The sequence below is a fragment of the Eretmochelys imbricata genome, chromosome 12, assembly GCF_965152235.1.
Source record: "Eretmochelys imbricata isolate rEreImb1 chromosome 12, rEreImb1.hap1, whole genome shotgun sequence".
Classification (NCBI taxonomy): Eukaryota; Metazoa; Chordata; order Testudines; family Cheloniidae; genus Eretmochelys; species Eretmochelys imbricata.
This window is the reverse complement of record NC_135583.1, coordinates 33,086,445-33,360,612: the sequence shown is the minus strand read 5'-3', so window position 1 is coordinate 33,360,612 and position 274,168 is coordinate 33,086,445. Positions and strand designations below refer to the sequence as shown.

Genomic DNA, 274,168 nt, shown 5'->3' with positions numbered 1-274,168 from the left:
GGGCTAGAAATGTCATTATGTTTGACTAAAAACCGAGATTCGCCCATCTCTTAGGGGACTCCAGATGCTGGGGCGTTAGGGGTAAGACTAAAGGTATGTCTACACTATGAAATTAGGTCGAATTTATAGAAGTTGGTTTTGTGGAAAGCGTTTTTATACAGTCGATTGTGTGTGTCCCCACACAAATGCTCTAAGTGCATGTAGTCGGCGGAGTGTGTCCACAGTACCGAGGCAACCGTCAACTTCCGGAGCGTTGCACTGTGGGTAGCTATCCCACAGTTCCCAAAGTCTCCGCCGCTCATTTGAATTCTGGGTAGAAATCCCAATGCTTGATGGGGCAAAAACATTGTCGCGGGTGGTTCTGGGTACATATCGTCAGCCCCCCCCCCCCCCCCCGGGCCCTCCCTCCCTCTGTGAAAGCAATGACAGACAATCGTTTCTTGCCTTTTTTCCTGGGCTACCAGTGCAGACGCCATACCAGGGCAAGCATGGAGCCCGCTCAGCTCACCGTCACCGTATGTCCCTGGGTGCTGGCAGATGTGGTACTGCATTGCTACACAGCAGCAGCTCATTGCCTTTTGGTAGCAGACAGTGCAGTATGACTGGTAGCCATCATCGCCGTACTCCAGGGTGCTCTTTTAGCCAACCTCAGTGAGTTTGGTCACAGGCACCTGGGTAGACATGGGAGTGACTCAGCCAGGTCATTTCCTTTTAAGTTTCATCTCATGGTGATTCAGTCCTGCCAGCAGTCATACTTCACCATCTTCTGAGGAGGAGCCAGGAGACGACTATGGCTAGCAGTCGTACTGCACCGTCTGCTGCCAGCAAGATGTATAAAGATAGATGAAGTGGATCAAAACAAGAAATAGACCAGATTTGTTTTGTATTCATTTTCTCCCCCTTCCCTCCCTCCATGAAATCAATGGCCTGCTAAACCCAGGGTTCTGAGTTCTATCTTTGAGGGGGCCATTCTGTTTCTCCTTGATCCAAAGCCACCTCCTTTGTTGATTTTAATTCCCTGTAAGCCAACCCTGTAAGCCATGTTGTCAGTCGCCTCTTCCTCCGTCAGAGCAATGGCAGACAATCGTTTTGTGCCTTTTCTCAGCACAGATGACATAGCACTGGGAACATGGAGCTCGCTCAGATCACCATGGCAATTATGAGCACTATAAACACCGCACACATTATCCAGCAGGATATACAGAACCATAACCTGCAAGAAAAGCGAAACCAAGCGAGGAGGAGGCAACTGCAGCGCGGTGACGAGAGTGATGAGGACATGGACACAGACTTCTCACAAAGTACGGGCCCCTGCAATGTGCACATCATGGTGTCAATTGGGCAGGTTCATGGCGTGGAATGCCGATTCTGGGCCCAGGAAACAAGTACAGACTGGTGGGACCGCATAGTGTTGCAGGTCTGGGATGATTCCCAGTGGCTGCGAAACTTTCACATGTGTAGGGGCACTTTCATGGAACTTTGTGACTTGCTTTTCCCTGCCCTGAAGAGCAAGAATACCAAGATGAGAGCAGCCCTCGCAGTTGAGAAGCGAGTGGTGATAGCCCTGTGGAAGCTTGCAACGCCAGACAGCTACCGGTCAGTCGGGAATCAATTTGGAGCGAGCAAATCTACTGTGGGGGCTGCTGTGATGCAAGTAGCCAACGCAATCACTGAGCTGCTGATATCAAGGGTAGTGACTCTGGGAAATGTGCAGGTCATAGGGAATCCCATTGCAGCAAAGCCATCCACTAACTGTGATGGGGCAACAGACGGAACCCATATCCCTATATTGACACCGAAGGAGTACATAAACCAAAAGGGGTACTTTTCAGTGGTGCTGCAAGCACTGGTGGATCACAAGGGACATTTCACCAACATCAACATGGGATGGCCAGGAAAGGTACATGACGCTCGCATCTTCAGGAACTCTGGTCTGTTTCAGCAGCTGCTTTCTGTTGAAACAGGGGACTTACTTTCCAGACCAGAAAATGTTGGGGATGTTGAAATGCCTATAGTTATCCTTGGGGACCCAGCCTACCCCTTAATGCCATGGCTCATGAAGCCATACACAGGCAGCCTGGACAGTAGTCAGGAGCTGTTCAACTATAAGCTGAGCAAGTGCCGAATGCTGGTAGAATGTGCATTTGGGCATTTAAAAGTGCACTGGCGCAGTTTACTGCATTCACCACCCCGCATTCACCACCTCAACGAACCCAATATTCCCATTGTTATTACTGCTTGCTGTGCGCTCCACAATATCTGTGGGAGTAAGGGGAAGATGTTTATGGCGGAGTGGGAGGTTGAGGCAAATCGCCTGGCCACTGATTACGCGCAGCCAGACACCAGGGCGGTTAGAAGAGTACAGGAGGGCCTGGTGCACATCAGAGAAGCTTTGAAAACCAGATTCAGGAATGGCCAGGCTATGGTGTGAAAGTTCTGTTTGTTTCTCCTTGATGGAAACGCCCCCCCCCCCCACCCCAGGTTCACTCTACTTTCCTGTAAGCTAAGCACCCTCCCCTCCCCTCCCCCTTCGATCTCTTGCAGAGGCAATAAACTCATTGTTGCTTCGCATTCATGCATTCTTTATTTATTCTTCACACAAATATAACTGCCAAGGTAGCCCGGGAGGGGCGGTGGAGGAGGGAAGGACAAGGCCACACAGCACTTTAAAACTTATTGAATGCCAGTCTTCTGTTGCTTGGGCAGTCCTCTGGGGTGAAGTGGCTGGGTGGCCGGAGGCCCCCCACCCAACATTCTTGGGCATCTGGGTGAGGAGGCTATGGAACTTGGGGAGGAGGGCGGTTGATTACACAGGGGCTGTAGCGGTGGTCTATGCTCCTGCTGCCTTTCCTGCAGCTCAACCTGGAGCCTACGAGTTTGATCCTCCAGCAGCCTGAGCATTGACTCCTGCCTTCTTTCAGCAAGCTGACACCACCTACCATCTTCAGCCCACCACCTCTCCTCATGGTCATATTGTGTTTTCCTGAACTCTCAGACTGTCTGCCTCCTCGTATTTTGCTGTGCTCTGTCACTGTGGGAGGACAGCATGAGGTCAGAGAACATTTCATCACGAGTGCGTTTTTTTTGCCTTCTAATCTTCGCTAGCCTATTGGAAGGAGAAACATATGCAGCTGGTAGAGGGGAAAAAAAAGGAGAGTAGCAGTTAAAAAGATGCATTTTATAGAACAATGGGTACACTCTTTCACAGTAAACCTTGCTGTTAACATTACATAGCACATGTGCTTTCATTGCAAGGTTGCATTTTGCCTCTTATTGAGGGTATGCCGGTTTGGTGTGAGAGATCACTCATGCAGAGCCGGGCAACAGAATTCGGCTTGCAGGCAGTCATGGTAAGCCACAGTCTTTTGGCTTCTTTAACCTTCATAACATGTGGGAATGGTTTCAAACAGCAGCGCCCTCATTTCCCATACGAAGTAGCCGTTGGGTTGGCCATTTAAAAGGAGGGGCTGCGGTTTCCACGTTCACGTGCAGCAGAAACCCAACTAACCCCCACCCCACCCACCCACCCACCCATCCACACACACAGACACACACACACACACACACACATAGAGTTCTCTGGGATGATGGCTTCACCCCTCTCACCACCGCGTGGCTAACAGCGGGGAAGATTTCTGTTCAGCCCCAGACCAACAGCCCAGCAGGAATGGGCACCTCTGAATGTCCGCTTACTAAAACCACCCTATTTCAACCAGGTGACCATGAATGATATCACTCACCTGAGGGTAACACAGAGAGATAAAGAACGATGTTGTTTGAATGCCAGCAAACACTAGAACCATACACTGCAATGCTTTGTTCTGCAATGATTCCCGGCTAAGTGCTACTGGCCTGGTGTGGTAAAGTGTCCTACCATGGAGGACGGAATAAGGCTGCCCTCCCCAGAAACCTTTTGCAAAGGTTTTGGGAGTACATCCAGGAGAGCTTTATGGAGATGTCCTTGGAGGATTTCCGCTCCATCCCCAGACACGTTAACAGACTTTTCCAGTAGCTGTACTGGCCGTAAATGCCAGGGCAAAATAATCATTAAACATGCTTTCTTTTAAACCATGTACAATATTTACAAACGTACACTCACCAGAGGTCCCTTCTCTGCCTAGCAGGTCTGGGAGGCAGACTTGGGTGGGTTCGGGGGGTACTAGGTCCAGGTACAGGGTGATAAACAGACCCTGGCTGTTGGGGAAACCGGTTTCTCCGATTCCTTGCTGTGAGCTATCTACAACCTCCTCCTAATCATCATCTTCCTCACCCCCAAAACCCGCTTCCATATTGCCTCCCACTCCTTGGATGGAGTCAAAGCATAGGGTTGGGGTAGTGGTGGCTGCACCCCCTAGAATGACATGCAGCTCGTCATAGAAGCGGCATGTCTGGGGCTCTGAACCGAAGCAGCCGTTCACCTCTCTGGTTTTTTGGTGGGCTTGCCTGAGCTCCTTAATTTTCACGTGGCACTGCTGCGGGTCCCTATTATAACCTCTGTCCTTCATGCCATTGGAGAGTTTTTCAAATATTTTGGCATTTCGTCTTTTCGAACGGAGTTCTGCCAGCACGGATTCATCTCCCCATACAGTGATCAGATCCCGTACTTCCCGTTTGGTCCATGCTGGAGCTTTTCGGCGATTCTGGGACTGCGTGTTCTCCTGTGCTGATGGGCTCTGCATGGTGACCTGTGCAGGTGAGCTGGCCACACTGGCCAAACAGGAAATGAGATTCAAAAGTTTGCAGGCCTTTTCCTGTATACCCGGCCAGTGCATCTGAGTTGAGAGCGCTGTCCAGAGCAGTCACAACTGAGCACTCTGGGATAGCTCCCAGAGGCCAATACTGTTGAATTGTGTCCACAGTACCCCAAATTCGACCTGGCAAGGCCGATTTCAGCGCTAATCCCCCCGTCGGGGGTGGAGTAAAGAAATCGATTTTAAGAGCCCTTTAAGTCAAAAAAAGGGCTTCGTCATGTGGACGGGTGCAGGGTTAAATCGAAATAACGTTGCTGAATTCGACCTAAACTCATAGTGTAGACCAGGCCTAAATCTGGTGAGAAGGGGTTGCTTCAATACTGATGCGGGAGCCCACAGTTCACTTGGACCTCTTCCATTAGCACATAGGGAAATACTCATCCCTTGGTCTGCGGCTGGGTGAGGGCAGCTGTTCGGCACATTCTGGTCCATTTCTTGGAGTCAGCGGTAGCTACTGCTTGAGGACACAGGAAACTGTGGCAAGGGACTCTGCCTGATCTACTTTAACAGCTCTTTGATCTCTGGGTTGAAAGGGATGGTCGAAAGACTCCAACTTCCACATTTGTCCCAGGCACCACAATGGTCCTCAGCACCTATCCTAGATGGATGGAAAAAAGCATAAAAATGTATTGCCTGTATAGACAAAATTGCTGCAGATAATGGAATCCTACAGATAGGGCATTATGTCATATGGGATCAGGCATGCTAGCAGAGCCCAAGACATGCTATTCTGGCCAAGCATGGATACGGACATAGAATTTAAGGTACCAAAACTACAACAAACAGGAAGGAATAGGAACCACATAAGATTTGAGATCACCCATGGTCCAAGTTTGACCTAGATCTACTGACTTAAACTGGAGTAATTACTATTTACTAGTGACAGGTTTCAGAGTAACAGCCATGTTAGTCTGTATTCGCAAAAAGAAAAGGAGGACTTGTGGCACCTTAGAGACTAACCAATTTATTTGAGCATAAGCTTTCATGAGCTACAGCTCACTTCATCGTATGCTGTAGCTCACGAAAGCTCATGCTCAAATAAATTGGTTAGTCTCTAAGGTGCCACAAGTACTCTTTTCTATTTACTAGTGGATTACTCATTCTTTCTTAAATAGTTATGTTGCACAATAAAATGAGTAACGATGTAATAGTACATTGTAAATTGCAGTTTGCTCTCCATAAGATTCCAGGTAAGCTAATGAAAGTCATAATTCACAAGTGGCTCATTTTGTAATTATATATCACACGATATCAGTTCCTTTCAATGCACAGATTAATGGGTTAGCATAGGGGTGGACAACCTGATCTTGAGAAGGAGCCAGAATTTACCAATGTATGTTGCCAAAGAGCCACAGTAATGTGTCAGCAGCCCCCCCATCCACACACACACCCCGCTCCCAGTGCCTCCCCGCCACCGGCAGCCCCGCTGATCAGCACCTTCCCCACACCTCCCAATCTGCTGTTTTGTGGCATGCAGGAGGCTCTGGGGGAGAGCGGGAGGAGCGAGGGCACTGCAGGCTCAGGGGAGGGGGCAGGAGGGCTGGAGTGGGGGCAGGGCCTGTGGCAGAGCCAGGGTTGAACAGTGAGCACCCCACAGCACATTGGAAAGTTGGCACCTGTAGCTCCAGCCCCGGCATCGGTGCCTGTACAAGGAGCTGCATCTTAACTTCTGAAGAGCCGCATGTGGCTCCGGAGCCACAGGTTGGCCACCCCTAAGTTAGCAGAAAAGCAGGGTGGATAAAAATCAGTGAATTTTAAAAAAAATTTTTTTTACTTAAATTGAATTTTTTTATTTGATTTTGTTAGTTAAATTATAACAACTTTCTTTTTTTAAAATAAATCTGTTTAAAATGAAATCTGAATTTAATGCAAAATATATTAGGCCTAAACTTATTATAATTCAGTTATAAATGTGAAATGTTTTGATGAGAAGTTTATGTATCCAAAACATTTAAAGTTTGTTTGTTTAATAAAAATACATTTTATATGTTGTTTTGTGTGTTTGTTTAAATTCCAGTTACCATCCTAATATGGCACACAAATCATAAGTAAAAAGTTAATTATCTAATCTAGTAAATAAGCAATACAACATTCACCATTTTGTAACGTACTAAAAATGTACAGTTAATAAGAATCTGAAAATATTAATCTATATAATTGCTTAAATAAATGTAGTTATAGTGTACCCTCTTACATAGCAAAATCTACAGTGTAGGCTTTATTTAGTTGTAAAATCAAAATATTTTATTGGTCATATCAACCAATGAGAATGCACATTTCTTTAGAAAATACCAAGTACAAATGCAAAAGTTAACTAAAATTGATTATTTAAACTGAGGCTTTCCACTTGGTGATTTAAATCAGCAATTGAAATCATGATTTAAATCAATCCACCCTGAAAAGTCTGTACAAATTGCAAATAACGATTTTTTTTAAAGGCATGAAGGATTCATGGGATCAGTCTCATAAGACTGGGGCCAAGAAATAGAATCAGTCACTTACTGGTACTAGTTTGTCATACATTCATTGCCCGTCTACCCATAGATATTATACAAATAAACTACTGGGTATGTAAACTAAGAAAAGTAGAGAAAACTCTTTCCGGACATGCCAGCTAATATCCTTATCCCTTTGAAATGTGTCATGGAACTTCTAATGACCACAAGTACTCAGGGCCAGAATTGGACATTACATTCAAAAGATATCACCTCCAAAGTCCAGAGCCTGTGTGTCCTATGGCTGCAGCATTTGCTGAAGCATCTACCCGTTGCCATTCCCTTGAAGTAGAATTGTGCTTCAGGGTCTACATCAATGTTCCCTCTAATTTCTGACAGGCCATGTGCGCAAAAAATTTCTTCTGTGCAAATTTTTGACAGGCTGTGTGTGCAAAAATTTCTTCTGTGCAAATTTTTGGGCGCGCAATGTTTCCCCATGTGAACGGGGTTTAGGATCTGTGTGCACGTGCGCACAGCTTAGAGGGAACAGTGGTCTACATTTTCACTTTAAAATATTTCTAGCCCTCATGGTTACAAAAGAAACCCTCCAAAACCCTTGAAAAATGTGAGCTGAGCATAAACTTATACATTGTTGCATATCACAGTCTATGGCTAGCCTGAAACAATAGCTCTGAGAGGTGTGGGCCATGGGTGTTAACTGAAACTAAAGATGACTATTGAACTTTCAGCATTGTTAACTATTTTACTGATGATGATTTTAGCAGAAGCATTCTGCTAACTGCTTCCCACATCTTTTCAGCTGCCAAAACCTACAACTTTCCCCTTGATAACATCTGTGATGTAGTTATGAATTGTCCATACAAAACTTTGCAGGATATAGAAAACTGAAAATGTGGGGAGTATACAAAACAGAGACTGTGCCAAGTGTATTATTTATTTTCAGTTCTTAATCATTAAACCTCTCCATTTTTTATTTTAAAAGAAGCTGCCATTACATTTTTAGTCAGTTGCTCAACAGCGCAATGGACTCCAGAGACCTTGCTGTAGAAGTTAGGTACAGCTTACTGCAAGGCTTTGCCTAATACTGTGCTAATGCAGTGGTTCGCTATTGACTCAGAAGGAAGACTAACACCTATTGAATCACCAACACATTGCAGATTATCTTGTGATAGCACCTCCACTATTGCACGTATACTTTGTCTTAAAGGAGACATACATAGTCACAGAATCTATTAAATATATGGAAGAGGATCAAATCATAGCTGCATAGCACTAAATTCCCAAGCTTTGTTGGATGTAATTAGGATCTTAGCCATACCATTGCCTCGGTTTGGTGGGTGTATTTTGCCCTTTACATTTGTGGAGATATTTGTGGGTAAAGAAAGAGGCCCAGATCCACAGAGGGACTTTGAGGGTTAATCTATGCTGCGAAAACAAACAAAAAAGCCTCAGCAGTGAGTCTCGGAGCCTGGGTCTACAGACTGGGACTCATGCTACGGCACTAAAAATATCTGTAGCTCAAGTTCTGAGATCCATAGTGCAAGCCCCATGAGCCTGATTCTGTAGACCTGGGCTTTGAGATTTGCTGCTGTGGCTTTATTTTTGCAGTGTAGATGAATCCTTCCTAGGAGAGCACTGGAACAACACTGTGTTCCACAGATCCCAAGTTAAGTGCCTCAAATCTATTTGAATTGAGGGAATGGAATTCACAAAAGCCAGCATAGTAGGCAGGGAGCCACCTCAGCTAGCCAATGGAAGATGCCAATGAGAGTGGTGTGTTCTAAGTCTTGCCCCTCTCATGGAGATAGGCCTCTCTCTCTCCTTGCAATCCACAGCCAGGAACATTCCCCCTCCCATCCCTGTTTACAGGAGTCAGGTGGCTTAGGCACCTAAATTGCCTCTTGTGAGAATGATTTAGGAGGAGTCGGGCAGTTTAGGCTTGGAATTTCTTTAAATAAAGTGTACAAAAACTATCTGCAATTTGCATTTCAAGCAAGGGGAAAGCACTTGTAGGGAAAGGCTGTAGTGCAGATCCAATGGGATGAATAACCATCTCAAAAAGGTTCTTAGGAGTAAGCAGAGAGCTATAGGGTATGGGGAAAGGTTTTGATCAGCAAAGAAAGCTACATCTTGGAGGCTGGAAAATGTGGGAATGAATGAGAATGGCTACAAATCAAGCTGAATTAGCTCTTGCCAAGGAAATTAAATAAATAATAAGTTATATAAATAAAAAGAGAATAAGGAAGGATTAGGTTAGGCTGCTATACAGTGTGGATGGGAGGGAGAGTAAAAATAATGTAGGTATTGACCAAAAACTAAATGAATACTGAGCCTCAGTTTTCAATAAGGATGATAATATGAAACATGACCATGAAGGCAGGACAGCTGATGGAAATGAGTGCATAGATATGGAAATTACCACATCTGATATGGGGGAAAATGTAAAGATCTTAATGCACTCAAATCAGGGGGACCAGATAATTTCCATCCAGAAAATTGGAAGAACAGGCACATGAGATTGCTCGTCCTGTAGCAAGAATTTTTAATAAATCTATCTATTCAGAAGTAGTACCATATGACTGGAGAATAGCTAACATTGTACCTATATTTAAGAAAGGGGAAAAAATGATCCAGGCAATTATAAATCTCTTAGTCTGACCTCTGTACTAAGCAAAGTTTTAGAACAAATTGTAATGGAAAGAATAATTAAATTCATGGAGGTAAATGGAAAAGGAGATTAATGCAACGTGGGATTACCAAAGGTAATGCCAGACTAACCTGATTTGCCTGTTTTATTCTTGTACCTCTTAATTGAAAATGACATCCTTTTTGGATGTTTCTAGTATTGTTGGTACCAGGATAAGAGAGAGACAAGGTGATTGATATAATATATTTTATTGGACCAACTTCTATTGATGAAAGATACAAGCTTTTGAGTTATACAGAGATCTCCTTCAGGTCTGAGAAAGGTACTCCAAGTGTCACAGCTAAATACAAGGTGTACCAGATAGTTTCAGGGGTTCTCAGGACAAATTATTTGGTGGCCTCAAAATGTAGCCACCAACTCTTGCTGGTGACTGCTCTCACACTTTTTCCTAAAATATTTAATTAGCTTTAGGAAAAACAAATAAATATGCACATATACATGTCCAAATCATTGTAATTTATTTATTGCTAACTAATAAGTGTGTTGTGAAAAGTGATATTAACAAACATACAAGCATCACTTTTCACAGCAGACTTACTCAGCCCTGGCAAGCCTGAGACAAATTAAGCCCTTTATGGGTGGGGTTGGGGGAGGAAGTGGGGGCCAGGGGTGATGGGGGTGGATAGGTAGGTGGCTGGCCAGGGGAGATACCAGAGAGCTGGAGCCTGAAGCCCCACACCTGGGGGACAGGGCCTGGGGATGGAGCCCGAAGCCATGCGGCCAGAGCCTGGGGCGGGAGCCTGAAACCATGGAGTCAGAGCCTGCCTCCCCACCACTCTAAGGCTGAAACCCAAAGCCTGAGCCCCACAGTCCTTCGGAAGGTGGGGAACTCACTGGCTGCCTGCTTCTCCAGCATTGTGCCCCAGGTGTCTCCAGAAGGGGGCGGGGCCCAACCGCTGCTAGGGACCCCAGCAACCAACACCAAGGCGGTGCATCCAGGAGCAAGAGGGAGGGGGAGGGGCGGCTGCTTCCTCCCCGCCCCAGTCACAGCCCAGGAGGTTGTGGCTGCAAGAAAAGCCCCTGGCAGCTGCATTTGAGAAACATTGGTTTAGCATAAGTAGTTAACATATATTCCAAGAGACCATTCAAGGTGAAGTTGCCTGTTCAAGTTAACATCTCTGCAGTCATAGAACATCCTTTTTAGATGTAAATTTTGCTGTCCCACACAAACCTCATGTATAGTATCATAATGTACATGGCTCCATGCTTTTTACAGGGCCTAATAACTTAGCCTGCATATCTAAATGCTCTGGTAGATTATATCTGGTCTTCAAGCATATTGTACAGCTGCAGACATGTCCACATTCTCATACTTTGGATAATTACAGCGCCATCTCACTACATCTTTTGCACAGGTCTGAATCCAGATTCCCTTGAAAGTGGTTTTCTTTTAAAGTGCTCTAGTAGTTACTTGACTCAGTTCTTACGGATTTACATTTTAATCCTCAGAAATCTTTGTAGCCTAATCATAATATATCAAAGTAAAAACTGATTTAAAGTATACTATTCAAGTGCAGTAATGGAGAAGTTAATATGGGAGAGAATGGGTGTTGTGCTTTTTAATGACTGGCTGGGACATTTGTTTGAATCTCCAAATGCTAAACTGCTCTTTTTATACCTACCATCTTCTTGCCCTCTTATAATTTGCAAACCTTTATGAAATTGGCTTTTTTTTTGTTCACATGAATGTTTGGGGAATGGCTGTCCTTTGTATGGATGCCCCATCCTGAAAGAAATCTTTTCTGAACCCCCCTCTTCTGGCCTTCAAACAACAGCCCCAACCTCTCCAAGCTGATCATCAGAAGCAAGCTCCCTAGAGACCAGGATACACCAACTCAAAGCGACACCAGACCCTGCCAGAACAACAGATGCAAAAAGCTGCAGACATATCTCCACTGCTACAGTGATCATCATCCCCCACAGCATACCAATCAAGATCCATGGAACCTATACCTGCCTATCACAACGTGTGGTATACCTCATGAAGTGCATTGACTAAAGCAGAAAAGCACTGACTAAAGCTTGTAAAGGACAATGTAATTTTTTCTTTAAGTCAATAAAGCAAAAACCTTTTGTAGGAACAAAAGTGGTGGCAGATTGCCAGCTCTGATAAACCCGGCACCTGACAGTGCTTTCAAGTGAAGTGCATTGCAGCTCAGTAGAACAGAGCCTAGATCCGCTGTTCAGTAACCACTCAATTCTTTCATTCTTACCCATTGGCAAGAGCAGTGTGATAAGCAAATATAGGAGTAGAAATTGCTCCATTACCATCTTTAGCCTCTTGCTCTCACTCATTATACCTGTGAGCCACCAGAGGTGTGTGCTGGGAAGGAGAATTTAATGCGAGAGGAATGTGGAGACAAATGAAAGTGAGCAAGGTAATACACATAGGGCCAGACTGTGGCATTTAGCCATTGGTCTGTTCTGCGGGCAGTGTGGAGCTAATCTGCCATGGTGGGATCTCAGAAAGGATTGTGCATCACTAGCAGAGGGGTATTCGTGGCTATCCAACACTGGTGATGCACTTGACCTGCTCTATGCTTTTGGATGGTGTAGTATGCTCTCCCCTATGGCTGGCTATCTTCAGGGGTCACAATGCATTCATAGTCCTGTTCCGTCCTCTCCAAAGGCAATTTGCACCCTTGGGGACACACAGAGTTTGTAGTCTGTGTGCATCTTGGAGCACTGTGATTGTGATGGTCTCTGGCCCTTCTACAGGGCGCACAGTCATGGGAGGGAAAATACCTTGCATTCCCCTGCCACATTCATTCATGCAAAGGTCAGACCTACACCAATTTTTTTCTCTGTGTTATAACCGCAATCAAAAAAAATCCAAACCTTTGAAGTTCACCTTGAGTTTCCCTTTATTAAAACAACTGGGCGGATTGTAAGATCTTTTCAAGAATAGTGAAGTATTCCTATGACAATCACTGTATTTACCTCATGGTACACAAAGGCACCCTCAGTCCAGGCCTTATCTTTTGAACATCCTGTTGTCAAAAATGACAGAAGAAGAACAGTGCATGAGGCAGGCAGTCCAAACTCATCTTATCTGACAGAACCCTCAGCCGCCCATCATGAGCACTTAACCCCAGTCTTGGAATGGGTTACTGCTGAACTGAGTCACAAAGAAAGCTACACTTAGTTTTCTTTTAATCCTGTGCAAAATAATAAGTGACATACTGAGGAGATACGGTAGACATTTAGGTAGACAGACAGCCTCTTATACTCTCCATTTCCAGTGGGGTAGAAACAGACGTTAAAGCCCCTTATGCACATAGGATCTCAAATCAAGATATGAATCGACCAGCGCATTTGCGTTGAGGGGAATATAAATAAAACATTCGAACACTTTCACTTTTGGCAACTCTTCACATGCTTAAAACTCCTTTATCAAAAATGGAATTTGTAATAGCTGATGTTCAGAGGGGAAAAGAGGAAGTGATAAGAAAAAGAATGCACCAGCAATCCTGAAGCATGAACTTCCAGCCAGCAATAATCCCTCTCATAGCATCATGAGGGATTGGACCATGGTTCTTTCATTTACAGTGAATGCCAACCCCACACATTCAAAAATCATGAGTCAGGCTCCAAAAACCCACGAGACTGGCTTAAAAATCATGAGAGTTAAAAAAATAGATTTGGGGTTCTTTGTCTTTACCTCCTGGTTTCTTTGCTTCCTGTTTCCAAGCTTTTCTCTGTAATCTGGAGGGCTAGAAACATACTTTTTTGAACATTCAGATTCTCATGTATTCTGTTGATTCCAGCAGTTGGGGCTTTAAGAAAAACACCAAATATCACAAGATTCAGGATAAATTTGTGAGAGCTGGCAATGCTCATTGTTATCCCAATATATGTAAAGTACGCATCACTGTACTATCTGGACACATCTTATATGGCTTGTAAGGTGTCTCTGACATTTTCATACAAGGGTAGAAAAAGCACCACATTCCGCTACAACTGTAACTGCAATGTAGAGCTGGGTAAAATTTGTCGTCAATAAGAAATTTCAACTAAAGTGTATGCCTTTCCATAGAATCATAGAATATCAAGGTTGGAAAGGACCCCAGGAGGTCATCTAGTCCAACCCCCTGCCCAAAGCAGGACCAAGCCACAATTTTTGCCCCAGATCCCTCAATGGCCCCCTCAAGGATTGAATTCACAACCCTGGGTTTAGCAGGCAAATGCTCAAACCACTGAGCTATTTCATCAAACACGAACATTGTAGTGGAATGCTTTCATTTTCAGTAGAATTTTCCACCTTTTATTCCCCCTCCAAATCAACAACCAGACATTTATGCTGAAAAAGGTTTTTTAAAAAAATGCAAAACAAAAAATTTGGGTGTTGGAGGGGTTTTTTTTTGTTGTTGTTGTTTTGGGGTTTGGGGGTTTTTTTTAAAGAAAACACAAGAATGAGAAAATGAAAAAATGGAATTTAAAAAAAATGTTCTGTGGAAAATAAATGGTATTTTCTTCCAGTTCTGCTATAAAGATAAAGAAGGCCTGATCCTCTGAGGTGTTGATCACCCTTAGCTCCCACTGATTGCACTCAGCACCTTTCAGAGTCAGGCTCTATGCCCAGCTAATATTTCTTAGTGCCTGAGAGCTGCTGAGTGTCCTCAACACCCATTGGCTTCAGTGAGTATTGCAGGTATTCAGCACCACTCAAGATCTGGTCTCTCCAGAGAAAGCCCTAAGCAAAGCAAGGTGCCTTGCAACTCTTACTCAGTGTTGCTAAGTTTATGCTTAGATGTATTTCCAGCAGGGAAATAAGAATCAGTTCAAACCTTTTTCTGAATCTCAAACTAACCCCAAATCCTTATGGAGGTTTGAAAATTTTACAGACAAGAAATTGCTATTAAATTTTCAGGCACTTCTTGATTCTGGGCAGGAGCAGCAGGACCAATACCACATGAAAAACCATTGGCGAGATATTCCCAGCCTGACCCAGACCACAAAGAATCAGACCTCCCAGCACAGGATCCTTTTATGAGATCTCCAGCACCATCTCTTGATTGCATGCTTGTGGATCAGCTTTGTATGCACAGCTGAACATTTGGGGTGCTTATCTCAAACCAAACTGAACTACAGACTTCTCAGTTTCACTCATCTCCAGTAACAATTAGGCTCCCTTGCCCATGTGGGAGGTTTTATTGCTCACTATTCCCATTTTAACCCCGCCAGTCACCTGCCCTGGTAAGAGAAGCCAGAAAGGGTGCTCTGACTGTAGAGGCATTCTGTGATTTGACAATACGACTAGATTATGTCCAAAGGGAAAGTATCCTCTTTAACATCTTGATTGCTGATACAGCCAAGGAACACAGGGTGAATTAAAATTTAATGGTCCCAGATCAATCCAGGTGTAATTCCATTCCCATCCTGTAGTCGTCCAACCACACTATCTCACCCTTAAACAGATTCTTCTGCCCATACCCCCACGCATAATCACGGTGAGGGCATCTCAGTAACTTCATCCCATGGCCTCCTGATTGCCAGCCAGTCTGCAGAGAGCTGAGGCAGATGGACCCACAGTGTGAGCATCTATTCCAACTGTGGGGGTGACTCTTGGAGGCCAGCGTTCACTGGTCCCAAATTCAGAGGCCACTTCTGACCTCAGGGACTGGATCCTGGTGCTCCAAAAATCTTACCTTGATCTGCCACTGGGAACAAAATCCCCAAACCACATGTTCAAAGTGGAGGAAAATCTTGGATTCAGTTCTCTCTGCCATCCCTCTTTCTTGCTTCTCCCCCCAAGGATATGTTCTCTCTTTTAATTATTAAAATAAAAGTCTAGAATATGGAAGAAACTGAATGTTCGCAGTGTGGGGTATGGGCTTTGCCATTGGATGTGCTGGGAGACTTTGAGGATAGCCATTTCACATTGCAGAAAGTAGGTGAAGGGGCTGCTGCTATCCAATGAAGATCTCATCTCATGAGTTAAAAAGACCCTCAAAGACAGGTGGAGCAGCAGAAGAGGTGCTGTAAACAAAGGAGCCAGATCCAGAAGCATTTTATCAATTCAGGCGTGCACCTGACCGAGAAACTTGCAGTGGGAAGTCTACTGATCTAAGGCTATTTAAAAGCTGACCTTCACTCCACCTCTTCCAGGTTTTGAGAGATGGTATATAAGGTATGTACATGCCTTTTATGTCACCATATATATTAAACTACATTAATTGCACACTTTTCCAGAGAAACCACTTTGGCTAAATTATTTTCCCATCATTATCCGGGTACGAGTGTAAGGCCTTTGTTCAGCAAAGCACTTAAGTCAGTGGTGGGCAACCTGCGGCCCACACACGATCTGTCAGGGTAATTCGCTGGCAGGCCATGAGACAGTTTACATTGACCATCCCCAGGCACGGCCGCCCGCAACTCCCAGTGGCCATGGTTCAGCGTTCCTGGCCAATGGGAGCTGCGGGAAGCAGCAGCCAGCATGTCCCTGCTGCCCGTGCTGCTTCCCACAGCTTCCATTGGCTGGGAATGGTGAACCACAGCCACTGGGAGCTGCAGGCGGCCGTGCCTGGGGACAGTCAATGTAAACTGTCTCATGGCCCGCCAGCGGATTACCCTGATGGGCCGCAGGTTGCCCACCACTGACTTAAACACATGCTTAACTTCAATGGGCATTGACTTGAATGCTTAAAGTTTAACATGTTCTTAAGTGCATTGCTGAATTGGGGCCTTTGAGAACGAAATCAGACTACATGGACAAACCACTGACATTCTGTAAGCCAAGTGTAAGAACAGTACATTATTTTGAATATTTGATTCCTATAAGCATGACGTACCATACAACTTCATAAAGCACATAATCTTCTATACAATAGAAATCCAGTCACAAAATAACTATGAAGTCAAGACATACCAGCACAGCTAGCCAGCAGTAAGAGGGTGGGCAAGGGAGACTAGAGCGGTTTCAGCTGAGGTGTAAACCAGTTGAAGAGTACAGCCAATGAGGCAGCAGAATACAGGAAGGAACTGGCGAGAGAAGGAGATTAAATAGGCCAGATTCTGTGAAGTGACAGAGGATGCAAGTGCTAGAGGAGTGGGAGAAACAGAGACAGGAGCAGTGAGAGGTGAGGTACACAGCAACAAGGCCTTAGAGGGTTTTAAATAAAAGCAGGACCATTTTGACCAGGATCCTGAAATAAATGGAAACATAGGAACTGTAGTAGATTACAGCCAGATAATCTATTTTGTAACTGACAGCAGTTGGTACCAGATGCTTCAGAGGAAGGTGCAAGAAACCCTGTAATGGACTTGCCTGCCCAGGGAGAGTTTTCCTCCTAACCCTCATTAGTTAGAGATTAATCTATGTCCTGAAGCATAAGGGTTTGTATTCTTTATAAATGTTTTATCCAGTCTAATGTAGCTGTAGATGTTCTCATTCAAATAAATGTGTAATCCTACTGAGCTCTTGGCTTCATTGATATCTTGTGGCAATGAGTTCCACAGTCTGTGTTAAAATAACCTTTTACAAGTAATAAATGCATAGTCTTTCGACATTATTGGATGTCCTTGTACTATAAGAAAATAGGGGCACCTAATTTAACTTCTCTAAACCTTTCATTATTTTATATACCTTTTGTTCTCTACCTTTGTCCTCATTTCCTCTTGCATAAATAGCTCCATGGGGTGTTGTCTGAGGGGGGACATTGATCTGAGCACACTTTTTTGTACCTGTGGGAAGACAGGAAGCAACGTTCTGCATGTGCCATGGTCTAGGCATGGGGGGCAGGGAGGAATTTATGGAGACCCCGGAGCAGGCAGGCAGTTGTCATTCAGCTGGGAGGCACAGATGAGGATTTCAGCACAGATGGAGGCAATGGCTAGCACTGCTGGATTAACAACTAGCAGATTTACAGACATAGAAGACATGGAAGGAGGAGGATGGTTGAAGGGGAAGCATGCTGCCAAAGGTATGGATGGAAGAGGTGAATGGGAAGGCCGAGTTACGGAGAGAGAGCCCGGGGTGGAATTGTCTGTGGAAAGTATTTCTGCCTATGCAGTTAACAAGGGTGATAGCGGTTTTGGTTCTGAAAGTGCTCTATCCCCATGGCATCCAGATTACAAGAAGAAAGCCTGTCACTGACTAGCATATAGACCCAGCATAAGAAAAAATCCTCATGACCTCTCCTCCTCCCGGTCCAGTAACAAATACATACGGAAAGAAGAAGAAAAATGTTTCCAGCCTCCTCCAAAGGAGGCCCCGGGTAGGCTATGTATGTTAGGGAGGAGACTGTTTCGAAGTAGCGGGCACCCATTAAAGAAGGCCGTAGTTGGAGGGGGAAGGGAGGTGTCTGCCCGTTGCGTGCTGCAACAGCAGATTGAGGGCCTGGTTTTGATCTTCGTTTAAGTTCTCTACTTCACATTGTTAAACACAGCCTCACTGTCCCCAGGAGACAAAGTCAGTGGGAAACCAGGTGTTGCCAGATCACCCTGATCGTTATTCTTGCTTTTTTCACAGAGAGGAAATAGTGTGTACGCACCAGCAGGTGGTTTACACTGGGTCAGCCAGGAAATCTGTGGCTGGTTATTTTTTTAATAGAGATATATTTTTATTTCAGGTTCCAGGAAAGATCTGTCTTTTCTCTAATATAAAAAATGTACATGGCTAAAATTTTTGAGATAAAAGCTACAGGGTGGGCTTGCTGTGAAGGGAGATCACATTTGAGGTTGAAGAACATGTCTGTAAATGGAACATTGAAGCTATGAAACTATGAATTTTGTGTCTATTATTAGTTGTGTTACAGTAGCAACTAGAACCCCCCACACTAAGATCAGGGCTCCATTGTCCATGTAGGAGGAGACACAACAGACAAAATAGGTGCTACAGTAACACAAATATATAATAAATAATCATAATAATGTGGTGGGTGCAAGGAAATATTATTAGCTCCATTCTACAGATGGGGAACTGAGACACCGAGAGATTCAACGATTTACCCATGTTCACACACACTGTAGCAGGGCCAGAAATTAAACCAAATGCTTCTGAGTTCCACTCCAGTGCCTTAATCATAAGACCATGCTTCCTTTGTGCAGATCAGTGATGAGTGCAGAACAAGAGTGGATTATTGTGGCTTCATTTCTGTTTTAAAATGTTTGAAAAGGCTGTTGAGGGGAAAGTGGGCAGAAATGGGGGGACAGGAGAAGGCTGTATTTTTTTTTGGCTTTACAAGGGAAGTATCTTTCAGAGGCTTGTGAGTTGGTCACGATTCATGCCCGTGGAGAAAGTAATTCACATAATCAAAAAGCCCTGAGCAATCATCAGTGGATCTGGCATTAACTGGCAACCTCTTTGGCCATCTCAGCAAGATGACCAAGAAGTAAAAGGGCATTGGAGGCTGAATTGTCCCCTCAATCAGCTGAGGTAGTCCCTCCAGGTCGGGGTTGAGGAATACAGGTAAGGCCGTGCAGGAAAGCCTGCACTATTGGTGCTTGATGATATCATTTTTGGGCACAAGGAACTCCACAGTGGGTCCTTTGCAGGTAGCCAGGGGATTTTCATATCCCAAGATATCAGTCCAGTCCCTTTCACAGATGCTATATTCATTACAGCTGAATATTCCTTCAAACTAAAAAATACGTTTCAATTTGACCACGTGTGCAAACCTTTCATGTGCATTTTCCACGAACATCAGATTAATTGGTGATCTTCACTAGCCTGAGTAGTCCTGTAAAGCTACACCCAGAACACTCAGCTTATCACCAACTGAGATATTTGACTGGCACATTTCATTGGAATCTCTGAAATTTGAATTGCACACTACATTGGTTCGTTACTTCTATCTTCTAATCAGGGAGCAGAAGCAATGCTACTATGTGACTAAAGTAGTTAACCAAACCAGTGTGAGTTCTGAAGTTTGAATATCAAATATTCACATGGGACTGTTAATGAACGATTCATAGCGTGTGGGAGAGGGATGACATTTCGCTAAGAAATTTATGAATGACTTTGACTAACAAATTCAGTTTGAGATTCTATAATCTGATTGCAAAGAAAAAGAAGTGAAACTGGATAAATAAATTATTTGCTACCAATAATTCACTCAGATCAAATATTTGTGCTAACAGGTTAAGAGTGGAACAGCTCCGGAAATTATTCCTACTCCTCTCCCCTCCATAAAACATTTAAACAAAAATGAAAAAAACATTAATTTTGATCAAAAATTATCAAAAATGTCCAAGTTTCCACCAGTATCCTCAGATTTTTTAAAAATTTTTTTTAAAACAGAAACAGGATTTTTTTTCACCGAAGTTGATCATTTCTTCAAAAAGCATTTACCACCAGCAAAATTTCTAACTAGCTGAGGTTAAAAGGGATAAAACAAAGTTGTATTTGATCTTTGTTGTGGGTGGGTCTGTCACCCTGTTTTTAGCTCACCCGCCTTGGAGGATACGTGTGGGTAATGAACCCATCTATAAGCAGGTTTCAGTTGGACATTCCTAAAGTGAAGGAGGAAAAAGAATCATTCTGGGCAGGTTTCAGTTGGGAATAGACAAGAGAGGAAGGGCTCATATCTTCTGGCATGCACTGATGGGGTTTATCACAGAGAAGGAGGCCGCTACGTCTCTGCTGTTGATTTTACAGGAAACACTTTGTTAACAAATTGCAACTACACTTTTAGTAGCTGATCTGAACTGTTAAAAAATAAAATCCCAAACAGAAGCCTCTGTTTCTGCAGGCATTGCTGACATGGACTCTTGAAGACTTAAAAACAAACTGTGGTTTCATACCACCAGTTTGCATTTTGAACACGAGCTGATGTGCAGCTGAGGTATGACCACTGCTGAGCCATTAAAGTTTGTAGGGGGATGGAAGCGGCTCATTGCTTTTACAGTAATTGCTGCTTCTTAGTTGAGCTGGGTGGTTAATAAGTTTAGGCTGAATTCTTCCTAAATGTCCTTCTGAAGTCACTGGGAGCTCTGGATGCTCAGGACCCCTGGAAATCAGTGGACAACTTTTTGTTCTAATTTGGCCTTAGCTTTTTGTTCACTGAGAATGAACCCTCTGGACCCTCCTCTTTGAGGGGCATTCCACTACCCAGGAGCAACCACAGAGGGCTAACATAGCATCTGGTTATATTATCTTGCTGCCTTGATGACTACAGAGCCAATATGGGGACAGCATGTGTTTTTCCCCGTTCCAGGTCTCCCGATTACTTCCCCAGCCTAGCACTTTTCCCACACTGGATCCCCAGAACCCCAGAGTCTCCTCTGAGGAGAGAGGACTGACAGAGAGATGGTAAAGCCACCTTTCTATGTGGGAGGTAGAGATCCGGATGTGAATCTTGGGGAGCAGTTGGGCCAAGAAAGATTATGGGCCATTTTGAATGACTTCATATGAAGTTTACAACTACGTGGTATTGGGTGGGTGGATAAATAACATTTTACATACGATGAGGCAGTGTGGCCTAGTAGATAGAGCATTGGACCTGGGACTCAGGAGACCTGGGTTCTGTTCCCAGCTAGCCTGCTAGGTGCCCTTGGGCAAGTCACTTCACCACTCCATGCCTCAGTTTCCCCATCTGCACAATGGGGATAATGATACTTCGCTCCTTTGAGTTTTCACTCAAAAGCACTACATAAATGCTCAGTATTCATTATTATATAGTTCTCCCCACTGTATTTTCCACTGAATGCATCCGATGAAGTGAGCTGTAGCTCACGAAAGCTTATGCTCAAATAAATCGGTTAGTCTCTAAGGTGCCACAAGTCCTCCTTTTCTTTTTATATAGAGCAATGAAGTCCAGACTTAAAAAATTACTTAGAAAACAAATGTGTGTGAGCCCAGCATTCTTAAAACAATTTGCAACTCTGGTGACAATATGCCACTCCATCCCTATGAATATTTCTCATATCTCATTCAGTGAAACAAGAAATCATGTCACAGCAAGAGCAAACAATGACAATCTGGTTGCAGTAACTTTTACATTTTACTTACTGGTATCCTAAATGCAACAGACTATGGAATAAAAGCAAGTCCATATTATAGAACTGGATGTTTGAAATGAACATGATGAATTGAGCTTAAAAATAATCTCGATACTGTCATGCACCTAAATATAAAAGAATGGAACAGACTAGGAAAAAATACTTGGTAAGCACCACTGCTAAGAATGTAACACAAAAGGAGAGAGCCAAAGTAACATTCCTATTCATATATACAGTAGTCCCTGTTGTTGCATATATATACATATGCACCTAATGTTGCCTTACCACAAGCATTATGCTTCATATACTGTCAACCCTCAGAGCTACAAGAGAGCTTGCTTTAGCTTTGACTCCATTCCTGCTGGCTTAACTTTTCAATTATGATTCCTGATACCATCTTTTATTATCCGTAACACTTGGGAGAAGCAGCCCCCTTCTGCTTTGTGCTGAAGTGGTGTTTACCTTGTTATACTGATATGAGATCATATTAAATGAGAAAGGAGGTTTTTGAGTCAAAGGCAAGGAACACGGGCAGAGAAATCACTGGAAAATGTGAGTGCACAGAGCTATCCACTTTATTGGCTATGCCAGTAGGACTAAAACACGCGCAGTAAATTTCATACTGGTGGCATCTTGACAGCTCTGGAGGCCAAAGTCCTTTGTTTATTCACAAGGAGAAGCACTGGCAGGCAATGCAGGCTCCCTCACACCACCCTGTCAATATGCCTATACCCGAACATGGATGGGCTAACTCAATGGGGGAGGGGCTAATTAAGGGCCGAGTCCAAAATCCACTGAAGTCTATTGGAGGTCACGTACATTCAATGATCTTCGGATCAGACCTCAAATTTACACGCCCATTCGTTCCTCGGTTGCCCTGCAGCCCTGCCTGTTATTCAGTGTTTACGCGTATGGGAGTTAGAACGTTCGCCCACTAGGAGCTGGAGTGAGGCCAGCAACCCACTTTGCACAGGCTACAGAACAGCCTTGATTTAAACTCACCTTGATTAAACCAATGATCTGATGGTGAAAGGCCTCTTCTCTCATTATCCTGATCCACCCAGTCCCCTGCTAGAGGAATTCTGAGTATCAAAATAACTCATATGCTTTATAGTTTGCAAACACTTTACCCCTTGTATTTCGCCTTACTTAGACAACACATGAGCACAAGCCCTGCCCTTTCTTCTATTGCTCACTCTGTTGCTCTCCCTTTTAACTATAAATTGTTAAGGACTCCGTGAGCTGAAATACAAGAGCGTCATGCTGTTGGCATCTGTGACGTATGCTACTTATTTCAGCAAGTAATGAAGGAGGCATATCACTTTCATTCTAAGGTGGGGGGAGAAGAGGGATGGAAATTACTCAGTTTCTCTGATTAATATCAGTGAGGATTTCAGGCCAAGGAGAAAGGAACAATGAACGTTCCATCAGCAATTTCCATAATCGGCATTGTATGCTCCTTGATTCATCTATACAGCCGGGGGAGGAGGGGGCGCACTGAAAGAGGGTTAAGAATTCAGATCATGAGAATAATCTCTTCTCTCCTGTGCCGCTGATCTATATCTCTGCTGCGGTTAATCATCTCCTTTTATCTACCTCTTCTTCTGCGATACCAGGATACCACATTCCGCCTGCATCCTGCTTTCTACCCACAGTTCCTTTTTCAGGAGCATTGCCACATCTGAAGAATCATAGCAGCTACCGGCTGGGTTGCTTGGGCCCTTTGTTGCTGTTATTCACCAATTCAGCTTTTAAATCACCTCTCTTCCAAAAGGGAAATAACGGCACAAAAATGGGACTGGAGCAGTGAAAAAAAAAATCTACTGTGCCATAAGATATATGCATCCAAACTGCCTAGGATATATGAAATAATATGTACTCCAGCCTGACAACCACAATACCCTAATGCAAAACAAAAGGTCTCCCTTTCTTTCTCTGCCTTGGTTAACCATCCATATACGATAGAGATAATATTTCATAACCTAACATAATGTATTCTTTCAGAAGGATTCCAAAGTGCTTTTCAAAGTGCATCTATTCTTTACAGAGGTCAGATTTCACTATGTGACCCTCTTTGGGGTGAAAAGCAGCATTTTTCAGCAAGGCTATCCAGAGTGGAAAGTAAAGAAAGCCTTCTCCAAGGAAGTGGGGATTTTTGGCCAGCAAGAACCTATGCAATTGCCCAGCAATTATGTTAATGTAAAATCTGAACAATTAACGTACAGACCAAGCCATCCTCCTGTTGGGAAACTTCACATGCTCTTGCCTGTCACACCCAAGCATTTTACGACGGCTTTCTGTTCAGCTCTTTAAAAAATGAGATTCATGGAAACTTTGGACACATTGGGTGTCCTGCAGCAGATGAAGGCCCAATCCTGAAGGGTGCAAAGCACTCTTACCAGCATGAAAGTCAGTGGCAATTGAATGCACTCATCATCCTGGCACCTTTTGTGTGAAATATACGATGTTTTATTCAATATGCCACATCTGAACAATGCAGTGGCTGTCATTTCGAATGACTGCCAGTGGGTGGCCATTCTGGCTCTATTTTGGTTTGCCCGCTGTATTGTAATCTTACTGGCCGGCAGCACAGCTAATACTCAGAACATAAACATGTAAAGCGATGCAGAAGACTAAAATGGAGAGAGGAACTGGCTTTTCTTTGTGCTATTTCTAGAGGCAGAAATATCAGTGAGGGTGAGGTCTAGTAGACTGATCTTGGGGCTGCAAGCACTTGAGTCCTAATTCCAGCACAGCCGCTGATTTGTTGTGTCACTTTGATCAAGTCATTGTGGGCATGCTTACACGGCAGGCAACCACAGGAGAGACTGCAGCTTGGGCCAGCTTACCCCCGATAGATTTGATCTAGCTGCCATGGCTAAAAAGAGCCGTGATGTCATGAGGGCACCAATCCCAGCATGGGTTAGAATGCAAATATGTACCCAGAGTTTCAGGGGGCTTATACAGCTCATGCCACAGTCCATCCCCACCGCATTGTCACTGCTATTTATAGCCATCTAGCAAGATTAAAGCTGGCGTGGGTATGCCAACCTGAGCTGCAATCAGACCTTCGAATGCAATGTTTTCATACTCTTAGAACCTGATTCAGTCCCCTTGGCAGTCAGTGACAAAACTCTCCTTGATGTCAAAGGATTGAGCCCAACGCTGCAAGGTGCTAAGTGCCTTCCAAGAAGTAATGAGTGCACTCAACACCCACTAACATCCACGAGTGCTGGGGATGCTAAGCACTCTCTAGAGACACTTAGAGCACTGACCTCTTAAGCTCGCTGCCTCAGTTTCCCTATCTATAAAATAAGAACGATGATAATATACAATTACCCATCTCTCAGGGGTATTGGGGGTTAATTATTCCATGCTTCTAAAAGAATATGAGATGCCATCATACAAGTACTATGTATTACTAGAAGAGGAAAACTGAAAACTTTCCAAGTGCGTAATTCTTTGTGTTCAATGCCCATCTGGAGAACACAAGACTTACCTGATATTTGTAATCAGACACACAGGGAACCATAGACTGTCCCCTGGTGTAAGAACAAAGTGGCTTGGCTCACATAAGAGGCCTGATTCTCTGATGCTTTGCACCCTGTGAAATCATACGCATCTGTGCACAGTGAGTGTAAAATGCATGTAAAATGCTACCACCAGTGTAAGATTGCCCAGGTGCAGTGGCAATGCAAAGTACAAGGTAATAGTTTATATATTGCAAAAATTTAATTTAACTAGCATTGAAGACTCTGATATGGCCCTCCAGAGCCTTACCATTTGTTTCATCCATTCAGGTTAATAAACATTTACTTAACAGACTTGCTTCAGATATCTTTCTAGGTGGTTTCCAATAAAACTGGATTAAAGATCAACTTAGTTATCTATTAGCCAAACTGTTATATACTATCAGCTTGACTATGATCTCAGACCTGCACTGCACTATATCTTTTAGAATCGTGTGGGCTCACATTTGTATGGACATGATATGGTAGGTTTAGTTCTTTGCATGTTAAATTTTATTGGCCGTTATACAACAGGCTTTCTCTGTAGTCTTCATAACCCCTACAAAAGGTACACACAAATATGCAACAGAATGCAAATTTTGTCAAGGGGGTTTAGCAACAGGGAAGTAAACAGCAAAGAAATCATGCAAAATCCTGTATTAAAATAAAGCTAACACAGCAAAAGCAAGGGACTAAAAAGTTATAGCTAGCAAGGGATCTAGGGGGGGTCTTGTGAGATACAGTACCATATTGGCTGCAGGGATCCCGAGAATGGGTTAATGGTGGGTGATTGTCTTAGCTCTGACTCGTCTGATCACGTTGTTTCCACATAGTATTTGGCAATGTCTACAATGAGGTATTTTTGGCAGAAGAATGTTCACCAGCAGAGCAATGGTGGTGGGTAACCCTAGAGCAAACAAAACTTCCGTCACACTTTGCACCGTGTCTTTTACACCTGCTCTGAGCAAGGTCAGATGCACTGTTGTTAAAGCAGTCTCCTGGAACCCTGTCTACACTCAGGCTTCCACCGTTACTACCCCTGACAGACTGGCAATAGCATTAGAATCACTGGAAACATTTTTGTCAAAAAAAATCCCCCAACGATCACCTAGCACAGACACTGCCTACAGGCCCAAATTCTGCTACTGGATGTGTGTATATGGACCCAATTAATTTGAGGAGTAAAAAATAAGGATGCCCTTGTGTCTAAGGCTGACTTCTGCATGACCTTAGGCACATCTCCTAACCTCTCTCAGTTTGCAACCAGAAAAGCAGACTTAATGATGTTTACCTATCTTACAAGGTTGTTGGGAGGCCGAATTGACTAGCATTTGTAAAGTGCTTTGAGGTCCTTGGATGGAAGGCACTATCGATGGGCAAAGTGTTGTTATAATGGCAGCTGGGTGCTCAGCCAAGGGCAGAATCCAGTCCGTTGTCTCTTTATGAGCAGATTTTTGTTGTTGTTTTGGAGTGGGGAGAGTTGTTTGTTTTGTATTTTTGTAAACTTAAACAGCAGGGCTGAGCGGATTTACAAACAGAGTTAATATTGTAATTTCTTATTATTAACATATTTATTAAACCCAGTTTCAGAACACACACACTTTGAGAGAATCAGTTGTTTGGTGTTATTAATATACAAAGTTCACTTCAGTGCATAACACTCGAGCTTGTAGAACCAGCTGCAACCCTGCCTTAAAATACAAGCATGAAAGCCATCTTATTCAATACATCCGTTTGAATTTGATGAACGGCCTGTTTTTTTCGTTAGTAGCTAATGCCACATGAGGGCAGCAGAGATTGTGAAATGAAGAGACTGCGTGTATCTATAAGCTGTGATGCTAGATTCCAAAGGAGAAGAGGAATATCAATGGAAGAAGAAGTTTCCGCATAACATCATGCTGACAGGATCAGCCTCATCTTGCAGGGGAAATCTCTACTGTTCCAAGACAGATGATACCAACAAAGAGCAGGGCCTAACCTAGATCCTTCCCGCTTTCCTATAACCATAGAGTCCAAACCCTTGATTGAGGCTTCCCTAGGTTTCAAAGGGGGATGGAGCTGAGGAGTTTATGATGTTTCTGCACATCTGTCCTTCCTATGCGTGGTGCTTGTCCAGCTTTAGTCCTTATGGGATGACCTGGCCCTGCGTAATGTAGCATTAAAAAGTACAAGATTGGGGCTTCAACCATTAATGTACGGGATAAATGTACGCATTGTACCCTGGTCAGATACACCATATATCTAGGCTGCATCCAAAAACTATGTTAAAAAACCATTATTAAGGTTGCACCAATGTTAGGAAATGGCAGAATTAAGATTGCCTGTGTAACAAATCTGGCTACTTGTGCATGTGCAGAATGATACAGTCCTTACTTACATGGCCCCGTACTATTTTATTCCATAGGATTCCTGCCCTCATTCAGTGCACAGGATGGACCCTGCTCAGGTGAACAATAAGGGTTGTGTAGTGAAGTAGACTGTTGTCTGTAGGACCCGGGCCTTATGTTTTGCTGCAGCTGGATGGTGTGGAGTGAATAAAGCTATATCATTCCCTGGCTCTCCTCCCCCCGCGGGGCCCCCCCCCCCTTGCCCTCTCCCTCTGTTGCTAACAACCTCTGGCTCCTGAAACCCTCTCCTTCGCATTCTGCTTCCTCTATTTCTCTCCCCTCTGCATTCAAATCAGGTTGTTTCTCCTTCTCCACATTGCCTGCCTGGGCACAGGGTGCCACTGAGAGTACAGGACAGACAGTGTTCCTGCTCTCAGTTCTGCTGTCCAGCACCACAGCAGATCCCAGCTTCTGGGAAGACCAATTTCAGGGAAAGTCCTGCTCTGCCTCTGAAGCTCTGGACTGGAGCATGCTCCGCCACTGTGTGTGGATGGTACATGCAAAGGCTGGTCAGCACGCAGGGGTTGGAGCATGCTCAGTACAGACAGAATGTTCAGAGAAATTAGGTGCCAAATAGCCTCTAGACTCTCCGCTGAACTGTGATTTTCCAAGGGCTTATCACTTGGTGAAATTTGGGTGGATTGTCACATGAACAGCAAAAAGCACCTCCCTGATACCAGGGAAACCCCTTCCGAAAGTTTAAGTCCCTGCTCCGAAGCATGGAAGCGCTAGAGCTTCGCAATGAAATGGCGTTTTTTAAAATCAAGGGCAAAAACAATTTTTTTTTTTCCTAGCCTTGCTCTGAGAAATGGCTGAACTGTTTGACTGGACATTCCTCCCAAAAATTCAGTCAGAGGCAGACAACTGGTATGGAAAATTTCTTCCCAAACAGTTAAAGTTTGGCAGAGTTGTAAGCAACCAGTGCTTAAAGTCTGTGGTTGAAATGGGGTGGGATGGCGGTCAGAAGGGGTCACAGACATGCCAAAAAAATAACTAAAAATTGAGCCGGATTACTGAGGGGCACACTTTAAGCACAGTCTTAACAAAGCTTCTGCTCCCAGATTCTGGTGGACTCCCCCCACATATACTTTTTACAGACCACTTTAAACACTGTAAGTAACTGAAAACAGGGTGTTATAACTGGACGTGTCAGGCAACCGCAACTATAGTTGGAGTTACTGGCTCCGCTTACAAGGGGAAAGATCAGCATATCATTCGTTACAAGCAAAGGTAGAATAACTCAAAGCACCTATAAGTTGACGTGAAGATTCCCATGCTCTTAGGACAACACTAACTGCAGAGCTGCAGCCGCGCTTTGACTCGGATATCATACTCCAGTCTCCCCATGCAGAGAGAGCAAGAAGAATATTAAAATCAAGACCCCTTTCGATGGGCCAGAATCAGTGACAACAGTGCAGAAAGCAACAGAATGTTGTTCTGTCAGTCTTGGGTTACAGGTTCTGTGTTTTCTAAATTCATGCTAATTACCACCAGATGGGTTTCAGAGTAGCAGCCATGTTAGTCTGTATCCGCAAAAAGAAAAGGAGGACTTGTGGCACCTTAGAGACTCCATTTTTGTTGTTAGTCTCTAAGGTGCCACAAGAACTCCTTCTCTTTTTACCACCAGATGGTGCATTGTACCATGGAACAGCAGGGCATTCAAGTCCAAAAGCCATGAAAACAACAAAAAGGGGTATGGAGTCTTTGAGTCTCAGCATGTTTGAAACCCTCAGCCTCACAACAAAGGCTTGTGAATGCTGAGAACCATCGAGGAGCAAACAGAAAGCACGGATGGGGGTTTAGTATTATGATAAAATCATTATTGGTTGTGTGGTGTAAGAGATACTTCTGAAAGGTAACAGGGAGTAATGTTGCCTCAAGGTGTGGATAGACAATGAGTGCTGAGCCAATGAGATTGTGTGTGTGTGTTTCTGTGTGTGTGTTTCATAGGTTGAGTGTGTTGCTACTCATTATGCTGTTGGGGGTACAGCTCATTCTAAGGGTTGGAGGATACTCTATCTTGATTGCATAAACTTGAATTAATTTCTCCTAATAGGCACAGTCGAACAGTTAGACACAGGAGCCATATTTCGAATTTGCTTCTGGACCTTGTAACACTATAACTCCCAAATATCCATAAATCCTGAGCTTTGACTACAAGGGTACATCATGCCTCCCCTCTCCTCTAAAGGCAAGGATCCACAGCTGAATTACATCTCCCATGATACACAGTGGTCATTTGACTCCCACAATGCACCACATTGGTTCAGTGGGAGGAATATTGCTGTGCATCACAGAAGATATAGTTCATTCAGGGAATGCAGTTTATAGGGTAGACTGGGGAGTGAGGCATCATGGCCGGTATGGTAAACACCGATTAATATCAAGTTGACCCAAAATGAAATGGGTTTTTTCGGTTCAACAAACTGAATTACCATTTGAACCAATCCCCAATAAAACAAAACAAAATTCATTTATTTTGGCCAACGGAAAAAATGAAAAATTGTAAGAAAATCAAAACTTTCCTGTGGAAAATTTTGATTTTGCAGAAAAAGCATTTTTTGTCAAAAATATTTTGATGGAAAATTCCTGATCAGTGTTACTGAGTAATTCACAAGGTACAATATTGACATCCCTACAGACCATGTAATTATGATGCCATAGTGACTGAAGTCTATAAAGGCTGCAACCCCTCATTCTAATACACAAGGATGAATGTTGGACAGCTTACTGTTAGGAACGGGTGTAACTTGTCCATAACAAAAATCTCACAGTACTCTTTTTTTAAACTGGATTACAATTAAATCTCCCCCTATATAGCTTCATTTTGGTTACCTTGCTGATGTGAAAATTTCCTGTTTGTGAACTCATTTGCCTAAAGGTTCCCAGGGACTCACTCTTTGGCATCTTTGACAGGTTCTCTGCTCTTTATTTTCTGCTCAGTTTTATTAACATGTCAGCTGAGTCACTTATACATCTGTTCAATGAAAACCACGTGGTTATTTAATATTTGAGGAAAGAGAGCTGACTATCCGAGAGCTGACGGGAAATACTCACTATTGCTCTAAAGACAAAAAGCAAACATGTAAGTCAAAATCTGGAGAGGTAGTTTTCAGATGGAAGATGCAAAAAGTAAATATCTTGAATTATATACAACTATTCAGTTTCTAGCACTGTGTGACCTGATGTTGCAGTCCTTACTTGAGCATAACTCCTGTTGAAATAAGATCTTATCTATAAATTAGAACGTGTTACAGAAATGCATATTAAGTAAAAGATTTGTAAAAAGATGTATCAATACAATCTCAAGTAAAGGCAAGATTATGAAAAAAGACAACAACTCAAAGGGCGTTTTATCTGAGTAAAGACCACACCAGGTGAACATGCACCCAAAATAGTGATCTAAGCTAAGTTAAATTTGCCTGGACTAGATTTCTGTGCAGCTAATTCTATGTGACTATTTAACTGCCATTCTAAAATGATGTCAATCATCAAACTCTGACAAATGCTGATACTTGTAAACGCAGCTTGTCCTAAAGACAGAAAATGACATTAATGGAGCTTTTCCTTACGATTCTCTTTGATTTTGTTTGTGAAACAGCTTTATGATGTAAGTAGAATTTTTCTTATATTCATGGTATTAAGACATTTTGAAGACATCAGTTGCATGGTAAATATAGATTCTCATAGCTCAGCATAAGAACACACAGTTAGTTAGACAGCTGCAACAGTATTTGGCTGGTTTAGGTAATACAGCAAAGACTTAATAAAATATAGCTGATTGGGTGGCTCAGAGGACTGGTAATGGATGTGGGATCTTTTACCTCTAATGTACCAGTTCAAACCTCACCAGACTCCAGCGAGAAACTACTGAATTGGAATTCATTTGCAAATTGGATACAATTAACTTAGGCTTGAATAGAGACTGGGAGTGGCTTAGTCATTATGCAAGGTAGCCTATTTCCCCTTGTTTTTTCCTACCCCCCCCTCCCCCAGACGTTCTTGTTAAACCCTGGATTTGTGCTGGAAATGGCCCACCTTGATTATCATACACAATGTAAGGAGAGTGGTCACTTTGGATAAGCTATTACCAGCAGGAGAGTGAGTTTGTGTGTGGGGGGGGGGGGGTGAGAAAACCTGGATTTGTGCTGGAAATGGCCCAACTTGATTATCATACACATTGTAAGAAGAGTGATCACTTTAGATAAGCTATTACCAGCAGGAGAGTGGGGTGGGAGGAGGTATTTTTTCATGCTTTGTGTGTATATAATAAGATTTTCTAAACTTTCCACAATATGCATCTGATGAAGTGAGCTGTAGCTCTCGAAAGCTTATGCTCAAATAAATTGGTTAGTCTCTAAGGTGCCACAAGTACTCCTTTTCTTCAGGCTAGTAGTGACAGAGGAACTGTGCCTTCTAGAGGCAGTTTTGTAGGCTGTGTAAATCCATTCCAGCTCATAGCAAGCAGGAGTTCGTATCACAAAACCACTAGAGTTCGCATGTTGGTTGTAAACCTCAGCAGACATGCCAAGGATTGAAAGGGCATGGAGACTGCACTAAGCCTCCAGATCAAAGACAAGGCACATTCCTGAGCAGTGTGGGAATGCCCGTGTTCTGCTGTACCTGTATTCTGCTGGGGATAAATCTCCAGTTCTCTCAGTCTAGCACTGAATGCATTTTAAGAAGCTATTGGGACAAGCTCACTCTGTTTATGCCAGGGGGTGGCTACTTTAGTTTCCCCTGGGGGCATTACTGTGCCACTGGTGAAGGCTGCAGATGAGCCACTCGGATGAGCACATCTTCTGATCACTCCTTCCTTGGCAACTCTTTGGCAGTGGGGACTGGGGATGGCCTTTGTCACTGCAACTTTTCCTTTGGGGGGACAGACCACTACACTGTGGTCAAGACCGGATTAACCCATAGGCTAATAAGGCTATAGCCTTAGGACCTCCTATTTTTAGGCCCTACTGGTCATGCAGGGGGCATGGCCAGGGCCAGGTGATGGGGAGAGAGCTTGCTCACACAGCCCTGCTGGCGCACTCCTGCCAGCAGAAAAGGCAAAGCAGCCCCCTGGCTTGGCAGGAGCTGAGCCAGCTGCTTCCACTCCCTCCTGTCTGCATCTCCCCGCATGCAGGAACACACTGCCAGGTATCCAGTTAACATTGGTGACCGGGCACTAAAAATCCGGTTACCATGGGAACCCATGCCAGCTGTGGGTGTAGTTTGAGCAGGCATTGTCATCCCCCCTAGCACCCCCTACACCCAATTTCTCTGGAGCTCTGCTTAGCCGTCAGGGAGGGAAGAAGCTCCCTCTATCCCTCTCCTCAGCTGAGGCTGGGTGGCAGGGTTCTAGTTCCCATCACCATCATCTTCTCTGTGTGCTGGGTCCTGTTTCTGGACAACTGGTGAGTGCCTGGGGCAGGGGAGGGCGGGGTGGGAAGCAGGGAAAGAGGTGGCAGCGGGAAGAGGCAGTACCAGAGCGGTAGGGTGGGAAGCTTGCACAGGACCGGCACACACTCTATCCAACTCCAGCCTCTCCCATGTATAAGGAACAACTTCCCACACATTTGCAGGAAAAACAAAACAAAACATCCCGTTCTGGGTACCAGGACTTTAACTTTTACAGTTCCTTCCGTCGAGCGGCTTCAGATTTATGATGCACTGTGTTCAATACTGTATTGGACTGTATTAAAAATCAAAGAAATCAATTTTTTTTCTTTGATGTATTTTTCTGTACTGGGCTACACAGGCAACCAAATTCTTTCCTTATGCTCAGCCTACTTCCACAAGCCAACACATCTTTGTACTTTTAAGGAGTTGCAATAGTGTTGCCGGCACAGAGTGCCCGAGGCAAGCAACAGCTGGGTTCGTTGCCCGGTGTGCGTCGCGCCAATGACCACAACGAGGTGGAGAAGCCGACAGTTTTATTTGAAGCTTCAAATAGGGCGCAGGGAGACTGAACTGTCTCAAATCCTGCAGCACCGCATGCAGATTCCAGTATACATTTTATACCTTTGCCTACTTCACTACACAAGCTTAAGCAACCAATTACCTGTTGCCCTGTACAATACCGTAGCCACTCAGCTAAAGCAGCCAGTTGCGTTTTTCCTCAGTAGCATTGCCCGAGCCGTGCCTTATTTGGGTCTATTTGTTACTGGTTTTTGCTAAACATTTCTGCCTTATCTATACGTTTCCCAGGCTGAAGCTGGCCTTGGCTGGCGAGCCGTGCGCAAACCTGTCTGTTTGTGTGCTAGCTTCCTCAGAGTTTTGCAGGGTCACAGAAAGTTCAAGGAGCAGAGAGGCTTCAGTTTGTCTGGGCCTAGACCAAGAGGGCTTCATCAACACTCGTGGCCTTCCACCCTCCCGAGTTACCTAGAGTAGTGCCCAGTGTCACCAACAATAGCACTGGAGGAAGCTCAATATACAATGGTGTAAGTTTCTCCCTCCCTTCTCCCTCAAGGATTTTAAATCCACTTCTTAGCAGAAAGACTTCTTGATGGAAAGACTGGCTGAATAGGCTAAAGGCAGGTGCTGTCCATTTGCTGGTTCTCCAGCAGTTCAATCCATCATAAAAGTACCTCACTTTTGATTTCTTTTGCGTTTCATTCCAAAACCTTAAAGCTAAATAAACCTGAAGTTAGTCCTCATTTTTCTGCCCCAACTCAAACTAACTTCTTTCCCAAGCGGGAAATGTTGGGTAAGCATGGAACGTGTGTGATTCGAGAAGGGAAGGAGAACATAGTCCAAGTCCTGCTGACAGTTACACCTGTGTAGCCTTATGGACTTCAGGGAGAATGGATTTTTACACAAGAATAGATTTTGGTCCCTTCTGCTTTTTCACACCAGGTATAAGCAGAATCTCATTCACTTTCCTCCCCTAAACTCTGAGCATTTTAAGCGGAAAAAAATAAGCAAGGTCTGCTTGATTTACACATTCAAATGAAACAGGAAGCTCTCCCTTCATTCTACACCAGCCTTAAACACCAGATCTGATGTAACAAGGATGTCGCTACAGCAGTCTTGGCTGGATGGTTCTTTTGAAAGATCCTTAATGGTTCTTTTAAGATGCTGATTTTCAATGAAGTCTTTTTGTTCATGGGGGCAGAGAACACAACAGGGAATGCTCTTTTTTGTCAACTCCTAGTCATTCAAAAGCTGAAAGGCTTTCGATTAAGTTTGTTTAATGTTTGTACAGTGATTTTGAAGAGCTAACTTAGTACAGAAGAGCTAAATGTTACGACTGGGCAACCATCTAAAGATCTGTGTCACTTCTAGCTGTTACCCTTTTCTTACAGAAAGCTTAAAACAAACAAATGCAAACCAGAGTGGGCTGGTGCACACAGAACTCATGCTTAAAACACCTCATGTCAGAACTGCTGATCACACATTCTAGAATAGAAAATACTTAGTCCTGCCCTGAGTCCAGGGGACCGGACTAGATAAACTCTCAAGGTCCCTTCCTGTCCTATGATTCTATTCTATTATTCTAATTGTGGAAGAGCTTGGTGACAGAATGGCCTGATGTGGTGAATCACTGGAGATGAACTACACAAATGGGGTATCATCCTACAAATAATATTTGGGTTCAATGTGAAAACAGTAATTCATTGTCCCCAGCCAGTTCAACACTAGGAGTCAGCTTTCAGAGCAAAACAGCCTAAAATACAATGCCACCCAATGTAATTTTCCCACTACTACTTCCTCTCATCAAGGATCTACAACCTATCCTGAAGGACGACCCATCACTGTCACAGATCCTGGGAGACAGGCCAGTCCTTGCTTACAGACAGCCCCCCAGCCTGAATCAAATACTCACCAGCAACCACACACCACACAACAGAACCACTAACCCAGGAATCTATCCTTGCAACAAAGCCCGTTGCCAACTGTGTCCACATATCTATTCAGGGGACACCATCATAGGGCCTAATCACATCAGCCACACTATCAGAGGCTCGTTCACCTGCACATCTACCAATGTGATATATGCCATCATGTGCCAGCAATGCCCCTCTGCCATGTACATTGGTGAAACCGGACAGTCTCTACGCAAAAGAATAAATGGACACAAATCAGACGTCAAGAATTATAACGTTCAAAAACCAGTCTAAGAACACTTCAATCTCTTTGGTCACTCGATTACAGACCTAAAAGTGGCAATTTTTCAAGAAAAAAACTTCAAAAACAGACTCCAATGAGAGACTGCTGAATTGGAATTAATTTGCAAACTGGATACAATTAACTTAGGCTTGAATAAAGACTGGGAGTGGATGGGTCATTACACAAAGTAAAACTATTTCCCCATGTTTATTTCCCCCCCCCAACCCCCGCTGTTCCTCAGACATTCTTGTCAACTGCTGGAAATGGCCCACCACTACAAAAGGTCCCCCCCGGCCCCCGCTGGTAATAGCTCACCTTACCTGATCACTCTCGTTACAGTGTGTATGGTAACGCCCATTGTTTCATGTTCTCTGTGTATATAAATCTCCGCACTGTATTTTCCACTGAATGCATCCGATGAAGTGAGCTGTAGCTCACAAAAGCTTATGCTCAAATTTGTTAGTCTCTAAGGTGCCACAAGTCCTCCTTTTCCTCTATTTCAGTGCATTTTACACCTGAGTGGTTTTCTTTTACATAATAAAAGCTGGCTGCCTCCCAGAGTGCAGTCAGAGTGAGATAGGGTGTGTGGTATAGAGTCCATAGCTTGGGGGGAAACCCTGCAGGGCTTGGCTTTGCACTGTGCCATGTGGAGAGCTGAGGGTAGAAGCAGAAGGTTGAAGGAGGCGAGCAGGATGGGGAATGTTGCAGTGTTCACCCTCATACAGAGGAGCACTCCACTACCTCGGAGGAAGGAGGCTCAGGAGAAGGACAGTGGAGCATCCCCCGTGCTACCACTTACTCAGAAGTATCTGCCTGGAGAATTGAGTGTCGCGAGAGTAGAATAAACTTGTTAATTTTACATAAATAAATAAATATGCAAACATGTATGTAGAGAAATGTTGGATGACATCATACTTTTTTTTTGCAATATGTAATTCATACTTAGGCCCTTCCCTCCCATTAGCCTTAGGTCCCTCATAACCTTAATCCGGCCCTGACTTTGGTGTATCCCACTAAAAGGAAACATGATGCAGAAGGGACTCTGGGCCCATTTCCTGGACAACGATATCCTTTTGTGGCTCACCCAGGGAAGGATGATAAAAATGGGCCACAGGAGTGCAAAGTTTCTCTTTTCATTTCCCCATTCAACCTTTCCCTAACCATGCTGATAGAGTGCTCACATTTCCCTGTAAACAGTGAGGTCCCAGTCCTGAGTCTAGATGGAAGCCAATAGGACGTGCCATTTGCTCTCCATTAAAAGAGAGAGGGACATGAAATGGAAACAGGGAATTATATACACTGGAAATGAAAAGGGACATTTCGCTTTCTAGGGCAGATCAATTTAACAAGCAAATGCACTACCCTAAGACCAGTGGTTTTCAAACTTTGTTTCTGGGGACCCAGTTGAAGAAAATTGTTGATGCCCATGACCCAACGGAGCTGGGGATGAGGAGTTTGGGGTATGGGAGGGGCTCAGGGCTGGGAAAGAGGGTTGGAGTGCAGGGGTGAGGGCTGGGGATGAGGGGTTTGAGGTGCAGGAGGGGGCTCTGGGTTTGGGGGGGGCCTCAGGGCTGGGGCAGGGGATTGGGGCGCAGGCTTACCTCGGGCCGCTCCCAGTGAGCAGTGCACCTAGGGTGCTAAGGCAGGCTTCCTGCCTGTCCTGGCACTGCGGACCATACTGCGCCCCAGAAGTGGCCAGCAGGAGGTCCAGCTCCTAGGCAGAGGCACGCAAGCAGCTCCATGCAGCTCTCGCCTGTAGGCACCGCCGCCCCAGCTCACATTGGCTCATTCCCGGACAAGGGGTGTGTGGAACCGGTGCTAGGGGTACGGGCAGTGCGTGGAGCCCCATGGCCCTCCTGCCTAGGAGCCAAACCAGCTGCTGGCCGTTTCTGGAGCGCAGTGCTGTGTCAGAACAGGTAGGGACTAGCCCGCCTAAGCCGAGCAGCACTTCTGATGGGACTTTTAATGGCCCAGTCGGTGCTGCTGACCAGAGCGACCCAGTGCCTTACATTCCGCAACCCAGTACTGGGTTGTGACCCGCAGGTTGAAAACCACTGCCCTAGTCTATCAGGGAAAGGGAAATGCAGCTGCCATGCTCTGAAAACGCACCATTTGGGAAGGGGAAATTCTAATAGTTTTCTGGGGGAAAAGATTATTTTTTCTTCCTCCACAAGAGCTCTGAACAGAGGTGATGCAGAAACTCATTTCCAGCATCGGTAATACCTGCTGTCTTTGTGTGACCTACTTATTCCATGCTCCCTGCACTCACAGGTTAGGCAACAGTTAATTCAGGGCCTGTAACTGAAAAGTGTCAGACAGCGACTGCAGCGATAATTATCACGTCTGATGAACCAAATGGAAGAAATTACTGCCCCATGATAGAGATCTCTGGGCAATACCACATTTCAGATGCATTTTTAAATAGATATCGAACGGAAAAGCAGCCATTTTCAGATCTAAGTATAATCTTTCAAATCACTTTATCAGCTGAAGCAGAAGTGTTTTCTAATATTATGCCACAGCAAACTGCTGAATGTATTGTTTTAATGTTATCTCGTAAGCCCCCCGCCATCCACCACCTGAAAGCAGCTGCAATGTCATGCTGTGACGTGACCCCAAATAACAATATGCACGTGCAAGAGAGAATGCAAATGTGCTGCTTTGTGTACATTGAGGAAGCATGGACTTCCCCTAGACATTAATGTGTGTAACACAACATGTATGCGGCAAAATACCACTTCGTATTATTTTAGGTCTCCATTGTTCATGTTATTAGCAGTGCCTTTCAGTAACTCTTTTGCCACTCATTGAAAGGTGACCTTATTTCCCTTTTTACTGACTGATCGAAATGCTGAATTACAATTCTGTGCAAGAAAAGAAATGGAAATCACCACTTGGCGATTTGAACTTTCATAGCATTTCCATATATTAATGGTCATGGGGGCTGGGATAGGGGAGTAGAAATGAATTAACAAGGTGATCAGAAATTTAGATTTTTAATTAACTTCTGTTAATTGCTGCACCCGATAACTGCAAGCAACCACATTGTTTAAGGGTTGGTGTTTATTGTCACACTTGCTGATGCCAGGGTTCTTTTTCCACCTGGAACTAAAAAAAAAACAAAATAAAAAAACCCCGGCATTGTTTCTTGATGGGATCTCACTTCCCAGCTGCACAAGACACGTCACCCAATTAACAAATTAGTCAGGGTCAAAATCATCCCCAAATTACCAACAAGAAATAGAAACACAGGGGGAGACACTTTCAGCCATAGAGTCCTTTGAGGCTTATTTCCCCTGTTCTCCTGGGGTCTGATTTTGAACATTTTATTTATGTGCAATAATGCCTCACTCCACAAAACGTTCCAGGGATTCACTGAGTTTCATTGCTACACTGCAGAAATCTTAATGTGTGCTTTGGCAACATTCCTGTCTAGCGCGAATTAAGGTGTCATGCAGCACTCCCACACACTGCCACATGTGGAAGTTGATGCACGCTGGTGCAGTCAGAGTAAATCAACGGAGCACACGGTAGCATCCTAAGGAACACAGTTTGCACCTGTTAGGTGAACCGTCAATGAAACATACAGCTTCCCTTTGATCAGGAAGCTCCGCAGCTGATCTCCAGTCAGTGAACAGAGCTGACCTATCACAATCACAGCACGGTAACATCATCAAGTATTTAATAGGCAGTTACTGATCACAATTTAAGAACTTATGTCGGAGCTCTCTATGGCTATTTATAGTATTTTAAAGCATGGCTGCACACATGCTTAGAGAAAACCACCGATATCATCCAATGACGTCAATGCTATTTCTCCAAAGGGTGCACTGACTTCATAATTGCTTCTGGATCCAGCCTATGATCTAGGAAAGCTGTCAGAGGTTTGGGTCCTAACCACCTGACAGAGAGAAAGAGAGACAAGATCCCTCTCTACCTTCCTGAGCGAACTGTGCTATTCTTGTGGACAATCCCTTGATATGAATGCATGCGGGCTGAAGGCCAGATCTACAGTGACTGAGGATCTGGCCCATGCTCTTCTCAGCAGAGCCAAGGCCTTTAGAGTTCTCTTTTCTCACTGCTCCAAGACAGCCCAAGTCTATTCACCATTAGGGAATGATGCAGGCCTGTCTCTTTCCTCAGGCTTTTGCCTGAGTGCTGTGGCTCATCTATGTATATATGATAATGTAGGGAGTGTCTAGTGATCCATGCACTGATGTTAAGTGCTGTGTGTGTGTGTCCAGGGACAACGGTAACAAGGAACCCTTTTAATATGTTTACTAACCAACATAGGCGCCGACTCTGTGGGTGCTCCAGGGCTGGAGCACCCAGGGAAAAAAATTGGCGGGTGCTTAGCACCCACCAGCAGCCAAGCTCTCCCCATCCCCGCCAGCACCTCCCGCCAGCAGCCCTGCCAATCAACTCCTCCCCCTCCCTCCCAGCGCCTCCCACCCGCCACCATCAGCTGTTCCGCAGCATTCAGGGGGCGCTGGGGGGGAAGGGGAGGAGCAGGGACAGGCACGCTTGTGGGAGGGGCAGAACTGGGCGGGAAGAGGCGGGGTGGGGGTGGGAAGAGATGGGGCTGGGTGGGGATTTGAGGGAAGGGATAGCCTGGGGGCAGAGCCTGGGGCTGAACTGGGGTTGTGCACGCCCAGGGAAAGTTGGAAGCTGGTGCCTGTGCCAACCAATAAGCAAATACAGCAATGTCCTTGGAGACTGCTACGGGACACCTTTGCAGTAAGAGCACTGCTGTGGCTCTAGCTCCTGCTTCCCCATGCAGTAGTAACAAATTAACAGCAGGGTGATGGTTTCAGCCTGCCCTGTTTTTTCTATGTCTGGGACCTGAGAGAAGAAAAACGGGTGATCTCCTGTTCTTCACTTAGGCCCCACACTCTTAGGTTGGGACTTTCAAGTAAACCCAAGCAAATTAAATGCCTAAATCCCACTGAAATTCCTTCTCCTTTGAGAATCCTGTCTTAAGCCTCGTTAATTTGAGCAGGGGAAATTCCAATTCAGCCCAATGTCAAGGGCCTACACAAGGTCCTCTGTACCCTTAACACAAAGCTTTGGTGATGCACCAGACATTTCATATATTCTACGGTACTACACTGGACTGGACTAGGTTGAATTTCACCCTGACAGTAGGAATTTATACACATACTCTGTGTACACACTTTCCAAATGGGAAAGAACACCACACTTCTTACGCACTGATCTGACTCGTAAACATTTAGGATGGAGGATTTCTTTAGGGCTATCCATCCAGCTGCTCTCTCTTGGGTATTTCTAAGGCCCCGATCCTCACCTTCACACAATATCTAAATGCCATCTCCAAGAGTTACATCAAACACATCCTCCAGGCACATTTTTTTTTTAAGCAATCAAATACCTTGTCTGATTCCCTTTTCTAGAAAGATTTTTACTTGGGGTCCACTACTAGCTTTTAGTCTTCCAGCTGGGGAGAGTAGAACTAATCACATCAAGACTTGGAGGAGCCCAATGGGGAGCAATTCCTCCAAATCACATGACTTAGCTCTTTTTGTCCAGTTCCAGACATTGCTCAAGTACACAGCTGATTGCTGCATATGGAGAAACAGTTGATGAAAGAGGATGTGGGCTAAGTCTTAGGCAGATTTAAAAAAAAACAAACCTAGAAAAACACACAGGACTTTGCCAACTTTGTCAGGATAGCGAAACAGCAGTGAGGAGATGAGTACTAGTACAGAAGACAATCAAAGGCAACTCTACAAACAACTCTACTGAAGCAAATAGGGACAAATTCACCCCGGTATAACACCACTGAAGGCAACTTGTCAACCAAGTCATCTACCTGCCCAGTTATTTTTCTTGGCTCGTCCTCTGACTTGTGCTTACCAGTGTGCAGAAACATTGGGCCTGATTCTCAGTTACACTAAGGTTGGTCAGGCAGAGTCAAGGGGCCTTAAAGGAGATGGAAAAGGCTCCCTGCCAATACTTGGTGTGTGAGGGGCCTCCCTGGCCCATGTAAAGTCATTGTAAAGACTCTACAGCCCCAGCAAAGGGCCTCACCAGACTGCTCTGCACTATGACTATTCTCTGCTGTCCGGGGCCCGGAGGGGGCTAGAGAGAGCAAAAGCATATGTTAGAGCAGCAAACAACACGTACGCGTTGGCTTGCACAAGCAGACAGTGCATGCAGAAGTCAAGTGCACCCAGAGGGGGGTGCACACTTAAAACTTCTGGCTCTGCCTGCTCCTTTTCGAGGGCTTGATCCAGCTCCTACAGAAGTCAGTGAGACTCTTCCCAGTAAGTCTGGAGGAGCTTGATCCAGCCCTTATTCCTCAGGGCAGTGGATGATTGCGTTCAGTGAGAGCTAACAACTCACTGTAACTCAAGTAACTTACTCCAGGATCATTCACAAACAGATGCCCATGGCTTATGAGGACACTATTCTCTCATACATATTAGGGGGCTTTTGTGTATGTGTGTGTGGGGGGGGGGGTTCCACACTCAGAGGCTGAAATGAAACCTGATCCCAATAGAAACACGGATTACAGAAGAAGCCAGAGCATTGTAACACATGCACAGAAGTAGATGAGGCAATCCAGATACTTCATGATGACAAAGTTGAAGAGAAGAACAGGACATGCACTCAAATAAAGTGTTCTTATGAAACAAAACATTGCACCAATACAAGAAATGGTGTAACATGAGCTCAGCTGTGCCATTCTGGGTATGGGTCCCTCTTAGAATTTGCAATAAAGTTCGTCCCTTGGGCTTGGATTTTCAATGGAGTTGTGTGCCTCAATTCCTTTGGAACCTAGGAAAATGGCAGCTTTCATATTCATGCACAAGAGTAAGAAGCCACCTGGCGCCATCACGAGTTGCATCGTATAATCAGTGAAACCACCAGCACCAAAATTATAGCAGGGCTCACTTGCCCAGATAATTAAGATCATGAGATCTTTCATTATGGGAAGTCAGGCTAAATGAAAGTCCTGAGAGCGGTTTCTCAATCTGGAAGCAACAACGACTCCTGACTCTGCTGGTGACTCAATTTTTCATACATTCTGATCACAAGATGAAGAGACAGTCACCTTATCTTACCACTTCCCACTTGCGAACGTCTTGCATGGTAGGTCACCTGGCTTACAATGTCACACATCATCTAGAGTTAGAGTAATACATAGGTCACATTTTATAAAAGGAGACTAACAGACCAGCAGCAGCAGTAACTGCCGAGGAGAAGGCCAGGCTGGGAACCCAAGGTTCTGGGAGAGAGATCCCAAGCTAAGGAACATTTTGTTCCCTTTCCGATGCTTTGTTAATTGTTATCATGTGCCTGATTATAGTAAAATTGACTCTGAGAAAAGGGCCATGACTGGCTGATGTTGTGGGGCTTTTTGCTGAGGTGCTTCACCAAAATACAGACATAAAGGCATCCATCTTCTGGATTTGCAAGCACAATGAGCTAATTAGATGTCTAAATGCTATCATTTGTGCTCACAATTAATTTAACCTGAAATTGTACACCTACAATTGGTGATGGATGCAAAATTAGTTGAGATCCTATTCCAAATCTGTCCAAAATTTTCAACTGTGTAGCGCTAAAGACATTAAGCCCATAAACATTCTTCTGCAGGAGTGATCAGTCTTACCTGATTCGGACTGAGCTAACTAGACGCCTTACCTTAAGGATGAACTCACTAAAGCAAACTGCAGAGTTAACCTGACAACGGAGACAATCCCAGATTGTAACAAATGTCCCCATGCTTTGACTAACCTGTTACTAATCCATTGCTCCCTCCCCGTCCTGAAATCCTCCCAGCACTTCCTGGCTTATTATAGACCTCCTAATGTGCATCACTGTGGTACTGCAGATGCCCCGGGACGCAATGAGGCATGTGGCATGTGTGCAGATCAGAGAGGAGCATTTTGCCCTCGTTAGGAAATTGCTGACACAGTCAGCGGTGACACACACTGCCAAAGGCAATGCTTCATTTTCTCTTCTAACACCTTTCGTTGGAAAGAGAACTCGTCACTGCTGAGATCAGTGCGCAGTTACCTTATTTACTCCCCTGGGATAGTGTGACTCAGAGGTGAGAAGTGCAGTAGGCTGAAGGGATCCCATGTTCCTACGAAGGGTCAGTATGAGTCACTCAGAAGGGAGCTTCTGTCATGGTCTCTTACGGATGCCTGCTTTCTCTCACATTATATGCTGTGGAATATCCATGGACAAAAACAGCTACAGTGACGCACCGCCGTGGAGTGACATCAGTGCTCCCTCCTGAAGTCTCACAAACCCGGAGACCTCCCCTTGATCAATAATCACGTTGGCAACGTAATATTTAGGCCTCATACAGTGGGCAGGAGTTCTTCTTGCACAGTTTCCCTGCTGCTGTTCTCGTGGAAATGGATGAATACAGTCAGAGCTGTAGAAGCAGATCTATCTATAGACAAAGGCAGTGTTCTGATTTCTGCTAAATGTATTGTGACAAAGCTCTGTCCTTGCCTCCATGGGTCCCGTGTTTCCTGGCGGATTTCGCTAGCCTCAGAGGCTCACTGTGACCCTCCACATAACCGTTCTCTCTCTAGAGATAAGGGTCACAGTCCACTGAGCCATTTTCATCATAAGCCAGTGAGGGAGGTGAGGAGAAGTTATCCTTCCTTGCACAGTCTCTGTTGTCTTCCAGTCACAGTGATTAATCAGGGGGCAAAGGGAGGGGGGGAGCCCGGGCCCACCCTCTACTCCGGGCTCCAGCCCAGAGACCTTAATAGTATCAGCTATGGTAGCTGACCTTTTAGAAACATGACATGTACAATTCCCTGGGCTACTTCCCCCACAGCAGCCCTCAATTCCTCAAGCTCCACTTCACCCTTACCTCAGGGCCTCCTTCCTTGTGCCTGATATGGTGTGTACTACTCAGCTCCTCCCACAGCTCCTGACATGCACACTCACCTGACTAACTGGGAGGCTTTTAACTAGTTTCAGCCAGACCCTGATTGGCTTCAGGTGTCCCAATCAACCTAGCATTCTCCCTGCCTTCTGGAAAGTTCTTAATTGGCCCCAGGTGTCTTAATTGAACTGGAGCAGCTGCCATTTCACTTATCCTGGTACCAGGGATTTGTTTAGCCTGGAGCTAATATATCTATCTCCCACTACTTTTCTAAAGCCTTGCCCCGTCACAGTATATATAAGATTAATGCTACAATAATGAGGCATCTTCCATAACAAAAAATAACAGACGATCCGAAGCAAACTCAGAACATGATTTCCATTGTACGTTGATCTTTGGGTTCATTCTGGTTTTGCCCTGGCCATCTGTGGTTTGCACTTTCAAAACTGCAATAAAGAAGACAGTGTGAGCGTGGAATGTTCCATTCCAAACTCCCAGAGCAATAGAACAAGCCCAGAACTGTTTTTCTGTTTGTTTGTGATGGTGTTGACCTCCCCACCCCCACGCCTTTCTCCCATTAGCAAATATCACTTATTGGCTTGATGCAGGAATTACTGGGAGAAATTCTATTGTTTGTGTTATACAGGAGGTCAGATTGGATCATCATAATTGTTCTTTCTGGACTTAAAAAAAATCTAGGAATGAACCATTTCTACACTTTCCTTCGGTCTATCCCTGTCACCCGCATTTTCCTTAGTACACCTGTTTTAATTGGGGTCACCATTTTCCCTCCTCATTTTCTCCAAAACTATCATATCATATTGGCCCATCTCAGGCTGCAAAGAGAAAGACATTGGCAGGGAGATGGCCTAGATGAGTCTCTCATTGACTTCAACCACAAGCAGCCCTGATTCAGTTCATCATGACAAAAATTCACCTCGAGACCAGAAATCTTGGTATTTACCTCTAATGGGAGTAAATATCTGCTTCTCATCGATACCTCTAGAATCGTTTCCTATTATACTGCCAGGAAAAGACCAGTGCTGGCACAAGGGCTTCTTATTCATGCTATTGTTCAAATGTTAACTTGTCAGTAAATGGAAAGAATTTACATCAGTGTGTCCATTCATAGTTTCCATTTGAACAGTCTATATAGTAACAGTAGTGGCCCGAGTCAGCCATTTCCTTGCAGTGAATGCATTACGGTCTACACTTTCAAAAATGACAACTGATTTTGCCCAACTTGAGATACTTTAGAGATTCTTGACTGTGAGAAGTTGGGTCCTCAACACTTTCTAAAAACTGGGCCTCTTCAAGGTGTCAAGCCCGGCACTCAGAACTGGACCTTCAGTTTCTCCAGCAAGTTAACAACTGCCAGGAAATGTCCTCTGTTTCACTCACTGCATAATTAAACTGGGAAGCAATATAATTTTATCCAGAAACTGCAATGTGGCTACTTAGATTCATATATTCACACACGCACACACACAAATACACACTGGAAAACTGGCAAATAGTTTTCACTGGCACAGAGCTCAGGTGGAATAGCCATGTGTCTGTACTTATACATGTGTCTCTGGGCCTAGAGACATCATTTGCCACTGAATAAACTGGTCTGTTTCCAGCTTTGAAAAATAGCCCAAGGTGACCTTCCATCTTCTCCATTCATCCACCTGAAACCATAGCAGTGAATCCACTGATCATATCCCTCCTTTTTTTGGAATCCAGCATGATGAGTTTGGAAGCACTTACATATTTCCTGGCTTCCCCCTCGGCTTCTTTCTCCTTTTTCACAATTGGTCCATCTCATTCAAATTCTCCTTGGTGACATGACTGAAGAGGTTGATTAATTGCAGAACCCTAGTCCTCAATCAGGCAGTAACTCACATTCCCAGCAGATGTTTCTTTTTAAGATGGACGGGTTCTTTTCTCTCCAGCAACAGCTTGGTCAAGAGCCAAAATCGTGCCTTTTAAAATAAAAGCTGTAGATCTGCCCAATTGTGTAGAGAGGCAGAGTTTTTTCCTATCCAGATGTGAGCAGCGCTGTCCGTGTCACATTTTAAGGGATACAATGTATTCGCCGTTGTAAAATCACTGAAACTTCAAAGGTGCTCGTCAAAATCCATTAAGAAATAAGACTGTTCACTGAGCGATCTGAGCCCGATTCAAAGCCCACTGAAGTCAACAGATGCCTTTTCTATTAATTTCTATGAGCTTTGGATCAGGCAGCCTCTTAGAAGGGAGTGGATCCCTGAATCATGAACATGCCAGCAGCTTTGGTAATACAACCCAAGATTTCACCAACTTCTTTTCAATAACCTGAGGTTTGTTTTCCGCAGACCTGGACACAGAGCTGTGCATGTGTCAGTGAAGGATTTATTTGTTGTATGTTGTTTTGACCCTTATCCAGGAGAATCTATCATTCTGAGTTAATTCAAATCCAAAGTCTGCGCCAACCAAACCAAAGAAGAGTTGGACAAAACTCACATGAGCTGAAAACACCCTGGATCAAATACTTTACTCACTCAAGTAGCCCCATGGAAGTCAATGGGCCTATTAAGGAACGTAACGACCCGTGTTGACTGAAGTCAATGGGAGACAAGTTCTACAGGATTTGGGCCACATGTTTTGCACAGATGTAATGGAGACATGAACATGTTAATTTCCTAATTAATCACTATTCACAGTCATCCTGAGCTGAAGAGCATTCGGTAGGTTTAGTCCACAGTAAGCCGGGGGGGGGGAGGCCTGTCGCGCACTAAGCGGCCGTGGGAACCTTGCTAAAGTGCAATAAAAGTTCCGTCGTCTCTGTAAAACAGGAGGCTGTCAAAGTGCATGATGGAACTTTTAGTGTGTGGTGGCAGGGTCCACCCAGCCAGTAGATTCACCACTGCAGCTCGCTGCGCACAAACTGATCATGTAGACAAGCCCACAGTCAGTCAGTCATTGACTAGAGCTGGTTGTAAAATTTGAAAATGTTGATTAAGAAAGGTACGATCTTCTCATTAAATTTTTCACCAAAAAAGATCCAGTTTTTCAGCTAGCTCTGTTATTGACTATTCCCCTTCTCCTAGTGAAGGGAAGTATCCAGCAGATATTGATGCTATCAGTGGAACTCTCCCTGTTTAGATATGCAGGTAAAGTTAGTTCTCCATGTTCCAGAAATGCCAGCCACACTGTGTCGGAGGAAAGTGGCAAAGATCTTGAAAAACAGACAAGACATGAGAGATCATTGCCACATGGAAGAAACAATTATGTACGGAGCTCTACAGAATTCAGATCATTCTCTCGTTCTCAGTCTCATTGTTTCTGGCAGGAAGGAGTCATTTCGGGGAAAGGACACATTAACTCAATTCATTGAGTTTCCTCTGAATTCCTCTTCTCTTGTGGGTGCTGGTGGAGGTTGCTCCTGCCATCGAAGAAGCTGGGAGTTTCACCTCTCTGTCCCACACAGCCCCGAAGATCTAGGTGGGAATGGCAGGAAAGAAGGGACAACTGATTGGAGTCACCTTCTACTGATGGCACCTGGAAACAGCTCATGTGCTTCCAGAGGCTGCCCCATAGCGTGGCTGGGACTGGAATTCCCCTTAATTAAGGCAGAAACATCTTGACTCAACACATTTCCAGGCTGAGTTAACTAATATTGTTGGTGGTAGAAAGAGCCTAACTGGTTTCTCTACCTCTCCCGATCCCGCCTGCCAGCCCTCCCCATCCATCTCAAAGAAGCTGGAACTCCATGAAGTCTACACAGAAGGGTTTCTGCAGGGTGGGCATGAGAAGAGAAGACTATGGAGAATGGGTGAGGCCTGTCCCCTTTCTGGGAGTACGTTTCTCTTCATACATGGATAAGGCTTTAGAGAAGATGTATGCAATGAGATAGTACAGCTGGAGTTCCCTTTCCATGGTCTCCATTCTATTGTCCTAAGAGGCATTTATCCTCAGAGATAAAAGGGGACCTGAACTGTAACATACATGGCCAGATTCCATGAACCCCCTGGACTTAATTTGACCCAGTTTTGCTCAAGACTTTCAAGCAGCTTTGCTCAGTAACCAGCTAAACTCCACCCCTTCGTCTGAGTTTTCTTATGAGTTTGCAGGTTTACAGGAACACTAAGCAAAACTCCAGAGATGTGAATCACAAGAAGTGAAATAAACACTAATGAGGATGGTGGTAACCACGCTGCCCAGTTTCAGACCGCTGGAGAGATGGCGCAAGCATGTTAATGCACCCATTGATTGTCACCTTCAGGGTAAGGTGTAGGAAATGTCCGGACAATAACTCATGGGAGATCAAAGAATCCAGTAGCTCCGTTAAGTCACTTCCATTTACTGTGCAACCACGCCAGTTGTCCCCAGCTCCCGCAGGCACTGAGAACACACATTACCTCCCAGGAAGCATCAGCCCCTGCAGGATGGAATTAGAAGAAAAGGCCTTCTGAGCTGCTGCCAGAGGCCATGTCAGTAACAAAGCCGTGATGTGTGCTCAAGTGTGGTACTTGCATTGTCACTTACAGTGGTTTCCTTGGTAGCCAGTAAGCGAACAGCACTCAGGATACCTAAGTGAAGATTTGGTCACCATGGCAACACTGATGTCATGGGCTTTGTGGCCGAGCACACAGAGGTAACTTCAAGTGTGACTTTTTTCTCTTTTTTGTGTGTGTGTTCAAAAAGAGAGAGAATTTGGAAGCGGCAGCCTAATGAAGCTTCAATGTCGCCCTTGTTCATCAGCCAGCGTATCACGACACACACAGTTTGGGGCTTTTGGGCACTGGCTCAGCTGATGTGGAAACACTTCACTGAGAAGAGAAATACAGACAGTACTCCCTGAGGTCAGGGGTGGGGGATAGGAGGGGGCGAGGGAAAGGGAGCTGCGTACTGGGCTAACTCTCCATCCCGGCCCCCTGGGGCCAACCCAGCAGCCGTTGCTTGTTCCTCTGCTGGCAAAGAGTGCTATATGTGCTGGACTGAAATTCTGTAGCTTCCTATTCAAGCAGCTTCGCCCCTGAAGATCTGCTTAACAAATCAAACTTTGCTCACTATACCTCCTCCACAGTAACCACACACATACGCTCTCTCTAGAGATCACTGCATGTGCACAGGCCAGGCCAGGCTGTTCCTTCTTGGCTAGCAATCGTTAGTTTCCAAGCAGTTTCCCAGACAAACAGCCCAGTCCTGCAAGGAGCCGAGCGCCTTCCGCAAAGTCTCTGATGTTCTCTTCCCCCACCCCCGACCATGCAACATTATGAAGGGAGAGGTGCCAGTCCCTACTGTACCATGAGCTCATGCTCAAATAAACTGGTTAGTCTCTAAGGTGCCACAAGTACTCCTTTTCTTTTTGCGAATACAGACTAACACGGCTGTTACTCTGAAACCTGTACCAATAAGCAGACAAACAAACCAAGCTGATGTCAGACAAATTGTGCGCATGGGCATATTGTCACAACTAGGGCAGGGAAGGAATCGACCAGCAAGATACCAGCACTGAACCATGCCCATCATTCCGTGGACAGCAGATTATAGGTGTAACGGGGGGTCAAAAGCGGATTCAGTACCTCTAACATTGGATACCATAGACTTATTATTGACATCCTCCTTTTTATCTTGTAAACTAACTTATACTATGATACCTTGCTATACTAGGAGTATAAATTACTTCCTGCTGCCTACTTCCTGATAAATTGTCGGAGACTGTTTTTCTGAACAATTATTTGACTCTTCCTGGATGAGGCAGGTCTGATATTAAAGAGGTGAACAGGGGAAGCGTGTCTCACATCCGACTTCACTGCAAAGAGCTGTGTTTTTCATGTGAGTGGTTGCAGATTTAGCCACAGAGAAATGCAAAGCACGTATTGTCAAGTGTTATTTTAAGGTGGAACTGTCAATGCTTGATTACTCTACAAGGAGCTTAACATTAATCTAGGGATACCTCTTAAAGTAGAAAACGTGAAAAACTGGAGAATCTATACAACTGATATAATACCCTAATCTGAATATTTTCATAACTATGAATGATTTTATTTGCATAAATGACACAGGCTGAATATTTGCAACTCAGAAGCTCTGCACTGCATCATCCCTGCCTCAAAGCACCTTGATAAGCCAATACAGCTAATATTTTGAGGGAGAGGGCAACATACTTAATGATATCCTTGTGGACTGAGCAGGACACCACATCTGGAAAGAGGCAGAGAAACCTGAACAGAGTAGAACTGACTGAACCAGGGCCAGAATCCCCCAAGGGCAGCTGTAATTTGAAAGGTTGACCTGCACAATGCCAAGAGAAGCGGAAACCCAGGCAGGGAATATAACAATAATCCTTTGGACTACTAGTGTACCTTCCATAGGAGGATCCGTGCAGAGAGCTGCATTGCTTTAAGGCAGCTCACGTGAGCCATTGTTAAATGTAGGCAAGGGCAAGGTGGTTAGTTGTTAAACACCTGTCAGGTATTTAATTCTGCTTCATCATGGGGGCGAATGGGCATCTCTTGAGATCTGTTCCAGCCCTACATTTTCTCTGTTGCCTAAGGTAGCTGGTGATCAGTATAAAAATCTCTCACTGTGCAATGCTTGCCTCCCTGTCACTGCATCGGACCCTGTTGCCTTTCGGCAAGCTGAGTATCTGTTCAGAATGTACTTTTCAAGTATGGGAAAACCTCATCTCAGCAGCCAACCTGGTCCACCCCATTACAGAGGGGTTGATTTTCCTCTACTTCCTAAGAATTGAACGAGGGCCGCTCTACCACCATCGTGTCAAGGTGCTGACACTGCTTCTATTAGGAGGGGGCTGTATGAATAAGTATAATCCTCGTGGCTCCCACCCTTAGTTCTGCTGGGTACAGCTGCAGGGTGGGAAGTCTTTGTACCGCTCTGAGCCTGGGTCTGACTATTCCTGGCTGGCTATGGTCCAATTTAAGGGCTATTTACCAGTCAGGAATTGCTGCAGTTACACCCCCATCTATCTCCAGGAACACACCTGGCAGGCCACCTAGGCTGGGCACAGCAGGGGAATGATGTTAGAGCTGGCCACACTAGACTCCATCTGCTGGGAACCCCCCAACATGGAAGGGGAAATCCAGTTGCCTTGCAGCCCCCTTGCACCATTAGAGCAGTGGAGAAGGGCCAGAGTGGGGCTCAGGATTAAACCCAGCGTCTCAGGGATTGGCACTGTCAAACTTAATCAGTCAGAGCGGGCCGGTGCGAGAGCATTCAGTGTCTGCTTTGTGATTGCCTTTGGGACATCCTGGCCCACAGTACGTTTTCCTTTACTTGAGCTAATCCAGCTGCCATGTTTTTAATGGCAGGTTATTATTTTTTAAGAATCAATCCATCCTCAGATGAGACCTGGCCTATTTTTAGCTGGCTTCAAAGGGAAGCGGCCGCTTATCGTTCGATTAGCCGAAAGACCCTCGGCCTGGCTGCCCTGCCCTGCCCTGCGGATTGAAAAAGCCGCAGCGAGGTTATTTTATTGCTGCTGTGCTCTCCAGAAGGGTGATGCAAGGAACTGTGTGTTCAGCTAGAAGTGTCTCATTTTCTAGGAAAAGAAATGAATGGTTTTTTTATGCCAAGGGCACGCTGAAAACGATTTGTCAGCCAACGCTCTGCTGCTCCACCGCTGGGCCTGTGTGAAAACCGGGACTTGTAAACATTGCCTTTTCACTACCCAAACATTGGATCAGAGAGGATGTAAGCTGCAGTGGTTAGCCTGGGGGCCGGGCCTCTGGGATTCTATTACAGACACTGCCATGACTTCTCCTGGGTGAAATGCACCCCTAGGCAGAGGGCCTGTACGAGGTCCATAAGCTCTTGGAGGCCAGGACTTCTTTGTTTCCTGTGTTTATATAGCGCCTAGGTCCATGACTGGGGTCCATAGGTGCTACACAATACAAACAACATTTAATAATATAATAATAATAATAGGCATCATTTCTGTGCCATTTCAAAGGCTTAATGAGGACTTAAGATACATAGACCTTTTGCCTGCCCTCACTACAGGGCTGAATTTCACGCCAGGTGACCTTAGGCAAGTCCCTTAACCTGCCGGAACCGCCCTTTACTATTATTGTTAGCCCTCGGCAAGGGCCAGAAATCTGGCTCTACTGCACCAGATTCGAAATAACACACGTCAGCCATTTTACTGGGAGGCTGAGGCCCAGCCAACCCACATATTTTGGCCTCCGCCCACTTTGCAGCAGCTGCTTGTTTAATGAATTGGCCACCTAGTTAATGTGCGGGAGCAGTATAAAGGCGGAACCTTCGCTTTGAATTTCTTGACTTTCGAGGCCTGTTCCACATGGTAGAACTATGTTGGTTGGGGCATGAGTTTTTTTAACCAATGAACTGATACAACCCCCAGTGTGGACACAGTTGTACTGGTATGAAGGTACCTTACATCAGCTTATTCCCCTCCCATACGGGAATATGGCCGGATATACACTCAAAAGTTACATCGCCCCAGCTATGTAGCTCCGGGGTGTGAAAAATCCACATCCCTGAGTGATGTAGTGAAGCCGACTTGACCCATGGTGTAGACAGTGCCAGGTGGATGGAAGAATAATTCCATCTACCTAGCTGTCGCCTCCTGGGGCGGTGGATTAACTTTGCCCTCTCTCGTCCCTCGAGCAATATCTACACTGAAGCACAATAGCGGCGCAGCTGCCTCTTGTGACTAAAACGATGATCACGTGAAACTTGCATCTTTTGTTTTATTATGCTCCCTTTGGAATTCGAAAGACTCTTGATAAATGCACCATCCCTTCAGGTTCACAACGTAGTATTTTACTGACCAAAGAACAGTAATACCTCACCTCCTATACGGTACTTTTCATCAGTAGAACTCAAAGCCCTTGACAAAGAACATCAGTAGCATCACTAATCTCATTAGCGTCATTAATAAAATGTGTCCAGCGTGTACCCAACGCGTTATGTCCCCATTTTAAATACACCCCAAAACCAAGTTACAGCACATCCCAAACATGCTGAAACCACTTTACCTGAAGGGAAACTGGCAATAAGTTTTAGGCCCCATGTTTATTTTTTTGTTGAAAAAAGGGATTTACGCAACCTCACAGAAGCATCATCACGTATTACTGATTATATTGAAAATGGCAATGGGAGTGTTGCAAAGAGAGGAGAATCTAGCCTGGGATTTAACTTTCTTCACTGCTGTGTGAATCCTAGTCTTCAACTTCCCCCTGCCTGTTTAACACTGTGCTAATGTATGCCAACCCGAAAGTGAAATTGACGAGAATCTGCACACTATTGCAACAGAAAGTGAAACAGACTAGTTTAGTTTCACTGTTGAAACTGAGTGAAAGGTGCAAAATAAACAGCAACATAAACAATGGACAGTAAATGAAAGTTTAACAATTCTTTGTTTTAATCCATGAAAGTGTTATTAGTAACATGGATATAGATATCTTTTTATATTATGAATTTTATACTGGTAATGTTCCTTGAAGACTAAATGAGCACTATAAGATTTGTGTGTGTGTGTGTGTGTATTTGGAAGTTGGAGCCTATTACAATATCAGTTTCAAGCTAGTATTTTAAAAACATATGTAGGATTTCTAAAAATAAGCACTATGTACCATCCTGATAGGAAACATGCCTGTATAGCCAATACTATTGACATAAAGTATATTCCGAGACATGTTATTAATCAAAATGGTTCCTCTCAAATATTTACCCAAGATATTCCCTAGTCAATAGAAAAGAGTGGATGGAAAAAATGAAGGTTATAGATGGCATTAAAGCAAATATTTTTATGCATGTACTATATTTAGTTGACAAAAAATCATTAAAAACTCATGATTCAGAGTAACACAGTTGAATGATGGGTTCCAACAAGGACATCTGGTTGGCTTTACAAAGGCTAAGAGTGGTCAAAGTTGTTTTTCACATAAAAATAATGGCAATACTGTGGTTTAACTGTTTATAAAGGTAAAGAAAGTAAGGATAGTCAGGAGTGAAGAAAGTGTCGTTTCTCTGAGCTGTGGTGTTGGGAAACATTTAGTAAATCATATCTCTCTATATATAGGGTGTGTCTGTGTCACATACACCCCCAATAAAAATAATAAAGACTGGTTAACTGATCACTTTCAAGAAGCCTGGCCATGAGAACTGGACATGTGAATTGGAAAGGCAGTAACTAAATACCCTGCAAAGCACAAGAGTTGATCTCTTGTTCGGATACAGTCTCTCAAGACAGAATAAAAACCCACTTACCTTCACTGATGGTCCTTAGTCCAAAACCCAAATTAAATCTTTGGAAAATTAGGGTTCACTTTTGTTCATCCTTGTTTTTCAGTCAGCCTTGGCCAGACCAAAAGTACAGAACAGCCTGCAAATGCAAGGCCTTATTTCCAAACCCAAGAAATCCATGTAATCTGGATGAGCATCCAACCAAACGGAACATCAGAGCTGTCTGAGCTGTACCTATTACTAGTGCCAAATTCAGCATGAAAGATTTCCATGCTACAAAGAAGCAGAGGACTTAGATCTGTGCATTGCAGCCGGATGAGGCATTCAGAAGACGCCTTGCCCGGACCTTTTTATGCCTGAATCTGTGGCACAGAATGCTGCTGGGGAGTGGAGAACACATCTAATATATTCAATTTAGCTGTGGTTCAAACAAACCATCTATGGTCAATGTAAAAACAGAGGAAACAGAGCCAAAGGTTGGACCATGCTGCTGCCCTTCAAGGCTCTTTGTGCTAATCTTCAGGAGAGGGCTCCTGCCTCAGGGGCCATCACCAGACAGCTGAGAACACTGAGTCCTTGATGCTCTCATTTAAAAAGTTTTAAGGTGCTGCCTGGATAGGTGGCTGCTAGAATGACCCGGCTAATGTGCTGCTCAACAACCTGGGACAGAGACCCCGTCATCAGCCCTCACCTGGCACAAGCAGAGAGCAAAGCTGACGATTCTGCACCCCTAAAAAATTAAGGGTAAATCCTTTCCTGATTCCTGAAAGGGGTTATAGGAAGGAGGTGGTGGGTATTTTATTTCTTCTGCACCCCCACACTCAGGGCCTCAAATCCCAGCCAAGAACTCAGACAGGCCTCCCATTTCATGTCAGTACCATTCCCTACTTGCTCAGAAGAATTACTCTAGCGTATCTCAAGGCATTCTCTTCCCCCGGGGGTTGAATGTGATGCTGCCACAGAATTCCCAACTCTGGGGCACATGGGGAGTGGCAGCCCAGGGCCAAAGACAGCATGATGCACCGCTCTAGGCAATGCCCATTGGTGATAAATATCACCTCGGGCTCCATTCTCCCGTCAGTTGCATAATTCAGTAATTCATAATTGCAGTAGCAGCTTGAGGTCACCAGCCAAGGATCAAGGCCCCATGGTGCTCGGGACTGTACATGCAAAGGCACCTCCCGCCCTGCCGAGAGCTTACACAACTGCTACGTTTCTAAAGGACCTTTCACCCAGAAGCAAACCCCAGGCACTTGGTGAACGGGAATGTAGCAAATGTGGCAGAGACACTGAAAACACCTTTCGCTCTCTGCTGTGTGTTACTGAGGCCTGTGGAGATGACAACAGATGACTCCTGCTCCCTCCTCCGTACAGCATGAGCTCCCGAGGGATTGGCCAGGAGATGGCATGCCCCACTCTGAACAGCTGACCAAAGGCATAGCAGGTCCCTGGCTACAGAACAAATTTTCCATTGGAGTGCGAGCACTGGAACCAGCCCTCATGTGGGATGCTGCAGGGATCTCTTCTGTTGAAGGTGTATGAGAGTCTGCCAGGAGGGTTATGGGGGAGCTCCGGGTTAAAGTGGTTTCAGTGTGCTGGTGACACCCAGCTGTATAGCTCCATCTCGTCCAGCCCACAGGCAGGCATGGCACTCAGGGTCCAAAGGAGATTGGGGTAAGTCTTACAAACAACTCCGGGTGCATAGCACATAACCCCCAGTGCAATACAAGCAGGACCATCACTCAAAGAAGAACAACTGTTCTCCTCAGCTGCTGTTGTGGTCCTGACCCAAAATTGGCACTCTGCCCAGTAGGGGTCCAGGACAGGTAGTTCTTGGAGCCTGTTAGCAAGGGGAGTGAAGCTGGATCGAAATCACTCTCTGTCTTGCAGCTCAAAGCTGAGGTCTGGCTCTTCGCTGGCTCCTCACGTGCTCTGCCTGAGCTGGCTCATTGGTGCTGAATTTTCAGGCCTTTGAGCACAAATTTGGCTGGATGAGCCAGGCGTGAGTGCTGGTCTTCCAGCTTCTCCTGGAGATGGGAAATATGCTGTGGAAATGACTGCGGTTGTCGGGGTTGTATGGGAGTTTGACTCCAACTCCCACCATTCCCTGGGCTCCCAAAATACCACCCATCAGTTCCTGCACTCCAGCGTGTCAAGTAGCTGTACTGGGAACTGTGGAACAGGTACCCAGATGGCAGTGCAACCGTAGCCCTTCTGTTGAGTGGCCTTGGGGTAAGTGCACCTGCAGCAGGATGCCGACTGAGGATGCACTGCACTGGTGCTATCCCACCAGTTCCAGTGCAACACTCTGATTCTGTAGCTTGGACAAAGCTCTGGACTCCAACCCTGCACGCTTCCATAGTTCCCTCTGATGGGAAACGTGACTGCTTTCAGACAGCTCACACCCCTCAGCACACAACAGGGGAGGGAAGAAAGGGATCATTGTGAAGGGTTATAGACTCAGATATTAAGGTCAGAAGGGACCATTATGATCGTCTAGTCTGATCTCCTGCACAACGCAGGCCACAGAATCTCACCCACCCACTCCTGCAATAAACCTCTCACCTATGTCGGAGCTATTGAAGTCCTCAAATCGTGGTTTAAAGACTTCAAGGTGCAGAGAATCCTCCAGCAAGTGACCCGTGCCCCATGCTAAAGAGGAAGGCGAAAAACCCCCAGGGCCTCTTCCAATCTGCCCTGGAGAAAAATTCCTTCCCGACCCCAAATATGGCAATCAGCTGAACCCTGAGCATGTGGGCAAGATTCACTAGCCAGATACCCAGGAAAGAATTCTCTGTAGTAACTCAGATCCCACCCCATCTAACATCCCCTCACAGGCCATTGGGCCTATTTACCTGAATTATTAAAGATCAATTAATTGCCAAAATCATGTTATCCCATCATACCATCTCCTCCATAAACTTATCGGACCCCCCCACACACACATCCGTGATGCCACCTGATGTGCTGGGGTCCCACTGGTTCTGCCCGTTCCACCAGCCTGGGTTTCCTCACCCTGTCCTAGCTGTGCCAGGCTCTCAAGCCTTCTATAGCGCGCACACGCATACAGGTAAGGCCACACCCAGCTGCAGACACAGACTGAAGTCAGGTCTGTGTGAGAGGATTCACCCAGCACTTGTGCACGTCCCTTTTGGGGAGTAAACCCAAAATAATACTGTCTTGTGTTGTATAGAAAGATCTGCACAGTGCGAGCTCATAACAATAGCCCTCTCCCTCACAGCAGAGAGAGATAGGCTCAGCTTGTTGCCCCCCCCCCCGATATGAATTGCACAAATTGGGTTATGTTATAAACAAGAAATAAGTTTAACAACTATAAAAGGTCAATTTTAAGTGAGTATAAGGGATAGCAAACAGAACAAAGCAGATTACTGAGCAAATAAAACAAAACACGCAAACTAGGCTTAATACACTCACGAAACAGGTTACAAAATGTAATTTCTTACCCTCAATGTTGTTTTAGGCAAGTTGCAGAGATTCTGTAGCTTAGAGTTCCAGTTATTTCTCTTTACTGACTAGACTTCTCACCTTCTCTGTCTTAGTCTGGACTCAGCCCTTGACTTTCCCGCCACTCAGTTCCTTTGTCTCTTCAGGTACTTTCAGCTGTCTTTCTTCCTGGGCAGGAAGGCAATGGAGAGGAGTCCTGTTTGCCTTACTCCCCGTCCCCAGGCTTAAATTAAATTTACATAAGGTGGGAAGCCTTTGTTTCCAGTGGAAAAGTACCAGCAGCGTCCAAGTTGGTACTCTGTACCAGGTGACATTCCCACCTGCCCTTGCACTGTTACAGCAATCATGAAACCAGGTTTATTTGCAATGTTCACAGGAAGGAACTTCTGGAAGATGGGAGATCCGCATCTTCAAAAATTCATTGTTTTTACTAATGGCCCATCAAGGCTGACTGTTTACAGTCTGGGGGGCATCTCCAAGTATAATCACAGTTGTAATCATTACATAGTCAATATTCCTAACTCCAGCTACAGAAAAGATATGTGTACAAATTGGATAATCACATTCAGTAAATTATAACCTTTCCAATGATATCTTACAGGAGCCATCTTGCATAAAATATATCTTAGTTACACCTAATTCATATCATAAGCATATTTCTATAAAGAACATGGAACATCACGTCACAACCATATCCAACTGAAACTGCGGAGGGGATTTTAAGGAGGCAGAATGAAGTGCTAACACCCGCCGGAAATCTCATCAGTAAGAGCTGGGTGCCATGTCAGCTCTGATTAGTCCATTTGCACAACCCTCCCACTATTTGCCAGATCTGACAATAAATAACCTGGTCTGATCACTGGAAAGTTCTAAGACAGTTTCTTTGCTGTTGCCATTGGTTGGATGCCAAAGGCAATTTGCACAGACATGACTACTGAAAAGTTAGCGAGACCACAGATATCCTGTTTAATTACACATTTGTCATCATTCTAGCTTCTTTTGGTTGTTGTTTTACTTGCCAGCCTAGGGGAAAGATGAATAATCATGAATGAGCAATTACTGATCTGAAAGTGCTTTATGAAAAAAAAAAAAGGGCGGGGGGGAGAATCATTTATCCCCATATTCAGAGGGGAAAACTGAGGTACATAAAGGAGAAGTGACTTGCTCAAAATCACACACACACACACAGCTGGAATATAAAACCCAGGTCTCAGGATTCTCAGCCTTTTGTTCTGTCTACTCATGAATATTACCACCCTGGTAAAGGTTGATCCCCCAGGTACCCTATATGGCAGTACACCGCCATGACTATCCCGAGTCCTTAGGCTCCAGCATGTGATGGCCACATTTCCATCTTCTCAATGTGCCAGCAAGGCAGTTCAGGTTGCTGAAATCTGGGTGTATGTGCTGCCTTCCTAAATCAGCAAAAAGCTAGAGCTGTTAATAAGCAAATGGTTTTCTCACAGTACATAAAGTGCACGGTTTGAAACCCAAGTCACTCTCGCCCGGGTGCTTTGTGAGACAAGCGGCCATGCCCAGCAGCGCTTAGCATCCTTTAGAAAAGCAAACGCTTTATTCAGAAGCTTGTGTAAGATTCTGCTTTGCACATTAGCGCCATGTTGAAGGGGCAGCCTGGGTAAGGCCACCAGCTTGGGGCTCTCCTCTAGCCTAACAAGGAAAGAAGTGTGGGGACCAGTTAGTGAAATCCTATGAAAATAACGAGGCCCAGAACCTGCCAACCACCCGCATTCCAACTTTCAGAGGGAAATTGCAGCTGTTCTTCTCCCTTAGGAAACTAATTCCCATGGACTCTGGGGACAGGCTACTTCTACTGGGACTGGGGAGCAGCTGCTATGGGTCACTGCTAGGAAGGAAGAATTGTCCTAGGCAGCCAGAAGGCAAGTCAGGTTAGGCTCTTGTCTGCAGTGAGGCTGCAGTGACACTGCCTAGCCCCTGCTGGATCCCTCTCCCCACTCCAAGCTGAGCGGCCAGGTCCACCTTCTCCCTCAGGAAGGAAGGGAGTCTACATCAGCAGGATGGTTCTGGGGACTTGGGGTAAAGGAGCCCAGAGAGACTCAGTGAAGCCAGGCCAGCCCGTGAGTAAGTAGGGGACACACTGTCTGGGATGGGGGCTCTCCCAGGAGATGGAGAGGCAAAGGCAGGGGCGTCCGTGTGAGAGAGAAGGTACTCGGAGAATTACACTCACCCACCAATTATTTCAGCGCTAGAACGGCGGCTCAGAAGGAAATGTGGGGTCTAATTCTGGCACAGTCCATGGGGATAGTGACAGGAGATGCCTGCCCCAAGGCCGCCCAGGAAGGCTTTGTCAGAGCATGGATCAGACCACCAGGGTTCCTGGCTCCCATCCAGTGCTCAGGTGACTAGGTTCTGGCAGCTAGACTGGGCCACTCTCTTTCACTGAGAGACCATAAGAGCCAGTAGATCTCCAGAGAGGACTATAAAATGCATCGCACAGCAGCCTGGCTTTGCTCGCCCCACGGGGGTTTGCTCTTTCAGCTGCCTTAAGACAAAAGGGCTTTGGGAAACTTTTCCGAACTGCTGCTTCACAGAGTCGCCCAGCAGGGTCCCCCCGTGAACCCCCACCCCAGCTGTGGCTACAGCTCTAGCTCAAGGGCTCGCCAGCGCATCACATCTGGCCCGATAGACACCATCTCCCCACTGGAAATACACGGACCAGCCTTCCCTCCAAGCTGCAAACACGCAGCCCCTTCCCCATCCACAGTTGGATGAACCCAGAATCCTTTCCCCTCTGCAAACCCCTCCCCCACGCCCACGCAAGGCCTTTTCATGGTGCTTGGGGATGGAGGGGTTGGCCACTCTTGGGTCACGGAGTGGAGCCCATGGAGCCCAGGGCAAAGCTCCCATTTATTCAGTGGGAAGAGGAGAAGGTCCGATTTCTCCATTTCAGTACATGTGCTTCCCCAGTTGGGAGGGACGATTCTGCAAACACTCTTCTTCAGTTGCGTACGGGCTGTGCTATAGAAAAAGATAGGTTTGCACACCCGGCTCTTAAGGCCTTTCTGAGCAGTGACTCTGAAGGAACTTGGAAGCACTGGCCGAGGTGAGAGTGAGGATGCGGGGAAGCCGGTTTCACTAGAGGCAAGGAGGGTTTGATAACTGTCTAGATGTGGCACTGCCTTTGTGAGGCCATGGTTGGATGCTTTGCTGGCATCCTGCCCGCACGCCATGTGGTGGGTTATCTGGGACAATGGGCAAATCTCCGCAGGATCAGCAGTCCATTTGAATGCTTTCCTGAAGCTTATCTCCCTTTATCAGCAGCTCTCTGGATCTGGAAATGCCGCAGCGTTTCCAGGGCTCTCTGCTTTGAGTGCCCCACAGGAGCCATTTGCCAGGTAAGTGAGTGTGAAGCAAAGCTGGGATAGGGACTGGCTGATTGGCTTAGGGAACTCTCATGTGGCTACAGAGCCTTTCACCCATAAGTCACCAATTCAAAGCCAACCAAAGCTGGTAATAGCTGAAAGTTGTTTCCATCCAAAAGCTGTCTGGTGCCCTATGTGAATTGAATTTGGCACTCTCAGTGTGGTGCCCACATGTCAAAAATCCATCCATACAGCTGCTCCTGTGATAGCAGCCCACAGTATTGTGTGTATTAGGAATGCTTCAGCAGACAGTCAGTTCTACTGGAGGTGCCCAGGACTGAAAAGGCGTGGAGACTTAACTATCCTCTCAGCTCTACAGGGGGTCCCCGCTGGGTTAAGACTGGAGGTGGTGAGGAAATCTTGTACTACTACTTCCCGGGCTGCACCCAGCCTCCAGAGCGGTCAGACTTTCATAAGGACTAATCCATACAAAGACCAGTAATAATACAAAGCAACATAAGTGCAGCCTCTAATTCTTATAATAATGCGTAGCTCTTACATAGAGAGACAAGGAGGGTGAGGTAATATCTTTTATTGGCCCAAGTAATAATATCCTGGGACCAACACAACTACATCACCACTGCATAGCTCTTATCTAGCACTTTTCATCAGTAGATCTCAAAGCGCTTTAGCAAAGAGGTCAGTATCAGTATCCCCATTTTACAGAGGAGGAAACTGAGGCACACGGGTGGTGAAGTGACTTGCCCAAGGTCATCTAGCAAACCAGTGGCAGAGCTGGGAATAGAAGCCCAGTCTCCTGAGTTCCAGCACAGTGCTCTAACCTCACATTGTGACTTACTGGTTATGTTCTATCTACTTAGGTTCTTCTATTGATGCCAATCACCTTTATTATGGTTGTTCGCATTGCAGAAGTGCTGAGAAGCCCAAAGTGAGAGCGAGGCTCCATTGTGTTAGGCGCTGCACATACACAGAATAAGAAACTGCCCCGCCTCAAAAAGCTTACAATTTATATATAGACAAAGCAGGTGTTTTCTTACCAGAGTGGGAGCTGAGGCAAAGAAATTTGTGGCAGAGCAGGGCACTGAACTCAGATCTGCTAAGACCCATTCTTCATCTCCTGGAAGTATCAGAGATATTCCCCTGCCACCAGCCAGTGCGAGAGCTTTAATCAAAAAAAGCACAAAGCACGCAGCTAAAAGATATTCACTTACAGTTTATTTTTGCCTGAAATTATTTCACATCTCTTTGTACACAGCTACAGAACAGTAGTAAACCATTGGTAAAAGCAACAGTGCTAAGGAAAAATGTTGGCATAATTTTTCTTTTCTTTTATTCTTTTCTTCCCGTGCTGTGTTCTTATACAGGTTTGGGATTTGAGGGAGGAAAAAAAAATATCTGGCAGACTAAGTGAGTTAAGACTTAAACCAATTGTTCTCTCTCTTTTTTTTTTTTTTTTTTTTTTTTGGTAAGTTATTTGGGCAGGGGTAATCTATCTAGCAACAAAGTAAAAAATAACCCATAAAATAAAAAGCCCCCCAAACAAACCACCCCCGCAACAAAAGCCTGGCTTCCATTGAAGATTATATATATATATATATTTATATATATTTATATATAAAAAAATTACATTGGCTGTATGTTAAATCTTGAGGTGCTCAAGAATAAAAGAACAGTGCTAAACTGAAAGAAAAAATAAAAAAAAAACCAAGCCGCTCTGTACAACAAAGGCTCATTATGAAAAAAAGCCAACAGCATATTTATAAAATAAACCACAATTTTTGTTTATAATTTTTTAAGCAATTCGGGGGGGGGGGGGGAGGGGCGGAGAGATTTGGAAAGTAGTGGTCACATGTACAGACAGGGCAGAGCCATTAGATCAGCGACAATGTTATTTCTCACTCTCCCAAGAGGAACATGCAAAACAATGTGTGCATGATGAAAGGAAAGAAGAAAAAAGGTGGGGGGCGGGACACGAAGAAAGTAAAAGCTAATGCACAAAAATTGCAGGAGAAGTTTTGTTTGAAATATTGGACGTAAACAGAATATGACAGAAGTGACTTGTGAAATTTACCAAGTTTTGTAAATATATCATTGGTAAAATGGCTGACAGGGTTTCCTTGCCCCCACCCAAAGCCCTAACCCTGATATGGCTTGAAAAGGCTCAGAGAAAGATTTCAGTCTTTCAGGAATGAAATTTATGTCTTTTATTAATCCCTGCGCCTCTCCCTTCACCCCCTCTTTTTATATATATATTCTCCTTCTGACTGCATGATGTTAGAGGCATTTTAAAATCAAAAATGCAGTGGGGTGAGTGTTCTGACACAGAGTGAGATTATAGTACGGTATGCATTACTAACAGGCAATTCCTCAAGGAGGGCTTTAAAAAAACAAAACAAAAAAATCAAGATAGCAAACTAGTTAATACAGTACTATATGCAAAAAAAAAAAAAAAAAAAAAGTAAAAGAATTAACAATTCATAAATAAAAGACAGGTCCCAGACCTGTTATTTGTGAACCATTTTCTTAAATAGGTGCATTATGTAAATCTTATGTACAACAAAATTACTTTGCATAACAATTGCAAGGACCCAGGGAGAGGTGCAAATCATGTGGGTTGGTTTTTTTTTTTTTTTTCTTCTCTTGATGTTTTGTAGGCTGCCTTCCTGGAACAAAAACGGTGAAGAAGGAGGAGGAGTTCCTAATGGATGAACTCCAGCTGAGGGAACCCAATTAAAACCATAAGAAATTGATGTATTCTGTTTTTTTCCTCCACACAGCATAAAACACAAAGGCAAATAAAATCCACAAAGGATGGGTTTTTCCCCTCCTCTTTAGAATCCTCTTGCTGCTACAAAGTCTTTTTTTTTTCCCCCAATTTAAATTATGTTGATTTTGAAATTACAAAGCTGAAAGAATTAGGCAGGGTCTGGGCATGCTCAGTTCACCCTCCCCCCCACACACAGCAACTCCTCTATCTCACAACCACAACTGCTAGAAGTGTAGTCCCAGAACTCACTGCTCTACAGGTCTTAGCCAAAAGTTGTTTTATTTTCTGGTTTTGTTTTAAAATCTTTTTCTTCTTGTCAGAAGCTAAAGAGAGAGAGTTCACCAGGCTTCGGTGTAGCGCACATCCACTTCCTTCAGGTTGGGCAATTTAGCCTGTTTTGAAAGGGGGAAGAAAAAAAATCAGAATTAATGATAAGATTGCAGGTTCTCACAAGTCTGTATTGTCAGAACAATATGAGGATAGGTGCAATGAGAGAAACCAAACAGCCACCCCAGAAAGGCCCTGATCCTGTGAACCCTTAAGCACGAGCTTAATTTATGCACGTGAGGAGCCTTATTGCCTGTAAAGTTAAGCACATGTGTAACTGCGTAACGGATTGAGGCCTTAATTAAGAAACAACGAGAAACCCAGTTCAAAGACATATGAGACCTGGTTCTGGTCTCAGTTACACCAATATGAATCAGGAGCAACTCTACTGAAGCCAATGGGATTATACTGATGCAAGATAAGGACCAGACCCTGGTCTTTAGTCTGGCTATAACCGATTAACACAACTTGCTGTATGTAAAACCTTAAAATGACATTTGTAAAAGCAATCAGCTGACACTACTGTAGTCGCATAATAAAATACACAGCATCACACACTTCTCCCTCTGTCTCTCGTATCCTAATTTCCGTCCCCTTCAATTTATTATAAAGATCCCAAAAATTGTTAATGATGTTTACTCTAATTCTGATCTCACTTAAACTGTAATTCCATCAACTTCCTTGGGGCTACTCCCAATTTCTACGGATGCAGGTGAGATCAGACTCAGGCTCTTTGTGTTGCTATTTGTCAGTTGCATTTCCATGGTCTCTTACTGCAATTGTAAAATTCTCTAAAAACAAACACTTAATTAGACTAGAGCCTTAGGGGGTTGTTGAAGTTTCTAGAGGTGATTATTACCTCTGTGTTAAGATTTATGTGCACATATATTTTGATAAGAGCTAATCAGAACACTACAGACACTGCCAGCAAATAATTTTTCAGTTAGGCAATGACTTCAGTTGTGGGTGTTTATTTATTGTCTGGTTCAGCCTGCCTAGTACGTATGGGGGCGTCTGTGTACATGCAAGTATGTTCGCTGACGGAGGGGGGTTGACAGGAAATGTCATCATTGCTCTAAAGGTTTGGGGGCTGAATCCTCACAAAGAGGCGTGGGGTGGAGAGGAAAGGTTTTTTATCAAAAATAGACTCACTTTGAAATCGGATTCCCAACAGATACAAAACCAAGTGCCTAAGGGAAAGCTGGTCTCTCTCTTTGAAAAGTCACACACACTGTATTTTTTCCCCTACTACTTTTAGAAGTGCCCCCTCAGATTAATGGAAGTAAAAGGGATCAGAGGGGAAAATGATTGGTGTGTCTGTTATTTCAGCTTGCTTAATTTTGTGCAACTGGCAACACTTTATGCAGGTTTTGTTGTTTGCCCCATATCATCACTTTCTTGTGTTGCTTGTGAGGGTCTTGCCATGCAGTGTCAGGGCAGAGCAGAACCAAAACAGGAAAATGTGACTGTAAAGCCACAGAAACTGTCAGGAGAGCTCAGGAGCTGGGGTGGGACCAGAAATTCTTTTAACTCATTTATTTTAATAGACCACATTTCAGGAGGGTGTTGTTTCTTTTGGGGCCCAATAGTCAGTGACCATGACCGTGTGTACACGTGACAAGTAAATGACAATTTGCTCAAGCAAGTACCTGATGCAAGTGCAAATGTGTTAACTGCATGTACAAATCAAGTGTTCAGTGGCATGTAAATTTTTACATGCACAATTATGATGCACATGCACATTAAGGTTTGGAAAAGCTAGCCCTGAAAAATCCATAGGATAATGGCCCTGTGATCATGTCTATAAGTGATCTCTGTCTCCAAAGCAAGAACTAGGATGTACATTTGCAATGAATCCTCAAAGCTGTTTAAATGCAGCTGGTTCCAAGATTTGTCTCAAATTCAAAGCTCAGCCTAGGTTTGTGACCTTTTTGAGTGAACCTGGGACAATCTAAAATTTTGACACAAAAGTCGGTGGAACGAGGTGTTTCATTTTGAGTGTATGGGTTTACAAATCTCCAGGGACGTGACTCACTCAAAACTGAAACGAAGAAAAAGTCCGTGTGAAGTCATGAGAACCAGAACCATCACGCTTCACACAGCCTTTGTCTGAATCCACCCATGGCTGCTTCCCTATCCCCGCTCCACTCCAGTGCATTATGTCACACTGTCTATGAAGTCCCTGGGAGAATGCAGACAACAAACTCTGAACATGGCAAATCTTGGTGTTTGGGGCAGTGCACAGGTGGTCTCTGTTTAAAGAGGAGTTCTGCCCTGATAAACATCTGAGTAAAAATGGCACCTTTTTGCCCAAACAGTCTAATTTTCTGTATGTATTCCGACTCAGATCTCCTAATTAAATTGCTACTCCTTTTAATCCTGGTAGCACCAGAGGGCACACGCAGCTCTGGGAGAGGAAACTAGAATCTATTCTAGCTTGTGCATCAGTAATAGACCCAATTAAAAATTCTGCAGTAGGAACATTGCATTTCTGATGGCACATAAACCAGAAAGAATCCAGCTGGAGTTTCATATCCCAGCTTTTTACTTGTACATTCAACAGACTAGATGTGGGTGTCCCTGAGAGACAAACACAAAACCTCCCAACACTACTTCCGCCATCACTTTTCCCCAAAAAACCCATGCTTTAGGCCACACAGTGTGCTTTTCCTGACTTAAACCTTCCTGGGTTTGTTATGCTCTGTTTAGATGCTCCACACAGACATCTGACTTTAGGCAATGCCCACCTCTTCTCCTGGAGTTTCCAGATCATCCGTTTCTCCATGACTGCTGCACTACAGAACATCTCTTTTTTCAAAGAGGTAAAATACAAGGTCTCCCCAAAGGCTGCCCCAACCAATTACCAACGATGAGGACAAAAATATATAAAGATCCCTATCCCAACACCAGAAGACGACTCAGGACACCACTTCCATGATACACTGGCCTAGGCTATACAATGTCTTAGTATTTTCAGGCTGACCCTGTCAGTATTCACAGACTACTGGTTGACTTTTACTAATGGATCTCAAAAACTGAAATACCTTGAGATCTTCATAGGTGTCTGCTGAAAGTTTGGTGCTGTTCATATTTAAGCTACACAGGCTTTTCATGGCTAAAAAAGAAAACACACAGAGATATTTATGGGCTGGCCTACCTCTTACCACTTAATAATTCCATTTTATCTATAGGGCAATGCATAGACAGAGTGGTTTATACAGGCACAGTTATGAAAATTAAAATATATAACTTCAAAACTGGGCAATGGCATATTGGTCCCAGTTCAGGAAGGGCCTTTAATGCATGTGTTTAAGTCTCATTGACTTCAAAGGCATTTAAGCACTGCCCCAAATTGCAGCTTTTATTCTCAAGAGCACTGGTTGCCTATGCGTTATTTTGAATAACATCAGTCTGCACTGTGGGCGTGTTTATACTGTGCAGGAGAATATGCTGATCTAGAAACAGAGATGGTCATCAATCCATGCCATCTAATTTCATTTTGGGCTACAGTGTATTGTTGACCAGACTTTTCTGCTTAGGAATTCACCACGCCATCAGGTATTGACACATCTGGTACCTCTTGTGATGTCAGACAGCTGCTGATTTACGTCAGAGCAATACATGCAGTGTGTATGACCTTTATAAACCTTGGCATCTACGATTCCCCAGCCCTCTCATGCAGCTCTCAGCACGTGTGGGATCCTGAATGGCTAGTTCAGAGGTTCCTCCTTTTCTTATTTACCTCTAATGTTAACAAACTAAAGCTGGGGTCTCCCCTCCCAAAAACCACAGTCACAAAACATAGCGCGGGGAATATAAAATTGGTCACTTCCTGAGAGGCTGAGCTGCCCAACTGATTTATAATGCAGCGCCACATGTCACCTTGGCTTTGCCTTTCTCTCTCTGACTCTCCATAAGATCACACTCCCATCAACGGAGGTATACCCACAATGGAGAGTATTAAGGAAGCGGTGCAGGTCTAAGACCAGTGGACCTGAGCATAAGGTAGAGGTGAATTACTATTGGGGGGAGAGTCCCATGAGGGACACCAAATCCAGCACCTATGCCTGCAGGCTGGGGAGTTCCAGATCCCAGTTGTTACTACTTGTGCCAATGGAACGCCAAACCTGGACACCCACTGCCCTCTCTAATCATTGCACAGCACAGAAATCCTTGTCTTTGAACCCACACGAATTCCCCCTCGAGTGTATTTGGGTCACTTACAGCTCAGTGCCAGCAGCCCAGCATCTGTGACGGGAGTCTCACACAAGTTGAGCACTTGCAGCATGGTGAGGTGTTCAGAGAGAAGCCGCAAACCTGCATCTCCAAACTGCAGGGCACAAGCAAACTCCATTAAAAACAAGTAAAATATTGTTCTGCAAGTAACCTGGCTGGGTATGTGGAATATTCAGGGCTTGGTCTGCATAGGAGACTTCAAACACTTCCCCTCCATCCCACAAGATTTATTACAATCTCAGATGATGAACGAGAAGGGTGAAGGAAGTATTATCCACATTTCACAGGTGGGGAACAGAGAAATTAAGCCACCTGCTCAATGCCATAAACAAGTTTCTGGTAGAGCCACAATTTGAAAACAGATCTCCTGAGTTACAATCTACAAGGCCATTCCTTCACTGGATTGAATCCTTTGAAAATGTGCCCCTTATATTAGAGACTTCCCACGCTGTCTATATGACAGTGGTCCCCAACCTTTCTTGTGGGAATAGCATATTGCTATTCCCAGAAGACTGTGGCGGGCGCCTAACACCCCACCGCCGAAAAGCGGCAGCGGCAAGAAGTGCTGCCGCTGAGAAACGGCGATGCTTCTTGGCGGCCTTTCGGCGGCGGCGTGTCCTGCAGGCGCACAGAAATGCCCCAGCAGCTGCCATGGCACCCGCGGGCACCGCATTGGGGACCCCTGCTATATGAAATAGGCGTATGGCAGTCTCAGCCCAGTTCCTAACTGTATTACACCACAATTAGCATTAACTGGCTACTTTGGTGCCAGGAACAACGTAGTATAGGTAGGGCAATGGTCTTGTCGGCTCTGATCTCTGCTGTTTCTAAATTCTATGTTGATGGGCACACCAAGGTTGCACAAGATATTCAAAATCAAAGACAACATGGCTCCAAACTTGGGACCGCACGTTTCAACTTTAAAAAAAAAACAACCACCCCCCACAGGATTATTTCACCCCAAAATTTGTGGGTTTTTTTTTTTTGTGCAAGAGATCAGACTCCATGTCCAACAAAAATGAACTCATTTTGAGCAAGAGGCATCTCCAGAATTCACATATCAAAAGTCTGAACATTCTGGCGAGATATTTTGTCCAATTTTGCACAAAAAAGGGACATTTGTTGTTTGCAAATCTCCGTAGAACAAAGTGGCAAAAATGTTCATGTGAAATATTGAAGAAAAAGATTCACAAATTTTGCACCGCTACATTGGGAATCAATGCACTATTTCTGGTGAGCTCTACCATGGGGTGCTAATAGTGCAGGGACAAACTCTACTCAATATTGGACCAGGGAGACCAAAACCAGCATGGAATGTAAAGAAAAATAAAACCTTACTGTTAAATGTAGGGTAATTTATTTAATGAATTTGTCCTCATTCTGCTAACCAAAATCACCATCAGCTAATTGCAGTTTCCTCACATTTATTCATTATTTGATTTCTTTTCCTCCTCTGTTCTTGTTTTTTAAATGCTTGATTCATCACGATTCATGGATGATTCACTACAAGTAGTTTTAACATTATCTACCGACTGTTGCTGAGCTGTGATTGGTCAGATAAATGGCATGGAATTGTTTCTCTTTCCTAATTGAATGAAAGCACTAGCATTTCCGAAGCAAACACATTGATATCTATGATCTAAAATTTTGTTTCAACGAAGTCAGACTGGAGCATTCGAGCGTTGATAAGCAACAATCACTAAAGTGGTGTGATGTGACCAAAGGAAATTAATGTCAATGTCTGAAAATATTTGCAGAGGTTTTCACTGCAGTCCTTACCCCCTGAGATGACAATATGCCTTCTAAAATAAGGAAAACATGATTGACTAAATCATAAACCAGCTATAAAAACAGCAGAAAGGCAAACGCATTCTAAGGAGGCCTCTTCACACATCAGAACTCACGTTCTTCTCACAATGACATTAATTCTGAAATTGCAGGTTGTCAGCACTGCTTCCATCTCGGTGCTTCTGTCTGCAAAACACGTACCTGAGTTGACCACAGGTTCAGCTGCTTGAGCGAAGGCAGTTTGATGAGGTGCTCAGCACAGGCACTTGTTACATTGGTGAAGGCCAGGCTGAGGTTTTCCAAATTTCCAAAGGATCCCGAGCTTAATAACCGGGCCAGGTCTGCATCCTGAAAGCAAATATCAGTGTGATAAACAGGAGAATACTCAGTCTGCAATCATCTGCAGTAACCTGACTGATATGCTGGCCAGCAAGAGCTGCACAATTGTGCCGCATGTTTATAGCGATAAACAAGAACCACTCTGCATGGCTGCTTGTTTGGCAAAGAGCTGAACACTTGTGGCAGCATTGCCTCATAAACCCTTGGAAAATGAAACCAGCTGAGTCGAACATTACAACAAAATCTTCTTTGCAAGTGTATTATTATGGAAGCTGTGGGATTCATTGTCAGAGCAAATGCAGATTACCCCCGAGACCTGTTATTTACTCAGATCCGAAGTCTATTCCATTTCAAGTTCTAGGTCCCAATTCTGCTCAACTCAATTAACTGACTTCACTGGCATTAATCAAGGTGTACATCATTGCAGCCAACTGTGATTGTCTGTTTCAAACTTTCAAATGTAGAGTCCAGAATCAGACTTTCTGAAGTTTGCTTACGTTTTCTGTAAAATCCTGCCCTCAAATCCACACACCAGATTCTCCTGTAAATTCCAAATCTAGCGCGGATATGTATCTGACAATCTGAGCCGCACTTGTAGTGGCATTAAAAACTGCTGCACAGACCTGAAAGCGCAAGTTCCCCCTTACTTGGGGAATCCCCAGTGGAACGACTGCCCTTTAGACTGATAAAACTACTGGGGCCAATCTCTCCCCGTGCACCCTGTGACACTGGTACAGCAGCATGTCTGAAAAAGGAAAGACAATAGCTATTTTTGCTATTAGCAAGACTAACTTACTGTGGATTTGGACGGCAGGGTTAAACGTGTGGGACCACCTTTCCTTTGCTGTAACAGAGAACATACTTTGGTTACACAGGCCACTGTCCGCATTTCAGATCTCAACCAGAGTACAGCAAGTTTTTAGCCCTGCCCCAGTTCCTAGGTTTCTTGCCAGTCCTTCCACCGGCTTGCCTTGTTCTTCCAGGTGGACTGAATTTATTCTCGAAGCACGCAGCAGCAATGGAACAAAGACCAGTTGTTGGTGCTGAAGCCAGTTCCACGCGCAAGCAGTTGATGCTTTTCGGTGCAATCAGGCAATGCTCTGCCTGGGTTCCACAAGGCAATATGAGGTTAGTCTCATTGCTGAAATAACCCTGTGAAGCAGGGTTAAGAGGTAGGAACAGGGTGGGATTTTGCTGCAGGTCAGAGCATTCATTCTATTTTAGTATATCATTGTTAATCCAGGCAGGTTTTTTCTTTGGGGGGCAGAGGGGGAGAGAGCGCGCGAGCGAGCGTGTGTAAAAAAAGAGAGATAGGATATTAGGAAGGACCAAGAGGAATCACTGCAAAATGGACAAAATTCATTTCGAATTTGTAAATCTTGTGTTTAAAACCAGGAAATTCAACACAAGGAACTTGTTAACCAGCTTTAATGCTGCTTGAACTCGTCAGACCATTTGATTGGGTCCATCACCTGGGAACTGAACAAGTCACTAAAGCTGCATCCCAAAGATGATGACATGAAGGTCGAAGCACTTCAAAATACCAGGCTGTGCTGCAACCCAAATGCTACCAAAGGTAGCAGGATGTGACAATCAGACGTACAGTAAGATGTCACCATTGTTCTTTACGCTGACTGGAGACAGGCTATTGAATCTCATACAGGAGCATAACATGTGATCAAACTCACAGAGAAACATCACACTAGAGATACATGCAGAGTGAAATCCTCTGATTACAGTTCCCACTCTGCTGTTCACAGGGAACGTCACATCCTGATTGTCTTTCCTTTGCACCTCCATTTCTGGAGAGTCCAGGCTGCTATGTATTGTGGCAATATCATATGCAGGGTGACATACCAGTTCTTTTAATTCCCTCTGCCTGTCACACAGCTGTTCATACATTCTCTTTCCCACATCCGTGCTTTCCAGGGTAGAGATGATCTGGAGCTGCGTGTCATTGTTGTCGATGATGTTATATTCCAGCATCAAACACAGAATCTAGCAGTAGAACAAAAAAAGAAGATCACTCAGTGGGAGCTCTGCAGTTCATTTCTTCTGAATCTCTTGATTGTGGTGCGTATCCTGGGCTAGACAAGAACTACAGGGTGAAATTCTACAGTCTGCATTATTATGCAGGAGGTCAGCCTACGTGATGTTAATGGTCCCTTCGGGCCTTAAAATCTACAAATCCTAATTTACTGATGGTAAAGAATGGCTTTTGGTCTCTGAACACTTGACCTATCCATCCTACCCTCTACGTCTGTCCTCTTCAGTCAATCAATATCACATGGCAATTAAAAAACATAGCGTTTCTCTCCTGATCATTTTTGACTGGTTTTCTCTTTTTACCAAGATCTATTTAAAGATGTAAAATTCAAGCATCAGAAGAACTCAGGCAACATAGTATTCAACTTCATTCAGCAACTCCCCCACTATTAAAGGGATTAATGATAAATGGTAACAATACCTAAGGGCTCTTCTCCAGCATTTTTCACCAATAGCTCTCAAAGTGCTTTTACGAAGAGGTCAGTATCATTATGTCCCATATTAGAGATGGGGAAACTGAGGCATAGAGCAGTGACGTGACTTGCCCAAGGGCACCTAGTAGGGCACTGGCAGAGCTGGAAAGAGACCCCCCAGATCTGCTGAGTCCCAGTCAGCACTCTATCTACTGAGCACCACTGCCTCCTCTTTATACAGATACAATTAAAATTACCTAAAGTAAATGAAGCTAGTGAAGAACTAAAACTCCTTCTCCCTATTTAATCATTTCCTATTTCCCTCTGAACCAAAACATAAAGCCACATTTCCAAAGGAGCCTCCTCTAAAAGGCAGTCACAAAAATGACATGGCACACCTGTTAGTGTAAGACCAATATGCCACTCCATGCACTAAAAGTGCACGTTGGTGCAAACAAATGACAATTTCCAAGGCATGCTGGAATGCTACCTGGATGCTAATTTTGCAGGTGCAGTTTAAAATACTCTTTCAGAAAAAGTGTGACCCCATAAAATATATGATTAGCTACAAGAAATACAGGTTTCTTAACACTTGATGGAGATTACAGATGGAATTTGTATGTATAAAAGTTATGCCAGGCATCTGAATGACTTTAAAAGCTTCCATCCTGTCCTGCATTACTTATCTCCCCCTTCCATACACTGTTGAACTAGACATCAGCCTCTTCAAGGATTGGCTGTGCTGGTTCCCTAACCCTCACAACTCCTCTCTGTCTTTGTCTGTCCTATTCTACACAGCCATTGAAATTTCTGTCATTTCTTGATTCAAAAGCACATAACATCCTGGTACCTCTGACTGACTACAGTGAACTGCTGGGAAGAAAACATCCTTCCAAAAGCATCAGCAGCCACCGTTCATGTATCTCATACTCATAATAGTGGCAAAACAATATTTCACGGCAACCACATAATCAAAAGAAACAGAACATCCCCTCAATAGCGTTTCATTTGACTATACAATCGCTTTAAAGTTGGCCTAATGCTTCTATAATCCCAGTAGATCTTATTCTGGAAGAGGCAGCAAAGGATTCCGATGCTATTTATTGCCCACAAAACATATTTGAGTGGTTATTCTAGGAATTACCTCCACCATGGTCTGGTTGCCCCTCAGAGCCAGTAGCATGCAGGGACCAAGTTTGTTTTCAGCCAGCGAAAGCAGGAACTTTTTTGTCTTATAACAAGACCCCATTAAAATATGAACCTGTGTAGGAGAGAAGAGAGGGAGAGATTAGAGAAGTAATGTGGATGCCCATAAAACAGTCAAAGAGCCACATCCCATCTACCGCAAAGGAAATTGGATCAGTCAGTACCATGACAAAGAGCTTGCAATATTTCAATAACTTCACTGTGAAGAAGGCCACCTTTGCATTCTTCTTGAACGATCCCTTGATCGCTCTTTGATTTCAATGGGACTAATTCACGGAGAAAGGTGCTACCCAGCATGAGTCATGGGAGCAGATTCTGGCCCTTAGTGAATACAGGTTTAATGAAGGAGCTGAACTGACAGTACAGGAAAAGTCCTCCAATTATCCAAGGACAGGTGGGCAGTGGCAGTCCAGCCTTCCTCACAGAGCCTTGATCTGGAGGGACAGGAGAGTAGCCCAAATGCAGCTTTCATGCTCATTTGTAACTCAGTTTGTCTTCTGGGAAGGCCAATAAGGAAGCTGGGTGAAGTGCTGGGGTGGTATTGGCAATCAACCAATTTCACAGAGGCCACTGGATCGCTGCTGATGGCATGTGGTTCGTACTGCTGACCTAGTTGGATGAGAGCCTCTGAGCGAGGCGGGTAAGTCTTTGTGACAAGGGGCACCACCACCCGTTCCCTGGAACAAGAGGTTAGCCTATCAGAGTGGCTGCTTGGAAAACTGGGGGTGTGCTTGTACGAAAGGAATACCTTGGGAAGGCAGGGTTCCCCCCAAGAAGTCACAGGAGTGAGCTGAGACAGAAGCTGGGAAACTTCCATTTCCTTTCCCATTCACGAGACATTGTCTTGCTTTCTCTTCACCCATTTTTTTTCCCCTTGAAGAAAAGACTTCACTGAGCCACTCTTCGTTCTTTTCTGCTGAGTCATTCCGCCCGCTCACAGACTCCATATTCTACGGCCAATCCCGGAGCCGTGACATCACAACATACGTGGAAATTGTATTCCTGGCATAAAACTAAGTCACCTGTGAAATTCAGTCAAGAAACTGGACTCTTCTCATAGAAGAGAATGGCAAAGACCTTATTCTAATTCCAAGGCGTCTTGGAATGGAGGAGTGGGGGAGTTCTTGCTCACCATGGCACTGCAAATAGAATGCTATTTAGAAATCATGCATGAGCTTCTTTGCAAAACAGCGTGTGGCCTTTTACAACTTCTCCTGAGCCAGGCTGACACTGGGCAAAGCATGCAGTGAGAGCTGCATCTCTCTGGAACTAACAGCATGGCTATTCTACAACAGATAGAGCATTTCTACACAATGGCTACCTAACACCATATTGCATAAGACTGAAGGAAAATTTGGATGTGTGTACGCGCGCAAAGAATACTATGGAGCAGATGGCGGACAAATGGGGTTTGAGGTATGATTTCTGTACAGACTCCATATAGGGTATGGCCACAGAATCTTATGGCCTTAGATGTTTTAGAGGAGATCCATGTTATAAGCTTTGCCCCAGGCCTCATGAAATTCCTCATTGCTACCATGGTATTGGACTCTGCTAGAGAAGAGCTGAAACCTCATGGAAAACACTGAAAATTATTCTACAGCTGAGAACATTCTGCACACAGAGTAGATCATATACTACTGTATCTTTTTTCATCCCTCATTTTATTATCACCAGGGACTTTAACAAAGATAAATTAACAAAGGATCATTGTTTCTTAAGCGTTGATTCGCTGCCGCTGTCTGTAAGCAAGGTGCTCTCCGAGCCAAAAGGTTCTCATTTTCAGGCAAATGTCCTTATTAATATTTTTTTTTAAGAGCAGAAAAAAATACTGAAACGCTAAGGTTAAAGTCAGAACAAGATTTTTTTCAAGCTTTACAGTGAGTCATTCATCGCTCTTTAAATATTTATCAATATCCTTTTAAAAGTGCCCAGGCTATGCCATATTGCTATGGGCTAGCGGCATCATGCTTTCTCATGCTACCTTGGGCTTGTCAATGCCATGCAGTCACATAGCTCCCTCAAGAGCAATGATTCAGTTTTAACAAAGACAGGGATTAGGACTTGCAAGGACAGAACACAGAAGAGAAAAAGCTAAGTTGTGACCAGGATCCGGTTCACAATTAGCAGATCAGCTTGAGTTTCAGTGACTACAGATAGGCACATAGGTACTTACATCACCCAAGAGGATCATTTTCAAAAATGCCTATGGGACTTAAGCTCCTAAATTAGTGACAGATCACGGTCAGATCTGAGTGCCTCACAAACTGTAACACAGGTCTCCTCACAACAGGAAGCGAGGAAGGAATGTCTCCCCTTTTACCTTACACATTGGACACAGAGGGATGTAAACTGCTCACATGGGGAGTCTATGGCAGAGCCAGGAAATGAACTCGGGTCTCGTGTGTCCATTGCCAGGATTCCTAACAGAAACCGGCAGAGTAACATTGCTGTTCTCCAATTGCATTCCCCAGAAGAAAACGGAATATGAAAACGTGTCGATAGAGAAGAGACACTAGACAGAAATCTTAACATGTGTGTGTAAATATTAGTTCACATGTTTCAGTTTTGTTGAAAATCCACAGTAACCTACAATCCTCAGACTGAAAGCTTTGGGAGTGGATGTCAAGAACAAAATCCCTTCAGGTGACCATATTTTACTGACAAACAGATCATTAATGGTGATCACCACCCCAAGGGGGTTTTGGGGGCGGGATGGGTGTGATACCAATAAAATAAATGGGTTAAATTTTCAAAAATGAGAATGCAAATTCAGTTATTTGCATGTGCAAGAAAATCTGTCTGACTTTTACTGTGGAAGTGCCTGTCTGTGCCATACAAATGCTCAGTCTGCATGTGCAAAAGTGTGGATGACACTCCTGCATTGTGTGAGACAGCATCCACTTCTGAAAATGTAGCTCCTAACTACCTTTGAAAAACACACGCTTCTATTTGTTTTAAGGCCGTGTAGAGGGATCTTATTTAATGATCTATAAACACTACGTGTATGGCTTTCTTATTAACATACAAGCCAAATTGCCATTGTAAGTGAGAACAATGGATTAAAACTGGTTTTATGAAGATTTGGATTTACTGGTTAGACACTGATAGTTCACAGTGTCATAATTTTGCAAGACAGGGACAAAGCAAATAAAGCTACTTATCACCAGCTACATATTGGCTAAAGACTACAAAGAAATTACTAAACTCACGTTATTGCAGACACGTACCATACTGGCAAATAGTTCTCCATCGTCATCACAGGCCACTCCCCCAGGACTGTATAGCTGGAACCAGCCATCTTTGCCAGCCCGCACACTCAGCAAACACGAGTGGACCTGAGAGACAAAGCAAAGACACTTGGAAGGTTAGGGTTACCTCCAATATTCTCAGCACATCCAGCATATTACCCAGCATCCCCAGAGCAGCCACTCCACAAAGCAGGGGGATTCCTCTTTTGGTGTTAATATTATTATTTACAGAGCTGCAAGCCACTCATTGTTTTTGCATCACTCAACAGAATCAACACTTGAACAAGGAGTGGAACTCTATCAATGCTGGCCAAACAGCCCTTTTCATTTCCTTCACACAAAGCCCAAAATGGCATTAATCTAGAGCAGCTCCACTAGAAAACAAAAGGCTTAAATTCCTCAGCTCCCTCACCACTCCATGTGTGTCTTAGTTTCTGGGGTGGCAGACTGTGGCTTCCTCATTCTACTTACAAAAGTCTGTTATTCTTTCTGCTGCTATGAAACTTCACCAGGTGCAAGGGGGAAAGCCCAGGAAAGAGACTACAGCAGAGACAGAGAAGGCAGAAACTGGGCAGAAGAATTGGCCCAAACAACTGGCAGTTACTCATCCAAATTTGGCTCTGCACATGCCACTGCCATTGTAGTTTCTCTTATATCTAGCTCTATGGTCTTTAAGAAGAGTCCTCCCACTTCTTGGACTCTGATGCATTAGAGCAAGCAGTCCCTCTTGTGATTTTCTCTTTTCAATGGGCATAGCTTTATTTCAGGTTTTTGGTGAGGGGGAGATGAAGCGAATTATCTTGCATTTGGGTATAATAATAATCTTGGGCCAAATTCATCAGTGGTGTAATTCTACAGAAGTCAATGGAGTTACACTAGAGTGGTAGGTTTGATCAGAGAGTCGAAAAAAAATCTGAATGCCAAAAATTCTCAGCACGGACAACAATGCAAGTTCCAACTTGCTCCTTGCCTGCAGTTCTGTGGTAGTTTTTTTCCCTGCATGCTGATATAGAAGATTAATGGAGATGAGAGGCCCTGTCTGAATCAGCTTCAGCTGACTACGTTAAACCAGTTACATATGTGGCTGTGAAGCCGTCAGCCATCAAGACACAAGAGCTATGCACTGATTCCAGGAATACCCTCCTTTGTTCATGAGAACAAAGTCACTGGCACACAACAAAACTGAAACGCAGCTAAACAAAAACTTGTTGTTTTGTAAATCACAGGATCCAGAGCTTGCTGCTTCCCTGTTCTCAACAGACGAGGAAGAGCCTGAGGGAGCATACAGCAAATAGGAAAATAATTCTTGCTGGTTGCATTTTACTGCAAAGCAGTGACATCATCAACTAATTTCTGCCACAGAAGATGGAGGTCATGTTTATATACAAGGCAAGAAGCCATCTATCATACTGCAGCCTATATCCTGAATGCATTTTGGCTCTCTAGGTGATCCAAGGGCAGCAGACCGAGAACTACACAGTGCTTTGGCACCTGTACTGCTTCATGCAGGAACGTTTTGACAAGTGCACTCACGATCCCTTTGATTACTATGCTGCTTAAACTGGAAAAAGAGACTCACTTCTTGTCTTGGGTCTTCCGCAAATCTTTGAATCACATATTTCAACTCCCTAAAAAAAAAAAAAAGAAAAAAGGATGAAAGCCAACAGTTGATTGGTTGCAGAATTCACACAGGAGTCACATTTCTTGTGGGTTACACTTTAAATTTATATATTTGCAGTTTAGAGAGAAATAAATGGAACAGCATTCCCAAGAAGTAGGTGGTCTAAAAGTGATAGTGCCTATTTAAAATAGGCTTGGAAAGCTTTTGATGATGCACAGTGACATACTATCAGTATCAAATGTCTTTAGTCCATGGACTTTTGCAGCCGCAGTAAATTACAAAGTAAACCACATAACTTTATTACTAACAGAACATACGCTCAGACCATCACAGACAAAAATATTGGAGACAAGACACCAATCGACCCATCCTTGCTAGTGCTGACTTGGTTTTGGTATCACAGAAAGGCATTTTAAAGAAACAAACACTTACTTTGTGAATTTCTCATGTGCGAGAGCCCTGCAATTAAAAACAGAAAGGTCTGAGAATTTGATTGATTGATTTTTGCAATTCTTACACAACACATTCCATAAACACGCAAAGCAGCTGCAGCCCACATTGCATAAAAGGGACTATACTGCGGACACAGACCAAGGTAGAAAACCCCCTTCATTTAACAATTATGAAAAGCTAATAGCACAGGGACAAATCCAGTCATTTTTACTCAGTCTTTATTTAGACAAAATTTCCATCAACTTCAACGGGAGGTTCACGTCAGCGGAAAGAGAGTAAAGGACTTCACAGTTTGGCCACTGAACTTAGAGTTGTAAACAGAATTTTGGCTCCCTTAAAGGCCCAGGTGTGTTCTTTAATTGCACTGCAAGGCCCGGTCACAACTAATTAGTGTCGCACATCAGTAAGGCAACTGTTGGTCATTTTGTAAAGTGCCTTGCATCATGGTACTGAGTTATACTCCCCCTGGGGAACTTCAGGAAGACTGACTCAGGCAAATGATGCCACTGTTTCCTATTTCCCAAGCCATGCCATAGCTCAGGTAGCCTGGTCCAGAGGAGTTGGACCTTGTTGCTTCAAGGCATTGGGCCACTGGGGGATGTGATAAGCTAGCAAAATTGTACAATTATAGGCTGTAATGTTCACCCTTGGAGATCTACATTTTATAAACACTAGTGCTCATTAATAGGTTTCCAAGGGAGCTTGGCTGCTCCTTAAGTGGCAGGGCAGCTTCTTCTTTCTACCAAAACACCGTAATACAAACAATTTAAGTCTTGATCACGTGGATGAAACGTCCTTGGATAGTCAGTCATGCGTTTCCTCCTCCCCACTACAACTTCACCCTCCCCACCTTAGTGTATCAAATTACTCATTCTTCTCCAGAATGGTCTTGGAAAAAAGGGGAGAGGGACACAGGGCCAGGAAAACTTTATGCCTCTTTTTCTGTGGCCACATGGCATACGTTCCACTGGACTTTTCCAAAGTACAAGTTCTCCGGTGCAACAAGGTTTAACAGACTGTAAAGATTGCACCATCAAACAACCACACCAACAGGGATCTCAGTAAACAATCTGGTGCTGTGAACTTACTCCTTGGGAAACGGGATAGGTTGAAGCAAGCTGGCCAGAGCTGGTCTCCAGTCATCATAGTCTGACCTAGGAGAGGAACATTGTTATTAGCACCAAGATGTTTTAATACAGACTGTCAGCAGTTGGTTCAATGAGTCAGAAGTCATTTACTGTAAGCAGCAGCAATTTCTCTGCTTTATTGACGCACTCTAATGATCTAGGGTGACATTTTCCCGTTTCATTTTCAGCATGTTCTCCGGCATGGCACAATAAATCACATATTTACAATGAAATGCTGAGACCTGACCTCCAGAGACCTCCTCCATGTCACCTTAAAGATGTGAGTTGTTTACGAGACCTTCTAACATTTAATTGCTAGGTAATATTTTCATCTAACTTTGAACTGCAGTTACCAAGCCATTATTATTTACAACTCCACTCTGAACTTTAATCAGACCCTTTTTTTTTTTTTTTTTTATGGTGGAGGAATGAGCCAGATTACAAAGCTGCCATCACATTTGCCCTACAAGTACCAAGTGCAATTTTACGGCCTGCTTCATAAAACAATTACATATCGTTAACTTGAGATTTCTGTGAACTTCACTTGGTGCGCACTCACAACTCATTAGACCCTTTTTTCTTCCGCCTCTCAGAGGTGGCCACTCCATTATACAACAAAGTGGCACGGAATCAATGGAATAAAAGGGCAAACCAAACTCTCTGCTCCAGAATGGAAAGTATGCCCAAAGAAAAAGAAATTAAAACCTTCGGCACATGGGAAAGGTGCCATTCAAACCAGACAAGGACCAAGGGCTAATTTAGATCAGGGGTCTGCAACCTTTTAGAAGTGGAGTACCAAGTCTTCATTTATTCACTTTAATTTAAGGTTTCGCATGCCAGTAATGCATTTTAACGTTTTTAGAAGGTCTCTCTCTATAAGTCAATATATTATATAACTAAACTATTGTTGTATGTAAAGTAAACAAGGTTTTCAAAACGTTTAAGAAGCTTCGTTTAAAATTAAATTAAAATGCTGATCTTACGCCGCCGGCCTGCTCAGCCTGCTGCCAGCCTGGGGTTCCATTCACCTAGGCCGGCAGCAGGCTGAGCGGGGCCTGCTGCCGGGACCCCGGCTGGCAAGGGGCCGGCAACCAGAACCCCAGACTGGCAGCGGGCAGAGCGGGGCTGGCGTCCAGGACCCCAGACCAGCAGTGGGCTGAGCGGCTCCGTCTGCCAGCTGGGGTTCCGTCCGCCAGCTCCTGTCAGCCAGGGTCCTGGCTGCTGGCCCTGCTCAGCCCGCTGCCGGTCTGGGATCCCTGCCCTGCCCACATAGAATGGGTACCTACCTTCTCCCTGGTTCTAGCCCATTCTCTTCCTCTCTCTCTGCACTGAGCTGAGGGCGGGAGTGCACTGAGCACAGGGCTGGGGGTGAAGGAGCAGGCTGGGGGTTGGGGTGTAGGGTCTGGCCAGGAGCTAGAATGAGGGAGGGGGCTCAGGGTTGTGGCAGGAGGTTTGGGTGTGGAGTACTTACCTGGGCAGCTCCCATTTGGTGTGAGGGGTGCAGGGGGAATGTGGGTGTGTGTGTGTGCAGGAGTTCCAGTTTGGTTCTCAGGGTTGGGGTGGGAATATGGGGGGGTGTGCAAGAGTCAGGGCACGGGGGGGGCTGGGGGCGTGTGAGGAGGTTGCAGGAGTCAGGGCAGAGGGCTGGGGACATGTGTGGGGGTGCTGGAGTCAGGGCTGGGGTCGTGCGTGGATGCAGGGGTCAGGGCAGAGGGCTGGGTGTGTGTGAGGGGGGTGCAGGGGTCAGGGCAGAAGGCTGGGGTGTGTGTGCCCGGCCTGGGTTTGGCAGCGGGCTGAGCAGGGCCAGTGGCTAGGACCCGGCAGGCAGCAGCGTGCCATTAAAAATCGGCTCATGTGCAGTCTTTGGCACGTGTGCCATAGGTTGCCGACCCGATTTAGATCATGAAAGGGAAAAGACAGCATTGTCATTTTCCAGAGACATTATTTTTTGCACAGATACATTTTGTTTTGAAAATACTTCAGCAGTGTTGTCTGGGGAGAGGGTAGGCGAGGATAGCAAAAGAGGGTGGAGGACAAGAGATCTATTTAAGTTGAGCCCACACACAAAAAGGGAAAGAATTCACAAATGGAAATATCTCCCCTCTGTAAAACATTAGCAGGATGTATCTGCTACTTGATTCATTTTATTTTCATCTTCAATGTCTGTAGACATAGTTGACCATATCTGAGGTGCCTTCCAAAGGAGGATGTTCATGTGAACTGGGCTAGAGGGAATGATCGGCTTCAAGTGTAAGTGTACTTTACTGGAAAGCCAATTCCCTCAATCCGCCCACAAGGTGGGAACCGCTCGAATGGATGGGTCAATAGGGAAAAGCAGGGAAGGTACATTTTGTATGAATAATACTCCGCGCCCTTTCATCAAAGGATCTCAAACATTAATTAATTAATTAACTAGGCCCCACAACACGCTGTGCAAAGAGTATTACTACAACCATTCTATAACCATTTACAGATGAGTCAGATGAAGCAAAGAGAATGTAAGTGATTTGACAAGTCTGTGGCAGAACTGGGAATAGAACCCAAGAGTCCTGATGCCCAGTTCTCTGTCCTAAATACTAACACTCCCACTTATTAATAGTAAGAAGTCCAGGAGCTCATGGCCGAAACATAGGCTGCTTCCAAGCTAAGCTCTTAATATGAGACAAACACTGTGGAAGATCTAAAAAAGATAGCGTAGGAAAGATTTTAGCTCTTCCTAGCACTGTTACCTTTCAGATTTGGTTTAAAAGCTAGGAGACTAGGGACTCCAGCTTCATTTCAAACTTGGCACAAGATTATGACGTCTCTTCAGAGATGAACAAAGCGTAATGTTCTCGGATGTGCATCATGTACTGATAGCACTAACATCGCACTCAGTTAAGAGACAACAAACAGAAGAACCCACTCAATAGTTATAAAAAGAGCAGAAGCGGTTCTGTCCCAGAGAAAAGAAAATATAGACAAGTGCTGTGTCCAAACGCCCTAGCAGCCTTCCCTAGTGGAGCCAAGTCAACCCAACACATATAAAACAGATTTTCCATAATCTTTCAGATACGCAGTTTAACAGACAGTAAAATCCAGTCCACTAAACATCAATGATGCAAAGAAGATCTGCATGCATGAATATCAGATTATTAAACAACAATGTAAGGAGCTGATGAAATCCCAACTCAAGACAATCAAAATGATCAAATTAAGGGAGGAAAATAAACAGACAAGAATATGACGACTCCAGCTCACCGAAAACCTGGGGTCCCTTTCTGCTACAGCTTCCAGTTCTTTAGAGCAACAAACACCACACAACCCCTTGGGATTCTGAAGGCATAGAAAGCTCACAGATGAGTGATCCAAGAGCACTGTGAGCTAGGATAGTCCCATATCCTAGTGGTCTCTCTTCCACCCTACCATGTAGGAGACCTGGGTTTGATTCCCACTTTCGGCACATTTCCATCAGATGACGTGTGTAACTCAGTGAGGGAACATGACAAGGAAAGGCACACATTTTTGGTTCCTGTACTCCAGAGAGCAGCCTGCTTTTTCATGATCATATAATCAGGTAGCAAATCTACATTGTGAGCAGCTCCTCCTAGCAGGCAAAGGGTCTCAAATACTGTGGCCAACATAGAGTTTCGGGACATGATTTAGAGATCCCCCCCATCAAGAAACAGTAAAATAAATTGGTGTAAGGTGTCAGCATGAGAAAGGAGGTCAGTTAAGCACATAATGTGGCATTGTCCAGGCAGATAACCCCTAACTCAGTTTTCTCCAGGACTCTAAACAAACAACAGTCGAGAATCCTGGCTATGTCCTCTAATAAATTCAACTTATTACCCTCTTGTTATCTTTAGTACTTGAGGCACAAAGCAAATCTCATGTCAAGCTATGGTGCTCTGCAACAGAAAGCCTCAGGTCTATGCCAGTGATTCTAAAAGGCATCAGGCCTGATCTTGCCCTCTGTCACACTAGTGTAAATCAGGAGCAACTCCACTGAAGTCAGAGAAGTTACACTCGTGTACAACCGGTGTGAGACCAGAATCAAGCCCACTGCAGCTACAGTACTCTTTGAGCTTTCATTAACAGAGTTTCTTCCTTAAGACACACAGCACTTTTGTGGACTGTGAGCACAGCTCTCAGCACTGCCAGTTTTACAGACACTAGGCAAGAGTAGCACCGAGCCAGCTCCATTATGTGCTTCAGAGGAGCAGGTCCTAAAGAAGGAATTCTTTAAAGCAGCAGCTTTGGTTCTCCATCATCTCCATGTAGGAGTTAATGTCTTAAAATGTAATAGCACCTGGGGATGGGCCTGCCTGGAAGCATGACTGGTGGTAATGCAAGAAAAACGCTGCACTGACACAGACCCTTTCATTAGAGAATCTCCAGGCCCTTTAAGCAAAGAAATATTAATTAAACCTCACAACAGGCCTGTGAGATATTATCCTTGTTCTAAAAATGAGTAAACTTAGGCACAAATAGGTTAAGCAAAACACATCCGGGCAGTAGCAGTCAGGATTTAATCTTGGGAGTCCTGTGTGCTCTAACCACTAGACCTCTGTATAAGACAGACAACGCCAAACACCTACCTCCTGGGCACAGCCATTTATTCACAGTTGCAATTCATATTCCATCTGCAGCTACATTTTGAAAATTACTGTCACTGGGTCTACGACGTGCTCCCAAATAGCTTTGAGATTAAATACAGTAAAACCTCAGAGTTACGAACTGACCGGTCAACTGCACAGCTCATTTGGAACCAGAAATACACAGTTAGGCAGCAGCAGAGGTTCTACTGTACGTATATTGTTGATGTTTAGGTGCAGTGCAACCAACTAGAAAAGTGATCCTTTAAACCAGGAGACAGACCATTGCCAAAAGACCATTGCCAAAAGCATTCAAGGCTTCTTCAATACACATTTGAGTTAAGCACCTAAAGATCTTTCCCAACATAAGCTTAAAAGCTTAAACCTACTTTGAGGTTTAATATGTGAAGTCACTGTGACATCTCAGGTTAAGTTTTACACTGTGGAAATCCTTTCTTGTGCAATCTGGAGAGTTGTGATTAGGAATAATATGCACTAATCAATTTTTTTTGGCTGATCTTCAAAAGAAATTGGGAGGAGGAAAAAAGCAGCTTATTAAAGGGGAAGTGAGAGTGAGACATTGCAGACAGAGTCATGCAGAAATCTGAGACTCTCTATATTAAAGCAGGGATGTTATCTACTTCAAGCAGCACATGTCATTTGTGGAGGAAGGTCTATGAGGAACATTAGTAATAAACCAGATTCCATTTTAAACACCAGGAAAAAAGAAAACTACCTTAAGTGAACTATTTAGAGTTTGGACACAGAAGTGTAATCCGAACATGGAATACAGAAGTGTAATCTGAACATGGAATCTTGTCATGCATCTAGTCTCCTTTTCTGGTCACTCTTGAGAATTAGTTGTATCAGCCAATTCATGACCACGGAAACATGAAATAAACGCTGCAGAAAAATAACAAGATGAAAACTAAAACTTATTAGAAGCCTCCAGGAGTGGTCTCATTCTCCTCACACCAACTCCTTCTTCAAATACATTCTCACTCTCTACAGATCCCGTCAGGTTATTGCACTCACAAGGTTGATTTTTTCATTTTTTGGTCCCTGAAAAGCTCTGAAGCCCTGTTGGACAAGTCAGGGCTGTTTAAAACAGGAAAAAGGAAGGGAGTTGGGAGTATCTCTGGTTGAATGTTAACAAGAGGCCACAGCAGGGGAGGCACAGTGCACAAAGATACAGAAGGCATAATGAAAAGTGCATATGACAAAATTTCCCATGTAGCTGTTCAGTGGTTGCTGAACTGAAAGCTCCAACTCACTAATCACAAGCCTTTAATCCCATGGAGGGCCTTTGCGAGAAAGCAGCCCCAGTGCAGCCATTATTCAGGATTTCAGTTTAAAATCCCAAATCAGGCAAAAATTAATGTCAGGATTGTGTGTTACTGAGCGTGAAGCTATCTGCAGAGTCCATGGAAAGCTAGGGACAGACTGGGTATCAAGGTGCTAAACGTGTGAAGGCTGTCAGAGTGACCACTTGCCATTGCAAACAATGTAACTTACCCAGAAAACTGTCTCTCTCTCAGTCCAGAATGGTAGCCACCAATAATAATTAAATAATCTCTGCCTAAACTGCATTTGACTTAGGGCCATCACAATCATCTGCCTGCAGACATAATACATTTTCCTTTCCAGGTATCACCTTTCACCAAAATGAAAATCTGCCCACATGTCATATGCAGCGCAAACAATCCAAAACATATTAGCAGCCCAGGGCAACCCTGATAAACATGACATCAGAGAATCTGCTTGGAATATTCAGGGCATGGTGCTGACCTATTGGGGAATGCAGAGGAGGCTGGGGAAGCTGCAGTGCATGTGTGCAGTAAGAGAACCTGGAGTTTGGGGCAGTGTGGATCCACACATGGACTGGAACTTCAGGGCGGAAATCATTTTCACTGGGCACTCGCTTGGGCCAGTAAGAAATGCTGCTGCCATTGTCTGAAAAAGGAGCTGGAAGTCTCTTATGCTCAGCATTGTTGTTTTAAAGGCAAATGTAGTGCTGCTGGATTGACAGCTTTGGAGAGCGAAGTCCTCTAATGTTCCCAGCAGATACAAAGCTCAAATAGCAGCAATGTAAGTTTCTCCAGGCATCTCTGCCGCTGGACTTAACTCTGTCCTGTACTTACCTACAGGCATAGCCCACATCGAGAGATATTTGGGGCCTCTTTTAGGTTCCGAAAGCACCTAGCACATTGTGGACAGCAACGGAAACAAATAATAACAAAGAGGAAAGATGGCCACAGGAAAATTCACAAGCACCGTCCGTGGCTGCTGCCTCTCCTAGTGGATTCTGCTCTTGCAACTGGGTTAGCCGCTATTTTAACTTACATATTAGCCTGACTGACAACAGTAGATGTCTCCAGATATGAATTGGGGAACACATTTTTCTTTTTTCCTTTGTAACATAATTGCTTATATACCCTAAAAGGTAAGAGAACTCCCACATAATCTGAAGACTAAGCAATCCTGGAGACCCTTGCATACATGTGCCACCTGCAAGTGGTGCCCCAGTGAGTGAGGCTGCAGGCAGCCTTTCCTCTGCTGTGGATGTACAGATCTCAACATGTGAACTTAAATCAGTCAGCTGAAGTTGAGAGGCAGCCAAATTTGTCAGCAGATGTTTCCCTCCTTACAGGTTTGCAACTGGGAGAAGACCTTGCTGACATTATGCTGGAAATTTGCTCCATGTGGAAGAAACATTTTACTGTACAGGAAACTCTTCAGTGTATGGGAATCATCATCACTTAAACCAGGCACTGGACAGTGGCAGGCAGCTCTCGGATGCTCTAACTGAATATTCTCAACCGCAAATTTTCAATCAATTTACCATAGATTCAAAGTAAAAAATTAAGACTATTTGTCTTTCAAAAAAGGGGGAGGCGGGTTGGCTGGTATTGATGATATCATCAACGTCCAGGATCTGTGGGAGTCTATTTGACACTGAGTTTGAACCATCACGAAGAGGACAAAAAGCATATTTGTATTCCAGGTTAGAATACAGCTTCTTTAAAATCTGTCCAGACTATTCCTCATCTTCCAATACAAGTCAAACAATTAGTATAGGTTTTTCTTTTGTATGATGATGATGGAAATCATCAACCATTCCTGGTTCTATCACAGTCATCTCAATGTGGATGACAAAACTGAACTTGGTTAGAGATGAATTTTGTCAAACAGGTGCTCAAGCTTCTGTGTTGCAGAAGTATGAGTTATTCTAGAGGTTACTGAATAGCATTAAATTTTAATAGCTCAAAGGTTCTTTGATTCAAAACTGCCAAGTGTTCAGGAGAAAGAAGAACAGGAAATGTCCTCTACTGAAGATATTGTTAAGGATTCTTATTTGTGAGACTTTGAATAATTAAAATTAGCCTAAATAGATTACTCCCTGACGCCCTAAATTAATTATATAGTCATTAAATAAATAATGACTGTTATTGCAGGTAGAACTTCCTAGTTCAGGACGGGTTTGGGAAAACACCCAGAATGACTGAGGGACATTAACTCGCAACTTTGTTAGTGGTCTCAGTAGAGAGGAGGGGCTGAATGGGAATAGAAGGGCATTGGAACTAGGTTAAAAGCAGTGCCTTTTGTGTCAGGACCAGGACATACTGGCAAGGCAGTCAGAGGAAACTTGCACTGATTTTCCTGTACCCATTGGTGATGTGCTGTACTCATTTTGTGGACTTGGGTCTCCAGGGTGGCCAATTACACACACACACACAAACACCCCCCCCCCAGCCATAATGGCTCCCCATCCCCACTGTTTCAGTTGAGGAGCTTGTTGAAAATACTTGTGGATCATGTCACAAACTGTATATTAATGTACAGTATGTAATGAAATCATAGTTCTCCGTACAAGACTTGAGATTGATGCAGATGCTTCATATGGGTAACCTGAGAGTTGGAGGTAAACCACAAGGAAGAACATGCCCGTTAGTGAATGTGTTTATAAAATCTGTGTCAGCTGCATGATGAAACGAAAACAATAAAACAATCAATGCTTAATGAGAAAAATGAGTAGCGCCCAAGATAGCGTTGGGACTGGGAGTTCATGGTGTTTGTGGAAAGTATCAAGAGTCAAGGGGACTGGGATGAATATGAGGTATGTCTCATGCATTACCTACGCACACACAGACTCTCAAGGTACCATGTAAACCAAAGCCAAATGCTGTGTTGATCGAACACTAACTTTTCTAAGGGGCAGGAAAGAGGAGTCTAGTCAAAGAGGAACCTACTCAAAACTTTGTATTAAAGCAGCTTGCTGCTAAAAAGGAGAATGACAGCTCCATCTTGGATTTAACTTGCCTTGCCAATAAATTGTATAGCCCATATTTTCAGGCTCTGTCTGCATAGAATCAAAGTGTGCGATGTCTGCATGTATACATGCAAATGTGGTTACGGCATACACAAAACATACTCGTGCATTTTTATAATTCTGAAAATGTGGCCCTCTGCTGGCTCTTGTTTTTAGGAAGTCCTCAGTCATCACATTTTGATTTATTTAATTCCAGGGAGTACATATTGAAATCTTGCCCACTTATTTAATGAAACTCTGGCCTCGCTGACGTCAGTGAAAAAACTCCCATTGACTTTGGCAGAGTCAGGATTTCATCCACAATGCCTTGTAACCCAAACATCTCAAATCTCAGTTATTTACCCCTCACAACACCTTGTATTATTAAAACATTAAAAATGGGGAAACTTTAGTGGTTTTCCCAGCACCACTTTCATTTATTTATGAGCACGAATTCGATCTAGTTGGTATTACTGAAACCTGGTGGGCTGATCTGCATGATTTACACGTTAAAAATCAAATGGTTATAACCTATTTAGGAAGGACCGAGTGGGCAAAAGGGGAGGCAGAGTGGCACTCTATGTCAGCAATGGGATTATCTGTTTCCCAGACACAGAAGAAAATGATCCTGAATGTTACACATCAATGTGCTAACAGATAAAGCACAAGATGCGATATTAGTTAATGTCTGCTACAGACCATCAAATCATACTGGGGAACAGGATGACCACCTCTTTACACACCTATTTATAATGTGCAGGGGGGAAAAAGCTGTGTAATCATGAGGGATTTCAATTTGAGTGACATATGCTGGAGGTCTCATGCTGCCAGCAATAAAACATCCTTGACATTTCTAAACATTATAGATGACAATTTCCTAACTCAAAAAGTGTTGCAGCTAACAGGGTAATTCTATATTAGACTATTTCTTGACAGATAAAGAGAAACTGATCACAGAAATAGACATTGATAATAGCTTAGGTACAAGTGATCACGACTTGATCACATTTATAATGTGTAAACAGAATAAAATCCAGACCAGTAATAAATAAATAAATTATATACATTTGGTGCTTTAAAAGGGCCAATTTCACAAAGCTGAAAATAGTTATGAGCAAGATCAGCTGGGAGGAAGAGTTTAATCAGAAAAATGTGAATGATAATTGGGAATTGTTTAGGAACACTTTGTGGGTTTTTTGGATGTCTAGCAATCGAACAAGGAGGCTGTACTGATTTAAAAAAGAAAAAAGACCTTGTCAGAGAGGAAATGAAAGCAGCTATAAAAATAAAAAAATGACAGTAAGGAAGAGTTTTTAAAGTATATTTGGAGCAAAAAAAATTCCTAACAATGGTATTGCTCCATTATTAGATGGAAATGGTAGAATTATCAATAATAATGCAGAAAAGGCAGCATTGTTCAATAAATATTTCTGTTCTGTATTTGTGAAAACACAGATGATATAGTCAAGTCATTTATGCTAACATTCTTCCCATTCCACTAGCATCTCAGGAGGATGCTAAACAGCAGCCAGTAAAGTTAGACATTTTAAAATCATCAGGTACAGATAACTTGCATCAAAGAGGTTTAAATGACCTGGCTGAGGAGCTTGCTGGATCATTACTGTTGAATTTCAATCCAGGAGCTTGCTGGATCATTACTGTTGAACACTGGGAAAGTTCCAGAAGACTGACAGAAAGCTAATATCATACCAATATTTAAAAAGGGTAAACAGGATAACTTGGGTTATTATAGGCCTGTCAATCTGACATTGATCCCAGGGCAAAATAATGGATCAGCTGATATGAGATTAAATCAACAACAAATTAAAGGATGGTAATATAATGAATGGTTTCAGAGTAGCAGCCGTGTTAGTCTGTATTCGCAAAAAGAAAAGGAGTACTTGTGGCACCTTAGAGACTAACCAATTTATTTAAGCATAAGCTTTTGTGAGCTACAGCATCCCATGAAGTGAAGTGAGCTGTAGCTCATGAAAGCTTATGCTCAAATAAATTGGTTAGTCTCTAAGGTGCCACAAGTACTCCTTTTCTTTTTGCGAATATAATGAATGCCATTTAACATGGGTTTATGAAAAATAAATTATCAGATGAACTCTGGTACTTTTTTTTTTTTTTTTGAAGAGTTTATAGGTTTGGTTCATAAAGGTAATACTGTTGATGTAATATACTTACACTTGACTCAGTAGCCACAACATTTTGATTAAAAAACTAAAACGATATAAAATTAACATGGCACACACATTAAATGGATTAAAAGATGGCTCACTGATAAGTCCAAAAATGTAATTGTAAATGGGGAATCATCACTGATCGGGTATGTTTCTAGTGGGGCCCCATAGGGATCGGTTCTTGGCCCTATGCCATTTAATGGCCTGGAAGAAAACATAAAATCATCACTGATAAAGTTTGCAGATGACATAAAAACTGGGGGATTGGTACATAATGATGAGGACAGGTCACTGATACATAGCAATCTGGATCACTTGGTAAGGTGGACACAAGCAAACAATATGCCTTTTAATATGGCTAAATGTAAATCTGGGAACTAAGTATGTAGGCCATACGTACAGGATGGGGGACTCTATCGTGGGAAGCAGTGACTCTGAAAAAGATTTGGGGGTTGTGGTGGATAATCAGCTGAACATGAGCTCCCAGTGCAACACTCTGGCCAAAAGGGCTAATGTGGTCCTTGGATGAATAAACAAGGGAATCTCGAGTAGGAGTAGAGAGGTTATTTTACCTCTGTATTTGGCACTGGTGCAACAGCTGCTGGAACAGTGTCCAATTCTGGTGTCCACAATTCAAGAAGGATGTTGATAAGTTGGAGAGGGGTCAGAAAAGAGTCACAAGAATGATTAAAGGATTAGAAAACATGCCTTACAGTGATAAAGTAAATAGACTGAGCTCCTTTGAGTCTAACAGAGAGAAGGTAATGGGTGACCTGATTATTTTCTATAAGTGTCTACAGGGGGAACAAATATTTGATAATCGGCTCTTCAACGAAGTGAGAGCTAGACAAATTCAGACTGGAAATAAGGTGCAAATTTTAAACAGTGAAGGTAATTAACCACTGGAATAATTTACCATGGGTCATGGTGAATTCTCTATCACTCCAATTTTAAAATCAAGATTGGATGTTTTTCTAAAAGATCTGCTCTAGGAATTATTTTTGGGAAGTTCGCTGGCTTGTTATACAAGAGGTTTAGACTAGTGATCACAACGGTCCCTTCTGGCCTTGGAATCCATGAATTACACTGTAACTCAGAAGTAGAATTGAGTGTAAAACCCAGGAATCCTGACATTCAATCCCTTTGGGTCACACAGCCTCACTGTTTGAATACATGTTCCACTCTAATTTTTTTACTTCTACCATGCATCTCGTGTTATCCATTGATTTTACTTATTCATCCAGTTGATAATCTAAATTTCCACCCCAAAAAATTAGTGCTGAAAATCCTTTTAGTATCAATCCCTCTTGAAAGTATACTTGCTCCAGTGAAACCTATCCAAAAGACTAGCCTGATTAGGCAACGTCATGTCTCAGAGACCTTGTCAAAATATCCCTAAGTGTATGGAATTCAATTCTAATTCATCTTTATCACAAGCATTCTGTAATGGTTTCTTTAGCAGTCATTTATTTATCTGGGTTTCATTGTACCATGTGGACTGCCTAATCAACAGAGTAGCTTGTGAGGGAGGGAAGTCTGAACCACCTACAAAACCCAGGCATAACGAGTTGCAATACGTTAAGGGCTCAATCCTGTGAAGAGCTGAGTTCCTACTGAGGGACACTTGAGCTCACTCAACTCCCATTGAGGACAATGGGTGCTGTGGTGCTTATCACAACACAGGGTCTTGGCCTAAAACAGGAGTTTGTCTCTTAAAGCTAGTTCCACCCCCTGGAATCTGTGTTCAATAATCCCGATGTGGTCCAGAAGGGTGAAATGGGAATGTTTTGTGGGTAATAAATGACCAATAGCTGCCAGCAACAATATCCTGTCTCAATGTACAAATAAGCTTTCCATTTTCATCCTCCGAATACTATTTTTAGAATTTATTGGCAGCACCAGATGCCTCTTTCAGGCACTGGACTTCAGTGCTCACATTAGATTTACAACCCTGTCTTATCTTGCCAGCTGCACACAGATGTTGGAGGAGACAGACCTCTGGGAAAAGCCCCCTAACTGCTAAGACGACAACGTACAAAAGGCTGTAAAAAGTCACTCACAGCATTTTGAGTATTTCCACGTAGCAGCCAAGAATCCTGTCTGCCTGGGCACTCAGCTCGATGCTCATGGTGCTACAGGTGGGGCTGACCATCAGGCAGTCAATCAAGTTGGGCTCACTATCGTTGCCGACATTGGCCGTCATCTTCTGGTTAGCTGTGTTGTTACGCTCCACTTCCACGTGGATCTCGTTTGATGTGACAATGACTGATTTGAGGCGAGATTCGCTCAAGGTGGCCTCTTGAGAGACTAGGTCAGGACTCGTGTGGAGAAGCCGGAGGGGTAAGTTAGACTTTCGGTCACATTGCTGCTGGCAGCCGTTGCGAATTTCCTTCAGGCTTGGAGAATTGTCTCGACTGCATTTTAAAGAGAAACTTATAACGTTAGTAGCCAAGCATAACAGACATAACATGGGGAAGACAGTGGGGCTGAGAAGCCAAGTTCTGTTGCAACTGCCCACTGTATTTTACCCCAGCCCATTTGATTACGATTCTCCTTTTTATTCGTATTACAAACCTCGATGAAAACTATTGAAGCCCCAGAAGGACCATTCCACAGGCCCTTATACTGTGAGAATTTGTACTTTCCATCAGTCTGACTGCTGTGCCAGCTCAACATAAAGGCGCGGGGAATGCTGCACTCTCACCCAAGTTACATGAAGCTGACGTTAAATTCATGCACAAGTGCGCAACTAAATATAGTACATGTCCAGACTCTGGTCTGCAGTCCTCTAGTTAGAAAATTTTGCTGGCTACTAGACAGCCAGCACACATGGGGAAAATCAGATAGGCATAAACGAGTAGGAAACAAAAACAGAAAGAGCCCTTGATATTGACTGAAAAAACGTAAAAGTACGTCAGTAGCCTGACACCAGGCCCATTTTAACATCGATCTTGTGGTAACACTGGAATCTGACCAGTTAAACGTCTCATAACAACAGACTGCGGTTGAAAACCAACCCAGGTACGGAGCTAAATTTACACTACGATTTACATGCGGCCTCCTCTCAGATATCTAAACCTCTTTAGAGATCATTGGTCTCCTGGCTATTAGTATAGCTCACTGTGTGGGGGAAGACATTCACTGTGCATCGGAGTTAAGGAATTTCAACTAGCTCGTCGTTTCAGGTCATGAGCTGTCCCAGTGTCATGAATACACAGCCCCAGACTGGAAGGGGCCTTTGTGCAGATGCCTGGCAAGCCTCTTTACCTTGTGCATCTCTACAGGACCTAGTCACAACTGCAGGCCTCCCCTACAAGGGGATAGACAGAAGGTGCAAAGGAAGATGAGCACTAGAAGGTGTTGAGCTTCACCATCCTGAAAGATGCTGAGGCCTGCACACCCCCTTTCTACACTGGGGACTTGTGAGGAACCTCATCTCTGCATTATCTATCTCACAGTGTGTGGATTACATCAAGGGGGCCTAGCCAGGGGAATCAAGGGTACTCAGCTCTCACAGGACATGCTCAGTTTCTCACAGGATATTTGGGAACAAATACAACAGGGTAAGGGCTCAACACACCTGATTCCGTTTACACACACACACACACACACACACACACACCCCACCAGTGTTTGTAAATGAGCAGAACATAGTTTGGAAAAGTCAAACTGACCTGTTGATAAATTCCTCATAACAAGAATAAATGGCTGCTAAGCAGACAGCTACAAGATTCGGCAGGACCCTGGGATGGGGGCATTGTCCAGTGGGACCGTGCATGCTGAAAAATAAAAAAGAAACAATGGGGGTGGGAGGAAGTAACCTAAAGGCGACATTACTGTAATGAAGGTGTCTCTAGGTGATAACATTTTTAGGCAAAGAGGGGTCCCAGAACAGGGGACAGAGATTCGGGGAAGTTCAGTAAGATTGATTTAACCCCAGAAATTCCCACTGAATATGACTGCATTGAGAACTGGATCAAGCTGCTCCTGAGTTTATTTACTGTAGTACTGTCGTAGCCCCGTTGAAGAAAAACTACCATGAAGGTTCACAAATAGCTGTACACTAGATAAGAGTTCTCACTTAAGGGCCTGATCCAAAGCCCACTGAAATCAGGAGGAGTCTTCCCATAGACTTCAATTGGCATAGGATCAGGCCCTCAGTGGGAAAATTTGTGCTGATGAACCTCTAGTTTTTCCTGGTGCTTGCTAGCACCGACAGCGTTTCAGCAAACATTGGCCACTCCATGGTTATCCACAAGGAAAATTATACTTTTTCCTGTCTTTCATCTCAGCCACAAAGAGGAATATGTTTACAGGGTTGGAGAATACTCCATAGAATTAACTGTTACTAACCTATGAACGAACTTCTTCACCACCTCCATGCCGGCATTCAGTTCATTCAGAGCCAGAATATACTCCTGAGTAAACAGCCTCAACCGAGGGCACTTCCCAAAATCCTGTCCAAAAAGGAGACACTCAGTGAAGCCGCTGAAACATGCCTGCAATGTATGTTAAAACTGTGTGTTTTCAACAGAGATCAGCCCAGGGACATTTGAATTCATTTAATCACTATGCTGACATCTTCAAGAGAACGGCAGATACCACTGTTCATTGACCATACATACAGATAAATAATAAAAATGATGCCATATTTTCAAATTCTGCCACCCAAAATACATCTTTGAAATATGTGTGTACATGCAGAAGATGACCTTCCATGTAAAAACGTAGTACTTATACATGAGTTCCAATTTGCACATGCACACTCAAGTGCAATTTTTTCGAGCCACAGTATATCTTTTAGGAAGACAACCAGTCTTGAGATAAATACTGAGTGCTGGAGAATATCCTAGGTAAATTGTTCCAGTGGTTAATTACTCCATTTGCAATAGTTGAGCATGCAAATAGTCAGTTGAGCGTGTAATTGTCAGGACTTTTCAAGCAAATAATCACATTCAGTCTTAAAAATTCGAGCCCTCTTTTTTATAAGCTGGTCCAAAGGGGAAAGCTTTGAAAGGTATGGTCTGATGCAATTTGGAGGGGGAAAGTGTGGTCAAAGACAGATGCTGACTTGGAAACCTTTGCAAACCACCCCCAGCTTCACCGTGTATCACAGTATGTCTGGAATTCCATTCTCTGGCTCCAGTCACATTAGTAAAAACATGACAGCTCATCTCCCAGTGATGGCACCACAACCCCTTGATAAAATTAGTTGTCTTATGTACATAAAATGTAAATTATTCAACGTACTCTCTAGCATTGCTATAAACCCCCCAAAACCAGAGCGCTCAACTAGGAGCTATTCACAGATTTCTCTGTTCACTACGTTAGGCCAGCTTAATGGATTCGTTTAGCCTAATGTCCACGTCAACTGGGGAAAAAAAGCAAAGCAAACCCAAAACTGCTTACACGCAAACACAGTCTGATCTAGCAAAGAGCTGAGCATCTCTTGGAAGTCAGTCGGTGTTGAAGTTGCCCAGCACTCAATATGTAACAGGATTGGGCCCACTGCCTTGCAATCACAGGCAGACGAAAATGCTGTGGCCAACACCACAACCAGCAGCTCTTTTATAGTTCTTTTCACCCATAGATTTCAAAATGCTTTACAAAAGAAGAGGAGTATCATTTTACAGGGGGAAACTGAGGCACAGATCTTGAAGCAACTTGTCAAAGAGCACAGAGCACATTAACGGCAAAGCCACTAAGAGAGTCTAGGTTTCCCGACTCCCAGACCAGTATTCACCGGATTTCTAAGTGGCTTGCTAATGCCATGAAATTAACACTGGGCTCTTTGCTTCTGTTCCCCAAGACAACGTTTTTATATACACACATACGCAGTCTAAAGAGACTAGTCAGAGTATAATTCCCCAGAGAGCAGTAAAGTGCCCAAATCCACTCCCATTAATATTTCACACTGTAAATTCTTCAATTACACCCAGTGGTAAAAAGGCATGTTGAGTTCCAATCTGCAAATGCTAAGTATGGTAAACAGGAGCAATTCTCTTAAGCTAACCAAATACAAGCAGCGCACTGTGCATTTAGATTTTATTTGAGACCCCACAAGAGCACTGGATTTTATTTATTTATTTTTGGTGGTGGTAGTAGTATTTTTAATGGTCTGGAATCCAAGAACAACACGTACAGAATATTTTATTGAAGGTTACGGCATATTCAAAAATGACACGTCTGGAGAGAGCGGGCGCAGGACCAAGAACACAGCCTTTCGGCCCTGTCGGGTTGGTTGGTTTGTTAGTTCTGAAAACTCGAGGAGTTAAAGAAGTTGTATAAATAAGAAAGAAGAAATGTTTACTTGGGATGTATGTTGTGACCCAGAAAGGCTGTGGATGTCATCTATAATTATAACAATGAAAACAAACCCTTTGTGCAGTTATAAAAGCATGAAACCCGTTCCAGGGATCCTAGCAAACTGCAGCTTTGGGCAATCAAATCTGCTTATGCAAAGTAGAAAGTGTACTAGCAGCGCTCATACCCTTCAAAGAGCTCATAAAAGCACTTTCTTGTTCTGGAACGAGACAGGCAGTCCTCAGTGTTGCTGGGAGGTGATAACCAGCTACTGGGCTCCATCTGAGATGGCTGCACTTCCCGGTATTAATGGACATGCCTTGTAATAATTACATACAAATAAAAATGAGAGGTCAACATTTTCAGGCTTGGGGGTAGGATTTTCAAAAGCACCTAAGTGAGTTTAGTGTCTATCTAGCTTAGATGCTTTTGAAAATCTCAGCCTGAGTGCCCAAAGTAAGCACCTTAGATGTAGTGCATGGCTACCCTGCGCAAGGGTACACGCATATAGTGACCAGGCATCATGGTGATGGGTGCATTATAGACAAGAAATATAGCCAGTTCATATGTAAGGGGTCACAGTGACTGCTCTCCTAACCAACCAAATACATACATACATCGACATTTACCATGTTGTGTTTGAGGATTCTCTGTACCACTGGTGTGAACACTTCTATGACAACCATGGACCGAGGGCGTTCTCTGCAGTGCTGCAATGAGAAACCATAAATACATATGGAGCTTGGAGGAGCCCTAGCCTTTACCAAATCACTGTATAAAACCTGAAACTACAACATTCATCAATAATATATTTAGGTCTGTTCTATACTACAGACCTATACCGGTATATTGTAACTATGTTGCTCAGAGGTGTTAAAAATCCACACACCCCGAGCAATATGGTTATACCGACCTAACCCCCACCATGTAGACAGCACAACGTTGGCAGGAGAACTTCTCCCACGGACATACCGATCGCCTCTCGGGGAGGTGGATTAATTAAATTAACAGGAGAGCTGTCGCCCGTCAGTTTACACCGTCTTCATTAAAGCACTACTGCAAAATAATGCAGCATTTTAAGTGTAGACTTGCCCTTAGTCACCAGGAGCCAATTTGGGATTTTAGATGCACATGTCCTTGAGGGCAGGCACTGGCCCTACAGGTGGTTAATAACAATGTGTGAATGACTTTGATAAGTTTCTGAATCTGCCAATCTGACAGTCTTTCCTTACAAGTGAATTATCCGGTAATCAAGGGGACCTGATGGAAAGCATATATCCAACTGTCAGCAATTAGACTTTAAACTGAAATATCAATCAGTTTAGAGAGGAAAATTAAAATTATAGCAGCTTTTTCAAATTCAAAGACCTTGGGATCTCAAGTCCAGAATCCTAGTAACACACACACAACCTTTCAGGAAGAGGACAGTGTAGTGTATGCCCCACATTATGATCCATCAGAACGCGCTGGTTCCAGTGGCACTTACGCTAGCGACGGGACATACGAGACATCACTGTGTGTCAGAGTTTGAGGATCACATTCCCGACATGTAATACTGTTTTACAGTCTGGCCCACTAAGAACAGAGATCTTCCTGGCCATCAACCAAACATAGAAACCAACTGGGGGGATCAGTTCAAGAGGTTAAGAAAAACAACAAAAAAGAAAACATCAATGAGGCTTCAGACAATGAATCTGTTCTTAGTACCTTGCAGAAGAATTCACAGAGGTCAGGCGGAGGGTGATTGTTTTCCAGCAAAGGTGCAATTGCCTTGAAAATAAAAAGTTAGCATACTTCAATTTGACTTCATCACACAGGCCAGCCCTAATAAAAGAATGTGAGTGAATATATTTTAAAATTCTTTAAAACAGAGACCTGGATAAGAAGGTGACTGTAAATTTAGTCTAATGCAATGTTGTTGTAGCAGCATTGGTCCCAGGATATTAGAGAGAGACAAGGTGGGTGAGGTAATATCTTTTACAATAAAACACAACATGGTAAGTATCGACATTATAGATAGCATTACGATAAAAGATACTACCTTTTCCACCTTGTCTCTAAGTTTAATTGGACCCTCTCAGGATTAAGTTACATATTTAGGATTTTAGGGGGTTTTGTTCTGTTTTCTGGAACAAAATCTACCACCAGTAGAAGTGTGGTTTGTTTTTTCCCAAGTGTTAATAAGGAAACTAGGGTTTGTTTTATTTTTAAATTATGGGCCTAAATTCATCCTTGTTATAAGCCCATAGGGCAAATTTTGCTTTCAGTTACGCCAGCGTAAATTCAAAAGTAACACCATTGAAGACAATAGGTTACTCCAGATTTTACACCAGCGTGAATGAGAGCAGAATTAGACTCACTGATTTCAGAGGTATTTCATTAGGGATGAATCTGACTCATGATTACAGTGCCACTTTATGTAAAGGGTTCTAAAATATACTTAAACTCACACACGTTATGTCTTTCACGTTATAATTCATATAGTTCATGCTCGGACGTTACCACCCAGTACAAAACAGGCCCCGCTTGCGGGGAATGACTGATTTCCTTTCATTTTACCAAGATCACCACAATGACACTACTGTTTTTGTGGAACTACGCTCTATAAAAAACATGAGTCTAACTTTCCAAAAGTTCAGGTCAGCCTTTCTTTCTCCATCACTAAGCAACTTGATGTGGTTATGTACTGTAAATATATTACAAGTCATACCTGCCACTGTGAGTGTAATGAAATTATGTTGCTGCTGTCTCCTTTGTAAATTAGAAAGCAGTACTAGAACAATGCATTCTCTGTACATGATGATGCCTTTAGGCTTTTTCAATCTTGGGATAAGGGATTCCCAGTACCAGTTTAAAAAGTAAAAAACTCTTCAACAGAGCAACTAGGGCATTTGTGTATTAAACTTCTGAACAACAGGCATTCTACCTGGATGGCATTTGGGGGTTTTGCTAATGCAGCCTGTTTGGTTTTCTTTTTTTTTTTTTTTTTTTTTAAATCTTCCCACAGGAGATCAGTTCAAATTAGCCCATCAAAATCACCATGAATCACAACACCCACTCAGCCATAGGAGAAGATTAACATGAATTTCTGGAATGAAAACCAAGCACATCTGCAAAGAGCTGCCTAGATTTTACATAACAGTGGAGCAGCTAAAGCTGGCTATTGTGCAATTCCCCTCCCTACAGCTGTTTATTTCTTCACTGGTCATGGCCCTATAGCAATATATTCTTACTACAGTACTATAAAAATGGTGCACTCTTGCTGTAATATTCAGCTGGACTATAATATCCTTGCTACATATTCGACAGTTAACTACATTAAGGACTCTACCTGAATTTATCTTTATAATAATTTGCTATAGCATCCATCCTCCTCCATCCCTCTGATAAATTGTATTACAAAGTCACGGTGAGGGTTTTATGCCTGCCTGTTGACAGAGAGGTTATCAGATCATAGCAGTTGAAGATGGAATTGCTGTTTGGTGGCTTGCATCAAATAAGCTTTGTCATCTCAGTCCAGACCCTAGTGTACAGATGTCCACTTCACAAAGAGACAACCAGAATCGGCAGTCTCAGAGAGGCTGAGATCTGACTGGGCCATGGAGATTCTCCAGTCAGTGATCTCTCTGGAACAAGGACAGTGTGGGGGAAGCCTGCATTCCTCTGCTCAACCTATGCCTGTCCTGTGGATAAAGAGAGAGCTTTGCTCTGCAGGGCTGCCCATCTGTTACCTTTCACCAGAACTAAATTCACATACATTCCACACAGACCCCCACTCCACCCCAAAAGAGATGGATCTAAACCAGGCAGAGAAATGGTTTGTTACTCTCCGACAATTTGGAATGAGAATCAGGCTGTTAGCTAAATCTAGGGCAAGGCACATGGCTTTATCTATACAGGTAAATCACTGAGGCCACAAATATTTACAACAACAACCACCACCACCTACTACTACTAAGCAAATAAATAACAAGAATAATGCAAGGCTGCTGCTATATTTGCAAGGGGCTTTAAAAACCCAGAAACTGTATTTCTGTTAATAACTGAGGCACAATCTTCAGAATTGGATAAAAGCCAGAATAGTTGGGGTTTTTTATTTGTTTTTTTTAAACACAAAGTTTTTTTTCCCCTCCCCCAAATAACAATCATCACTGACTGGCAACAGGAAGTCTGAATTAACCTTAGCACTGAAGTAAAACGAAATCCATAGTGGACTTCAGAGCAAAGAGACTGCCACTTGAGAAGCTTATCATAATGACTGATACCAGCTAAAGTGGAGTCCTGAGCAGGAGATGAGTGCAATTCACACCTAGTGGCAGCTACATTTTATGTCATGTTGTTTTGCAGGAAGATTCATGGATGGACATAATATGATCAGGTGGTGGTGAAGTACTAGATTAGATTACTAAGAAAATCTCCTAGAAATCGCCAGCAACTGAAATTAAATTACAATGAATGGGAAGCAATTTTTACCTCTGATAAACTGTTAACATTTTATATTTGGTTGCATGGGGAGGAAGGCTACCTTTTGCTTCACTTATTTATATATCCAAATAAATGCACTGTAGGTAAATCAGAGAAAACTGAAGAAAGCATTTTCAGATCCACTTGTGTACATGGGTAAAAGCATACACACACATTCCCACATTTGCAAGGGCAAACACATGATCACACACCTTCCACAGTCTAGCCTGAGTGTGCACAAAAGTACAACAGCACACTAGCCCCTGAGAAAACCTTGGCACCCACAGGTTGCGAGGGGCCAAATTTGGCAGGTGCAGATGTTAACATTTGCACTGTGCAACCATGCAGTGAGACAATTCATTCTAAAAATTTCTACAGAGTTTTATACACATTAATCAGGGATCTTTTATTGTTATTTATACCAAACAGGAAAAAGGGGACAATAGAATTATGAAAAAGTGAATGGGTTAAACGGGTGTGACCCTGCACGCATTGAAGTCAATGGTAAAGCTGCCACTCATGTCAATGGGGCAGGAGCAAGCACTATAGAAGCCAAAACCAGGGCGAAATGAAACGATCAGAAACACAGAGTGACCCCCAAAACTTGACATAAGGATACTCACCACAATAATGCTCTCATGGTCTTGAGTGGTTAAGTTGGTGTTCTGAAAAGGTTGAACAGAAGAAATCAATGAGCTAACCTTATTTTGAAACTGACACGATCAATGCACACACCTCAGCCAATGCAAATGAACAAGGACCAGGGTCCAATTCTGCAATCACTGACGAACAGGAATAAAATCAGGCTCTATTAAAACCATTCCTTTAATGCTATCATCTATGCTAAAACTATTCCTTTAATGCTAATACATCATCTACTATCAAGGACCATGCTCTCTTCCATTTCTCAAAAAGGGGTGCTCAGCACCTACAGGATCATGACCCCTGGATTTACAGCCAGGAAGTTTCTGCTAAATGTTGATGCTCCCTGAGATACCAATTAATGGGAAGACTGAACTAATGGGAGGTATTTCTTAAAAAATGCTTTCTAAATTTCATGCTTTCAATTCCACAGACCGAGTTAATAAAAGGTTTTCCTTGCCGCTCTCTGCCATGGCTGGAGGACTAACTGTAGCAGTTTGCCTGTAATTCCTGCCTACTAACATGGAGCCAAATATACCCCCAGCATATACCATATAGCAGCTCTTAAGTCAACTGAGCTGCATCAATTTACTCCAATACACTATTTCCCTATGTTCTCTGTGTTCCACAAGGCGCTATGAGGTTACAATAGCGCCGCAATCTTAGTGCACCAAAGGAAAAGCAGCTCTTTTTCTCCTCATCACAGATGAGCACAAAAATGCAGCCTGCCCTTCACACCCTTTACCCAACAGATACAAAATTTTGATATGCATCACATTTCATTTTTGTAGTGGAACTGAAACAACCAGAGAACAGGTGCTAAGAGTAAGAAGGAAACCCATTTCAAAGTGAGCAACAGATTAAATACAGCACCAAATGCTAGCAAATAAAAATGGTGACAAATGATATCAAACCTGCCCAGAAGTGGACCACCTATTTGACACAGATACGGGGGAGGCTAAAACCTCTGATATCTCCATTTGAAATTGCAATAAGAAAAGAGCTGCTTATTAGACGTATCAGTGTTCACATCCCACTGATCCATTGTGAGAATGATATAGTCTATTACATACATATAGAGCCCAGCTAGGAACCCAATGAAGTCAATGGGAGTTTTGCCATTAACTTCAATGGGCTATGGATCAGACCCATAATGAATGAGTTATCGACTATGAACACCTAGGTAGTGGGCCACTGAAATCAAAAGGAATTACAGTGCATATTCGAGGGCAGACTTTTGAACCCAAGTTACAAGTTTGGGATGGGGACAGGTTGTTAAATGTTTGGTTTCTTCCAAAGAGAAAGCAACAAGATGGGAACATCCTCATGATCTTACCTCCGAGAGCAGCTTTGAGACAATTTCCAGCGGTGCTTGATGGATGGAATCATCCTGTAGTGGAGAGTTTAGCGCCATGTCCACCAGTGTCCTAATCTCCTTCAAAACAACCTCCCAACGGCTTGGGTTACTAAGCACTTTCTTGTACTTGTAAATCTTTTTCTGCAAGAAAATATAAACAACCATATAGATACCATTGTGAGACTGTCATGATAAGGAAACTGCAAAAAAAAGAGAGGCTTCCCTAAATCTATTTTAAAACTTCTTACGTTTTCATCTTTTTCTTTGATGTGGGTTTTTCTTTTTTTGTTGTTGTTTTTGTTTTTTAAAGAAAAATGCAGTGCTCAAGCTCTTTCAAGGGGGAAAAACAACCTCCATGTGTATAAATTTGTGGGTTCATAATTCCATGGAAGAAATAGGTTATGGCAGCCACATTTTTGCTTTGGTTTCAGATAGGGTTGCCAATTTTCTAATCACATAAAACCGAACACCCCTGCCCCAACCCTTCTCCAAGGCCCAGTGCCCGCTTGCTCCATCCCCGCTCCCTCTGTTGCTTGCTCTTGACCACCCTCACTCACTTTCATTAGGCTGGGGCAGGGGATTGAGGTACAGGGGGGAGATATGGGCTCTGGGCTGGGGGGGTGCGGGCTCTGGGCTGGGACCTGGGATGAGGGGTTTGGGGTGCAGGAGAGGGCTCTGGGTTGGGGCTATGGAGGGCGGCTCCGGATGGGGGCTCTGGGGTGGGGCCAGGGATGAGGGGTTTGAGGTGCAGGAGTGAGCTCAGGGCTGGGGCAAAGGGGTGGGGTCTGGGGTCCTGGCGGTGCTTACCAAGGCTCCCAGGAAGCGACTGCCATGTCCCTGCAGCTCCTAGGTGTATGGGCGGCCAGGGAGGCTCTGCGTGCTGCCCTCACACCCTCAGGTGCCGCCCCCGCAGCTCCCAGCCAATGGGAGCTGTTGAGCTGGCACTGGGGGCGGAAGCAGTGCACAGAGGCCCCCTGGCTGCCCATGCGCCTGAGGGCCGCAAGGACCTGGTGGCCGCTTCTGGGAGCTGTACAGAGCTAGGGCAGGCAGGAAGCCTGTCTTAGCCCCGGGCCCCCACTGCGCCGCCGACTAGACTTCTAATGGCCTGGTCAGCGTTGCCAACCAGAGCCGCCAGGGTCCCCTTCCAACCGGGCATTCTTGTTGAAAACCAGACGCCTGGCAACCCTAGTTTCAGAAGATGAACTATCTCTCACTGAAGTATGCCTCAAATCGTCCATATCTTGCAAATGCCCCACTCCTTGAAGCCCAGTGGAAGATAACAGCAATTGTACCCTTTTCAGAGCCAAACGTCCTTTTAAATAAAATGTAAATAATTGCATTTAATTGCTAGGAATAGTAAAAAAAAACCCTGCTATTGCTCTACATATGATTTTTTTTCCTCCACAGTCAAATGATGAACTATGATTCTAGAAAAATCTCAGCATTCTTCACTCAGAACTAGAGTTGGTCAGAAAAACTTTGCTGGAACCATTTTCCATTGGAGACTATACTCCAGTTGAAGTCTAAACTCTTTGCAAAAACGCGTGAATTTCTTTTTGGAGGGGGAAAAAAAGGGAGAAAAAGTTCCAGCAATGTCTAAACATCCCGTTTCAGTATTTTTAGAACAAACAGAATCATTTTTTCCTTTTGAAATGACTTTCCATTTTAAATATTTTTTATGACAGAATACAAAAAAGTAAAAATTGAAAGAAAGCATTTCAATATTGTCAAAATGAACCTTTTTCATCAACTCAAATCGAGAATTTTTCTGAAACTTTCTTTTGCAGAGAATTTCAAAATTTTGGAGGTTTCATTCCTGATGAAAACAAAATGTCATCAATCTTGAAATCCTTCATAACATGGCATTTCCATTCTCTGGCCCGGTCTAGTTAATACCTTAATCAATGGATTGTCCCTGTGGACTTTTATATTGTTCCTGGTAATCTCCACACACTTCCAAATCTACTAGTTTTACACACACACACCACAGCTAGATCAGCAGAGGATCAACTCTTGCCTTCTGAATAGCTATGCTCCCATGAATGATTATAGCATAGACTGTGTTGTGTTCATATATGGTATTCTTTGGGGAAAACCCCATGCTCCAAAATCCCAAGATTTTGATAAAATTCTAAAAGCCTAACAAAATGATGAGGAGAGTAAAAATATCACCCCATGTCATCATGATGGATACCTCAGAAACCAAAACCGATTAGCCCAGACAGACAATCCTCTATCTCTATTCCAATTCACAGGCCCAGAAAGAACACAGCCTGAGCTGACAACTGGAACCTAACTGCCACCCCCAGGAGTTTTTGCTATAAATCATTTTCCTTTTTCACTTATGTCTGTTTACAAATCTGATCCTGTGACTGATGTGTTCAATGAAGTCCAGATACATTTTCCCTCTGGTTGGAGTAAACCACATGGACAGACAGTTCCTCAGTTTGTACACAAAACATAGAGTTATGCACACACACACTTTCACAAATGGACACGTACATTTAGCAGGTGCAACAGAGACCCTTTGAAAAATCACTCCCTTAATGCAGACTATGAATTTAACTCTGGTATGTAGGCTAGATATCAGCAACATAAATGTGATATCTAGACAACTCTCCAGCATTCTCGTTCAGAACTGCTTTGCTATGTGTTAATCAGCATTTTGCCCCTTCATTAATACAGTGCAGTCCTTCCAGAATCATCTGTAGCTATTTGCTTATTAATCACTTCTTTCCCGCTGTGGCATCAGCTTTCATGTTCAATACAAGAGCGCAATCTACCCCAATTGTAGCAGAATGCAAGGGGGAAGAATAAAGAAGGGATAATACATCTCACATACCAAGTTTTGACTCTTCACAATGATGAGTCACGGCATTAGTGCTCTATACGCAGGCTGATGAAGTATTCCAGTGAAGTGAGCTGTAGCTCACGAAAGCTTATGCTCAAATAAATTTGTTAGTCTCCAAGGTGCCACAAGTACTCCTGTTCTTATTCCGAATCAGTGATTTAAATGCACTTTTCATTTTAATTAAATTTATACAAATGAACAAGCACAACAGCAGCCACTCTGGCTTGCAAAGCATTTTGAAGATATTGGAAAGTAAAAGAAACAGGAGAAAAAAACCCCACTCTGGATACTAAACGTATTTCAGATTTTAGAGCGGAGTAAATACCTTTAGGTTTGAAAGCTCTTTGGAGCAGCCCTTTAGGGCTTCTAAATTACAGAGCACATTGTCATCATTTAATTATTATCATTACAGTCTTTTTTAGGAAACATAACATGATGCTCCCATAGAGATTTTAATTTCACTTATTTATTTAATGGTTCTCTATAGTTTCTTTTTTGTTAGACTGGCTACAGCAGTGAATAAAATCTAATCTTTCTAGGCTGATCAATCAGCCTGATAACCCTAAACTACTAATTTCTGGCTAATTATGCACAGTGAGAAAAGCATCCTAAACAAAGCAAGCTTAGCAAAGAGTTTTCAACACTGACATTTTACACTTCTGTCCTAGGAAATAAGCAAATTAAATTCAAAGCAGAAACCAGAGGATGACAGAACAACAGAAAGCAACCAGCTGGGCCATCCCAAGCACCCACTCCTCCCCCAGCATTCGGCTCTTCTTCCCTTCATCACCCCCACTCAGACTGCTTACAGCAATGTGGCTTCAAAGGTGGGTGTTGCAGTCTGAAGGGGAGTGTACTGTTCGGCAGGATGACCTTACCATGCAAACCCTTCTGCAGCCGTCAAATTCTCCCGTGCAGATAGAAATAAATCAGAAATGGTTTCCATTCAGATGTGAAGCCGTATATAGGAGAAGAAAGAGGGAAATGAACATCCTGCCACGCAAGAGAGACCTACAACAATTGCTGCTGATGCCAGCCGGACAGTGATCAAAAGGAAGCTTCGAGGTTAGGCTACCTTTGCACACACGCTGTGGCAGCTGCAAGCAAAGAATCCAAAAGGGCTCTGTATCAGCTCCAGCTTTCCAGGACAAAGGGGTTTAATGTGCTCACATGACGCACTGCTGTCTTTAAACCATGTTAAAGGACTTCTGAATGATGGTGGGAAATAAAAAAAACACAGCATCCATGAGAGGCTTGAACTCTGCTACCCTGAACCTTTGTCCATGGTTACCCGGCTGCTTTTGTCAACATAATGCTATTTACTGTGGAGCAGCTCACTGAAAGCTTCAATTAAAGTCTGAAACCCATCAGCTGGTTACCAGAGCAATTTGGTTTGCATCAGCGAGCACTCGGCCAAAGCTAAGCCATCTGTCCTCTTACCTGCACCAGACTGGTGAGCAAGCGATAACTAACACTTGGGGGTGGGGAGGGGGAGGCTGTGGCCGAGGACCAAGAGTAGAGACAGGTCCATTTAAGGATGCAAAATGTGCATGTGTTTGGATGCAAAATGTGCCTCAAGTTAACAACCCCCCCTTGCAATTCAGATAATGTTAGTGTCACATTTAGGTAGTTTGTCCTCCCCGCCACGTGGCACGCCCCTTTAAGAGTTTGGGGGTGCCCTGATACATAAAAGCCTCAGGAGATATGGGGGGAGAAGAAAGGGGATCCCAAGAAGAAATAGCACTTAGAAGGAATCCTGTTACTGGGTCTTTAAGAGCCTGGAACCTCACAGAGAGGGCAGGGCAAGGCTGCCCTGTCCCCCAGACAGTAAGGAATGAGCTGGGAGAAGGGGCCAGCGTCAATGCTGTCCCCCCCTCATAGCAGGGCAGATGCCTGCTGACACTGTGGGGAGCAAGAAGGCCGCTGCGGGGTCCTGAGACTGCAGGAAGCAGACACCAGCAGAAGACTGCCATACCCACTACGTCTGGGAATTAAGTAGTGCCAGCTGGGGGAGATACCGTGCCACCCAGCTCCAGGAGGAGAGCTGGTGCTCCTGCCATAAGGAGAAAGTGTGATGTACATTGCTACCCTGAACCAGGAGAACTGGGAACAACCTAGATGACAGGCTTCAGAGAAACCCTGGGAGCCAGAAGCACCTTTTGTTTACTTGGGACTTTTTGTTATGGCCCTTTTTGGTAAGAGGTAATAAATAAGCCCTATGAAGGGTATTATTCAATCACATGTCAAAAGAGCCTGAAATGGAATTAAGGAGTACTTGTGGCACCTTAGAGATTAACAAATAAATTTGTTAATCTCTAAGGTGCCACAAGTACTCCTTTTCTTTTGGCGGATACAGACTAACACAGCTGCTACTCTGAAACCTAAAATGGAGTTATTGACTTCCTGAGAAGGGAAACTGAGGGAGGGAGTACATGCAGCTCCATAGTAACTCAGCAGAAGGTACTACAGGGCAGGCACGCCCTACGACTGCCCAATCCCGCAAAGCTTCATTGGCATGAGCAACTCTTCAAAGATAATGCAGCTGATCGTGTCAGTGAGGCTTTGCCGAATGGGCCTGAGCTTTGCAGAACGTTTATGGATCCTCATCCTGAGCAAGGACCAATCCCCAGGTAGGCCAAAGCAGATGCCTTGTGGAAATAGCTGCACTGTGTTGCCAGTCATGCAGGCAGATTCAGGTCTACTCTGTCTAGGCTTTTCTACTGACCTTGTCACCATAGGATTTAGGCATAAAAAAAGAAAAATACATTCAGTAGAGATGTCCTCAAAAGAGATCACATCTCAGACGACGACACACACAAACACGCCACAGCAGACTGCCCTGTGACCTTGCTGGCTGTCGCCCAACCAGAACCACAAAGCTTTCTAATGCTATTCCAGAATTTTTCTGCAATGACTTTTTTTAATAAAGCTGTTACACTTAAAGTGGAAGTGGAGGGAAGCACAAGGAAGAAATAATGCTTTGCATTTATAGGGCACCTTTCTTCCAAGGATCTCAAATAAGTTCCATTAATGAAGCCTCATAGCCTCCCTCCCCTCCAAAAGCCCAGTAAACCTTTTTCCCATTTTACTGTCGGAGAAACTGATCCTCTCATAGGTTGTGTGACACACAGTGAATCTGTGGAAGAAGACACAGGACTAGAACCCATGACTTCTGATTCAGACTCTTCTTTTACCACCAGTAGAGCACACTTCCTCACACACAGAGAGCTGGGGAAAAAAGGTTCAGAATGGAAGAACGCAGGACAGAGAAGATTTAAAAAAAATCCTATACATAATGAAGTTACATGCCCTGAGAGCCTAATCCTGCAGCCCTTGCTCACTGGAATACTCCCAGCCTCTGGTTGACAATAATGGGACCATTCACGTAAGTAAGCGCTGTAAGATCCGACTCTAAATGCACATAAATGAAAGGAATAATCTCTTCCTGGGGTTCTGATGTCACTACATCCCCCAAGGAGACATTACCCTTGATATGATGATTATGAGAAGATGTTGGTCTCCACTGTGCCCAAAATCCCATTCTGCTTGCTCACAGCTGTCGCAGTCCAGCAAACATTCTCAGTTCTTGACAGCCAATTTCCCTCAGGGACCTGAGGCATTTTTGTTTTCTTAATAAAGAATTTAAAAACAAAAACAAACAAAAAAACCCAACCCAACCCACAACCTGGAGTGTCTTGTTAAATTCTAGCACTCGGACTCCAGCCATTACAGGATTTCAGCTGGGATCATCTTTCCCCTCTCTCTGCTCGACTGCAGATGAGCTAATTGCTCATTTCTGCAGACGCACTAACAGTACTGCATGGCTTCCCCAAGGCTGCGTGCGCCAGAAATTACTGATTTATTGCTCAGCTGAGAAAGGCAGTTCCAGCAAATGGGAAAATGGCAAGCTCCTTCCCAGCTCACTGCAGGCCAGCGCTAAGCCAGGCAACGTTTACAGCTCTATTCTGACAACAAGATGGAACAGTTATAAACTGAGGCTGCGTTTCCAAGGTGCAAATGACTCAGGTTTGTGGAATGCACAACACAGAAACTGTCACACTGAATTAACCAATGGACCAACTTCTTAACAACTCCGTGTAAAGTGCTGCACAGATAAGTCATTTTATTTGTTTTACTAAACCCAAGAATGTATTCTTGAATGCCATCTATTGGCCCTTAATCTATTAACTAAATATATAAGCGTGTGTTTGTGTGTACACACACACACACGTACGTAAGTACACGTACAGGCATAAAGCATCAAGTCCAGTATCCTGTCTCTGACAGTGGGTGACACCAGCTGCTTCAAAGGAAAGTGCAAGAAATTCTGTCATACGTAGTTAAGGCATAACCCGACCCTACGGAGACTTTCTTCCTGACCTCCAAGAGTTAGAGGTTGGCTTAAGCCATGGAGAGTGTTTTCTGGCAAACCTTTTTTTGCAAACAAAGCTCATATCAACAGCAGTTGCTGGCTCTAGTCCTGGGCCCTAATCCTGCAAAGGAATCTGCCTGCCTGGAGCCCATTCCAGTCAATGGAACAGTGCATGGGTACGTATCCTTTTGCAAAATCAAGGCCTTATATACTGACATGACTGAAGCCGTAACCTTTTCGTAACTGTCTGGATGCCCTACCTATGATGCCCATGTGACTTAGGGCTCTCTGGGGCAGCTCTGTTTGCATCAGCAACATCATTTAACACTTTGCTCCAAAACTTGAGTTTTCTTCATTTAAATTTTGCCCGATCCTAGCTGTGGAAGAATGCCAATTCCCACCCACCGAGTAGGAATGCATGCTCGGGGCAGGCTGGACAATGGTGACTAAATTCCCACAAATAACCAAATACCAAAGAAATGCGTCGGGGGAGAGAGGGGAACTTTTGGAGCTAGGGATTCCCTGAACCTCCCAAACTATTTCTTGAGGTTTGAAAAGCCAGTTTGGGTTTGTATAAAACGTTGTGTTCTTTTTCTCTCATGGTGAGTCCATTTTTTCAAAATCTTGATTTTAAACTTGATTAAAAAAGCGAGTCCTGATTATTTACATTACCAAGTTTGGGGCCCTGTTGTGTCAGACACTGTACACACACACACACACACTGAAAGACGGTCCCTGCCCTGAACAGTTTATGTCTTCAACAGACAAAGGGAGGGGTGAAAAAACCAAGGCAGAGGGGTGGAGTGACTTGGCCACGGTGTCACAGTGAGTCAGTAGCAGAGCTGGGAACAGAACACAGGGCTCTTCCCTCCTAGGTCTGTGCTCTAGACACTGGACCACGTTGCCACTTTAGTCCTCTGCTCTGTATTAAGTACAAGAGAAGCCTCACACATCTGAGCTAGGATGGCAAAAGTGGGTGGGATATATATAGCATCTGCTGTATTTTCCCTTCAGAATCTCTCCCCTTATTCTTCCCCCATTTCTACCTAGTCTATCTGAATTTGTTTTCCACTATGCCCCCCTCTCTCCCTGTCTTTTCACTGGGCTGTTTCTTTCTTCCCCTCCCCCATTCTCTACTAAGCACATATTTATTACAAAAGCCCCCAAACTTCCAAAGCAGAACACTCCACCGAACACAATTCTCCCCCTGGGGAATGGATACACCACGACACACACAACATGTGTTAGTCACATTGCTTAATACTCTATGCTTGAGTACTACAGTGATGAGTGCGGCATAAGCACCTATACCAAATCGAACAGAACAAGAACCTGAGGACATTTGAACCTGTGCTGAACTTCCAGAGCCATGAAGTTTACGCAGGTTCAGCATGAGGGGAATGAGTTCAGCCTTGGCTAATAAACAAGCTGGACTATGAAACACACACTCCCCATTGACGTCAGGGCTCATCATTCCTTGAGATACTGTGCTGGAAAAATGAAAGAGCGAAGATGGTTTCCACTGCTGCTTAGGCCGATATAGACAAGAAAAGGAGGCAGGAAAGGAGTGCTCACAAGGCAGCCCGACTGCCCGTCACCATGCATTGTGCTGGCAGGTAGCACTCTCACCAATCCATGTGCCCCTGGATGGCAGCTGAGTCCAAGTGCATCACAGCAGGGTTATGCTGAGGGAAGCTTAGTAATGACCTCACTACTTACAGAGTGATCACCCTCCTCCTTCACCCAGCAGTGGCTTCAGCTACTCATCCAATGGTGTGTCCTGTCCTCTCAGATGAAGCAAGGCTGCTCTGGGAACGAAGAAGCAGTGACCAAAAACCATCCATGGGAAACACACATAGAAAGTGACTAGATCACCTGTACAACAGCAAAACATCTGGGGGGCCAGTTCCTCTCTAGTGCCATTTGTGTAGGCTGTGACCACTTGAACCACTGTCTCCCACCTGTGCACCATAAGAATATATGCAGAACGCTAACCTAATATTTCTGCTTTCTCCTGCGAGCAGTCCCTGATTGCTTCCCTGTTTCCCCCCTTGGGATCTCATCTGTCCTCTCATAAAGCCAGAGAATCATATCACCACTCATGTGCGCTCTGTGCAAACAATGGTATTTTACAAACAAACAGCATCCTTCTACCCATGGATCCGAAAGTGCTTTATAAGTTACAACCACAAAGGCCACCACCAGGCTGCAGCCACCTCTGCTGAAAAGATGGCAACCAACCTGTACGCAAGAGAATGGGAAGCAAGGAGAATGTAATACAAAGAGACAGAGGCCAAGAAAGATTCCCATAGGGACTTTAAAGATCCATAAAGGACAAGCAGGATTTTGTTTTTTTATGGACTGTACTATGGTTTCATGTGAAAAGCCCTTACATTTGAAACTATTTGGGACACAATATTATAGACCTTGGAAAGCTGAAGTAAACTGCTACCTTGCTGGGATTTGAACGCATATATTCTACCACTGGCCTCTAACCCTAGCAAACATTCCCTATTTTAACCTGAACTGATTTGATTCCACTCTGTCCAATACTAAAGTGTATTTTTAGCATGCTGCATTCAAAAACTCCAGTGTGGGGGGTCTGTATTGTACCTTCTCACCTCCATGTGTAGGAAAGCCCTCTGGCCAGTAAATCCCATGTAGCCTCATATGCGGCCCCCCTATCATGATGGAACAGAAACATAACTGGCAGATCCTGAGCCAGACCTCCCCGATCTGTGCATTCGAGATGCTATTCAGTAACCATCTAACACAGAAGGCCAATTGTGGCTCCAGCTGCACTTTGCATGGACTAATGCGGTTACTATCGTAATCAGACCTGTCCACAGGGGAGATGTTTTTTTGGCAGGGCTGACCTTGATGCATTCCCCGAAACCCTCCATCCCCGCTTCCATTTCCTTTTGGCAAATGCTCCCATTCTTCAGGCCTCAGTTCCAGCACGAGCTTTACACTTCAGGTTGGCAAAACATCAGCTTTCATCCTGCTCACAGCAACTGCTGTCCCATATTTTTCATATTACAGTGCCAAGCAAGGTTTTGTTTTTTAACGTTGCTCTGTCTACGCGGAATTTCAGTGCTACTGTGAAATATGTTTCTAGCAGAAACACAGAACCCCAGGGCTGCAATAACCATTCGCACTGGAACAGCTGGACCCTTGGGTTGCAAATTCCATGTAGTCTTTCCCATAAGAAAGTGACATTGACCATGTTTTCCCATATTTTTAAAATGAAAGACAGAGAGGGCCAGATTCACCAGTCCTATGGCAGCAGCCAAGGGTCAGACACACCTTGCAACATGAGTAGTTGGGTGGGGTTACTGCTGCTGTAACCCTCCCTTGGGGTTTTCAGGAGACGAGGGCAGCTTCAAGCTTATGGCCAGATCTCTGTGGAAAACCACCCCACAGAGGTTTCTGGATGCACAGAATCAGACCATCTCCCAGCCGTCCTGCCAAGCCCGCACCATCTGCTTTAAGGGCTGCACTGGCCTCCCAGAGTACATCTACACTCGCAGTGGTGTGCAGAGTGCAGACCCTGCATGCCCGACTAGCAAGGGTATAAATAACAGTGTCGATGGGGAGGCATGGTGCAGGTGAGCAGAGCGCCCTACGAGCCTGAACCCTAGCGTATGTACCCTGCACGGCTCTCTACACACCCACCACTACCCAGCTCTTTTTAGCAGTGTACCATCCCGCTGCCTCAGCCTTTCCCTGCTGCCTGCTTGAACCTTTCACTCCCACGTGTAGTTACACCTCGCAGCGAGTGTGGACGCGGCCTGCCTTGCACTGAGGTGTGTACAGCTACATACACCCCACATGCCGTTGCAAGTGTAGACAAAGTCTTACTCATCCCAGTAGAGGGGAGGTTTCAACCACTTTCTGGCCCTGAAATCTCCTCCTGGGGCAGATCCCATTTCTGCCTACTGCAGGGTACTTTAACCTTCCTGTGAAGAAGCATCTGGTGCTGCGCTAGGGTCCTCACAGGATACTGGACTAAATGGGTAATTGGTCTGATCCAGTCTGACACATCCTGTGTTTCCCTGATGGACTTCCCACCATTAGAGATGCTCTGTTATTGCCGCGCAGTGCCCATGTTCTAAGCTCTGGGCCAGTCACAGATGGACAGTTATGTACCATAGCTAAAAAAGAGCTCAGACTATCAGCTAGGTATGTAAATTATATGTAAATTATAAATTACACCCAGATCAAGAGGTTCAACAGCATAAAGGCAATGCCTGGGAATGACAGTCTTCAAATAATACAACACAAGAGGCAGCGAGTTATGATGGAGTTACAGCACATGTCAGGAGGTGAACGCAGCAACTGTAACCAGAGAGGAGCAGTAACTCCAGCTGCCAGTACAGTCATACTGCTCCCCAGAATGGGAACTCACAACGCGAACAGCCCAACCCATAGAGAGACTGGGCACTACTGCCTGGGATACAGAACATAGCTGACACCAAGTCAAAGAGTGTCACTGGTATCCAACTTTCTAATGCCGCTTCATCATATCACACAGACGCTGGCGCTTGTGGAGTCTGGTTGGCGATGTACACCGGCTACCAGCCTGATGTGGGAATGAGGGACTTACACTCTAGAAAAAAGGCACAACATGGCCTGATCATTACTGCACTTTGACCAGTTTTTCCAAGTAGGAGACTGCATCCAGGCCACTGGGGAGCAAAGCCAGATAGCATCCCTGCTGCAGAGAAACCCATTGGCTCTGGCTTGCACACTTCAGATTCCACGCTGTGAGGTGGAATCCATTTGTCGCCTGGGAAACAGGATGCTGTGCCAACAGCAAGACTGCAAAATAGATGCCAATCATTCCAGGAGGCTAACGATTCAGATGGGAAATAAGACCCCCTCACCACCTGAGAAAGCTCCCTAAATTAGCACTAAGCGCTCTCTAATACTGCATATTTCGCTAACCGATAACAAGAGCCTCCTAAGGAGAATCAATGTCAGCGCTATTTCCTAGTCTAAAGGAGCATTGGGCAGATCAGGTGGCAGCCAGCAGCATGCAAAGCAGTTACATTTCCCAGATATACAAGCCAGATTTAAGGGACACACTTGTCACCCCCCTTTTTTTCCCTTTTACTCTCCATAGTGTGCAGCAGCCCCTCACCCAAACTCTCTCCTGGCCCCCACTCTGTCTCACCTCCTGCAGAAGCTTGGAAATAGAAATGCATATACTTACCTATTTTGTTTCCCCTTCCTCGGCAAATGTAATTTTTCTTTTTTTTTTTTTTTTTTTTTGCTGTTTCTAGCTCTGCACCACCATAAATGGCTTTGAAATTGACTTCTCTCTCTCCCATGTGCACCTGCATCATCAGTGTCGTCAGCAGGAGAGATGTGCACGGCTCAAGGAACGTGTTGGTGTCAAAAAGCTGCCTGCTGATGCAGAGGCCTTAGGGAGGAGAGCTCAGATACTGTACACTGATGTGATACTCACAAGCATCTTAAAGGGACTTCGGAAAAGCAGCCATTTCCTTATGACAGAGCGCTGTATTGCGGTTTCCTTTCTCACAAAGAGAAGTATTGGATTTCAGAGCTGTGTTCACATCTGACGTGAGTCCATCACTTAACTCCGTTCTTTACCCCTCAGCTCACCGCACAAGATCAGCATAAAACCTGAGATTTCACTAAAACTACTGCAATCTTTTTCTCCCTTATATAAATGCTGCTTGACATGGCAAGACAAACCAACACTTCAAAGGCCTAATTTGGCATTCATTTTGCACCTAAAACTCCTGTTGTGGCCCTAGGAATTTTGGGGTGGACAAAGAATGCATCCTCAGGGCCAACGTCAATCTTACTTTTAAAGCTACCACGGTTTAAGTAAATCACCCTCGGCAATTCCTTTGTTCTTGATGCATCTTACCTTCGCAAGGGTCACTTAAGTGTAATCTAGTATTCTCATTTCAAACAGAACTGTACAAAGCAGCAGAGAATATGCTGCAGTGAATAATCATGACATGCTGGCCACTTGGGGTTGAATAAATGATTTAAACAGCTTTTGCTGTCAGTATTCTCTTTCTTATTTTAGTTTTTAAAAATGCCACTCTTCAAAAATGAAGGACATTTAAATGACAACCAAGCGGAGTGTCTGGAAATTATTACAGGAGAGATAACAGATAATGAATATGGCAACGTGCAGCACATTTCATTCCATTTGGTTTGGTGGATGTTAAAGGTAATTGCTGCAATCCTTTAAGCGGCTATGCTGCACGCTGATTTTATACTGGACACAGCAATTTTATCGTGGTGAATTCAAGACACATTATGATGAGAAAAATATGAAAAGAAGGAGGAGGAAAATTTAAATTATTCCTGTCCTTCTAGACCTGTGTGGCTACCTGGGCTAGGAAGGATCTGTTCCTGCAGCCAGCGAAATCAACGGCAAGACTCCCACTAATATCAGTGGTGCAGTATTGGGCTCTAAGGCTGCTGCTCCTACAAGGTACCAAGCACCTTTCAACTCCCATGAACTTTAGTAGGAGAGAGTGCTCAGCACCTTGCAGGATCAGGCCCTCTCTAAGGGAAGTCTGACAGCCAGAATTTCTGAGACAAATTTACATGACTGATTTTATCAGGAGACAGTACTATGACATAGGCTACAACAAATGTACCAAGATCATGATGCCCATGAATGCTACCAGACATGGGCATCACACAACACTGTAAACACTCAGACATTTTCAATCCAGGCAAGTGGGTTGGACAGAGTTATTTATTCTAAGATATTTGAGCTTCATAGATCATAGAAATCATAGAATATCAGGGTTGGAAGGTGACTACAGGAGGTCATCTAGTCCAACCCCCTGCTCAGAGCAGGACCAGTCCCCAATTTTTGTCCCAGATCCCTAAATGGCCCCTCAAGGATTGAACTCACAACCCTGGGTTCAGCAGGCCAATGCTCAAACCCCTGAGCTATCCTTCCCCCCATGTGACATGAGACAATAAAACGCCAAGTAAAAAAGTCCTGTGGTGCAGGGTTTTCGAAGGCCTAGATTGTTCCTGGAGATGGCTATACAAGAAGGGCTGTACACTGAACTGCTCTACCAGACTGTTCTGGGGAAAATGTATTCTCTCCCCAAAATTGCCATTGATGACACGTTGCTTAATGCTGTAGAAAAATGATGCTATCTAATAAGGCCACAATTAAAGATGAAATCACACAGCATATTTCTGAAGCCAGTTCTGCCTGTGGTCACCGTTCTCGCTGTCTGTGGAATGTCAGAGGCATTCAACTTCACACCAAGATTAGTGTCTATTGTGCAATCACATTAAGCTCTCTTCTCTATGGCTGCGAAACATGGACACTCTACAGCAGGCACTTGAAGCAACTAGAGCATTTTCACATGCGCTGACTGTTTCTCCTCTGCAATATCAAGTTTTCAGACAAGATCCCAACCATCAAAGTTCTAGACCAGTGCTATATGACTAGCATTGAATCCCTAACAACACAGGAGCAACTTTGCTGGGCTGGTATGGATCGATGATACGCGAACATCTATACTGCAACTGCAGCCTGAGCCCCACAAGCCCTTGTCAGCTGACCAGGGCCAGCTGTGGGTGTATAATTACAGTGTAGACATATCCTTATTGGCCTGTCAGTCTCAAGAATCATTCAGACAGCAATGAGGGAAGGAATCTTTCCCTGCTACAGAGCTGGAAAGGCAGCTGTTCTAGACACTAGCAAGAGAGATTTCACCTGCTCCCATAGGTAAGGGGGGGATTTCAATCAGAGCAGATAAGGACACTTTCTAACCCTCCGTAGAAAAGAGAAAGGGGTTTAGGGAAACTCTTTATCTGATGAAGTGGGCTGTAGCTCACGAAAGCTCATGCTCAAATAAATTGGTTAGTCTCTAAGGTGCCACAAGTACTCCTTTTCTTTTATCCTGGGAAACATCTTAATTCTGTTCAGTACAATTCTTGAAAAAGCCTCAGCAGGAAGATGAGTTTGACTGAGGAGCAGCGAGCTTTGTGAGAAAGTACAGCCCAAGATCAAATCACGGGTTCTCATATCCAGTGGCTCATGTAAGAAGGACAAGTGACAGCTACACCTCATAGAATCTCCCTGAAGGAGATCTCCAATCCTTTCCCAAAAGAGACCTCCTCGATGCTAGGGAATCTAGCTCTCCTGAGCCACGGTCTAGTTTAGGAACCCAAGGGGAGGTTGCATTTTACTACAGTTATAAAAGAGGCACTGAAAGAGTACTTTGCAAACCTGTCAAGACATAGGGTCACTGTGACCTGGAAAACAGAACTGCTTGGAATTAGTCATCAACCTACAGGAGCACTGTGCCACAGCAATTCTCCAACAGGAGTCTGAGTGAAGCAGCAGCGCACCCCAGCTGTCCATCACTCCTGTCATAAATATAAAGAGAAGGGTAAACACCTTTAAAATACCTCCTGGCCAGAGGAAAAACCTTTTCACCTGTAAAGGGTTAAGAAGCTAGGATAACCTCGCTGGCACCTGACCAAAATGACCAATGAGGAGACAAGATACTTTCAAAGCTGGATGGGGGGAGAAACAAAGGCTCTCTCTGTCTGTGTGATGCTTTTGCCGGGAACAGAAAAGGAATGGAGTCTTAGAATTTAGTAAGTAATCTAGCTAGATATGTGTTAGAGTCTGTTTTGTTTAAATGGCTGATAAAATAAGCTGTGCTGAATGGAATGTATATTCCTGTTTTTGTGTCTTTTTGTAACTTAAGGTTTTGCCTAAAGGGATTCTCTATGTTTTGAATCTGATTACCCGGTAAGGTATTTACCATCCTGATTTTACAGAGGTGATTCTTTTTACTTTTTCTTCTCTTAAAATTCTTCTTTTAAGAACCTGATTGTTTTTTCATTGTTCTTAAGATCCAAGGGTTTGGGTCTGTGTTCACCTATGCAAATTGGTGAGGATTTTTATCAAGCCTTCCCCAGGAAAGGGGGTGTAGGGTTTGGGAGGATTTTGGGGGGAAAGACGTTTCCAAGTGGGCTCTTTCCCTGTTATATATATTTGTTAGACGCTTGGTGGTAGCAGCAAAAAGTCCAAGGGCAAAGAGTAAAATAGTTTGTACCTTGGAGAAGTTTTAACCTAACCTGGTAAAAATAAGCTTAGGGGGTTTTCATGCAGGTCCCCACATCTGTACCTTAGAGTTCAGAGTGGGGAAGGAACCTTGACAGCTCCGTTATTCCAAAAGAGCAATGGAGAACATACAGTTGCCAGGCTACAAACAGAGGATCAAGGCAGAGCCCTAAGAGCATAGTAAAAAGCCTCTGTGTTTATTTGTTGGGGGGTGGGTGTTCAGCTGCACTTTGTTTAGTCATTGTATACACCACTGCAGACTTGCCTTGAATTGGCTTAAATTAGGACATAGATATAAGGTAATAATTACCTGTGCTTTGTCTCCACTAGGATTTCACAGCAAAATCACTAACGCATGTGAGCTACCTTGCTGTAAAAACACATCTTTTGAAGACATAGCCTCAGTGAGACTTCTGCTCTGGTGGGGACAGGGTCACCCACAGAGTGATCTCACCCCATGCATTGACTGTGGAAGCGATTTTGCTCCAAGTGCATAAATCACTCCCTTTGTGCCAGTTCTTAAAAAGCTGAGAGGCCTCATGGAAAACACTACAGGAGTCTGCTTGTAGAAACAATTCTGCTAACCCGCCAGCTGTTTTTTTTTTTTTTCCTTGGTTTCTTAAAGAGCTCATCCTCACCTTGCAGTTATTCTCAATCTGAGAGCAACATTCTCTGCTTCTGACACCCTGGTCACCCCAAGCAAATGACCACAAACGCAGGAAACAGAAGGCCAAGGCCAAGAGTCTCCAAGGGACTGGCAATATTGGATGGCTGGATTTTGGGTTAGGTGGGGCATAATATGTAGCAGGAACAGAGAAACTCTAAAAAAAAATCTCCTGTGCTCATGAAAATGCCCTGAGCAACAGGAAATTGAGGGTGGGGTTCTAAACATACCAAAAACAAACAAACAAACAAAAACACATGCTAGGCAAGTAGAAAGTTTTCTAAAGAATTTCCCCCCCCCACCAGGAGGTGGCCCTTTAATTCATAGACGGAGTGGTAACATCAATCACAGTGGAAGGAGAACAGGGGAATGCTACCACAGAGACTCACACAAGCAGAGAAGGCAGCAAAGAGATGGCATTTCCATTCAAAACAAAACATAAAAATGAATGTTAAATCCCAGCAGCAAGAGGGTTTGGAGCTGGAGACGCAGCGTTGCCTCATCCTGAGAGAAAGGCACCAGTAGTCCAAGGTTTCTGAGATTTAGTCTCCGTTTTGCTGGGAACAAAGCCACGTACATGGAAAAGCTCTTACTGGCATAAAATGCAGCAGCCTGTTTGTTTAGCAGCACTCGTCTACACAAACAAATCACCCTCATGCCTCACTCTGTATTGGTTGCTTACTAAATTCAGAGTCCACTTTAAGATCCTGGATATTCAAAGCCCTACGTGGGATTGGCTCCAGGTAACTAAGAAGTCACCTCTCCCTCCGTGGTCTCCCATAATAGATACCTGTATATTTCACTGGTAGGGGCAGGAAACAAAATTTCCGAAGGGCTGAACCCAGAGTGTGGAACTCACTCCCGTAAGACATAAGAATGGCCATGGGGCCTCCACACTTCCAGAACTAAAGGCAAAACTAACTTACTCAATTTAGCTTTCCCTCAATTAATTATTCACGCACTCACAGAGACACAGTCGAGGACTTCTCCTCTTTCCTCCTCTACCTTCAGTAACTGAAAACTTGCTGAAGAAAAGAAGTGTCAAGTTCTCGGTTTTATCAGATGCCTAAGATATTCCTACAAGAAAGGCAAGGAAATGGTCATGACATGTTTGTTCGGTCTTCATACTGAAATGTGATGTCTGTTGCAGCGCAGACTGGAAGCAATGGTGGAAACCCACCCAAGAGAATGGCTGAAATCCAGGAAGGATTCCAAGGAACAAGCAGCTCTTTGAATATGATTTTGATATGAAGTGCGTCACATGGTTCTTTAATGCATTATCACATGATGCTTCCTCTCTCAGATCATCTGCCAGGAGATTAACCGATGTCCCCATGCCAGTTTCAGTGATGGAGCTTTTTAGCCATCACCTCTGGTAAGTTTTCTGATCTCGTGGTTTCGAGACACTTTTTACCCAGATTTAAGCCTGTGAAACCCTTTGATGCTATCATTTAAATTCTATATAAACCTCACTCCTGCAACAGTGCTATTTTTAACCATTACCATAGTGACAATGCCGTAAGGTGTTTCACATGAGGCTACACCACACTTTTCAGAACAGTGTCTCTCATCTTAACCTTCGCTGTTTGCAATATAAAAATACTGAACTTCCATTGCTAGGGCCAGATTCCAACACCTTTACTCTTTTGGGCATAAAATTCAGTGGGGCCACTGGTGGAGTAAAGTGCTATTCAACATGAACAGGGGTATCAGAATCTGATCCCTAGCAATTCACACTGAGTAGTACCTTATACCACGAGTGGTTCCATTGAAATGTGGAATAAAGTACTATTCATTGCAAGTAAAGATGTAGCAACTGGACCCAAAGGGTCAAGAGAAATACTCAGCGGGCCATTGTGAGCTGATATTTGACCCAAAATACAGTAAGAGGGGCTTCCATGGATTTTAACACTGACTGTCATGAGACCAAAGGTGGGCTTGAAGTTAAGGCACTGGACAGGGAATTTAGGAGACCCGGATTCAGTTCCTATCTCTGACACAGACTTCCTGTGGAACTTAGGGCAAGTCACTTAGCTTCTCTGTTCCCCAACTTTAAAACAGGGACACTAGTACTTCCTTTCAGTTTTGTCTATTTAGACATTAAGCTCTTCAGGGAAAGAAAGGTATGTACAGTGCCTAGTACAATGGAGTCCTGAGCTCAGCGGAGACTGAGCTCCAGGTACTATCACCATACAAATAACATATAATGATAGTAAGGCTTCCCAATGGAGAACTACTTTAGACATTTGTATCTGGGTTCTCCAGACTTGCAGAAATGTTTAGAGCTACTTTACTGATGAGAGTGCTGGCATCAAGGTACCATACCAAAGTATCATCCAGCCGGGCAACCAACCTATTGTCAGCCAGATGCAGATATTACCCTACCAACCGGCCTTTGGTGATCACCACCATTCTGAAACAGCGGACTTCCCGCTTCTTTGCAGGTTCCCTCTGGATCGGTTTAGTCACCACGCCAAACAACTTGCAACACAAAATGCAAGTCGACAGCTGAGTCGGAGCTACAGACTCCGTAGCTGCTCTCAGATGCTCAAGTTAATTCTGTATAAAAGGGTGGTTTGCCCCTTTTTGGCCTAGAGGCCTGGGGCCAACCAACCCTAGTTACAAAGCAGGGCTTAGATGATTCCCCTATAACACCAGCAGGAGGCTGCGGGGTGGAAGCGAGAAAGAGAGACGTTCAGGGAGAATCAACCGGAGGAAGCTGGGGTAGAGATTGCAGAAGTGCAGCAAGCAAGAGCTCCTGCAGGAGACTTTTGGCTAGGGGGAAGTGTTTGAGTCTGGAAGCCAGAAGGCTAAAGAAAGCTACGGACCAGGGAAGGCAGGCTCCCCAGGCATAAGACAGAAAAGACTCCAGCCAGGTAGGGCCTGGGAGGAGCCTGCCAAAGCAAGAAAGGACCCAGGCAGGTAAGCCAGGAGTAGGAACAGAAATTTTTTGTTTGTGCAAACTTTTGCCAGACTTTTAAATGGAGTTTGGAATTTTATTTTGAGTTTATTTTGTGTTAATAAAGCCAGACCCCAAGGAGGGGTATTTCTGCCACAAATAACCTACGGGTGAAGTTTATTGAAGAGTCCAAGAGGGGAAACTGAGGCAGGAGGCCACCTGCAGGGTCACCTTGTGACCCCCAGGCGGCACCTGGGAGGAGGCCACTAATTGATATCCTGCCTTTGCCCTTGCTTCTATTGTGAATTCACTTGAACGGCCAAATACGTTCCAAGGTAAACAGCATAATGTTAGTGGGTGTTTTTCCTCTGAAAAGTTAAGCAACCAAAACATTAAAAGCAACTATATTCCAGCAAACAGAAATGTTTTAGCACAAAGTATATGGGTCATGATTTAAGCTCTGCTATTGTTCTGTGGAAATGAATTGCTTCCTATTCCTGGCAAAGGGAAGGCCTTTCAAATCAAGATAATGTTTTATTCTACTAAAAAAGAACTTTAAAAAAAAAAAAAAAGCAGCAGAGGGGCAAAAATAAATCCTTCTATACAGCAAATGTCCACTGAGGTTAAATTACTCAAAGTTTCCCAGAATGAGAGGCTTGCTCGCAAGCACCGGAAAGTTTATGAAGCTCATCCTTAAGATCAGCTCCTACAGAGCGAAGTTGTCTCCATATCGCTGGAAGATGTATGAGCGAAACAAGCCATGCTACCTACAGTGTTTCTTTGCTCTTTAAATCTTCAGGGCTAGATTGTACCTTTACCATCTGCCCTGTGAATGGGGTAGGATATGGCTAAGCCGCACCAAGAGCGGACCAGAGGCATAGCGAGCAGCTGATTAATTCTACCTTTGCAGAAAGTAATCTGCTGGCCCACACCACCAGCCTCAGCTCTCTGGGCACACACATTGGGTGGGGTGGGAGAATTCACCTAGTCTTTGCCCTTCCTGCTCTCTCCTTGCCCATCAATGCAGGAGGGGAAGTCACAGTACATGGAACCTTCATGCTGTAATCCATGATGCCCCCATATTTTACCGCAGGGCTGCATGAGCAGCAAGATAATCTTGCCTTCAAGGCTAATTTTGCATCAGTCATACACTGAAATATTGGTAAAAGGAAGATAAGGCACAGTTAAGTGGCAAAAGCAGAAGTGTCTTGGCTTAGCACAGCCTTTGCACACAATGCTATTTGTCCCCTAAATGGACACAAACAACAGACAGAATATTCTGCATGGTCATGAGCTGGGAGAGGGTTAATAACTCCTTAACATTTGGATCTTGCTGCTGAGAACTTGGATGTGTTCAAAGTATGAGCTTGATCCTGCAAGGTGCTAAACACCATGGCCTCAATCCAGCAAAACACTAGAATTCAATGGGATCATTCAAACAGTAAAGTTACTAAACACGAGTAATATTGGTAGAATCTGGCCCTTTAGCTGTAGAGCACTGAGGTATCACCACACGAAATCTGATACTGACCTGCGAATCATGGTCATCACATAACACAGCCAAGCAGACTCAAAATATTGCAAAGATGCATTGATTTCATTTGTTCCTCCCACTAATTTATTTAACATCCTCAGAAGATTGTCAGTGTGTACAATTTATTAATGGGAGAGAAAACATTAATAGTTTACATTTACATAGCACTTTCCAGCCCAGGATCTAAAAGGATTAAATATGACTCACACTACAGCTGTAAGGTAGGTATTATTATATCCACATAAGTAAACCAAAGCATAAAATTTAAAAGTGATTTATCCCTAAATTTTCCTTTCTCTGTTTTATTCCCTTACTCCTAATTACCCATTTGTACTGCCCTGTACAATTCCTCTATAAGTAGCTGGTAAAAGAGAACTGTAACTGTACAAAACACAGGAGTAATCTAAATTTTCCTGGGTAACTGTTTTTCACAATCCATGCTATCCAAAAATGCCTACCCCAAAGCAATTCTATGGGAAGGACTTCCATTTATTTTCACATGCACTTGTTGTGGGCAGAATGGAATCCTGATAAGTGACCAAGAAAGAAGTCAACCTGTCAGACTGCACTGGAATGTTTCCAAAGAAAAGTCCTTTGCTGCTCTCTCAGGTCCAAAAAAACATACAGGAAAGTTATTGTTTCACACCGTGGAGTTTATACACATAACAACCCCATTCATTCTCAAGTAAACGTCTTCGTGGTCAATTTGGACCTGTAACAGAACTCATCCACAGTCCTTTAAAAGGTCACATTTTGGTGGTTGGGAATGATCTGTTTTTGACATATTATGGTGTCATTTGTGAGCCAATTTGTTTAATAATCCCAGCATTAATCAACCTAATTTCTAATGAGCAGGAAAAATTACCCAAGATTCTTGAATTAACACCACCCAAGATTGCAGGTAATTCCAAATCATTTAAAAGTATGAAACAGATTGATAAGCAGACTGATGCTACTTACAATGAATAGCAACTTTAAAAGGTACCCTTGGCCCAGTTTCACCTGAGTAAATAAAATCAAGTACCAGGGTGTCCTAGCATATCGCAAGATTAGGCTGTCTGCCTTTTTGTAAATTTCTATATATCTACTGGATTCTGTGGCACAGAAACAAGTGGGCTCTTGTTACTGTATCACCTGAAAATGGGTTTCATATATACTGCATGGAGGCTACCATAGGCTGACAGCGCTAGGTTATCACAAGCTGCTCAGTTTGTGGCCTTGTTAGGATTTAGGGATTCTGAAGGGAAAAGACCCTCCTCTTTAGACAGAGGACATGGCTGCAATAAGGTGTGGAAGAAAGACAAAAACAAAAAAAGAAGTAATCACCTAAATCTCAACGGGAAGGGACTTTTCTTCATTTGAATAAACTGAGCCTAACCACTAGGGATGAAGAAATGATGCACCTGAACTCTTGGGTCAAGACGATGTCAAGTCACTTCATTTTTTGCTGTGGTTCTTCTTGGCATTTGCACATCCACAGCACCATGCATGCATGACTCACAGGGCGTACAAGCAGAGGGAAAGCATGCTTCATAGTTACAATTATTAACGTTGCAAGGAAAATAGTGAATGCAAAACCTACCTTCCACTGCAAAGAATGAAACCACTGATCCCTCAGATAACTGTTTGCAGCCTGCAATTAAAAACAAAAACACATAAATTGAACCATTAGATTCTGTTAAAGCTCTGGAACATTGAGTCAAACACAAGCAAATCACCCGCATGTTCTTTAAAACCCTCAAAGCAGCGCACAACTGTGTGCGTCTGAAACCACTGACCTTGGCTCTCTGATCTAGAATTACCAGCTTCAACCCATGCCCTTCATGAAAGTGGAAGAGAGTTTTAAAAATCTACCAAAGACTTGGGTTTGCATTATCATCCATTTATTTTAACAGGCAGCAGTGACAAAGACGTTATTACATCTTCTTAAAATTTAAAATATTAAATATTTAACTTAAAAAAACCAAACCCTTAAAAGCATTAACTTCAGCCGATCCAAAACCCTTTGAGGTCAATGGAAAGATTCCCATTAACTTCAATGTGCTTTTGATCAAGCCTCTGACAACTATAGGCCACTAGTCCTCTATATCAGATCACCACCCTGGATTAAAATGCGGACAATATTTTGCAGATACCTCCATTTATGCATCATCCTCCCTTGTTTCCCATTCCCCAGCTGTGATCTAGCTACTTGAGTATCGTCTTGGCAACAATGACAATAGAATGCAATGAAAATATTAAAGAAAACACACACAGTTTACAGCATCTGCACGAATGCTGCAATGGTCATTCTCAACGTAACATGTGCACCAGTTTTTGTCCATATTAAGCAGAACTGCTAAAAATTCCTTCTGTTCAGCTAGGGTCGTAGCCAATAAGGAAATAGTTCAATGCTCCCAAAGGTCACAGGCTTGATACCAAAAATTATAAAAGCAGCAGCGCTGACGTAAATTCATTAAGTGCACAGAAAAGTGTACATGCCTTTCCAGGGCTCTCTGTACATTAGAAGTATGTTGTGTGGGTTTGCTTTTCCAGCTCTATCTCATCTCCTTTCAGCTGCTAGGGCTTTTTCCTTGCAATTATGGATGTTTTAAATGAGTAGTGAAAATAATAGCATGATCAATGCAAGTCCTGTGCAAGGAAACAACAAGGCTCTTCACTGGATAAAAATGCATCTCCTTTCAGAGGGGGCTTGTGTCCTGCAATGGCAAAGATCCTACAAACTATTTCCTGTGCACCTGAACAAACGTTAAAGCATCTTTTAATTATTTCTCCCTTTCCCCACCTTTTCGGATAAGTGTTAAAACCTAGAACGCACAATTAAATTTATTCCAAGCTAAAGGTAACTAATGGTATCCAGAGCTGCAAAAGTTAAAGTTAGTCTGGGTACGAAATATGCCTCTAACTTCAGGGTCTGATCCTGATCTCATGCTGGTGAAAATCAGAAGTGTCTCAATAACACGAGTGGAGTAACACTGTTATAACAGCAGCATATTATCAGAATCACGTAATACACAGTGGATCACCAAGCAAAGGGGGTTACAAAGAGACTAGGCATATTATCTACTGGCCCCATTGATCTAGTTGGAAAACGGAATGCCCATTCTGCCAGAAATTCTGACACTTCAAAATCTGCTTATTTCAAATCAGAATGAAAAACTAAAATTTTGATATCTCTCATGGAATGGAAATACTAAAAAATACCATCTAAACACTTAATTTTGGTAGTATTGAATCATTTCATTTAGGTAACGTCAAAACATTATATTATATATAACACCTATTACAATTAATATTTTAATATAATAAAACTTTTAAATTAAATGAATCCAAATGATAAAAAAACTAGACAACACATTCTGACAATATCAAATGAAAAAAGAAAGTCAAATCTGTTTCAATTTTTCCCCATTCAATATTTTGTCAAAATACGTATGTTCCTACACAACATTTAGATTTTGATGAAACTGCATTTTCTGACCAAAAACTTATGTGGAAAATTTTTCAACCAGCTCTAGCTGACTGGACATATTGATGGCCATGTACTTCTGAGGACTGAAGTTCAAAACTGCCCAAAACTTTCATATATCTTGTAACAAAAGCCAGCTGCAGTGCCAGAAAGGCTGTCCACCTGAAGAAGGAAGACGCAATCCTGGTCTTGAATTCCACCCAGCTGTTCTGGCCCTGAATGTAGGAAGACATGCTATATGAAGACATCAACAGAGAGCCACAAGTGTTCAGCGAAACAAAAACCTATAGTATAGAACTATCTGGCACAGGTATACCCATCAGGTACCACTCTGGACTAGGAAACACACTGGGAGATAAGAAAAGAGAAGTAATAGAATTTCAAGAACAAAAACAAAAGTGACCTAGAATAAAGCATAAAAATACGTCGAAAAATTGAAATGATCATTGTTCCCTTCTAGGCCCTTGATTAAAATAGTAACATTTGGTACTTCTGCAGTACCTTCTGTCCAATCACTTTACAAATATTAATTAACCAAACCTCATACCCCAGAACTAGCAGCAGAGCTAAGAGTAGAAGCTAGGCGTCCTGGCTCCCAGCCCCTTGCACTAACCACTAGACTAGTATTTCCTCTCCAAGAAGCCAAACTTTTGTGTTCTAAAAGTAATACTTTGCTAAATGGACCATGCCCATGCTGAAACCAAGGACTGATCCCCCATGCTTCCTTGATCCTAACTGATCAATTAAGCTCAATATTCCAGCCAGCAAGCAAGTTCTTATTTTGTGTAGGTTTGAGAATGTGTGTGTAGCATACAAAGGCTAGAGTGCATGCTATATGTCCATAGAATCTGACTTTTCCTAAAGGAAAATCAAATACTAGCTGAGCCTGTAAAAGTTTTATTAAATTGCCAGCAAACTTTCTAGATAGCTATTGTTTTTACATTGATAACAACAACATACACTGGTTTCTAATATTACTAATTATTAATAGGGAACTGTAGGACTCTTTCTCCTTAAAAGGGCAATGTCAACCTGTTTTAGGTCCTAGATTTGACCTATGATGTGATTTGAACCAATTACCCTCTGAGCCAAAGGTAGGTGCTTGACCATTTGCATTAAAAGCAAATCACCATTAGCTGTTAACTGCCCTTCATTTTCCAGACACTGGCGAGCACAAGACCATCATAAACACCTAGACAATCAATATAAGCAAGTGGGTTTTATGACCAACATTGCTCCTCCTGGAGCCTAGATAGAACAGTGGCTAGGCACTTTATAAAAACCTGGATAAGAGATTGTTCAGACAGAATACACACAACAAGAAATAAAGACAAGGCTGAGAAAATTCCTGACCCACAAAAACCGGAGGAAAAACCCAGTGATATGGATTGCTAAATGTGAAAGCGCAAAACTAACAGAGGAAGAATTTATATTCAAATTTGAGAGGGAAACACAACAGAATTTTTTAAGAAAGTAGATCCAGCCTAAATGTGCCGAAATTGCAAGCTTAGATTCCAAACTTTGTGCAGCATTTAAATATGATGTTTTTGTTTAACCTATTATATACAGCTAGGCCATCAGCAAAATCTGCATCTGAAACTGGAGTTTAAACAACTCCAGAATTTGGGACTTTCTGGATTTGGGTTGAGACCACTTCTAAGAAAAACAACTACAAAGAAGATGATTGTAAACACAAAAGCAGAAAACAAACCTTTAGAAAATCCCGGCAGGTCTACCACTGATCAAGAACGAATGGTATCAGGACCTTATCAAGTCAATGGTTGTATCCCAGAAGCTCACTCTTCAAAGTGCTACGCCTGGCCAGATCAAATTTATTAAACTTAACCACTGTTATCTTGCTGGGGTTGTTCTGACGCTAACACTCTCTTTCCCATACTCGGCAAGACCAAACAGGCTAGAAAGCTTAATCCTCCCTGTACATGCTTCCTCCTGCATATTTCCAGAGAACTGCTAAACCACAGCTATGTCCAGGAAATGTTGGAACTTTGGCAGAGCTATGAAATTGCTCACTGTTACAAAACATCATCTTCCTTTAGGCTGATATTGAAGAAAGGGTAACTGGGCCTATTTGATACTTACCAGGATAAATAAAAGTTCTACAAGACACAGAGTTAACAGCAATATCTTTTATGACTCAGGTGTTTATCTAGTTATTTGCCTGTGCAAATACCTTCTGTGTGTGAACAGTCGCAGTAAGTGTTTGTGCATGTGGTCTCTGTAGCTGAGAAAAATCAGTCCCCAAAAGTGTATTTCCATCACCTGAAAGCTTTGAGGCTATGGTTCCACTGAATATCTAAGTCAGGTTTGCTCTGGTCCAGAATGACATCAGCATGTATCTTCAACCATTAAGTTATTGATTTTTAATTGCTTTTGCTTAGAGAAATGCATGCAACATGCACAATGTCCTTGCCTCCTCTGTGCTTTTGTTTGCCATCCGTAAAATGGGTATAGCAATAGTTTTCTACCTCACAGGGATATCATGAGGCTTAATTAATGTTATTGAAGCATTCTGAAAATCCTTGAAGTTTATGATTAGTTTATTATTAATTATTATTATTATTAGGTCCCTCCTCTCACTTAATGGACCTCATTTTGATCTCTACACTCAGCTAAAGCAAGAATAGTTGAAGGCCGACACCTATGTAGGAGATTCCTTACGCATTTTTGGGCCAAATCGCCAGTGAGTAAAAATCGGCACAGTTCCATTTCAAGAGCTTGTCATCCATGACTTCAGTGAGATAACTCACATGAGTAAAATCACGCACATGCTTACATGTTTGCCAGACTGGGATTTAGCTCAAAACAAAATCCTTGATTTAGTGAATCAGCTCATAGGCCAATTTACACGAGCTGAGGATATGATCCATAACTTCCATTGAGCTTTAGGATACAATAAAGAGGAGAGATTGAGCCATCACAGAGTTTAAAACTTTATTTTAAAAAGTCATGTTTTAATTAGCTATTTTGGCTGCACTGGGGAATTTTTTCTTACTATCTTCGTCTTATCTGTACAGCCAGTGCCATTCTGCACCAGTTATTCAAAAAGGGACATTACCAACTTTGAAGAACCACACTTCTGTCCGGCAATGTTTTAGCTACCATTTTCACATTTAGCCTTTAAGATTAACATGAACTAAAGATAAAAGAAACAGAATAATTCCCTCATTTTTAGTTTGGTTAGTTTGTGCGTTTAGCAGAACTTTGCATATAGTTGGTTGCACTATTTCCCCTTCATAGTCAGTCAGTTAGGCCCCAATGCAGCAATGAGCTCTGTGCATCAGTCCCATGTGACCACGCAGAATCCCCTTAGTTTCTGTGAGGTTTCGTGCAGGGGGGCTGGTTGTTGGGAGCTTATTGCATCCAGGACTGAAGCCTCAAAAGGACAGAGAAACAATTTAGAAAATAGGAAAATGTGAATGTAAGACCCTAAAAACATAGCCGCAACCTGTGTAGGATCTGAAACTCTTTGTAACTATTTTATTTTATTATGACGATTATGATGAACAGGTAGAACACTGAAATCAATGGAGCTATGACAACTGACATCAGCTGAGAATCTTCCTCTCTATATGTAAGTCAACATCTATCAATGCCATTTTGCCAACAGCTCTATTGCATTAACTTATCTTCTCACACTGAAGTGTCACACTCTGCTGACCTCTGCATTATTCACAAGGGTACAAGAAATGGCTTGTCCAGATAACAAAATGTTATAACAATTCTCCTTATTATAGTGCCCTTTCTGTACGCCATCCTTAAAGAACTCCCTAGCCAGCAGCAGTCCTGAAAAAAAAATCAGCTGGCAATACAAAGTGGGGTTTCATGATCTGGGGTCTGTTGTAATTCTTCCCAGGCTCTGAGTTTATTCTGTATTTCTCTCTCTCTGTATGTTTTCCTGCATTCTGTCTGTACTCTCCTCCAACTGGTAAGACTATAACTATACTGCAGACTTCTCTGCACCAATGGTCACACTAAAAGCCAATTTTAATACAATGGAGGGATGAAATCCAGGTTCTTCATGCAAAACTCAAGTCAAAAGACCTTTCACCAGGGAACAAAATCCTCCCTTCCAGTTTTTCAGGTGCTGCAGTCAGCCAAAACACAGATCAAGTGGTCTCTGCTGCGATAGGGCACAGATTCCACCGCTGCCCCCATCTCTACTGTGTCCCACCCCGCACTGCTTGGCGCCCTAACACACGGGAGGATTTTGCTGGTAAAAAATTCAGAGTCAGAGTGCAGGGAAGTAGCACAACCAGACTCCAGTCACTACTACAATCTGCATACAATCCCTGCCTCCTCCCCCCATGCACAGGAAGTGTGAGCAGTGTACTGACATCATTTGCAGATCCAGGTGCCAGACTCTTTCATTCCCATTGCCCAACTAACAACCCCACATACACAAGGAGTAAACTGCTCTGGAACCTCTTCTCCCTAGTCTCCCTGCCTAGTAGAGCCACAGTGGTTCTGCTGAATTCTGGGTCTTCCATGATCCCAACCATATCACCCTAAGGATACTGAATGGATTTGCTACTAAACAAAACCCAGACTTTGAAAGGGAGGATTATATCTGGACTAATCGGCTTGCTAAACTAAAAACAAGTACCAGGAAAAGCATATGGATTAAGGAAACAACAGGCAAAGGCATTCCCAATCCAGCGGAAATATTTGCCTTGGGGACTCCCTGACAAAACACTGAGCGCAAGTAGGAGCTGAGTATGTGCAGTGAGCGTTGTCTTTATCAGGGCTTCCTGTTCCTGTTTGTTTTTCCTTCTGACAACACCTGATTGCCAAGAATAGAATAAAACAACACTGCGCATTAGGGATGGGAGAACTCTCTTTATCACAGTTGGATCCTACTTGAAAAAGCCACAGACCAGGACTGAAGGTTTCTGAGATTCCAGCTCATTTGGCTCTGGCAAAATCTGAGAGTGGACTACAGCCTGCATTTGAGGTTAAATGGTCTGTACAACATCACCCTGTCTCACTTCCCCATCTCTCCCACCCTCCAAGATCTTAAACTGAGCCACCACCAAATTCCACTACCCTTCCCAATGAAACAGAATTGTAACCTGCGATGGAAAGGAAAGGGAATTAGATCCTCCCAAGAAATGCAAACAAGTCCTGGGAGTTTGGGGTGAGCCAGCATGGTTAGTAAGTTGTGGCAACTTTAGTAAATTAAAGTCATTTGGGTTATTTTATTATGAACAGGTGCTTGTGACCATCAGTGTGCATTGTGCTCTGCAGACAAAAGGCAGAAAGACATAATTCTGCCCTAACACAAAGGGGCCTTGCTACGACTGATGCTGGGGGGGAGCTGCTCCCACTTCCTCCACGGCTGAATTTGGTTCATGCTCCCTGCCCCCAAAGAGCTTGCAATCCGTGCACCAGGTCCTGCAAAACCTGCCAGCTGTCCCAGTAGAACAAGTTTGTCAGAGTTCAGTGCTTTTTATTAGAATTGGGAATTGACACATCTGGCCAAAAAAACCCAAACAAAACATCCGCCTCATTATCATACCAGACCGTCTGGGAAAATGACTTTTAGTGACACCCACAAAGAATGGTGAGGACTGAAACAAACACTATACTTCAAAAGCAAGACCGAGTACAGACAACTGGGCACATATAGCAAACACTGAGCCTGAAAGGCCAACGTATCTAAAAGCTTTGGCACTTTGATCATACTCCATGTTTGCTCTTGAAGCAACATCCCTTCCTCCAAAGTGAGGGGGGGGTCATTCCCTGAACCAGGAATAGCTTCCTACCAGGAGAGCTGTCGCATTACCTCAGCTGTTAGCTTGTCAGGCCCCACATGTTGAACTGGATTGGGATAGGTCAATATTTCAAAGGGATACTGTCATAGGGAAAAAGCAGGTTATGTAAGGACCGTGCTGGGCTCTCGCTTCTGACTCACTACTGTGCAGCACCCTGCCACTAGGTTAAGAAGAGACAGCAAAGGCAAATAGGCACATGGACTCAAACCTCTAACACAGCATGCAGTGCTTCCCTGGGTGGACTGTACCTAACTCAGACAAATGCCTGAGGGACATCCCAGTACCACACCTTAGACTGGGGTGGGCAAACATTTTAGCCTGAGGGCCACATCGGGATTCCAAAACTGTATGAAGGACTGGGTAGGGAAGGTTGTGCCTCCCCAAACAGCCTGGCCCCTGCTCCCTATCCGCCCCCTCCCACTTCCTGCCCCCTGGCTGCCCCCCTCAGAACCCCCGACCCATCCAACCCCCCCTGCTTCTTGTCCCCTGATCGCCCCTCTCGGGACCCCCCCCGCCCCTAACCACCCCCCCAAACCCCACCCCCTATCTAACCCCCCCTGCTCCCTGTCCCCTGAATGCCCTGACCCCATCCACACCCCCGCCCCCTGACAGGCCCCCTGGGACTCCCACGCCTATCCAACCCCCCCATTCCCTGTCCTCTGACTGCCCCCTGAAGAACCCCTGCCCTTATCCACCCCCATACCCCCGGCTTTAACCACCCCTTTACCATGCCGCTCAGAGCAGTAGGACTGGCAGCCGTGCTGCCCGGACGGAGCCAGCCACACTGCCGCGCAGTCTAGTGGCTCTCACAGCTGCACTGTTCAGCAGGAACTCACAGCCCCGCCACCCAGAGCACTGGCGGCATGGGGAGCTGAGGCTGTCGGGGAGGGGGCACAGCACGGGAGGGGCCGTGGGCTAGCTTCCCCGGTCACAAGCTCAAGGCCAGATGTGGCCCGCAGGCCGTAGTTTGCCCACCTCTACCTTAGACGCTCATGTCTTGTTACTAAAGCCAGTCAGAAACCAAAATTTCTGTTCCACATTTGGAAGTTCGTTTTCATTCTGAATCGGAAAAGCCAAAAATTCAAAATTTCCTGAAAAATGAAATGAAAAAAATTCAATTCAGAACTATCGAACTGTTTTGGTTTGATAACTTCATATCATAGAATCAAAGAAATGTAGGGCTGGAAGGTATCTCCCGAGGTCATCTACTCCAGCCCTCTCTGCGCCCGGTGGTGAGGCAGAACCAAGTAAACCTAGACCATCCCGAACAGGTGACTGTCCAACCTGTTCTTAAAAACCTCCAATGACAGAGATTCCACATCCGGAAGCCTATTCCAGAGCTTAAATGTCCTTATAGTTAGAAAGTTTCTCCTAATATCTAATCTAAATCTCCCTTGCTGCAGATTAAGCCCATTACTTCTTGTCCTGCCTTCAGTGGACATGGAGAAGAATTGATCAACATTCTCTAGAATAGCCCTTAAACACATTTGAAGATTGCTGTCCTCCAGATGCTTATAAAATTGATTAATATAAAATCATTACATTTCAATGTCAAAATATTATAATGTAAAGTATTAAATATATTATAATGCCTGTAAATATAAAATTAAATTTACTTTTAACCATCTACAACACTGAAATCATTCATTTAGACATTTTCCTGTTGAAAATGTTGTCAAAATCAATACATTTGCCCTGAAATATTTTCATTTTGATCAATTCCCAATGGAAAAATCTGTTACACCAATTTTTTTTTTTTTTTTACCGGCTCTAGTTGTTAAGTACATCACACCTCTCAGTATTTACAGCCCAATACCACACCCCAAAACGTCTTAACTTAAACCCTGGAGTTACTCCAACTTCTAACTGAGACAGAGCAGGATCCAGCCCAGAGTTCCTCTTTCCAGATCTGTACTGATAGTCCTTTGACAGTGGGAAATAGCTAGCGGCATCCAAGTCAGAATCATACACCTGCAACAAAGCCTGAGTCTTAATCCATGTGTCCTGGGGACACTATGATCTGTTTTACAGGGAAAGAGACAGGACAAACGTAAACTTTAAATTGTTTGTTGCTCCTGCCATCGATTTCCTCCTTAGATATGACATTGTTATTTAAAATGTAGGTTTTGCATCTTGATTCTCTAAATATTTATTATTTTATTTTAAATATTATTGTGCATTTGTGAGCATCCTATAGAACTTTCTGTATGGGAAATCCATTAATACACTGCATTCTGGCCTGGTCACATTGGATCAATCAGGATCAGCACCTATCGAAAGCTTGTATTTAGTTATATTCAGTTTCCCATAGTTACACTGGAGTCAGATCCAGTCCCCGCTAACGTAGTCCAATATAAACACTATGGAAGCCCAGATTCATTCAATTCCTTCATCATTTCCTGTGAGGTTATATGATGATACCAGTTTTTCAGAGGAATTACTGTGCATGCAAAGCACCCACTTTTAGATGTTCATTTCTCACAATTATATTAATTTGTTTTTTAAAATAACAAACAGCAGGCTGCTCCATATAAAAATGTGCCATGCCTGCCAAACTCCCTGTACACTGCACAGGGCGCTTTGGGTTCAAACTTGTTATCATTTGTAATAGTAAACAGGTCAGTAAAGGAGGCTATAAAGAGAATGCTATGGAATAAAGATTCAGAAATTAAATTTAACAGAAAAATGAAGTACAAATTATAGGACAGACATGGATGCTAACACCAGTAAGTGAAGTTGAAGAATAAAATAATATTATGGCATCATATGAAAATACTGAAGTTGTCCAACTCCACAGCTGAGCAGGGTTTCTCTCCAATAGATTCTATTACTTAATTGGATGAGGAAGATTCTGTGGTTAGGCTGCTAGCCTGGCCTTGGGAGATAAGGGCTCAGCTCTCTGCTCTGCCAGACTTCCAGTCACTTAGGGAATGTCTCCACAGCAATGCAAGGTATGCCCGCAGCTTGGGTAGACATACACATGCTAGCTTTATCTGCACTAACATGGCGAAAAATAGCAGTGTACATGTGTGGTGCAAACTTCTGCAACATGGAGGTTCTGGGGAGGCTAGTGCACCCCCATTGTCATGTTTACAATGCTATTTTTAGCAGTGCTAGCAAGGGTCTACCCAAGCTGCCATCCCATCTTGGATGGCAGGGTAGCCACATCCACAGTATCTTCACACCTCAGTTCCCCATCTGTACAGTGGGAATAACAGAACTTCCCTGCCTCAAATGGGGGTTGTGAGGATAGGTATCATAAAAAGGCAGAGTAAAAACTAGGCCAGGTTGTGACTGACCTTTGCCTGGAAGCACCATGGCTCTCAGTGTTTCACCCTGTGCAAACTCTGCACATGCAGTTATGTGTGTGTATTTCTAAAAGCCTGGGCCATTAAGTAGTTATTTCAGGTTTGTGCTTTCCACTGTCACCTATACATGCATCAATTCAGTATTAACAGTAAAACTACGTAACATTAAAAATAAGATTTCTACTTCTCATTATTTAATGGATTATAAGGTAGAACCTAGACATAAAAACACCAAAAATGAATAACAATATTGTCACCTCAGTAGTGGCTCCTTTCTACTCTAAAAAAATGTATCTCTAAACAAGTCTCCGTTATTCTCTGCCCCCTAACCACTTGCATTACATCCTTGAACAATGAAGCAACAGAAGAGCTATTAGACAAAAGAGAAATTCCATTTCTTACAATTTTGTAAGTACTTTATACCTAGAAATACTGCAACAAATTTTGGAAAAGTGAGTTCCAGAGCTCAGTAAATACATTTGTATTTATAATTCCAGGTTCTTCAATTTGAGTGGAGCACAGAAGCGCATCTTAAAAGTGTTTCCACCTTTTTTGCTCGAATTTGCCTCTGCTGTCTGTCCTGCATTAGCCGATCATTGGCGTTTAGAGTTGGGGTAGAATGCAGAGGGCTCATGTCTTACATAATAGTACATTAACTGTGCTGGAATGGATTCTTCAGGTTCCAGATTCCATGTGTTCCTGACCCTCAACCTACACTGGAAAGTTCACCACACATGGGCTGCATTGTTCATACAGCTGGCAGGCAGGGAACAGGCAGGCAGGGAACATTCTCTGTCCTAGGTAGTTTCCCACACTCTTCCCCAGGTCCCAGTCTTACCTTCTTATTTTCTTAGCAGTTGCTATGAGGCTGTTTGGGCGGCGGATCAGATGGGGCCAACTGTGTGTTGGGGGGGGGGGGGGTTCCCGCCTGAAAGATTCAGATAGTTGAATTCTAACCTCCAAGTGTTAGTCTACTTAGAACCAAATTTCAGGGATCATTTTTGGAATCTCTCTCACCCCTCACACGGAACCCTTCTGCCCACAGTCCTAATGCATAAGTAAAGGCAAAGACTACGGTCCAGAACCTCAGCTGGTGTAAACTAAAATGGAGTCATGACAGTTTACTCCAGCAGAGGATGTGGCCCAAGATGTTCCCATGGATGACTCTTACTGAGAACAGAAAGTATATTTGCTGTGTTAAAAATCATCACCATCAAGATATTTTTATGGCATTTCAACACCATCCAAAACCCCAGGCACTGGAACAAAGTGAAGGGCTAACGTCAGGGCCTGAGCAATAAGATGTATCCTTAGCCACTGGTAAACCACTCTGCATATGAAAGGACCAGTCTGAAGTAACTGCAGAAGACAGCCAGAGTAATAGGAGTGTGATCTAGCGTGTCCAGAACAGACTCAGAGTCACTCTGTTGTTCCATGTTCCTGCAGAAGCCTGGAATATGGAGAACACAGTTCATTTCAGTGCCTAGTTTCAGATTGTTAATGGGCATCAACTGGGTGCAACTTCAAGTCAATGCTACCTCAACCCTGAGGAAAGCCGAATGAAGATCACAAGAAGTCATAAACACACACCTTGTGAAAGACTCAACGGAGAAGATCCCTGGCTTCAATCTTCCACGAAGCTTATGGGCAATCTTAAACTGCACCTGCACAAAACATGTCAGATGCGGGTACCTGATGCACTAATGGAAAATTAAAAACTGTCTAGTGTGCAACTGTTGTCACCCAGAACAGATTGTGGAACATATCACAACTCAATGTCCTAATCACAAATACGATGGAGGTATTATAGTGATACACTCCGCTACTCCAAGCACAATTATCTGTCTTAGCCACCTAAATGTAAAATTATAATTGTTCTGCTACATCTACATCAGCCATAGGAAGATGATGATGATCAACTGGATTATTTTCTCTTAAAAACCACAACTGTTTATCCCTCAAAGAAGGAAGGAGCCTAATGCTTCCTATGAAGATTGCACTGCAGTCTACTATTGACCAGCTTCCCCGATAATGCTTCAATATTTAATCTGACCAATTAAAAATACTGGAATGTCAGATACAGCTATCTATCATCTTTCGTGGTTCTGATGGACAGCTGATCAGCAGCAGGGCCACAAGTACACAATCAGAAGAGGTATCAAGTTCTGCCAGTGCAGCACTGTTCATATCTTCATGTATATTACTGAACTGCTTCCGGAGCCGCTGTGGTATAGTAAAGAGAGAAATGCAACTTCCATTAGAGTCACCCTTCTGCAGTTACTCACATTTTCACCAGAACAATTTCCTTTGGAGCTGAAATTTTTTATGAGTTATCTCCATTTCAAAGATACTCAATTTTTTTTACCTCCACAGTTTCTGCTGAAATCACTCAGCCGTTTCTGAATTCTATCCGTGAAACACGCGTTCTCGTCCACATATTCCAGTCAGAAGAAACAATGCACACGTAAGAGTCAACAGCTAAACAGATATTATTGAAACTTGATCTATTCTGCAGTCACCACTGAGATCTGAAGAAAACAGGGTCAGCAGTTTTGAAATTATGATTGCTGAAAGATTTTTTTTTTTTTTTTTTTTAAGTACATATACAGTTGGATTTTCAGTTAGCTTTCTTTTCTTGATCAACAGCAGTTTCAAAACTCAGGAATGTGGCGGAGCACTCTGCTCTCAGCTAAACTTGCAATGACCTTAGAAATCCTACAAAACCTTACAAACACAGGAGGAAGTGTGGGATAATGTAAAAATAAAGGAAATAAAGGTGGTGCCTCTTGTTTAGAAACAGGGCTTAAGGAGGACTGAATACAGGAAACTATCTACTATATAACACCACAGCACAGCTGTAAAACAGCTGGTGATGGTAATTAGAATGTTACACAACAATCAGACATAGGGAAACGTGCCCAAGGACACTATCCTCATATGAATAGCACTTATCATTAGACGTTTCATCCAGAGATCTCAAAGCGCTTAAAAAAAAAAGTGAGCATCCCTAGTCCCAATTTCAAGGTGCGAGAACTAAAACACAGAGATTAATGGCTTGTTTTTCAGACGTGCTGAACACCCACTGACACAGCTGTTCAGGACGTGTCCCACCCAGAGTTACACGGCACGTCAGTCGCCAAACTCTGAAAAGAAACTAGGTCCCCGACTCCAAAGTCAGGGCCATATCTACTGAACCATGCCGTTTCCCTGAAGCTCTTGGAGATCTCATCTGAAATGCATGTCTATCAAATGTCTATTAGTGTCTGTCCTCCACAATCTCTTTTTTCTGCTCCATCATGTGGTGTGTGGGAGTGACCAACTTGCTTCTTCAAACTGAGAATGCTATGAGCAAGTTCTAAGAGTAAGTAAGACACGCAGTTGAGGTGTCTTTGAGGGCTGGCTGTTTTTAAATAAATCCTAGCATTTTAAAGAACTACATAAACATTTCTGCCCCACATCACCCCCGGTCACCTACCCACAGGGTGGTAATGGAATTATCCATTTCCAAACAGATACTTGAAAGTTCAGACAACTGAGCCGTCTGATTAGTTGAACCTTCTAAGGTGCTTTTTTCTCTAAAATCTAATGGCATTCAATCTCACCTGAAGTCTTTACATTAAGAGTGGATGTTTTTATAAAAGATATTATTTAAATTTCACTGGAAGTTCTGTGCTCTTGGCCAGGAATTACAGAGTGAAATTCTATAGTCTGTGTTATTCAGGTTGTCAGACTAGATTATATTGGACCCTTTGGGCCTCAAAAATCTATGAATTCTCCCACAAAGCGCTGTCCTGTTTAGAAAATCTGCTGCAAGTTTAAGTCATCTTGGCCCAACAATTCCCATTCTTCACTATCACTTTAAAAAAAACAAACATAGCAGGCACAGCAACCCAAACAATCTTGAATGGCTTTGAATGTGTCACCTCACACAAATCTGTTGGTAAGTAACCAACTTGACCACAGTGAATTATCTGCCCAGTGTCAGCCTGGCTAATCAGGGCTAACATCTCAGACTTGGCAAACAAGGATCAAGTGATTAATAGAGAGTTGTTCTTTCATGTTTACTGTACCTGCAGTAAGACTGTACCCCCAGGGATTGTGAGCTGTAAACAGTACTTAGGGGCATTCTCCCAGGAGAGTAGCTGAACGTCTTCAATAGCACTGTAGGAAACTGAGTTTTCCATATACCCAGTTGGCTGCAAGAAAAGAAACAGAGAAAGAAAGAAAGAATAAGCATTTACTTACTCATAAAAAGTTTCACAACATGGATTCAAATGCTTTACGCCCCAGAAACTGATCCCATCGTATTTGGTGCTGGGAATAGCTGTATAGCATCTGGTTGCCTTTGATGTTCTGAGCCCATAAGGAGTGGGTGATGGGCAGCCGGGGAGTACACACCATTAGCCATTCCCCTCTGGAACATCAGGCCCAAATCCTGGGGAGGTCACACGTGAAATTGTGCGTGACCTCACATTCGCTCCACCTGACCCTGTCACGCAAACACTGAACAAACTTGGTGGAACTGGAAGTTTAATGAGGAGAGAACCTGAACCGACCCCTTGCTAAAAGAAAAGGAGTACTTGTGGCACCTTAGAGACTAACCAATTTATTTGAGCATAAGCTTTCGTGAGCTACAGCTCACTTTATGCATCCGATGAAGTGAGCTGTAGCTCACGAAAGCTTATGCTCAGATAAATTGGTTAGTCTCTAAGGTGCCACAAGTACTCCTTTTCTTTTTGCGAATACAGACTAGCACGGCTGTTACTCCGACCCCTTGCTGTGTCTGGAGTCAGGAATAAAGTGCAGAGAAAGCATGTGGTCAGAAGCTTGTGAGAAGTTCTTGTACAGGTCATTCTACAGAGTTATCAGTCCATCCCTCGCATGTATGGGAGTGTTAAAGTCACAAAGGAGTAGACAAAACCAGGAAACAACTGAGGTTATTAATCAAGCCTGGGGAGGAGGCTACAGTTGTTGATCACGCCTGTCTACACTGCAGCAGAAGCAGGCTTCCTAGAGGCGCGCTAACTTTGCTCAAACCAGTGCCTTCAACATAGCAGTGTGGCGGCACAGGCTAGCTGCCAGAACATGTACCCAGGAGGTGGGTGGGACTGTACTTGGGCCACTAACCCAAGCCGCTGCCCATGCTGCCACAGTCATGTTGTTATTTTTAGCATACTAGCTTAAGGAGAGCTGAGCTATGTTAGTTTAACTGCGCTGGGAAGCATCTTCCCAGCTGCTGTGTAGACAAATCCTGTACAAAATGTGTTGATTTGGATTGGTTAAATGAATTTGTGAGCTCAATACTGAGCAGGATTTGAGTTGAGATATGCATGGGTGTGTCTGTAGGAGGAAGATACTTGGATTGTATTGACAAAATAGGAGTGTAATATAGTTAAGCTGGGAAAGATTAGATTTGTATTAATGGACCACCGGTAAACAAATTCCACTGTACACTCTCACAAACCGATGAAAAAATATTTCGATCGATGATCATCGAAATTTACACATAAGCAACATTTCTTTCTTTGCCTGAGAACTTAACAGAGTTTGTTTTAAGGATATTTACATTTAATATTTTGACAATTTGTGTTTTATTTGAATCTCAACATCTATGTAATTAATTATTTTTGACACCACCCTCCCCCAACCATTGTCCTCCATAATTTCCAACAATGGTGAAAATTTAAATCCATAAAAATAGGGAAAAAATGCTTTAAAATAAACATCGATATTATCTGCCAAAATTATGAAGAAAAGTTCTTCCAAACCTAAATGTATTGTGTTGGTTTTTGTTCTGCCTTCTGCTTACAAAGCTGACCAAGTTCATTATCAGATCTAGAATACTGACTCTATCAATGAGTCTTTGGGCTCCAAAGGTGTCTTCTACGCACCTGGCAGAGAGCGGTGGATACTCACTCAACCAACAGCTTCAAGATTTAGGGCTTGTCAACACTGGCACTTTACAGTGCTGCCACTTTCTCGCTCAGGGGTGTGAAAAAACACCCCGCTGAGCGCAGCAAGTTTCAGCGCGGTAAAGCGCCAGGGTAGACCGTGCTCCCAGCGCTGGGAGCCATGCCCCTCGTGGAGGTGAGTGTTTTAGAGCGCCGGGAGCGCTCTCTCCCAGCGCTCTGCCGCGACTACGCAAGCCACGTTAAAGCACGGCTGCGGCAGCCCTTTAACACTGCCAGTGTAGACTAGCCCTGATAATCAAAGGCAGCCCCCCCAACTGCTTACAGCTGCTACATTTAGAGGTCAGTTTCCTGAAGAGGTTGCCACTGCCTGATTACAAGTGAGAGTCACAATTAAAACAAACAAAAAAACAACATGCTGCAGTGAAATGTGTGATATGAATCAACAGTGAGGAAACTAAAAGTTAAATACGAAGCTTCTTTTTTAACCTCCCTCACCAATCTGAGGTATTAGAGCAGACAGTACAAATACTACTAGGATATATTCTAAATAGCTGACATTTTATTATTTTCACATATATAAACAAACACATTTAATCCTATACACACACACAAAGTAGGTACACACATACATTCAGAGATATAGATGTGTACGTACACACACACACACACACAATTATTTGAGTTAATCCAGTGCTACACAGCAATCCTGAGACACTCCACTGGCTGCACTCAGGGCTCATATAGATGGAGAAATTGTCCAGCGTAGCTAGTAGAGTAACTTTTCTGCTATGACTATGACCGGCCCTTAGACTGAGCCCTGCTTGCAATAAACAATAGGTGTTTATTATTCTTAATTATGTATTATTTTCTCAGTATTTCTGGTTTACGTCTAATTTACATGTTCTGAATATATTACTCCGCCCTAGTTTAAATTATGTTAATCAACAGTCTTGCAATAGGCTATAAAGAAAATGAAAAAAAAGAAAAAAAATCCTGTCAAAACTACGACTACCTCTGGGGCAAACAGGAGCAGCTCTAACAATCACAACAGAGGATCTTGTGGGTGAGTGTGAAATAAGCAAATTCCTTTTGGAATGTAGCTACTTTTTAGCTGCACTACTTCCTTCCATAAGGTAAGTGGGCGTTGTGTATGAAAAATCATACTCACTTTCACTCTTTAAAAGTATACAGAAGCCCCTTATAAAACGTCTGCCAAAATGCAGTAAATGCCCCTATAATACAAGATTACTACGACAAAACCATCAGCTGTCTTTTTAGCAAGAAAAAAAAAAAATAGGAGTGCAGCTTAAAAAAAAAACCCTCTTAAAAAAATGTTCTGAATAATGCCTGTTGTGGAAGTGTAAATTTTATACAACTCTAGTGATGAAACATGTTCACTGTCTCTTTAACAAAAGTTTGTTGTGCAGGAAGTATGATAAACTTCTGTTTATTCATTTACCCACAATATTGTTCCATGCTAGTGACTGGCGTCCCAGTGGTTTTTGCTGAAACTGTACGTCAGACGTTGCCTACTGGAGAGTAATTATCTTGTTCTCACAGGAAAGCAAAAGCCCAAGACCCTTTAGAGATCAAGACTATGACACTCAGGGAAAATATGAAAAACAGCATGAGCAGGGTCTATTAGGCTCAGGAGACAAAAGTTTTCAACAACACGCTTTCAAAGAATGGCGGGGCAGGGGGAATCCAGCACCAGCAGCAGTAAATATCAAATGAATAGTGCAGGAGCAATGCAAATTGTTCTCTAGGGCACCCACCCTGTGTGGTGCTGAGTGCCCTGAGCTCCCATTCCCTTCAAACGGGAGTTCAGAGTGCCCAGAACCCCACAGACACTAATCTTGAGACAAAGATTTTTCCCAAAGCTTTTCCCGTAACTGCCTTTTTAAACTGTCACAAAGAGAACTGACCCAGTTCAATCACAGCTCTGTAATCTTTCAACAACTAAATCTCATCCCAAAGACTGAACATCAGCTGATATTCATTAACCAACACATTTAGAAAGAGTAAGATAATGTACAACCCAGCCTTCTTATTAAAGGATCAAAACAAAACCATTAGTCATTAATAGATATTTCTATTTTGTTTTATTCTCCCATAGCCAGAGTATTTTTTACCTTAAGGGCTAATTTATATACCATTTAAATATCACTTCTGCCTCCCCCTGCTCCTTTTCCCCTCTCCCCCCACAAATGTACTTCAACTCGGTTTCAAATCTTCCATCACAGAGAATGGACTGGATTTTGTCACAGTTTCAAGGGTAACTGCACTTGTATCTCCCCTCCCCGCTTGTGGCCACTCAGGTCTCAGGCCTCTATCTATCTCTCAATAGGGACCCAGGTCTCACTCCCTTCTGACCAGGGTTTTAAGGCTACACAGCTCCCTGCCTTACACTGTGATATCCCCAGCAAGCCAGTCAGCCTAGCACCCAGCACCTGCGCTTTGCTTTCTCTCCCAGGACAGGTTTCAGAGTAACAGCCATGTTAGTCTGTATTCGCAAAAAGAAAAGGAGTACTTGTGGCACCTTAGAGACTAACCAATTTATTTGAGCATAAGCTTTCGTGAGCTACAGCTCACTTCATCAGATGCATACTGTGGAAAGTATAGAAGATCTTTTTATACACACAAAGCAACATATAAAAAGACCTTCTATACTTTCCACAGTATGCATCCGATGAAGTGAGCTGTAGCTCAAGAAAGCTTATGCTCAAATAAATTGGTTAGTCTCTAAGGTGCCACAAGTACTCCTTTTCTTCTCCCAGGACAATGACAGGATGTTTACCAGTGACTGCACAGCTGTTCCAAAGCAAAGTACATTTATTCTGAGAGCAAAAGCATCACCAAGAAAACATACACAAAACAATAAAAGGAATTAAATGCTCACTAAATCAGGAAACGCCTATCTCCAACATGGAGAGTCTGGTAGGCCAAAGTCTTTCCCTTCTGCAAAGGTTGGCACCGCCCTACGACACCAAGTCCTGTGTATGCTGTATCGAAAGGAAGGCTCTGGGTTTGTTTAAACTCAGTCTTTTATACCAAAAGCCCTGGTTTGTCCCCCAGCCTCCAGAAAACAGGTAAAAAACGTCCCTTCCTCTCTACCTAGCTTCAAAGGCTGGAAATCTTCATAGCCAGCATTGGGATTGTGCATTAATCACCCCCGAGTGATTCCAGATTTCACAGGAACCACCACCCACCCACCCGAGTGAGCCAGCAACACACAAATACACATCACCTGTACTGATACAAATGGCTATGAATATTCTTCAGCTTGTACTGTCTGGCCCATCTCATCATAAAGGCTTTGAGAGGTTTTCATGCTTTAAACATAAAATACAATATGGTCCCCAAAAGACACCGCAAGTGGTTGCAATATCTGTCACGGTTGTGCTTCCACGGCACAACCTTGATAAGGAAATTTACATAAATATAAATGAGAATTTTGAAATGCCTTCCATTTTAATGACGTAAAGCCATCTTTGCAGCATGGGAAATCTCTCTTAGATTTGACATATTTCAAGCCCCAGACACCCAATATATCCTCCAAAATACCACATCTGAAAATTTTAACTCTGTTTTGCAATTGTAACTGCAGCCGTACTGCACAAAGACCCTTGAGACGGTGTTTTTAGATCCTGTTACATACCCATGGCCACATTTCACACTAGGGGCTGTGGAGAGGCGCATGACACCAGCAGGAGCTCTGGGAGGGTACCGTGCCTGAGTCCCACACAGCACTTCCCAGAGCTCTAGGGAGCTCCATCACGACACTACACCGTCCTTTTCAGGAGCAAAGCCTTCATTTTGTCCCAGGCAGTGCCAGCCTGGCTGGTCAGTGCAGGGGGCCTTTACCACTTTGGAGTAGCCAGCACCACACTGGGAAGCCCAAGAACTATACTGTGCCTATCCCTTACACTTGGGAGCAAAGGCTTCTTTGAATGCACCTTCATGGGACTGAGCAAAATTTAACCTTCTATCAAGAAAAACAATTTAAAATCTAATTTATTTTTTATTATTTATGCAAATGTTTTCATTTTTACATTTCACTCGGCTTCGACAAGGAAACTAGGTTAGTCAGTTTCATGTTTATGTACAGCTGACAAGCTCTTTGCTGTTGTTTTTGGTCTGCAACATGGCAGGGAATTTTTAAAGGTGGATAGAGGGCTGGCTAGATTGTCGGGCTCAATGGGTAGTGATCAACAGCTCGATGTCTAGTTGGCAGCCGGTATCAAGCGGAGTGCCCCAGGGGTCGGTCCTGGGGCCAGTTTTGTTCAGCATCTTTATTAATGATCTAGACGATGGGATAGATTGCACCCTCAGCAAGTTTGCGGATGACACTAAGCTTGGGGGAGAGGTAGATACACTGGAGGGTAGGGAGAGTCCAGAGTGACCCGAACAAATTGGAGGATTGGGCCAAAACAAATCTGATGAGGTTCAACAAGGACAAGTGCAGAGGACCTGGGGATTACAGTGGATGAGAAGCTGGATGTGAGTCAGCAGTGTGCCCTTGTTGCCAAGAAGGCTAACGGCATATTGGGCTGCATTAGTAGGAGCATTGCCAGCAGATCGAAGGAAGAGATTATTCCCCTGTATTCAGCACTGGTGAGGCCACATCTCAAGTACTGCATCCAGTTTTGGGCCCCACACTACAGAAAGGATGTGGACAAATTGGAGAGTCCAGCGGAGGGCAATGAAAATGATCAGGGGGCTGCAGCACTTGACTTACGAGGAGAGGCTGAGGGAACCGGGCTTGTTTAGTCTGCAGAAGAAAAGAGTGAAGGGGCATTTGATAGCAACCTTCAACTACCTGAAGGGGGGTTCCAAAGAGGATGGAGCTGGGCTGATCTCAGTGCTGGCAGATGACAGAACAAGGAGCAATGGTCTCAAGTTGAAGTGGGGGAGGTCTAGGTTGGATATTAGGAAACACTATTTCACTAGGAGGGTGGTAAAACACTGGAATGGGTTACCTAGGGAGGTGGTGGAATCTCCATCCTTAGAGGTTTTTAAGGCCCGGCTTGACAAAGCCCTGGCTGGGATGATTTAGTTGGTATTGGTCCTGCTTTGAGCAAGGGGTTGGACTAGGTGACCGCCTGAGGTCTCTTCCAACCCTGATATTCTATGATTCTATGAAAAGGCTTTTTATTTAAATTAAAGTTAAATCATGGAAACATTTCCATTTACATTAGCTTTTGTGAAACCCATTCTCCCCACAAGACATACATACCTTTCTCTTCAGTGTAAGAGGAACCGAGAATTTTTGTCCTTTAAAGAAAAAAATGTTGCATTTCATTCAGTTTCATAAAGATTGATAAACCATAAAGCTTTGAAGCCAAGTGACTTTTCTGATCCAGGACAACCAGATACCAGAAGACACAAAGGATTAAATGCTCATAAAATTGAAGAAACTTTCAGACCCAAATTTAAAGTCAGCCTTCCTTCAGCTTTTCTGGGAAGCAGCAGCAGCCTATACAATAAAACAAAAATCTGCACACTTGTTTCCATAGGAAATTGACTAAAAAGGAAAGAATAAACATGATGTCCACTGTTAAAATGAGACTTGTATGCATTTACACACAATAACGTACTAAATCTTCAAGAGCACCACTTCGGCAAGAGACCGTCTAGAACAGATGCACCATACAAATAGAGGGAATCATTCACATGAGATGTGACAGACAGATGTACATATGTACTAGGGGAGTATGATAGGTAACCCTAAACTATCCTATGACTTTCCCAGGGAGATACCCTTGGTGGAAAAACATGGTATTCTAACACACTCTCCATCACTATCAGATGTCTAGGTCTCATTTGGCTGTTCTTGTTAGCAAGGCATTTAAATGCATGCAGTTCAGGATGATGAATATGCCCTATTATGTATAGCTGTCCGTATCTGTATTAGTGCCCAATCTGGTAAAGTGCACACCACCTCCTGGGAAATGCTGATTGCCCTCACCTCCAACTGGAGTGGAGGTGAGGGTGCTCAATTACACCTTACAGGGTCATGGACTAAGGAATTGCTGACAATGGCAGCCAGCATGAAGAATCTCTGACAATACATGAATACATCTATGGCTCAAGAAAAGAAACAGCATATTAGAAACTGCCCCTTGTCCCTACAAAATCCAGAGGAATTAACATCTGATCTGGCCAAATATAAGCGACAGGAAGACATTTATCAAGTGCACCTATTGACAATGTGAGGTCATGATATCCAGCTCAATACAATTTGGCTAATTCTTGATATGGAAGAAATGTATGGTTATTCATTTGTCATAAACAGGTGGAAGTCAATGTTAATCTCATGAAGATTAATATGATAAGAGACAAAGTCTAGTAGCAGGACTATACACACACCTCCACGGTAACATTAGCGTGCAATGACATGGAAAATGAGAGTTTTAGGTTTTCCTCTGAAGCCCAACCACATTTGGATCAAGGGCAGCAGTTCTCAAACTTCATAGCATCATGACCCCTCCCGTTCTGACAACAAAAATTACTACTTGACCCCAGGAGGGGGGGGAACGAAGACTGAGCCTGCCTGAGCCCTGCTGCCCTTGGTAGAAAGGGGGGGCCAAAGCTGAAGCCCAAGAGCTCCTGCCCTGGGCAGGGGCATATAACCTTAGCCCTGGGCGGTGGGGCTTCAGCTTCAGACTTGCTGGGGCCAGGGCCAACATGAGCCTCAGCAACCCCATTTAAATGGGGGTCGCAACCCACTTTGGGGTCCTGAACCACAGTTTGAGAACCCCTGATCTAGTGCCAGGATTCTTCATTAGGTGAATCATGGGATCTGCTGCAGTACAGCAAGTCCTTTCCTAGTTGGATTGTTAAGCAAAAAGTCTTATCACACAGCTCCACAGCAAGGGAAACCAAGGAGAGCTCTTTGGTTCTGGATGAGATGCACCGGAGTCAGGGAAACGTGAGCTGAGGAGCACATGAAAGGGTCTGTGTTTCAAAGATGGGGCTATTCTTGTAGAGGGATGGCACCGTGTCACTAATTGAGGTAAAGCTAAATGCCATCAACAGAAGCTGCATTTTCCTGTATGCCTCTGGGTTTGCTTTGGTCATTAACTTTTTTTTTTATGCCTAGGAGAAAGAGTAACACTATCAATTTGATCACAGTGGGCTAGATCTTCAATGCAGCTATACAGTTTACACTAGCTGAGGAGCTGGCTCCATGTATCGTACATTATGCACACACATGCTGTAACCTAGGAAATGCTAATGAACAACAACAGGGAATTCTACCACATTTATCTATACATAGGGAAACACACATGTCCCATGTTCAATGCAGTATAGGTTGATTCCAACAAAAATTAGTTATTATTTGTGTTACTGTAGCAACAAGGAGCCCTAGTCATGGACCAGGATCCCAGTGTGCTAGGTGCTGTACAAAAACACAGAACATAAAGATGGTGTCTTCCCCAAGGAGCTAGTTTACAATCTGATTTACTATGTGATTTAATTAAGCAAAGGCCCAGATCCTTAGTTGGTGTCAATCCGCAGAGCTCCAAAAGACTGTAGTGGAACTACATTGATTTATACAAGCCGAAAATCAGGGCCAGAAATTCATCTGAAGTTTAGCTCGGCAGCAGATCAGGTGCAACTCCACTTTTTCTCCAAATATTTAAGGATACATTTTAATGTGACAGCCTGCAATCCCAGGTAACACTGTCATTTAACAAACCAAAAACGTGGATGATAGTAGACTGCGCACAAAGTACTTTCATAATTTGCAATGCGTTTGATGTACCAATCCCATGCAGCCACACGCGATGGAGAGAACAAAACTGTCTGTCACACAATTGACAAGAAAAGCTAGTCTCCGCCTCAACATGAAATAATCTCTCCAATGTCTGAGTCATCAGAGCAACAACACGGGGGCGAGGGGGAGAGAGAAGAGAAGAAAGAGGATGGGAGAAAAAAAATCTTGAGAAAAAATAAATGCAAATTGCTTCACATGTTGAATGAATATAAATGCTTCTATTAATCATATTTCATAAGCAGCTAACAGCAGCACGAGCTGACACTCAGACTTACACCATCACCTTGCATCTATGTGAAAGCAATGATCTGGATATGAACAATTCTCTCTTAGAAATTCACCCTCAAAAGGGGGAAAAAATAAAGTCATTTTACAGGAAATGTGCTGTGGGAGAGGAGTCAAGTTGGCAGAAAAAAAAATCTGTTAATGGGTTGCTTAAAAAACAATGTTATAAAATCCATGTATGCACTTTCTTAATAGGGGAGGGGAGTTATTTCTTTCATTGTCAAACCCAGTTGAGGAACCAGTGAGAGCACGCTGTTTTTATTTTATCCATAGAATTATTTGACTTTCAGACAGTAAGATGAGAGGTGTATCTTAATGGCTTTGGATGATGCACAGCCACCAACAAGAATACTCTGCCTGAGCAGCTCATAAGAAGTCAATTTCCTGCTTTGGGAGGAGGGTTAATGTGACAAAGTGACATCAGGGGGATCTTTAATGTATTGAACGATTATGGACTGATGGGCTGGCATTTGAAAAGCACACTCTGCACGTATGCTGGAAAGTTGTCCCTCTATGTATCGTGCTACTGCCAACAAGTGTTGAAAACAGCCACTCTGCTGATGTGGGAGGAGCCATCCATGTGCAACACGTGGTGTAGGAAGGAGAGCTGACCCCTCATAGAATTAGGGACTTGATCACATTTTGCAACTAAGTCTGTTGAACTCTATTGATTCAGTGCACACTACAGGATGACCATCAGCGGAGAGAAGTGGGAAGGGGAGGGAGCCACACTTGGCACAAGCTGTTATACGTGGCAAGGTTTTCTAACACAGGCCAAGCCCAGGTGGAAAGCTTTGTTCTCCAAGCACCTGATCCTTCAACTCTCATGGATGTCAATGCGAGTGAACGTCATTCAGCAGCTCGCAGAAAGCTGTGAGCCATATGACAGACATATAGGGACTGCTCAGCCACAAGGAGTTTCTTCCTACAGAGAGTGGATAGTCATAGAATCATAGAATCATAGAATATCAGGGTTGGAAGGGACCCCTGAAGGTCATCCAACCCCCTGCTCGAAGCAGGACCAATTCCCAGTTAAATCATCCCAGCCAGGGCTTTGTCAAGCCTGACCTTAAAAACTTCCAAGGAAGGAGATTCCACCACCTCCCTAGGCAACGCATTCCAGTGTTTCACCACCCTCTTAGTGAAAAAGTTTTTCCTAATATCCAATCTAAACCTCCCCCACTGCAACTTGAGACCATTACTCCTCGTTCTGTCATCTGCTACCATTGAGAACAGTCTAGAGCCATCCTCTTTGGAACCCCCTTTCAGGTAGTTGAAAGCAGCTATCAAATCCCCCCTCATTCTTCTCTTGCAATAAAAGTCAAGCCTTTAATGTCAAATACTTCGTAATTATAGAGCATCTTCCACCAAAGGATCCCAAAACACTTTACAAACTCCAACCAGTAATCTCACAACAGGGAGATACCAGAGATAGAACACAGAACAGCCATACTGGGACAGATCAATGGTCCATCTAGCCCACTAACTGGGCTGGTGCCAGGTACTTCAGAGGGAATGAACAGAACAAAGCAATTATTGAGTGATCCATCCCGTCGTTCAGTCCCAGTATCTGGCTTAGGGACACATGCATGGGGTTGCATTATTTTTTGAACCTAGTTATACTTTTGGCCTTCACAACATCCCCTGGCAATAAGTTCCACATACTGACTGTGCATTGTGCAAAGAAGTACTTCCTTTCATTTATTTTAAACCTGCTGCCTATTAATTTCATTTGGTGACCCACGGTTTAAAAATTCCAAACCATTAGTCTCACAACACCCATGTGAATGACTATCCCCCATGTACCAATGAAGAAAATGAGCAACAGAAAGATTACTCCGCATCAATTGCGGGGGCTCAGTACTTCTGAGGATCATGCCCTAAATGGCCTGCCCACGGTCACACAAAGTTTGCCGTATCCTAGACATGTGATTTAACTACAAGTCCATCCTTCTTACCACTTAAATTATCTTACTGTTTTCTTAACACGGGGAACCATTTATCCTAATTCGTGTAGCTTAGCTATTAATACCCATATTGCTATACATTTTGTGATTACTATTTTCCCCCTCCCATCCTTTGTCGTGTCTAATAGGATGGTAAATTCTTCAAGGAAAGGACTGTTTCGTACTATGGGTATGTAGAGCAACTAGCACAATGGGGCCCCTATCTCAGTTGAGGCCTCCAGGTGCTATTACAAAACAACTAATTAAAAAAACAAGAAGAAGTTGGCCAACAAATAACAGAAAGCCTGAGAGACAACTGAGTAGAGGCTGATGTGCATTTAACAACAACATCAACACAAACCGTATATAAAGTATAGAAAACAAATCTATATATTTTGATTGTCCCCCTCTCCCTTCCTATGTTGCCTGTCTTCTTGGATTGAAAGCTACTTTGGACAGAGAAATTGCAAGCATATTGTGTGCCCTTTCAGAACAGCAATAATAAATAACAGTAACAGCAACAACAAGCACTCGTTGCAGAAGCCGCTGGGCACATGCACACATTTATAAAATAATTAAATTGTATATATGCACATTTTAAAAAAAACACACCACTCTGCCCTCAATAGGCAGCATCAATAGACAAGCACCCAAACCTCTAGCTAAATTTCCATAGCAACAACGATGTGACAGAAAACACTCCATCCGCAAACCACTGAGTCAAGGCTGCCCTCCGTTTTCAATTATCTTCAAGCCAACACTTAGTGAACAGACTGGCCTTGCACTGTGCCATGAAATGCATCAAACTCAAGTACTGGCAGACTAGCGAGGCAAGCAAGCACTACACTCGAGGACGTTCCATTGTGCACCGACCCCGAGGTATCGTCTAAAGCTAAACTAAAATGCACGGCAACAAAGTATTGGCTGAAAGATGTGGTACTCGCAAAAACAATCATCATCCCAGGCTCTTCTAAACTGGTTTTAGGGCCAGGGACTAGATGTTTAGCTCAGCACCATATGAACTGAGGACGTCTACTATGATTTCTCCCCAGTATGGATAGGAAACCCCAACAACCACTGCAGCAGCACTGGTTCAACTAACCTGTAATATACTGACTCTTTTATGGCTCAGCCAAAACAAAAGATAAGGGAATTACTACTACTGCCAGCTAAGGAAAATCTCCAACAATTGCACTGTCACAGCACACGTCCATTACAGGTCTGCCAACACCATACCAATGGAGTGCTTTATGTTAGGAAATTACTCCAAAGCTCCTAATTTCAGCCAAAACCAGACCGTAATGGATAGATGCTTTAAAGTCCAAGAACACATAAGTACAACTTCCGTTGTTAGGCAAGCCATGCAGTCTCAAAACTTTTTTTGGGCAAAAACAATGTTGCTGTGTGAAAGACATGTGAGTCATCACAAAAGCCAGCAAGATAACCCACCGTTACATGCACTTAACAGAAGCCCTGCAGTGGCTTCTTTGCTAAGGGTATCTCCTAGAGCTCACATCTGGGACCTGCTAACAGAAGAACATCACCTAGTCTCAAATATGAAGCTGGCACACAGGACAAAAATCTCTTAAGCACCAGAGACCAGGCCATATAAACATATACAGATTACTTTGCTATGAAATAAAAAGACCAGCACACATCTCTATTTAATTTTTTTTTAACAGCTCTAACAATTGAGAAACCATTGTTTTAGTCAAAGGCAGTAACACATTGTCGTTGCATAGTATCTTTTCTTTCAAGGACACCAGGAAAGCCAGAAATAGGCACCTTTGCCAAAGAAAAATCTCCAGACAGTGGCAACAATTCCTAGAAAGGTGCTGGGACTATCATCCCTTGTTTGGCATAGATCAGCTATGCGTCTTTCACACAGGATCCCCATCTATCTATGCCAGGAGAGAACTTTGGCATTTCCAAGGGGATTTCTCCTTGCAAGTCAAGTACCAAGTGCAAGCGTAGATGGCATGGTATGGGAGAAGATGCAGCCAGCACTCAGCCCACAAACTCAGCTCTAATACATTCTGCATATATAGTCAAGCATGAAAAGGTACACTGGTACCAAATACTGAAGCTGTGCAGATGTTGAATCATCCAGGATCCCACATCCTGTGAAGTTATTGATTTGTCTCTCAGACTTTAGCAATCTCTGGCAGCCCTCACTGTTTTCTTTACAGCACATCACAGCTTGTTTCTTATGTTGTTTGTTTTCAAGACCTGGGATTTAATCACTGCCAAGCGAGGACAGCTAAACATAGTACAAATGTGCTGCACTTTAAATGTCTCATTCTTTGCTTAAACAAATACCCCAAAGGCTGACCACACAGTCTCTAGTTCCCAGGATTCAATGTTTCATCTCAATCCAGATAGAGCACTGCATACTGGAAGCTGTAGTCTCTGTGAGCCAAACCTCTGTATTAAAGAAGAGGAGTAATACAATCTATTCCCTTTCATGTAAATTAGGTGCAAGCCATGAGCTTCCAACAAGTTGTCAGTGTAACCTTCTACTGGATGAATTATAAACTCCCCAGTCCTGGCTTGAGAGATATTACATAAGGGGAAGGACACAGTGTTTTGTTTCAAGTGTCTCATCTTTTATTATACAATATTGGTATTCCTCATGAGGATTTTAATTAATGCATGCTCCTATGGCTATGTCAATGATTTACTTTCACCACTTCCACAGCATTACAGAGAACACATCACCACTCCAAAGGAAAGCACTCTACTTATTCTTTTTTTTTTTTAACAGGAAATCTTTGGTAAAATTGCAATTACTCAACCCCTCCTCACACTCTCCAGGCTCCACCTATAACCTCCTTCAGTGCTGATCCTCCTCCTCGTTTAATGATGACTGACTTGTTTGGATTGTAAGGAGTGTTGCTGTTTAAATATAGGGTAAATGAAATGTGTGATACCTGCACCATGGAGGGTGGGGTGAGGAATAGCAATTGCAGTGTGAAAGTGAATCAAGTATGAGAGATGTGTCAGTTTACTGGTACAGACACAATGGAGATGACACAGAGTATCAATTAGATTCCAAGCTGGCTTTGTTAAATCTTCTTTACTGCACACAAGAATTTTCACAGGTTTCTAAACATGCTTCTTTATCTTCATTTTTTGAAAAATGAAATTCAACTAAAACAATAATGGTTTGTGCTGTAGGGATGGCGAACTACAAGTTGATGCAAAAGATGCCCATTTGGTAAACTTGTTAGTTTTAATGTAATATTTATAAGCATGAGGTTTTTTCCAAGGTAAAGATCTCATAAAATTAAAATAAAAAGACACCTGCTTGGGAAAGGTGTTATATCACCATCATAACCAATATTGGTTTAGAGAAACTACAACCAGAAACACCACACTCTCAGTAATGACCAGACATTCATACGTCAGTGGTTCTTTTGAGTCAGAAGAATAATTCTATAGAAATTACAACACACCTTCTGGGAATTTACGTCAACTCCAAAAACACAAACTCTCCAATTTCCTCAAGAAGTCTTTTGTTTATTTGAATCTGGTTTACCAAGCTGTCCTATTGTTAGCCACACAAACACATTACTTTATCAGTTTAACCCTTCTCCCTCCTCTTGTTTGTTAACTCCACTTGTTAGGTCTACACTTAAAATAAGATTGTAAATCCACTGGGATAGGGACAGTGGGTTGCTATGTGGTCACTGACCCTGCAGCACAATGGGGTCCCAAACCTGATTATAGACCCTATGCACTAACACATAATTAGAGTGTACACAGACGCCCAGAGGAGTTCTGTCATGAGGCTCTACGTATTAGAATTACACATCAAATTTTGACACAAGCACTCTCCAGAAATCCCTCTACTATGTGCTGAGATTCACAGTATATCACCGAATCCGTACACCTTACAGTACAGGAAAAATGCACTTCTGTATGTTAAAACATGCCCACTGTTGAGTAAATCCTTGTCCATGTATATACTACACACACACACCCCCCAAGTATTTTTAAATCTTGGAAGTTGCTTCTAAATTAAATAAGCAAAGCTGGTTAATTAAAGCACACACCCACACATTTGGAAACAAAAACAACGAGTGAACTATTAGGTTGATTATAAGTTTGTTTGTTTTTTTTAAAAAAAAAAGCATCCAGGAGATGAGACCCAACACCTGGATGAAGTTTGGTTGCCCATGTGCCAGAACTGCAAGTTCCCATCAAGGCAAAGAAAAACAGCAGAGCACACACCCGCCCATGACTGCAAAGTGGGAACGGGTAAGACCCTGAGCACAGCCTACCATTTAGAAGGGGGGGGGGGGTGACAGGGACAGGGGAACACAATGCCAGAAGAGCAGCTGCCTGCACCTCTGTTAGCTGTTGCTGCACACTCTCAGGCTCTGAATCTTCATTTGCTCACAGGACGGACCAAGATGAATGCCTTAAGAAGAAATGTCTGCCTCTAAAAGTCTAGAAATGTTCCATGTTGCTCTAGCTATCTATGGATATGGAAATGGAACTGGAACAATAATCCAAAACTTTGCAGCAGGGTAAGCAATACACGGGGGAATTTCAGTACCAATGGAGATGGGGCTTTGTCTGACCTTCTCCACAATCATTGTGTGTCTGATCACTGAAAACAATCATCAAAACAGAATAGCCATGCACACCAGATATTCACATAAAGCATAAAGCATATATGGGGAAATATTTTGTTCTTTTCTAGATACAGATAGCCAGAGTATAGTAAACAAGGCCATTGTCAGCTTGGTCTACTCACTGCACAACTTTTCACTGAGCATGCTGAAGTACTTCTGTGGCAGTTTCAAAGGGACACCACCCACTAGTCAATTTTTAAAATATATTAGTTAGAAGTAGTTACAGGGCCAGATGCCTCCTAATCAGTGATTCTGCAGTCTTATTTTCCTATGCTATAAACATGTTTTCCCCTTCACTGTGGCTGGGTTCAAGACCCACACAAACAAAAGGGGCTTGGTGGGAAATGACTGACTACAAAGGGAAAAATCAATGAAATTAACTACACACAAAATGCAGTTAGTTGTACAAAGTAAACAAACTGGAAAAAACAGCAAAGAGATTAGAGGGAAAACCTTTTTTCCCCCCCAATAGTCATTTTAGGTGCTGGTGTAATAATAGCAGGGAAAGCATTTTCAGACAGAAGCATGAGTTTTAAGGTCTGGTGTCCCTCAAACTCTCAGGCTTAATTTTTTGTAGATTTACATTTAAGAACTGACATTATTTGCTTGTCACTGCTAGAACCTGCCCCTCTCACCTTCCTTTACCACCTTTCTTTTTCCTTCCTCAATCGCTTTCCTATTCTTTCTTTCAGTCTGGTGCACAGCCCTTCAGACACCAGCATGAATAAATGTTTCTTCCCAGCTGGACCCTCCAATTACTAGGCACCACCGCCACCACTCCACCCCTTCCGCTGCCTCTTCCTGCCTCTAACTCCTCCTCCCTCTCCCGCCTCCTCCACTCCTCCTCCCTCCCCAGCACCTCCTACATGCGGCTGAACAGCTGATCGTGGTGGCAGGGAGGGGCTGGGGGGGGAGGCGGAGGGGCTGATCTGCAGGGCTGCCGGTGGGTGCTGAGCAGCCACTATTTTTTCCCCGTGGGTGCTCCAGCCCTAGAGCACCCATGGAGTCAGCGCCTATGCCTGTTGGCACTTAAATAATAGTGGTAATATAAAACCAGAGTTCTGCTTAATTCCCACAGAGGCAGCAGACCATTTCATCCACTTTATACTCGGACCTCTGATGATAAATATTAAAAGCTGGAGTCAGCCTGACCTGCTCAACAGTCACCTGCCTGATCACACTGGGTTTAAGGGATACATCATGCTGAAAGACTTATGTCATGTCTTTCAAAAATGAACCTAGAGGAAGTTTTATCTTTGGTGATAATTACAAGCCCCTTGCTCTGTTTGCACACAATGATCAGGTTGAAGGCACCATGACCACACTCTGCAGTAATGTTCTGGTTTGCAATTCAAAGGCACGGAGAAGCCAGTGGCTTCCTGTGAGCTGTGTGTCAGTGCTTGATTCCTTTGGTAAGAATGTTTTTTGCATCTGAAGGAAATAGCCTATTTTTGCAAATCCTTAAATATCACAGTTACAACCTTTCAAGCAGGGAGGGAGGGAGGGAGAGAGGAGAGAAACTTCTCAGAGCTTTGATCTCAGAAACACAATAAAGAGCAATGAAACTTGAATTGTCATCAGTGACTTCTTTGGCTACAAAGCAGAAACACCAAGCCAGCCTCAGCATCTCCTTTGGGAAGGTGTGGGGGTACCAAAACCCCCAAATATGGGGCTGCATCAGAACACTGAATTCAAACACTCTGGAGCTGAATCAAGATTTGCATGTCATCATTAGGGCCTGTAAAAGGATTAAAACATTTTTGGTTCTCTCTGTATGTAAGCCACAGCCCCACAGTTCAAACAGCCCAAGTTTTGGAAGTGTTTAAAATCCAGACCTGAACCTGGATCCTGACTTATGCCCATTTTTACTTGCATCAGCTATACCTAAACCATATAAACAGGGAGATCTTCCTTGCTCTCCTCTTTTTAATATTGAAGATATTCATAAATATCACTGTACAACATGGCTCCTTAGAATCACAATGGTATCGGGGATGGAAGAATTCAGGTCCTTCTCCAAAATCTCAGGCCCCTACCACTTGAGCCATAATTTCTAATAGTAGTAAAGTAAATGTGTAACCCAAGAAGTAGAGGGCAATGACACACACATGAGCAGTTCTGATTCGATCCAGCAGAGGGCAGTGGTATACAAAGGTAGCCATCAGTATTCAACAGTGGAAGGATTTATTTTTCACATTCTCGTGCCTAATGTTTTATCCAAGAAATACAACTCAAACTGAATATGATCAGACCGGAGATTTTCATTAATTTGCTTTTAAATATCATCTCTCTCCTCTCTAATCACCTTGGCTACGTATTGCCCCAGTACTAACACCTTCTCATGGGACTACGATGTTTGCAGTTGTGAAGAACAAAAATCAAAACAAAAATCTGCTTTAATCAGAAGTGTAATCAGGACAGCAACAACAGGAAAAGGTGAGCATTGTGAATGTTTTGGCTTAGTTTTCCTACCTGCACATACTGGGTAACATTTACAGAGGAAAGTTGTATATAGAGATTGGTTATCAGTTCTTTTCTCACATAGGAACAAACAAGTTATTGTAAAGCATCTGAAAATAATGAACTGCAACTATGCCATCTCTTCAAAAAAGACCAAGTTATTGGCATGCCCTTTTCAAGGGTCGTTAAAGAGTTTTGGGGAAATGTGTGAAAATGTTATTACTGGAGAAAAAACTTACAGCTTCCAATAATAAAGCTCCCCTCTTTCAGAAATTCTCTCCCCTCCACCCTGGAGAGAGAGAGGTCTGGCTGACATTTGCTTGGCTTTCCAAAAGTACAAAAAAATCATCCCTGGGGAACTGTAAACAGTTTCTCATTCTCTTACAAGAAATCTAATTTTTATTATAAATGGGCGTAGAGCAGAAGCACAGGCCCACATTCGAAGTCTGTAGCCTGGATTCAGCCCGTGACAGATGTTCGAACACCCCAACATTTGGGAGAGTTTGGATTCCAATCCCGATTCCAAATACCCAAAGTTTTGAGACACTCAGAGCTAGAACTCTGATTTGGGGACAAAACATTTTGATCTAGGTCTGAAGTTCAGATGCAGAGTTTCAATTCTGCTCATTATAGGGAGATGAGACTCAGACCTCAGATCTCAAGTTTTAGTTTGGTCCCAATTCTAATATCTATACAGCTACCAGCCCCCTTTCAAATTGGAGAACAGGGAATTCACAGTATAGCTCCAATCACTCTTGTGAGGTGGGAATTATGCATTAAAAAGCTTTCTTAAAGGAAGTCAGATTTTCAAAGGTGCAATTGCATACCCACCCCATTTGCACAGATCTGAATCTCATGGCTATGACCATGAAAGTCCAGCAACAGCAAAACCGCAAACCTTTGAATATCTGGCACTTGGCTAGGTCTTCCTCTTCATCTCAGCTCTCTAGCTGTGCAGTCTCTCTACATGCTCTCTCACAGTAATGATACAGGTAGTCATCTTGCATACTCCTACACCGTTGTGCATCAATTGTTTAAATTTTATTAACATTTCCACCCAGTGCGTTCGTTTCCAGGATCTCATTCATCCAGGAGACTACCAAAAGGGAGCTGGGAAACATAGTGTTCCCATCTGCTGTCGTGACCTCATAAGAATCAACGATGCAGTAATAATGCCTCAATGGCAACAGATGTACAGCTGATCTTGCTGAATTCTAACAACGCTTTTTGAAACAAAGTGTGCTTCTATAATTCTAGAAGTAATGTAACATTCATTAAATACACCATTGCCTATCTATAAATGCATATAAATAGCAAATATCTATATATACAGATGTGCACATATATAATATTACACACACTGCATATACATAGTACAATATACAGGAGACACATTTACCAACGAAAGTTAAACCCTGAAAGAATGCTAGACCCAAACAAAGTAGCTTATTTTTAAAACCGGAGGCCAAATCCTGAAGTGCTCGTTCAGTCCTTTCTCAGGCAAAACTTTCAATGACCTTAGTAGGATTTACTCACGTGAGCAAGATGTGCAGGGATTGGTCTTTCAGTAATTAATGGCTATGGGAATGAGCCCACAGGATAATTGTTGGGGCCTATCCTGCCAGCATGTATTCATGCATATAGACCTTCTTCATACAAGCAGCTCCCTTGATTGATATGGGATCATTTATTTGAAGATCAAGCCCAGAGTTTGTTACTGACACATCACTTGTGTGAGGTGAACTAAAACCGAAAGCAGTTTAATTATGGGCTTGATACAGAAGTTCCTAAGTGTGGTTTTCTGGCCTGTGGCCTGCAGGTCAGACTACGTGATCATAATGGTCCCTTCTGGCCTGAAAACCTAAGACTCTATGAATCTTAATTAAGTGTCACAACCATTCTGTTTCTCTAGCTGGGGAAGTCATGCTACAAGAACCCGAAAATGGCAGCCATGTCTTCTTCACTATGAAGTGTTCTTCTAAGCACAACAGGACATAGGCACCGACTTCCCCTCTTTCCCATGGGTGCTCGACCCCCTTCTGCCCCTGGCCCCGCCCCCACTCCACCCCTTCCATGAGACCCTGCCCCTACCTCACCTCTTCACACCCCAGCCCCGCCCCCATTCCAATCCCTTCCCCCAAAATCCCCACCCCAACTCTGCCTCCTCCCTGTCCCTATTCCAACTCCTTCCCCAAATCCCCACCCTGGCCCCGCCTTTTCCCTGAGCATGCCATGTTCCCGCTCCTCCCCCTCTCTCCTGGAGCATGCTAGCGCTGCCAAACAGCTGTTCGGTGGCGGCCAGGCAGGAAGCGCTGGAAAGTAGGCGGAGGAGCGGGGACGCAGCGTGCTCACGGGAGGAGGAGTTGGGGTGGAAGGTGAAGAGAGCTTGGCTGCCAGTGGATGCAGAGCACCCACTAATTTTTCCCCAGAGCACCCACGGAGTCGGCACCTATGCAACAGGATCTCCTAGCTGCCATGCACATGTCATACAAAGCTATTTACAAGGCACATTATGACAGCTGCTTGTCAAGCTTACGAGCTACAAAAAAGTGTGGTAGCCAGGTCTGTCCATTAAAAATACAAATAAGACAAGCTGGAGATGACGTTTTCCACTAGACCGGTGTTTCTCAACCTGGGGGTTGGTGGCAGGACAAGGTTAGGAGGCTTGCAAGCTGGGCCAGAGTTAGGGGGTAGGAAGCAGGGCAATTGCCTGGGGCCCCACGCCACAGGGGGGCCCATGAAGCTACTTCATATGTTTCAGTCCTGAATCCCCGCCCTTGGTGCCAGTTGAAGGTCCCCCCGACCCCCAAGCTTAAAATACGGGGTCGCAACTTCTTCTAGTAGGGGGGTCACGATTTTATTTTTTAAATCTACCGGGGGCTGCCAATACAAAAAGTTTGAGAAACACTGCACTAGATAAAGACACAAAATACTATGCATCTGACTACTTGTCACAGGATGAATTCTGACAAAACTATTTCTAAGCACATCTCTCATTCCTTGGCACAGCTGAGTTTGTACAGGAAATTCATGTGTAGGCCATCCTATTAGCTCTTAAGGTACAAGACCATGCTTTGAATATTCTGATCTGAGTTCACACACGCAGGAGGCCCCTCAAAAAGGCATTCTTGCTTCCTACACATCCTAATTAAAATGCTTTTAGATGACCAACAATATAAAGAAGTTTTGATGGAAACTACTGGGTCACTACAGGCCAAATCCTACTCCCAGCACCGTCAGTAGTAAAGATTCCAGTAACATCAATGGAAATAAATTCTAGTTCAGTTACAACTACCCTAAATCATAAATATATATTAAAAAAACCCTACGAAGTGAATAGAGACATGTTTGGCAATCTGTGCTTCTCTATAAGATATTACGCCTGGGCTTGGTGGTTGTTGTGGCGTTTTGTTGTTGTTGCCGTCTTGAGATCAAAGACATCTGATAATCCATTTTTATCGATTAGTCACATACAAAGCACATTTATGGTATTTGGGGACACCGGGATTACCATGTGCTTGCACCACCCAAAGGTCTCCCAAACTAAACATGCTACTAACAGGATCAGCACTTGGGAGGGAGCTGTCCTAGGAACTTGTGGGTACTGCAGCAAGTGGTGATGGTGAGGCAGGAGGAGGCATTTTTTCCCCTTTAAGTCAGTGCTGAGCCAAAAAGGACAAAGTAAAGGCACGACCTTGTAAATTCTAATTACAAACAGAGCACCAGAGGCCCAACGCCGCTCTCAGTTACTCTAATATAAAGTCAAAGTAAGTCTTCTGTAGTCAAGTGTAGCTGCTTTTGGAAAAGAAAAAAGTGTGTCTTTCATTATCCGCTTGATATGCAGTATCTTCCTAATGCTTTTCAGGGTCACAATTATAATAGTGCTACTTTGCTCTTCTCTATCTTCCTTATTCTCATGATCTCAGAGCATTTCAGGAATACAAATTAAGCTGCGCAGGAAACCTATGAGTTAGGTAAAAATTAGTCCCACTGGAAGATGGGGAAACTGAGCCACAGGGCTCCACCCACTTCCCATTCCGTCCTGCCTCAAGGCTCCTTCTGTTGACTTTTGCCACAGACTCTCGACATCAGCAGCAAATATGAGGGTAACTCTGCAAACCAAGGGGAAAGCCATCAAAATTTACCTCCCACTCAACAGTTCTCCAGAATTCAACAAAAGCAAGCATCTTAGTGTTGCTCGGATTCGAATGACAGTCTTCAGTGTCAGGCAACAGAGAAAAGGCATAAAAAGCCAAATTACTGACCTGGCAAAATACAACGGCAGCTCTCTTGCATTCTCATTCAATAATGTTGAATCAAGCGAGTTCATAAGCGCAGCATTCAGGGCCATGCACCAAAACGGAAGAGCAAATCCATTGTGTGGTAGAAGGAGTGGAACATGACATAATCCCTTGGGATGAGTTTTAATCCTCCTGTATTAAATGAGGTGTTTACATTACGATAAATAACGGATGGCGCACTCGCATCATTGGAAACCTCCCTTGCTGGTATATTAACAATTTCAGTGACTTGAAACAAAAGAACGTCCCTCCTCACCTTGCCTTTTCTTTATGGTTTTCGTAAGTCTTTCAAGGAGCAAATGAGTTATTTTGTTCTGATACTGTTCCAACATGATCGCATCTTATTCTTTGTCAGAACCTTTAATGTCCCTTGGCAGACCGCCTTAGTCCTCGGGTCTTTGTTTCATTTATCATTAGAAATAAATTGGGGCCAAGTTTTCAGCCGGCCCCAAAACCAAGTTTCACCAGGAAGCTAGGTGTACAAATGAGTATTCAAATGCTGTCTAACTATAGTACTCAAAGTGCGTGAATGGCATCAGCAAATGTTTAAAATCAACAGGAGACATTTCAGAAGCAGACTTTCAGGATCTAACCCTTTGACTTGATTCCAATGACTAACTTAACCATTGTCTAAAATGTCCTCTGTATGTGAGAGGCAAGTTGGGACAGGAGCCTGAAGAATTTGAGAGGGTTGTTTAATATCCACCACCTACCTGGCTAAAAAGAAAAAAAAAAATATCCAGGCACATTTTTTTAAATTTCACTTCTTTTTCTTAAATGTTTTTCTGAATGCGAAACCTGTGGGTTTTGCTGTGCTTGGAGGTCTCCTTTGGGTCTCTTGCAACATTGCATACATATAAATGGCCTGTTTCATGCTTTGCTTCCCATTTAAACAAAACATTCGAACAGTAGCTTTATTTTTGTTAAATATAGTCAGTTTTTCTGTATTCTGTCATATATTTCTGAACTGAGTGGTTTATTTTTCCGTTTCAACAGGGATAGTGTTGGGACAAAACAGGAGTGGAGGGGAGTTGTATATATTTTTTAAAATCAATACCCATGTTACTTAAATTATGAGAATTTAAAAAAAAATAGCATTCCAATTTACTTTTCACCATTTGTGCTGTATGTTTACTTTTTGTGCTTTCCTCTACAAAGACAATGAGACTAGGCTGTTTAATTTCCCTTTTAGGTAGTGAGTTTTGATGTCTGACTGTAATGTAGCAGCACATGTGCTGTATTTGAGATTCCATGAAAACACTTATATATAGGGATCCAATCCAATTCCCACTGAAGTTAGGGAAGATTTCCCCACTGATTTAAATGCATTTTATTCAGGCCCTACATTAGGGTTGGCAAGTCCCCCTTTCGTTTTAAGCAAAACTACATCTGAGACATAAAGCTAGTTGACTTTGTGCCCTCAAAACTGCCCTTCCACTCTAAAGTTGAGTTTCTGACATCTTCACCCCTCCAGTCATCCCAGTGGAATCAAAAGGAGTATGCAAGGAGCAACACACTACATGACACGAGTAAGGCCATCAGAACATATACCAAAGTGATTTCAAACATCAGAATTTAAAATTATGAACATTCTTTTAATATTTAACTCAAGAGATCTTACTGTGCAGAAAAAAGTACTGCAGAGTTAGGGAGAGGGGTTTAATATTCACATTCCGACAGTATCTTTCACTTCTTCTGATAAAGCAGGTCGGAAGCAGGGGAGGTACTGTATTTACTATTCTGATATCAGCCACTCTAATAAGCAATTTTTGAAGACATCTCATTGTAGTGACATGGTGTGCCTTCCTACCAAAGATTATGGAATTGCTTTCCACTAAACAGCTTCCTCCCTCACATGACCTTCCGGGACCCAGAGAAAAGAGCAAGGATGCAGTTGAACTCTGCTACTAACACTCCCTAATTATTTCAAAAGAAACCAAAAGATGTCAGCAACTGGAGTTTCTGCTCTTTCTTCCACAGGAAAAGAGAAAGAGCCTGTGACAAGCAAGCTACTGGATCAGCCCTCGTGTTAGAAGAAGTCAAGTCCTTGGCCCACCATGTAAAGGAGATAAAGACCGACCTTGCAAACAGCAAGCAGGTTTAGTCTGGGTTACTTCAGCAAAATGGTTGGCATTTAATGTAAATGAATGTACTACAACTAAAAGAAAAGGGAGTACTTGTGGCACCTTAGAGACTAACAAATTTATTTGAGCATAAGCTTTCGTGAGCTACAGCTCTGAAACCTGTACTATGACTGCGACTGTAATCTCACACACATCCCTGCAAGTAAATACTGCCTCTTCCACTGGGCTGACTTTTTCATATCCAAGATCGATAAATTAGAAACTTTTTAATTGCATGACAGCTACTGAGATTAGAAAGGAAAGGAGCTGACTGACTCATAAATCTGATCAATGTGTTATTCCATTTCTGAGTATCTTTGTCCTGGCTTCCAGTAATCTGTCCTACTGGTTTTAACTAGGTACTTTTTTCTTTTAAAGCTCTTAATGGCTTCAGGTTCTCACGTACTTCCCTTTTGCTGATGCTTTATTCCACACACACACACACACACACACACACACACGACGTAACCACAGACCTCCTCATTAGGGTTTACTTTGAAATCTTTTATCGTTGCAGAATTTGTCTTCTGCTCTGTGAGTGTGTTCCACTCACTAGCACGGGAAACCAGGCAATTAAAAGTTGAGGGGTATTTTTGGTCTTGATTTTTGTATTTATTAAACACTAAGAGCATACTCAGCTTTATGTTATAAAAAAAATACACTTAAGGAACACACAGCTTCTGCCTTGAAGAACCTATGGTCTAAACAAACAATGCAGCTTGATTTCAGGCATAAAATGATTTATCACAAAATAGTGCAGGTTTTCAGTTTGTTTTCTTAAATAGCATAACCATAACTGCTCATCTGTGGTGTTGTATAATTGCATTGTGCCATAACCAGCCATCTTGTTTGCCCATTTCTAGTGTATTAGATAGAGCTAAATCTCAGGAATAGACCTAGCTCTTTTCTAATGGCAAACTAGAAGATCATTTTAAAACATGAAAGATACAGGGATCAACTCTATATAACAGTGACTACATTTTTTTAGTGCTCGGTCTGCATATGTAAAAGTGAACATCAGCAGTGCCCTGAACATGCAGAAATTAACCCATGACTTGAAAGTGCAATGACCACTAATATTTTTGGCTGCAAGGCAAATTTTTATCAAGTGGCAGGATACCACCTCCTGCCAGTCAACATAGCTCCTTGTTTTGAAAGGGCAGCCAATGGAATAAACGTAAGCGACCTCAAACAATGTTAACAGTCGATCTAATTCAATGCAATCATGTCATAAATTGTACTGGTGTCAGCTTTTGATTAAGCACAGGATACTACACCCTTGAAACACAGAAGATGAATGTTCTGAATAACACAATACACTGCAGGTACTGTGCCAGTCATGGGTTGCTGTTTCTTTTACACAGGAAGAGCAAGAAGGAAATTGCAATCTGCTGTCCATACAGTAGTTCTGACGGGATGAGAGAGAAACACATCCCATAATATGTGGGGCATTTTTTCTATCCCCAATCTGACAGCTCCTTGGTACAGACATGATTCACAGGCTGTGTAAAACAACAGATGGTTGTCAGTGGAGAAAAGGAAACCAAGGGCATCTAGATTAGAAATTGATTTGTCTATCCTACTTAATTTCTGCATGCTAAAACCTTGTAACACAGCAAATACTAGGCAACCATGTGTTATTCTTTGTAGGAAAGAAACTGACAATAACTAACGAGCTCTTAGCACAATCACAATTGGCACTGACTGCCAGCAATTGGCAGAATGAGGACAGAGGCCAAGGAATGTATGGGAATCGTGTCTGAAAGCTCCACTGACTCTTAAAGATTGTCCTAATAAGTGAAGTATTGGGTGCAGAAAGCTTGCACTGCCGCTGCTCATGCAGTTCCCGTTCTGTGGATAAGCTGAAAACTGACTCCTGGGGCTGACAAATGGGCACTTTTCACTAGGACTAAAATCAATATATGTTCATGGCCACCACATATAAAATGAAAAGGAGTACTTCTGGCACCTTAGAGACTGACAAATTTATTTATAAAATGTCACTGATCACTGTCAAAAGGGCAGGCTGACTTATAGGGAAGGAAAGGATCAGCTTAAACATCACAAGATGGTCCTGTAGCTGTAGAAACGTTCCCCATTTTCATCACAGAGGTTTGTCTAATCATATGGTGGGACTATTTGACTTCATTACACACACGGTCAGAGAGGCAGAGTCTGCATTCCACTGGTCACTTTCCAAGGGAAGGCACTACAGATCAGCACCAAGAATCTGTCACTGAAGCAAACATATAAAAACGTTACATACCAGTCTGTGCCCTGCAACCATCCCACTCCCTGTTGTAGAGGCTATTATTTTCAGAACTGTGAGAGAGATTATATATATCAAAGGAACTAATTCAGCCAGTTCCATAGAAAATATATGATCTATTTCCATATAACAGTTATCTTCAGAAAATACAGGTTGCAGCTGAAATTATTTTGGGGAAGTTCTATGGCCTGTGTTATACAGGAGGTCAGACTAGATGATCATGATCAGTGCCTTCTGGCCTTGGAAACTAAGAATCTATGAAAATGTTTTGCTTTAGAATTTTTGAAAGAACAAGTGTTATACAGTATTTACTAAGCTGGGAGCATCTAAGCAGGATCAGAGGTTCAGGACAGTTTTAGGCATGAATTTAGGGAGATACAACTGGCATAAATTAGGTAATTGTGTGAGTAATCAGCCAGTTGCAGCCCCTTATGCAGAGAGGCAAGGTGGCCTTGAGGACAGAGCACTGGCCTGGGACACAAGAAAACTGGGCTCTATTCCCAGATCTACCATGGACCTACAAGGTGATCTTGGCCAAGCCACTTCATCTATCTGTGCCTCAGTTTTTCCATCTGTAAAATGGAGGGGGCTGATACAGCCCTCCATTGTAAAGCACTTTGAGAGCTACAGATGAAAAGAGCTTATTATTATGTATTATTATTATGCAACTAAACAATTTGCACAAATAGCTAGAGAAACTGAAAATCTGTACCATTATTTCTAAATATTGTGTTCAAATGTATTGGTGGTGTGGGTAAATGACAAGATACAAAAAACCCAGAAGTGTTAACTTTAACTTTTACCACCATTCCAAATTATTTTCTAGTAAATGTTACAACTTAAACAAAGAAAGTAGGAGGCAAATCTAGGAATTAACTTGCATCTACGTCATTCCCCTGACCTATATATTACTTTACCAAAACATTTTACATGCCGACGCAAGCTTCCTGTAACTTTAACCACTGAATGATGAAGCATAGCTGTGCTTTAACAGATCCTCTAGCTAAGTGCATTACTGCACAAGCCACTGCATATGACACCCAAAACCAAATCCCAAACAAGTCTTCTAGCTTTTCTAGGTGTACTTTTCTGTGTCTAAAAATATATTTGTACGTACCAGAGAGACTGTTCCACATGGTTGCTTCTGAAAGGTGCAAATAATTATATTGGTTTTTGCAATGGAATGCAATGTATTTCTCCCACCCACCCCCCTTCGCGCTCTCTCTAAGGCCAAATCCTGCAGTCTTTTCTCAGTAGCTTGTCCAAAAATAGTTGGCCAGTCTGAGTCCACTTGCTAGCAGTCACCTCGCAAAAAACAATATAATGTTTGGTCCTGACTGACACCTGTGCTTACTGTCTCATCAGAAAGGCTAAGGACTGATCGGCATTGAGTCTCTTAGAGGCGGTCCTTCCACACTGGAAAAGCTTGGATTTCTGCCACTCTGTCTTTACTATGCACAGATTATGTCACTCTTCAAGGCTATCAGCTATTCCCTTCATCAGCAGTAATTTCACCCTTAAAAAGCATACCAGTCATACTATGTATAACCAAAATGATCAGACTCAATCTCCAATGCAGCAGCCAACACGGGCTTTGAAATGGAAACTAAACCTATGATTTATTCAGAGCGTAAGTGCAAGGCAGGCAAGTACAGGCTTCCTTGATTCTGCAAGGAAATACAGTGCAGAGGAGGTAGGCCATGCAATTCAGCTCAGCACTTGGTCTCTCCTATCCACACACCTTTTGACAGGATTAATTCTGTGGAAAGGCTAATATACTTAAAAGGCGCTCTAAGTGCTCATTAGGGTTACGACTGAGATAACCAGTCTCCTCACAGGATGCAAGCAAGAAATGCAGTCTATCTAGGAAGCAGCTATGGTTTGGGTGTTGGTACTATATGTAGCTTTTTTCCCCTCCAGATGCTACAAGGACAGCAGCACCAAGCACATGCACTGACATGAACATGGAATCATCAGTTCCATAATGCTGATAAAAGAGCCCTCTTTTTAAAAATTGGTTTTAAAACTAACAGCAGAAGACGTGGGTGAAACGACGTGTATAGACAACAATTTAAAAAAAAGGTAAGTAGATCATGTAGTCCCACGAGTTCCCTGGAAACTACTCACTTCAACCGGCTGAACTGTTACTGAAAAAAACACCTCTAGGCATCACACACAACAAAGATCTTTGTCAGGTGTGCCTCTGAGTTTTAACCTACGTAACAGTCACATCTTATAAACCCAGCAGTTCTAAGTAAGAATACTTAGAAAGATGCATAGATAGAGATTAGACTTCCCCAGTATGCTAAGGGTTAAACTGAATGATCTCATCTCATATCACAATGATCTTGGCATCAAAGAAATGAAGAGGTAGCACAAATGCTACTTTTCTCTTCCTCTGTCTCAGATATGCCTATTGCTGCCTTTAAAAACTAACTGCAACATAAAACCCATTTGGGCTAAAGCAAGGCGCACGTAGCAAGGGACTTTATTCCCTGGGCAGCAGCAAATTATTACAACTGTTATTATACCCTGTTATTCCTCCTACTCTTTTAAAAACAAAGCAAACCTAGGATCCTCTCACAGAAAGCGGCTTTTGCCACATGGGGTATAAATCTGCGACAGAGAAAAGACCCTGGAAGATCATGTTTCCCAAGAGTTATCTGTAGTATACAAGTAGTTTGATATACTTGAATTACTCCCAAATGCACTACCAGATTACACTCAATCTAGTTGGCATACTAAAACAGAAGTAGATAACAATGTTTGGTCCTTATATAGCCCTTTTTTAGTCTATCAGAACGTCTTACACACCTTGAGCAACTATCTCCTAAGAAAGAAAAGGAGTACTTGTGGCACCTTAGAGACTAACCAATTTATCTGAGCATAAGCTTTCGTGAGCTACAGCTCACTTCATCAGATGCATACTGTGGATGCATACGATGAAGTGAGCTGTAGCTCACGAAAGCTTATGCGCAAATAAATTGGTTAGTCTCTAAGGTGCCACAAGTACTCCTTTTCTTTTTGCGAACACAGACTAACACGGCTGTTACTCTGATATCTCCTAAGAAGCCTCTGAGCTACATATCATTACTCCCATTTTACTGGGCAATTGAGGCACAGAAACGTGAAGTGACTTATTCAGGTCTACACAGAGAGCGAGAATTAGGTTCCCAATCCCCATCTCTTATCACTAGGCTACCCTGCCATAATTTGTCTAAGGTCTGTGTTCTTTCCCCCCGAACATTTTCAATACACCTTATAATTATTGTTCCATAGAAGATGTAACAACGTATGGCTGGATTTTACTCTTTTCCTCTAGGAATCTGAGCTTTATCAGATCTCACACACTGGGTGACATTAAAGTTAAAGAGAAAAGAGCATCGATTACCAGCAGTGGGCTACAACTGTGGTAGGGAGCAAATAATCTTTCAGAGAGTCAATGGAAAAAACACAGCCATGCACCAGCTGTAAAAAACACTGTTGTATTTCCCCCTATGCCCCACCCTCATCCGTTACATTTTCTAAAAAAGGTGAAACCTAAAAAGGACAGGAGCCACTTCTGATGCTGGTCTGCCTCTTGTTAAATTTTATTTGTATTAATACCTGGAGATGGGCTTTAAACACATACGCTCCCTTTGTCATTGTGTTGCTCTTTCACGTAGTCCAATGGGTACATCTGTTAGCATTTATATGAAAAACAAAAAATATTTTGCAGCCCTTGCCAAATACGGGTTACCAGCACATTACCATGTGTGTGCTCTCGCTGCACTTAGGCATCCTTGGAGAGACACAAGGCAGCAGTCTGAAACTGAGAGTCAAGATGAGCCTGTTTTAAAGAGTCCAAGAACTCTACAGAGCTTTACAGTAGCTGAATTGTCTCTGCACCCTGAAGTCAGCAGCGTGTAGGTCTTGCTGTGCAACCACAAGGGGTTGACTCCAATGTCAGCAGGCTAGCCATTTCAGCGGAGGCAAAAGTGCTGCTTTGTTTGCAGCCAAGTGGGTGACTTTTCAGAATCTCCCTCTGCCTCAGGCAGATAAGGGAAGCAGGCATGGAGGAGTCATGACTCTGACCAGTCACCCAGCCCCAGCCTATGCCAGAGGCCAGGTGGTCAAGAGAAAGGTACTGGGATTACTCAGCAGTAGAGAAGTTAGCAGGAGCAACAAAAACACATCCCTAATGTATGGTTTACTGGCATAAGTGATAGATTTTAAAATTTAGGAAAAATGATGCATTATCTAAAACCTCTTTGCATGAATGCAAATCTTCCACGTTCACTGCAGAGCACCCACCCACAGGGCTCACATTTTTGCCAAAGCTGGTCCACAATAACCAAAAGTAAGGAAGACTAAAAACAACAAAAGCAGCAAGTACAAACACCTGAGCCTACAGGTGGGGAGGTGGAGAGCAGAACCCATTATGGGCATCTCAGGGCAAGTCTTAACTACATTACATGGTGAGCGGGCACTTGAGCGCCATTACATTCAAGCCATCATAAGAGACTATATCACAAACATCTCCATCAACCCCCGGACAATCAGAGCAAGGTCAAAATAACAGAGATGTTAGAGGCAGACATCAGGAGTAGAGACCGGTTGCCGAGGAACACAAGAATCATTCATAAACATAGCTGTTCCAATACAGGGCCTCAAAAGCACAGTCACTCTATATTTACCCAGCAGCTTTATCTAGCATGGTTAACACAGAATGTTTGCTTCAGATTTTAGAAAAGTACAAAGTACCACAAGCAGGAACACTGGAACTTAAAATAAATAAATAAAAAAACCCAACCTAAATAAAAAGATTCACACTGAAATGGCTTGAGCTGAGAGAAGAGAAATTGGGGGGAAGCTAAGTTAAGATTCTTAGGGTTCAATTTTCCTGCTGCAGGATACAATTAAATCCCATGGACTTCCAGGGGAATGACCCTCTCCTGTTGCAATGCTAGCAATACACACTATTTCTAGCTCCACATTTTTTTGGACACTTTTATTGCGAAATGCTGCACAAACAGCATGTGCTCTGCGCTGAGTGGAGAGGAACCATCCAAAGGTCAGCACTACCCAGCATAAGTAAACAGAGGAAGACAAGACTGTGCCAGTGGAAGAAGAGACATGTATTAGGGGCTCCCTTTTGTATGCAGCAGCTGTCTCTATTGTAATCAATTGCAGCATGATGGGAAATGGCCATTTATGAAGGTACATCATTGGGGATTCTGTCTGCTCAGATTGTTGTTGCCTGGGAGGTTTTGTTGCTGTTGTCCTCAACTCTGGCAAATTGTTAACTGTGCTTCTCTGTGCAAAAGATAAGCAGGTTCAAATTCCATCTGTTAAAAATCTCAATAGGAACTGCAAGGCATAGACAAACAGATCGATTGGTCTTCTATAGTAACACACAGAGTAGAGGAACAGGAAGCAGAAGACTTCAAATTCCCATACCTGCAGTTAGCCAAGAACTGCATCTCCGCTCCTAACACTGACTTGGTCAGAAATCTGCTGATCCCATTAGCCCAAAAGAGAGAAAAATGAAAGAGAGCGCACATATGTATACAGAGAAAGGGAAAGAGAATTCAACATGGCGAAAGGTTAGTTCACAGGATTAGCACCTAGTTAACCAATTCTGCATTTTTAAATAGAAAATAAAAAACAAAACTAAAAAAAGATGATCTAACAGTTAAAGCTCAGGACAGGGAGCCAGGAGACCCACTTACCATGTGACCAAGTCACATAAGGTCAACATTTTCAAAAAGTATCCACTTCATTTCCCGTGCCTGGAGTTTTTGGTGCCAAATTTGGGACATCCGGCTCCTGATTTCTGGAGATGCTGAATATCTGCAGCTGGGACTGACCTCACTTAGGAGTTGCAGGCATTCAGCACCACTGAAAATCAGGTCTCCAGGTCTCAAACTGGGCGCCCAAAGATTGAGTCCCTCAAATTAATAGTCACTTTTGCAGATATGCTCTTTAATCTCTGTCTCAGTTTCCCTACACATTAAATGAGGCTACTAAAATTTAGCTACAAACTGGCACTATGAGGTTAAATTCACGAAATATTTGTAATATGTTTGGATGGAAAGTACTCAAACAAGTGCAACTGTTATCATTGAAGAGATGTACTTGTTTCCAAAGACAACTGTGGACTGTAAAAAGAAAAAAAATGATATATTTTCCCCCCCTTTTTCTTTCATTTAATGCTCAGGTGCCCCCTTTAGGGATGATGGCAGCTGTCAGCAGTAACAGTGAAAAAATTTGAAGTACAAGAACATTTATACCATGAGGGTAATGTTAGATCTCAGCAAGCAGTTTTCTATCCTACTCACACAGGCTACATGAGCATAGCTCTATATACAAGCACAAAGGACTCTGAAAGAAGTGAATCTTTTGACATTTTTTACCCTTATAATCACAAAAGCACAGCTCAGTCTGAATCAGTCATCATCAGAAATGACTAGAGGTTCAGGTTCTACTTGTAAGTACTATATAAGAAGCAAACATAGTAAAGTGATGACAATCTTCATTCAACCATACCTACTGTATTGGTAACAAGTGTCATAATGAAGGGAGGGTGAACCCATAAACCCAGGGAGGATGTACACCAATATACAGTCTATATACCGGTTTCAGAGTAGCAGTAGTCTGTATTCGCAAAAAGAAAAGGGGCCACAAGTACTCCTTTTCTTTTTGTATTCTGTATACCGTCTCACTTTTGTTAGTTAACAACAAATGAGGTTTTGGTCCTAATGGAAGCTGGGGATTAGCCACATCAGACCAGTTTGTTTCCCACAAGTACCCACAAGTACTTTTTAAAATTATATATATATATATATATATATATATATATATATATATATATATATATATATATATATATATAGTTTCTAAAAATACATCTGGTATTGCTTCATTTTACATTAAAGGAGAAAAAAATAAATCTGGCTTTGAACTTCCCAATTACTGACAAAGATCTCATGATGACATGCTGTACACGCTGAATATCAAGGTACTAAGCTTCATATACCCGTGAAATTCACAAAATGAAGCCCAAGATTAGTGCATTACACCTGCGTGTTGGCCAGAAAACTAGGTAGCACCTACAATTCTGGCCACAGCTGCTAACCACTGAGACTAATTACAGTCAAAATCTACCAAAAAGCTCACGTCACTGGTGGCTTGTGCTACAGCAGAGGACAAAGTACATTTCTGCTCCTCCAGTACTGTGTATCTCTACTCCTTGCTTCCTGCTTAGCAGTTTGCAAGAAACTGTATTCACAGCCTGTAAAGATGGCAAAATGGTCTGAAGGATTCTGCAGTCCCAGGTTAGCCTATTTTTCTGTAACTCCAGAGTCTTATTCACATCATGCTGTCATTCTTGGTAAATGCTCTCCACTAAACACAACTGTTTGAACAGAGAGCCCATGTCAATGAGCCGGCAGTCCTGCTAACATACTATGGGAAAAATCCTACCAGGGCTGGGTAGGAAAGGTAGAAGCCTGCGGAGTTTTTGAGGGCATCTTGTATGCTCTGGTCATCGCATTCAATACTGCCAGCAGCTGAAAGGTATTATTGAATACCTTGTACCAACGTAGGTGGATATCACTGGCTCCTCCTAGACACTTCAGGAGCATTTCTTTTCTCTCCAACACATGCAAATAAATATGTCTGAGCCACAGAAACCAGAATAGTAGTAATTAAAAGCTTGAAAGTGCAAATCAGAGGCTCTCATCTTTTATCTACTGAAGAGTGCACAGATACACTAAACCGTAACAAATTACACCGAGATTCTGATACACTTCCATACCCTGGAGTAGTGGGCTGAGAGTTACTCAGCATGAAGAAAGCTTGCACAATCAAGGTGTTAGGATAGTTTTTACAGGGGTCAGTATTGCTATCACGTGCTTTTCGCACACAGCCTGTGTTTCAACCATAGGTGTAGTAGACTCTATGTATAAGCAACTCCACCCAACCGTGGTTGTATTTGTCTCAGACCTGCCTTGAAGCGGTTAAGAATATGAGACAAAGCACAGAAGAAAAATAAGTTAGACTGAAAGAAATGCAGGGTGATGTTGTGAGCTGAGCTGACGGAACTGTAAAACCCCAAATACATGTATTCACTAGAAGATCAGTTACACAGGTTGTGACCTTCATGAACATAGGCTTTTATTCAAGCAGTTTTATAACCCTTTCACACACTCATAGCAAGTCATTACAAGTTCTCTCTCTCTCTCAAGAAAATGGAAAGCTTTGTATTATGTTAACAGGAGCAGGAATGGTTCTATAGCCCAGGAGATATTGTGATATATTGGGGTGGAGGGATCACTTTTCTGTTCATGTTTCAATGGAAATGTTTTCCCAGCAGCTCACAAGAGAGTAATGAGACTACTGTGCATATGTACTACAATGTTAAAAATGTCTGAACTGTCTAATTCATTGTCTAAATGGAGTCACAAATGGATTAATGCTGGTTGAGGGTGGTCCTTCAAAAACTAATTTGTCTATCTGCAGTAATTAAGAACTCCTGTCTGTTCCTTTGATTTTCCACCCACTAGATGAACCCTACCCAGCAAGATGGCAGATTCTGGCAGCGGAGGCTGGCACAAACAGCAAAAAATACAGATGCCCATTTCTGAACTCAGTGAAAGAAGGGACTATTAAAGGCAGATAAATTACACTGTCTTTATCTCAATGTTACTGTGAGAGATCTCTCCCTCTCCTCCATTAACACCATAATGCAAATGACATATTAGGGCAACTCAAATTTTACATCACACAATTACCGGAGTTTGGGCTAAACAAATAAATGTTTTTACACAAACTGGTCTTAAAAGTGTCACATCATCATAAATGTTAGAACTGGAAAAAACTTAGGAGAGCACCCAATCCATCTCCATGCCAATGCAGAAGTCTATACCGGATGTCACAGAAAATGGGTTGGTCAGGCCTGAGATCTGTAAATATTTGCTGGATATCTCACCATCCTAAAGCAGATCTTATCCACATGCTTTTGGGACAATGCTACCTTATACGGACATTGAGAAGAGATAACTGTTCTGGATATGAATTTAATGGCCAGTGCAGCCATCTACAAACTAAGACCTTGATCCTACGAGCCCATGTATGGTACATAGTAGGGACTGAGGGCTTCTGTGTTCTAGCTCAAGGGAGTGCACAGCCTACATATGAAAGCAGGCAGGTTAAACACTAGATCACGTCCACCGCACTGAAGGGGATTAAGGCTCATACCCATTTCCCACAGTCAAGAGTGAAGGATAAAATAAAGAGTCAGAGTGTGGGTGGAAACTTACCCTACAGAAAACATGGGGCCAGATCTTCAGCTGGCCTAAACAGGAAGCTCCATCAAAGTGAATGGGGTTATGAAGATTTATACCAGCTGAGAATCAGCTCTGAGGAACAATGAGCAGAAGTGTGGTCCTTATTATGCCAGTGATACATTTAGCTCTGCATTCCTCTCTCAGGCCTCATTCATGCAACTAGGCAGTAGTAGTTTAGTGCTGATGCAGCACACATTCATATAGGACCAGTCTGCTTGTACTCTGTCCTGATCAGCATTTTTTACCTTCCATTTATAATCACAACTCTTTGCACTAGGGTTGATGACAAAACAGGCACAGGGGAAATTTTCCACAAAAGCCTCTCTGACATTTTTTTCAACATTTTCCTGAAATTTCAAAATGCAAGCTATTTTGACCAGCTCCACTCTGTACCTGTGATGTGCAAGATCAAGTGGCACACCGGGTCTGAAGAACGTTCCATCCTAAAAAGCAACCTGGAGGCAGATTTAAATTAACTGTGGTTGCAACTGGTTTGAAAATTCTCATTAAGATAAATTTTTGACCTTTCCACAAAAATATTTCCCATTTTCCAACTGGTTTTAATGGCAGTGATTAAGTATCTTAAAGCATTGGTAAGACAATGCTCCTCCAACAGAGGCAATAATAGATTACTAGTCTTACAATGCATCTCTGGAGAGAGCAATTTATAAAATACAGGATGGGGAAGTTATTTTGAAAGCACATAGATGCCATTTATGGATTATATTGATGGATCTGGGACTGAGTATGAAAATATGTCGCGTTACTATATTTGCTTACTACATAAGCGATGGCTACGTAGACTTGTTACCACATGGCAGTTTGATTTAAAAATTAGAATGATGTAAAATTAACATGGCACACACTAAATTGATTAAAAGATGGCTGAAGCTAGACAAATTCAGACTGGCAATGAAGTGTACGTTTAGATTTATTTGGGCATAAGCTTTTGTGGGTAAAAAACTCCACTTCTTCAGATGCATGGAGTGAAAATTACAGATGCAGGCATAATATACCCTGCATCTGTAATTTTCACTCCATGCATCTGAAAAAGTGGAGTTTTTTACTCACAAAAGCTTATGCCCAAATAAATCTGTTAGTCTTTAAGATGCCACTGGACTCCTCGTTGTTTTTGTGGATACAGACTAACACGACTACCCCTCTGACTTTTAACCCTGAAAGTACTTAAACAATTAAGTACGTGGAATAATTCACCAAGTGTCGTGGTGGATTCTCCATCACCAGCAATTTTCAAATCTAGACTGGATGTTTTTCTAAAAAATATGCTCTATGAATTATTTGGGGGGACTTTCTATGGCCTCTGTTACATAAGGGGTCAGACTACATGATCACAATGATCCATTCTGGCACTGGAATCTATGAAAATAAGCATTCTGTTTCAAGTAATAGACTTTTGCCCTTGTCTCTTTTTTTCTTGGAATTAGGTTTTCTTCTTTGGGTCACTTTAGGGTTTAGTTTAGAATTGGGCCGTGAACATACACGTGGGTGTGTTTGTAATTATTATAATTTGCTAAATCTCACTTGCTGTATATGCTGGTAGGAGGAGCAAGGTTGGTCTGATGGTTAAGGCACAAGGAAAGGCTTAAGTGTCAACTTCTGGGAGTCAGAAGGCCTGGGTTCATTTTGTTTTTCTACCTCATGAAAAACGACACATTTGCCACTGACTATTAAAGCAACACGCAATCAGAGTCAGACTCACGCTTACCAGAAAAGAAAGCTGACCCTAGGGTTAGAAACCTATGATAGGTACTGAACTTTAGGTTAGCAAATCAAGGGGCCAGATTCTGATCTTACTTGTACTAGTTTTACACTAGTGAAACTCCACTAATTACAATATAGTTACCCCTGACTTACACCAGCAAGAGGATAATCAGGGTGAAAGCCCTTAGAGAGTAATTCACCCAAAATTCATGGAGAAGAAGAAATGCATCTCTTCCTCCAGCATTTTTCTTGGATAGAAAGACCAGATGGGTAACAGCATCTGGTAATATAGTAGTTGTAAATATTTAAGACCTACTGCCAGCAGCTGAAAGGTCAGTACAATATGCCAGTTGGTCTTAAATATTATGTCACGTATTTTAGGGTGAACAGACTCCAACTGGCTGTGTGACTCAGACTACAGATGTGAGCGGACTCAGAGCTCCCTTCCTGTAATCCTGAGATTAGAGCACTACTGCTTAGTTTCAGCTAATGCTCTGCCTCACTAGATAACAAGAACTCTCTCTGTGGCACAAGGTGTGGTCTCATCTTTCCATGCTGTTTCCTCAACAATTCGACACCCTCAAAGGGCATTTCAACATCAGCAATTTAATCTTCTATAAATTGCATTGTAGCTATTTTCATATAAATTACTGTATTACAGAAAGAAAGAAATATATTTCCTCCATACACATTCATTTAATGCACCACACCTTACTGATTTTATAGCTTTACACACCTAGGAGGATAGATGTATTTTAATTTGCCTTCTCTATCAGCAGGCAATTTAAGAGTCCAACCTATTTGCAGTGTGCTTGCTGTTACAGTGACTTATCAATGTTAATTGTTTTATTGCCCCGTGTGTCAGAAGTGTTACTGGTGGAAGAAATCACAAATCAAGAAGTAATTTCAGCATATCAGAGGAAACCCCCCATTTAGTTTTTACCCTGGGTCAGATTGTTTGAGTTCTGGAATTTATGGTTCCAGAAATTCACAATAATAAAACCAAGGTTATCACAGAACTCTAGTTAATCTATAATCTTACAGGAACGTTGTATCAACTACATACAGACTCATATACCTATACTGTAGTTAATTAAGTTAACATGGTGCTAAAGCTGCCCAGGAAAACTAGGATAAGTAAAAGCTCCACCATTGTTGCATTGCATAAGACTTACATTTGCTGCACCAATTTTTATGTATGTATGTATGTATGTATGTATGTATGTATGTATGTTTAAAAAAAACCAAACTGTTTTTAAAGGGAATTTGGCACTTGAAAAAACGAGGGTGATTGTGTTAAAGACATGAAGCTGTCCTCAGCTAATGTAAACTAGGACAGCACTAATACAGTCAAATGGAGCACTGCCAATTTCTATCAGCTGAGAATCTGGCCCTGAAGTTCTCTATTTATTCCACAGAGCAGGTACAACACCGGCAGCAGCTGTGGAAAAGTTGTTCCACGTTTACTCTACCAGAGTGTGTTTATTTTAAGGGTGGGTGTGTTTTAAGGGATAAAGTTTGGTATTTATTTTTATTCTGTTGTACAGAAGCCTACATGCAAAGGTAAGCTACAGAGATAAAATTATTCTAACAGTAATACATGACAGTTTTGGGAAGGATTTCATTTCTCTTTCCCAGAAGTGTGCCAGATGGTTAGTGAGGGAACACTCATTCTTACAGTAGTTGTGCTCTATTTTAAGAATGGTCAGGACTAGTTTCTCTTTAATGCAGATCTAGGAAAGTGTACACACACACACACACACACACACACACATTTGGATTATAGACAGAGACACAGGGGCCAGATTCTCCGAACTGGTCAACAACCTGCAGCTTCCAGTGAGAAGTTGCCAGGAACTGTTGAAAATCTGGCCATTTCATATAAGTGCCTAGATAGCAGCAATTGACGGTTCAACTTTTTTGATAATCTGGCCCACAGATACACAGTAAAACCTCAGAGTTACTAACACCAACATTACAAACTGACCAAATGACACACCTCATCTGGAACTAGAAATACGCAATCAGGCAGCAGCAGACGCAAATACAGTACAGTACTGTGTTAAATGTAAACTACGAAAAAAATGAAAGGAAAGTTTAAAAAAAAAAGACTTGAGAAGGTAAGGAAACTGTTTCGGTACTTGTTTCAATTAAATTAAGATGGTTAAAAGCAGAATTCTTCTTCTACGTGGTAAAGTTTCTACGGTGTATTAAGACATTGTTCAGTTGTAAACTTTTGAAAGAACCACCTTGACGTTTTGTTCAGAGTTACGAACATTTCAGAGCTACGAACCACCTCCCTTCCCAAGGTATTCGTAACTCCGAGGTTCTACTGTAGATACATTTGACTTTCACTGGGGAAGAATTATATTACAGTTCACTGACTGTTCTGTATATTCTGTGGCCCCCATAAGGCAACTGCTAAAATGAAACGAGAATTCTTTTCACCCTGAACTAAACAATGAACCTCAGCCTCATATTCACACAATTTAACTATGTTGCCCAGATCAAAAATTCCCCAATTCCACCCTTAAAAACAAAACAAAACCCTAGACTGTCTCATTTCAGAGGATTTTTAAAAGGAGTAAGAAAGGGGACGGGGGGGAAGAGAACCTGACCTTTATGTATGCAGGCAGAGAATAGAATTTGGCTCACGATATTCTACACCATCCAAAACCGAGAGGCTGTTACTCCTCACAGCTTTACTTAGGTAAATGATGAAAAGTAATTCAAAGCTGAAATCAGAGCACAGCACCCATATAAAATGACCACTTTAAAGAGGCTTTGTGAAGGAGAAGTTGTTTTCATCACTAGTAGGCCTGGCTGTGAAAGAATTTCAAGCAGCATGACCTATTTCTGTGTTTTAGCCTTTCCAAACCCAACAACAGCTGAGAACACATGACCTGAGCTACTCAAGTGACAGAGATGAGCAAACTCTGTCCAAGTATCTCTGGGTTCGTCAACACGGATCAAGCCTCGAGCAACATGACACAAAGATATAAAAACATTATTTAAAACTGCAATTACAGCAGGTTATTGTGAAAATAAAAACTCCATGCTCCATACTTGGAAATCCAAGCTAATCTCCATCTGTCCTACCTCTCACAATTACCTCTCACTTACCTCTATACAAAATAGGTAGATTACTGAACATTTCACAAAGAGATACCGTTGTAGTGTATCAAAAGGATCTATCTTACTTATACTCAGCTCAGTCCATACTGATATACAAAGCATGTTAAAGCTACAACAGTGTTCACAAACTAGCACGGTTTTCACATTATTTAGTGTCCAAGCAGGGGATTGGGATATTTTTGAACAACCATATTCACTGAAATCATGTTGTCAGATAACAGTTCTCAAACTCTTCCATAGCACTGTCCACATCATCATAAGAGAGAAATGTTCATACGAACACCTCCCCTCACATTCATGGTTTCACTATACCTCTGCAATGGAAGATCGAACAACATCCAGCAATTGTTTCCACTGGGAAACTATTTTTAAGGTTTTCTTTTATAAAGTTAGGCTCTAACTTTAAGTATTAGGCTCTAATTAATGGTAAACCAAGTGATTTAAAATTTACATTGAAGATGTACCGATCAAGAGTTACAGAACTGTTAAAAATAAATCCTATCAATTTTCTATCATTGACTTCTGTTAGGAAATGTCATTTTCCATTTCTATTGACTAGGAAAGTCTTACGAAGTCCCCCTGTTACTCCAGTAATCCTTTCCACCACTTAGCTTTGGATTTTTCCTACACAAATCCCATAATAAACAGACGTGTTAATGTTATCATTAACAACAAATAGCCTCTCTGCATAAATCAAACACTGCTATTTCCCATGGAAGTCGTTTCCAGATGAAAAGATGTGACAGACAAGAGATTATATTTTTTTAAAATCTAATCTAGTGTTAAATCACATGGTCTATTGCTACTACAGTATCACAATTATATGATTATACCAAGTAATGGAAGATAATTTAAGCTGTGTAACTGAAAGAAATGGCGCACGGCCTTTTCCTTTATGTACCATGAAATCCAGAGATCAGAAACACCGCGTGGATTATAAATCTACAATATGAAGAAGTGAAAGGATAAAACTGCCTGATAACCAGGTTACACATATACCTGATCACAGGCCAATCAATGGCTTCAATGAATGAACCCAAACAGGGAAAGTGCAGGGTTACTAAAATAGGCCCTGATCATTGTATGCACGAGTAGCCCCACTTACATCCATTGCACTACTCGCATGCATAGACTTAAGCAAGTACATGAAACACTACAGAACTGGAACCTCATTTTGCTATTCCTGTTTCTCTCTAAGGTAACTATCGCCTTACAATAAAAGCAGTGATGGGTTGTACCTACAAAACTTCAGAACTGGTGCCTGATATTTGAAACCATCCCAAAAGTTCATTGCTGTTTCATTTCAGGCTTGGCCCTAAATTATGTGGAATGGAATGTTTCAGGGATGAGATGAGGGCTCAGTCTGGGAAATCTGCTTGGACCATTCAAAGTGTGGTGGGGGAGGGAGAGTTAGAACTGGCCCAGCAAGATGTGCAAGTAAGTATACATAGGCAAGATGTGCTTCAATGTATTCAAAAATCTTCTCCTCACTTTGTCCACCATATTGTTCAGAGACCCAGTTTTGCAGGGACTTTTACAATAAATTGCCTTATGTAACTACAAACAACAGACTGCAGGGTTTTACTGCAAACTGATTCCTTTTAACAGAGTCTATTTTTATTGGTCCATGTATGATTCAGGCTTGCTGTTTTCTTTTTGTCCTCCTCTAAATAATTATCTCCTGAGTATTGCTCATTACCACATATGATTTAGAGCTGCATTTAATGAGGGGCATTAAAATTGATTTCCCCATTCCTGTTCCATTCTTACTCCTTTCATTTTGTAATTATTTTGAGCAAATATATATGGGTGGGTGGGTGTGTGTATACACAATCTTCCTGTTCTACTTCTTTCTTGAGAAAAGATAAAAGATTATCTAGAAAGGGGGGAAAAATGTCTGGTCAGATGATCCTTATCTGATCTCTGGTTTCTAAGATGCTTCCTCTTCATGTACTGCTTCTTCTCATCCACTTTCCTTGGGTTATGCTCCTGTTTTCCAGCCGTGGCCCAAGGATTCAGTTCTGCAAAGCGTTTAAGCATGTGCTCATGTACTTTGCTGAATGTGGGCCCAACTGTCGAATCATGCAGTCAGATGCAATAGACTGGCAGACTCTCCACTGGTCAAGTTACATTGCACCTTCTGTGCTGCACAGGCCTTAAATCATAAAGTTAGGGCCTTGTCATGTTTTATTTAAATGCTCAACCAGTTTATCAGCCTTTTAAATCTTCCCCAGGCCACTTTTTGAAGAGCAGTAGAAAGAGCATTAAATAATTGTTTAAATGAGAAACAGCCAAACTGCACCATTCATAAATATATGTATTACTAAAGTCTGCTTGGAAGTTATAACTACTGAATTTATCAGTAAGAAAAATAAATTTATCAATTTATCGGTAAGAACTTTCACTCAAAAAACCCTACGTTCATTTTTGGGTGCACTATGCAGCATAGAACGAGATTTCACGTATTGTATAAAAGTAAAAAAGTTGTTAGAGAGTGGGATAAAAGACTATTATATCAGATTAGCTCTTCACAAGTGAAGCATGAATTTAAGTAATTTAAACAGCAAGCATTACACCTCAAACATATTTTGAGATCAATCAGCACTTAACTATCCTCTTGACCCATGAAATTAGTTAGTTCAGCCCTGGATCCAGTAAATCATGCACCAGCTTAGTCTGCCTTTTTTAGTCTCTTCTGGGAGGGTTTTTTTTTAAAACTAAGATGCAAATCAAAAAAATATCAAACACTAAGGGTCCCATGACATGCTAGAAGCCAGACTGGCAATATTGATGCCAACAAAGATCAATACTTCCACTTGACAATGTTATACTATGCCTAGAAAGCATAGGACGCACTAATGATATCAAACAGACTCTCAAACTCTTTGAACATAGCTATGCACACAATAGCAATGACTGTACTGCAAGTATCAAGTAATTACTGTCAGAACTTCCTCTGGACCAAAACTTTGGCAAGTATTTACGGGCAAAATAATATCACTTTAAAAAGTGGGCCAGTGCATCCATGAATTTCCCTTTTTCTGTCCTATGCAACATTAGTGCTTGTCTGGAGTTTTTCCATCTCTGTTTTATCCTTGCCACTCATCTTTGGAGCTCTTCACGGACAGAGGGGAATTCAGATCCACCCATGGAATTTTATTTCAAAGCTGGGGAAAACATACTTTTTAGCATGAATGACCATGATTTTTAATTGCCAGAGAAATAACCCCACTGTAAAAATTCTCCTTCTAGACTCTGACCCTTTTAAAAAAAAAAAAGTAGAGATTGCAAACAAGAGGATGAGGGAAGTAGAATTCTATATGCAATCACTTATTGCAGCAAGAGACAGCTTGGTCCAGTGGATGAGGCACTGGACTAGAGTTCGTAAGATTTGGGTTCTATTCCTGGCTCACCTGCTGTGTGATCTTGAGGAAGTCACTTCATGTCTGTTTACCCCTCACCTTTAGGCACTCAGATTCTATTTCAATGAGCTGCTGTACAAACCCTAAGATCATTCCTCAGGAAATCATCACCTAAAAGATGCCAGATCTGTAAAAATGGATGTCTGAGATTTTGCAGGAAATCTGCAATTCTGGGCAAACAACCTTTCATAAAGCCTCCGAGCTTCTCAGCAGTCAACCCCCGTCACCTGAATTTATCCAGCCAGCTTCCTTGGAAATCCACAGCTTCCTTGGATGAGATCTCACAGCAAATGATGAGCAAATTATGGGTAACAAATGTGCGTTTATGTCTGATGTGCATTTTTGACTCAGTGTAAATAATTTTAAAATGCCATGTGGGAGTACTGCTAGGAAAAGGATAAAATGAAATTAAAGCCATTACGTTAAAAAAAATCAAGTCCCAAAATGATTGGACTTTCACCAGATTGTAACTCTGGCTACAATTTCACATGAAATATCAAAACCTTCTCAAATACCATGTGTATCAAGTACCATATCACACATCTGATGTCATATGCCAGACAGTCATAAAAGAACAGGCTGCAGTTATGGAAAGAGTTTAAGAGGTAATGTAACATTGGGGTCATGGCTTTCACATCTATCCTAAGCGTGTTTAGTACAGAACTACTCCTTTGAAGTTGTGGCTCATTTTGTATTGTTTAAGTCTGGCTAGCTTGACTTAGCAGGGTTGTTTGTTTTTAAATCTTCAAGAAAATTAGACTGAATTTTTGTTAAAAAATAAATCCCTTTTTCTTCGTTCAATATACCAGAAATGCATCTTTTGCTGGCCAATTACACCAGTGCTTCAATCAGTTACTTACGAAATCTGTTCGGTCTAAGAAACTGGATAGAAAACTAGGGAGGGAACTTGTGAAATTAACCTCAGTTTAGCAGTTTATTGTTGTATTTCAGGGTAGGACTTTACATGCCATGGAGACAAAACAGATTGGGAGTTCAGAGAAAGCGGAACCATAGATAAGGAAACAAGAAAAATGTAAACCCATTTGGGATTGTCTGCAGATGTTGTTTTAATGAATTGTTCTTCATTTATTCTTAAATACAGAAATAAGTGAGCATATGAATAAAGTATAACAATAGTGTTTAGCATTTACATAACCCTTCACATCTAGGGCTTGTCTTCAGTGCTTTGTTAGCTCAAGCTATAACAAATTCAAGTTTTGCCCCGAAACCGACTCTTGTTCACACACAGTAATCACTAGCTTGAATTAAGCAGTGCTTTAAGTGTAAGATAGCTGGCCTATCCAGTGGGGTGGGCTGAAGCTGATGCATGGGGGATGCAACACCTCAAGTTACAGCAATTCATCTGCTGCCAGTCCAATCACTAGGATAATCCAATCCCTCTGTGTAGCTGGAGGGTTGTTTCACTTAATTTGCTGGAGCTAGGTGAGGCTAACTAAAGAGGAGTAACTTGAATTAACTGTTGCCGTGAAGACAAACCCTGGCAACACTCTGAAAATATGAGCTGATTAATTCCCACAAAACTACTGTACAGAGGTTAAGAAAGATTAGCACCATTTTATAGTCAGGGAAACTGAGACAGAGGTGAGGTGTAAATACTACCATTTATTATTTTCAATGGAGTAGCATCTAACAGTCCCATTCAGGGCTCTAGAACATTATACATTACACTATACACACAGAATTTTCAAATGGCAAATGCCACAGAGATGAAGGAAAGTAAACACTAATTCAGCAATTCCCTACCCAAATGGGTCATGGTCTCTAGTATGGTAATTACAGCTGGGGGCATGACAGACTCGTTATCAATAACTTAAAGTGCAGGTTATTTTTTTTCAAATATTTTGTGTCTTCCTGGATATAAATTATTCCACTTTGCGTTTCCTGACAGGTCCTCCTTCCCTTACCCCATTGGCATGGTATTCTGCTAACACTGTATGCTGTGTAGCATCTGAACTTGCACACTCAGGTATACTTTTATAACACATACTTTTAAATCAGTAAATGATGAGCAAATGCCTACGTCTCAGATACTTCAACAGGGTGAGATAGGTTATACGTAATCATCAAGGCAGGAGGACTTTGAGGACAGATTCTACTCTACTGTTTATACTAGAGCTCATTTTAGAAATGGTTCCATATTGGTCAATAAGGTACACTGTATAAAGAAAGGACCAAGACTCAACTTACATCAATACTATTGTTATAGAAGTGGTCAAAGAGAGGCAGATAGATGTTTAAACACCTACTGACTGAATATGCAGATTGGTACCCCGAACTCATTTTGGGATGCTACATAAATTCTGTGCAATAACTTGTTAATGTGTAAGAAAATTGTTGGCATGGATAGATATTTAGTAGACATGTCCATGGCTTATCCAAAAATTACTTTTGGCTATTGTTTTCAATTCTAAGATTGGTTTCCAATTAACAATGTTTCTTAAGCTATAGTTTTTCTTTTTAAGTAAAATAATGAACACTTTGAACTATCTACTTCTGCTTTGATCAGAGATTTGTATGAAAAATTGAAAATCCCTTTACTATTTATACATCAAGGGATGAAAGGTTCTAAGGGAGGGGAAATCAACTTTAAAAGTGCAATACGGAGAATGCAATTTCAACAGAATAACACTGTTTCCTAAATTATTATCTATCATGCAATTTGCCCTTTTTCTAGGAGTTGCATAAAGCATGTAAAGCCCAGAATCTCTCTCACCTAAAAATGGGAAACATACCCACATCAAATGTATTACTGCAGACAGAAAGGGAGAAAAGGGCAGGTATATATTTAAAGGGCCACCATTTTCTGTCTCAATTTTTCATACCTTATTGTTAAAAGTAACATCTAAGATTATGGTGAACACTCAGGAGAAAGACCTGGGTGTTATGAAAAGCTGAAAAAGTCACTATTCAATGTGGTCAGAACAAAGCAACTAAAAAAGTTAGTATGCATAAAGAATGGGATGGGAAATCATTCTGAAAATATTATAATACCATTATGTTACTTATTACTTACACTGTAAGCTCTTTGGGGCAGAGACCATCTTCCTGTTCTGAGGGCTGGTCTTCACTACTGGGAGGTTGACGCTGCTGCACTTAATGCAGTGGGTATTGATTTAGCGGCTCTAGTGAAGACCCACTAAGTCAACAGCAGAGCGCTCTCTGAGAAGAGTAAGGTAAGTTGACAGAAGAGCATCTCCCATCGACATGGCGCAGTGAAAACACCGGGATATATTGACTCTAGTTAGGTTATTCATATAGCTGGAGTAGCGTGACTTGGGTTGATTTACCCCGGTAGCGTAGACAAGGTATGTACAGCAGCTAATACAATGGAGTGAATGCAATCCAAAGAGTAAATAACCATAAATTGATGATATGCTCTCACATGTAGCTCTGAGCTCCAGTCTGGTATCCCTATCTTAAAAAAAAAAAAAAAAAAAAAAAAGATGTATTAGAAACAGAAGAGCTTCAGAGACAAGCAAAGAATATACTTAGGTATTGGGAACTGGGTCTGCTCCATATTAATCCATTGCTGTAGATTATTATCATACTACTTCAACACAGAACTCAGCTGTGCTGCCAAATAAAAAAGAATTAAAAAAAAGAGGGAAAGCCAGACCTCCAGTACAGCTTTCTGTCTCAGGGAGAGGGATTATGCAGTGATTCTAGTTTTGAGATCTACTCCTCGCCCAAATGCAGTTTGATTAGTGACTAGAGTTGGTGGATTTCTAATTGACACTGCCTCAAAAAGAGGTCACTTTACAGATGGGCACTAGGGCCTTTTGTTAACATATGCAAACCAAAACATTTGTACCATTTACCAAGCAGAAAGGCATATATAAAAGAAGCATTTAAACAACAAAACAAATGACTTTTCTGGCTCCATGTCATTGCAACTTGTTACCATAGAAACCACATCCTGCATGGCTGCTATGGTAACTATGCAGTACTGCTCATTTTTGCAAGTAATGATCCAAAAGGACAGCACTTTAGCATATTTTTAAGCCAGTCTAGAGAAGTAAAAGAAAGTAAAGGAAAAACCAATAACTAAGCAGCCATACAGGGTTATGAACTATCTGTGCTGCACCTTCATGCACCTTTAGAAAAAAAATCAACACAACACATTCCTTCTTCCCCAGAACGAATATGGCTTAAAAACATAGCCCTTTCTCCGAGAGTCTTCCTGGAAGACTAACATTTCCATTAAGTGATCTGCCATAAACAAGAGAGGATGATAACATCGTGACAGAGAAGGTTACATAGCATAATGTAGTGCCTTGGTCTTTCATTTTTGATGCCTAGATTCAAATTCCGTTTCAATCTTAAGTGGAAAAAAAATTTAAATGAGTTGATGATCAGAATCTGAATAGAACATGTGTTTTAAAGACAGGTAGTAACTGGACTCATCTTGTATGACCTGGATAAAGCTTTGACCTTCTGAGTTTCAGGGAAGGGAAAAAGGCCTTTTAACACGTCTAACCTACACACAAAACTACACCTCTGCTGCAATTTAGGTCTCACTATGTAAATTGTTTTAAATGTCTTCTCAGTTGCTTGCAGAGTTCAAACTTTGGTCATTACGCTTTGGTAATGACTCATAAATTCCTAAACCCTGTTGTTCTTGGCAAGTGTTTTTGCATAATTACTTCTTTTGTGAAGTGTATACTGCCATGTGGAGCCTTCTGGGTGTATTATAAATGCTGTTTCCTTGTGTTTTTCCAGTCAAGGGTTTCAAATCAGACAGTTTTTGATGCAAGTTTCCCACCAGGTACAGATCTATTAAGAAGTGTGTTGTGTAGCAAGGCAGGTTGAATTCACGGAGAACAATGATGCCAAATCAAGCCTGAGGTGGCGCCCATCAAAAGCTATTCACTAACCTGAATAGGATTCATATTCTTTCTATTAACACTAACTTTTTAAATGTCACCAGGCTCAAATTGTGAACCCTGTATAAGAGACCGTGCCCATGCTGGGAAATCTCCCTTGTTAGGAGGCCATCCCAAAGTATCCTGAAGTTCAGAAAAGGGATACAGCATTTTCCTATAGAAGGCCTGTTTCTGCTAGGAAAGCAGTTTTTCTCGATCACTTGAGTGGTTGCTTAAGAGAGATTCCACTGGATGTTCTAGCCAATATTAATTTGAATTCAGTAAACATGATTACATCATGGTTACATGATAACTCAGACTCCTGAGCTGGAGGTCTCTGAAAGTGCCTTATGGACTATTAATTACAATCTAAACAGCATAGTAGATGTGCAGGGCACTTTGCAGCAGTTAAAACATACAGTTCAAACCCCCAAAATCACCGTCTCATCTTTGAAACTAGGTATAGTACGAACAGCAAGCAAGTAGCCAGATTCTCAGCTGATGTATATCAGTGCACAACACTGACTTCAATGAAGCTATTCTGGTGCAACAGTATACATAGCCCAACAAAGAAGCTGGCCTATGGAACTTATGTCAGCACAGTTAGGGTTCGTGAACAGGCAAGTTTTTAGTCACAGTTTGATCATGTGAAATCTGTAGGTTAGCTTTCCAGGATGCTGGGCGAGTCAGGACTTTTTAGTGTTCATTTAGTAGAGCTTCCTAATGCTCCCTTTTGAATAGTGTTGGTGTAGCCATGTTGGTCCAAGGATATGCGAGAGCTCTGTGAAGGTCAAAAGCTTGTCCCTTTTACCAACACCAGCTGCTCCAACAAAAGATATTAACTCACCTACCTCGTCCCTCCCTTTTGAATCGTGTTTTGTCATTTTTTTCTTTTTATAATATTTCCCTTTGCCACAATAAAAATGAATGTTTGAGCCAGTTTCCTGCCAGTTCACTCTGCTACCTGATACTGCTGTGTCAATATGAAATCCAGATAAGCAGACAAATTGGTATCAATTTACCACAGATTTCAGTAGAGATGAAAGGAGAAAAACTGTACTACGCATCTTAGTTAAGGCACTCAGTGCAACTTCTTATAGTAAAGACAGAAGAGAAGTGAAGAGTCCCTTCTCAAAGCATATACATATGGATTAATTTCCTAACAAGAATCTATCCCAATTCCCCTCAAAAAGCTGACAGCTCTCTCAAAGCATTTCAATCTTCCTCCACATCATCCTGCCTTGCAGAGATCTGTTCAAATTCTGGCCTCTCTGCTGAGACAGCCAACAAAGGCTGCAGTTTTGGTGGTGGCTCCGGGATACAAACACTCAGACTGAACTAATCCCGAAACAAATTTTGCATCAGCTATTGAAGAACCTTTACACAGCAACAACTTCTGGTCTCTACCAAGCTAGCCAGGATTCTAACCAGTGACCTAGTGGTTAAAACTTCTGTTTCCCATTACCAATTTCCAGAGCCACTCCCAGCTCCCGTTTTAAAATTCACATCTTGATATTGTTTCAACATATTTTCTTTAAATGTTTTCTCTAAAAAAAACTCAAAAGAGAATGTTATGAATTTGCCCTCTACACAAGTACTTAAAAATGTTCAATGCAGATACTTTGTTACCATCATCTCTGAAAGCTTTAGCACTGCTAAAGCAAGCAAGTACCAAGCAAGCCAAGTTGTGGACTGCAAATGCTCCCTGCCACCCACGTTTTATGTGAAGACTTTTTTCCAACTTGTAATTCCCTCTCCACACACACGGGTTAAAGGCAGAAAGAACTCAACAGTTAGCCCCAATTTAAAACAAACAAACAAACAAAACAAACAAAAACCCACACCCTAACATCTATAAACAAGAGGCTGCAAACAAAAAGGGAGCATTCCTAAATATTACTGGAAACCCAGAGGCTATATGCAGAAGGTTTCTAAAAGCACTTGGATGCAGCGATGATGGGTGCTCTATAAGGGCTTGTTCGGATTTCCACTGAAGTCAATGGGAAAACTCCCACTGAATTCAGAGAAAGTTGGATTGGATTCCAGGGGCTCAGTCTGCGAAGTGCTGAGTGCTCTCAGCAACAACTGAAGTCAATGGCAGCTGAGGGCCCTGAGCATCTCACAACAATGCTCAGCACCTTGCAGGATTGAGCCCTATATACCTAAAACAGATATAGCTAGATTTAGAAAGTACCTGTCAATAAAGCCATTCAGTTGTTTCCCTCAAGGTAATGGCCTCACATCTTATTCCTGTCCCAGCAGCTAAGAGTGGGTCTCTACTGAATCATGGCTAGATTACATGAGGGTCTCACAGACACAAATTGACTGGATGCAGTCCTAGATATTTGCTGCCAGAAAACATGAATTCTACCTGTGGTTTTCCAGCTATACGGTGCAGCTAGAACTCTAGATGTTCATCAAATCTATTTTAAGGTGTTGCAGCTACAATGGTACCAATCAAATACTACCTTTTCAACTGGAGGCAAAGGCTGTAGGAACTCTCTACACTAAGAATTAAAAACCAAGATCACATGGGTCTTTCAGCTTAGATCAAAAGCTTGGCTCAGATCAACCGGTGCTCGGCCTGATCTTGGAAGGTTTGAAAAATGACTGATACTCTTCTAGGTTTGTAGCAGGGAACACACAGAATTGTTAGACCCGTGTCTCACATTCAGTGTAAGAAAACATGTGAATGGACTAGCAACCGAACAGTGACTGAACAACAAAACATGGTGTTTTGAAGCAGGCAGGGTCACTTTCATGCATAACGTCAATTCCTGTAAGATTTACAATGTGGGAAACAAAGTTAACTCAGGACATAACAGGTGGCCTCCTTTAGATCACACTAGTCAGCATGAATGCAAAGAAGCACAATTCAGAACTAAAACGTAGCAGGAAAGCTCTTATGGATTTAAAAAAAAAAAAAAAAAAAAATCTATCCTTAAGCATGCACTATAGGCTAAAATGAAAATCCTCCAGGACGTAACAGGGTGTGTGAGGCATTAAACCTTGCTTTTCAACAGACTTGATTTTTTTTTTTTTTTTAAACTCGACAAGCTGTACTTGCTAAGACAGGAAAAATAGCTACCAGGGAAAATAAAAATAATTATCAACATCTCATAAGATCTCAGGCCGTATGAGAACCTCACACCTATGTGGAGCAAAATACATGAATAAAATAAATTTTCAACCAATAATGGAGCAAGCAGCAAAAGCTGCAGAGACTTGACCAACTCCAGCAAGCAGTAAAGTTGGAAAGAGCAGACTGATGTGAAGAGTATCATCAAACCTAGAAGAGGCTGGGAAATTGAGAGAGGGGAAGGTTCCACTGCAGGTTTCCGAATCCATGATCAGATCACAACAGAGCTAGTGTGGTGCTTTAAACAAAATGAAACTGCATGTCAGGACCTGCAGGCCTGTACCACAGTCAAAGAGGAAGGTGGAGGAGGTGAGGATCGCATGTCAGCCTTTAAAACCTCATTTCTTTGACCCTCAGACTCTAATTCCAAACTTGACTACAGCTCTGACGTCCAAAGGTGTCACCCAATCTCCAGTTAATCAAAGGAGAACTCTGTTTAAGCGGACCCCCTTCTCAATACTCCCAGGGCCTGGCTAGGAATTTGATCTGTCAGGGCTGTCAACAGATCCACATCTTGCTTCTCTTTTGCTATTGTTTTATCAGGCATAGCGCAATAAGTCTGAAACACAGACAAAGCAGAGAGATATTGAGGCTGTTTAGCAAGAGCTATACCCTGATCTTTGCCTTGGTGACTTTTAACTAACCTAGGCAGCTGCTGGCAACATAGAACTGTTGAGGCCATGTTTTATGCTCTTAAGTTACCAATTACAGTGCATTACTGTTAAAAGCGGAGGAAACATAAAGCTTAATTAAGTTTGTCAATCAAAATAAAATCCATCTATCAGACATCTTTTCCATCTAACCTAGTATTTTCTAATCTCCTTGGATTTTTTGAATTTGCTGGTGGGAACATAAGCGAACATTTTTTCCCCAATAAGCACAAAAGATCTAAGCCATAAACTGAACACAGAGAGGTCAGTTTGGTAAGCAGTGGAGGAATAATTATGTCATTCAGAAATCAATTTAGTTTCAGGAAGAAGTTTATTGCCGCAATTATCTTAAAACTGGAGTGAAGTCCATGCAAAAATCACTGAGTTAGACTCTGACGCTCACCGCAGAATGTTTCATTTCAGTAATCTCAAATAAACTATCAGAAAGTCACCACTACTATCACCCTCTGAATAAGGGACTAAGAGTGAAAATGATGAATCTTTCTTTCAGTTTTCCAATTACTTTGATTGGGAAATGTACAACTGCATAGTTCTGTGGCTCACTCTACCTGAGATCTGCAATTTTCAAGGCCATCTTCAGGAAATCAATACCCAATCTTTTCAACCTGGGCTTAACCTTTGCTCACTTGCTTGTGAACAAAGCACCTTAGATAAACAGCATCAATTTTTCCTAAGGATACGCCCATCAGACTTCTGAAATAAAATCTTTGCAGCTTGTTCTTATGAGGACTGATCTGAATTTATTCAAGCCTTTCTTAGGCAATTCCAAGCTGAAAAGAATAGCTTGTCTGTGCACCAGACACCTTAGCCTAATCTACCTAAATATATATATCATGTAGATCACCACAGTACCTTGGGGCCTAATTCATCAAGGTCCTAAATGCCTTTTGCTGGAAGATGAGTACCCTCAACTCCAACTGACTTCAGTGGGTTTTGAGGGATTCCTTAATTAGCAGGATCGTGCCTCCAAAATGGATGACAGACCCAGAAAAAAGGGCATTGACATGATCCTCATATATGCATGGCCCTGTTTAATATAGTGAACTCTGCTTCCAATGTACTGAACTAATTATTTTTATCTATCTATAACTTACGAAGGGGAACTGCATTTCCGTCTTAACCCCAGTCTGGCTTACTGTGCATTCTGTATAAAAGCCCTTCATGAGACTAAGGACCTTAATTAATACCAAATGTGCAACAGAAATATCTTTGTTTCCTTGGTAGGTTTCTCTTTGTTTGATGTTTTTCAATATGATCCTGTTGGTAATTACGGCTTTTACTGTACTGTGATATTATGGTGACAGGTATTGTAGACAATGCAGACTGAAAGCAGCTTGATTAAGTGGGGGGAAGAGAAGGTAACACTTGCTCTAGAAAAATGCATTTGGGCCTGGTTTTGACTATACCAGTGTAAATCAGGAGTAACTGTCAAGATCAACAGTGAGAGATCAGAATCAGGTCCTTTATCTGCAAGCTAGCCCTAATAAGCATTGCAATGGGAAGGCCCCTTAATTAAAACCTGGTATGGTTGAGCCACATTTGGGAGAAGATACAAAGTTCTGACAATTCTCCACTGCTACTTCAATCTCTTCCAGGTTCCTTATCAAATAAGTGTGAGCAGGTATTTTTTAAATGAAAGAGTGGGAGGTGGTCATGGAAAGGAGCTCAATACCAGTATTAGTCTCTTAATTCAAACTTACTTCCTGAATGCTGTGAGGAATAAATCTCTTGTGTCGTATATCCCGCACAAGAGTTCACACAGCAGAGGGCCAAGACACACCAGGAAGATTTGTCTGACAGCACTAACCATTTTTCCTCCCCTTGCATCTCTCCCCCTTTCTGTCACACAACCACATGCACCCCTTCACCCACACACCCACCTCTTGAAAGGGAGAGGGGTTCTGATAGGCTTAGAGAGGACAGTATTATAGCTGAGGTTCTGCATCTGTCTCATACTCACAAGTAAAAAGACATCTTCTGACTAAAGAAAAATAAATGAATTGTGAAAGAACTAGCCCTCCAGTATCACACTGCTGGTACTGTCACAGTGTCCCAGCACACTGCTGAATTCTCAAATGGTAACAAGGGAGGTACGTGTAGCTCACGACAGAAGACAGAGTCAATCTTCCCTTCCTTGTGCACTGCCTCAAACACCCCTTTTCCTTCAGGCTCCCCATGGCTCTTTCCTCTTCCTTTCCTATTTGCTGTGGCAGATGCAAAGAATATCCCAGTCTCTGTGTCTAAATCTCCCAGCCATTCCCTTAGTGTACCTACAACAGTGGCAGAGCACAGAATCCCACCGCACAATGGTGTCTCTCCCCTGTTCCTCCCAGTTCCAGATTTTCTCTTCAAGACTCTAAAACTCTAGAAGTATGTTTACACTGCACATTAAGCTCAGGTTCTGACTCAGGTTTGAGCCCAAGTCACCCTTGTATCCACACACAAATCAGTCTGACTCAGGTCAATGAGCACTCAGGATTCATGTCCAAGGACCCTGCTAGTTGGTCAGGGCTCGAGTCCCACTGAGACTCAAATCCAAGCCCTGTCATTTTGCAATGTGGGTGCAGCATGGACATGTTAGCATGGCTGTGAGACCTGGGACCAGCAACTGTAAGCCCAGGTTTACAATGCAGAGTGGACATCAAACACAGACTTGGAAACTCACAATCCACAGACCGGGGTTTACAATGCAGTGTGGACATACCCTAAATGGGGTTTTATCAGATTGCTGTCCCTCCCCAGGGGCTTCTCTCAAAGAAGGCAGAACCCTATGGTTTCCAAATCCAATGGCATCTCAACTTAGTTGTAAACTCTGGAATTTCCAAAGGGTCCCACAGCATTCCCAAAACTGAAATGTTTGATTTTGGCTTGTTGAATGGATCCAAAAAGCTTAATTTCAAGTCAGTTTCATATTGAACTGCATTTTCCTACAGTGGCACATTGCCTCACGGGAGTTATAGTTTGGGATCCTAACGGGCCCATTCTCCCCCATGGGCCAGGCTTCCTGACAAAACTACGTTTTCTATAATGCATCTAGAGTAATGTGACTCCCATGAAGCACCACACAGTTCAGATAGTGGGAAAGCCACATTGTATTACTGGACATACAGTCCTCAAGGAAGCCCAGCTCTTAGGAAAGAAAGGGGCCCCAAACTACAACTCCCATAAGACAATGCATTGTTCAGGGAATGCACTTTAACGTTTTCTTTTAACTGATTAGAGTTTGAACATTTCAGATCAGTACAAAACCATTCTGATTCAGGTCAAACTGACCCCCAATGAAATATTCACTAGGATATTCCAGACAGAAAATTGAAAATTGAGGAGCAAAAAATAAAAAATATATATACACACATACACACACACACAAAATCTTCTCTCAGAAACTTTTGATTTTGAAGGAGCAGCATTTTCTGCCAGAATTTAATTCCAATGGAAGATTCCCGACCAGCTCTATCGAAAGCTCTTCAATACATATACTTTCTACCCTCCTTCCCCCAACCCCACCTCTCTCAGAGAATACAAATCTGCTCTTCCTCCAGTAAAAATATTTATCCCAAAACACTAGACCAATAATAATGAATTGAGCCTCAACAACCTTGTGAAGTAGATAGTGCCTATCATCCCCATACAGATGGGCCAACCAATGCAGTTTGGTTAGGGTCATGCAAGAAGTTTATTCCAGAGCCAAACAGAACCTAGATCTTATGGCCCATGGTTCTGTATTTTAGCCACCAGACTGTCTTCCCTCACTGTCATTACCTTTCACTCTACAGATGACTAAGGCAGGTGCAAATGACTACATAACACTGTGAAACTATAACAGGGTATGCACACCCACAGGAAGCAAGAATCACTTTTACAACAGTCCCCACTTGAAGGTGGGGAACAGAGGCCAACCTCTGAACTCCAGTAAAAGTCCAGAGGTGGTTTCTAAGCCACTGGCTGACTGGCAGCGTCTCCTGGGTCCAGAACTCCTCACTGGATGGCAATCCTGTCCGTCAGGACCGAAGCAGTTAAGTTTTATAAAGGGAGGACAATCTCTGCTTTAAAACTGCTTATTGTGTTCAAAAGCTAAAGTCAAGACACCAGGACCAGGAAGTAGGATTACTGTAATACATGTCACTGCTTCTAGGTTCCCCTTTTTTTGTTGTTGCTGAATTACTGTAACTTACATATTTTCGGGATCTTTGATAGAATGACAAGATCATCATTCTCCAGATCCACTGAGCTGAAAAATTGCCATCATCCCCTGTGGAATTTAATTACTCAACCAATTCAAAGAAAAGAGAAAAAGCTACTGTGGCTAGTATGGAACAACACACAGCATTTTAAAAAGTTAAGCCAATCCCACATGCTTATTGTACTGATGCCAAGAGGTTTGGTTTGCTTAAAATTAAATTGTTAAAGCAGCTGTTACAGTACTTGCAGTCACCCTTTCCCCTAACTAAGCACTGTTAACGACAGTAATTTTGCAAGAGTATGATTTTAGCAGTAGTCACACTTACCTCTACAGTAAGTAACATATGACAACACTGCTTAAACATTCACTAGTTTATCCCCACAAAACCCCTGAGTTCATCGAAGTATTATCCCCATTTTTCAGGTGGGGAAACTGAGCCACAAATTTCTCTCTTCAGGTGCCAATCCCAAAGTAACAGAAGGAGTCCATATTAAAGCTGGAATTAGTATTGGGAAGTTCAATAGTTGCCGAGTTGGCAACAGCACTAATGCATTGTAACAGCGATTTCAACCCTCCGTTGCAGCACAATAATTTACCTAAGAACGCTAACTTACTGAATTGAAAACAGTACCCAAGAGGTCCCATTGTGTTAGAATAGTGCAAATACATAGAAAGTGACAGTGTGTTTTAATATATATACAGACACAGAGTTAACATTTACTGAGTGCCAGTGAGCTCAGAACTGTAAGAAACAGATGAAGACATAGGGACTTACTCAGAATAACCACAAATATAGTGATGCCCTGGTTAGAACGAAGTAGGGTGAATGCCTTCGATTCTTTAAATAATACACTGCCATGTGCAGGCTGCAATTCTGGTTACATAAAGCTTCCCTCTGGTAGTAATTTCTTCCTTTGGGAAAAATGGCTTCATTTTAAGAGGGTTCCAAGCACTACACCTGCCTGTGAGTCCCACTGGCAATTTTTGTGCTTTTACAATTACATCTCTCTTCTGTTCCCTGCCACACACCCGCCTTTTTTTTTTTTCCCCTTTCTTCTTTTCTTTTCTTTTTTTTTTTTTTAAAGTTTGTCTTTCCCCTACTCCTATATGAAAGACCCACACACACAGAAGAGGAAACTGACTCACTTTGTGAGGAAAGCCAATTTAAAATCACCCTTTATATAGTCAAAGTAAATAAACTGGAAAAATAATTGCTCTAATCACATTAAGTAATTTTAACTTGTAACTACAGTGGGTAAAGCAATTTCAGACAAATGTGACTTTTAAATTGTTTCTGTTCCTTTAACATCAGATTGCTTTGTTATTATTACTTTTAGTTCCCTCTTAGATTTAATAATGATTTTCAAATTATTCACTGGAAAACAGACACCCAGAGTTATCAGCAGAGCAATTTAGGAAGTGGCCAACATCAATGCTAATAAAATGTAAGAAAGGTTTAGTGTGGCAGCATATGGGAATTAATAATAAAATATCAACAGGCAAAGTGAAAAACTACTTAGCTATAGCTCACGAAAGCTTATGCTCAAATAAATTTGTTAGTCTCTAAGGTGCCACAAGTACTCCTTTTCTTTTTACTTCCTAAAGTTCATCCATAATCTCCATACACGAAGAGACAGCACACAAACAATCAGCAAGCAAGGAAGCAATATATTTTAGGGAAGGTATCTACTGAAACCAGGCATTACATCAGCCTTCAGCACTAGAGATAGAGGCCCTACCTGATACGGACCCATTTTTCTAATACCTCTATTATACATTAATACATGTGGCTGAGAAAACAGCTTAAAAAAAACCTGTGCTATCTCATGAATGGTATAGACGACAGGAATACCAAATAACCTTGACTGGTTCAGGCAGCTGAACTGCCAACAATACCAAATTACTTCTGGTAAGTCACCCACAACCATGACACATTTGTTGATTAGATTTTTTTTTTCCTTTTGATCAACGAAACAGAAAAACCAGAAAGGACTGTGCGACGCTATAGTTAAACGTTGATCTTTATTCTCCACTTCCTTGTATTTAATGCTATAATTATTTCATGTTTGTACAGGGCTTTGAATACATAAATCAGTCAGTGAGTGCTAAGAATTATTATTTTTCCCAAAAATATCCTTTTGGACTTATTTTTTTGTTTGGAAAGTTTCAGCAAGATCCCTTGAGCCCTCTTTAAGCTGTAAGCCCAGGGAAAAGAATTATTTCAAGAGTGGTTCAGATGTTTTTGCCTATTATAATTCAAAGACAGCTTGAATTAAAAACCTCATGGCTTGCCACAGAGACTCAGTCCTCAATAAGGATCACTGATGCAGATGCACAGTATTTAGTAAAATTTAGATTTGAAATGATACGTTATGGGCCTGACACAAAGTACACTGAAATCAAAAGACAGACTTGCATTTACTTCCATGTTCCATTTGGAACATGTCTGTATTCACACACAGCTATCTTTTCTACTCAGGGGGAAAGGAAAGGGCGACAGTAGTTGCGAATAATTAGGTTAAAGTAGATGACACCCTAAGTAAAAAAAAATCCGTTCTTCAAAGTATTTCTTTTTCCACTGTCCTATAACTCAAGGGATTAAGGAATTTTGTTGAGGATGGATGGACCTATGGCTAATATACCCAACTGGGGCTCAGGAGATCAGAGTTCAATTTCTGGGTCTGCCACAGACTTCCTACATGACCTTAAGCAAGTCACTTAATCTCTGTACCTAAATTTCCCATATGTAAAATGGAGATAATACCACCTCCTAATCCCACGGGGTGTAGCGAGGATAAACCCATTCATGTTTCTGAGGCACTAAGACACTATGGTGACTGGAGCTATACAGGTAATTAGACAGACTATAATGTGGTGTGGTCTAAAGGATTTATAAGGATGCATTTACGATGGCTACCTTACAAGTGGCAAAGCCTTTGGGAGCCATGCAGGTCAGCCCAAATGAGTGGCAACAGATGTCTATGTACCACACCCCACCATCACATATTTTCTATTGGCTAGCCAATAGTGGCTACATATGGTACAAAAAAACCCTCATTTTAGAGAGGTTTCTGCTTGTGCTAAACTTTTACAAGGGAAGGATAACGAAACGCATGCCATTACATGACAACATTTCAAGAGTTCTCTCTTTAGTGCATAGATTATTTACACAGTAAATAAGCATGTTTTCTTCAGAGTCATTTACAGCATGTCTATACTGCAATAAAAACACGTGGCTAGGTAGCAGGGCTATAAAATTGTAGTACAGACATTCGGGCTCTGATACCCTCCCCCTTCTCAGGGTCCCACAGCCCAGGCTCCAGCCCAAATCTGGAAATCTACATTGCAACTTCACAGCCCCAGCCTGAGTCAGCTGACGCAGGCCAGCCACAGGTGTTTTACTGCAGTGTAGACATACCTGTAAAGTCTAAGAACCTGATCCAAAGCCCACTGGAATCAATGCAATGTCAATGGGAGTCTTCAGTAGACTTCAGATCATAATGTCCCAATCCTGCAAATACTTAGAACAATGAGCTGAGGGATTACTCACTAGCATAAAGCTAGTCTCTTATGGGTTTGCAATATCAAGAGCATGAGGGTACAGTGAGCATTTGCTAACAAGAAGGGTCCCACTGATATCAAATACTTGTTTCCTGATGGGTGAATGCACAGACTGAGGTCTTCTTGGCCTCAACAGTGCAAGCTCCTGGGCACCCTACAATCCCCGTGAAATCAATGAGATTTCAGAGGAGTCAATACTTTGCAGGATCCGGTCCCACATGAGCTGGTTGGGGATTTTTCAGGATCTTAAAGTTCATTGTTAAGGTGGTCAACACCAACAGTTACATTTCCACTGTCTGCTTGCCAGCAGTCTGTCTGAAATTAGCATGCATCCATAGCAAGCCACTTTTACACACACACGCACACACACACAAAATATGTCTGTTTAAATTCGAATAAAAACAAAAACATTCTCTCAAAATATCCAAAGGGCCTACCTTAGTTTCAATTTCTATTTCTATAATTCAAATCATTTTGCTTTTGTTTGGCAGGCTTCATAAATTCAATTTGGTAAGTCAATAATGCAAACTAGGGCTTTCCACTGGTTTGTTGCTAAAAGAAAAGGAGTACTTGTGGCACCTTATTTATATTTAAATTATTCTTATTTGACCTGAGCTTCATACAAAGCCATATTAAAATAACTTTACAAGGGTAAGCTTCCAAATTTCCTGGATTTTGTCAGTGTAAACCAGACTATTTACATGATTCTAACATAGCTTTTTAAAACAGGCATGTGCATTCTGCCTATACTTCTTCAATCCCACAATTGAACTGGATATAGTGAATGCAACTAAATTGGGTTCACTCGTGGAAATTGCTGCTCGCAGATAATAGAGGTGGGAACAATAGCCTAGCTTTACTTTGCCTCTGTGTCATCTTCGTAATGAATAGGAGTTTGCCTAGTGCAACATACTAACAAAGAGGTACAGACAAGCAAAATATTAACCAGACTGTGACGGCATAGACTAGATTAATATGCATTGACGCCTAGAGGCAAGGACAAACATCTTCCCAGACTGGAAAAGGCGACATTACCCTTGTAGTTTCTCTTTTAACTTGGAAACACCCTCGCAAGCCCTACAGAGATCTGTTCTCATTCTCCTGCCGCTGACCCCAAACACATGCTGGAGCGGCTGCGTGCGCAGAGGGAGGCTAAGCAAGGTATCAGTGTTACATTTACTATCACTGTGAGGACTACGTGTGTAAGAAATGCATTCTTCCCATCACTTCGCTATTCCTTAAGGAAACCTGAAGGGGCATCAGTCCACCGTCTGGCATGAAGCAGATACACCATCAGGTTTCCCACGTTCAAAAATCCTGCTGCCAGAGAAGCATGAAAACTGCTTCCTACAGCCTCTGAGACAGAAGTGAGAAAATTAAGCAAACCCTAAACACAGCAATTATTCTGCTGATATGTACAGGGCACTAACTGAAACAAAAATGAGCCCTCCTATTATCACCACCGCCAACAGCTTTTCTTATTTTCAGCCTCCGTTTCTTTATCATCATTCTTTTACGGAGTAGAGTCCATGTCCGTCCATCCCCTTTTTTTCAGCCCATAAGATGCCTAGTTATTCTCTCTATTTGCAAACACACATTCAAGAATTGCAGCTCCTTTCCTGGCACCTCTGCGATTCTCCAGCCTAGCGCTCTCTATGGAATCTGTCTCTACCATTTGGGGAGACAAAAGTTGAGAGAACTGCCCTTTCTCTGATATGGGAAGGTCACTGTTGGTGTAATATTAAGCACTGGTAGCGCTGTCCTCACCCTAGAAGACATACACACAGTCCCAGTAGTGTTCCCAGCCAGGAGAGCCAATGATTGGGGCACACAAGCCCCGCAAGCCTGCCAAACAAAACAAAAAATAAAATATATTTAAAAAAAAAAGTGTTTTTAAAAATGAACCATGGTCTATGGGAAGCAGCACAGATCATTACCATGGATGCCACCACAAATGCTCATAATGTGCAGTTCAGTAAGTTGCGCACAGTAACAACTGAGACAGGCTGCCAGAACGTGCTCCATGTGGATCTATTCCTAAAGGCTAGCCTGAAGTTACAGCTGGTGCAGAACACGGGCTTCCCACTTGACAGTATGAACCCTGAGGAGCACATGCCCACCTGTTCTTCACAGGTGCAAATTCAAACAGTGCAGTCTCTGTTCTATAAAGACCTCTATGGTCTGGGTCCTGGCACCTCTCTCTTTACGCACTATGTCGATTGCTGGACTCTAGTACACTGGCTTTTGCTGACACAGCTCCTGAATAGGAACGTCACGGGATTAAAGACAGGCATTTCTGCTGGAAGACTCTCAACTCTGGATTTCACTTCCCATCAGGCAGATGGAACCCGTTCACCACCCTCCAAGGCCATGGCATAAGGACAGTCTGTATCCTTTCCAGTGGCTGGCTAAGATATGTTGAGGTCTGCTGAAGAGGGGAGTTTGCTATTAACAGTCATTGCCCAATTTGGTACGCAGAGATTATTATTCAGGCTAGTTGGATGGTTTTGTGACAGGGTGCTGTGATGGATTTGCAGCCTTGAAAGATGGGACTTTTCCTTAAAGCAAATGCCTTGTGACCCCATGCCAGGAACCCTGCTCAGCCAATCCTCCCACTATGAGGCATTTCCACATAGCTAGTCCCAGTAACTCCCTCAGGAACGAGCAAAGGGAGGCTATGTCTAGCATGATCACAATTATTTCAGAAACATCACGGGAAACATAAAACATGTGAACAAAATCCTCTGCTAAGTGATGAATGAATTAAAAAGAGCCTATTGGGGCAAAGATCATCCTTTCTACAGCATTTTTATGGCATTTCCCTGTAAATTATCTCATTTATTACTGTCCCTGGTATTCACAGTTGCATAATAATTCCAAAATTGCACATCAAACTGCTATAACATAGCAAGCAAAAATGCCTAGGAACATTTAACTACGGTACCCTACATGAAAAATACAGATAATTCTATACTCACGGCTGTTGTGAGAGAGTAAATCTAATGCTAAAGGGAATCACTGTGGATCAGAAACTGTCACTGACTACATGTTTGTATGGCACCCAGCACAATGGGGCCCTGAACGTCTTGAGGCATTTAAGCACTATTGCAATGTAAAAATAAGCAAGAAATAATAAAAATAAAGGAATTAATAACATTGGTTAGAATCAGGCATAACACAGGCAGATGGTTGTAAGCTTCCCTATATGTGTATCTGCCAAATAGGGTCACCGCCGCTCCCTTATTATAAAGGAACTTCCTTTATTGTAAGGGGCATCCATGTATCAGGGTGACACAGAACTCATTATTTCAGCAATTACATAAACCATATATTCTGATGGTACAAAAATCATGTACTTGTACCGAGTAGAGTTTTGTATTACCATTAAAACATTGTGTCCCTTCAAAAATATATTTTGGTCCTTTTTACACAGGGTTCATCGATTCCAGCACCAGAAAAAACCACCTTAATCATCTGGTCTGACCTCCTGTGTAACAGAGGCCACACAACTAGAGCATAGCTAAAAAATAAAATACAAAAATATTGATTTTTAAAATTACCAATTATGAATAATCCACCACATCCTTTGGAGATTGTTCCAATGGTTAATTACCCTCACTGTTAAAAACATACACCTTATTTTCAGTTTGAATTTGTCTAGCTTCAACTTGTAACCATTGGATCCTGAAACACCTTTGTCTTTGTCATCCTTTACTTCTGGGAAACACTGGCTGGTCAATCAGGGTGAGAATTTCAAAAGTATTCAGCACCAACCTAACTTGGCTGCCACTGAAAATTTCACTAGGAGCACAGGTAGGCCAAGGCAAAAAACTCTTCACCATGACTAATGCAAACATGTCCTAACTGGCTCCAGAGACTCTTGTATTCCATCTGTCTGTGACCCCTCCTGAACAAACATGATTAGCTGCACCAAAAGGTGTGGTGTTTTGTTTTGAACATGTACATGTATTCACCCTGGGCCGGGTCCAAAGCCCACTGAAGTGAATGGAAAGAGTCCTTAAATGACTTTTGGGTCAGGTCCTAAGGAGGGGCTAGATGTGAGATAGTCATTTTCCCTTGTGGCCTAGTTGAACTTGGTTTCCCAGAAAGCAAAAAAGAATCAACCCAGAAGTTCCCAACTCAGGGTGGTCGGGGGACTGCTGGTAGTGGGCAGAGCGCTGCTGAGTAACATGGCGGTAGCTCCTTCCTCACTTGCAGCTGCTAAAGTGTGTTAAAAAGATAGCTAAAAATAACTTAAATACTTTCCTAATGCTACTGTGCCACATAAGCAACTGCCATTGCTGCCACAGGATGTTATGTAATGGTAGATGAGGTGGTTTGTAAAAGCATAACTGTCATTGGTACACTGCAGGCCACACTCAAAGTTCAAATAGCGTGGAAGGCTTACATACAGTGGAGATAAATGCTTGTATAAAAAACCTAACACAGATAGGAGATAGCCTGCTTACCCCAGGACTGAATTCTGGTGGTGGTTTGTTTGTTTATTTTTCCTGTTAGCAATGGCTAGATGTTTCAGAAATTAACTCTTTGTATGAGAGGATTAAAAAGTATTTCTCTCCAGTGAATGCTTAACAGCCACCACAGAATAGCCTAACTGCCAACACCATGCATATCTTCCAATATACCTCTTTTTGGTGAGGTTACAATGTGCACCTCAACTAACACAATGGAAGTCGGGACAAAGAACCATAGAGAACTGGCAGACGTCCCTTGTGTTTTAACAGGCACTAGGTCCCAAGGAATAAAGTTGCTTCAGCTGCATGGATGTCGCACAAGCTGTCTGTTTAAACATTGCAAAGTGGTAATCTCCTGCTTTTGCTACTTTGAAATTGAGGAGGCAAGGGAAAATATTTGAATGTGCAGTCCCTGAGGTCAGAGCTAAAGTTTGATTTGAGTTGGTTTGGATTAGTGAGAAATGTCCAAGAACAACTCGTTGATTTACTTTATTTCAGGACTTGGCATACAGCTTGGACCAAGTTCAATATCAAAATACACTGTGGCCAGAAAACACTGCAGAAAGAGCAGAGATAGGAGACATCTGGACTGTGTTAGAAACTGAGAGCCTTTAAAAATATTCTCTCATCATGTTGTGACTTCTCTTGTTTTTGTTTCAAACTGTTTGAATGTTCAAGCTGCATTTCATATTAAAAGTTAAAGCACACACCCCCCCTAAGGTCAACCTAAGCAGACTGCAAAGTAAAAAGCCAAGAGCATTCTAGGGAAATTGGACTATGGTGGAAAAAGTAGACTAGCATTTTCAGTAGAAGATCTACTAGAGTGAAAACTTTTAAGACAAGGACTACATCAAACCTCAGCTCATTTATTGTTCTTCTCCAGCTCCAGACAAACCCAATGAACTCTGGATCAGGCCCACAGATTGAGGCAGTTTGGTACAATGGTTAACACTTATTTAATGCTTTACCTTCTCAAGGCACTGTACAAAAAAATTTTTAAAAAAGACAGCTTGAAAAAAATCATACTCTGTCTAAAACGTTACACCCAGGATAGTTACAAGTAACACCTAAGAGCTATAACTGAATAATGAAAAAATATTACCTGTCTTTATTTTTTAAAAAAAAAAGCTAATGAAAGCTTATGCTCAAATAAATTGGTTAGTCTCTAAGGTGCCACAAGTACTCCTTTTCTTTTTGCGAATACAGACTAACACGGCTGCTACTCTGAAACCTTTATTTTTTTAGTTTGTTTAACTTTGTGCATTTGCAAGTACTAGGTGCATAGTCAGCTTCACTCTTTCTGCTTCTCCTCTTCTGAAAAGATACTTATAAACATTAACAGGGGAAAGGAGGTGGAAAAGAGACCAAAAACCACTTACACATTTGTAAATGTCTTCAAAAACTATTTAAACAAAAAAATCAGGGGACACGATTTACAGAGTGCTCCATTAGAAATTGTGTGGGTTTTTAATTTTTTTTAATTGAAAAAATTAAAGTTGACAATGTCTCTTTACTAATAAATAGCCATTAAAACGCCTATATGAAGTAGGTAAGTATATTAACACCACCTTTCACATGGGAAACCACCCAGAGTCATGGAGCAGACACACACAAGGAGTCAGTGGCACAGCTAGGAGTAGACATCAGGAGTTCCTGGCTCCTAATCCTGTGTTCAGTACGCTGGCTTCTTAGGGTACATCTGAACTGCAAACACGGAAGTAAATAAACAAACCAACCAACCCACAGAAATGAGTCTCAGAGCATGGGTCAACTGACTCAGGCTTACACTATGGGGTAAAAATAACAGCGCAGATGTTCCTGCTCAGGCTCGAGCTTGGGCTCTGAAGCCTGGCGAGGGGAAATGGGTCTCAGAACCTGGGCTCCAGCCCAAGCAGGAACATCTACATTGCTATTTTAGCCCCATAGCACAAGTCCTGCAAGCCCAAGGAAGTTGACCTGAGCTCTGAAGTATGCTGACATGTTTTTGTTGATTTGGGGGTTTGGTTTTTTTGCAGGGTAGACATACCGTTAGATCTGGGAAATGGAAAACAGGACTCCCAAGTTCGATTCACCTTTCACTAATCATTTATTCTCTATCAATCATTTTACCCCCCAGTAAATTCCTAACTCACAAGGATGTTATGAGACTTAATATTGGTGAAGCACGTTGAGATCCTTTAGTGAAAGGATAAATTTGTAATATGCTATCTTAGCACATGTGAACATGGCTCCCTTTACTGCAGTGAATAGCCCCCAGGGACTAGAACAGCCTACTTACAGCTGTTGGAGTTCTTCTTTAAATCAAGGGGCAGAACCCTGGGATATGGTGCTGAAGGTCCCAGGTTCAATCCCAAATTATAACTGTAGTGTCTGTATTCCCACAATCAATCATGAGGTTCTTAACAAAGGAGTCTAACCCTTTAAAATCATTGAGCAGGAGTCAAGCTATGAAGAGAAGAAGAGACTCTTATCTACATAACACTGTGCTTCCCAAAGCTGTTTGCATGTGTGAAAAATAAAACTGATCTTAGTTTAAAAATATATTTGCTATTGAACAGCGCAGAGCTTCCTCCCAAAGCTGAACTTCCAGTAGAAGTTCAAGCAGCACATTTGAGAGAACAACAGGTAAAAATGGGCATCAAGGGAACAGCCCTCCATGCACAGCTGTGCTTAATGCTGTAGCTAATGTTGAGGCTTAGCTATATTCAAAAGAGACTTGTGTGGAAGTCTTTAAAGTATTTTTCATAAATGCAAAACTCTTTTGAGTGGGGTTTCACTTTGAAAGGCATTATTTTCCAATGGCAAGGAATGTTTAATTTGTAAGCAGTTTCCTATGTTCTCTGCAGGCATGGTTATTTCAGCCTGCTCACTGGGACACAGCATCCCATCCTTCCACTAAGCACACCCTGAGACTGACCTGGCACCACCTCTGCGTTCAGCCACACTCCATTTCCAAGCAACTAGGCTTGACTGTCAGATAGTAAACTGAAGTGGGCAGGAAGGCCAGACAGTAGATTAGCCTGGATTGTGCTTGGCTACACACCTGAGAATTCTGGAGACAGCACGGGACCAGTCACAAGGTGAGCTGGCCATTATATCCACACGTTAAGAAAAAAGAAACCACAAAACCTTGCAGCAGCAAGTCACAGAGCCCAAGTTTACAGACTCAGGTTCATAGGGCTCACACTACGGCATGAAAAATGGTAGTATAGACATTCCAAATTCAGGCTGGAGCCAGGCTCTGAGACCCAACCCCCGTTCCAGGATTCAGAGCCCAAGTGGGAAAGTCTTCACTGCTATTTTTAGTGCAAGCCTGAGTCTGTAGACCCAGGCCCAGACTCACTGCCATGGGTGTTTTTTGCACTGTAAACAGCTGCCTCCCCAAGTGAGGGCAATGAGTAAAATCACCTGACAAGGGGGATAAAAAGAGAAGTCCTGGCAGTGGAAGAGAGTTTCCTTCTGAGTGCGAACTGGTTGCTGCAAGCATGGAAACTAAAAAAAGCCCGAGAGGGCTATAGGGGAGTCTAGGAGCAGGGAAGATGATTTACTGGTCTTTGATACTCTGGAAGCGATGTTTTTTTGGCGCTTAGCCAGAGAGCCAAGTCACCTTTTGCAAGCCTGTCAAGCTCCCTAGGCGAGTGGGAATCCACCTCTTCACAGGTTTACACTTCACACATTTCCACTTAAACCTCATGACACCACTTTGGCAATGTAAAGTGGCCTCGGTGCAAACAAGGGTCCAGCCCCATGAACTGATACACCCTATGAAAGTTGTGCTGAGCTCATTAGAAATGCCTCAGGTTAGTAGATAAGCAGCATTTGGTAACACATCTTAATGCAGATATAAGTAAGCCATGTAGTATTTGAATTAGTCAGTACTTCATGGGCCTGAATCTCCTCTGTCCTACACCTTGAGCAGTAATTTACCTCAGGCAAAGCAGATGGAATATGGCATCAAACCAGCATAGTAGCATTTTACACCCACTTTGGTGGAGTCAGATTTTAACTAGTCTTAATTAGCTCATTTAAAAAAAAACTGATAACAGTAAATGATCTCTTATGTTAAAGGCTGCACAAAACCATTAAAGCAACAACAACAACACAGCCAATATCAACCTCAGCTAGGAAACGGAAGTTTTGCAGACCCCAGTCCTGCAGGAGAATCCATTCCATCCACCTCACCTTGCAGGCATTAGGCCCAATACAAAATTGTATGCCCTCTCCATCCCCCACCCCCATAACTGGGGCCAAACTGCAAAAAAAAAAAAAAACAATCTAGATTTCACTTCCTGCCACCGAACTTCAGGGGGAAGGCAAGGATGTTTGGACTCTCAGTTGTGGTTTGAGCCCATCTGCACTCTTCAAGTATAAACATCTTCATTGAAACCAGACTCATCCTGCACAACCATTCATTTAGTGAGCTCATCTGCGAGACACACAGACTGGCACATTTCTATGACAACCGAAAAAAAAAAAAAAAACTTGGCACAAGCTAAGCAGCTTTTTAAAGCCTTCCCATTGTTCCAGAGGCTGCTTTCACTTCCTCTTGTACCTACAGCTATCTCGAATGTATCACACAAAACATAATACCTTCATGAAATGGACCCATTTCTTTCAGGAGAAAAAATAAGACATTTATGTAAGGTTCTAATGTGGGGAGAGAAGCTTTCAGATTGGGGGGCGGGGGGAAGAAATACCTACAAGACTAACAGTAGCAGGTCCTATCTAATCTGAGTCTGAATCACACCCAGACACCCTGCTGAAGAAAAAACAATCCAAACAAAGACAAGGTCAGACAACCACAAAAGCTCGGAAAGTATTAATTTTCCAAAGCAGGATCTCTGCTAGGAAAGATTCCAAAAAGCCCCTTTTTCCAAAAGGAATCCAAATGGCTGATCTTGGGAGTAAGGGGGGAAATCTGTGCATTAAAAGCAAAATGTACTGATTTCTGCCCTTTCAAACAGTGTCATTTTTAAAAATCCAACCATTTCACTGAAAAATTCTTTCACTCTCTGGGCCCAAATCTGATCATGCTTCCCTTGGCATTACACTAGTGATGAGCACGGCTGGAACTGGGATCGTGATTAGCATGGCGGAACTGGTATAAGATTCTGACTCTCTGGGCCTTGAGATTCTCTGGCTGTCTTCACTGCAAACATAAAAAAAAAGTGTGTGTTTACACTCAGATAGCTAACTCAATATAAAATCCTAGTGTAGACAAGACATAAGCACAGTTTACCTCTAGTGAAATTACCAGAGCTAGTCAAAGTCAACCTTCTGCCTCCTAGGGAGGCTACTTTACTAGTGTCATGGAGGTATAAACTATCCATGCCTATAAACTATCCATCCATCTCCAGTAGATAGCTATCTTAATGCAAAACATAAACTTTTTTTTTGTACTGAAGACACAGCCGCCATAGATTCAACCAGTATTTCTTTTAATTAAAGTACATTTGTTTAAAAATACACACACTACAGCGGTTCAGCGCTGGAAAAACAAAAGAGTTAGATTTCTGACATAAGCTGTCAACAAATGCAAAAGTCTACAATGTGATTATGTCTGTTATTATGTCTTCTCAGGTCAATGACTGCCAGTCACCAAATTCACTAATCATAAATAGTTAAGATTGTTAGTACTAGGGGTAGAGACACCAACTCACTACTGTTGCAGAACGCATTCCCAACAAAAGGAAAACATGCTATGAACAAAAGCAATGGAATGGGCGCACCAGCAGCCACATATGCATAGCTATGAAAGATGCCAGAAGAATAATTTTAGTTGTTTACTCCCATTGTCTCCCCACTCAATTCCTCAAGCCATTTTTAGACTTGGACACTCTGCTAGGATCTTCATCTAATGCTCTTTGTGTTCACAGTAGCTGGGACCACGAGATCACAGTAATAATGAGACACTCGGACAGAGACAAGATTTTCTGTTTAAATCCAGAAGTCTCCAGTGCCACATTTTCTGCCATGGTCAGTTTTTTCTACCCAGATCATTTAAAGGCTCTCCAATCACATGCGTACTGCACCCATCAACTCAAAGATTTTCATCTTGACAGTGCTTTGACTTGATCTTTCACTTCCAAGTCATTTTAGTTAATTTGCTTCATGCCTTCCCCCCCCCCCAACCCCCACAGGATTCAGAGGACTGAGACGCTGCCAAGCTGAGTGCAATATTCCCAAAGGCATAGATGAAAGAAAACTCAGTTATAAGTGGATCTAAATGGTACTTTAAAAGGAAAAAAAAATTAGCCATCTTGCCACAGACTACAATATGCTGATACAGGCTCATGGTGGAGAACATCTTACTCTAATAATTGTGCTATTGAAACCAATGGGAGCACTCATGGAGTCAGCTGCTATTAAGACAGAAAGAGACACCAGAATCTGCCCCTAAGATTTCAGTGATCCTCCCAATAATCTCTAAATGGTAGATAAGGTCATGGGGGGGGGGGGGGGGAAATGGACTCCTTTATTCTGATCAGGTCAAAATGGTCACAGACTAGACCACAGGCTATATAGGACAGTCAGTCAGCTTTTGAACAGATTTATACCCTGACACTTACCTAAGATGTAGGAAATCCTTTTCTAGCTAAACATTGAAATCCACAGTAACATGACACCTTTTTAAAACAAGTAGCTATTACAGAGGAACCACTTTCCTGAGCAATGTTTCTAATGTAATAAAACTGCCACAGGGATAAAAAGTTCCAGTTGTGAACCTCAGGTTGGAAGAGCTTTCCTAAAAGGTAAGCCAAATTATGGCAAATGCCAAGGGACTTATTATGCCGTGGTTTTCATCTGGGTCTGCAAAGGGTGAGGCAGTCGGAGATGCAGACACTTAGAAAAATATTTTCAAAAAGCAGCCACTGCCTGTGGGTGTCCAACTTGACACACCTTGGGCATGATTTCCAGAAGCGCCAGGCACCCTCACTGCCAGCTGACGTCCATGCTTGGTGGGGCTGCTGTGTTTGTTGTGTACAGGACGCACTGAAACTACTCACTGATATATTCAGGATATATCACATTCTGTAGACTTGTGCCTTGTAGAGAGACACACTTCACCTCAAAACAGGCCAAGGAGCACTATGTTACACTTACAGCTGTGGGCAGGGTTCCCTATACTGTATCTTGCATTGCCTCACGGATGTAAAAATATGCCACTTCATCTGAGAGCTATGTAATCCACACAAACAGCAATCAGCTATAAACAGGGAGCATCCCTCCTCCTGCTGTACTTCACTGCAGAAGTAGGCAGCAAAGAGCGCACATCTGTACCCTCCAAAATGTATTTCTTTATGCAGCTGCTTCTATAGATAACAGCTGCCATACAGTGAAAGGGTATTGGGCTACATTCCGACAGGTTCATAGAGAACGGAGAAACTAGGCAACCTATCCCCTGTATATATTCGTAAATTTAATCTTATCTTTATGAAAAGTGCCTCTGATCTCTATAAAAGGCAATATAGCTTCCGATGTACTGAGGATGAAGACGTGACATGACATTAAGTAGTTAGTGCACTCCTTAAATTATTACATTATACATGGAAGAGACTTCCAGGAAATTATCTGCAGCTACAAAAGTTCCTCTTCCCATTGCCAGATCCTACGAATGACTCGCCTCTCACACCACATTTTAGCTTGCAGGCAGATAGTTAAGGACTGTTCTAAGTGGATTTCTCTCTCTTGGAGCCAGTTAGACAGACTAGATTGGAAACAAATGTTGAAACTATTGCCATGATAACCCTAAAATAATCTTATTTTCTGCACAAGACCAGCCCCAGGCTTTAGAAAAAGGACTTTCCTTCACCTCCCCACACTTTGCACTAACTAGCCCTATGCTGAAGGAGATGCTACCCCTCCCCCACATTGAGACCCACTAAAGAATTTGAGATAGTCCAAGTGGAAGGTGAGAGGAGATCATAGCATTCCCCCCCGAGTCAGTTCTTCTGTTCTGCCCATCCATATCTCACGGACTAGACACACACATCTTAGGACCGGAGAATCAACAAAATTACCCCAAAACTGCAGTGCCACGAGAGAGACTAAGTAAATTCCTTCAGCCAGTGAGAGGCCCGCTCCTCATACAGCAAATCGCTGGGACTGCAGAGGAGCCACATAACCGACACTAAACATGGAAAAAGAGCACTTTCCTCAGACACCAAAAGCATCACCTTTACTTCCCTTTGCCACCTTAGGAGCCTGAGCAGTGAAAAGTCTCACATTGCTCTCAAAGTCAGACCTATCCTACGGTGAAGCACCTGACTACCTTAGAAATCACCCCACCAGCCACCCTCCCTTTCTACCAAGATCCTGTGAAAAGAAGCAAAGTCCAAAGGACAACACGAACAATTTAGACACAAAACCACCCATGCAAATGACAGAGCAAAGCCACAGAACCATCTAGGCCCCATTTGTGTAATTCCAGGGAGCAACGTGATGTAAAATATTATGCTGATGAAGTGCTACCTAATCAACAGTCTATTCACATCAGTACAGGGACATCATCTCTGTCTATTGCAGTTCACATGCAGTGCTGTCCAACTGTATAAAGGTGTTTCTTTGTTTTGAGAATCCCACACACACACCACATGGGATCATGCAGGCCTCAAGTGGCCAAATAAAGTTTGTGACCTGGGACTTTATAGCTATTCCATGTTAATCTGCACACTGAGCATATATTCAGCTAATGCCCCATGTATCGATCACTAGGTTATTGACTGGTGTGGCTATTAGGGGTGAAATGCACAAACTCCTGACCGCACAGTTGAAGTTTTGTGCACTTTCACTTGTACGTGCACAAGTCTCTCTCTCTCTCCCTCTCTCTCTCTCTCATTTTTTTTAAAGTCAGTCTTACCACAAACAAAGAGTAATCGCACATCTTGAAGAGAAACTCACGTCACCGGGCCCAGGAACATACAGTAGCTAATGTTGAATGCATTTATGTTAGTGCTAACTGCAATGCAAACATGGCAAGAACTTTTCACAAACAAGTGCTGCAAAAACAGGAAGTGAATGGGAAAACTTCACAGTGTTTGGAAACAGCACAGTGTTTGCAGAGTTTTTTCCTACAAATGCAGAAACAGTCTGGTAATCTGAAAGCTGAGCACAACAGGAGTCTCAGATCAGTAACAAGCGTCACGACACCACCTTACAAGACCTAGAGGTACAGACAGAAAAAAGCACAGACAAGTTTATTTCCCTCACCTCTGCAGAGATAATTTGACAGGCAAAGAAAAAAAAAACAGCCTTTACAAAAATTCCATTATTAAACCTAGACAACGCAATAAAACACACCGCATCTTTATCTTAGCCTTCAAATGATGGAGAAAAAATGGGTATGATAAATCAGAAATGATAAATTAGAAAATACAGGCAACCCACTAATATAAATACAAAAAGAATTAAAAACCGAGGCCAAAAGTTCATTAACAAGGGAACACATATACAGACACAGGCCCCATCACATCACATCAGAAGGCCATATTTACACCATGGTAAGAACCTATGCTGTATTTAAGCCCCTACAAATCTTTTTACACAGATCATTTGAAGGTTCTTGAATAACCATCAACTCAAAGACCTCTATTTTCACATAAAGAGGATGCTGACCTGATCTCTAACTGCCAGCCATTTTGTTTTAATTTGCTTCATGCTGTATGCTTTTTTATTTTATTTTATTTTTTTTTTAATAAAGGCCATACAGCATCAATAGAACCAGAAAACTGCATGGCAGAGTGGGCTGTCCTTGTGGGGCATAGATGAGGCAGGACCCGTTAGGAATGAATGCAAACACAGACCAGATCCTCAGCTAGCGCACATCTGTCCACTGGAACACTGCCAGTTTACACCAATTGAGAATCTGTCCTGTAATCTTCACTTAGGCAGATGGGCATCAGCTAGGAGCTCAGTATTTCTCCCTAGTCTTTTTGCATCCAATAGAGACCAGTTTACACACAGTCAACCCCCATCCGCCATTGGTTGGCTTCACCATATTTAAAAATGTGTTAGCCTGAAAGACAGTTCAACCCTAGATACTGCTCTGATGGGAACAGGAGGAATGGCTTGCTGTAGATTAGACAAAACCACTTTGAGCAAGGCCAGAGATAAAGGACATCCAGAGAAAGCAATTATTAATCAGGTGCTTAACATGCCAGTAGATAAACGCGAGAATAAGGAGGCAGTCTCATCATTAGGGTTTGTAGACAAACCCTGTGCTCTAAGACCACAAGCATTACCACTCCTCTTACCTTCAACGGTTAGTACAAAACTGTACATACAGCAAAGAGTATTTCATTTGAATTTCAACTTGTTACTTTTCTGCAGTTGATGAAGCATGAAACAAATCACCCAAAATGCATTTTGTAACTCTAGCAAATGTGTTTCCCATCAAAATGGGAGACTCTTTGGCTGCATCTGCATTTTCATCTTCAGCAGAAGAGTTCTGTTCCAGCGGATGTTTTAAATTTTTCTCAATGGTCACATTATTTGGTTGGAAACCAGATACGTTCTTTGGTGCCAGGACTCTGCACAAACCATTTGCTCCTCTGGGAGAGGAGGAAGAGTCTGCATTGTACTTCTGGAAACCATGTTACTCTCTATTTCAAAGTGAAAGATAAATTAGAGAATTTGAGAGTGAGAAAGAACCCTGAAGAGTAGGACCGGCGGGGAGGGGGGAGGAGAAGAGAGGGAACAACCAATAATAGAAAGATTTAATACTTTGCACCCACACAGCACATTTCATCAAAACCCCTCATTTCCACACACTGGGAGAGGAAACTTGCTGCTTGTATTTCATAATACAGCTCAAAGCAATACTGTCCCAGAGCAGTTCATTAGTCATCCTTTGTTTACTCCTGAGGGAATTCTGCACCAAAAAATTAAAAATTCTGCATATTTTTGTCAACACACCACAATATAATCACACCATATTCAATTATTTTGGTAATGTATACCTATCAGCAAGTACGTCTAATAATACAGACAACAAAAAAGATTCAGGAAATGTTTGACAAATAGATTCCTTATTAAGCATATTAGCACATCTATATGGCTCCATAGCAAGCGAGAAGAACAGAGGTTCACATGCACGCCCAGCCCTGCCCTCCTGATCCAGACAGGGGGCAAGCAGGCCTACCCCAGCAGGATCCAAGTGTGGAGGGGCTCCAGGTGTAGGGTGAGAGGGTTCTGTTTAGGGAAATCTGGGTTCAGGTGGCTCTGTTGGGGGTTCCAAGTGCGAGGGCAATGGGATTCTGGCGTGGGGGAGAAGGTGACTAGGGCTCAGCAGGGATCTCAGTGGGGGGTCCGGGTGCTGGGAGAGTGGGGTTTGATGGATGGGGGTCTGGGTGCAGGTCGTTGGGACTCAGTGGAATGGGGGTCCTGGTGCTGGGGAAGGTGATGTACGGGGGTTGGGCAGATCAGGGGCAGCTCCCTATGCAGTGACCCCCTCTCCCCACAGCTGGGGAACAATGGAGGCAGGAAGTGGGACGAATGGGTGCAGAGCTTCCTGCAACTGGGGAAGGTTACCAGAGGTGAGTCTGACTCAACCCCAGCCCCAGAAGCAGCCCGTGCAGGGGAAGAGGCAGTCCCATTCCCCTGCCCCCAGCCCAGCCTGGACTAGCAGCTGGAGCCTGGCATACAGTAAGAGCCACCAGCCAGCAAGTTCTCAACCCGGCCCCTCCTCAACAGTGCGCAAGAGGGACAGAGTGCGCTAAGGCCCACACCCCGCAAGGCAGTGATTTACATCACCTCCGACTGCTCCCAATGCCCAAACCTCTTCTCTCTTCTGCATTAGTCTGAGTTGAGGTATTATTCTCTGTGAAGCCTTGGTACCTATTTGAAGGAGTCACTTTGTAGTGCCTGGTCAATCTGTGAACATTTGACTGCTCAGTGGTCAACAAAAGCCACTAAACCTACTTAAAGGCCACTGAACAGGCCACACCTGGTAACAATTTCTGTTCCCCACAATCTTGGGTTGGTCTCGATTACAAGTTGGAAGCCCCCAAGTCTCATTCCTAATCCCGAGTCATCTAGTTCCCCCCAAATATCAGAATGTTTATGATAAACTACAAAAGCAATTGCTGTCACACTCTGGGGGGGATTGCTAGGGTATTTGGGGGAAGTTCCCCCCCCCCTTTCTTTTCCAGAGCCAAAATGTTGAGTAACTCCACTCTAGGTGGTAGAGAAAATACTGCAGCTAGAACCAGAGCATCTGTGGAACCACTATATCCAAGGAAACAATTTAGTCACAATTCTCAGCCAGTGCTATCAAATGCCCACACCAGGCACACTAAAAGTCAACGCACAGAAAACTTCCTTTGTACAGCATCTGATGAAGTGAGCTGTAGCTCACGAAAGCTTATGCTCAAATAAATTTGTTAGTCTCTAAGGTGCCACAAGTACTCCTTTTCTTTGTACAGCAAAGTACCTAAGCTGCCAAGAACCACCCCAATCAGAGGTTCCCGATGCTCAGCTAGTATATCTTTACATAGCCCCAGTGAAGTCAATGGAGCTACATCAATTTATACCAGCTAAGGATCTGGCTCTCAGATGTATTATTTAAGAGTCCACACAATCTTTTACATCTTGTATCCTGCCCTCTTACTTTTACATGTAGTAAAGAGCAAGCACAACGTTTTGAGACTCCTCTGTAAACATATTCTTCCCAAGTCATTCCTAGGTTCAACACACCAACCTCTAACATTTGTGTTTTACACGCAGAGAAAAAAGCGCCAATCCTTTTGCAAAGATGGTGCCCAATACCCTGTTCCTATAATAATGAAGCAAGATCTCCCTCATAAAAAAGGAGCTATTGAAAAGGTTCAGTGTAGTCAAAGTGTCACTGACCTATTGTCTGGGTCTGGAATCAATCCTGACAACCTCTGAAGCAAGAGTATGCCTGTACGTTGTCAGAATGGGCTATTAAGAGAAAATACACCATTATTTTAAGCAAGAAAACAGTAAATGCTCACAAAAATTATCAGAATTGTAAATCAGGTAATTGCATGTGCAGAGAGACATGTTCAATTGCAGGAACTATAAACACAAATTAGGCAAGCACTCTGCACATGCAATTGCCTGCCAAAACTCTGGCCCACAAAATGTACATATAATAAATAAAGACACTGCGTGCATATACTATATATATGGATATGTATGACTGACTATACTATAAGTCTTTACAACAGAGGGAAAAAATAATTTAAAAATTCCTGTAGTTGTTTGTCATAAATTTAGATTTTGTTAAGAGTTTATAAGAAAAATAAATGCAATCTTGGTATTCCCTGAAATAAATAATCTTTAGTGTAACTAAATCTCAACTTTCTTCAGGTAACGTTTACAGTGTCATCTGTGATGTCTTAGAGTAAACAAAGTTTTACTAACACTAATTCACCAAAAAATTTTCATGGTTTTAAAATTTCAAAAGAAAAACATTTTGTTTTGTTCTGATAATTTCAACATCTCTGAAGTGCTAGAAACCAAGGCAGCGGAAACCCTTTTATTGCCAACTGTTCAAAAATCCTGAGTTTGGCCCCAAAAATTCAAGAGATTGGCTTAAATGTCATGAGTTTTAAATAATAATAATAATAATATATTTGAGGTTCTTTATTGATCTGCCTTCTGGTTTCTTGGTTCATGTTTTTAAGCTTTTCTCTACCCCTACAAGAGCTAGGAATTTACTTTCCAGAGAATCTCATCAATCTCTTAATTCCAGCAGCTGTGTTTTAAGGAAAACATCTTATCGTGAGGCTCATGATAAAACTGCAAGAGCTGGCAATACTGGAAGCCCTGGGCAAGGGCGTGAGAACCAGAAAGGGACCCTACCATGCTAGTTTCATTGTCCAAGCTGATTGAAATGCAAAAAGCAAACAGCATCAGTGGAAAAGCCAATTAGATGTTTAGACTTGGCCGTAATGCAAAGGCACTGGGGAGGGGGGAGAATGGACGGACCTTTCCCCACTTTGTGCATCCCATGCAAGGGCCAAACACAAGAGCAGTCCCTGAGCATGGAGGCTGCTCCCACAAAGGAAGCAGGATCCTGGCCCTACCCCACTCATTTCACACTAGACAGCAAAAGGATGGATGCAAGCTTGGAATAGAACAGGCTGTATCATCCTCCCATGCTCCAGGGAGCTGGGAGTTGCACCTTTAGAGGCACAATCCATGCACAAGCTGCCCCTTGGGGCAACATACCTAAATGTCACCATCAGGCCTTTAAAATGCTGTCAGCGCTGACAATGCATGAGCTCTAAAACGTAACGGGAGTGAAAGTGGCGAGGACACGTTTTATACGCATAAATGCATGGGCAAGTACAGATTTTTAATTGGCAGTACACTCGGATGGCATGACACAAAGGGAGAGACGTGAAAGCGGCGGTGAGGCTGAAGCTGGCAGGATGCTTTCGGGAACTTTGAATGAGGAGGATGGGCTTGCAATAGCACATTCTGACCCAGAGTGGTTTAGGGAGACACCAGATCCCATTTCACTGAATCACAGACACAGGTTCAACAGATCAGTTCTTCTCTCTCCTTTCTTTCTTCCCCTCAAGACACAGCAAATCATAGCAAGGCTCATTGGGAGATTTTTCCCTTCCTCTTGCTCTCTCTGTCCCCACATTTTTATTTGCTTAGGTTTGAGAACGGATCCAAAAAAAAAAAAAAAAAAAAATCTATCTCACTGCTTTGTAGTTCTGTTCATTACCCTTGTACCACAATCCTGTTTAACAAATATGAATACATTTCAACAAATCATGCATATGCCCCAGCAGCGCTGGCCCTGCTGCACTGGGCTCAGCGGTTCATGAAAAGGGTCACTATAGTCAGCACTGGCAGAGCATAGTACTCTGCAGGAGCCCACGGAACAGAGGCTGCGATGAGCCCCGGCACAGGGGCGGTCATTTCTTGTGCTTTCTTCCCAGCTTGCTACACGTGAGGAGGGCTAGCCACAGTCACGCCCTTAATCTATGCCCTGCCAAAAGAAAGATGATCTCACAATCCCTTGAGGACCTTCTCCTCCAAGGTGCTGAGAACCCTCAATTCCCACTGCAGAACCAGACTTCTACTCAGTACACAAGGCAACCTGCAAGCTTCCTCCTGGGACCTGTCATTATGTAATGGTTAGCACTGCATCTTTCCTCCAATGATAAATAAGATACATAAAACAGAATGGAATTTATGAGCGCCTTTCTCATGCATGTCCATGAAAATGTAAAATGTACAAATGAGGATTTTTATGCTACTGGTATTAAAAGAGTTCTCATCCTACTGAAAAAAATATGGCTTCCGGTTGGGAATTGTATTCAAGTTCTATGACCATGGCAGCACTGGATACATAGATACCCTGGTTTTTTTACTCTTTTGAAGATAATCCCTAAAGCAATGTCTGATGGAGGTGAAACAATTTTAAAGAAATAAACTATGTTAATTTTTTAACACAAAGTTTGGCTAAGATAGTAATAAAAATGGCCTGTCATTTACAGCAGAACAACATCTAACAAATCATTTACAATCTGCAGGACAGCTGGATTTTTGCTTTTCAATGCAGATTATATGTTATTAGTAAAATATAGAAGGAACAACACTTTGGGCACGATTTGCAAAAACCTCCACAATACCAATTGTTATGTACACATTCCAGAATTAATTTTTTTTAAGGAGCTTGATGAAACTATTCTGATGGCTGATACAGGGCTTAATCATATCGTATGACAAAGAGAACACACCATCATATGCACACATGGACAAACATATGCATTACACATTTATGTATAACAAAGGAGAGCATTAATTGGACATATGAAATATTTTGACTTGTTGCTGTCAGACACATTATTCCATAATGAAAATTTAATATAGTATTTCATTTTTATGGTGCACTAGAAAATTATTCTCTTAAATTTATTCCTGATTCCATATCTGTCCTGATGCAGGGGCCAAGCTTGCCTTACTTATGTTGGCAGAGTCCCATTGATATCAGCGGACTTACAGATTTTGGAACATGAGGAGGAGTTAGGCACTTTCCTACATAGATGCTGGAACTAGGGGTGCTACAGCACCCCCTGGCTTGAAGTGCTTTCCATCATATACAGGATTACAGTTTGGTTCAGTGACTCTCAGCACCCCCACTATACAAATTGTTCCAGCACCCCGTTTATTTGGCTTATCAAGTAACTGTTTAATTAGAAATTGGGGAACCTGATGGTGTTTGGATTTCAGGAACCCTCTAAACGTGGTTCTGTTTTTAAGCCTATTGTGAAACTTTCGAGTTCTGCATAACATTTCCCCCTTGATCAAATTGTTTTTCCAAGGGAAATTTAGTTTTTAAAACCATGTTTTTCTAACTAAATGGGAGCCTGTGCTCAAGAAAACAAAGATTCTAACTTGATAGCAATTCTTCCCTTGGTTTTAAGGCAACAGAGGAAAGAAAAGTTCAAAAAACATGCAACCTCACAATAGCTTCCATTTGGTCTTGAAAAATGAATTCAAATCTCTGTTTCCCCTTTCCTAATTTCAAGCAAATTTTCCTGTATCTGCTTCTTTTATTTTCAATCACATATAAACACCTATCTAAGGGGTGAATGTATATGCAATTCATCAGCTCCCTGGGTGACTATAACTTCCATTCTTTTTTTAAATATATTTCTTTACCAACAAACTGGTGCCCCCACAGAACAACTCTGAATTCACTTCAGGATTATTTCCAGTTTTGAATCCAATTGGTTATGTTCCATTATATCCAACCTCCCTGTAAAAGTGAAACTAAAAATAAGTAAGAAATGTATATATATAAAAAAAAAGCTAATTTTTCCCTTAAGGAACTGGATGTTAATGAGTAATTTCATGCTTGCAATTATGCCTTGTCTTCCCAGATGGAGTTACTAGGAGTATGTCATACCACAATAGTGAAAATGAACGGCTTTCTTCATCCTCCCCTTTTTTCCTGTATGCGTGTATGTTACACAAACTCCAGGGACTAAAAACCAATTGCACTCAGTGTAAGGTTTGCCAGATTATACTCCAAGTGAAGGAAGAAACTGAATGAAAGGGAAGAGGCAGAAGGAAAAAAAGAAGACACACAAAAGGGGCAAAGCAGGAAACGGAAAGATTCTACAGAAGCCCAGTTAAGGCAGGCACCTGAAAACTACTGAAAATGTCATTTTCATCTTTGCAGTCAAAATAGTCAATTATCATTCTCCTCATAACAATTTAGAGAAAAGAAATTAAATTGGATTTTATTATCATTGATCTTTTTTATTACAATCATTGACACTAACCAAATAATCCCTAAACAAAGGCAGACCCTATTTAAAAAAAACAGAAAGAATATTAGCAAATGCACTGTCATTTAGAGTTCGATAAATGTTTATAAAGCAAACAAACATCATTCCTCCCAAAGGGAGAAAGTCAGATTTGTCCTCAAGCAAGTTGTTATCTGGTAAATGAAGTTTGTAAAATAGTAAAATGTCCTATTGGCACTGAAAGATTTAGAAAACAAAAAACAAACAAACAAAACAAAAAACCCTAGTTAGAAAGCTGACTGATATTTAAAAAAAAAAAAAAAAATCCCTGCACAGCAGCAGCATAGCCTACACAGGATGTATGTGTATTCATGCAACTATGCCATGTATAAAGCAAATTGTCTGAAGAGAAATGAGAAACGAAACAAACAATGGAAATAAAATACAGATCAGGCAAAATCCCAACATCCACAGGAAGAAGGGCTTCGTCTACCCTACAGATGCTACAGCAGCACAGCTCCAGCACCGCAGCTGTGCCATTGCAGCACCATAATATAGACACTTCCTACAGAGACAGAATGGTTTTTTCCATCATGGTAGTTAATCCAGACCACCAAAAGGTGGTTTCTTCCATCAGCCTAGGCACCACTACACTGGGAGTTAAGTCAACCTAACTGGAGCACTCACAGGTGCAAATTTTTCACACCTCCCAAGTGACACTGATAGCTAAGTCAATTTAATTTCTCGGTGTAGACCAGAGTTAAGAGGGGTCTCTCCACTGTTTTCATGTCTTTAGGTTGGTGCTCATGCCAACAATTTACCATAAAATTAACATAAAGCGATTCCTATTTTTACTTTACACAGGCTAATTATAATTGAAACTTTTACTGTTCACAGCACTGAAAAAAATTTATCATGTGATTTTTGTAAAGGTTGTGAATTCTGTTTCATTAAAATAAGATGGCCTGAATACTTCTCTCTTTATTTCCCTACTTAGTGGATTCAACAAGGAAAGCTGTCTTCTCAGAGCCAGAATGTATATTTTCCTAATTAAACAATGGAAATAGTCACCTATCTTGACAAAACAACAGATCCATGTAGAAATGTGTATAATAAACCAGGAACAGTGTCTATCAGAGGTACAAACAACAGATGGACAATCCAGATGCAAAATAACCCAACGTCTGGACTTGAGTTGGTTAACAAATAAAAGTTTGTGGAGGTGGATTTCAGTCACATATGTCCCAGGCGATAACAAAGAGAATATCAAATGTCTGTGACTAACAAATATCTTATCCATACCATTTATGTGCAGACCTGGCTAGATCAAGGTTTAATATTTTAGCTACCCCCAAAACTTTTGCTTTCAAACGCAAAATAAGGTGAGGTTATTTCCCGGTTCAATTTTATTCCTCTTATATAGGATGCGTTAAAACTCATCATGCCACAGGAGTTGCACAGTGATGACGCGAAGATTGATTAGGGAATGTTTGTAGAGCACCTTGAACATGGAAAGCTGTAAGTGTTAAACTAGGCCTGTTTTCAGATGTGCGGAGTGCCCACAATGGTGCCTCCTTCAGTGGAACCTACAGATGGCTCAGCAGCTCTGTGGGGAAAAAAAAAAAAAATCGAGCCACTTCTATTTAGATACCTAAGTATGGATTTAAGTGCCTAATTTTAGGCACTCAATATGTTTTCCATTTCTACCTTATCTTGAAACCAACAGTGATATCTGTTTGAATTATTCACACCTGGCTTTTTACAAAAATAAATTTAAACATCCAAGATCAAATGTCTAAAAACATGATTGAATATAGATCCACACATTCAGGCAACAAGTACATAACTTTGGGGCATATTCTGCTCCCCTTACTCGCCTAAGTAGTCCCTTGGAAATCAATGAGGCTACCTGCATGCATACATAAGGCAAGCAGGACTTAGCCCTAAACATACTGTATTTACTTAGTGAACTGGCACTGAGAAATGATAATTACAGGTGCAAGACCTAGCACAAATAAGCACCACTCAACAAAATGGAGCTCCCACAGAAAACAACGAGACCAGCAGCAACAAGAGACATTGGTGTATGGAATGATAGAGTAATTTAGTATCTCTCTGTTAATTATGCGTCTTAATGAAACAGGATGAGAGAAAACCACGTATTAATTTGAGAACTAGCATAAAGTGAATGGGAAATTCTTTCAGAAAGTACTATCCTGGTGTCTGAAACAGAGTTAAAACCTTGCCAGAAAGAAAGAGGTAGTGCTCTCTTCGCGAACATAAAAATTAATCTCTGATGTATTTTTATTTTCTGGGTTTTTTTAATATATTAAGCACAAATATGACTACCCATATCAATATCAGGTATTGCACGTCTTTTCTCCTTTTCAGATAGCATGGCCACTGCAAAGAAAATGCCTTTCGCTATTAGTATTCAACTTCCGCTCTGCCCTCAAAGTATCTTCACAGAATGATGGAGAACCCAAACTTGTTCTATACCCAGGTTTCCTTTGGGGAAATTCTCCTTTAATGCTTCCTTGCCTATTGCTTCTTTCCTACCAGTAGCTCAGGGAGAGGTTAATATTCTTCTGGGCATGTGAACATCCTGGATAGCTCAATGGAACAGCAGAAGATGGCATAGCGGCAGCATGTTAGGTATGAAAAAGAACCACATCAGGCCCTTCAGGACGGGAAGATGGTCTACCTACAGATACCCCTGTGGATGATCCCACTTGAGATACTGTGTGTGTGTCAGAATACTGTGTTAAGGAGGCCTTGAACATTTACTTGTGTGCTGTTCTCATATAAAGTTAGATCCATGTTTAATCTTCAAATACACCACTGACTGAAGGAAACTCATCCAAATAGACCACTGATGGACACCCATATAAAGACTAATTCCCAGTCCCATATTACATTGTGAGTTTCCTATGTTAAACCAATGTACCTGTTCTATTCTACAGAAGATCCACTGAGAAAAATAAGGTATTTACACACAAATCAAAAAGCCAGAATTAAACCACTATCTACCTAAAGTCTTATAGGACTGTAAATATGTGTGTAAACTTGTTAAATTTCATTGGTTCATACTGCTGCACAAACGCCACTGGAGCCTTTAAATGTATAGATACCACATTTAATATATGTGTAATTTTTTTTTTATTATTTGTATACACACACACACTCTCCATATTTTTAAGGCTAGTACATATTGCTATATGTACCCTTTGTATTGGTAATATTTGCTTACAACTTGTTTTCTACATTGTCCTCAATGAGGGAGAGAAAACCCTAAAGGAGACTACCATATTTCAATGTCAGTGTCTGGATAGGATAAGTGACCACCAGAATCAGAACCAACAACAAGGCCTAGACCAAGACAGCATATTCATGGTCCACACCGAAACTATCTGGTTTCAAAATTAAAAGCATCCTGTCTCCCTCCTCCCTACCTTCAACCTTGCCAATACGTCAAATGGCATTTGCAGATTTTAGTTTAGATATTGTTAAAATATCCTCATTTCACATCACTGTCACATTCCCAAGAAACAAAACCATAAAAATATCACACAAAGAATAAAAATGAGATTTGCCTTTAAAATGCAATACAATTACAAGTTAGCGAATACTATTTATGGTTGCAAAAAAAATAAAAAATATCCCAACAGGGTTTTGGATGTTGGGGTTCATTCACACATGTGCACCCGCGCACACACACACAGATAGGGAGGAACAGATTCTTTAATTTTTCATTTTCCAGTCCTGCACAACGAGAATATTTATTTTCCATCAGTTACTATACGTACTTACTTTTCTTTTCACTTTTTTAGTTCAATGAGATTTGCTTTAGCAAAGTCCCCCCCCCCCCATGTTATCATAGAACAAAATTATGAATGTAGGCAACTGGGGTTTAAAAAAAAAATAAAATAAGGTAGACCTGTGGTTGAACCCTTCTTCCAACATAGCAAGCTTCAGACTAGCCTTGCATTTTTGAAAGCAATATACAATTCTGGTTATACCTTACACACATTCAGGCAATTACTTTAAAAAGCCTAACACAGGTATCACCAAGCCCTCTACAGCAGGCAGGCTTTTCTAGATTTCCTAACCATCCCCGAGATGTAACTTAAACAACAACACTGATTTTCTCGCAGACTGTAGGTGGACATAAAATCGAGCTGCCCGTGTTGACGAAGGGGCATACCCAACATCAGTCTGACAACAGGGCTGCCTTGCGTTACAGAGAAAACAGAGCCAAGGCACGAAGACCAGCAGCGGGGGGCTAGCTCTGCGGTGCAGGACAGGAGCGTGTCCTGCTCTCCGAGGAAGATGCGGAGCAGTGTGCGGACAAGGTACTTACCGTAGCGGAGGCTAAGCTGTTATCCGCCAGGGTTACATGATGAGGCTCCCACCTCCTCAAAAATTTGGAGGTGAGGATCTTGCTAAGAAATGTCCGGGGGTGCCGGATGACACAGACCTGGATGTCCCCCTCTTGCAGCAGTTTATACCTCATGCCATTGCAGTGCAGAAGGGGTCGCCTGCAACGAGCAGCACCCATTTTACTCCCCTCCGTAGCAGACATTTCACCCAGCAGCGGCTTGCTCTCCTCGATCTGGCGGCGATCGCTGCCCCCGCCCGAGCCGCCGGTAAAATCCATTGCCGCTTGGGGACCGCCTTTTTTTAAAAAAGGGTTTTTTAAAAAAATAATAATAATAATAAAAAGCCCCCCCTCCCAAAAAAAAAAAAAAAGCCGCCTGGCCGGGGTGGGGGGGGAGCGTGAGGGAAAACTGTCCAAGAGGATGAGGGGGGGAGGGAACGAGCCACCCCCCAAAAAGGGAAGGAAGCAACTTTAAAAAAAAAAATTCCTGATTTCAGCGACAACCCGCGCGCCTCTGCCCTCTGGGCAGCGCCGTCCCGGCTTCCTCCGGCGGGCTTCACTGCGCCGGATCCATGCTCCCGCGGAGCGCGCCCAGCGGGGCGCGGGGGGCGGCCGCACGGGGCAGCTGGCCGCGCGCGCGGAGCGGTGGGGAACCCGCCCGGGCGCGGGGGCGGGGAGGGCGCGCGGGTCTCTGCCCCGGACCCCCGGGGCTGCGCGCGTGCGGGGAGCGCGTGCAGCCGGCGCGGAGCGTGGGCATGTGGCTGCGGCGGCCGGAGAGGAGCGGAGTGGCTCCGCCGACAGACTGGGGCAGCAGCAGCGGCAGCCGCAGCCGCTCACAGGGCGGCTCTGATTGGTCTCCTCGAGGTCATGTGTGGGGCCCCCTCTGACGTCAATGGCCGCCGCAGATTGCGGTGCCGTGCGCTGCCTGCTCCAGGCGGCTTGGGGTGCAAAGGACTGGGGGGGGGCACGTGCCAAGCGGCGGCGGGGGGCAGGGCGCGCGCGCTGCCCCCCCCCCAGAGCGGAGTCCCGGCGTGGGGGCTGGCTGCAGAGCGGGGGGGGGAGATTATGAGCGCCGGCGCCGTGCCGGGGGCGGCACGGGACAGAGAGGGATGGGGGTCGGGGGGAAGGAAGAGAAGGAGGGAGGGGTTGGGGCAGGGGGCAGTACAGATGGATGAGGGACCAGTGGGGGGGGGGTCGTGGGGCAGGAAGAGAAGGAGGGAGAGGGGGATCAGGGGAGGGGTTGGGGCAGGGGGGAGAAGGATGGGGGATCGGGGTGGGGGAGGACGGAGGGGTTGGGGTGGGGAGGGAGGGATCGGGTGGGGGGGGTCAGAGGGCAGGAAGAGAAGGCGGGAGAAGGGGATCGGGAAGGGTTGGGGCAAGGGGGAGAGGGGTGGGGGGTCAGAGGGCAGGAAGAGAAGGCAGGAGATGGGGATCGGGGAGGGAAGGGTTGGGGCAGGGGGAGCACAGAGGGAGAGAGGGATGGGAGATCGGGGTTGGGGCAGCGGGGAGAGGGGTGGGGGTCAGAAGGCAGGAAGAGACGGCGGGAGAGGGGGATTGGGAAGGGTTGGGGCAGGGGAGAGCACAGAGGGAGAGAGGGATGGGGGATCGGGAAGAGTTGGGGAAGGGGAGAGCACAGAGGGATGGGGGATCGGGAAGAGTTGGGGAAGGGGAGAGCACAGAGGGATGGGGGATCGGAGTTGGGGGGTCAAAGGGCAGGAAGAGAAGGCGGGAGAGGGGGATCGGGAGGGAAGGGTTGGGGCAGGGGGGAGCACAGAGGGAGAGAGGGATGGGAGATCGGGGTTGGGGCAGGGGGGAGAAGGATGGGGGGTCGGGGTGGGGGAGGACGGAGGGGTTAGGGAAGGAGGGGTTGGGGCAGGGGTGGGGGAGGGAGGGATCGGGTGAGGGGTCAGAGGGCAGGAAGAGAAGGCGGGAGAGGGGGATCGGGGAGGGAGGGGTTGGGGCAGGGGGGAGAACAGAGGGAGAGAGAGATGGGAGATCGGGGTTGGGGGAGGGGGTGGGGGTCAGAAAGAGAAGGCGGGAGAGGGGGATCGGGGAGGGAAGGGTTGGCAGGGGGGAGCACAGAGGGAGAGAGGGATGGGAGATCGGAGTTGGGGGAGGGGGGCCAGAGGCAGGAAGAGAAGGAGATCGGAAAGGGTTGGGGCAGGGGGGAGCACAGAGGGATGGGGGATCGGGTGGGGGGTCAGGGCAGGAAGAGAAGGTGGGAGAGGGGGATCGGGGAGGGAGGGGTTGGGGGTCGGCAGGAAGAGAAGGTGGAAGAGGGGGATCGGGGAGGGAGGGGTTGGGGCAGGGGGAGCACTGGGGGATCGGGGTGGGGGGTCGGCAGGAAGAGAAGGTGGGAGAGGGGGATGGGGGGTTGGGGCAGGGGGGAGCACAGAGGGATGGGGGGTCGGGTGGGGGGTCAGGGCAGGAAGAGAAGGTGAGAGAGGGGGATTGGGGAGGGAGGGATTGGGGCGGGGGGAGCACAGAGGGATGTGGGATCGGTGGGGGGAGTTGGAGGAACAGGCAGTGGCACTGGAGGAGCAGGGAGCAAGGGAGGGTTGGTCCCAGAAGAGGCAGGGAGCTTGGGGAGGAGGGGAAGTTTAGCATGAAGCTGGGGGGCTGTGCAGCCAGAGTAGGCCTAACAAACATACACCTCCCACCCCCATACCAGGCCATCTGTATAGCCACCCTTCAGCCACTGATGCTGCCTTGCAACATGAGCCCTGCTGGATCCCCCCATTTTGGGACAAGTTTGCTGGCCCTTTGTGGGAGACCCCGGCCCCCTCTCCTGAGGGAGGGCTTGCGTCTGTCTGTTTCAGGTAACATACTGGACAAAAGTAAGTCTGTCCATTCCTTTCCTCCCCCCCACCCACTTAAATCACCCTTTCAAACAGCACAAGCACAACACCCCTATCAAGGCCCTGGGAGATACTTTGCCCCCGCTATGAATGGGCAAGAAGGAAGCTGGAGCAGCACGGGGTGAATTCTGAGATTCCTGGCTTCTGTGTCACCTTGTGTTGCAACCAGCACAGAAAATGGTACAGGAAGCCCGTAACCGGCTGGTTGCGGTCACTGCCGTAGTGAGTCTGATTAGTGGTGTTCTTCCTCCAGTCTCAGGAAAGTACTGAGAACTGAAACATCACCCAAAGTACAAGACGTCAGCCGGCGGAGCTTTGAGTCCAGACCCCAACAAGATGGCGCCTAGATACTACGGTGATCAGCATTCTAAAAATACCTCAGCCACATAGACACAGGGGTAGACGGATGCTTAAATAATAAATAACCCCTCCTAAGCCCCATTTTTTCCCAGCAGCCATACAGCCTCAGAAGCAGCTGTCAAATGGCTGTTAACAATAGGCTTGAGAAAGCCACTCCGGAAAAAAAGAGGAACCTTCTTCCGTCCCTTTAAACCAACCTACTTTGAGAGACACTGAGGTGAACTCCCCCTTGCTTCCGCTCCCCCTATGCTTAGAGACTGTTCAGGCACATAGTAAGAGAGGGCCCCTGCCCTAAGTGCTCGCAATCTAAACAGACAAGACAGATGAAGGCTCAGAGGAGGCAGAGGGTATGTCTATGCTGCAGTTAGACTCCCGCAGCTGACTTGTGCCAGCTGACTTGAACTCTTGAGGCTCAGGCTGGGGGGCTGTTTAATTGCAGTGTAGATGTTCCGGCATAGGCTACAGCCCAAGCTGTGGGACCCTCCCACCTTGCAGGGTCCTATAGCCCAGGCTCCAGTCCAAGCCCAGACATCTACACTGCAATTAAAAAGCCCAACAACCTGAGCCCAAGTCAGCTTATCCAAGGTCACACAGTAGGTCGGTGCCAGAAACAGGAATAGAACTCAGATCTCCTGGTTCAATACCCTATCTACTAGACCACATTGCTGGTTTCCAGGGCTGTCAAATCAGCACTTCAGAAATCACTAAAATTCATTTTAAAATAAGTTTTTTTAAAAAACACAAAACATTGCTTAATGAAAAGTAATGGCCATGAAAACAAGGATAGCCCCACCCCATCCAGCCTAATTAAGATGGCCTAAATACATTCCTCTTTTGCAGATACAGAAGCTTCCCCCCCCCCCACCCTTCAGGCTAATTCAGTTGTGATGTGTATTGTTAACCGGAATGTTCATCTTCTCATCTCTAAACCCGCAAAGTGCGACTGACCCATAAATGCAGCCCTTTGCCTATTTCTGGCTAGGAATCTCATCTTAAACACACTTTTCATGCACTTCCAGTACTTAGTCTCTTGGCTGTCTATGTTCAGGTCCATCAAGTGTTCTGCATAAAGTCCCTCCTCATTGCCAAAACAGAAGCACTGGCATCAGATGACTTCTTATGCTTGGTAGCACCCATTAATAACCGTGTGTTAAAATAAAAACAATGTGAATTCTGGAGGAAAGAAAGACAGGAAATCCATGGGTACTTCTGGCTGCCAATAACACAGGTTGTATAGCAATGGGGGCTTGGAAAACCCATGAAAAACACTTGAGATGCCAAAATCTACACAGCAGAAAGTACGGCCTTCTGTGAAAGCAAACTCGGGGCGGGCAACGGCACCACGTTACAAACTCAATGGGTGGGGGTGGAGGGGAGGAAAGGAGTGACTATAAACAGAGGCAAGATATAAAAATGCACATGCGTCAAGAGGGGTTTAACCCCAGTTGGGTTTGTGATGCACTTGCATAGGTGACAAAAAAAGAAGATTAAAACATTGCTTGTTTGTTCAGTCCATCCTAATTAATTTTACAGGAGGCTACAGTGTTAACAGATGTTCTGACAAACTCTTAGCCACAGTCAGCTCAAGGAGGCGGGGGGAAATCCACTCTGACTATCTAGAGCCTGGAAATGTCTGTTGTCAAAGGTAACCCTTTTGTGTTAGCCATAAAAGGGAGATAGAGGCTGGTGGGCCAGAGCTGTCTGCAGGGATGTGAACTGGTTTTCTAAGCAGAGGACTGAGCACCAGGAATTCCCAAATTGTGATTCTGTCCGTCCATCTAGGTTCTACACAGCACAGCTCCCTGTGATAGCCAATCCTTTCATTTAATTTCTACTGTTCTGCCTCAGTTTCCCCAACTGTTAGATGGGGATAACAGAACTTCTTACCTACCTTACAAGGGTCCTGTGTGGCTTAATTATTTCATCAGTCAATGCTTATAGAGTGCCATTTTTGACTCAGAGCAAATCCCTGCTTGAGTCAATTCATTGTCACAACAATGCTGTACTATTTTAAATGTTTCAAAATTATTCCTTTGATGAATTCCCCATTTCAGAGATTCCACTGAATGCATGAAGCATCCTACAGTGCACTGTTACCAGAGATTTTAAGGGTCCTGAGGGTCAAAGTTTGTTTAAAATCGCAGTCATCATAATTTCAGAGTGCCAATAAACCTTATCAAGATCAGGGTTCAGAATTGAACTTGAAACAGAATCGGCTACCCATGGGAGAGGTGGAAGCTACATTGTTTGCGACATTTGAAACTTGACCAGATAGTCCTGAAAAAATGTCCTATAGAGTACAATCCTGCACTGCCTTTGGGAGATGGGCTAGATCTGGGGTTCTCTGACTGCAGACCACTGCATAAAACTAAAATGCTGTTGCAGAATCACCTCCCTTTCCCAACTCTAATCAGTTATTGTTTGGTTCTCAAATATTTAATTCTGCAAACTGCCGGAAGGACTTCCGCAGGTGGATCAGAGCATGGGGACAGCAGGACTAGATGAACTAAAACAGACTATTTCCTGTCTCTGATTAATATGATTCTCCTGCTTTCAGCTTCCAAAATGCTATTTGTTTTTTGTATTTGGTCTCTATGTTCTCCACTTTCCTGGCTAGTACAAATAGTGCTAAACAGCTAGTTGCAATCCAGTTCCAACTACTCAGAGTCAGTGTACTCTTGAGTTACAAACCTACCTTTGTTTCCTTGCACACAGGATCCATACTCTCAAATGCTTGATTCAGTATAAACGGGATCTTCTTTCTATACAGGCTTGATGTTGCACTTCTCCTTCCACCTTACTCCCCCATCATTCCAAGTGCCTGGGAAAAGACCCCACCCCAACAAAATCCATAAAGCTGCCACCTTATCCTCCTTTAAATCCCTCATCAGCACTTACCTCTGCTATAGTGCCTGCAAATCACTCCTGCCTGGCATTGGTTAGGTAAGTGACATGCTGCGACTTCTGCTTTTCTGCTAAACTTTGTTCATGTTATTGTTATCTCATCCTTCCACCCCAGACCCCCTCTGTTTGTCTGTTTCATCCACCTGTCGCATCTTGTCTGTCATGTAGATCATGAGCATTCTGGGGCATGGACTGCCTTCTTTGTTACATGCTTGTTTCACACCTACCACCATGGGGCCTGATGTTTGATTGTGCCTAGGAACTACTATGATACAAATAATACATACAAATAAGAATGCCAAGATAAAATACTTGTGAGACAGAGCTATAACCCAACTCAGCAGGAGAAATGTCTGAAATGTCACTGAAACAGAGGAGGTCCAACAATAGAAAAAGAGGAATAGCACAAGGGGGAGAGTTTCATCTCTTCGCAGGCTAAACTGCCGCTGTGGGGAAGTGAGATTTCAAGAGGGGGAAATGCTTGAAGGATCCAGACTGTTTATAAAAGATCAGAAAAAAAAACAGACTGGGAAAGGGGGAAGAAGGTGGAGATAGTGGGGCTATTAATCTCAGCTAGCATGGTGATGCGGTGCCACGGAAGAAAAGATAGAATGACACCACGGATTACTAATTATGTTTATTATTAAATATCTATATTATGGTAGTACCTGTAATAAAAAGTGTGACGCACAGGAGTGAGTCAGAACTTCACTTCCTATCCTCAGTCACATGACATGGGTCAGGCTTGTCTACACTACCGCATGGGGTCGATCTAAGATACACAGCTTCAGCTACGTGAATTGCATAGCTGAAGTCAACATACTTAGATCTACTTACCGCAGCGTCTTCACTGCGGTAAGTCGACTCTGCTTGCGCTTCTCGTTCTGGTGGAGTACCGGAGTCGACGGGAGAGTTCTGAGCAGTCGATTTATTGCGTCTAGACAAGACACAATAAATGGACCCCTGCTGGATCGATCGCAGCCTGCCAATCCAGCGGTAGTGGAGACAAGCCCTTAGCAAAGACTGTGTAGACTCCTGTCAGATGTCAGGATACATTATGCAGTGACTAGGGCCTTGTACTAAGCACTGTATTTACAATATAAAGACACAGTCCCAGGCCCAAAGAGTGTACAGTCATATGTGTACACAGCAAATGCTGTGCATGGGCTAGCCCAGGGGTGGCCAACCCGTGGCTCCGGAGCCACATTCGGCTCTTCAGAAGTTAACATGCAGCTTCTTGTATCCGCACTGACTCTGGGGCTGGAGCCACAGGCGCCAACTTTCCAATGTGCCGGGGGGTGCTCACTGCTCAACCCCTGGCTCTGCCACAAGCCCTGCCCCCACTCCACCCCTTCCTACCCTCTCCCTTGAGCCTGCCGTGCCCTCGCTCCGCCTCCTGCACGCCACAAAACAGCTGATCGGGAGGTGTGGCGAGGGAGGGGGACGCTCTGATTGGTGGGGCTGCCAGTGGGTGGGAGGCCCTGGGAGTGGAGTAGGGGTGCTGATGGGGGGGCTCCTGATGTATTACTGTGGCTCTTTGGCAACCACATTGGTAAATTCTGGCTCGTTCTCCGGCTCAGGTTGGCCACCCTTGGGCTAGCCTATCTGACCTAGCTTGAGCCTAACTAGTGCAGGTAACAATAACAGTGAATGCAACACAGTGCAGGCTTTAGAGTACACTAACAAGGAAAGTATGTACCCAGGGTCTCATGCTGTTGTACTACTCATGCTGAAACCCACATTCTACTGTCGTCATTGCTGTTGTTACCCACCCTTGCTGGAGTCAAGCTAGGTCAGGTGTTGGGCAAAGGTTTTGCTGTGTAGACATACTCTAAAAAGACAAGTAACATGCAAAGGATGAAAGAGGAGGGATCAGATATATTTTTTTATATAATTTTAATAATTTTTATATACACAGATATCACTGAAGACATTTGGTTTTTTGGTTTGTTTTGGTAATTGCATAAATAAGTGTATTGATTGTTTCCACCTGTTCCTCAGCTTAGCCTGGCGGATTTCTTGGAAGGCAACACCTTCCTTGCAGGCTTACAATTCAAGGGAATGGGGGGAAGTAAAATGATGGTAGTAGCAGTTGGCTTAAGGCCTTCCACATCAGACATGCAATAGGACAAAGAGATGACAAATCCAAACAGCCTATGAAAAGAACAGACTGATTACAACGGGATATTTTACCTGCAAGGATGGGCCACATAAACAGAAGAAATGCACTAAGCAATTTTACTCACCCACCTCCTCCCCCCAAAAAAGAAAGAAAATATATCTGGTTCTGGCAGCACAAAGGGCTGCAGCTGACCACAGGAGCCAATGTTTCTGGGTTACAACAGGATTACATTATGTGAAATCTGGACATTTTTATGATGAATGAATTCGGTTTTTGGTGTGTGGACCTGGCCTATGGCTTGCTCCTTGCAAAATAGAAAAAGAAGGCAGAAAGGGAGTATAACACTTCACTGGGATTTTCAGTGGAACTGAGGCAAGATTTGAGATACAAATGCAAGAAAGAACAAGAGAATAGAAGAGATCAGAAACAAGAGGGACCAGGTCTTAGAATCAGCTCCTGAAGCCTTTAAGACCTTGCCTTTACCGGATGTATAACAACCATTGCACCAATGCAACCCGTGACTTGTAAACTAGTTTACCTGATGGGTTAGCTGCACCAGTGCAAATCAAGGTTTACATTCGGTCAGCACATCCACATTGAGGGTTTGCACCAATTTACATGGATTCAGTTTGTCGATAATAGGGGTTTGAATTGCACCAGTTACATTGGTGCAGCACATCCACATTAGGGATTTGCACCCTCAAGCTGTATCAGTGTGACTAAACTGGTGGCTGAAAACCCCTGTGTAGACAAGGGCCTGGGCTACAATACAAAGTTATCACTGCATAGCCTTGTCAGGTAAGGGGGTAGGGGGAAAATCACACACCCCTAGCGGACATAGCTCTGCTGACTAAACACCCTGGATAGACACAGCTATGCCCAGTTTAGCCAACATGGTTTAGGAGGTCATATTACATGCCAGCAGAAGCACTTTTGTCAGCATACACTGTACCTGCATAGGGGGTTATGCCAGCCTGGGGACACCAAGATAGCTATGCTGGCATAGGCTCTGTAGTGTAGACATGTCCTAGGTCTTAGACTTGCTTCAGACCATGGATATCAGTATATGGCCCTAGTTAGTTCTAGAATCGGGAGTACAGCGAAGCCAGAAATATTCTAAACCATGACCCCAGTTTTAACAGGAGAACAGGAAGGGTTGGGTGAGGTCCATGGAATCAGAGTACTGGAAAGAAGGATGAGTAGGGGAAGTGGGATTGGTTTTAAAATAAATATAACATTTGCCAAAGAGTTTGGGATGACAAGAAATACAGACACTCAGAGGAAAACAATGCCGCGCAACTGACAGCAAGGGTATAGAAAAAAGACACACTGCAGGTAGAAATAAATCACCCAATGCGCAGAGAACTAGGAGATTACAGACTGAAACTGAGAGAGTAAACAGTTAGTTTAAAGTAAGGCTCCCCTTCACGTTGTGTTTTGATTAGAATCTCTGTGAACCAGAGACAAAGGAATTCAGCTGGAAAGCCAGCTTACTTTGTGCGGCAGCTTCAGTTAACTTATAACCAAGGCTGAAACACCAGCTTATGTGAGGTTACAGGACAGCAGTCATTAATTAACTATAGTGTTTCTTAATGTCCCAGACCAGGAAGATAATGGATATGGGGGAGGAAGCTTGCCTGATGAGTATGGGGCTGTGTAACTGGAGTTCTGGGAACAATCCCTTGAAATATCAGAGGTATGACAGTAATCCATTTCCTAAGGCGTACAGGATGCTGCCAAGCCATTTTAAGGTCAAAAGAATAGGCTCTACAGTTGATGGATTTTAGCACCTGCAAATGAATATCAAAATGAGAGTTATGGAATGAATGGTGGGCCCAGCAGCTAATTATTTCCATAGTCTTAGTGGCAGAAAAGAAGCTATGGGTTGCTCACAGAGAGACTGTTTCCTATAGTTTGGAGATGCAAAGTCCAGAAGTATGTGTTTCTTCAGTAGAAATGGTTACTCTGTCTTCCCACTGATTTAGAATATAAAAATACATCGGGTCATGCATTAGTCCCAACGGTTTAAAAAAGGGTCACAGGAAAAACTGGGCCCAGGGAGATGGCACATTTGAAGTCTCAGTGAAAGTTAGTTGCTGCCACTGTGACTGCCTTCCCTAAACATTCTGCTGCATTTTCAGTCGCCGGCCAGCCCCAGTGCAGATTTACCCTTCCAGCTGTCCCTGTGACGGTGTGTGTGTGTATGTCTGCGTGACTGAGTAAATGTGTCTGTGTGTTGGTTTACGTCAGTGTGTGTCTCCGCAGAAGTGGCTGTCGGTATGTGTCAATGACTGTCTGTGAGCGTGTGCTGTTCATGTTTTATGTATGTGTGGCTTTTGTTTTAAATGGTTCCCTCACAAAAGCAAGGAGTCAGACATCTCATGAGATTGTTAGTTAAAACCAAGACATGGCGGGGAGAGATGGCAAGGGATAATTTACTGACAAAGAGAGGCAGATCTGGCTACAGTTAATCATCTGCCTCGGTATTCACAAGAAAGGCTGGGGGAGTTAACTCCAGACATGAAAAAGTCCCAGGGGAAGATAATACACAGCGTGCTGGAAGAGGTGATGGAGACAGTAAATTATCTGAAGGCTGACAAAGGAACAGAGCCAGATGTGATGTGACCTGACCCTAGAGAAAGGGTAAAAACAGGGAGTGGGTTTTTTCCAAGAGACAGATAAGGATTCCTTGGAAACAGGGATCTGCCTTATGGAGAACCAGATCCCTGCCTTTTTGAGAGTCGGAAATGGAAACTGGCCTGATGCCTTGCGAGAACAGGGATATTCCGCTACCATTCACACACTGATCACTGGAGCACTGAGTGCCTGGGATCCCAACAATGAGACTGTGTTCCAAGACTGTAGGGGTGCACTGACACTTCACCAAGCTGATGGGGTTGTTGATGATTTTATTGAGGGCAACAGTTTCAGACATCATCCGTTGGTCAAGCGACATCTATATTGAACACATCACTGGATGCCGTCACTATGAAAATAATATGATCCAGATCATTAACTGGGTAGTGATAAGACAGATGGATCTTTTTGAATTGATTAAACTGATGAACTTCTGTATGTTATTTACCCTCATCTGTATTTTCTACCACAGGCTATTTTTGGTTCAGACATTTTTTCTTTGGGTATTCATGGTTATAATGTCATTTTTAATGTACAGGTACTGTCATGGCTTGAGTGTAATATGTATTCAACAATTTATGTGTTTGATCATTTTAAATGTTTTCTAATCAAGTTTTAATCTCTTAACAGCTGATGCATTCTCTCCTCATCCTGTACTTGCAGGGACACAGACTCAATGTTCTACCTAATAGGTCTTTTCTGTATCCTACTGCTACACAGAAATACTGTGAGATTCAGAGTAGCAGCCATGTTAGTTTGTATCTGCAAAAAGAACAGGAGTACTTCTGGCACCTTAAATTTGTTAGTCCCTAAGGTGACACAGTACTCCTGTTCTTTCTGTGAGATTCAGTCACTGGATGATTTTCAGTTCCTGGATGATAGAAACTAGAACTTAAGATACTTCAACCCCATAGACAGTAACACAACAACCTCTCTCCCACCCTTGCCTCCTCCCAAAAAACCACACACAAACAATATTCCCCACATCCTCCAAAACATGATCCAGTACTGAGATACTTGGAGGTTTATCTGGCTACCCAGACCATGTATTTGGGTTTATAGTAGAGCCCCCACAGAACCACAACACCTGACTTTAAAAGTATAAACCTTTGATGATTTTGTCCATGTCTGGTATTTACAGGTTTCAGAGTAGCAGCCATGTTAGTCTGTATTCGCAAAAAGAAAAGGAGTACTTGTGGCACCTTAGAGACAAATAAATTTATTTGAGCATCAGCTACAGCTCACAAAAGCTTATGCTCAAATAAATTTGTTAGTCTCTAAGGTGCCACAAGTACTCCTTTGGTATTTACAGGACATTTCCCCCATATTTTCAGGTAGCTTCTCCCCCCTCCCTCCCCGCCCCCGCAACATTTTAATAAGTTTTCTTCCATTTAGTGAGTGCTTTGAATAGCACACGCTTTAAGTTACTGAAACAAGTTCAACAGCCATCACTAAAACAAAAGCACTCTCCAATTTGTCACCTTGTTTGATTGAAAGTAACCACCCTGTTAGTCACTCTGATCCAGAAGCAGATACAGAAAGGTACATGGAGACCACGTGATAGTAAAATCCATCAATCCATTCCTGCTGCAGTTGCTTCATGCATTATGATGTGATGTGTCATTCAGAACCATTGTTTTCAACAGGAAGCAAGTTTGACCACCTCTGTCATTTAGATTGTGGGTAATACAAAGGGGTGTGGTGTGCAAAGCAAACAACACTAGACTAGCAGCTCTTTCTAATGAGCAGCCTTTTCACTTATATGCAAGGAGGCAGAACGGTCTCACAGACCGAGTCAGGAGACCCTAAGTCTATTCCTGTTTTGACCATTGATTCACTTTTTTACCTTAGCCAAGTTCGTTAACCTCTTTGTGCTTCAGCTTTCCAACTGTTGATTAAGGAGAATAAAGCTGCTTATCCACTTTTTTTTAAGCCTTCTGAATTCTATGTAGTGTGTTATAACTAAAGTAGAGCAATGTGGGAAAATTAAGAACATTATATTGATTTCATTTTTTCTTTAAAACTAATTAACTAGGTTTACTGTAACAGGGATCAGAGTAGGAGCCGTGTTAGTCTGTGTCCGCAAAAAGAACAGGAGGACTTGTGGCACCTTAGAGACTAACAAATTTATTTGACCATAAGCTTTCATGGGCTAAAACCCACTTCATCGGATGCAAATTCTCAAGCTGGTCTCATTTCTGTTTACTACAGAACTATAAATCTAAAGCGATTAGAATGCAGATGGGTTTTATTTCTCACTTTGTGTAATGACAGTGGGGGTGGAGAATATGTTTTTCCAGGAAGAATTTACATCAGAGAGTTTGTTAATGGAATCTCAATGAGTTAAATAAAAGCCACATTTTAATTGGATTATAGGAGGTGACAGATATAAGTCACCTTGCTCTATGCACTGCTGGAAGGCACGAAGCTACCTTAGTGAGGAGTACCATATAAGAGCTTGAATAGAGTAGAATAATACTGAAAATAGAAGATGGTGGATAAGGCTCAAGATGAAACTTGAACTTGCTAAAACGAGCAATTCCGGCCCCCCCTTGGGTTTTATTACTTACAAGTATTTTTGAAAGTTATTTCAGCATTTAACTAGAGCTGCTCAGGCCAAATTCCATTTTGGGTTCCTCTGAAATTTTCTACTTAATCTCAGCTGGATAACAAGTGGCCAATAAACTGCAGTTTGGAAGCCCTGGACTTCTCATACCCTATGTAGGGCTATAGTGGGAACGGTATATTCTGTCATCTTGCCATGCCTCCTGCCAAGTTATCTTCAGCATGATGCCCATGAGTCCTCCAAGCCTACAGCTAAGCACGAGCACCATCCACTATAAAAACCTCTATAGTGGTGGAGTGAAGGGAGCGCTGGCTGGCTGAGGAAAGAAGAGTTTGGAGGGAGGTCATAGAGTCACAGAGGTTGAGGCCAGTAGGGACCACAAGATCATCCAACCCACCCTCCTGTACGTCATAGGCTACCGAACACTATCCAGCGACCCTCATACCCAGCTCAAGAACCAGAACAAAGCCAAAGTATTATAGCCCTCAGGAGGCTAAACCTGTGTGCCACTGGCTGAGAACAGAAGGGACCGAGGTGCAGCATTGGTGCAGGGAACCAATTAAGCCCCGGTCTACATTTAAATTTAGATCAACTCAGCTGTGTTGCTCAGAGGTGTCAAAAATTCACACCCCTCAGGGCCATAGTGAAGCTGCCCTAACCTCTGGTGGGGCAGCAGCTATGTGGATGCAAGAATTCTTCCACAGACCTATCTACTGCCGCGTGGGGAGCTGGTTTATGTACAGTGATGGACAAAATCTTCCATCGCTGTAGGAAGTACCCGTAGTGTAATCATGCCCAAAGCGAGTGTGTTTCCTTGTAAAAACAAGGTGTCAAGAATGCTTTACCCCTTTAAAGTCTAGACATGAACACAACAGACTATCCCGCAGGAACTAGCCCATTGTAAAGACCGTCAAGGAGAGATGGATCCAGAAGAAACGCCTGGATCTGAATGCCCCCAAACTTTGGGAGGGTTCGTATCTGGAGTGGAGTTTTGTGGCTATGCCCCAGATCAGTGGTGGGCAACCTGTGGCCCATCAGGGTAGTCTGCTGGCGGGCCATGAGACGGTTTGTTTACATTGACCATCTGCAGGCATGGCCGCCTGCAGCTTCAGTAGCCGGGGTTACTTCATTCATAATTCGGGAGAGTTCCCTCTCCCACCAAACCCTCTGCATTCTCCCCACAGCTCCCTACAGGTCATCAGTCTCTAATGAGGCTCATCAGCATTCCTTCCAAGAACACCTGCTAAGCCACCCATCCTAGTTAGCAGAAAGCAGGCATAGCTGGCTGCTTGGGGCACTGCTTTTAACCCTATCTCTGCTCCTGTTCCTGGAACTGCCAATCTGTCATGCCTAATCATATGTAAACAAATAAAAATGCCTCTTTTATACAGCCGTAGAGAAGGAAACAAAGAGGGAGTTTAATCTGAATGACTGGAACATGCCCCCACGGCAAAAGACAGCAGCCTAGTAAAGCAGTTGTCAAAATTCTCAAAAAGGTGAAGTTGCCTTAAATAAATGTATAATTAAAATGGATTCCCCTCCCTTTTCTTTAGCTTTGATTGTGTTACTTTGTGGTGGTAGAGAGCCACACTCCGGGTAGCTCACATTTCCGGGATGCAAAGCGGCCTGTGCGAGAGAGATCTTTTAGACCGCAGTTTTGGTGGGAGTCCTCAGTTGGTGCCGTTACACTCTTACAAGTTCCTTCTCTTAGGGTGCATGCAGTGTACAGGCCTTGGAGAAAGGCTACTTTGTTGTTAGTTTAGTGATGTAATTTATTTTGGGGGAAGCTGTTGTAAATGGGAAGGGAGTTTTCCCTGCCTTAATCTCTAACAAGAGCCAATTTTGGGAGTGGAGTTGGCCCCTGGGAACTATGTATTAGTGTTTGGGGCAGTAATTTAAAAGAGATTGCTTACATGCCATTTGAAATCACCTCTGTTCCAGGACAGGTGTATATCGTGTAACTAAAATACATTACACCAAGAAAATATCCTGACTATACGACTGATTTCTTTTCCAACAGGAAACTCAGCTGCAAAGCCCCCAAATCTGCTACCTCATAGCAGAAGGGCTACACAGCATAATAATGAGTCATTAGCAGAGGAAGGACTAAGTCCTTGTGGTACCTGTCCAATTGCTGGAATGGATTACCTGCCAAAGATTGCATTTCATCCTCTGCAGATAGTTTAGCTGTGCCAAGGGATGGTGAATGAACCCTAGATAAGGAAATCACATAGGCAATCAACTTCAAACAAGCAAGTCATTTAGGGCTAGGTTCTTACTTACCTAGCCATGCAGGGAGGGAAATACGTAAGCTGCCTTATGCCTCTCCTCACACTGTGACTCTGACTACAGTGGGAGAGCAGTTAATTACTCACTTAATACTCCATGCTGTACACAAGTGGGTGGGAGGGGCACAGTAGGGTGGGGGGTGGGGAGTGGGAAGAGCCTTGGCTCCAGATAGAGCAGCTGGCCAGAGGCACTGCGAGAATGCCTGTTTCCACGGAAAGGGGTGAAGTACCTTCCTCTCCTCGTCAGCAGGAGGGGGTAGCTGTAACTCTAGCTCTGAAACAGAATTCATTCCTTGCTGTTCTGGTTTGGCACAGCTACACTGAGGGGTTCATCCCAGACCAGTGAGGGTTGCTACCACCGCCTGCTCTGTTGCTGAGGGTGCCTTCAATGCTATGCTGCTGTGGCTCACAGCCGGGATACCAATAGCCAGCAGACAAGTGTCCAGGTCACACCCTGGCCTCCACTGCCCAGTTACTGTTTGCAGAGTGACCCCCAACACCCTCCCAGGCCCAAATTTCCCCCAAAATCATCTGCCAATCGGCTGTGGTTCCCTGAATTGTGAATTACTGTGTCAGCACCTCAGCCAGAGAGAGCTTTGCTATGGCTAAGCTGTGGGACAACTCCCTGACGCACCAGCTGGTCTTGCCCGCAGACTCTGCCAGTCTAAACCTTGCCTTGCAGGTACCAATCAATCAGCGCTGTTTCCCTGCAGTGTCCAGCTTTCTCACCAAACACTCAGAGAAGTCAATTGCTCCTTTAAAGAGCCAATACTCTGCAGTGCATTAATTTAACGGAGCTTTGACAAACCCTCTTATGTCAATCATAGTGCTGAATTGGGTTACAGTAAAGGTAAAGCAGGTTTAGTTAACACAAAGACATCAGGTTAAGTGATGCCGAGTATAAGGAATCAAGATATAAAGGTTTACAAGCAAACAAAAGTCAAAAATACACTTGTAAGACTAAAACTTAATTTTAGCAAGTTACTATCTTTGCCTAAGGGGGTTTCTCACAAAGACTCAGTTCCCAGAGACTTCAACCCCCTTCTCTGAGTTCAAGATCTTGGCTCCTTGAATCCCCCAAGTGCTGGATACCAAAATGGCTTTCTGTTTCTGTTACAAGAGGCAGGAAGGCGTCTGGCTTTTCTTCCCCTCCTGTTGACTTTCCATCTCCCTGCTGATTAATATGTAAATAGGGCTTACATTGTTTTGATTCTACAATGCTTAATTTACAGTTTCAGAGTAGCAGCCGTGTTAGTCTATATTCGCAAAAAGAAAAGGAGGACTCGTGGCACCTTAGAGACTAACAAATTTATTTGAGCGTAAGCTTTCATGAGCTACAGCTCACTTCATCGGATGCATGTTAAGTGATGCCAAGTATAAGGAGTGGAGACAGGTAGATAGCTACAGTGGAGACAGGTAGATAGTTACCTTCTCTTCTGTCTGGGAGAAAACCTGTTTCTCCATCTGTTTGGTCAGACTTTAAAGCATAATATCAGTGAGTATCCATAAGTCCTCCTATGATGGTTCATACTGATACTAATCATCAGTGGAGCTCAAACTTTCATAAAAGACCTTACTTGATACACTTTTATAATACAATAATATTGTATATAATCAATTGATTCAATAGCCTAGTCTTTGAGGTTCAGCCCCACCCCTATCTTTACAACCTTTGAAATGTATTCTTTGAAAAGTAAGCCCAGCCCAAGCTTCTCTCTCCTGCTGGGGTGTAGAGGTCATGCAGGCTCGATAACTTTGTTTACCTAATATGTAAATGTACCTTCATTGCTCTGCCAGGCTCATCAGCAAGCAAATACATATTCCTTTGTCTAAAGAAGACTGTGTTTATACATCTGATGAAGTGCATCCGATGAAGTGAGCTGTAGCTCATGGAAAGCTAATGCTCAAATAAATTGGTTAGTCTCTAAGGTGCCACAAGTACTCCTTTTCTTTTTGCGAATACAGACTAACATGGCTGTTACTCTGAAACCTGTGTTTATACATTGCTTGCCAAACACATCTTAATACAATTCTGGCACATATTTATGTATCTTTGTACACACCCCATATGCGTACCATGCAGTGATGTTCGGGACTGGTGTGTTACCAGTTTGTATATGACACTTTATATGATACCTTTTCACTCTAGATGATGACAAGTGTGTTAGGTGTAGTGAGTGTCAGGCCTGACAAGAGTCGCTGACACAGAGTAGCAATCACCAATGGGCCTCTGTGTCACAGATGCATTGTCCCCTCTTCAAGGCAGATTGTGATGTTACAGTTTAGCCCTTTGGGCTTCATCCTGTGAGGTGCTGAGTGCCCTCAACTTCCCCTGAGCTCTGTGCCCATAGGGCCAGTCCTCCAAAGGGCTGAAGGCCCTCAGTGCCCACTGGGACCTTGCAGGATCGGACCTTAGTCTCTTTGAGCCCGTGTTCAAACACCAATAAAACAGGTATAAATACTGCCCAATCTCCCCAGGATGGGGAGCGGCTTAATTACTGTTTGCACGCTGCGGGGTGGGAGATGCTCGTGAAGGCCACAACACCATTTATTACCTGAGCGCCTTGTGAATGTAAATCAGGATAGGCACATCTTTTGAAGTGGCTGGTTTGAATTTGTGGGGCAGGGGAGAGGAGCAGAGACTCAGCCACAAGGAATCATAAGAATGCAGGTGTGTACTCCAGGGGTGTCTTGCCTGAGGAAATCGGGCAAAGGTTCCCTGCAAGAGCAGAAGGGAATAGGCCAGGAAGGAATAGAGAGAGCGGGCTGGAAGAGCTAGGCTGCTGCAGACATCTCAGCTGGTTCACACCCTCCCATGCCCCAGCAGGATATTGCAGCATTAAGGGCTGGGTGAAACCTGCCAGGTCAAGGTCCCAGCACAGCAGGCTGGGGCCTGTCGGGAAAGGAGAGATCTGTCTGTCACTTGGCTGTGGGGTGTCTGAGGAGTTTCTTACAGAGCAGCTGGAGGAAAGAACTGTGCTTCAGCCAGCAGAGTACAGGGGAGTTGCTCTTCTAAGGGCAGGAAGCTGAAAACAGCGCCCCCTCTCTCCCCCCCCCCCCCGCCCCATGAGCAATGTCAGCAAGCTAGGAATTGTAGCATTTCCCCCCGGTCTCTCCCAGGCTCTTAGCCAGCATGGTTACTACACCCATCTAGGGTACTTGTATGTCCCCTATTACCATACAGGTTTCAGAGTAGCAGCCGTGTTAGTCTGTATTCGCAAAAAGAAAAGGAGTCCTTGTGGCACCTTAGAGACTAACCAATTTATCTGAGCATAAACTTTTGTGAGTTACAGCTACAGCATGCACCTGATGAAGTGAGCTGTAGGTCACGAAAGCTCATGCTCAAATAAATTGGTTAGTCTCTAAGGTGCCATAAGTCCTCCTTTTCTTATTACCATACACTCTGCACACCTCACCATCTGTAAGGTATTTATCCTCACAAACCCCCTGTGAGCCAGGACAAGGCTGTTCTCCCCAGTGTACAGAAGAACCGAGGGACTAATTGACTTACCCAAAGCCATTCTGGAAGTCTGGGGTGGAACAGGAAATTGAACTCAGGCCACCTGAGGGTCAGGCTAGGACTCTAACCACTGGCCCATCCTTCCTCTGTGTCTGCCACAGGGTCCAATAACAGCCTGCCAGTGACATTACCACCAAACCCTCCCCATTGCTGACAAACGCCAGGTAGCCATGGCATTCACCTGCCCATAATAGATACACAAATCACAGTAGCTGACCTGAGATGGAATCACCGTTAACTGAGAGAGGCAGATGGGATCTTACTTGCTTGACTGATCTCTGTAAAGAATTGTCTTGTTAACAAGACCACCACATTTGTAGTATTTCTGTGGTAGGCCCTAGGGCAGGGGTGGGCAAACTTTTTGGCCTGAGGGCCACATTGGGGTTGCAAAACTGTATGGAGGGCTGGGTAGGGAAGACTGTACCTCCCCAAACGGCCTGGCCCCCACCCCCTATCTGCCCCCTCCTCCTTCCTACCCCCTGACTGCCCCCCTCAGAACCTCCACCCCATCCAACTCCTTGTCCCCTAACCACCCCTCCAGGACCCCCCGCCCCTATCCAACCCCCCCTGCTCCCTGTCCCCTGACTGCCCCAACCCCTATCCACTACCCCGCCCCCTGACAGGCCCCTGGGACTCCCATGCCTATCCAGCCCCTCACTGTTCCCCATCCCCTGACCACCCCCCTCCCAGAATCCCCAACCCATCTAACCGCCCCACGCTTCCTGTCCCCTGACTGCCCCCCGGGACCCCTCCACTCCCCACCCCCTTATCATGCCAGAGCCAGCCACGCCACCACATTGTGCGGCAGGAGCGGCGGGCCAGAGCATGGGCTTCGCAGAGAGCTGAGGCAGGGCCGGGGACTAGCCTCCCCGGCTGGGAGCTCAGGGGCTGGGCAGGATGGTCCCGCGGGCCAGATGTGGCCTGCAGGCCGCAGTTTGCCAACCTCTGCCTTAGGGGGTCTCATCCCTCAGTAAACACCCACCCCTTTGCTGCAATTTCAAAACTTAACTGCCGAAAACTGAACCAGGAGAAAGGATTTACTCAGGTTACTGTGTAAAAAGGGAGGAGGGAAGGTGTCTACTGATTAGAGCAGGGGATTGGGACTAAAGAAGGGGGGACATTTGATGCTGCTTTTAATCATTGAATTGCAATGAATTCCCTGTATGTGCTGTATTGTTGCCATTCTTTATATTAATATTTGAGCCAGAAAGGGTTACTGAGGAGAGAGAGGCAGCATGCCATTGCCAACTCTCAGGATTTCATTGTCAGGCTCAAGATGTGAGCTCCTGGAGTCCTGTGATTTGGGGGAGATCTCTGTTTTCTTTTTTTTAAACATTTGCATGGTTTTGTTGCTAGCCTTTTTGTTTGGAAAACATGAACACTGAAAGGCACCCATACCAGAATAGTATTATTTTTACAATCTCATAATCTTCAGGCAATTCTCATGATTTGGGGGGGACCATATTCATGATTTTTGAATGCTTGGGGCTAGCAAGGCTAGGATTGGGCTGCAGGACTCCTGATTTCGGGGCCCAGCACTGTCATGGATTCACTCTGTGACGCACTGGGCAAGTCACTTAACATTCTGTGTATCCGTGTCTCCAGCTGTAATGGGAAGAGTCTATGAGGGTCAAACATACCCCACATTCAAGCTTTATTTTGCCAGTCAGCTAGGTGGTTTGTTTATGCCGCGTACAAAAATACCAAAAGGTTGTGAGCAATGGTAACTGGAGTAGCTGTAAGAACAGGGCTCATTTTAATAACTATGCACATCCCCAAGAGCAGAAAAACGTGTTTTGACTTGTAAATGGCATAAACCTGTCATAGCAGTAATAGGAGTCACACAGGCCGGCAATGCTGCCCTCCTGCAGTTTGCAGAACAGAACGACCCTATTCAATCATTCAGCAGAAACAAAAACTATTTCCTCCAGGTCTTTATTTTTTAGCAAAACTGGTTAAAAAAAAGTGCCAAGTTCTACAGGGAATTTGTTCTCCTTCCCATGAAAATATCCTGACCTATTCTGGTTTTGAACAGGATGAACTCCAAATCCAAACAGAGCCCCCTCATCCAGCAGTTTGAATGTCTGCACAGCACCCATTGCAGTCAATGCAAGGACTACTGACGTGCTTATCTTCAGCACAGGGTCAACCTTTGCAGGATCAGGGCCTCGCTTTGTTTACTTATTTCTGACTAACTCTTGAAAGTCTCACTCAGTGCAAATAACTGCTTTCTGCATAACGCCAGAGTGATTTCCTGGAACTTTGCATGACCAACTGTAGCCAAAAGTGACTGGACTGATCTCAACATGTCACACACGCACACCAGAGTGGGGGATAGGGGGAAGGCATGAGATGGAAGGAGCTGGTTTTCCTTTATTCTTAAATTTGAAGAAAATCAAATATACAAACATGTCTTGGTCTGAGTAGGCTGTTTCTAGAGCTCCCCCATCTTAACCTTAGATTCTACCAATGCCCCAACACACAAACCTTTTTATACTATTGATTGGACCGAATGAAACCTACCGATTTTGGCTTCTGGCATGAGTCATCCGAACAGCCCTACTGCTTGGTGCGCAAACCTCACACCAAGGCAGCAGCCCAGCTGACTTTAGCCCTAGCGCTGAAAGAATCTCAACAACTTTGTGGTTTGGATGAAATTTGGATTCTTGTGTGAAAGTCTTGGGTTGATAGAATTAGGCTAGAGCACTCTCATGGGAAGATATGTTCTCACTGCACTTTGGCACCTTCACTTTACTTCTGATCCCAGCTGGGAAATGGAAATGGAGCTTCAAGGGGGGGAGGGGATTCTAGTTCAAGTTCACAAATACCAGTGGTTCTCAAACTCTTGTAGTGGCGACCCCTTTCACACAACAAGCCTCTGAGTGCGACCCCCCCTTTTCAGTTAAAAACACTTTTTTTATATTTAGCACTATTATAAATGCTGGAGGTGAAGCGGGGTTTGGGGTGGAGGCTGACAGCTTGTGACCCCCTAGATAATAACCTCGCAACCCCCACTTTGAGAATCCCTGACTTGGATTGGCAAAGGGTTGGAGCGTTCTCATTGTTCCAGTTATCCCTGCTAACCCTGTGCTGAAACAAGCCAGCAACTCACTCCTGCAATGCTGTCACTGAGATGTTCTTGGTATCTGACTAATACCCAGTCATTGGTGAGTCCAGCTTCTGGGTCATGGTTCTGTAAGAAGAATGTCAGCATAAAGAAGAAAGAGCAAACACAAAGGATCAGTATCATCACAGGATAAGGTTTGAAAGTGGAGCTATTTTAATTATGTCATCTGAAACATTAGGTTAGAAAAGAGAGCTTTGCAATTTGTCACCACCAGAGGAAGACTGTGGGATTTCAGTCTTTGTTTCCATGGGTCAATCATCAGGTTAAAACGTTCATCAGGGAAACTAAGATTGGGGCTTGCTCTGTAAACGTTGATGAGGGGCGCGGTCCCCTTAGCTGACAGAAAACTAGACAGAAGCATAGGCCAGTGTGACACACCACACCCCTAATTCATGGAAAGTACTGGGATGACGCACTGCATTGTGAGCACAGCACATTTCTCTGACTGGATAGTTTAACCTTAGCCAGTAGCCTATACCTGAAGGGTGTATTTCAGAATGTTCTTCCTCAGCCCTTTGTCAGGCTCATTTCTTAACGTGTGGGTTGCACAATTGCTTTACTGCAAACCGGTTTTGTATTTATTGCATTTATACAATCAGCCTCACAATTCAAAGTTTTCTTAAAAAAGCAGGTCAAGTATAAGAGTCGCCACCGCCCCCCCTTTCTTTTTCATTGTAATAAAGAGCAGAACATAGGAAAATCCAGCACTCAGAGCTAGTTTTAAAAAACAAAGGTCTGGATTATGGTACATCAAAGGGAAACAGTAATTACTAACTCTTCATTTTTACATGTGTGTGATTCATTAACTGCTTTATGAACATGAAGAAGTGATTTAGGATGGCTCAGACCCTGGTAAAAAATTAAGTTAATAGTAATGAGCTGATTTCCATAGAAATGGGCTAATCTCTAACCCAGCTACCAGTGCCCGGCAGAACCAAGCCTCCCTGGAAATAGGCTTGGTGTTTGCAGCGCTTTTGCTCTTGCAAAGGACAGACCTTTGCTCCTGGCAACAGAGGGTGTGGTCTGAGAATTTAAAATGGGGGATGGGTTAAAATTCTATTTGACTACATTTCACACTATAATAGCAGGTGAAACTATGTAGATCTAGGAGAAATAGGTAGCTGGCAAACTGTGAATCAATTTTAAAAATAGTGTGTTATACAGGGACACTCGGTATTATTCTGGAGAGTGGAAAATGCAAAGAGACATTTTTTAAAAAAATAGTTGAAAAACTTTATTAAGATTTTATTGCAAACAGTGCATCCACTTTGGTCACTTGGACAGCCAATCCAGCACCTTTCCCCAGTACTAAACACAGACAGGCTGATATTCATTCAGCTGCACAGTAGCTACAAAAGGTTCCTGATGCAAAGGAGCTGGGGCAGTTCTGCTGCATGGGAAAAGGTGGCCAAGTGGCCCTGTAGAATGTCAGGGTTCCCTCCCCACTCTGAGGTACAAATGTGCGGACCCACATGAAAGACCCCCTAAGCTTATTTCTACCAGCTTAGGTTAAAAACTTCCCCAAGGCACAAATCCTTCCTTGTCCTTGGATGGGACAAGGTGGGAGTGGTGTCAAGGTTCCTTCCCCACTCTGAACTCTAGGATACAGATGTGGTGACCTGCATGAAAACCTCCTAAGCTTACTTTTACCAGCTTAGGTTAAAACTTCCCCAAGGTACAAATTAATTTTACCCTTTGCCCTTGGAATTTCCACTGCCACCACCAAACTTTTACTGGGTTTACTGGGAAACGTAGTTTGGACACGTCTTTCCCCCCAAAATCCTCCCAAACCTTGCACCCCACTTCCTGGGGAAGGTTTGGTAAAAATCCTCACCAATTTGCACAGGTGACCACAGACCCAAACCCTTGGATCTTAGAACAATGAAAAAACATTCAGTTTTCTTACAAGAAGGCTTTTAATAGAAGTAAAGGAATCACCTCTGTAAAATCAGGATGGTAGATACCTTACAGGGGAATTAGATTCAAAACATAGAGAAACCCTCTAGGCAAAACCTTAAGTTACAAAAAAGATACACAGACAGGGATAGTCATTCTATTCAGCACAGTTCTTTTCTCAGCCATTTAAAGAAATCATAATCTAACGCATACCTAGCTAGATTACTTACTAAAAGTTCTAAGACTCCATTCCTGTTCTGTCCCTGGCAAAAACAGCATACAGAGACACACAAACCCTTTGTTTCTCTCCCTCCTCCCAGCTTTTGAAAGTATCTTGTCTCCTCATTGGTCATTTTGGTCAGGTGCCAGAGAGGTAACCTTTAGCTTCTTAACCCTTTACAGGTGAGAGGATTTTTCCTCTGGCCAGGAGGGATTTTAAAGAGGTTTACCCTTCCCTTTATATTTATGACACTACATTGTATCATAATCAGTGGAACTGGAGTCAGAGGACCCATGTTCCTTGGTGGGACTGCTATTGATGGGACAAGGACACCAGGTGAACTAGGAAACACTGGAGTGCAGCTGGAAGCACCCAGCCACATGGATAGAGCAATCCATAAGGTGTAATAAAGTTCCACTTGTTCAGCTTAACCTCCACTTGGCTTCACTCATTGCTAATGAAATGTGGTGGCAGGCACTGAGTTGTGAGTCCTCTGCAGTACTGCAGGCAACAGCGTGAACCCTAGAATTCAATCTGAAGCCCTCTGGAAGCCTGGATTGTTCGTGGTGGATGGAGGCGTGCGAGCTGTACACGGACCTGGCCGCGCAGGAGGGTGACAACAATAGGAAAGTAAAACTGTTACTTTACCTTATTGGGGAACAAAGAAACTCAACACTGCCTCAAGCCTCACAGCATCCCCAGGAGCCATGGGGAACTATCGCTCCCGTAATTGAACGAGACTGTGAAATGACACAGGTTTTTCATAGAGACCAATCCGAAGGGGAGGGGATAGACCCCCCTCCGCCAGTCACTGCCTTACGCACAGTGGCTGATACATGCAATTTTGAGGACTCAACAGACTTAATTCGGGACAGGATAGTTTGAGGCAAATGGGATCAGCACCTGAAGGAGCAGCTGCTCCAGGAAGTGATCTCTCCTTAGACAGATGCTCAGACATGGGGCATGCAACAGAAGCCTCAAGAGGAAGGATGAAGGCCCCGGGAAGCACAACAACCCCAGAAATACATATAGCACTCAGCAGGTGGCCAGGGTTCCACAGTGAGATGCATTGAATGTGGGAGACAGCATGAGTAGGTAAAGCCGGAGAAGCGCCCCGCACAAGTACAGCATTGCAAGGAATGTGGCAAGTTGAACCACTTGAGCAGCATGTGTAAAAACAGAAGAAGCTCTCAGAAAAATTCAGTCAGACTTGCACAAGAGAGGGAATGGCAGATTCGACACCATGGCTCTCTCCTGGAGTCCTGGAGGGTGTCAGGTCCAGGCTGTAGGGACAGGAAAGCAACGAGAGACCATACCAAACTCTTTGTGTGCAGCAATGGTAATAGGGAAATGCTATTTGCAATTTCAGCTAGATAGAGGGGCCTCCTGCAATGTGATTCCTCAGGATGAACTAGGCTTGAATATGCTCAGTAAAAAGAGCTGTTGCAATTTAATAATGTACAATGAGACCATAATGCAGCCCATAGGAAAATTTGACCTCATAGTAACTAACCTGAAAAATAATATATGGTACCAACTGAAGTTATAGGTGGTGGATGACCACAGACCCCTCTTGGGAAATACAGCCATACAAGCCATGGATCTGATCAGAGTGCAGCATCAGAATTTTATAGTTGCAGTGCAATTCGCAAAAGGAGGCGTCCAATGGACAATGGAGACAATTTCATAGGGGGATATTTTCAAAGGCAATGGGTGTCTCGAAGGAAAGCTGCCGTTGGAAGTAGACCGCCCACAGTGGAACCTGTGTGCTTACCATGAAGGAAAATTCCAGTAGCACTACATACTCTAGTATGCAAGGAGCTCAAAAGTCTGCAAAGCAGGGGGAGCATCCTAGCATCTGTAGCAGCCAATATAACCTGGATTAGCAACAAGGTGCTAGTAAAGAAGTCATCAGGCAAATTATGCCTCTGCATAGACCTAAAGCCACTGAACTGGGCATTGAAAGATGCCACTATCCACTGCCCACAACTGATGCTAGAACTCTCCAAAGCCAGAATCATTATGGTTTGTGACGTGAGGCAAAGGTTTTGGCCCATAAGCCTGGATGAAGAGTCCAGCATGCTGAACACCATTTAGTCATGACAGATAGCTGCACATGCCAATGGGCATAGGCCCAGTACCAGAAATGTTCCAGGGAAGACTCATCCAAGCACTGGAAGGACTGCCTGGGGTGAAAATAATTGCAGACTATATTCTTATTATAGGTGAAAGGAGTAATGGTACAGAAGCTGAACAAGACCATGACTGAAAACTGCAAGCTTTACTACAGCAATCTGGGGACAAGAACATAACATTCAACCCAGAAAAAATGATGACTCAAACTGCATGGCGTGATGTACGTTGGACATCTGCTCACTGCCAAGGAACTAAAAGCAGACCCCAACAAGATCAAGGCAGTCAGAGGCATGCCTACTCCAGTGGATGTGAAAAGGATATAGCACTTCATAGGAATGATAAATTCTCTGTCCAAGTTTTATCCACAGCTGGCTGCAGTAGCAGATCCTATACATCAGCTCACAAAGGAGGATGTTGAGTGGGACGGGGCAAGTTCCAGCAGGAAGCATTTGACATATGAAACAAACGGTAACAGGTGCCCATCTTGAAGTACTACCAGCCCAGAGAGCCACTGACACGCCAGTGTGATGCTTTGGAGAGAGGATCAGGTGTAGCTTTTTTTCTGTTTCGCTGGAGCAGCTGGTCACTTAAGCCAGCAGAGCCAGGTCAGAGCCTGAACAGGGGTACAATCAAATAGAAAAAGAGCTTCTGGTCGTGGTATTTGGAATGGAGCTATTCCATCAATACACCCTTGGTCACCCATTAATAGTGCAATAAACCACAAATCCCTAGAGACAACCATGGCAAAGCCCTTTCTTAATGCTCCAAAGAGATACCAGAACATGGGATTCCAGGACAATTACTGGTGTTAGCTGACACCCTGAGCAGGGCGTATATGTCCAGCATCAGTGAGTTTGGGGTAGGAGAGGAGGACATGGAATCCATGAACATGTCACACTATCTCCCAGTTCCATACAGTGACGCTGATAGAAATCAGAACGTCTACAGAAAAGGATGTCCAATCATAGGCAGTCAAGAGAGTGATACCAGCTGGGTGGCCAGAAGACAAAAGGTAGGAACAGAACCATATTTTCAAATTAAAGATAAGATGAAGCATGCAGGATGCAGTTATATGTTGAAGACAGAGAGTTGTTGTCCCCACCTCATCGCTTAAGGAGGTCATGCAACAAATACCTCACACCTGAATACCGACAGATGTCTCATATGGGCGCAAGCATGTGTTTACTCACAAGGAACGAATACACAGCTCAGCTCCTTGATAGAAGGGTGTGACACCTGCCGATTGTGTGATAACCACCAGCACACAGAGACTCTGTTGCCAGTGAGCTGCTCACCCAACCATGGGAAAAGGTGGGAGCAGCCTCATTTACCTTCAGTGAAAAGCAATAGTTGATTAAGTGGATGACTATTCAAATTCCTGGGCAGTCAATGCCTTACCTGATACAAGAAACAACTCATTGATTGGCAAACTGAAGGCCATATTGCAAGATATAGCATTCCAGACCCAGTATTCACTGACAATGGATGTCAATTTATCGCGGAAGAGTTCAAGGAATTTGCACACAAATAGGAGTTTGACCACCACACCAGCATACCCTCAGAGTTATGGTAAGTTGGAATCAGCTGTGAAAACATCTAAGAGACTGTTGCACAAGCCTGTGTCTTCTGGTTAGCGTGTTTGGCACACAGGAATACCCAAACACAGGGGTGCCAATCCAGTCCTGTGCAGGTGTGGATGCGATAAAGGACCAAAACCCTGCTACCAATGAGGGAAGAGCTGTTGCAGCCAGAAGGATGGAGAAACTGCCAAGAGGAGATGGCCAGCAAACAGAGAAAGCAAGCACCAAAATCAACAGGCCAGCCAAGGATCTACCGGCCCTGGAGACAGGCATGGCTATGAGAAGCCAGCCATTAGAGAGACACCAGAAGGAGTTGCGAGAGGTGCAGTGACACCCAGGTCAGAGGAGGTGACAATGCAAGAGGAACGAGTGATCCGAAGAAACAGGCGGCACTTACAAGCCAGCAGACACGACACCTAAGTTCCCTCTATGTTGTGTGGCTGGGCGGCCGCCCAGCAAGTTATCAAGTGCCACGCAAGTCAGGTGTAGCACTTCAGGTGTCCCTCCCCGCAAGACTGATGTCAGGGTGTCCCCCTCCCCCTGCACCCCATCTCCACGGAACCAGGTGGGATACGACAGGGCTCAGGACCAAGGGAGCTTGCTGGCAGTTGCAGCTGTGTCTGAACAAGCCAATCTACTTAAAAGGGCATCGTACCTAAAGGGACATCTCTCACACACACACACACAGTCTTTCACACTCACTTCCCAACACATACTTGTATTATTGTTGTTGTTGTTACTTCTTTTAAAGTGTGTTATTTTAATTTTTTGACTGGTCTATGCATTTCATAATTTTTCTCTCTCTCTTACGCTTCAATTTAATTCTTTGAATAGTGAGTTCTAAAATGCCTAACCTGTCCTGGCTGGAGTAATGATCCCTATGGTAGCTTTTAAAAATATATACATTATATCTAGGTTTTTGGTTTCTACTAGCAGCGCACATCCGCACATTGCCTCGGTATGGTGCACATAACAAAATTCATTCCGCACATGGATGGAAAAAATTCGAGGGAACACTGCACAACCCCCGTATCCCGCAGCTCTCCCAAGGAACTGCGCTGTCCCCACTAAGCCACCCATGCTCATTGAGGAGCAGCAATAACATGGAAGCTGGCAGGAACTGTAAGCCCGCAGTTATATTGGCCAAACAATACTTCCTCCGCTATATTTCATACTGCTCATTGTACTATCCAGCTTAGTAGAGATTGCAGCCAATCTAGCAGCAGAGGGAGTGCCGTGCAATCTACTTTGTACACAAAGGGCTAGATTCCCAAATAAATTTAGGCATGATGATGTTCAGCCTCACCACACCTAACTTTTAGGGGCCTAGAAAATCACTGGCATTCCCAAAGCCTGTGACCTAGGCTCCCTGTACAATGACATTCAGTGCCTCGGCTCCGTCTACAGCGAATGGGGAGACAGAAGCTCCTTAGAATGGGATTCACAAAAGCCAGCCAATGGGTGATGCCAAGCTGGGGATGTGAACTAGGCGCCGCCCCCTCTCAGAGATTGGTGCCGAAATCCAGGCTGCAGGGCAGCACCTCCCTCTGGTTGGGATTCTCCATTGCAAACCCTCATGTGGCCTTGTGTGGCCGTTTTAGCCAGGAGGAGCTCTCTTTTGGCCCAGTGGTAGAGCCCTCCCCCCCAGGTCACATAACCCCTCGGCCTGAAGGGGATTTGAACGGTCATTGGCCACCTCTCAAGTGTGTGCCATGGTCACTGGGATAGTCTGAAGGGTTGCCTCATTTCTCCTGTTGAAGCTGTTCCACTGTGGCTAACTCATTATAAAATTCATTGGAGCAGGGGGATTGGATCCTGGGTCTGTCAGGTGAATGCTCTAACCACCAGGCTGCAGAGTCATCCGCAGGCTTGCTCTCTCTCTGGCCCAGCGCTGAGGCCGTTGTACTGTGGATAACTAGAAAACAAATCATTGGGTACACACCCATCCTCCTTCCCAGACATTCTGTGTAAGCTCGTCTATTGGGGCCCGAGCCAGCAGGCGAACTCGGAACACGCTTGCCTGATCGGGCCTGATCTACCCCCAGGCCTTGTATTGCCAGCACTCTGGGGTTTAGGTGTCTGGCCCCTGGCATGGGGCCGCAGTGCACATGCACTGAGGCAGAAACATAGGTACCTAGGGAACTTTTACTACAAAAATTTAGGTGAGGAGCAAGTTTTGGTGCCTACAGGGTTCAGCAGCAGCTGAGCAGAGGTTGGTGAATCCAACTGATGCTGGGCTATAGGCATCTAAGTCCTTTTGTGAATCTAGCCCAAAATGTCTTCCATGCAAATTGCAGGCCAGTGTTGCAGCATGACTGTAAATGTAAAATAGGGTTGCCAACCCTCCCAGTTTTGCCAGGAGTCTCCCAGAATCTGGCTCTATCTCCCGGAGGCTACTGAAGCCAAACCAGGAGATTTTAGGCTGCTAAAAATCCGGCGGCGCAGCAGGGCTAAGGCAGGCTCCCTGCCTACCCTTGCTCTGCGCCGCTCCCGGAAGCGGCCAGCCTGCTGCCCCTGGTGGGGGGGCAAAGGGTCTTTGTGCACTCTCCCCTCCCCCCCAGCACTGACTCCGCAGCTCCCATTGGCCGGCAGGGGCAGCATGCAGAGCCCCCAGGCCCTTCCCCCACCAGGGGCCACAGGGATATGCTGGCCACTTCCGGAAGCGGCACAGAACCAGGGTAGGCAGGCAGCCTGCCTTAGCCCCGGTGCACTGCCTACTGGGAGCCGCCCAAGGTAAGCACCACCCAGCCAGAGTCCACACCCCCGCCCGCACCCCAACTCCCTACCCTAGCCCTGAGTCCCCTTCCACACCCAAACTCCCACCCAGAGCCTGCACCCCTAACCCCCCCACACACCCCAACCCCCTGTCCCAGCCCTGAGCCCCCTCCAGCACCCAAACACCCTCCCAGAGCTTGCATCCCACACCCCCTCCTGCACCCCAACCCTTGCCCCAGCCCAGAGCCCCCTTCTGCACACAAACTCCCTCCCAGAGCCCGCACCCCTCACCCCCTCCTGCACCCCAATCCCCTGTCCCAGCCCTGAGCCCCCTCCAGTACCCAATCTCCCTCCCAGAGCTTGCACCCCACACCCCCTCCTGCACCCCAGCTCCCTGCCCCAGGCTCAGCCCAGGACCCTCCTCCCACACTCTGAACCCCTTGGCCCCAGCCTAGAGCCCACCCCAGGCTCAGCCTGGTGAAAGCGAGAGCAAGCAAATGGGGGGAGGGGAGATGGAGTGAGCAGGGCGGGGCCTCAAATAAGGGGCACAGCCTCAGGACAGGCCCTCAGGACAGGGGTGGGGCAGGGGTGTTTGGCTTTGTGAGATTAGACAGTTGGCAACCCTAATGTAAACACAGGTGTAAATGATACAGCAGTGCACAGAGTAAGGGGCAGGCTCAGGGCTGTAGCTGAGATTTAAAAGCAGACAGAAAATGTCAAAGGCAGTGTTGGGCAACAGGTGCTGCTGAGATGTGACCCAGTGAAAGAGCAGAGGCGGCCAGTGGCGAGAGAGCCAGTCACGAGTGGAGGGAGCCAGGGGAGAGGCCAGCACCAGCTCATCGAAGGCTGGAACACACAGGCAGACAGTTGGGAAGCAGATAGCGAAATGAATGGGGAGCTGGTGCCGTTGTCTGAGGACGGGTGGGATGTGGCTGTGTGTCCTCGGACACGTGAGGAGGTAGGCGGGCGGCAGCGTGCTGCACGTGGGGCTAGTATAAGTAACCATAGTAATGTGCTCAGCTGAGCACAGAGCTTCAATCGGGCAGGATTCAGCATTTCAAAGCACAGCTCTCCTTTGTGACTCCTACCGTAGGCTTAAAATAGACCACGGGTTATTTATAGAAGCTGTGAGAGCTAATCCCGCTTGGATCCCTCGAAAGGAATCATATGATGAAGGGGGTTTTAAGTCACAGAGAGCCCAGATCCTCAAAGATATTAAGGCACCTAATTCCCATTGAAATCAATGGAAGTTAGACACCTAAATACCTTTGAGGATCTGGGCCCTCAGCGTATTGCCTCCCCAGCCCTAGGGGAAGTTAGACTAGACCCATGGCTGGTGCACCTTACGCTCTGCGTATCATGGTCCCCGTGAGTGCTGGGACGTAGAAACAGCCATAGTGCAGTGCAGTCCCCTCCCTCCCCAATCTGTACCTATCATTGGGTGCTGGGAGCAAAGACGGTGCGGAGCCCTTGTGCTAGCTCTACATCAGCCAGGGAGCCCCCCTGCACAGGAGGGATTCCCAGCGGTCTTTTTCATCTCATTTTAAAGTCCCTTTCTGCTGCTGCCTTAGTGTAACTGAAATCCAGGCCCGTGGCCTGCTTAGGATTAAAGGTAGCTGGAGTTTTCTGACCTGGTGGCAGGCAGTTGGGGGAAGATAACACTTTCATCTGATCATACTCACAATTATTTAAAGACTGGGCAACAGAGGCCAACATAACTGAGATCTGGTTTTCTGGACTGAAACTAAGGAAGAGCAAGATTTCAGACTTCTAGTCACATGAGGCCTGCGGGGGAGCCGTATCCTCCAAGATGAGACATGGAGGCTGCTGGCAGACTTGGCTTGTTTCCCCATCTGCACTAGGAGAAAGGGTGTCAGTCACTACAGCCTGCTGGTTGGAATAGCTGGAACGTACAATGCAGCAGGTACTTGACATGGGCTGGTTTCTCCAGTGGGTTGGAACACCTGGGATGAGCTGTTCGACCCAGGTGCAGCTGAGGTGAGGGCTGCTCACAGTGGGGGTTTCTCCCAGAGGTTGATGTGGCATGCACAACTATTTTTGGCAGAGTTGCCAACTTTCACACGGTAAATAAGCACCCTGACTTTCACAATAAGCCAAAAATCAAGCTAATCCCATTTCAAAACAAGGCCAAAACAAGACAATCCCTAAGAACCCCAACACTCTATGTGACTAGATCCCCTGGGGTGCAGCTTGGGACTGTGGTGAGCCCACTGTGCACCCCTGACTCTCTCTCTCTGCCCCCACCCTTACCTCTGCTTACTGGGAGCCAATCAAAAAAAAAAAAAGCAGCAACAAGCTACAAGCCAAAAACTAACCAACAAACAACTCACAAGCCAGTTAAGCCAAAAACAAGCCAATTTCTGCATTTTTTTTTTTTTTTTTGCAGGTTTGGTGTGTCTGATTTTAGGTTCATTAGTTCAGTCAGTGCCTGCTGATTCCACACTTCAGTACCAATCATAGGGGAGTTACCCCAACTACTCGCTCCCATCATGGTCTTGCCAGGTGCTGCAGAAGATCCAGAATGAACTGGGATTGGCTTGGTTGTAAGGAGTGCAGGGTACATGTAGATTTGCCAACATGCTTCTGTCACTGGTTTTGCTGTGTGAATGTATGCAACTGTTGCCCTGACCAGCGAGACAACCAACCATTTCATTCAGTGTTCCTGTCTACTGTAACTAATGACAGTCACTGGTATGCAGCACCTCACAGGATCAAGCCCTTAGACACATCCTGAGTTAAAGAAAAACATATAACTCAGACACGAGTCACAGAGCTGAGGTGGGAACAGCTTGAGAAGGAGTTAGAGAAAATGAGGCAAAACTCCCTGTGACATCAATAGAAAGTATGGTGGGGCAGGAAGAGGCTCAAAGGTGGTTTATAATCACCTTCCCATTCCCCAGATCCTACCCGGCTGTATACCAGGCAGGATTTCTGGAATAAGTTAAAGCAGCCTAAGGACTGCTCTAAATTACACCATTTGCCAATGTTCCTGATGGGCTGTGATGGCAGAGGTAGGACAAGGCAAACCTAGTCATGACCCCCTACATCAGCCACAGACTGGGAAGGAGCCATTAGCCTGCTCCTCACCAGCAGAGGACCCCCCTCTGCACTGAGCTCATCCTTCCCTGACTACATCCACTTTAGAGCATGGTTCTATGGACTGGAGAATGTGGCTCTTTGTGACAGAACTACAGAATCCAGTCCTCCCACCCCCAATTAGTGATGCAGCCCAGCCCACTCTGCAGCATCTGCTTTATGATGCATACATGGTAGAAGCTGTTCATAGGTCTCTTTCGCCACTGCACATGCACATGGGGTGACACAGGGGTAGGGAAAGTTTACTGCCTTTTTGTGGTCTGAGCGGCTACGGCAAACGGCTTTTTCCTTTAACGTTGCATAAACCTGATAGTGCTGTGTGCTCCAAAAGGGGCTGGGGGGGGTGGGGGGTGGAGAATCTGTTTTCCTTGTCAAACCAAAGCGCATCAAAGCTGCCCTAAAAAATTAAAACTTCTGGTTAGGGTCTTAATATATTAATAAAAAGCAAAACATGGATCTATTTCAAAGCACTCTTTCCAAAGGTCCTTGCTGAATACGAAACGGGAAATGGTTCCCGTTCCTAGACACCAGCAAAACGGCAAGCCATGCTTTTAATATTTTTCACCTGCAACCCTGGCCTAGCCTATGGGCTGACAAATATTTCGCTCTGTGGACTAATCTGATGATGTTGCACAGCAAGAAAAGAAAACATTTCAAAGGTTGAAAGAACTTGGAAAAAAATAAAGTCACACACGCGACACTTCCCCTTCCCCAGAGAGATAGGATTGCTGCGTGGCTTTCCCTTTCCTGACGATAAGCATATCCTGGTGGATAAAAATACATTTGTTCTTACCGTAAATTCCCTTTTGTCAACTCCTTCATCCCAGGCTGGGTGTTGGGATTTAGGCTTCCTTACAGGCATAGGAAGCCCAAGAACTTTGCCTGTTTAAAGTCTGAAGAGCAAAGGGAGAAACAATAATAGCCTGAGTTTGCTCACATCAAAGTCAACGACACAACACCCATTGGCTTCACCTGGAGCAGACCCCTCAAGATCTAGACCATGGCAACAGGAATACAGCTCTAAATTACATATTCTTTCACAGGGCCCCATTGACTTGGCAGCAAATTGGACCTCAATTCTTCAGCAACTTCAAATACATGAAAGAAAATGGAGGGCTTTGTTGAATTAAATCTGAGCAGCAGATCTGTTGTCTAATTAAATCCAGCAGATCTGTTGTCTAATTAAATCCCCTTTCCCTACATTTTCCAATGTGCCACAGATTTCTGTACTGACAATGCAGAGCGATGTGCCACAAAGTGGGAACAGATGGTCTAGGGGGTAGAGCTCTAGTTTGGGACTCCGAAGACGTGGGTTTAATTTCATGATCTGCCATGGGTTTCAGGTGGGCCAGAGCCATAAAAGGACTTAGGTATCTAACTGCCACTTTAGGCACTAAGTCCAACCGTTAGGCACCACTAAGGTCTTCAGGACCCCTGCTCAGCTGCTGTCTCATTTTGGAGGAATGAAAGTCCCCATGCTGCTTAAGGGTCTGTCAGTGAGCATCAGTGCCCATCTCACAGCTAAGCCCCAGCAGGGTTGGCTAGGCCTTGCCCTGCTTATCTCAGTCAGGAAGGTGTTGACAGAGCATATCTAACGCCCCAGAGAACATCCAGGCATGGGCGGCAGGTATCACAGGCCAGGGGAGGTGTGGGCCTGCCCTGCCCATACTCCGCCCCCAGGTTTCCTCCTGCCTGCTACCAGTTCCCCCTCAACTGCTGGGGCTTGGGTTGGGACTCAGGACAGCGGGGACTGCGCTGCCCGGCTAGTGCCACACCGCTAGGACGACCATATTTCCCCAAAGGGAAAACAGGACCGCACAGGGCTGGCCCCAGCCACTCACCCGAGGCCCCCTCCCCCTGCAGGGCTAGCCCCAGCTGATTGCCCAAGGTGCTCCCCAGACTGTCACTGGTCCCTCAAACCCTGCCAATCCCCTGCTCGAGGCTGTCGCTGGTCTCTCGTCTTTCGAACCCTGCTGGCCCCGCTCTCGAGGCTGTCACTGGTTGCTGGAACCTTTCCTCCACCCACCTCCACCCCAGCCTCCCGCCTGCTCAGGGCTGGCATCTCTGCTCGCCCCCTGCACATTCCTCCACACTGCACCCCACGTTTTTGACAAAAGTGGGTGTTTGTCCCGTTTGTTTTTGATCAGTTGGCAAGAATGGGACAAATGCCCTTTTAGGCCAAAAAAGTCAGGACGGCTGGGACAGAGCTTAAAAAAGGGACTGTCCCTGCCAAAATGAGAGGTATGGTCACCCTACGCACTGCGTGCCCACCTAGCACTCTGGGGTTGGGGCAGCCCGGGGCTGGCGCAGCCCGGGGCTGGCAGCTGTGGTGGGGGTGCTCTAGGCTCTGGCAGGGGAGGGGCCGGGGGCTAGCCTCCCCCAGTGGGCAGATCACGTGCCGCCCATGTATACAGGGGAAGCAGCTGCTCCCTTATAACCTTTAGCCCAGGGATTAGGGCATTCCCCCAGGCTGTGGGGAGACCTGGATTCAGTTCTCCCCTCTGCCTGATGTGGAGAAAGGATTTGAGTGGTGATCTCTTACCCCTCAGCTTCATTCTCATGCTCTCTCTGGCCCAGTGCACATTTAATTATTTGATACTTCAACAGGGGAGAGAGAGAGAGAGCCCTGCCCCAGAATGCCCTATAGCTGAGCAGTTAGGGCACTCCCCTGGGCGATTCTCAGTTCAAGTGTCTGCCCCACATCAGGCACAGTGGGGATTTGAACCTAGGTCTCCTGCATTCCAGGTGAGTGTTCTAATAGCTGGACTATAGGATCCAAAATGGGTCCCCTCCTAGCGTTTTGTGCTGGGCCCTATCCAGTAGGCATGCTCAGAGCATGCTTACCAGCTCAGGTCCCGCTGTTGAGGCAGGCAGGGGATTACATAGTCTGAGGATCTCAGCAGCAGAAATTTAGGCAACAGCTAAACAGGGGTTTTGAGGATCTAAATTTTGGAGTTGGGTGCCTAAACCCATTTGTGGCTCTAGCCCTGTGTGTGTTACTGGCCAAAAGACACAGCCAAAGGAGCAGACATGATACCAAATGAGTTTGTGCTAGGAGTGCTGTGATGGCCATCCACTCAGCCACTCTGGGCAGGGTGTTGCCGTACTCAGCAAGGCCCATGGTGCTAGGGAAGGCAAAAAATAAAATAAAATAAAATAAAATAAAATAAAAAAAGATGTTTTGAGAAGCATTGAGGAAGGGGCAGCATGGGAAGGTAGCTCTGCAGTTAACAGAACAAACACCTCAGTGTTCTGTAAATACAATAGGTGCCTTTCCTAAGCAGACATGAAAGGCCCATTGCTCAAATTCATCTGGAGGAAAGAACTGCTACGTAAAAACCTTTTATTGTTGTTAAGTGCAAAAGCTACATAAACAAGAAGCACAGATCCAAACTCAACCGCCAGGAAGGTTGGTGCAGACAACCTGAGGGCTCCAGTGTAAACATGGGCTCGATGATACAGAATCTAATGTTGATTTACTTTTGTTGCTGGTGTTCCCATGGTTATTGCTGCGTAGATGGGCTCTGCCGTATCTCCTCTGTCTCACTGAGACTTGGAAACAACGAGGGGAGGTTGAACTTGGATTTATCTTTATTCCACGGGCCGGAATCCTAACTGCTGCTGGGTTTCCTTTGCCTTTCATGTACAGTGGAGATATTGCTCCCCCGAAGGCTTGAAGACTCTATTTTACCCCACCCAGAAAGTGGAAGCTTATTTTTTGTTTTAATTTTTGAACCACAAAGGGGACAAAAACCAAATGATTTGCAAAGAGTGCAGGTAGGAAAGTACTGTAATGTATAGACATAGCACTTTTCATGCAAGGATCTTAAAAGCACTTTGCAAAAGATGAGGAAACTGAGGAACAGAGAGGTTAAGTCACTTGCCCAAGGTCATACACTAAGTCCAGAGACAGGACCACAGATTTCCATGCTCTAGCCATGTATCACACAGTGGATGGCATAATAGCCTGAACCATCAGGTCTGAAAATACCACGTCTTGCTGGAACTACTGACAGCGCCTTGTCATACTAAGATAGATACTGGCAGTGAACTATCTGGTATGCAGTGTAGGGCACAGGAGATCTCAGCCAAGGTGCGCATGGGCACTGAAGAGCCCAAAGCTATTTTCATAATTGTAGAGTTTAGCCCTTGGAGACTCAGACGAAAATGTCACCCTCTCACTACTTTTGCAGTGGATGTTGCCCTCCACCCTATAGTTAGCTGCATTTCACTGCCCACCCCCGATAGCATACAAATTACTTTGAGACTTTTGGAAAGAAAGCCTATTTATGGATATATAAAATATAAGGTCGGTAGCTTGGTTTTGCTCTCTAAAAGAGAAATTATCCATCTACTGATAGGAAGAGCATCCTTCCAAAGACAGATTCCAATGACATCGGGGGAACAGCATGCAGACCCCACCATGAAAGGGCAACCTGTCTGCTTTTTAGTATTTCTCTCTGCTAAACACAATTTGAGCAGAGCACTCCTCTTGCCGCTTATCCACGTTATAGGCAGACAGCTTAAATGGCTGCTGAGTTTTGTGTATCTGGAAGGAACCTGATACCTCATCAAAAATTTGTTACTGGACCTGGATTCATTCATGGAAGTAGAAACTGTTTTAGCCATATTGGCAGATGTATGAGGACATTAATTGGGCAGTCTGGGCTACCGCTGGCCAGATCCAAGGATAGCCACTAAGTCTACCCTCCTCAAACCCCTCTGGTGCCAGATCTGCAGTTTGCGGTTTTCAGTTTTGGTTTTGGAGGGTTGGGATGGGGTAGACGCAGAGAAGAAAGATAGGAGGACATGGGCCTGAGTTTCAGCCTCAATAAAAGGCCTTTGAAATTAAGCTTAGGCAGTCTAAGAGCACACATGAGGGTGGAGGACAGATTCCATATCCTAAGGACTCCAAATTCTGCTAGAGTTGCAACCAAAATAGCAGTTACCTGGGGCATGGACAAGGCATCATTTCTGGAATTCCAGCTTTCATATCACAGGGTCGTATCTTCTAAGGTACTAAGTGCTTCCCACAAGGCCCTGAGCATCCTCCAACTCTCACTTGCTTTGACAGGGACTTCGCACCTCCCAGGACTGAGCCCAAGTGGCTCTCTTAGGAAGTAAGGTACACAGGAACAGATGCACACCACAGCATTAACTATTTGCTGAAGCACAGCAGAGAGATGACATTCCAAATATCAAACCAGTCACCATCTATTGATGTTGCTGTTTATCACACTCAGCCAAAGATCTACAAGCCATACACCCATGTAGGGCTGCTAGTGGTTAAATAGGGTGAGTTAATCTGTGCAACACTAATTGACCAGTTATTCAAAAGTAATTGGGCCAAACAGTCCTAATACAAGCATGTGAAATTGTTGGAGCTGCACCCACTTGCAGCAAGTCTGAATTTGGTTTCCAGTTTTGGTTTCTTTAATATACTTTATTGCATAAAGGAGCCATTCTAGAGAAGCGTCTGGAGAGGATGTGCCTCCAAAATGGTCAGAGCCATAGTTTCTTCACTGAACGCAAAAAGTGAATCTGGGTCGGCCGGAAAAAAGATCAGGTTTGACTGTTTGATCAAGTGAAGAGCCTGGGACAAAAATTCATGGCTTCTGGTGAAGAATTGTGTCTTGCTTCTCTAGCCTCACCATGACAACTGATAAGCTTCTGATTAATGAGAAGCAGCGCTGAAGGAAGGGTCTTTCAGTCATGCACGCAGAACTCTTTCTAACCTATAGAAGAACTTGTGACTCTGATACGTTAGGTTTTTGTTACCTAGTACTTCAAATTGCATCCTCTTGCTTCTCCCAAGATCCATCCTTCTGAATTTCATTTATTACCCAAATCTAATTTTTATGAAAGATGTGTAAGCCCCAATAGTCCAAGAAAGTGCAAAATGTATCTCTATCATATTTTATATTAAGGTACCATTTATATAATGTTAATAATTAACATCTGTTGTTATACCCATGTTTCAGAGATGAATATTGAGTGTTATAAATGATTATAACTACATCGATAAGTGGTGTTATATTGACCTGGACTAATAGTTATCTATCAATCATATACTTACCCTTAATAAATGGAACATTAATATAAAGTATGCCTGATAAGGACAGAATGCATATATACCTTTTTGTACTTTATGTGACCTATTTACCCATCTATTTTTCTAAGTTTGTTACTTTGGTTAAAAGTTTCAAAAGTGCCTATGTGACTTATGTGCTTTTGAAAACTTTTATCTATTGTATATTTGACAGCACTTTGTGCATAGTTAAGTTTTCACTGTGTGTGTGTGTGTGTGTGTGTGTGTGTGTGTGTGTATTTTAAAAAGGTTTCCCTCCTTTTCTGCTGCTGCTTGAGACAGGAAAATGTGAGTGTAAAATCATAAAAATTGGCAAAGGGACCCAGGGTAAGGGGGAGCACCTGAAAATACTAATCATTCATTTAAAAAAAAAAAAAAAAAAAGACTAGATTTCAAGTTGTGTCCTCTTTTTAACCTTCCATTTAAAGAAGAAAAGGGGAACACTGAAAATTTCACTTGAAATAATCAATTTTGATGGTTCAGTAATCATGTTTAAAAGAGATCAAAATTCACTTTCAAAGTTATAGGGAACTACATTTCACCATTTAAAAAAAAAATCAGAAAAATAAAAAAAAAGATGCATTAGGTATAACATGGAGTAATTCATAAGTCTTCAAGCCATTAATGTTTTATTTTGTTAGTTTATTAAACACCTTTAAGACAATTACTTTTGGTCTGCACCCTTCTAAAAATATTTCAAGTTTTGAACGGACCTCCAATACGTAAAGCAAAGGTTACTTTACCATACACAAATTTCAGATCAAAATACAACACACTGTTTTCTGACATTTATAAAACCCGGTCAATACAAACTACATTAAAAAAGATAAAACACTTTCACTGATCCTTGGTACAATATTACAGCACAATTTGCACATTGGCAACTAACTCCCCAGAGCACAATTCATGTGCTTTTAAAAGGGAACCTCCCCTTAGTTACCCACCATTATACTGAACATGTAAACAAAGTAAGTGCTACTTAATCCAGGAAAAAGTTTTTATTATCCCTTTTTGCATCATTAAAACATGTAAACCTTAAAGCAATTCTGCAAGAAAGGTTACTGATAAGACTCAATTAATTGTTCCACAGTGTAACTAAAGTTATGCAGGATTACTCCATGAAAATAAACTGATGGAGGTGGACCAGAGTTTGTTGGGAGATTTTAGACAAAGTACATTCAGCAACATATTATTCCTAATAATGTATTATAAAGCTCTCAAATCACATCCCTACCAAATTATTTGAGGGTACATCTTGAAAAATTACCAATTTCAACACTTGAAAGACATTCAAGTACACACAGTCCTCTTTTAACTGTTTATACAATTTGTTCCATTGCAAACCCCATTTTTTCAGCAGTAGGTCACAAAGTGCCGTTTAAAATTGCACATTTTTTAAAAAAAATATGAGAATACATGTTTGTTCATAACTATTCCTAAGAGCTTGGACTTTTGCTAACCTATGAAAGATGTGGAATCTCTTATTAAGCAAAACACACCAACAAATCAGAAAATATATACAACTATGATGAAAATTGAAGTGTGGGTTGACAAACATTCACTTGGAAGTCCCTAAGTAGCAAACATAACCAAAACGTTTTGGAGAAGAGAAACTAAATCAGAGTAATGACAAAATATAAGCGATCTGATTTTTGCAAAATGTATACCTTATGTTGCATAGGCAGTCGAGGCAATTGCTCATGCAAATTAGTTGTGCGATTCATATTTTCTGCCTGCAGTTTTCAAAATCAGTCTTTTTATTTTTCCCTGTAGTAGTTCTCCAGTAGCCTAATTTTGTTTACAATTTAATTGAAAGTTCAATTACTTTATTGTTTCCACTAATGCTAAAAGAATCTTGTGGATCAGTTAAGGGAAAATATATAAACCAATCCAATTACATGTATATTTAATTTTTTTCAACACATCTCATCTGGTTCTGATTCAGAGCCCATTAACTGGGATACCATAAGAACTCTGGAACTTTTCAGGTTGGTGACCATTAATGTCACAATGATATAACGAAGGAAAGTTGCATACTGCACAAGTAGTACATATTCTGTAATTAGCACTCAAATGTAAAAACTATAGAATGGAAAGAAATTACAATAACTATAAATTTGGTAACTTAATTGGTCAAGTACAACTGAATTACTGCACACTGCTCTTCTCAAAAGATAAAATGTTCCAGCATTCTGCCCACACTGCTAGGATTATTCCCTTAAAGCTACAAGTCCATTCTATAACTCACTATACTGACACTACGAAAAAACTTGGGGGGGGGGGGGGAATTAATGTACAGGGTTAGCTAACAGCTTTGTAGTAACTGAATGGAATGGAAGGAGGAACCATGGGAAAATTTCATGATGTAGTTTAAAAAATATTACAAATAATTTCTAACACAAAACAGTAAGTATATTTGAAAAATGCATAAAAACCCTGTCAATACAAAAATCCCCACTAAAATTACATAGCTAATGAATTTTAATCTAAATATTGTATGTGCTTTTCCTATAAAGGCCACTTTGACATCAAAGTACAAAAATTGTACATTTCCCAAAATAATGTTTCTCAATTAAAAATATTGAATATGGAAGCATAAGAAACTTCTAATCTGCTAACAATGTGGACTGGCTACTTCTAAGGAAGAAAAACGTTTCCTAGAATCTAACATTTTCAGTAAACAAAAACAAAACACTTTCAGACTTTGTTCTGACTGCATTGTTCTATAGAAGAATTGGGGTCTAGGACTGAAGTGAAACCAACAAGACATTTAATTTCAGCCAAGCAGAGTTAATTTCAGACACTTCACAGTGCGATATGTCAGGTCGGAGGGATATGTACAAGTAAACAAAGGCTAACCTGAATTACAAAGGGCAAAAAATAGTAATGGGGATTAAGAAAGAGGCATGGGGTAAGGTAAAAATATGTCCAGTAAACCAAAAAGTCCACCTAGAGGTTAATATAGAGGCGGCAAGTGAATGCAGGCAAGAGGTGGTAATTGAAAATTATTCCACTGATAATTTACCAGTAGAA

At 43.4% G+C, this 274,168-nt stretch overlaps 1 protein-coding gene across 5 annotated transcripts; it reads right to left on the bottom strand.

The window, feature by feature from the left end:
- Nucleotides 1-62,947: 62,947 nt before the first annotated feature.
- On the bottom strand, nt 62,948-231,360 carry CMIP (c-Maf inducing protein). Of its 5 annotated transcripts, none has more exons than XM_077831130.1 (21): nt 230,984-231,360; nt 143,218-143,343; nt 128,161-128,211; nt 105,144-105,305; nt 103,789-103,830; nt 100,409-100,471; nt 99,331-99,411; nt 96,752-96,897; nt 96,073-96,177; nt 94,459-94,812; nt 81,288-81,353; nt 80,179-80,205; nt 79,705-79,753; nt 78,087-78,212; nt 74,813-74,929; nt 73,067-73,207; nt 72,006-72,053; nt 71,072-71,218; nt 69,071-69,176; nt 67,891-67,961; nt 62,948-64,911 (listed from the first exon to the last, which is right to left on the bottom strand). In XM_077831130.1, exons 1-21 carry the CDS (start codon nt 231,278-231,280, stop codon nt 64,858-64,860), a joined length of 2,379 nt encoding a protein of 792 aa, XP_077687256.1. In that variant the 5' UTR covers nt 231,281-231,360; the 3' UTR covers nt 62,948-64,857. The 5 variants fall into 5 exon arrangements, with proteins under 5 accessions (XP_077687256.1, XP_077687257.1, XP_077687258.1 ...); XM_077831131.1 differs by having other exon boundaries at nt 78,105-78,212; nt 230,984-231,359; XM_077831132.1 differs by having other exon boundaries at nt 96,752-96,855; nt 230,984-231,359.
- Between the last annotated feature and the right edge of the window lie 42,808 nt (nt 231,361-274,168).

Excerpts from the sequence above, each read along its gene's own strand:
- CMIP (XM_077831130.1), bottom strand. The coding sequence starts at position 231,280 with ATGGATTTTACCGGCGGCTCGGGCGGGGGCAGCGATCGCCGCCAGATC. Across the intron at positions 128,212-143,217 it reads GGGGTACAGTCTTACTGCAG|GCTGCAAACAGTTATCTGAG; the intron begins GTACAGTAAACA and ends TTTTAATTGCAG. Across the intron at positions 67,962-69,070 it reads TGGGCTGCTGGCACTGAGCT|CCATGAAAAGCCTGTGTAGC; the intron begins GTAAGTGACCCA and ends TTTCTTTTTTAG.